General features: G+C 39.5%; 9 protein-coding genes and 2 non-coding genes across 18 annotated transcripts; 5 read left to right on the forward strand and 6 right to left on the reverse strand.

The window, feature by feature from the left end:
- Positions 1-15,466: 15,466 nt before the first annotated feature.
- Positions 15,467-15,549, forward strand: trnal-uaa (transfer RNA leucine (anticodon UAA)). The gene has a single exon. It is a non-coding gene; the product is annotated as a tRNA-Leu (tRNA).
- A 1,601-nt stretch (positions 15,550-17,150) lies between these two features.
- zgc:63863 (uncharacterized protein LOC393372 homolog) lies at positions 17,151-34,558 on the reverse strand. The gene is made up of 10 exons (XM_063899768.1): positions 34,312-34,558; positions 33,389-33,443; positions 32,233-32,363; positions 27,957-28,037; positions 27,048-27,234; positions 26,683-26,784; positions 24,551-24,692; positions 23,508-23,692; positions 22,233-22,342; positions 17,151-21,361 (listed from the first exon to the last, which is right to left on the reverse strand). Exons 1-10 carry the CDS (start codon positions 34,379-34,381, stop codon positions 21,180-21,182), a joined length of 1,245 nt encoding a protein of 414 aa, XP_063755838.1. The 5' UTR covers positions 34,382-34,558; the 3' UTR covers positions 17,151-21,179.
- Positions 34,559-35,707: 1,149 nt separating this feature from the next.
- On the forward strand, positions 35,708-49,497 carry dgat1a (diacylglycerol O-acyltransferase 1a). Its single transcript, XM_063899092.1, has 17 exons — positions 35,708-36,205; positions 37,823-37,910; positions 42,789-42,829; positions 43,195-43,280; positions 43,767-43,819; positions 44,249-44,354; positions 44,436-44,564; positions 45,068-45,142; positions 45,232-45,335; positions 45,459-45,497; positions 45,602-45,643; positions 45,721-45,765; positions 45,997-46,109; positions 46,347-46,412; positions 46,591-46,678; positions 47,214-47,276; positions 47,364-49,497. Exons 1-17 carry the CDS (start codon positions 35,913-35,915, stop codon positions 47,508-47,510), a joined length of 1,578 nt encoding a protein of 525 aa, XP_063755162.1. The 5' UTR covers positions 35,708-35,912; the 3' UTR covers positions 47,511-49,497.
- An 896-nt stretch (positions 49,498-50,393) lies between these two features.
- Positions 50,394-52,708, reverse strand: cfap20 (cilia and flagella associated protein 20). Of its 2 annotated transcripts, none has more exons than XM_063899094.1 (6): positions 52,408-52,708; positions 51,460-51,539; positions 51,232-51,343; positions 50,952-51,140; positions 50,706-50,819; positions 50,394-50,572 (listed from the first exon to the last, which is right to left on the reverse strand). In XM_063899094.1, the coding sequence occupies exons 1-6, from the start codon at positions 52,489-52,491 to the stop codon at positions 50,570-50,572; spliced, it is 582 nt and encodes a 193-aa protein (XP_063755164.1). In that variant the 5' UTR covers positions 52,492-52,708; the 3' UTR covers positions 50,394-50,569. The 2 variants fall into 2 exon arrangements, with proteins under 2 accessions (XP_063755164.1, XP_063755163.1); XM_063899093.1 differs by having other exon boundaries at positions 50,394-50,575; positions 52,408-52,704.
- A 5,336-nt stretch (positions 52,709-58,044) lies between these two features.
- LOC134874608 (G-protein coupled receptor 20) lies at positions 58,045-60,047 on the forward strand. The gene is made up of 4 exons (XM_063898678.1): positions 58,045-58,230; positions 58,439-58,695; positions 58,789-58,921; positions 59,460-60,047. Exons 1-4 carry the CDS (start codon positions 58,045-58,047, stop codon positions 60,045-60,047), a joined length of 1,164 nt encoding a protein of 387 aa, XP_063754748.1.
- Positions 60,048-62,622: 2,575 nt separating this feature from the next.
- On the reverse strand, positions 62,623-105,011 carry LOC134874966 (solute carrier family 45 member 4). Of its 3 annotated transcripts, none has more exons than XM_063899279.1 (16): positions 104,884-105,011; positions 103,593-103,669; positions 90,999-92,314; positions 74,784-74,972; positions 71,470-71,649; positions 71,004-71,194; positions 70,727-70,913; positions 69,874-70,329; positions 69,465-69,730; positions 69,208-69,369; positions 68,762-68,861; positions 68,560-68,640; positions 68,344-68,474; positions 68,112-68,180; positions 67,616-67,770; positions 62,623-67,291 (listed from the first exon to the last, which is right to left on the reverse strand). In XM_063899279.1, exons 3-16 carry the CDS (start codon positions 91,291-91,293, stop codon positions 67,114-67,116), a joined length of 2,640 nt encoding a protein of 879 aa, XP_063755349.1. In that variant the 5' UTR covers positions 91,294-92,314; positions 103,593-103,669; positions 104,884-105,011; the 3' UTR covers positions 62,623-67,113. The 3 variants fall into 3 exon arrangements, with proteins under 3 accessions (XP_063755349.1, XP_063755351.1, XP_063755350.1); XM_063899281.1 differs by having other exon boundaries at positions 104,844-104,956; XM_063899280.1 differs by having other exon boundaries at positions 104,821-104,951.
- A 380-nt stretch (positions 105,012-105,391) lies between these two features.
- dennd3a (DENN/MADD domain containing 3a) lies at positions 105,392-128,139 on the reverse strand. Its single transcript, XM_063898851.1, has 30 exons — positions 127,953-128,139; positions 125,191-125,279; positions 124,629-124,784; positions 124,368-124,503; positions 123,886-124,001; positions 123,663-123,793; positions 123,462-123,573; positions 123,210-123,329; positions 122,695-122,793; positions 122,438-122,557; positions 121,597-121,712; positions 120,726-120,881; positions 120,526-120,622; positions 120,226-120,329; positions 119,434-119,639; positions 119,178-119,337; positions 118,496-118,652; positions 117,879-118,101; positions 116,040-116,119; positions 115,456-115,635; positions 115,191-115,361; positions 114,114-114,243; positions 113,712-113,819; positions 111,927-112,024; positions 110,685-110,839; positions 110,428-110,494; positions 110,177-110,249; positions 109,587-109,705; positions 109,271-109,408; positions 105,392-109,179 (listed from the first exon to the last, which is right to left on the reverse strand). Exons 2-30 carry the CDS (start codon positions 125,269-125,271, stop codon positions 108,985-108,987), a joined length of 3,804 nt encoding a protein of 1,267 aa, XP_063754921.1. The 5' UTR covers positions 125,272-125,279; positions 127,953-128,139; the 3' UTR covers positions 105,392-108,984.
- Positions 128,140-128,647: 508 nt separating this feature from the next.
- trnah-gug (transfer RNA histidin (anticodon GUG)) lies at positions 128,648-128,719 on the forward strand. The gene has a single exon. It is a non-coding gene; the product is annotated as a tRNA-His (tRNA).
- A 1,851-nt stretch (positions 128,720-130,570) lies between these two features.
- ptk2aa (protein tyrosine kinase 2aa) lies at positions 130,571-183,524 on the forward strand. 5 transcript variants are annotated; one of them, XM_063898857.1, is made up of 34 exons: positions 130,571-130,767; positions 145,309-145,335; positions 150,176-150,423; positions 151,165-151,340; positions 152,857-152,944; positions 153,095-153,174; positions 153,681-153,743; positions 155,892-155,946; positions 159,409-159,549; positions 159,792-159,869; positions 159,991-160,098; positions 161,022-161,139; positions 161,505-161,535; positions 162,221-162,285; positions 164,821-164,838; positions 167,180-167,236; positions 169,611-169,708; positions 170,126-170,210; positions 170,300-170,400; positions 170,641-170,756; positions 171,104-171,204; positions 171,534-171,623; positions 171,743-171,947; positions 172,382-172,493; positions 172,586-172,660; positions 174,267-174,365; positions 174,691-174,801; positions 177,096-177,158; positions 177,949-177,988; positions 178,381-178,484; positions 180,383-180,538; positions 180,718-180,798; positions 181,630-181,715; positions 181,809-183,524. In XM_063898857.1, exons 3-34 carry the CDS (start codon positions 150,223-150,225, stop codon positions 181,924-181,926), a joined length of 3,120 nt encoding a protein of 1,039 aa, XP_063754927.1. In that variant the 5' UTR covers positions 130,571-130,767; positions 145,309-145,335; positions 150,176-150,222; the 3' UTR covers positions 181,927-183,524. The 5 variants fall into 5 exon arrangements, with proteins under 5 accessions (XP_063754927.1, XP_063754926.1, XP_063754922.1 ...); XM_063898856.1 differs by lacking the exon at positions 130,571-130,767 and adding an exon at positions 139,454-139,659; XM_063898852.1 differs by lacking the exons at positions 130,571-130,767; positions 145,309-145,335 and adding an exon at positions 147,773-148,751.
- A 3,084-nt stretch (positions 183,525-186,608) lies between these two features.
- rplp1 (ribosomal protein lateral stalk subunit P1) lies at positions 186,609-188,847 on the reverse strand. Its single transcript, XM_063898859.1, has 4 exons — positions 188,632-188,847; positions 187,792-187,866; positions 187,155-187,263; positions 186,609-186,729 (listed from the first exon to the last, which is right to left on the reverse strand). The coding sequence occupies exons 1-4, from the start codon at positions 188,701-188,703 to the stop codon at positions 186,647-186,649; spliced, it is 339 nt and encodes a 112-aa protein (XP_063754929.1). The 5' UTR covers positions 188,704-188,847; the 3' UTR covers positions 186,609-186,646.
- Positions 188,848-190,559: 1,712 nt separating this feature from the next.
- Positions 190,560-199,110, reverse strand: clptm1l (CLPTM1 like). Its single transcript, XM_063898858.1, has 18 exons — positions 198,632-199,110; positions 197,133-197,348; positions 196,938-197,032; positions 196,527-196,716; positions 196,184-196,374; positions 195,918-195,996; positions 195,517-195,634; positions 195,317-195,411; positions 195,002-195,086; positions 194,324-194,427; positions 194,114-194,179; positions 193,548-193,598; positions 193,331-193,413; positions 193,181-193,215; positions 192,987-193,042; positions 192,648-192,692; positions 192,228-192,343; positions 190,560-192,126 (listed from the first exon to the last, which is right to left on the reverse strand). Exons 2-18 carry the CDS (start codon positions 197,295-197,297, stop codon positions 192,039-192,041), a joined length of 1,662 nt encoding a protein of 553 aa, XP_063754928.1. The 5' UTR covers positions 197,298-197,348; positions 198,632-199,110; the 3' UTR covers positions 190,560-192,038.
- Between the last annotated feature and the right edge of the window lie 75,890 nt (positions 199,111-275,000).

A 275,000-nucleotide genomic window follows, 5' to 3' on the forward strand; every position in this document is an offset into this window, starting at 1 on the left:
CAGACACTATGGTTCATTTATGTATAATGGATTCACTGTCAGAATTCTAAAAATGCAGGTCATGCATGTTCACTTTAAATAATGGAGGTAGGGCGAGGGAGCGGTTCCACCAGTTTTTAGTGTGCTTTACTGTAAAATAACATTCACATTAATGTGACATTTGCAGCTTTATCCTACTCTGTAAAAATAAAGACTTCTAATAAACTATTATCATAGATTGTGGTGTTTCAAGCTGATGAAATCCAGCCATACTAATATTCAGATCACAAATCAAGTCACCTTGTTTCATGTAAAACTGCAGTTCAGCCAGAGACATTTGAGTCAAAGAATTCATCATTTGGAAGCAAGCAGTAAAGCTGACAAGTATTTCTATTTGGAGAACTAAACTGAACCTGTTGTCCTGCACCTATGAATGAGCATCAAATACAATTCAGGGGTGGAAGAGTCAATAATTGTAATCAAAACATGTGATACATTTTTCTGAAATGGGCCAATCTGCATAATGAGTACATTTACTTTGGTGCTACTTGACTAACCTTTTGATTGCAGGACTTTTACGTAACAGAGTATTCCTTCACTCTGGTACTTCTACTTTTAGCTAAGAAAAAATCAGACTCCTTTCATGTCTGAGAAGTTGTCACCCACCTTCTAGCTCTCTCCTGCTTACCGGTCACTAGCCCGCTAGCAAGCAGCCTCAAGCCCGTCTGCCATCAACATGCTTGTCAGCTCCCTGCCATCAGCTGGACAGAACCATTGGACAGTCTCTGCACATCACAGCCACTGTGAAGTAGGCCTATTTCCCAGACACTCTCTCGGCTGTCCCTGTGCTGGTATCCCTTGGTAGCTTGGACTGATGTCTCTGCAGCTAGCTCTATTAGCTACTCAGCTGTAGCACATTAAACACCATGTAAATATACCTGTAAATGGCATTTTGGTATGTTTAGATGTTGGTGTGGTTCTGACTCTTCAGTGCCACGTCTATCAACACACGGTCTGCCCATGGTTAGTTTACTTTGTCTTTCATTCCCATTACACAGCTCAGACTGGCGGGCTGTTGTCAATCAAAGATAGAAACTAACAGACTTTTTAAAATACTTTCTCAAATAACTTTTGTTTCTTTTAAAAACTATAAAAGTTCTCTATGTTGAAGTAAATATATATTGTCCTGTCTCCATTCCACACAACAATCAAAGAAGAGTTGAATCAGTGAATTGCCTTTCCCACCTCCCTTGCATTCAAGTTGGCCATAAAGACCACAAAAAAATAATTCAACTCATATCGTGCTCATAACATATTGGGTATGGAAATAATCTGCAAATCAGGTTCAAAATGACACCAATTCATTTAAAGAAATGCTGATGTGTAAAAACTTGTATACATATTTGCACAGCTGAAAAAGATGTATAACTGCTCTTACTTAAAATGTACATGCTGTACTGTGTATGGCATCTCTCTGTTTAATGCTCCTTTTCTTGGACACATTATTTGAACTTGTCCCTGGTGAAATATCTCAGAGTGATCCAAACTTTTCACCCATTTCCATTCAAAAATAGCCCCAGTAAGCAGTTAAAGAGCACACCACCGGATACAAGCAGCGTGTTTGAGTCTAAGAAGGGTGGCTTGATCAGTCTGCCGTGACATTTCCATGGTTTCTCTTTCCCTCCATGTCTACAGAGACCATGAAAGCAGGGATGTGACATCCTGTCCTGAGTCGAGTAGAGCAGAGAGAAAGATTGACACTCCCAATTAAAACCTCCATTTCGCTTTTTCATTGTCTTTCTTTATCTTATTTTATTTCCTCTTCAATCTCAATTTCCCTCTTCATTCTCTATATTCCTCACATATTCCAAATGTTTCTTTTTCTCCTTCCCTTCACGCACATTAACCAGATTTCCCTCCTACACTCTCTCTCTTCACATTTTTCCATGTAACACTCAGCCTGTCTATCTCTCTCTGTCCCATCTCCACCCCTCTGTCATCTGATCAGTAAAATTAATGGCTTTATTTCCATCGTATCGCCATGGTGATGAATCATGTCGTTAATCATCATATTGCCGGGGTGACGGATCATGTCATTAATCAGGTTTTTTTTCTCCGTGCTAAAGCAGCATGTAAAAGAAAGCAAACCCACACGTTGGTGATTAGCAATTAACACAAACACGCACTCTCACTCACACACACCGGAGGCACCCCGCTGAGTTGGAGCATAGACAGCGCAGAGTGACTTCATCGATGTTGGCTTAATCAAACTGTCACTGGTGAGATCAGACTATACACACAAGTATATGACACACACACACACACACACACACACACACACACACACACACACACACACACACACACACACACACACACACACACACACACACACACACACACACACACACACACACACACACATGACTTACACTTGCCTTAAAGAGAGAGAAGGACTGACTGTGACTGATATCCAGAAAAGAACATAAAGAAAGCGTTAGTCACCTGGGTCTTTAAAGTCGTTACTATTATCACAACAACATTTTAAATCAGAGAATTCAGTGACACTGTTGGATAAATCTTTACCTTTAATTGCATTAAGGCAGCGGCTCCCAACCTGGTGGTACCACCGCATGGGGTTGCAAGTTGATTTAAGCAGTAAAGAGATAATAACAGGGTTGGAAAAATAGAAAAAATAATAATCATGCAACGCCAAGTTATGTCAAGTTGGGTCAAGTATTTTTTAGTACAGCCCAAAATAATACAAATAAAACATTAGCCTCTTCCAGAATGGACAAACATGCAGTGGATGCCTTTTAAAATATATAAAATATGCATTTAACAAAACAATTTCATCCCAGAGTCAATAGCTGATGTAATTATATCATAATATACTGAGGTTGCTGAAAAAAGTGTAGACCTGAAAATAATAGAAAAACAGCTGTTCGATAGTTACCTTTAGTTGAATCATAATAATTGTTTTTAATTTCTGACTTTATATTCTCAAAAAACTATCTGTAAGTGCTTCTGAAAAACGGTAGAGTTTTACCTTTTAAGGCCTTTAAAAGTATTCAAATGAACAGTGTAGGAAGAGATGACATGCACCCCCGTGGCCCTGCATATGACATATAGACATTGCCTCTTATTAATGGCTCAAAAGCCAGGTAAAATCAGGGTTGTTGAAGATGACATAAATAGACCAAGAAATTATGTAAAAAGGAATATTAAAATGCTGCCCTGCCAATTATGTTTTACTTCCAAGTTTGGTTTATAAGATTTAGTTGAAATGTGAATTTTACTCTTAAAGTGGTGTCGTTTTCAAAAAGAAACATACTTCACCCTGTCACTCCTCTCAAGTCATCTCAAGTCAACCTCACAAGACTAATTTGACAAATGCCCAGAGCAGTTTTATGAATTCACATGTCAGCAGAGTCATTAAAGAGCGCTGTTCTGTCCTCCTGCTGTGAGAACGTCGACACACTCCTCTTTAATTGCTCCTGACCTCATCTGGGATGTCCCAACCGTTATAAGACGTTTGATATTTTCATCAAGGGCCTCCCAGTGAGAGCAGATGAAAAAGCTGCTTTGATCGAGTTCAACGGGGAAATCGGGTCGGACAATGAGATAAAAAGTGATGTCTCTTGGGTCGATGGATTTACAAGTTTTTTCAGGTGAACACACAAAAGAGAATTGACCTAAACATTCAAGTTTTTCACTAATCCCCGCATAGGAAAATCTGCTATCTCATCTGAATGCTCACTGAAAGCAATTGAACAGTATTCCTCACACACACACTTGACAAACATGCACACATTCAGGAACACACAGCCTTTCTTTCCCTCAATGATCTCAGATGAATTTCATCTGAGATCATTGCTTCATTAGTGAAGCTCTAGTCGTTCAGATTGATTTAATTATCAAATCATCTACGCAGTGTGTGTGTGTGTGTGTGTGTGTGTGTGTGTGTGTGTGTGTGTGTGTGTGTGTGTGTGTGTGTGTGTGTGTGTGTGTGTGTGTGTGTGTTTGAGAGAGATTATGCAGTGATCTTGGTTGACATTGATCAGCGTAGTCTAATTGGGAGCATCTAGCCGTGTAATTGATTCTGCTACACTTCACAACTAGATGAGTTTAGCAACATCAACAACACTGATACACACTGATGAACAGAACTACACAGAACCAAACCAAGCCGAGCCAAACCGAACCGAACCGAACCGAACCGAACCAAACCAAATCGAACTGAGCTAACGTGAATGACAGAAATAAACTAAACTACTGTGAACAATCAGATAATGGGACTTTTTATAATTGTTAATGTGCCATGCTGCAAAAAATCATATTGACGCAGAGTTGCTACAGTATATCGGAAGCCAAATGCCAAAATGTCACAGTCAGAAGTTTGCCAGCATGGAGAGGAGTGGATGGGACTTGCTGGAGACTTGGATGACATGACGAGTCATATGTCTGGCTGATACCATTTTACAAAAGATCAATCCTGTTGTAGTAGTTAAACAGAAGATATATACATGACGTTCCTGAATGTTAAGTTTTGTATCTGTCAGAATGTTGAATACGCCCTGACAGCTTTAGCAAACAATCCAAAGTGTCATCGGATGTCCATTTTAATATGCCAGCCACAAGATAAATAGCATATAATAAGCATGAAAATTACACTCAGAGATTAGGGAAGGTGAAGAGGGTCAACATTCTTTTTTATAACTGTAATTAAGGACTATTAAGGGGTTCACTCTACTGTATCACTACCTAAGTCGCCCAATAAGAGCCTCTTCTAAACAGTTTGTAGTGAGGTATAAAGAGCTTGAAGAAAGAATATTCAAAGCTAGCTTTGTATGGTATTGAAAGGTGGGCTGAGTACAGCTTTCATGGCTTTACTGACTGCCCCCACGTTGCAGTATAGCAGAGATGACTAAGGTTGTATGTAGCCCTGAAACAATATCTATCCTGTCAGCAAAAATGTAAGAAAGTAGTCATCAGGGAATTGCTTAATACTCTTACCCTTCGGATTGTATTAAAACTAAACAATATATTAAATATTACCAACTGCCACTGTTCACTGTGTGCTTCACAAGTCTGGGCAAAATGCTGGAATTGCATCGTGAGGATGGGCAGGGAGGAATGAAAACCGCCTTTTCAAGAAGCTGCCATCTTTATGCACCTGTTCAATTTGAATGAAAAATTACCTGGGCATGAGTTAAGTACACTGGCAGGTCAGCACAACACCGGGAAAATGGTGTTTATGCGAGTGCCAACTTCAGTGTGTGTCAGCGTGTGTTGTGTGTGTTAATCTGTGTGTGTGTGTGTGTGTGTGTGTGTGTGTGTGTGTGTGTGTGTGTGTGTGTGTGTGTGTGTGTGAGAGTATGTGTCCTGGGGATTAGTCATGCTCTTCTGCCTCTGCAGCACTGCCTTCTTCCTGCCTCACACACACTTGTCTACACACACACACACACACACACTTGTCTACACACACACACACACACACACACACACACACACACACACACACACACACACACACACACACACATACACACACACACACACACACACACACACACACACACACACACACACACACACACACACACACACACACACACCTGCATCCATCTGGCCAGTCCCCTCTGATAGCAGAGGTGTGAAACAGACAAAATCAGCCGACTGAGAGAAACAGAGAGGGAACGAAAGAGGAGCAGAGGGATGCAGGGGGAGAAGGAAGTGGGAAAAAAGAAGGGATATTAAAGAGAGATGGAGAGGAGGATAAATGGACCAGGAGGTGGAAGTAAGGGTGAGACCGACAGCAAAGGTGGGGGAGAGAAAGAGTGGGAGAGCGATATTAAACACCAGGGAGCTAACTGAGCAAATTCACCTGCCCACTCTTTCTTTTTCACTTACTAACTCTCTCTCTTTTCCCCCATTTTCCCCTCCTCATCCATCCTTTTCTCTTCGCTCATCTCTCATATGCTTCTTCACTCGCCTCCTACTCCCCTAATTAGCTCCAAATCCTCTTACATCTCATCTCCTTCCTGTGCCTCACCGTCTCTCCCCACTCACACCAAAAAATCAGGTTGACCTTAATGAACAGATGAAGAGAGGAGGGGAGCGCTTGCATCCAGGGAGCCCAGGAAAGGCTGGATCAGCGCTTTCTGGATCAGCGTTTGTTTACTCGGGACTCCCCCATGTGAAGCTGTCAGTGTCTTTTTGCTATTTCTCTCCACTCACAGGCAAAACTGCTAGGCATTAGGACCATTTGGATGTTTTTAATCTTCCTGTGCTTTATCTAGAGTGGGAGGGGATGTGTTATTGTTTGTGGTATTTATTCAGTGTTTGACAGCGTACAGTGGCAGGAAAGATGAGAGAAGGCGGGTTGGAGATGACACGCAGCAATGATCCAAAGACTTGTATCCACAACATATAAATCATTTGATTAAATTGAACCAGCCTCATGTGCCGCTGGGACACCTAAATATAAAACATATTACTGCAGCAAAAACTTGTATGTTAGCATTTACCTTTAATAGAAATATGCACACACCTGTGCCCTTAATTGAAAGTCCCAGAGAATATTGTAAAATGTGCACTTTAGTGTGATAAAAAAGGTAAACAGTATATATGTTGTCCAATGTGGACAACCTATGATGTTACAACGTGAGAGCACACATCATCAGTAAACATTCATCAGATACATTTCGTGACATAGTGAAACACTTCATTAAACGTGTCCTCATCATAAAAATATAATTGGTGATTGCTGTTGAAAATAAGTAATAATATTCTAAAAGGCCATTTGGCGTAAAATATTAGCAATTTTCTCGCTGTGATGCATCAAGACTGGCCATTTGAGAGTTTGTTTGATTTCAAAATTTGTGAACCAAACTTATAAATGCTTTAAATACACATTTCACTTTTGTAGCAAAGTTTGTAATTTAGTCCATTTTTCATGAGATGTTTAGCAAATGTTGTCCACCCCCTTATGAAAACAAATATTTGAATTTGTGTGCTCACTGCGTTCTCTGAGTCATTCTGCAGAGAGACTACACCTCCTTCCTCTGTCACTCTGCAGAGTGACCTCGCTGAAGCCTGGCCACTGAGATAAGCTCACACCTTTCTCTCCTGTCCAGTTCTCCTCTTCTTCCTCTTCCTCTTCCTCCTCCTCCTCCTCCTCCGCCTCCTCCTCCTTCTCCTCTATCCTTCAGCATAAGATTTCTCTCCCTCTCTCCCGGCACTTTGTATTTTTCACTCTACTTACCCATCTCTTATAATATACTCTTCCAGCTTCCTCATTCTCTATTTGTCTTTTTCTGAGCAGCTCTAACACAGTTAACATATAGCAGATCACCAAAGCGAAACACACTGCCAGGAGCTGTTTGTCTTGCCAGGTGCATGTGCGTGTGTGTGTGTGTGTGTGTGTGTGTGTGTGTGTGTGTGTGTGTGTGTGTGTGTGTGTGTGTGTGTGTGTGTGTGTGTGTGTGTGTGTGTGTGCGCATGTTTGTTAGTCTGTCAGAGGGGGGGATTTGTGCTGACTAGTAAGGGTAAAAGATTCATGACCCAACAAAGCTTGTCAGGGCCACACACGCACATACACAAACACATACACACACGCGCACACTCAATTTTGAGACCAGGTGAGTAGGCAGATTTTGCTCTTGGGGAGAGACAAATGGAAATAGAGGTAGACAGAAAAGAGAGACCTTGATATAAAAGAAAATAGATAAAGACGCAGAGGAAAAGAAGAAAGTTCAAAAGGCTGGAAGGTCTTTCAACCACTGAAACATGAGGGATTTCTTTGCAGTGATGACACCTAAGATAGATACCGACTCTGATGTGCTTTGAAATGGTCACATTTAAGGAATCCAAGCATTATATACTGTATGACTATCAAGAGAATCAGTATCAATATAGCAAAGGACTTCAACAACCAACAGGCAGCATCTCATTTAGCTATTTAGTAGCTTTTTCTAGGGCTGTTTCACTTTATTTATACACAGAAAATGTTAGATTGCAAAAAATAATAATAGATAACACTCTAGACTTTGTTGGGGTTCTCCAAGTTTGAAAACCAGAATCTTGTCCAGCGTTTGAAAAAAATTATCTAAACTTGAAGTAAACAAAAGAGGAAGGTCAAAAGTCAATTAATTTCCCTTCCTCAAAAGGTTTCTTGTATTTGCAATAAGATTTATTCTTTGTCAATGTGATAATAACAGGTGGATGGATCTAGAAAAAAAAATTCTTTCAGATATGGTAAAACATTTTCATACCTGTACACCAGTTGCATCAGTTTTCTTTTTATTGTGTGCCAAGTGTGCATTTTTTTGTCCCTTGTATACTTATTTGCCAAATGTCTGTGTGTACTTGAGATGCACATCCAACCCTCTGGTGGTTCAGAGAAGCTCAGCGTATCGTGAGAGAGCGAAGCATTATTTTATCTAAATACATTCAACTCCTTCTCTGTCTCTCCGCTCCTGCAAAATCAATAGTCATTACACTCAGAGTGAATTGATCTCTCAGTGCTGTTTGCTGATTCCTTGGACTAAACTAACACCAAACAAATCCCGGCCCTGCTGTAAGGGTCGATGTTTGCAGGTGAATAAGTGTCGAATGTTAGGGCAAGTGGAAGAGGTGCAGGGGTCCCGTGTAACAGGATCTGCTTCCTCTCGGTTCACTCCTTTTTTTATGGCTTTACCTGGTTTAGCAGCATGTTGGAATCAGCTAACAGGTGGGACCAAATAAATGCTGATTTACGCAGCGATGTGTGGTGGTGTTAGAGGGATGAGTGGTGGGTCAGAGAGGGAAAGCTGAGATACAGATGAAAGGGAATGATGGAGAGGAGGTGCGAGTGAGTGGGAGAGTGAATATGTATAATTGAGAAATGACATCAAAAGAAATCCTTTCATGGTGTTTGAAAATGATCATCACATTTTCAAAAGAAGAAATGGAAAGTAAATTTATGCTAATGCACATATTGCATGTATGTGACTGTTTCTTTGTTTATCCTGGAATAATGAACCTGTAAAGTCTTATCAATCAAAAGATATCTACTTTTATTGGCAAATGTCTTGCTTTTTAGATTTTCTTTTAGTAGTAAAATACCCTCTTTTCTCTGCCATGAACAGTCAATCAGAAGCCTGTTGATAATGGTAAATAGGCTGTATTTATATAGCGCTTTATCCAGTCTTTATGAATCCTCAAAACGTGTTACATGTACAAGTCATAATTCACCCATTCAGGCCCCATTCATTCAGAGGAAGTGGCTTCAATAAAGGGTGCCACCTGCCTGAAGAAGGTAACATTCCCATAGATTCCCACCCCATTGGCAAAAGCCATTAGAAGCAACTTGGAGTTATATATCTTGCCAACATGATGACAGCTGGGGCTGGGATTGAACCCACAACCTTCTGATTGAGAAACGACTCACTCACAGCCCATAAAACTGGAACGGATCACAGTGGCATAGTGTGCACAGTAGCACTATTATACATCATAGTACAGCATATTTTGTCATGATGACCATTGTGATTCATTGAGGCAAAGTTTAGCCTGGTTCGTTTAAAAACAAAACTCACATTTGTATCAATCTACTCATCCAACATTCAGAAAAAAATAAAAGAAATGATAAAATGTTTAACTACTAGTTTAATCAATGTTAGATTTGTTTTATGTCTGCTCATAGATATAGGGGACGAGGGGAAATCTTTATAAATAGTGAGACACTGTAGATCCATCCTTCTTTAGTGGGAAGAATGATAAATCTGTGAGTGTCTGTGTGTGGGTTTCTGTCCCCCAACTTGAGGATATTTTGTCAGTTTTCATTTCCAATAACGCCATAAACAGAAACATTTAAATATATGGTGGAAGGCATCTTAAGCTGATTAAGCAATTCCGGCTCCGAGCAGATCTCCAGTGGAATGAGATTGAGACGTAATGTCACGTCCGAAGTTGTGACAGCGTAATCAAACATCGACTCACACACGCTCAGATACACTTATTTATAACATAATCTGCGGCCATGGATATGGGCTTATGGCTTTGGCTCACAGTGTTTTCTTTGCCTGGGAAGAAGGAATGATTGGCATTTTTTTCCTCTTGGTGTCCAGGCTTCTGCCAGTAAAAAGAGACATTTTGATAGATCTTATCCCAGCCTGCCTTCATGTGGTTTAATGTCCTTTTATCCTCTGCTGTCTCTCATCTGTTTTTTTGACTGAGTTGAAACCAATATTGGGAGCTTTAAATCGCTCCTTGCAGTGGTGTTTCTTTCTGTTCTGCCCTAGACAGGAATAAAACATGAGGCTTGAAGCATCATGGTGTAATGCAGCTACATGGCCAGTGTAACTACTGAACCAGGAGATTAGATTTGGAGCTAGACTCACGAAACACATTATATGTTTTGTCCTTTGGCTGAATGTTGTTTATAAAGGAGAGGAAATCACGAAATTGAAAGCACCCAAAAGGTTTTTTGGACCGTGTCTAAAAGACTACAACCCTTTGCTTGTTCACCAGCTGCAGTGAATAACTTGTCTCCTCTCTGTGCCTCTTTTGATGGATGAATATTTAGGGATTATGAGTCTAACATCCTAAAGTGCACCACTGTGGTCGGCCGTTAGATGTCTAATGGAGCATGGACCTCATTTTAAAAGTTTAGTAAGTAGATCACAGCTCTCGACTTCATGTTGGCGGTAAAGGTGTAATTTGTTCAACTTTTCTGGAGCTATTTCCATGTTAACTAAGCAGTTCTGTCCTTATAAAGAGGCAAAATCACTCAGAGAGATGCTGAACGCCGAGGGTGCTTCAGTCACACAGAGTCACCTACATGCAAGTTTTAGGCTGCAGCAACAGTGTCACTCTACACCTGCTGCTCATGTCTTTCCTTAATGGTTTTCATTTTTAAAAATGAATATGAAGTAGACAGTACATACTCTCAAGGCCCAGCAAACAGCTGCCACTTGAGTTTAAAGACAACAGAAGGGAGTTGGGCCATTGGTAACTGTATTTTTTCCAAATCCGAATAAGGGTTTATAGCAAATAAGTATTTCAGGTTCAGGTTCAGGTTATTTATTTATACCCATAGGTAGATTTGGTTTGCAAATAAAAAGACAAGGGATCCATCCTGACACTCTAAAAACAAACACAGACAACAGACTCATCTCTAATAAAAGGAATAACAAAAGTAGATGTAAAAGTACAAGTACACCCTACACCGTCAAATCTCAAAACATATAAAAACATGGACATTCAAAATTCAAAATTCATAAATAAATACATACATTGAATTTGTCTTGGTTTCTGGCTATAAATGACAGGAAGTCATTGATAATATGTTTTGAGTGTAAGTTGTACAGACACTGTTAACCATATTTCATTAGGGTTTGGACCAAAGTTAATTCTGTGAGCCTGCAAACTCTAAGAAGCAGAGTTAAGCTTTATGTTTGTGTGTGCTGGTTCTGATTGTACAGCCTGTTGATGCTTTAAAAAGAAATCATCATTAGTCATTTAAATTTCTAAAATCTTAAAGGGAGAGCAATATCTTTGCATTCAAGCCAATTCAAGCCTTGTTTATAAATGACACATAATCAGTAAACATAACAAGCAACAAAACATGTACTTTCATTTAAAATGCCCATATTCTGTATCGTTAAATTGCAATCTGCAGATATTCATTAACATGTTTACAATCTTCACAATGATCCTCAAGCAAAAGTTAGAGTGAAGAGCTGAAAAAAGAAACTGACAAACAAACATTCAACAAGTCTAGATGTAATTAAACTGCAAATATACTATGGCACTGCTTTACTCTATATAACACACACACATGCACGCACGCACTATGACAGTTGCATTAGAACGAATGAGAATCTCCAAACCAATCACTTTATGGCTTTATGGATCATCTGTCAGCTCAGCCATTAGACTGCCAACTTCTTGACATTTACCAACAAATTCATATTTCCCACTACACACCCACACTTGTATGCACTCGCACACAAACACACAGTAAAAAAGACGTACAATCTGTCACTGTGTTGGTCCTCACTGTGGTAGAAGCACACCCCCAAACACCCACACAGACACACACTCAACGCTTGTTGACATTTGCCAGTGCTAGCCATTTTTCTGCCAGGCATTTTCAAATGAAGGACATGAGATAGATCCCTGTGACTTAAGACAGATTGATCCGTTCCCACCATAAAACTGGTTTCACAGCCTCTGAAAATGTGCTTCTAGCCGCATATACACACTTGACACAGACAGATCCAATTTGAGCGTAAAATTTACTCTCCATCTCTTGTTAGCTCTCTTTCTGCAGTGTGTGTGTGTGTGTGTGTGTGTGTGTGTGTGTGTGTGTGTGTGTGTGTGTGTGTGTGTGTGTGTGTGTGTGTGTGTGTGTGTGTGTGTGTGTGTGTGTGTGTGTGTGTGTGTGTGTAAAATAGATTATGTGGGGTTGATAGAGTGGATGACAGCCAAGGAGGCCCTAACATGTAAGAACTAGAGTTTGAAAGATTTACAAGACTTCACAACTTAGTTATGACACATCTTAAATTAGTCAGTGCAGAAAAAGGATGAAACTTTAACCAAATGCCAAAATCAGTCAGCAAAGATCAACTGCTATGAAAACAAGAAACCAGATGCAGAATAACATTTTCATACAACAAACCATCGGTTCTCGTACAAATTAGCAAGGATTGTGGGATTACAAAAATGCAAGTTTTGCTGGTTTGATAAAAAGAAAATATTGAGTCTCACCTCAATAAGCAAAATATAACATACAAAACCATAACAAGCGTCACGTAATCATCTAAGAAGTCGCTTCAAGGACCTTGAATTGAGAGAGTGAAATTAAAACAACCTGCTCAGAGACACAAGACCCGACAGGGCTATATCCTCAGGTGATCATGGGAACAAAGGTTATGTCAGCAGAGGTTGGGACCACTGGGAGCCTAGAGGGCCAGAGGTCATGTGTGAAAGGCACACCAAATGCACATACGTAATGAGAATTAGGTTTCAATAGAGCTGTATGAACCTTCTCTGGTTTAGGCTAATGAGGCCCTGGGGTTATCATAGATTCACAGTAATAAGACACATTCTGTGATGTTATAGAGGGTTAAATATGACACATTCAACTTTAAAAGCTTCACTTTATACGTAAGATATTCTTATTTGAAGAACCAGAATCCATTTTAAAAAGTTGTATAAATCACATAATATGAAAATATCCGCAAATGGTGAGTACACTGCTATTGAAATTGGCAAATCTAGAAAAACAACAAGACACAAATACAATATACACAACACAGTATCATGGTAAAACTCTCTTTATCATCAAGTTTTGCATCATATCCCTTTGTCACCCATCACTCAGCATCTAACTCTATAATTTGGTCATACATCTCAGTCCCACCAGTGTTCAAGGTGACATGGTTGCTCCATTTCAAATATTCACACACAATGTCAGAGCATGTACGGCCACACTTCTAACAGTGGACATTCACACAGTCTGTGTAGTCACCGCTAGATGTTCACACGCACACATCTACTGTACAAGGTTGCTGTAAAGCTGTAAAGTCACATCAGCATGCAGAGACATGCTGCACGTGTGTTGCCTGTAAAGCACTTTGGGACATGTTCTCTGATCCATGACAGAGTGAAGGGCTGAGTGGGAGGGAGGGATAGAGCAGGGAAAAAGGGCTGTAGACAAAGACGGTTTGTGTGTGGTACAGTATGCTGTGTGTGTGTGTGTGTGTGTGTGTGTGTGTGTGTGTGTGTGTGTGTGTGTGTGTGTGTGTGTGTGTGTGTGTGTGTGTGTGTGTGTGTGTGTGTGTGTGTGTGTGTGTGTGTGTGTGACAGTTCCTCCACACGTGCAACTCCAGCCTCCTAAACTGTTGTGATTGATGCAGCTTCACTGTGAATTAAATGTGATGTGGTCGAAATGTTGAACTGTACTGCCACTCTTTGATTTGTTGATCTCAGGGGATAAAGGCACGACACTCTCAGAGCCAATTTGGAACATTTATTGGAAATAAAAAGCACAATTTGTTAGAATAGTTAGCTTCTATAATCTAAATGTTGATATATCAATGGATAAACAGAGGAGTATTGTCTGTATGCAGTTCCTCTCAGCTCTGCATGGGGTTTTATTCTAAAATGTACCAACATTTTGACAGTTTTCATTTTCTCTGCACTCATTACTATTGTTTCAGGCAGCAGCAGGCCTTTTCCTTAACACATAAAAAAGCTCCAATAATCCCACTATACCCTACCTGCACAAAACCAAACAAAAGTTAGCAAAAGTTGGAGGGGCATTTAGCAGCTAAAGAGCTAGATATTTCCCTCAGGATTTGATGGAAAACAAAAACAAAGCTAAGGGTAATTGAATGTTGGATTTAAATCCTTCAGGTGGATAGAAAAACGGCTTGAAATGAATGATAATTCAGGTTTCTCAGAAAGTATGACTTTAACCTCCTGTCTGTGTCTTAATAAGCATAAGGGATAATAATGTGATACATTTCAGTTAATCCGTTATTCACTTCAAAGCATACTGTGATCACCCCAGATGTGACTTTTTTCAAGATAATTACGGTTAATTTCCATGCATTTCTTTAAACATCATGTAGCCTATTAATTAAAGGTTTGGCACAGTTCCAGTGAGTCAAACCACAGGGACAAGATCAACTCAATCAATTAAAACACACACACACACACACACACACACACACACACACACACACACACACACACACACACACACACACACACACACACACACACACACACACACACACACACACACACACACACACACACACACACACACACAAACACACAAACACACACACAAACAGGAAAGATGGAGCTTATTTTTGTTTGTTTAACTGACTCCAATAAATGAATTAAATTAAAAGTCTGCAGTAAAAGTTGAGGTGCTTCTGCTCCGGTTAGTAGGTGGCGCTGAGGTTGTGTGAGTGCATGTGTGTGTGTGCTAGTGTGTGTCACCAGGGAAAACAAAACCATCAGACAGACCCCTGGAGCAGCTGTTGTCCCCTGCGTGCCCAATGTTTCACACACTCACTGTAACACACACATGGATATGCAGTATTTTTTTCTGCTTGCACACACTCACATGTATAAAGCATTTTCTTTACCATCTCACCTCTGCTGCTTTTGTATTTCTCAATAGTGTGCTCTAAGCTGCAGTAAACATAAACACACGCTCACACAGAGATTGTTACAGGCTTACCTGAACCTCACAGAAAGCCAGAATCAAAGGTTAAAGAGGACATATTATGCTCATTTCTAGGTATCATATTTGTATGATGTGTCAACACTGCTAACATGCTTTAATGTTCAAAAAGGTCTTTATTTTTCTCCTACTGCCTGTGCTGCAGCACCTCTTTTCACCGTCTCAAAACCAGAGCTCAGTCTGCTCTGATCGGTTAGCTGGCCGTCTGTTCTGATTGTCCAGATAACTACAGACCTAACCAGGATGGCCGAGTGGTTAAGGCGTTGGACTTAAGATCCAATGGGCATCAGCCCTCGTGGGTTCAAACCCCACTCCTGGTAAATATAAAGTGAGGTTTAAAATCATTTAGGCATCATAATGGCAACATCAGATGTAGTAGCTAAGCAACACCAGTTGGATTTCTCATGGTCAGTTTAATTCAATGGTATTTGAATATGATTTAATCTAGAAATGGTTGATTTTAGGCATTGAAACATTGATCTATCACCAGGACGGTCGAGTGGTTAAGGCGTTGCACTCAAGATGCAATGTCCTCGTGGGTTCAAATCAAAAACTGCAAAAACTCTGTTGTGAATGATGGAACGCTTAGAGATGCCACCTGTTAATTGATATCACTGTGTTAGTGAAGTTAACAGAGGAGTCCAATCGATGTGTTTCAGGCAGGGTGAGGGGGGTGTTTGGGAGAGAAACTCAGTCCAAAGGGAACTTTGGGATTTTAACCTTTGCAGACCATTAACATGCTCATCTTGGTTGAGCACTGCAGTAGAGTTCAGATGCAAGTATGTGTCTAATGTGTGTGTGTCGAAGGATGGAAGTCATCATTTAGTGTTGAAATTAGGCCATAACATCTCAAGACAGCTTTGTGAAAAAAATCAAACCATCTCCCTTCACATCTCTCTCCACATCTGCTCTCATCTCTGATTGACCCACACTCACCTCCTCTACAGCTCATTAGAAATCCTCAAGGGACTGCGCTTAAAGACGTTTTTTTGAGGACCTAGGCTACCTCGCACTATCCTCAAACAAGTCCACCAGATGTCTTTTTCTACAGTATAACTCTTTCCCTCATCTAATCCCTCGGCCCTCTTTAACCCTCGCCTTTCTGCCTCACCTCATGTCTTTGATTTGCTCTCTATCTATAGTCTTCTCCCTGGAGGTCAGACAGACAGATGTGCAGCCTTGTCCTCCACACACACGCACGCACGCACGCACGCACGCACACACACACACACACACACACACACACACACACACACACACACACACACACACACACACACACACACACACACACACACACACACACACACACACACACACACACACACACACACACACACACACTCTGACCTCATTTCCCCAAGGAGGCCAGTTTATCGGAGCCTATGAAAAGACAACAGCTGTACAGTACAGATAGACACAAAGGAAGACGGGGATGTCCTTGTTTTTTTTCTTTAGAACTACACAGCGATAAAAACCTGTGGTGTAATTCTTCAAGCGTTAATGCTGCAACAATCAATCATTTCCAGTGTTGCTAAATGTTGTTTTTTTTATCCCAAAAAATTCATCACATTTGGGAAGCTGAATAGTTTTGAAAATACAATTAATAAAAAAAAACTGTCAATTAATATTCTGTACATCAACCAATTGTTTCAGCTCTTTAATGCTTAACTATGTGTAAATGTATGTTGGTTCTCTATCATTTAAAACCTTATCAGCATAGCAAGTGTCTGGAAATCCTTTAAACTCTTAACATCAGTTAAATTTAAGTATCGGTTTGATGAGGTTGGTTCAGTTAAAACATATGGCAAATAGCTCCTGAAAACCTAATAGGTGGTCGTTGAGGTTTTGGTTTTCTAGAGAGGGGGGTCTGTTCTTTTCAAACATTATTTCCAATTAAACAATGATGTTCACATGTAAGTTGTAATCGTTGTGTTATCTTTATTACCTATTCACTCTTAAAGCTCACATACAGAAATCAGCTCAATGTCGAACACTCATTTCAACCACAGTATAACTACAATGTGCAGAGACCCTGATGTTTGTTCAACATGTTTGTTGCCCATGATATCAGACACATGCATTAAAATGCCCAAAAATGTCATACAAAAACAAATTAAGGGCTTACAATAATATCTGTAAAGGCATTTGGTACTATAAAGTCTTTTGGGAGATGTTTGGATCTGAGGGTAGGACAGAGAGGTCAAGAGAAGCTCGACATGATGACTCTCTGGGAGTTCAACTTCAGTTTATTCATCACACCACAGTGAACTCATAATTTGGCATGGCAGTTAAGTTATTCTGTTTTACAAGTAGTGTGTTTTTTTATTTGAATTAGTAGCTGTCAAATCACATCCACTGCATCCAGTTACTGAAATAAGTCCTATTCCCGTTATTTCTAATTTTAAGTTATTTTTCATTATTTTTAATATATGTTTTAATTGCAGCAAAATGTATTAAAATGTCTGTGTTTTCAAAAGATGTAACATTTATTTCATATTCAACATTGAAACTGTTCAGATACTTGTTAAAACTTCTCAGGAATTAATCATCTATTGGATTTTGTTGTTTCATTTGCCAAATACAGTAGATGTAACAGCATGGATGGCTAGGTGGAGTGCAACAAAGCCTCACAATCTTTGCAGATGTGGGCTGATAAAAAGTGAGAATAAAAAGCATTGATTAAATGTGAAATAATTCAGCAGGGCTTATAAAAGTAAGTCATTTCCCTACAGTCAAATGAAATAATGTATCTTCTATTTCCTATGCTCTATTTTCACATAGTGTTCTAATACTTTTAAGCCCCTGAACATAAAAATACACTTATTTCGTTCTGTCAACTTTAGACATGGGGATGGACAGCATCCATCTTCTTTCTTTTACATCTCGGTTGATTTTACTTCAAAGAAACATGCTTCAATCATTTTTCATCTAAAGCCTCTGCCAGACTGAGACCAGTGCAGGTGTTGGTTTAGGTGTGTGAGTGTGAATGTGGGAAGAAAAAAATACAAGGAGAAAGCGTCTCAAGCGAGCCAAGAGCCAGGGGCAAGAATTAAATACTCATTATGATCTGGCACCACCAACGCTCTCTTCCTCTTATGAGTTTGTGTATGAGCACTGTATGTGTGTGCAGGTGTACATGATCACTAATAACACAACCGCGCAATAGCATCTTGAATTTTAATTTGAAGTTCCCAAACAGGAAGGTTTTTTCCCTGCATATTTATGTTTTAGGAAACGAAGCAAGTGTAAGCAAAGATAACATGCAATAATTGCCTTGTTTTAATTAAAGGGGCCCTGTTATGCTCATTTTCAGGTTAATATTTGTATTTTGTGCCTCTTCTGTGAAATGCTTACATGCTTTAATGTTCAAAAAGTGCTTTATTTTTCTCATACTTCCTGTGCCTCAGCACCTCTTTTCACCCTCTATCTGAAAGCAGCCTATCACATATAATGTGATGGATTGCTAGGCAATAAAAGTGTGTGTTACATAGTGATGTCACTAAAGGAGGTGTGGGAGAGAAACTCGCTCTGGAAGCCTCTGGTTAGCCTTTGCAGACCTTTTACATTCACAAAAACCTATATTACACACTACAGGCAAGGGAAAACTCTAAAAAGCACAATAGAACAAGTTTTATAGCAATGTCAAACCATGCACAGTAGATGCAAAATCTTTATTAATTAAATGACGGACCAGATACAGTATTTAAAACAACTTGGATCAAATTTAAAAATATAAACCCTTTACATGATTTGCTGATTACAAACAATAATAATCAAATAATTTATACCATTACATAAAAAGCCATTCAAATTGTTGCTCTTAAAATAAATAGTTAAACTGTTTACAGTTTATATTGAAATACTATGGGAACCAAACAATACAAAAAAAGCACAGAAGATGCCCAGCAATTTAAATCAGAAAAGAAAATGGAACTGACCTCAAGCTTCATGTCTCTCCCTCTCTCTCCCTTACACACACACACACACACACACTTACCTTGCATTTAATCATCCGACCACGCACACATGATGTTTTACATCACATAGCTTGTCAGACTGATGAGAGGAACATGCAGATACTACCCTACTACTACTAACCCAACAAGCACCACATCACACCGACTGACTAGGTGTCTGAACCCTAACCGGCTTAAAGACCAGCAGACTACCTGAGTTTATTGATTTTTTTATTGACTTTTTAATAAAATCACAACTTAATGGTGTGATAGATTGATTGGTTTGTGTTCAACTGATCTCTGTAATCCTAGTAAGGAGGCTACAAATGTAATTTTCTCTATTTCTACTGTAATTTCATTCACAACATAGCACACACCAGTTGAAGTAATGTGCTACAGAGCAACAATAATCAACAGGGTAAACTTCACATGAAATCCGACTGTGCAAAGATAGCACGCACTTATATCTGATGTTGGAAAAAGAGGAGGAGTACGTGCGTTGAGACCTGGTGAAGTTGTGTTAACAGATGCAACTCGGCAACATGCTAGCAAAACCGGATAAATATTTCAGAACATAAGTCGACACAGAGCATGCATTGCTGTTTGGAGAGCCCCCGTGCCCTGTACATATGTATGCAACTCAGTCGGAAAGCCTGTATTATTAATTAATATTTACTTTTCGGGTGCTGGAACTCTCAAGAGTTGTTTAATCCAACAATATCTACATGGTGTGCAATGCAGGCTGTTAACTTCTTTTACATAAAGGAAAATAAAAAAGACATTTCTTCCTACATTTGGGCAATTAATTGCAGTAGCGGTAAAATGCTTAAGATAAATCTGATGTTCTGTTGAAGGCTGCTCAGGGTGGATGTTGCTGCAAACCTGATAAATATTTCAAGAATGTAAAAGTACTTGTGTCTTCCCCTTAACAACACAACCAAAGGCCAACTGCTTGCATTGGGTGCAGCGTGCTAACATTGTGCAATGTTCACATTTTAAAGGCAGCAACAACTCGTTTTTGTGTCAAACTCTAAATGTAATATGTTGAAACCCGCAGTAAAGCGATTAATACTAGTGGCTCACAGGAAAAATCTCTCCCTCCACCTTTTGCCTTTTCTCTCCTGCTCTCCTCTTTTGCTCATAACTGGAAGCTTTCAGCAGAAAACCCCACTCTTTAATAATTTGTATTCATGTGTCATCGTGCTGGCTATGGGCGCTTTTCAGATATGGCTGCAGATCCAAAAAGCGCACTTAAACACGATCAACAGAAATGTAAGGAAACAGGCATGAACGCCTAAAAATGAGTCAGCAAAAATAATCAACAAATGCACAGACATGACACACCAACAATTCAGTGTAAGGGTCTCACATGCATGAAAGGAACGTGAGCAGTGGTTTTGACAGCATTTTATGTCTCTCTGTGGTTGTCTTACTTTGTAGTTTTTGTGGATATTTACAAGTTTTGTTTCTTCATATAATTGTTTTGGGTCTTTCGGTGGTCAACTAACTTCTATTTGTTATGTTTCTCTGTCTCTTTAGGTGTGCTGCATTGTATTTTGGTTTTGGGTATTGCTTTCTGTGTCTTTTTGATCTTTTGATTGATATTTTTAAAAACAGTCACCTGAAACAGAGGCTCTGTCCCAAGAGGTCAAGAGGCCCAGTAGGCTCGCTAAGTCATGCATGCAAGCTCACATGCAGGATGAGGTATGAGATACTCAAACATATCTCACACAACCTACCTGCTCACACACATCCCAAGGCTAGCTAGTTGCTAACATATGTTCATTGTGGTTGAATAGCAACAACCTGTTTGGCACCAGGATAACTGACCTCTCCTGTTTCCTCTCAGCAGGAGAAAAAAGCTTTGAGTCTTCAACGTCTTTGCATGTGTTTGTTTGTTTGTTCATTGTTAATCCTTCTGAAGAGCAGATGTGTGTCTACTGTCAACATGTGTCACTGTGTGTCTAACAGTCTGAATCCCCACCACCACCTCAGAAGAGTTGTAGTAACACCTCGGGTCCCCAGTCCATAGCTGTCTGAGCAACAGCGAACACGGCTGCCCCGAGCGTAGCGGACAGCCCCCACACTGCCATCTTCACCATCCTGTTCCCCTTCCCCCATAGCCGGCCTTGCTCTTGGGGCAAAGCTGCTTCCAGACCTGATTGTCGAGGGGCTACAAGCACAGAACAAGGGAGGGGGGGGTCAGACTGTGAGGGAAGGACAAATGCAGGGGTCAAGAGGTTTCATAAACGGTGAACGCTGAACCACAACGGCTGGGAATGATGACAAAAAGGAGGGCAAGAGATGTCAAAATACAAGAGTGGAGACAAGGAGGGGGCAAAATAATTAAACAACCAATCCTACTCCAAACAGTACTTTCATTTTGATCACTTAAGAGGCGTAAATAGATATAATTTCCACATTTTAGACAGCGGGTTGTCTTGTGTGTTACTGACTCCCATTCAATGTCTAACACAGTGAAATCAGGAGGTGCTTATTCTGTCCATTAAGCATTTAATCTATGATGCTGCTAATTGAATTTTGATGAAACTGCAGGGAATGATGTGCATCAATTTTTATATTACATTGTTTGGCCTGAGGGGAATGCTGTAGCATATTTCTGATTGGCTGTACATCACAGGCAGGCCCCACTGATCAGATTCTCACAAAACCGACGGGAATAAAGCATCTCTTTGTTCTGTTCTGGCATATTTAAATTTGCACTTGATTGGTCTGATGGGTGTACTACATCATTTGTTTACTTGTTATTGATTGGCCCAAAGGGGGTGCAATGTTTGTGTGGGATGACACATTTATTGCCTTGTTATAACGAGTTGTGTTATTGTGTACGGAACAAAACATTTTTAAGAACTACGGATCCATCAGACCATTTTGATGTTGAAATGTTTCGATCTTACAATGCCACAGTCAATATTTTTTTCCCCCACCTACAAAGAGCAGTAAAACTCACTTTTTACACACTATACGAAGCGTTTGCAGTCTTTCTTCAGAGTCAGTATTAAGATTACAGTTACAACTTTTACCTTGTCTGGAGGTGCTGGAGCCCTGGGCCTTGGTGAGGCGTTGGAGAACAGTGTCAGGCCTCTGGTGGAGGGTGGCAAGCTGAAACGCCTGGAAGGTGCTGATGGAAAGACTGGAGAGGGAAAACAGAAAGAAGGAGAGTTAGTTAGTGACAGAGCGCCGAGTCAGATTTTACACGAAGCATTGACAGCTGGAATGACAGGAAGTGATGGATTGAAGGATCAGCTGATGGATAAAGACAGGTGAGAGAAAGCGTGACAGACAGTTTGAGAGATCTGCTGAGTCAGTAGCCATGGAGTAATGGATTATGGGACATATTTCATTCAAGGCCACATGTCAGTGATGTCACTTCCTCTCCTGAACAATGACTGTAGGTAACAGTGAAGGACGTCCAGAGGAAGACCGATGGAGAACTATAGGCACACTAAAGTGTATTTGAGTAGCTGGAGTTATGTTTCTTCTCAGTGATAAAAAATGTAGAGAAATGGTCACATGCCTGGTTACACACACATACCCTGCACATACACTACATTTACACACACACACACACGTTATGGCCTGTGCATGTCAGCAGCATCACTGAGCCTGGATGTGTTTTTAGAGCACTCCCTCTTGGTAACTGAGAGAATTACATCCCACTCAAATACACCAACTCACAACGTATTTATTGGGTAAACCTTTGTTTTTGTATCTCATGTTCAGATGAAACTAAAAGTGCAGGTGTAATTAATGAAGTATGTAATTAGTTTTATGTAATTTATTGCCACATTTTGATGTTTTAGATGTTTTAGATTGTTCCCTATTTATTTTAATATTGTTGTTATGTTTTCTTCTAATTTCGTAAAGCACTTTGGGCTTTTATTATTAGTATTATTATTATTATTATATTATTATTGTTATTATTATTATATTATTTTCACTATTTTCTGCATCTTAAACATGAATATTTCCTCATTTGAAGATCATTTTTTACGTGGACTTATCTGTTGATACATTGACGTTAATCATAAAAAAGTATTTCTGATAAAGTAATAGCAGCCTTAATGTGCATAAAGGACATACATGCTTTCAAACAAATAATTAATTGTAATTTAAACTGCACAGTGGGCTTTAAACCCTCTATCAATCTGTAATTGAAATCCCCTTGGGTCATCTGAGGTCTTACTATTACTTTGGCTCTATTTGTGTTTGAACTCTCTAAGTGTTGCTATGATGCTGCTGATTGTGCACACCACCAGTGTTGGGCTGCGCTTGAGTTTCAGTGCTTGTCCCCTCACCTCTTGCGAGGCTGCAGTGCTGCGCGCTTGGCCAGTAGGGATGGAGGGTACTGGTCGAACAGGTCCTGGGCCTGGCCAATCAGAAGTTCATATGGGAGGTCCTGGGGGATGCGGGAGAGGAGGTGGTGGACCATGGCCATGTCGCACTCAGTCTTCTTCACCTCCTTCTCTCTGTGTAACACAATCTGATGAGGAGAAAGAGGGGTTGAAGGCTTGTTTAAACCCTAAACCTGTGCACTTTATTCCCTCGAGCAAACGTGAATTAGATTCTGCAAACTGGGTTGCTTCAGCGATACTAGTAAGGCAGAATGAGCACTCAGCAGATAAGGAGTTAACCCCCCCATGCTGTGCGCTGTACTCAGCCTTGGAGGAAACATGAACTACATTCTGCTTTGTTGTTTCGCATACTTCAAACAGAACTCTTCCTCTGCCCAGCCAGTGCACACACACACACACACACACACACACACACACACACACACACACACACACACACACACACACACACACACACACACACACACACACACACACACACACACACACACACACACACACACACACACACACAAGAACATCCTCAAAAGCAAATGAGCAATATGTGCACTATTGTACACACCAATTTACATATTTACACGCAAAAACTCAGACTCACACTCAATAAACACATAAAGCATGCACACACAAAATATAAACATTTCAATAATAAACACGGATTCAATCATACATGTTCAAACAGTAAAACAACAGTTGGTGTAAGCACCCAAAGGAAAAGTTTCAGAACAAAAAAAGTCACAAACATAGAAATGCTTTCCCTTTGTAATCTTTCTATGCTTTCAGTCAAACTTCAGTCAGCGCGTCTTGTCATTCTGTTTCCTGATGCAGTCCTCGTCCTTTTCCTTCACTTTCCCCTTTTATCTCCCCGTCTGTAACACTGTCTCCCCCTCTCTCATCTGTCTAATTACCTTGACTTCACAGTACTCTGCCTTTCTGTGTGCACAATATAGGAGTGAGTGAGATAGTGTGCGGCAGCATATATTTACTGTAGCAGCGAGGTAGATGGGCATCAGAGGGTGTGAAGCCAGGAAGAAGTCGTAGAGTCTCATGGTGTGTTTGAAGTCTGACAGCACATGGCCGTACCATGTGATGAGCCAGGACAGGGCGAAGATGGTTCCCACCTCCGCTCTGAGAGAAAAATGCAAATATACAAAGAGCCTTCATTTTTTAAAATTCTTGTTCAACATTTATTTACCTAAAGCCAAACTGAGATTAACTATCTCTGTCTACAATAACCTTGCCTATACAAGCAGCATTAACAAACCCAAACGGATAACATCAAAGAGGTTACAATAGCAGAACTAAATAAAAATGCAGTTGTAAATACACAAATATAATTTTGAAAATGAATAGGTTAAGATTATAGTGTTTCCTAGGCAGCTATTAGCTTGATTATAATCCATCATAAAGTTCAAGTCTTTCTCTTTTTCATACTGTCATCAAAAAATCAATTAAAAATAATGGCTGTGTGGAAGGCAGGAAGCAATTTTGAAAATGAATGATACACTCAGCGGTGTGCGGTACTACGGTATTAGCCATTTGTAGTCAGTGGGATAAAATGATAACATGCACTGGTATGATCCAGCTAAACTTCACCAAAAACCATGAAATGAGGGTTTTCACGGAATTAAGAATGAGACAAAAATGGACTAAGCAGAGAGGCTGGGGTACCATGTATTTTATCCCCTACTGTGGTTCAAGCTCCACCACTGGATCTAAGGATTCCCTAATGCATGTTTTGGTTTAAACTCCCTGAGAAACTGCAACACTTTTAAATTAAGAAATAATGACACCTCAAGAGCCACAGAACAGATCAAACAACATTAGTAGTACTTGAACTGTGTACTCATCTGCCATAGTCCCAAGTGAGGGTCTTGAAACATTAGCTTGCAAGATTTTGGCATGACCAGCCATTTTCAAATAATTAGCCTCAGAATGTTGTAGCCAAAACACATTTTTCTCATACTGTTTATAAACCATCAAGTGTTCTTCCCCTGTCTCTCTTTGTTGTGTGTAGACAAAAATAGGTAGTTCTTTTTGACAAAGTTTCAAGTAAATTGGATACTCTTAGCAATTTTTGATAAATATTAGATAGAAACATTCAGTTAGTTAGTTAGGAAGAAGAATGAGTACAAGGAGAAGGAAGGAGTGACGAGCGAAAATAAGGAGGTGGGAGTGATGGACAGGGGGAAGGGTAAACAGACAGAGCAAAGAGCAGAGAGCATGTGTGATAAGAGGAACATAAAAGAGATAAAATGAAATTGAAGCAAGAGAAAAGAAAAAGAAGAAAGGAGGCAGAGATAGGAAGCCAGGTAAGGGGAAGTGGAGGTGCTCACAAGAAAGAGTGTTCCAAACTTTGAAGTCGGGTGTTGTTTATCCTGTGACTGCAATGTCTTTTTTTTCTGTTTGTGTGAGCTTGTATGCGAGTAGATGGGTAATTTGCAAATAGGGAGGTTGCCAGCACAGCATCAATTATGAACAGGCAACAAGACAGCAAAGGTACTGAAGACACACACAAGCAAGCACACACATATATCCCTCCAAATTACCTTTGAGGACGAGCCAATGACTCCTAAACATCCCACATCAAAGTCCTCAATAAACACTTCAACATTTACCTACAGTCATCCTCAATCTGTAGAAAGCTTTTTGTTGTCTTTTCAGTAAACTGCATAAATACCATGAATCATTTTTGGGCTAATTACACCTCACAAATAAGGGTAAATGTGTTGCACACCTTGGTGCGACAGGAAAGCCTCTGAAACAGCTGTTGGACCATCTGACACGAGAACTCCCAAAAGACACCGCTCCTGATGCATTTTCAAATGAGTTTCAATTTAAAAACCAAAAACTCGACCCTTTGTCTCACTGTGAATCTCACAGGTGAAAATCAACACGTTGATGCCCTCTAGTGGTGACATTACATTAAATCCAAAAGGATTTACACTTAATCCATCAAAAGTCAGAATAAGAGCTACATTTGTTTTAATTTGAAGAAATGAAATAAGGTCATAAGTAAAGTACAAACAAACCTGTGTGTGTGTGTGTGTGTGTGTGTGTGTGTGTGTGTGTGTGTGTGTGTGTGTGTGTGTGTGTGTGTGTGTGTGTGTGTGTTTACCTGATCATGAAGTCATGTAGTTCTCTATCAACTTGTTCCAATATAGGCATCAGGTAGTTTAAAATGTGTTTAGTGCTGTCCATGGTAGGATCCATGAAATCCCTATAGAGAAAACAGACAGAGGTGACATAAATATGAAAGCTAAATATTTGTTAATAAGGTTGGTACATTTCATACAGTAAAAAAGAAAGAACATTGCAAGTTGAAATGAATAATCTCATAGATTTCCATTTACAGATCCTAAAACACATCAGCAAATTCCCCTACATCACCAAAAAGAAATAAACAGGATCCCTAAGATTGTCACCTTTGAAGTCGATTAAAATAAATAGATAAATGGATTGATTTGAAAAGAAAAAAAAAACCTGAGATGGTGATTGGACAGAGTGTCCAGCATGGCGATGGTCATCCGCTCCCCAACGACCAACAGCAGAGTGACCGCTACATCATGGTAGCCCTGGTAGTAATGGAGCTGAGGGGTGCGTTTCAAAACCTCCAGTATGATGTCAGTCATCTGCTCCTGAAGCACAGCTCTCTCTGAGGCTGGCATACCTGAGGGAGAGCCAAGAATCATTATTTAAAAAAAATCTTTACAGAAAAAACACCCAAAAGGAAACCTAACATTTTTGTGACTGTCATTTTAGTGAATAGTTCAACAGAAGTTATTTGACTCTGGTTGCTTGTAAACAACAGTTTCACAAAGACCTAACACAGGGTAGAAAAGGTTTTTTATTTGACTTAAATTAGGCAGTTTCATTGAGATCAGACTATTCTCCAAGGGAGCCCTGAGAATAAGAACATAATTTGCTTGCACAACGTCTGCTTTAAACATTTAATTTCCCAAACCAATATGATTCATACATTTCATGTACCTCTTACCAGCAAAATAACATCAAATCTGCATTTGTGTAACAGCTTAGTAAAGGGATTAACATTATTAAGCGTCTAACACTCTGAGTCCAGCTTTCCCTCTTTCCCTCTTTCCCTGCCTTCAGTTTCTAAAAATGTTTTGCTTCCTCTTACCCTGAACTGACAGCCTCTCTGTTAGATAAGACACTTTTCTCTGTTGCTTTCCCAACTTTCTGATGTTGGCTGACAACACAGGCATCTTGTGACATAAGAATTTTCCCTGTTGCAGCTTTTACTCTAATCATTAATCATTAAGCCTTGCCAGATATCTGCATGTTGCTCTTAGTACAGGGTTATGGTGTGTTAAATGGCACATGAGCAATGCTGCTATCTTTAGAGATAAAAAAACACATACATACACACACCTTTAGGGAACCGCTTCATAGACCTCGTGACATCAAGGACTACTTGGTTGAAGTCCTTGTGGTTCTCCCTCACATCTCGACCTATGAAGAAATAAGTTATTATTATTGTTGTCAGTGAAGAGCTCTGTAGAATTGACTCCTATACCTCTAAATATGAGTTAGCATTTATTCACGTACAATTGTCTTCTCTCATAGTCAACAGGGTTTGATTAGGTTTAAGTTAGATACCTGAATTAGGGATGATATAAGGTTTTATTTGATGACATAAAACATGTCAGTTAATCTTGTCTTTAAAAAGCTGTTTGCACCAAATCTGGTTTGTACCCCCGATTTGCTTCGGTTATGACGTCAATTCAGCCGGATGTCTGCAGGAGGGACTTAGAGTTGTCGTATATTTAATACATATAATGTCTCTGTTCTAGTGGTAAACACTGAGAAGTATTTCAGAAATAATGCTTGATGTGGTTTGGAGCATAATATGGGGTTTAATCACGGCAGCGTTTAGCTGAGTTTCTCCGTTAGAAACTTCTCTCTTCAGACAGAGAGATCATGACGCTCCAAAGGGGCGTGGCCAGCTTCAGGTTTCAAGGTTTCAAGGTTTCAAGGTTTTATTTGTCATATGCACAGCAGATACAGCGTATATGTTGGCAATGAAAATCTTATGTCGCGTGCTCCTCCAACAACTCAACATGCATGGTGCAAAAGATAAATAAAGTAGTGCAAAAAGAGAGAGAAGAATATTTACAATATTAACAATAAAGATTTGAGGATGTGAAATATATACATATGTGGAATACATTGAAAGTATTTAAATACTTTACACTGTTGAATGAGGAGGTATGGACAGATGCATATATTATGTATAGCAGATGTATATGGCAGATATGTACAATATATAGGTATGTGTACTATAAACAGATATGTATGGCAGATGTGTATAATATATATGTATGTGTGTACTATAAACAGATGTGAGTAGACATTCACACAGCTCAGGAGTTCAGTAGTCTTATAGCCTGTGGTATAAAACTGTCTCTGAGTCTGGTGGTCTTGGTCCGGATGCTGCGGTACCGTCTGCCAGACGGCAGCAGACAGAACAGATTGTTGCTGGGGTGATGGGGGTCCTTTAATATCCTACCGGCCTTCTTCCTACACCGCTGGGTGTAGAGGTCCTCCATGGATGGCAGCTCCGTCCTGGTGATGTGCTGAGCAGTTTTCACCACCCTCTGTAGAGTCTTACGGTTGAGGGCGGTGCAACTGCCATACCAGGCGGTGATGCAGCCAGTCAGGATACTCTCGATGGTGCACCTGTAGAAGTTGCAGAGTATCCTGGAGTCCATGTTGAACTTCCGCAGCCTGCGGAGGAAGAAGAGCCGCTGTCGAGCCGTCTTGGATATGACCCTGGTGTGATGTGTCCATGTCAGGTCCTCACTGATGTTTCCCCCGAGGAACCTGAAGCTGCTGACTCTCTCCACAGGAGTCCCGTCGATGGTGATGGGTGTGTGTGCCTCTCTCTGCCTCTTCCTGTAGTCCACAATCAGCTCCTTTGTTTTGCTGACGTTGAGATGGAGGTTGTTGTCCTGGCACCAAGATGTCAGGGCTCTGACCTCCTCTCTGTACGCCGTCTCGTCGCCGTCTGTGATCAGGCCGATGACGGTCGTGTCGTCAGCAAACTTGATGATGGTGTTGGAGCTGTGTGTGGCCACGCAGTCGTGCGTGAACAGGGAGTAGAGGAGAGGGCTGAGCACACAACCCTGAGGGGCTCCGGTGTTGAGGGTCAAGGTGGAGGATGTGATGTTCCCCATCCGCACTGCCTGGGATCTGCCCGTCAGGAAGCTCATGATCCAGTCACAGAGGGCGCTGTTGAGCCCAAGGTCCCTGAGCTTAATGATGAGCTTGGAGGGCACAATGGTGTTGAATGCTGAACTGTAGTCAATGAACAGCATTCTCACATAAGTGTTCCTCTGGTCCAGGTGGGAGAGGGCAGTGTGGAGGGTGAGGGAGATGGCATCATCCGTGGACCTGTTTGCTCTGTAGGCAAACTGCAGGGGGTCCAGTGAGTGAGGGAGGGAGGAGGTGATAAAAGTTTTGACTAACCGCTCAAAGCACTTCATGATGATGGAGGTGAGTGCAACTGGGCGGTAGTCATTGAGGCAGATGGGTTTTGTCTTTTTGGGGACAGGGACAATGATGGACTCTTTAAAACATGTGGGGACTACAGACTGGAGCAGTGACCTATTGAAAATGTCTGTGAACACATCTGCCAGCTGAACTGCACACACCTTGAGAGCACGGCCAGGGATGCCATCAGGTCCCGGAGCCCTGTGTGCGTTGATCCTTTTCAGAGATCTACACACATCTGCACTGGTTAAAACCAGTGAGCAGGGATCCTGGGCCTTTTGTGCCTCCACAGCCGGGGGGCTTCTCAAAGCGTGCATAAAAGGTCAGCTCAAATTTAAAGCGACAGTCACAGAATCAGCACTTCAGGAACAGGGCTGAAATAGAGGGGTATGAGGTATGCTACAAAGGGTGATTTGTTTGGTATTTTGAGCAAAACACTTCACAGACAAGTTTTGTATAGATATTAGCAGAGAGACACATGTTCAGTCCCCCACTAGCAACAAAAAGGCCTGAATGTAGCCACAACGCAGCTAAGGGTCTGAGCAAGCGCTTTGGCTATTTATTTTCTTATGACCTATTTTCAGAATAACCCGCTTAATGCCATTCATCTGGGTTGAGCATGCTAAAGAACATTACATTTTACTTGATCCCAGAATGAATGAGTTATGCAAGTGGGGATTTTACTTCTATACTTGTGGAGTCCCACAAGGATCTATTCTTGGCCCTATCCTTTTTTCTTTGTACATGTTACCACTGGGGTCAATTATAGCCAGGCACAACCTTTCCTTTCACTGTTATGCAGACGACCTGCAAATCTATCTGCCAGTGAAGCCAAACAGTAACAGTGCACATTGTTCTTTATTTGACTGTATTGCTGATATTAAGCAGTGGTTGGCTCAAAATTTTCTTAACTTAAATGATGAAAAAACTGAATGTATTGTGTTTGGAGATACTGCGTCAGCCGACTTTGGCACCCTGTCTCCAAAGCTCAGTTCAACTGTCAGAAATCTTGGTGTAACTTTTGACAGTCATCTCAAGTTCGACAAACAAATCAGTAATGTTGTCAGGACCAGTTTTTTCCAGCTGCGTCTTTTAGCTAAAGTTAAAATGTTTTTAAGCCGCCACGACCTCGAGAAAGCCATTCATGCTTTAATTAGTTCACGGCTAGATTATTGTAACGCACTTTATGTTGGCCTCTCTCAGTCCTCCCTCAGTCGCCTCCAACTCGTGCAAAATGCCGCGGCACGTCTTTTAACCAACACTCACAGACGTGTGCACATTACCCCTGTTCTTAACTCCCTTCATTGGCTTCCTGTCCTTTTTAGAATTGATTTTAAACTTATAATGTTTGTTTTTAAAGCTCTTCATGGCCTTGCCCCATTATATTTATCCGAACTTTTAACCATCCGAGATCCAGGTAGAGCGTTGAGGTCGACAAATCAACTTGTACTGGAAGCGCCCAGATCAAAATATAAACACTGGGGTGACCGAGCCTTTTCCGTCGCTGCTCCCAGGCTCTGGAACAAGCTCCCCAACGAGATGCGTCTCATCTCGGACCCGGGCCTTTTTAAATCCAGGCTAAAAACCTACTTATTTAGGATGGCTTTTAATACCCAGTAGAACGATGGCGCTTTTATCTTATTTTATTTTATTTGACTTTGCTGTATTTTATTGCTCTCACTGTTTTTATTGTTTTTAAATTGTTTTTATTTCTGTCTTTTTATTGTTACACTATGTAAAGCACTTTGGTACTCCGAAAGGATTGTTGTAAAAGGCTGTATAAATAAAGTACATTTACATTTACATTTACATATTGCCCTACAATATATTGTTCAAATATAGCATGATAGGAGACCTTTAACTTCTTGCTACCGCATTAAGGCTTCAAAATAATATCCTGTAAGTGGTGCTAATTGGTTAAGAACCCTTGTTGAAAAATATGAGTTGTTTTTGTTTGCTAACAAAATGATTTTCTGCAATAATCTAAAACCTTATGGAAATCATTTATTGGATTGTTGTCGAAGCAACCACTGGGATGCTAACTTCCAGGTTATGTAATACCTGCATTATTCTACTAGTAATAGTGACACAATGATGTAGTCTGATGTAGTATACTGTACTTCAACCCAGTTCATATTCAAAATAAACCACTAACCAGGTTTATGTGGCAGATCATACACATTGATGTTCAGCAGTTTGGGCCAGACTTTCCTCCTCAGCTCATCAGTGAGCAGCCCTCCCTTACTGGCTGCTGCTCTCCTCAGGGTCTCAATGTCCACTGGATCACTGTGCATTCAAAAGTCAGAATTGGACATTGTTAAGTTTGATGCTGGCATTACATATTTATAAGTCCTCAAAAGTTAGAGGCTCTATGATCAATAGTGTCCATAAAATTATTTTTATTCTAGTAATATTACATTTATTTATAAGAAACTCAGCAGGATGTGAGACTAAATTACCTTTAAAAAATGTTTATGTTTATGCAGTGCAGGGCTAGCATAAATTGTAGCGGGTTAACAAATCTTCCAAATAACATTCTTTGAATGCACTTTTGCAAACATTTTCTACTCCTCGAGACACCATTTGAAAGTATTTTATGATCAATTTCTAAAACTATAGACGGATCAAATCCATATATTTTTCATTGTTATTGTTTTTTATACTGGGACAGAAGGATAAGCGTGTCCACATGTCTAAGCTGAATGGACAAAGAATACTTTTGTTTATCGCATTTAAACGTAATTTACAAAAATTAGCCTGCTCAGTTCTGCCAGAATTTACCTCTGACATTCCCCCATTAATTCCCACATGCCCCCTGACACTAATATCTTCATGATCCTCATCACAATATTCCTCTGGGCAACTGGGGTAATCTTCATGTGTGAAATTAGCTTAGCAGGGAGTGATGAAGGTCACTGTCTACGGATAAATGCATACCATCTAATTGTGGAACAGCATGCAGCAAAGGGAGAGGCTTTCCCAATTGGTAAAACATATCATGTGGAACGGAAGTTCCTAAAACTTTTTAGATTTCTACAAATACAGGCAGATTCTTAGGGGAAGCTATTGTGGGAAATAAACCTAATATGCTGGGGAAACCTTAACACCCGTGTGTTGTGTCCATGTTTTTACAAATTACAGCCAGAGGAATTATGTGGCATTTTATCAACAAAACCACAAACCACATGGTGTTTTGGCTTACTGTGGCAAACTCATGGGAGTTAAATATTATGTCCTAATGAATGCCATTTAAGGAAGAATAATGAAACACATCCTTAACAAGCAAACTGCAACTGTGGATGTTCTTTTACCTGATCAAAGCCTGATTGATCTCAGATAACTTTTGTTTCCTCCCACAATCTGGCTCTGCAACAAAGAGACAGAGACAAAAGATGAGGGATAGAGGGGTAGAAAGATTTGGAGAGGAATATGAAGGAGAAAAAAAGACATGGAGGGATGAGAGCGACAATGTTTGAGTTATAAATAGAGGCTAGTAATCATATGCATGGAACACATAGATGCAGACATACAGTACAACAAGAGTTGGTTGGGACAAATCATTTACACACATGGTGTTTCTTTCATGGATCTCTTTTGTGTCTTTGGTGCAAACAATGCCATTATAATGGCTGATGATAATCAGTCAAAAGTGTGACTGTAGTTAAGTGTTTTGCAGTGAGTTTGGATCCAATTCAAATTAAGGCATGAGAGTTTGAATTACTTGAAGGGTCCAACCAAAACCCATTGTTAATTGATGGAATAGCTATCTCTGTTTGTATTTTCTGTTTTAGTTACAGTGAACAAGGACATAACCATGTCCACCTTCCTCTGTCTGGCAAACAGCAGCAAAGTAATGTCCAAGTTGGCAGACATGCTGCCACGCTGGCACCACTGTCAGATATGTTGCCAATGTTTACTTCGACAAGATTGCAAACAAAGGCACAACCGGAGATTAGAAACCATATTAGAAACAGGTATGGACAATAGAGGATAACTCGTGATTTATGTCCTGTATTTATGTAAGCTGACTGCAGTAATAGTATTAAGTTCACTGCCATTTCTCCATATACTGCAGACGGAGCAGGTCAAATTTCTGTCTGTAGGCTACAAGTTAGCCTACCTAATGTTTGTGTTTTAATACGAAAACCATGTTTGTGTGGCTAGACTGTATTTATGTCTTTATTTAACACATTTATGAAACACTACCTAGCTAACTAAATGATAGTTGACTCACCTCTTGTGACAGATCCATTCCCATTCACCTCAACTCCTGCCTTTTGTTTCTTATTTTTGAGCCTTTTCATCCCTTTAAAAGCTGACAACTTACTGAAAAAGTTTGTGTTGAGCCATAGACCGATTTACAAATAAAAATATGTCTCCGAACAGGTAAAACCACTGGCCAAAGTTAGCTATACGTTTAACGTTTCTCTAAACAGCTGTCTCTCAAAGAATCAACCGAACAAGAAAATCCGGCTACGCTTCCATTGGGCAGAATTGGCACGTGACATGTTCTACGAATGCCATTGGCTTACCAACTCGCAGCGCAAGCTAACTTGACTGTAGTTTTGTAGTTGGGATATTTGAGCAACGATAGTCTGTGTTTCTTTATGTTTATGTTTCATCCGCAATTGCTCAATTACAGTGTTGTAAGTGACACAATTACTTACTTTGAATGCATTCCTTGTCCTCAAGGCAACAGTATAGCTTCATTTAGCAGCTGGTATGTAAATTATTGGTGTTATTATGGATAATATACTATGTCAACATTATTAACACAAATTATGAGGTGTGAAATACTTTTAGTTGTTTCATTCCTCTTCTGAGAGAATGTGTATTCCTAAAATGAGTAGGCTGTTCACAGTAAAAGACAATGTCACTTATATTGAGCACAATTCTTACAGTTTAAATGTTGAATATCAATATGCATTTGTAATTTTAGTTTTAAACTGTTGAATTTAAATGGATTGTAAACAATAGAGTTGATTAAAGTGCAAAGGCGCTGCTGTGCATTACATGTACTAAGTTATTTATGAAAATAGCCATGTGTTTTGTTGGAATATGCCAGTGACGTGATTTTAAAAATTAATTTCCTGGATTTCCTTTCTGGTTACTTACAAATCGCTAACAGTAGCAAATAACAACCCCTTCTATGGCCAATAAAGGAACACATTCTATATTTAAACACATAACATTTTCCTTCAGATTGCAAGGAGAACCTCATTCATTGATTTATTGAGTTAAAAAGTATTGTGTGATTTAGTTTGAGAGATTAACCTTAATTGACAAAGACTCCCCTGAATCTATATAAATATAATGTCTAAATATAATTAATAAATAATAAAACAATGACAATATAGCTGAATAGACTATACAGAAACATAGATGAGTCCACATGTCCTGTATTTATATCTGGCAACTAATAAGGGGGGCTTTAATTGGGCTTTAATTGTGTGGTACAAGTACATCTTTACTCGTCTATATCTTTGTTAAGGCAAATATATTTATACAATAATAGATTCTGATTATGCTAACATTACCCTTTATATATACAGTCAATGATATTACCCAGCACATTTCCGTTTTTGTATGCGGAAGTGGATTGAGGAGCATAGATTTGGAGTTTTCTCGAAAGGGGGATGTCAGCTGAAAAACACCGACGTGGCAACCTTAATGACAGCGGTAGTGGTGATGAATCGCCTAATCATAACCGGCAGTCTCTCCCGAGTCTCCTACCTGCTGAGATTGATCACTGCGCTCTGGATGTAACCCTCCGGATGAAAGCAGAGATACGAGTGACAGCCGGGGGAGCAGCGATGTCAAGCAGGTAAAAACTGCATGATTGAATCCGCTGAAATGAGCGAGATAGCCGAAATGAAAGGGCCTTTAACCCGCCGGAGGAGGACCACCATCACCGGCAGCGGAACGGTGAAACAAGCAAAAGGGAGCAAGTGTCACGATGCCGGAGAGAACTCTCCACAGAGCCCCGGTGCTCAAACCAAAACAGACGATGTGTCCAGGCATCCGAGTGACGGGAAGCCAGACAGAGAGATGAGGGGGTCAGGGCAGCAGACACACAGTCCGATCAGAAAACACATGAGTGTGGTGGAGGATTTTAACCAGAGACTCAGGTAACCTTTTATTATTTTAATGACGATGTGTCATTTATAACATCTGTGTTTCTTTTGAATTTCCTTTGGTTTAGGACTATCCAGTTCATTAACCAATAACAGTGCACGTTAGTTGACATTTCAGTTTCCTCCTCACTCTATGCCAGTTATCTCTGAGCTTATTCTCATTTGGGCAGGTTATTAGAACTAGTGGCTTCATAAAACACAATGCATAAAAATGACACAGATATATAAAAAATCAACTTAATATCACTCCAACAATTCTTCAAAAACAACTACTTTCTGTATATTGCAGAGACCTTTCATTTAATCTGTTTGGGTGAGAACAGTAGAAGCAACTCTAGATGTATATTCATATTGAATCAAGTATTTATGTTTTTTTTGTTTTTTTTTAATGCTAAGAGCTTATGCATCCCTGCTTGAGATGACACTGTGACTTTATGAAAGATGGAGGAGTTAGCTGTAATTTTAAATACATATTAAAAGTATGGGTAGTACATGAGTTAGAACAGATATTGCGATAGAAGACACAATAGCCTAACCGTTACCCCAAACAGATATGTCCTCACCTTTGATAAATTGGCTTGTTATATGAAGGAAGCCTATCTTTCTTAGTGATTGTAAGCTGCCAAATTGCTGGCTTCACTTTTACAGTGAAAGATATACACATTGGTATCCTTAGGCACTAAAGTGATGCGGCCATAATACTGAAATGAATTGATTGTTAGTAATTCACATTATAGTCTTATGTAGTAATACTGTCCTGTATTACAGCAACAGTGAATAAACAAATGCATGTGCTTTTGCAATCCTGTGCTTGACTATACTGTACCTGCCAGTCTGAACGTTCTTTCTTCTGCTGGTGTGAGCTGGCACTCATTGAGGAACCCCTTCTAAATGCTCATTTCCTTCCTTACTTCCACACAAATCACTCATGATAAGATAAGAACCTCACATCTCTCCTTGGTGCTTCCTCCCCTTACTCTATTATCAAGTTCTCCCTCTTACTGTTTGTTCTTTACTCCTTGCTCCCTGTTTGCCTCTCCCTTGTCATTCATTTCTGCTCCATTATCTCAGTCACGTGGGGTTGTGTAAAAAATTCTTGCATGGTGAATAGCCTCAGTTTTAACAATGAACTTTGGACAATCGGGTCAGTACATTTAACCTACATTTTCACAACTCTGTCGTTGCCTGGTGCAGGGCCAAAGTTGGTTTGTTGGTCTTTGGGAATGGTGCATAACAAGAAACACAATGCGAAAGTTAAGAGAGATAAGATGAAGTAAAACACGCTATTGTAAAACAATTGAAAATGAAATCCCAAAAGTAGATCGGTTTTGGGGGAGGAGTTCTTAAATGCAAAATGAGTAATAAAACAAACTGAAATGGCCATGAGTAATTTTTGAAAAGTAAGCAAACGTGCTTTGCAATGGGGAAGGTAAATGCATTAATCAAACCTTTTCTGCAAAGTGGGCCCTCAATACTGTCATGTCAAATTAGTTAAATGTATATTAATGAAAGTTTGAGAGCAACTGTAGGTAAACAGACAGAAAGGAATTTAAAGAGCTAGATCTGCCATAAAATCGTCAATAAAACTGTTGACTTTGTGTTTCCATGCAGCTGTCACGTCCTCCAGGAGTCTCTCTTAAGTTCCGCCAGTGGCTACAGCAACTACAGAGGAATCCTCAACTGGTGTGTTGTCATGCTGGTGAGTCAAACCATGTGTCCCTTCAGGACTTAAAATGTACTTTATACCATTAGCATCGTTAAGTATGACTAATTGAAATGAAAACGTTTGTGGAGCAAAACAAATACCTCTAAATACTGCATAAAAACATGCTGTGACATGCTCTTAATAATTTTCACTTTCATGTCTTGACATTGCCCCAACTTACTGTTTGTGGCAGCTGATGTTCTTCACTAGCCAGTTGAATATCTTTCTGTTTTCACTCTCTTTTTATTTGTCTTTTATCACACAAAAGCATACAGCATAGTACATTTAACTGATGCGCAGGTTACATTGGTCATTGCTTTAACAACAAATGAAGAATTGCCCGGCCACACTAACTAGTCCACACTAAACATTCACACCCTTAACTGTTTGAGTTGTCTGTGACAAGTCAGATAAGTCATTTTTTCAGTTTTATCTCTTTAGATTTGTAGATCCAGAAAATTATATGCATTCACAGTTGCTTCCTCATGGCCCTGTTTGCCACTTGCATTTATTTATTTGTCATTTCTCCAACATTAATCAAAAATGGTTGGTGGTGGTGGTGGGTGGATTATTATAGTTGTATACCACTGAGTTTAATTTATACAGTATATTGAACATTCACTCTCAGCAGAAGTTTACTTTATGTCAGCTTTACATGTACTGAGGGTGTTATGGTACACCTGCAGTTAAAATAAGGATTGAAGTGACAGACATGTTAAGCACACATTGAATAAAAAGGTGAATACAAACACAATGTACGGAGTTTTCCATGGTAGCAGTAGGGATGTGAAGCATCTCTGAACACAAACAAATACAGAATATGAAGGGTTAAATTAGGTATCTTGTTTGATTTGACATATGTCCATTTGTATTACTTTCATATTTCATACTTTTGTATATGCTTTCATGTTAAATCCCTGTTTTTAATAACATTTTAACATCCTTCACAAGCCTGATGGATGTTTCCTAGAGTATCTTCTGCTCAAAGCCGAGTCAGCATGAGTGACCAATGAAGTCGGTTCTTGTTTTGAAATTCAAAAATAAAACATGATCCCAAGAGATTATTCTTCTAGCAGGGACATTCCTATTAATAGCTCTGAAAAAAAAAAAACTGTGTGCATGATACTTAGCAAGTATAAATTGTAAGTATGCTAAGAAGAATAACTTGAAAACAGAAACTTACTTGGTTGCGAAAACATGACAAGCACTCAAAATGAAAACAAAAAACAGCACTCGATCGTGTTTACACAATTGTATGCTACAAATGTGCAGCTGCTGCTTAATGTCAAGCATTCCATAGAAAATAGGCCAGTTTCAGGGTGTACTGTGGTCTGTAGCATCTACTGTATATCAGAGACTCCAGTTTTGGCTGTGGCTTTTCTACCTTAATGCAGAACACTTAATATTATTTAATGTGAGACCTTTAGCCAAGTTGTCCACCCTAACCTTCCTTAAACCATTCTTTTACAGTCAATGCTGTGTTGCAATACTGATATCAGTTGTGTCACCGTTAAATATGCCCCCCTGGGCTGAGGTCACTTCAGGACAACAGGATCTTTTTCAGAACAAAATGATTTTTCCGCCTTATTCAAATGGCTGAATTCAAGTGTGTGTGTCTCCAAACATCCAGTCACCGCCAGTAGTCTGATATGCATGGAGGATACAAATATCCAGTTAGCCATAATTCTAAAGAAATTGAAAAAGACATGTCAACTGAGCCCTAAACGTGTGTGTATTTCCAGGGGTTTTTAAGTCTATTTTTACAGTTCTGTAACAGGATTAATTCCATCTATGAAAGTTTATATTGCTGTGACGACCACAGGCCTCTACTTTGTGGTCACAAGGGACGGTTGTCTCCGCTCGGTGCAGACTGTTTTTAGGAAGCCTTTAGGATTAGACTTTAAGAGTGTAAAGTGGAACCACAGAGACTTGTGTGTGTGTGTGTGTGTGCATTTACCAGTTTAGTCCCCGATAACCAATACTCCCGTCTAATGTCCTAAAATGTCAGCTGCAGGGGCACATGCAGATGAGTGTGTCAATTTGTTGTACTTGTTTTCATTTAAACTCTCTGAATGTTGTAACCAAGTGTTTAGAAATACTACTAAAGCACTTCATTCAGAACCTTTACTTAGGCCAAAGGCAAAATGATAAAAAAGAGAAATCCAATAGCTGCCTTCAGGGCAGCTTCGAAATGGATAATAGTATAAGCTGAGTGCGTCACAGATGTTTACATTTTGGTAACTAGAGAAATCCATGAAAGGAGTGTGACCTAATTTGAAAGTTAATGGAAGCACTGTTGAATCTGGATTTCTAAAATGGCCTCATGTTTCCCATTTCTTACACAAGCCATTATCAGAATGCAATGCCATATGAGGATGGCATACAGGATCCATGTTGTCCTTGGTACACAGCCATAAGCCTGTCCTTTTTAAGGTTTAAATACCTCTAAATAACACGACCCACAGACATTAAGATTGGTGCTTTAACATCTGCTCTAGCAAACCAACAAAAATAATGCTTTAGGATGATACTGTTGCCTGAATATTATAGGAAAAAGTAGTTAGGAAGTGAAGATATTTGGCATAATAAGCAATTTTGATACTTGACAAGAAAAAGATCATCATGGATGTGTTACAAACAAATTGATGCTTTATACTTTAACAGTTTAAATTAGGAAAAGGACATAGAAAATGTAAACTTAACGCCCTCTTGCAGATTGTCTAAGCATATACCATGGTTGTTAAAACAGACGGATTACTATATAGATAACTACTAATAATTTGGCCAGTTTCTTTCTACATCATTTACTGAATTATTAATACAGATTGCTGTTTATGAGGAACATGTAAGCTCTAGTATTTTCTGTGTGTCAAAGGAAACAGTTTATTAGTAGCCCTCTGAATGTTTGACGATTGAATCTTTGCTGGCCTCAGTCATCTCAGGTTAGTTTTGTATGTCAAGCTGAAGTTCAGCCAACCCCAGCAGCTCTTTCTATTTTTAAACTAACCCTCTACAATTCACAGGACACAGAGATACCTTTTATTTAGACAGAATTTTATCAAGAATTTATCGTCTTCTTAATCTTTTTTACACTAACATAAATGTTGAGAAACATACAACAGACTATTAAATGAGTTGATTCTATGGATTATGGATCTTGTCATCAATATCAATTTTAACATCTTATCATTGGTGTTTTATTACTTAAGAAATGTGTATATGATTTAAAAGAGAATAAATACCCTTTGGGCACTAAAAGATGGGATGTGAAAATATAAGCAATAAGCAATGCAATGGATTTACTCAATAAAACATTGAAAATAGCTTTCAGGAGAAACTTCCAAACTGCATTAACAGTTCCAAAGAATCATTTTAGTTGTTTTACCAGTGAGCCTGGGTTCAGTTAATATAGGCTACCCCCTGCTCAAGTGTTTTTAAGCAAGACTTTGAGTGGCCGCCATCTCCCAGGGGGTTGTTCTGTATCGGACTTAGTACACTGACCCCTCTCCAGACAGGGACAGAGAAGACACATTTGTTCAATGGAATTATTGCAAAATCAGTTCTCCGAATGCTCTGGACAGACCACTGTCCCAACAGTCTTGTATTACATTATGGCCCCCTGTTGTCCATGCTGAAGGTTACTAAGGCAAAGGTAGTTGTTTTGGACAAAAGACATAGGTCAAGCAAAACCACGTTGCTGCAGGATCTTGGCAGACCAGTGTGCTGAGGTGTTACATGCCACATTATCACTATGACCTTATCATGTATCATACCCACACTGTCCCTTAAACTCTAAGGCCATGAAAATGATTTGAAAAATTGATACATAAGCATTGTTGGCTCTTTGTGGTGGGTAAGCTTTATCTAAGAAAGCTCAGATAACAGATGGACTTGGACCATGACCTTTAATACATAATATAATGATAACTGTTTTACTTGACAGTTTTTAAGAGAAGCAGTCCAGCAGCATGGTGACAGTTATCACGGTGTGATGGCAGCAGAAACATGTTTCTAAACACGAAAACAGTTCTGATCTATGAAGTTTTCATATGTATGAATATGTTACTTTATTTATAAAACAGCTTTTCCTTGTGTGTGTTGTGGGCAGTGACAACAACCATATTAAGTCAGAGATCCAGCAGTGGCTCAGTAAGTAGGGGCTTGGACTGGGAATCGTAGGGTTGCCGGTTCAAGTCCCGAACAGACTTGAAAAATATGGAAAGTGGACTGCTACTTGGAGAGGTCCCAGTTCACCTCCTAGGCCCTGCTGTGGTACCCTTGAGCAAGGCACCAGACACCTCCAATCCCCCCTCCCCATTGCTCCCCGGGCGCTGCACAATAGCTGCCCACTGCTCCTAACACTAGGATGGGTTAAATGCAGAGGACAAATTTCACTGTGTGTGCTCTGCTGTGTGCATGTATGTGACTAATAAAGAGGGTTTCATCCTCCGATTCTATCTAGAATTTTTTTTTTTAAAGGAAACATCCTTTTCCTGTTCTTGCTTAGAACTAAAACCCACCCTTATTGCACAACCAAATGCATTGAACCACACCGACGTCACAAAAATGATAAGCCAAGGCTAGAAACACAAAAGCTCAATCAAAGAATGTTAATAATTATTTTCATTATCCATTAATCTGCTAACAAGTTTAGGTTAATCAATGTATCGTTTGGTTAATAGAATGAATGAAAACATTGAACACTGATCATCCCAGTTTGGTGAGCCAAAAATCAAAGATATTCTTTAATGTGGATATTTTCAAGGCTGAAAACTTCATTTTCTGCTATTTTGAATGACAAAGTAGCCATTTAATCAATACATTACATTTTTAAATAGTTGAATAATCGTTTGAGCTCTTCCTCTCTTTCAGGTGCTGAGCAATGCGCGCCTATTCTTAGAGAACATTATAAAGTGAGTACACACACACACACACACACACACACACACACACACACACACACACACACACACACACACACACACACACACACACACACACACACACACACACACACACACCAATTAAACCACTGGCCAACACTACACCACTACTTATTTTACTTGATTTCTATTAAAATACATATAAAACAGTTGCTTTGCTAGCTGCCATTCCTAGAAGTTTCATTCCTTTCACTCTTACACCAAACATGTACCTGAATGCACCTATCTTAAACCTTAAACCAAATAAAAAAATGTTTACCTCTTATCTAAATAACTCCATTTCTAAATGATGCCTGGTGGTAATATTCATTTAACTTGTCCTATTTCTAATGTAGGTATGGTATCTTGGTGGACCCTATCCAAGTACTGTCTCTCTTCTTGAAGGACCCCTATAGCTGGCCAGCAGCTTGCCTCATCATTGGTATGGAGCATTTTTTGACTGCCTCAATGTCAACATTGTCAACAGACTTTGAATGCCTCATAGCCATTTGTCCTACTCTGACCTCAGGATTGATTTTCAAGTTGAAATTAACAAACACTTGTGGTACCTGTATACCCTGTACGTAAATCAGGGAAACAAGTCTCTACCACTGTAACATCAGGTGTTGTTGAATGAAATTAAACATGCTTTATAGCCTCACCATGTCCCAAATGACTGATCTGATATGGCACGTTATCGCCGATTTAATGAGCCAGATGCTCAACGATAGCATATAGAAGCAATGTGGGTTCCTGTCCTGAATTTTCTAGCATAGCTGTTATTGATAATTTACCTAAAGAAGGTTGATTCCGGGTTATTGTCTGACAGTAAAACGTGATTGAACATTGTTTTCCTCAGCTGGTACCAGTTTCTCCATGCCTTTGTCTGTATGGTGTTTGAGATCATTTTGTGTGTTCTGTGTTTCAGGGTCTAATGTGTTCATTTTAGCAGCTTTGTACACTGAGAGGCGCCTGGCTGTGGTAAGTAATTACAATGAGTTGTTACTAACTTGTTGCAAATGTTGATGTAACAAGTATTGTATGTACAAATAAGTTTTGGTTTGTGTCCCAATGTATAAGAAAATATTGCTCCACTGTTAGATGAACTGTAGGGAGAAAGTAGGTTTATTTGTATCATTCACGGATCTCCTATCAAGGATGTTTACCTGAAAAAGCTGCAATACACATCATTCATACATTCAAAGCTCCTCCACTCTTTATACCTGCTCGATGCTCTGTTCTAAGTCTGATAAGAAAACCACTCCTGGTTTAGATTAGATAACATATTATCTAAATCAATTCTGACAATATTGTATTTGTAAAAAGAACATTGGATCTAGTGTAAAAAAACTGTGTTTCAGATCAAAAGTTTTAATAATGACAAGACTGTTTTCATTTCATCATTCCTAGGGTACAATTTCTCAAAGGACAGGAGTGATTCTTCACATTTTTAACCTGACATCCATTTTGATCTTCCCTGCAGCGACTGTACACACTGTTACATCCATGACCCCAGGTATATACTTAAGAAAGTTAATACACAATAATATTCTAAGACATTTTGATAAAGAATGAGTTTTTCGTGTTTGTGTTTCAGTGGGTGGCATACTGTCCCTAGGAGTGTACACAGTGCTGTTCCTCAAGCTGTACTCCTACCAAGACACCAACAAATGGTGTCGAGAAATCAGACAAATGAAAGCCAAAAGACTAACACGATCAAACTCCTGTAAGTATATCAGAACATACACAAACTGTAGAATAAATGTTACCAGGATTGTGAGGTGGCATGCACGTGAAATACCTAAAATACAGTATACTGAACCTCGGAGTTGCTCCAATAGAGATGATAAGTAATCGCTAGCTAAAGTTAAAAAAATTAGACACATAAACACGCACAAATACTGCTCATTTAACAGGATAATCTTGTTTTTACTATTGATTACTGTGCTGCTACCACCATCTAGTGGTGACAGGACAATCTGCAGCCTGTGTCTAACGTCATGCACAGACAGTTCTTAGTTGTGTCTCTTGAATAGCCGTTCCTAGCCTTTTGAAGCTATATTTATCCTAGATGCAAGCTAATGAGTTCATCTCGTCACTATAGGTGTTGGTATAAACCGACAACCAAAGATAAACCTCATGTATTCCTAATGTATATGATAGAAAGCTTTGATTGCGTGTGAGAATAAAAGTCTCCAGTTTTATGTGTTTATTTATTGGGTTTTTCAGGTCCATCTGTGGCACAATCCAATGGTTCAGCAGTTCATAGTCATGTCTCCTACCCTGGCAACCTCACCCACAGAGGTAAGCAGGTCTCATGGAGATAAACGGCATCTTTTGTAAATGAAATAAAATATTAATAAATTAACATACTCTTTGGTTTTTGTCTTTAGACATGTACTACTTTGTCTGTGCCCCTACTCTCTGCTACCAGCTCAACTTCCCACGCTCACGACGAATACGCATAAGGTTCCTGTTGAGAAGACTTTTTGAAATGGTGAGAGGAAGCACACACACACTTATTGTGTATCTGTTGTATGTTCATTTAAAATTAAATGGTGTAAAATGAAACAGACATGCATGATAACATGTTTTTATTTTGACTCGCTCTTTCTTGTAGCTTTTCTTCATACAGCTGTTGGTGGGGTTGATACAGCAGGTGTGTTGAACATTAACACGTCTTCAATCTGGCAGGCGTTCAGAATATATTAAAATACTTTCATCCCTTAAACAATGCTACGTAATTTTCTTTGTGTCTTCCAGTGGATGGTTCCCACAATACAGAACTCAATGAAACCATTCCAGGTGAGTGTAAACACACACACACACACTACTGTACTTCAAATTACGTGCATGAAAAGTAATGTTTGTGTCTCTCACAGGAAATGGACTTTTCTAGGATGGTTGAGCGCCTCCTAAAGTTGGCTGTGAGTAATATCATGACTTAGTAACACAAAACACATCTACGGTCTATCCTGTCATAACCTTATGATTTATCAAAAACTTTTAAAGACTTAAAATAAACATAACTTTGACCAATTAATTTGTGTGTAAAATCAGGTTGTCTCCAGTTGTGACTGTCTTATACTGTGTGTACTGTAAACCCACTTCTCCTAACTTCTCCTATGGCCCTCTCCTCTGCCCTCTTCCTCTCCCAGGTCCCTAACCATTTGATATGGTTAATATTCTTCTATTGGTTTTTCCACTCCTGTTTGAACTTTGTGGCAGAGCTGCTGCAGTTTGGAGACAGAGAGTTCTACAAAGACTGGTGGTGAGTAGAAGGATCATTCAATCACTATGCACATCCATACAGTATGCACACACACTTGAATATTGAGATTATTTTGAGCTTGTCTCATTTAAACATAAAGGCAATTTGGTGGTGGATCATGTGCCAAGACACACAAGAAACGAAAGCGTATTTATTAAAACAATGGGAGCAGTCGTTCAGAAAACCCAATTGCCTTCATGTCAAACTCTCCATCTGTACCATTCTTATTCATTTCAGGAACTCTGAGACTGTCACATATTTTTGGAGCAACTGGAATATCCCAGTTCACAAGTGGTGTCTGAGGTGAGCACCAAACTTGCACTAGCCTTACTACCATGGTTGATGTGTGGCTACATGTTATTATTTAAGTTTGTATGAAATAAAATCAAGTTGTGGACTGGCATTCATTTGAGGTTATAGTTTTTTTGTAATTGAAAGATAAAGATCATTGTAATTTGTTGGTTGTCTTTGTGTGTTACAGACACTTTTATAAGCCAATGTTGAGGAAGGGGGTCAACAAGTTTCTGGCTCAAACCGCCGTCTTTCTGATGTCTGCCTTCTTCCACGAGGTAAAGCAAGAGCATTCAGTCTTCTTTGTTACACCAAGCACTAAATCCTACGAACATTGTATTCAGAAAGTACTCAGACCACATTACCTTTGAATATTTTGCTATTTGAAAAAATATTCAAATGAATGTATTAATTCATGACTCACTGGGATATCTCAGGGATTTCTTCTTAATGCTTTTTCAGAATTACTAGGGAAGAAATTATTTTAGAATAAGGCCTTAGAAATAAATGGGTCTGAATCAATTCTGAATGCTCTGTATCTCCTTATTCATCCTCCAGACAGCTATAGTTTTTACTCGATGTCTGTACATGAAATGGCCTGATATCTACAGCTGTCAGTTCAACAGTTCAGACAATGAAGTGAATGTCAAAGGACAACAATTTACGCTATAGTATGCAATGCAAATTCAAAATGTAACTTAGATTTGTGAAACTGAAAATAAAAACTGTCCTCCTTACAATAAATCATTTGCAATATATTTTGAGAGATGGTCAGTGTGTGATTGCTTGTATTTCTCTCTCTTTCTTCTTCAGTACCTGGTGAGCGTTCCTCTGAAGATGTTCAGGCCATGGGCCTTCATGGGAATGATGGTTCAGGTAAGACACAATGTACCATCACAAACAACTTTATCTCATCTGCTGAAGGCAAAGCATACCTTGACCTCTGGCATTTAATCTCTCCAGGTTCCTCTGGCGTGGTTTGTTAGTCGTTTTCTTGATGGAAACTATGGCAACGCCGCTGTGTGGATCTCACTCATCATTGGCCAGCCTGTCGCTGTGTTGATGTACGTCCATGACTACTATGTCATTCATTACGGGACCACTACATAGAACATACACACTTTCTGACATGAACCTGTCGGTGAAAGCAGCAGCATACAATAGTTTTGGCCTAATGGATTTTTGCACTATAGAGAAATGAACCACATTATGTCAGGAAGGGATTCTTAGATCCTGAGAGGTGATTGCTTTTGAAGAGTATTCCTCTTTTATTAGGGCATACCTTTGAAATCACGTCCGAAGTCGCCACCTGCTGTTAAACTTTTCAACTTTAAACAAACAAGTATTTAATTGCTAAGGGGTCCTAAAGTTGCCAAAGTGGGTGATTGATAATTTATGAGCTAAGGTTAGTTGCAATATATTAAATTATAAAAGCACTTTGCTGCATTCAGATGGTGAAACACTGCTTGTAAGCAAACCCCCCTTTTGTTCTGGAATATGCGCAACAAATGTGAACCACTGCCAAACACAGAAGAGGATCCCTTAACAGAGCCTTGTATTCAGAGGCAACAGATAAAAGTTGATGACAGAGCAATCATTTGTTTCTACAAGCCAATGCTTTAAAATTGCAATATAGGAAATGATCACAGGGAAGTTTAAAACGTTTTTTACAGTGTACATTCTGAAACCCTCCTTTTGATCTTGCAGTTGTTGTAGTACAGAAATGTGCATTTGAAGGATTTTTTTCAACAACGATTTTAAGGCAGGAAAGTAAAGAAAGAAACTAAACAATGAGGGAGAAACTGTAGAATTATGTTTTTGTTTTTATTTGTACAATTGTGAACCTCCAGGCAGCCTTTCCTCTTCTGTTTCTCAACTCCAACGCCATCAATGCAAGCTCTTTGTGTAACAGTACATGCTGCAGGTGTTATCTGTATTGCTCTTTATCAGAGGTTTTATTTTATATTTAGTGAAATGTTATGTGTCCGTACAACAGTTACGTTGCACTTCAAACCAATGATTTAATGTGATTTGAACTGATTTGAACCAATGAATGTGTTTGCACTTTAAAGAGATGCATGCTGTTGACTAAAGCAATAGATTTTACAAATGTATTCTTTAGGATATAAAGGAAAATATGTTTTGTTAAAAGAATTTGTATGCTTCGCAATTTGCTTGTTGATATTTTGTTGTTTTATATGGTGGACTTAATTTGATTTTTTCTTAGGTTAAAACAGCAGCTGCAGTGGAAATAACGAGAGCCTTTTCATGCCACAGGTTTTTCAAATTCTTAAGAGGATTTTCTTGATTAAAAAAAAAGATGCCAATACAAAAATAGCCATACAATAGTTAGTTATGCTGTGCTATTTTGCTTTTGTTTTAATCTGTTTTCCAAGTACACAGTGAGAGTTGACTGATCATGACAAGTAAGATCAAAAGTCCTCTTTTCTTTCCGTATTGAACACATTTCAGGGAAAACACTGTTGTTAAATTATACTACCAGTTATCAAAACTATTGAGTGTTGGCATTCCTTATTAAAATGTGCCTGCTGTAAAACTAAGTTGAACACGTTATAATCATATATAGACTTATTGTTTTATGTAAAAAAACAGAGGCCAAATACACCGTAACCTTATGTTCTGTAGGCAATAGAATTATATTTCATTTTGTGAATTATATGGGAATTGAAGACTTACTGCACATATTTAAAATACCTGTCCAAATGCGACCTAACTCATTAAGAGTTAAACACTTTTCTTTAAGCAATATTTTTTATGTATTGATGAAAAGAAGATGTTATTTTAGAGAGCCATACTATCAGTCGGTCTTACCCGATTTTTAAACAAATGTGACCCAGTTTAAAATCTGAGTGAGCTTTAAAGAATGTGAGCAGCGGATTGAATGATTTTATTTAATCTTCATTCTAAAGTATTGTTTTTCTTAAGTAGCACCTGTAGCAACAATGTTTTGAGCATTATATTCACAACTCATTTCTAAAAACTGCTTCGGCATCATCTTCCCAAAATGCAATATGCCTGTTTAAGTACATTCTCTCTGTAGTTGGGTGGGAAAATAAAATACTTAACAATACAATTACTAGTCGTTGATATCAGTAAATACTGGCAAAATCCAATGGTACGAACTCATAATGTAAAAATGAATAGACATGTAAAGGAAGCGTGCTTTTCTCATTTAGAGTGAGAAACTGGTTTTCTTTTGTGAAAAATGTTTTGTTTACACTTTTTTCCTGCCATATTTTGCTTTACTTGGGAGAGTTATTGAAATGTAAAATATAAAGTCACAGGCTGAAGTCCTGAGTCTTAACCACAGCTTTAGGTTAGATATGTTGCATCTCCTTTTGTGTTCATTTATTCACCTAGTACTTCCTGTTTTCACACTATTACTGTACTGTGTCTGTTCTTGGAACATGAGTTGAAATGCTGAAGATACAGCTCCAAGCTAAACTGAAGTTTTGAAATGAATGCAATACTAATCTGTTCATACTGTACACAGAAATCCAAAGTTAAACAAAGATTATACGTTTTTTGGGAATGCAAATCATTTTCATAGCCTTTCACTTGAAATGATGTGTGTAATTTGATAAAGATTATTTATATTAGAAGAAAGGACTTGTCTCTTTTTGTTTGCGGTTGTATATTTGACAGACATGCACACGGATCGCCTAATTTATTTTCACTATCTGCAGTCAGAGTAACGGCAAGATCAAATCAGAGAAAAATAAACAAAACCATTTTCTGGAATAACGTTTAGGTTGAATCCCTCAGCCCTAACTGAACCTTTATGTTATTGGCAGGGAACTGTGAAGCATCCTTTCCTGTTTCCCATTATTTGCCAGCACATGGCTGCAGGAAGATGGATTTTCTTTACTATTTTGACTATTGTAAGATTTATTGATGTGGACCTAAAGATTAACTAATGTTATAGATTATTACTATTATATTTAAAAACCTGCAGTGTGCAACACCATGATGTTGGATTAGTACATAAAAATACTTTATTGTGCAGAAAGCAACAAAAAACAGCAATCAAAACTCATAACTCAAAAACTACAATATTTTTAAAAAGTTTCATCACATGTTTACACACAGTTATATCTTAGAGCTAAACTCCACATCAGCTCAAGGGGAACGGTGTAGGGTGAGAATCCTTACTGCTGCATGAAACAAACAAAAATGGAAGAGTGTTAGATTCACACCTAAATATCTATCATCTTTTTAAATCAACTGTAAATGTGCAGACATAACGGTGTGGTTTGATGTGGTGCATGTCAGTGTGTGTTTTACCTTGGCCTTTTGGTTCTGGACGGGCAGGTAGAGTTTGAACTCTGCTGGGAGCTCGTCCTCAGAGTACAGTCTGTCTGAGAAATACACTCTCCTTATTCGACAGTTAGCGTGGATCTGAAAGAAAAAAAGGGAATATTGATAAAAGGAGTATACAATCTGACACATTCACTGTAGAAATACTACGGTCACACTAGCAACAGTGCAAGTAGCATCTGGAGACAGCTCGCCCTTTTTCTGTACACTCACCTGTACACGCAGTGTCTCGATGTAATTGGTCCCATAAGCCCTCCTGGTGAAGTCCGACAGGTTGAACTGAATCTGGTTCCAGCCGTCATCCAGCCTCATGGGCATCGTGCAGATAAACGGCTTCACTCGTGTCGTGCTTTGATAGTTACTCGCCCGAAAGCGCCGCCGAACGTTTTTATCATCTAACACCTGAATGTTGTAAAAGATGAAAAGTTTTAGTTGTTCATTCCTGCCACCAAGACATGGAACTGTTTTGTATCTGCAAGAATGTAAACCTCACCTGGACTTCAAAGGTGAAATACTTCTTGAGATTTTTGATGATCATAACGAGAAAAGGAAGCTTGATTCCCAACGTCTTCTTAGGGTCTGCAGGACATGTTATATATGTAGTACTGCAGAGAGAAGAAATTAAAATACATTCAAATAAAGGGTGGTGAAGGAGTGACTAAAGCTTTAATAATGAGTTAAGCTGAGCTGAAACATTCGGTTATAACAGTCACAAACTCACCTGACGTTTGTTCCCTCAACTTCCAACACCAGTGAGTGGATGTCATTGTCTGTGATTCTCTTGATATGACCGTTTCTTACCTGTGAAAGAACAGACATGGTATTTTCACTAATTGTAAATAAAGAAACCAAGCAGTCATATTGGTTTAGGATTGGTTCATTAACTTCGAATATATCAGTTTAATGGTTTATGTGTCAGATAATGAAAAACAAGGAATAGCAGTACAGAAATGTCAATGATATGTGAGAGGTAGTCTTAGGTAAACGTTTGTTACAGGGGACTTGTACATGACTGAGTATGTTTATTTTAGTTAATATTTCTATCGCATACAAAGAACAGGGCTAGGACATATTTGATCTCAGTTTTGTGCTATAGCAATCTGTATACAACATTGCGAGTTTTAACTTAATCTTACAACAGACACTTATAAATAACATTTCAAGGTTTTGTAAGTTAGTTCATCTCAGAATCTTGAACAAAGTGCATCCTGCTTTGTTGCTATACTTAACTGTTGCATGGCAACTGCGCCTTTTGGTCCCCCTGCATTAGTTATTTAAAAAATACTGAGAACTAGGGGTTGTCAAATGTTGGTATTTTATGAGCAATACAAGACCAATGTTTTACTTCCAGATCAATGATTATTGCTTTGAATCATTACTGTAACCTGTATTTAGATTCAGATTGTCAACAACAGGAAATGTCAACCGGGTAGAAACTACCCAGCGCTCTTAGCTAAAATGGGGTTAGCTAACTAAATCAAGGATTTTATCTTAACGATACCACTTGATCAAATTAACCCCTTATCAAATTAACATAGTAAGCTTCTAGTGTAGAGTTGACGGGGAGAAAAACCCATCAATCTTCAACAGAGACGCTAGCGCTAGTTAGCTCTAGCGCGGCTAACGTTAGCTAAGGAAGCTAGTTATAATATCAAGTAACTCTGCTCACCTTTTTATCCCATATCTGAAGTGGTTTGCTGCCGATGCTGTATAAAATAGACAAGAATCCGCTTTGAAACGTGTTTTTAAACATCTTGTTTGAGCTTAGACCACAGTGTCTTTGCACATGTGTTTACGTCTAATAACTAAAACTGTTGCCAGCGAACAGGTTTACATTTGTTTACGGATTTAGTTTCCGTCCCCATCGCAACTGGTTCCGTGTGGTACAAAATAACCAGTTCCGCTGTCAGAAGTTGAAACGTTTTGGTTACACCAGACTTTTCTTGTGATATCCCCACACGTCCTCATTTGGGACGTGTAAAATTAAAGAACAGTAATGTTCACCTTTTTGTTATTTTGGTGTTGCTAAGGAAAAGAAGCTCTTGGCGTTGTCAGGTCGGTTCTTAAATGGCAACGCACCTCGGTAGCCGTGGCAACAAAAAGCCTGACTAATGTTTCTGTCTATGACAGGCTACAAAATACACATATGACAGATTAAAATCCCTGTATTCAACATATTTAAAGTATATTTATACATGTTTGTTGTTAATTAAACGTTGAAGCATGCAGTATTCAGATCCTTTAGTTGTAAGAAGTAAAATTGAAGGACAAATGATACATTTTAGAAACCTTACATCCATAGTCCAAAAGTATGCAGTCATAGGCTCCTCAGACTGCAGTGTGCACTCCGTTACAGGTAAACGTCCTGCATTGACAAATGTGTAAGTTAAAATCATACAAAATTGCTCTTATATGCTTTCTGTGCAAACATTCCTTTTAAAGCGATTAAATAATTGTCTTAAGAGTAAAATTACAATATTTCACCCTGTGAGTAGTCAAGTAGAGGTTGGCTTTCAAACTCATTTGTTACATAGAGTTTCTGTTTTACAGCCGAAGCAAGGATATTAAAGCATTGTTTCCAAACTCATTTTATTAGTCTCAACAAATCTCCTATATAGCCATGGGAGAGATGATCTGTGCACTACTAAATTGACTTCTGAAGGTAAAATAGTTGGAGTTCCCATTTCTTAAACATAGAATAACGAACAATCTGTAGATATTGACTTTCTACACAAAACTATTTTTTCAGAACTCCTTTCACCTATAATCCCATAAAGTGTCAAGTGGGACATCCTTCCTCTCTGTCCCCAGCACTTTAAACAAGCCACGCTGGAATAGATCTTTCAAAGGTTTTAAATATTTGAACAAGCCAAGAAACAGTCAATCAAACACAAGCCAGGACCTTTGCAAAATGACATCACCAGCAATGCAACATAAATCAAATGTGTTTTTATTAGTTTCATACGAAGGAAAGATTAATTAATACAGTGGTATTCAGGCTGTGCATGGATTGATTATCTATTGGTCCCAGCAGGCACAGGCCCAGCAACCCAGCGTGGGGTCCCTGGTTATAGTTCTCCTATAAAATGTCACTTAAAGAGACACGTTGCAACCACAGGAACTCAAAATGAACCCAAAAAAAACCACAGAAAATTACTAAAATCAGACATAACAACAAATAGAACAGAAAAGATTCCAAAATGGCTGCAAAGACGAAAAAATGACCACTGAAAGTACAAAGTTTGTGTGTCCTGCTGAAGATGTAGTGGGGCTTTTTGCATGTCTGTGCCCAGAAAATCTGCCAATTGTTTGACAGTTTGAAATATAATGTACACATCCGAACACACATGCACCTGGACATAGATAAAAACATACACAAACACACTCTCTTGAGTGGTGGCCATTCTTTACAGTTGTTTATGTCACTGCAGTTTATGAGGTGCTGCTTCACTCCAAATAGTACATCTTTCTTTAAATAAATGTCAAAAGTCCTGCTCTCCCGATCTCTCTACATTTGTGTGTGTGTGTGCGTTCGTGTGTGTGTAATTTTAATTAAACTAGTTCATAGGCTGGCAGCTTCTTAAAACTGTCTACAGAAACAGTTGAGATTTCTTTATCCACTTCTTCACTGTATTTCCCCTCGCTTCTCTCATAGAGTCTGGGATATACACACTTTAATATTCCTCAGAAGCTTTCAGTTTACATGTAGGACCACCCCAGAGAAAGCTTTAAATAACTTTACTGAAGACACACATTAACTAAAAAGTCCATTACAGTCTCTTCTTCTTTTTCTCTCACAAAGAAAAGAAAGTGATTCTGTGTGTGACGTTTTGCACTTTTTCTCTAATTGTTTGTTTACTAGTCACTTAACTAAATATTATTGCAGATGCTGCTTCTCACCATCCAACTAGCAGTTGCCTTTATTTGTTGCACCTTTATTGTGATGTAGATCATTTTAAAAGTATACAATTGACAGCAATTACTCCCTTAAGTGTTTACTGGCACACCTGGATTTGGAAGGTTTTTCCCATTCTCCCTTTTTGGACTCTATTGGAAACCTTTCCTTGTCTCAACAACAACAAACAACATTGCTTTTAATGTACCTTTCTTGTGTGTGAGTCTTGCTTTTTGTTCGAAATCTTGTTTTACTGAGCCAGCCCACTATTTTTGTATTTGCCTGTCTCCTATATCATTTAAATCACACATTTAAACATTCAAAAAGGCAAGAAAAAGAAAGGGAAGAATCTTATGTATTTTTAGTTTATTCCTGCATTGCACTTCTAAGGGTCAGGGGGACGACATGAGAAAGAGATGAGGAGGAGGTCCAGACGCCTGAGGAATCGTCCCACCCAGCGGTGTTCACATCTGAACTCATTCTCTTTTGTCTACAAACCGACTACAGAGGATACGTGGAGACACCAACTCTTGTGTTATCATACATATATAAACATCATAACTTAGACAGGTTGTGGCTGGATTTTATGCACAAGGATATATTTACTTCTTCATCTGCCTTAACAAGGTAGGTTTCAGAAACATGATCTTCCGTGGTATGTAAATAATACTGTTATGTGCTGGGATTGACTGATTCCAGGTTAAAGTAAGTTATTTCTAATATATAATCTTTATCATTTAAATGTGCTAGCTGCTTAATTACAATAATTTGCACAGCATTTCTATTGCATGTGGATATGAAATGTACAGTAAATGGCCAAATCTGGAACCAGACGGCAGAATGCAGCTATATTGCAGACTTTCAATCCATGTTCTCGGCCATGTTTTATGCAAGTGTCTATGTGATGATGAAGAGTGGAAAGACCTTCCCAGACAGGACGTGTTAACAGATACAAGATCATCCATCTCTGGTTAATATAAGGAAAGGAAAGACATTTAGGAGGTCTGTCAAATAACACGTTTAACAGGGTAATCCATTTATTTTGGGTTAAGAAAGAAGGAATGAAGTCTGGATTTAAAAATGGAAAAACGTTCCCTCAGGTGTCAGGATGGTGAAATATCTTAATTCAAACTAATTTGTTGAAATATCACATTACAAGGTATAATTGAGAGAAACGTTTTCATTTTTCAATTTCAATTCAAACATAAATTTTCCATCATTGACATGAAAAGTTTGCTGCTAATATTGAATCATTTAAATAAATTATGTAAAACATGCCAGTTGCCTTTTATGTGAAGTTCCAATGATACTGTGTACTCTGAGTGTTTGGTGAATTACATCACTCTCTTCCTTTCTTTCTTGAGAGAACACTCTTTAGTTGGAAATGTTTTGCAGCTAGCATAAGGATAGAACACCAACACATTTTGTTTATTTGATCGGAATACTTTGTAAGTATCAAAGTTGATTCTTGTTTTTTGCAAAACAATGAAATCACTATTTATATGAGAAATGTCAACAGATGAGAACTGAGCAAACTCCAACAGCTGCTGAAGACCATGTAATAAGTCTGAAAACCCAGAGATAGATTGAGATATCTCGAAAGTTACAGGACAAATTTCACAGCACATTTTAATATACATGTGGCGTTCCACTTTAGATGTAAGCCTTATTTTCTTCAGTTTTATCTGTCATCACATCCTCTCAGCTCGACGAGACTTCCTTTAAAATTCTTGGTCTATTTTTAGCTTAATGTACTGTATGTTACAGTTAACGTTAACCCTTTCGAAAGTGAACAGCATTGGCCTGTGGATGACTTTAAAGCCTTCGCTCCCTTAAACAGGATGTGTCACATTCATCAAATGTATGTGACTTGTTCAAGACAAATTGTATCTCATGTTCAACACAACGTGTGTCAGAAGTGTGTGGAAAAGCATGGTTAATGTGAATAATGTACTCTGTGTTTAAAGTAACACACAAGGTCACACTCCTTACTTTGTTGAAAGTGTCACATCCTTTTAGAGCGCATATGAAGATGGATTTAGTCATATCTACAGTACGAGACAACGTTGTTTATAGGATGAGGATTTCTAAAGTCTCTATTTGGATAAACTTCTGCTGATGTTGACCACTTTTCATCCCTCAGGGTCATTAATCGTTCTTTTAGTTATTAGAATGAATGTGTCTGCTCACTTAGCTGGAATATGTTGCATTGTTTTAAGCCCATTGGAGCACACTGCATCACTTTAGACTTGAGCTGTTTGAGTCTATTTATTACACAGCATCTATGGTTAAGCCATCTGTCTCCATCAAACATTATGGGAGTTCCTGCCATTAGTTTAAATCCCTGCTCGAAGATGCTTTAAAAGTAGAGAGCAACGGCACAAGTTTGGAAACAATCCTGATATGCTTTTAGTCTTTACACTACAAACAATTGGGTTCTGGAACCAAAATCGATTGTCTTGTATATATTTCCAATCCAAAAAGTTACATCAGTTATTCAACTTAGGAAACACGTAGTAAACCGTAACTGTATGCAGATGATCTGTTACTATTCTTAAAAACTCTCCCTACTGTGTTTTTCCGTCAAAAAAACTAAAAATGCTTCCTCTTAGATGAAATCAGACAGTATTTTGCACATGTTTATCTATCCTTACAGTATGTGAACAATGCATACATTGTTTGTCACCATTTATGCTCAGTAGTCCCAAACCATGTCAGGATTTCTCATGGCAATTTGCCTAAACCTTGGAAGTACTGTGTGACATGGATAAAACAAATACTTATGAATGTTGGATTGTTACCGTAGGATTGAAAATGCTTATCCAGCCTGAGGCAATTATCTCCATTATTAGTGTTATTTTAGATCGCACACGTTTGTATTTAAATATCACGTCAGGTGTTTGTCACATGGGTGTTGTTTGTTTGCATTTAGTCCACCTGTTTGCCAGTAATTAGCGTGACAGAGAGGGTGAGCTTGCTCAGACATTTTCTGTGGACCGTTTGGTCCCTTTTAAGTTATTGTTTGTATGAATTATCAAACATTGTTAAACTATAAACTTCAGTACTGACTTAGCCTCTAGCGAATGCTCATTGGGAGTTTTTTGTCGCAACAGTTACATCTTTCTACTATTCTCAAGGTCAAGAATTACTTTTCATGCATTTGTGATTTGAGTCTGTTTTCCAGAACTAGCTTGCAAAACTCAAGCCTAGCTAAAATGTTATAACTTACTACCAGTTTAAATAATAACTTACAAGCTCCTAATGGGACGAATAACTTGATTTTTAAAAATATATTTAAAGAATGGTACATTTATAGTGGCCACATTGTGTTTCCAATTCTACAGGTAGATAATTCAACCCTTCTCCAGCCAATCAGACACCAGCCTGCCATTCATTCATCCTTTTCAACCAATGGAGAGCCTTCTCACTAACAACAGCTTCACCTCCACCACTGAGCCCCCAATTCCCCTTTTGAACCCTAACCCAACCAACTGCAGCTCCTGGAACCAGCAATGGGGGGCACCATACCTGCACAGGTTAGCCCACCTTGACATGCAGCTCTACCAAGACTTCTACTCTGTGTGGGTCACTCTTATGGTAAGACCATATACTGTCAAAAAGAAAAAAATGTAACAAAATAAACCTTGATTTAGTAAATATGATCAGTGTTAAAGACAGAATGTAATTATAAATAAACACTTAAAAGCAGACTCATACACTCATACACACTCTCACCAATACACACAATGTGAATGAAACATCCAAAGTGGTATCTAGACGGCTGATTCTCCATTACTCCCTGCAGGTGTGTAACTGTCTGATGCTGGTGGTCGGTTTGGTCCTCAACAGTCTGGCTCTCTATGTCTTCTGTGGAGCCTCCACCAACTCCTCTGCCTCTGTGGTTTACACCATAAACCTTGCTGTAGCTGACCTGCTGGTGGCGCTGTCATTGCCTGCTCGCATCGCTCTGTACCACAGTGGAGGGAGCTGTTTGGCCTGCTCCTACGTTCACACCTTCAGCTACTTTGTAAACATGTACTGTAGCATCCTGTTTCTGACAAGGTATGTGCGTTAGACCCATTTATAAAACATTTTAAATGCAAACAAATTATCAGCAAAAACCTCTAATCTAAGATTGCCCTTCCACCACTTAAGTATCTGCGTAGATCGGTACCTGGCTGTCGTACATGCATCCAGTACTCTCCATAGATGCAGGACCCCAGGAATGGCCAGGTGTGTCAGCGCCACAGTTTGGTTCACTGCAGTTGTGGTCACCTACTCTTTCCAGGTGAAGACACATGCACTACAAACACATAGATATATCTTTAAACTGTTGACTAAACAGAACAAAGAATTCATCTAAAAATAAAGGATGGAATTCTTACACTGCTTCCCCCTCCTCTATTTCAACCTTTCTGAAATGTTGATGAAAAGGAAGAAATAAGAATTTAAGTCCTTCCTGTTCCCCTCTAGTGTTATCTTCCATTTTTCCATTCAGACCACATTCTGATGAAGACACACTCTTTCTTGACCTACTTAAACATCTTATTTCTCTTATAAATATCAAGGGGAAAGTGTTTGTGTTAATGGAAATGCACAGTTTCTTTCCAGGAAAGTGTAGTGTGGTATCATTGGCTGACCTTAAACTGCAACAATTTTAGTACCAGTATAAACGTGTCTCAAAGACCTATTAATGAGGTGAAACATTTGGCACACTTTGGTAGATTGTTCAGCAATGCCTGAGCACTTTTAAAAATGTTGAGTAACTTGACTTTAAAGAAGAAAGAGCTCTGTAAGACTGTTTGGGTTTCTCTCACTCTAAACAGACAACTGCACTGGAGTTCAGCTCCTCCTGTGTGCTCCTTCCTGCGCTCTTCTACCTCATCATCCTGGAGTTCCTACTCCCCCTGTTGGCCGTGGTGGGTTTCACTCTGCGGGTCGCCTGTTTTCTCTCCTCCAGCCACGGCCTGGTGACCCAGCAGAGCAGGGCGAGGAGGGCACGTGCTGTCAGGCTTCTGGCCACCGTCCTGGTGGTCTTCACAATCTGTTTCACGCCGTTCCACGTCCGGCAGGTGCTGGTTTACTTCCGGGTGGAAGTCGGAGGGGAGGGGCTTGAGCAGGAGGCGGGGCATGTGCTTGCCTACCACATCACAGTAACCCTAAGCAGCCTGAACAGCTGCCTGGATCCAGTGGTTTACTGCTTTGTGACTGACAGCTTCAAGAGAGTGTGGGGGAAGAGGAGGAGAGGAGCGATTGAGGGGGACGGTGAGGCAGGGCACACAAGTGGGGGAGAAGGGGATAGGAATTCAGTGAGTAAATGTCCAGGTACGGCTCTGGCATTAGCTCACAGCGTGCTCGCACTCACCTTCACCAGCTCTCCACTCTCTGCTGCCAACATGGAACAGTCAACTTAAACACAGTCCAGAGAGACACATAGAGATAAAGGTGTCTCTCCTTAGGCTAACAATACCCAATGCACATGTACATGCACGTTAGCCCACCTTCACACAAAAAAATAATTTTCATAATATTTCATATTTATGTTATTAAACCCACACATTGTTTCCATAAAAAAAACTCCAACAGGGACCTGTGTACTGCATATTCCGGTAACTGTCCAAATAAGGCCAACATACCAATCATGCAACATTTCAAATTAACCAAGTTACATGGCAAAATGACTTTGTAAAATAATACCTAACATGTATTTGCTGTTTTGGAATTCCGGTCATTATGTAAGAAACATTTACATCAGAGACACTGTAATACAGAATGAAAGCTTGAGAGCCAAACAATAGGAGTCTTGAGTTTACAGATGGAATAAGCTAGAAGCAAAGCCCTCCGGAAAACTATAAACACTTGTAGCAGTTAGTTTCTCGAGTACACAGTGAAGCTCTCCTTGTTTATCATTTTAAGTGCCTAAATGGTGTATTGTCGTCAGTGTTACACAGAAAACGGACATCTCTGAAACACTGACTTGTGAAAAACAAACCCCTAATTTAGTGAACAAATGCTTTATTTTAATTTTTAGAGACATTTAAGAGGACATGATCTCTGAGTGAGAGTCAGGTAAGGTTTGCAGAATATGTTGTGTTTTTTTGAATATTTTGCATATTTAATATATTCGTTATTTGATACCAATTTTGAATGCAAAGCAAAAGTTATCCTGAGTAAGATGTACAGAGCCTGTCTGAGTTGTTCCCCCAGAGGACAGTATCACACCACAGCAGTGTCTCTCACCTGTGTATTTTGTAGGAGTACATTAAATTAGAATAAACTGTCATAACAAATTCATCCATATCCTAATTTCAGAATTTGACTGTTCAGGCACAAATGTCTGCTGCTCATTCACAGTTAAATATCAGAAAATTGGCCTGTGCACATCAATGTGTATTGTTTCTTTGTGTTCTTTCAGCAGAAAATCAAAAGAGCAAACATGTTTTATCCAAGGATGAATTAAAAACAAATATTGATAAGGATATTGTCTTCTCATTGCAAAGTGTTTGGTTTTTTAAACGAAAATTTGGTCAAAATTGCTACGTGGACTTCAGCTGTATTCAACTAAAATAAGATGTAAAAAATGCTGACATTTTTTTATTGATTACATATAAGGGAATAGCTGTTTCACATAAATCAAATAAAGTGTAAGTCATTGCAGGAAACTGAGCAATTAAATTGAGCAGTATTTCCCTTTAAGCCCCCAAGCGGGACCGCAGGTCATTACAGTTCACTTAATGTAGCCTAATGTTTTGACTCTGCAACTTCACACCTCTGCAAATACACACACACACACACACACACACACACACACACACACACACACACACACACACACACACACACACACACACACACACACACACACACACACACACACACACACACACACACACACACACACACACACACACACACACACACACACACACAATCAGCTCCTGTGGTCCTGCAGTCACATGATTGGTCTTGGATAGGACCTGATCATGGACACACACACAGACACACACAGACAGACACATACACTGCAGTTTCAGGTTCCTTCTCTGGTTTCCCTCTGGAAAGAGCGAGAGGCTGTGACCATGAGAGCAAGAAACAAAGTTTTCTGATCTCCCTCTCGTCTCAGCGGTCTGACCACCAGACAGTATTATGGGTAAGCTCTGAAGATGCTGAGCTAGGATGCTTTTGGCCCTAAAAAACAAGACGAAAGGTTAAAGTCTTCCTAAAACTGCTGACAGGCAGGCTACTTCACCAGCAGTCACATGAGAAATCACATATAACACATATGAAATGTTCATGGATATGAAAGGTGAATTACTCAACTTTGCAGTAGTGAAAAACTCTCAGCAGTCTTTCAATTAAATGTATTTTTTATGTGAACCTTGGTAGGTTTATTCCAGGCTTTTAATATAAATTGTATCTTTGCCTATGGATGTTTTACTTTCATGAACCCAATTATTAATAGGATCTTATTTAAAGGAACGGCTCCTGGATTAGCTTACATTCAATACTACTATGAGTGAAAATGACACCTTGTTCAGAGCAATGAGTAAAATCAAAGGAGGTTCAAAAGTGTGTAATGAAGCGGCCATTACCAATTCATAAGTCATGTAAACGTAATGTGTTCTCCCTATTTGCCTTCTTTATTTCATGCATTTCATCCTAATTTGAAGCTATTGTGAATAACTTTATATTAACTGCAACTTTGCAGAGATCAAAAAGTGTGTTGCATGATTATGATTTAGTTTTACTGCAGCATATGTGAATATGTGAAGCTTGCCATCACGTGATTTGGGTTTCTAACACTATAACACTTTGTTTCTTGTAGTTGGCGAGTCCAACAAAGCAGACACGATAAACCTACTCAGCCCCCCCACCAGCAGAACATGTTTAAATAAATACGCGAAGGTATTCATTTGCCCTAGAGTTCTTTGTTAATAAGTCCCTTATTATTCTCACATGGTCTGAAATGTAAAATAATGAAAGGAGCCATTGTTGGTTTAATTCAGAACAGATTTTAAAGGTGCGTTCCATACAGTGTTCATCCAGAGTCCTACTTATGAAGGCTCAAGCATATTTACAGAACATAGAGATATATACAGTATTTATATAGAAAACAAAACTACTAACAAAAATAATCATCTTTTTATAGCAGCAAAAAAAGAAGAAACTAAAAGAGAAATATGTATATTTACATCTTTTCTTAAAATAACAAGGCATATTATATAGTACACTGCGCATACTTTCCCATTCTTTAAGTATTCTTCTTGATTTAACCTCTGTGAGGATCAACGTATATAGGCATCTATCTCCTTTGTCATTAACACAGTTCACTGAAGGCAGAAACCACACACACACACACACACACACACACACACACACACACACACACACACACACACACACACACACACACACACACACACACACACACAGAGTCTGGCCAGGTTGGACTAACTGTACGGCTGCCACGCTGCTGCCACTGACAGCTGGGAACAAGAAACAGCGTCTCCACATTCATTCAGTGATCCGGACGGTGGAGCCAACATGGCTGCCACTGAAAAAAGTGCAAAGGCCAAACTCTCATGTGTGGCTCTGCCGTCAAATTCTAACAACAACAAAAAAAAGACATTTTCTAATTGAATTAAAACACCAGAACAGAGATGGTAAAGACTCGTAAATAACCTTTCAGTGTTGCAGCCAATTGCAAAGTACTGAGAAGAAGAACTCAAAACAAAACACTGAGATGACGTTTTAACACACTCTAGCTTTACATGTGAACAACTATGAGACGACTAATCTTTCTCTCACACACACACACCCACGCACACATCTGTAACAGTATATAGAACAATTTAGTCTTTTGGAAACTAAAATCCCAAAAATAAATATCAACAGTTATTGGTTTTCTTCCTTTTGCAAAACACTTCTGTTTTTTTGTTTTGTTTTTTTAAAACCTATTATGTGCAAGTTCTGTGCAATGTCAGGCTTGTCAAACATCAAAACAAAAATTATTTCAGCTGAAATCACTTGACATTCATTGACTTTTTTTTACATTTAAGTCACAAGATGGAACCAAAAGGTAGGAACTCAATCTCCCAGCAGGCCATGATGCTGTCTGAACATTCCAGAGTCTGCGGTAAATAAAAGGCTTGGGATAATAAGAACCAAAGAAATAAAATCAAAGACTTCCCAATGCATTGGAAAAGAGACACTCAGGTTGCACTTCAAGTATTTGAGGCCTGGAGTTTCTCACCTACACTTCTAACAAGGAGGGTTGCTCCTGACGACACGTGACGCCTGAAACTTCACCCATAAAATGTGCAAAAATGTTAGAAAGTCTCATGCTTGTTGAGGGTGTGCTGACCCAGACCGAGCACAATTCTTCAGCTTAAAGAGTACATGTTGGTTTTTCTTTACACGTTTTATTTTCAAACTAAAAGACACAAACACCCAGCCATGCATTAGAAAATACATCCCTGACCTATTAGGACAATAAAGACAAGAGCTTGAGTGATTTTTACAGAGTCATACTTTGGTGTTCTACACATGCATATTGCTGTTATCACATGCAAACCTCCTAAACCCAATTTATTTTTTAATATTCATGTTTGTCATTAAACGGAATTGTTTGTCCATTATTTTATCAGAATATGTTATTGCCCTATTTGTTACAGAAGCCAAAATGCTTCTGTACCTCCTCCTCGTCTTTTGTTATCCCTGCATTTTTTTTCATCCCAGCACCAAAGAGGTGGTCATCTCTCTGCTCCACTATGGGACTGACTGAATGTACCTGAAATTATGGAAGGAATCTATTCTGTTAAAACTCTGCACCAACATCCATTCAAGTGAAAAAATAACATTATAAATGAGTGAATCCTCTTCTACAACTCAAGTTAAAAATAAGAATTTTCTGTTAAACGCTATAATAACCCAAAAATAAATGTTCCTTCCATCAAAAAATGAACTCACTGCATTAACATTTCAATTTGCGTGTTTCCGCTGATAGAACTGAAAGGAAACTGACCCAAACCTTAGCATTTGAACCTGACATGAAGGGTAAAAACTCCCAGATTGTACCACCATAAACAACCCTTCTCTGCCTGCACCAGCCTCACACACACTGCTCTCCACAGCTGATTAACAGAGGCTGTTATTACAACAAAAAATCTGATTTGTCAGAAAACAAGAAGACACAATCAAATCTTAAATCTCACATTAAGTCTTTTTTACAAAAACTTCTTTAAAGTCCTCTATTACAGCCTATTAAAACATTCCAGGATTATATAACATTATTGGCCAACACTCGTTATCATTCAGTATTAATACAATTTTAGTTTTAATTTATACAACTTTATTTCTGATGATAAGCCTATTAGTCTCATCACTGTGTATAAATGTTAACAGCGTTGAAGTTAAACTAAACAGTTTTAGTGTCACCTACTATCAACACTCTCCTACGACACTTTAAGAAACCAATTGAAGACGTTTGGTTCAAGAAAATGTTATATTCTGGTCATGGGGTAAACTGGATTTTTTCTTTTTGGTAATTTGGTAAAGTATTCTGGTTATTTGATGTTTTTTCAGGAGACAAACTTGTATCGGTAAAGTTGTAGTTTTATTCTGAAAAAATGATTGCCTAAGTTTGTATTTTTATTTCCAAATTTGCAACAATTCAAATGTCTCTTAGGTTCAAAGATCTAAAAGAGCAGTTTGGCATTGTGGGACATATACGATCAATATATATACTCTCATATATGTATACTCTATATTTTTATATATTTTAAGTGAACACTTCCTAATTTCATTCCAATTTCCTCTTTTCAATATGCAATAAGCATAAAGCACAAATGTAATAAGCATCAAAAATACTATATATACTTTATTTGACCTTGTACAATGGAACTAAGACAAATAAACCAGGAGTAAGGCGTACTGTAAGTCCTCCACCGAGGATCACTTAACAAGCCGAAACCTGTTAATATAGGCTACTAAATCTCAACCCATCCATCCATCCATCCATCTTCTCCCGCTTTTCTGTCAGGGTCGCGGAGGTAACAGCTCCAGCAGAGAGCCCCAAACTTTCCTTTCCCTGGCCACATCAACCAGCTCTGACTGGGGGATTCCAAGGCGCTCCCAGGCCAGCGAAGAGATATAATCCCTCCACCTGGTCCTAGGTCTACCCCTCGGTCTCTTCCCAGCTGGACGTGCCTGGAACAACTCCCTAGGGAGGCGCCCAGGTGGCATCTCAACCCTAGGGTATTTATTTTGTTTTTCTTACATTTTATGTTATTTTCTTTCAGTATATCCAGGATCCATTCCAAAATTCTTTCATCCCATTTCAGACAACAACCATGTCCCCAAACAACTGAATCCAACACACCAAGAGGATTTCAAATCAAGGCTTTTCTAAGTGCTGTTTAACACTCTTCAAAACAATGGCTCAGCTAATGTGCAGTTAGTGACAAACATTGTGCCAACTTTATTTTCTAAAACAATACGCAAGAAGGTAGAGAAAGAAAGAGAGAGGACAACCCAACACCTGTCTTCTTCTCTGCTTTTCTAACATGCAGCATGTAGGATAGTGTAAATTATTCAAAGAAAACAAAACAGAAGCAGCATTCTGGGCCCTCCATAAACCAGGAAATAATATTTGGGATTGTAATGCCCTGTATACTGCGCGTATTGCATTTGCACTCTTTCTTTCGTGGAATTTGACCTTCAATACAGTGGCAACTTTGCCCTGGAGTGTAGCCTAATCCAGATCAAAATGTTCCCCAAGAACCAGGCTTCTGGCTCTCAGTTTCAGAAATGCCACTTCTTAAAGCTACTGTCGCAGAGTGCTGTAGAGTGTGTTATTGAATTTGGTGAATACGTCAGCAGACACAGCAGTCGATCTCGTCAGCATCATCTTAGCAAAGATTTGATCAAGCAGATTCGACAGCAAGGAAGAACAATTTCAGCATTTTCGAATGATTGATGCTTCGAGGAGTAATGTTCATCTCCAGCGTTCATCCTTCACGTTTTCATTCGATTGGGTTGACCCCAGATAAAGAGGTGTATGTGCGTGTATGTATGCGTGCGAATCCCCTGAAGTTTCCTGTCCAGGCAGCTGCTCAGTAGCACCTCCTAGAGGCCCTGAGAAACAGAGACAACCTCTCCTTAAAAGCATGAAAGTCATTTCTTGATGACCCTAAAGGATCACTCAAATGTCAATATGGGCTGAGTGGAACTAATTTCTGTGTTGGCTGAAACAGCACTGGGATCAAATGTTTTTGTTTTGTTGGGAGAGCTGGTCTGGTGCGACACTGGTCCCTATAGATTTAGTTTTTTTTCAGCAAATCAACAAACACCGAATTGAAAAAAAAGCCAGTCAAAGCTGAAAAAAACAAGAGTGGAACAAATTCACACGAGCCGCCGTCCTTGATTATTTGTAAAGTGAATTTAGTTGGTTTAGCAGCAATGTCGAATTGAGCCCACCCATCACAGAGCAGACTCATTCTCCGTGTGAGAGGAAGTGGTGGTGGTGGTGGCCTTGCCCTTCTTGTTGAGTTTTAGGAAGCTGGGTTTCTCTGTCACAACGGTAACAGCCATTTCGTCACTGTTGGGATTTTCCAGCTTTGTCAAGAACCGTTTCGAAGCTTTGGCTGAATCCCTATTCCTGTCAATCATAAATTAAATGATGGTTAGGACTGTGTTTTAAGCATAAAGGAATAGTTTGAAAAATATGCTTTTTTGCCGAACAAAGGTTAGCTTAATTTAGCATTAAATTCTGAAAGAATTCACAATAAATTGAAATTGTTACTTTTGGACAACGGTGTTACCTCCGTTTCCAGTCTTTTGCTAAGCTAACACAAGATATTATAGCTTCATATTAACCATAATTAGATGAGTTGTATCATCTTCTAACTAATCATTTTATTTCCTGAAATGTCAAACTTTTCTTTTAATGACAACAAAGGCCAAGACCAGGTGGTTTTCTCACCCTTGGTTAGGAGCTGGGTAAATGACTAGGAAGAGGGCGGTGAAGAAACCGAGGAGGGAGCCCCCAGAGGCCACCATGGGAATCACACGGACGCTGCCAACAGCCTCGACGACAGCCCCCAGAGCTGAGGCCACCAGGATCTGACTAATGTACACCTGAAATATGACACATTATAACATTTACAGCATTATATTTTCACCTTGACATATATGTATATCTATACGGCCCTGGAAAAAATTAAGACAACACTTCAGCATTACCATATTCTCTTGTTTTGTTATTTATAGGTCTGTCTTAGAGTTAAACATTTTTGAAAAATTTGTATTATTGTATTTTATAAACTACTGCCATTTTTTTTTGTGTTGGAATCCAACAGACACTGGAATGGCTGCCATACATGTAGAGATAAAGACTTAAGAAACACTTGGAGTGGTCTCTCTATTTTTTCCGGAGCTGTATAACTATAAAACAAAGATCTCATAAAGTGAAGTCTCACCTGGCAGGATAAGATAGCACAGTCGATGCCAAAGCCTCTCCGGGAGTTACCAGGACTGTGCCTGATGTACTGCAGGAGGAAGAGACAGTAACAGATAATGAAAGCCAGAACAATAACAAATATAGCGACATTCTATCTAACCATATATTCATTCAGTATGCAGTCCATGGCCATTAACATTGTATATTACTACAATACAATACAAGCAATTTCATGTGGAATTTGTCTGTACCTCTTTTATTTCGTGATACTGTCCCAGCAGAGCATATGGACAGTAGGAGATACTCATGGAGATGATACCCATGGTGCTTATCATCACCATCGAAACATACACATTAGGGAAGATTGACATGACAGCAGTTCCTGTGAAGGGAAAATAGATAGAAATTAACTTTGTATCTGCTTTATTCATTTTTGTACTAATTTATTGATATACAGGGGTTTATACCTATGGAAAATGCAAGCGTTCCCATGATGTAGATTACTTTAATACTCAGGTCAAAGTTGTCAAGGTACTTCTGAAGGATAGCTGGAAAAGGGAGATAACTTGAATGGTCAATAAATAGTTTAATTTAGAGACAAAGTGCATTTTACATCCAGAGAGTTACCACTGAAACCGAGGTGTATACAAATATGTGATTGCTTTTTACCTGAACATGTAGCAGCAGTCATGGCATAAATAACCAGGCCCCAGCATCCCATCTGAACTCCTTTGTTATAGTCCTCCAACAGAGTAGAATTTACAGGAGCCTGACAGAGAGAAACACAGCGTTCATGTGTATTTCTGAGCTGTGGATTAACTAAGGCAGACTTACTGAAGATAATGACACATGAGAATATCAGAATAAAAGTGAAGATAAAGTTAGACAGGTAAAAAAGAGACAAAATTTGCATGGTAACTTCTTTAAAAAAAAAAATTCAAACACACAGCCGTGCAAACAAATTAACAATTTGTTGACATAAAGTCTAATCATCTGTTAGGGGTTTCATTTATTCATTTGTTTGCTAAATGCTGGGCTGTTGTCAATAACTTTGGATAAAAAAAGATTATATAATGCAGCAGAGAATATGTTTTCTGGTTAATTAATTCACTTACGGTAGGATCTCCATGGTAGATGACTTGACCCATGAAGTCAGTGAAGAAAACAGCCTCAGCGATAATGGAGAACCAGGTGAGAAGGTGACAGACGCACAGACGCAGCAGCTCCGGAGGCATCTTCAGCATGGACATCCACAGCAGCCGCACGGTGGTCTCAACCTAACCAAAGGCGACAAGATCATACAATGTCCACCCAAAACTAAACACTCTGTTAAGAGATAGGGCTAATACAACTGACTGAATTTCATCCTCACCTCTCCCTCTTCGCTCTCGGTGTCCCCGCTGGAGGAGTTGGTGTTTGCGCTGCGGTGCCTCCTTTTCTGTCTGTGCCTCCTCCTGTGTCTGGCCTCCACCTCGCACAGGTCGTTCATGCTGCGGGATGGCTTGATGAGATAAGCGGCATTGGCCCGGCGGTAGCGTTGGCTCCCCACTCGACCGTAGTAGGAGAAGGTGCAGGACGGTTGTCGGTAGAAGATGTGACGGTGACGTGACTGCCGCATGGGGGCTCCAGTACTGGCAGCTGGAATAAGAAACATTATTAACATTAGGTGAAGGGTTATGTTTATCATACTTTAGAAATACTGAGGATAGGGGAAGGCATCTCCTATCCCTTATAGGAACAAATATCTCTCTGTTTCATTTAAATGAGGGTGAAAAACCAACCTTTGACCATTCCAGCGCGATGTGCCTGTCCTTTAGAGCTCAGCTCGTTGTTGCTAGTTCTATCAGGATTATTCACACTGGCTAACAGCCGCCCGTTCAGTATCCGCTGCTCGTTGAGCTGGTTGTTGAGCAATGCCTCCTGACCATCGTCATTTTCCATTTCCTGCAAGAAAGCTGAGAGGCGGGAAATCCTCGGGGTGTTGGTGTGTGTTTGGTGTTTGTTGGTTTGGAGAAGATCCTGACTTCCTGCGCTGCTGCTGCGTCTGATGTGGCCGAGCTGGGGGGTTGGAGTGCGGCGATTGTAGTTGAAGAAGTTACCAGCGGTAGGAGGCGAGCCGTGGTGGGGTGAGAGGCGGTCGGCGAAGATGGATGGCTCTAAGTGGCACAGGAACAACGCATCATAGTCCATGTGGTCCAGAGTGGCGTCGGCCATGGCGAGGACACTGTCACTTTTACCTGGAGACAGATGAGGAGAGGGTTGATTAGTTTAGATGTAGTGAAAATGGCTGGGCCTGAACATCTATACGTGTATGCTTTTTTAGTAAGCCGAATCACTATGTGAAGATTTTTTTAGTCCGTCCAAAGCCTTAATAACCGACAAATGTTACGCTATGCCAACACTGAGCCAGGTCTAAAAGTCACACAATGCAATGTGGTAGTAATAACCGTATTAAAGACATCCGTTTTTTATTTGACAGATTTTCTGTCTTTATGGGTTGTCTTCTTTTGTTTGGCACTGGTTTTCTTGTTTTTTTTTACGGTGTGCAAAAAAACATGGAAGCACGTGAACAATGATATTCACTTCCCACAGCTGATTTGAAAAGGGGAAAGAGGCAAGATTGTGTGAACTTACTTCGTACAAGCTCCATCTCTAGAAAGTCCATGTCCATATCTCCATGCTCTGATAGGTTGTCTCCGTAGGGGTCATTGAGGTCGTAGCTATCGATCGTTTCATTTTCTCCAATCAATTCCAGCTTGGGGGTGAGAAGTCCATTCCTGCCATTGGTCAAAGGTAGCGGTTTGGTGCGATCTGGACTCTCCTGGTGACAGGACAGAAAACCAGTCTTTGGGTCTGATTCACTTGATAAATTTGTGCAAGTGCAAGACAAACACACACACACACACTGTACCTGGTCAATCCTGTCATGTTGGGGCGAGTACTGCTGCTCATCAATGCTGAAGAGATGTAATACCACAGAGATGAAGAAGAGGATGGCAGCGAAGAAGAACAGGATCTGCTCCTGAGACTTGAAGGCTGCACCAAGGAAAGTGTGCGTCCAGTCTAAACCACCGAGGGCGTAGCCGACCGCACCACCAAGACCTGCACACATGAACAAAAGTTATGATAGACGTTCAAAACATACATAAGCAGTCAAGGATTGCATCTAATCTCAACTTCTCTCTTCCGAGAAAAAATAAAATGCACCGTTACATTAATTAAAAAGCACAACTACAAAAAAATACACAATATATTTGTTCAGAAAATGTGCAATATTAGATCTTGATGTTGTTTATTGCCAGGCCACCATCGATATTACACACAATATTTACGTGCATTATTTAAATCCTCTAAATGTATTAATGTGTTAGCAGTACCCGCTGAGGCAGCATGGATGTTGAGCGCCATGTCTTGTTCGTCGGAGTCCGCCACGTCTAGCAGGTACGCTCTGATTGGTCCCTCTGATGCGTCCGCACTAAAGTCCAACACCACCACCCCCAGCACTGTAAGAACAATTCCTATTGGTTGTCTCCCCTGCTCGTCACCCATCGACAAACCTAACAGACAGGTATGGACAAAAAGTTCTTATTATACAATGTGTGTTTTTTTATTATTAAACAATAAACAAACTGACAATGAAAAAATCTTTGATGAAAGACAAAATGAAATACATATTTTATAAAATGTGCATATTTATTTGAAAATTGCCAATGTGGTATGTATTAAAAAAGATAATTTGTGCATTATGATTTTTAGATATTGACAAATAGTCAATTTACCCAAAATACAAATGAACACATATTTCCTTCTAATCATAACGTCAATTTTGTTCATCCAGATTTGAATGTTCCCATCACCATTAAGAGGGACAGCTGAGAAAATATGTTGCTTGATAATAATATTCTACATTTAAATAGGTGAGTCTGTGCTGTACATTTTCTGATGAATAAACTTCCTGATTTGTTGATATCTTGATTTGAAAGCATAACGAACACTTTATTGCAATATAATCTGAATTAAAGCCTCAGTTACAGCAAATGTACATCAATCAAAATATATGTAATTTTAATTTTAAAATATAAATATTTATGGAGGAAATATGATCCCCATCACTCTACATCCGCACACAAACATGTGTAGTTGCTCCACCGATGTGACCCTGGTCAAATCTACACATGTGGTCAATAGTTGATTAGTGAGTAACAACTGACGCAGAACAAAAACACAAAGCCATACACAGATGGGTCACTGCACATTTCCCATACAGCTTTGCACGATGTGTGTGACCTTGTGTGTCTCATTACATCTGTGACCCGGCCTCACGCTGCTCGAGGGCCTCGGTGTGAAATTGTATGAATGTTTGACATGGGAAAGGTTAGTTAGTAGCCTATGTATAAAGGTGGGTGTGTGTGTGTGTGTGTGTGTGTGTGTGTGTGTGTGTGTGTGTGTGTGTGTGTGTGTATGTCAGAGAAAGAAAGAGAGCGGTGTGACGCAGCATGACTTTACAAACTGATATCAATTAACGTCAGCGAAACAAACGTTCTTAGAAAGAACAGCAGTGTGTATGTGTGGGGGGGACAATGGGGTGGCACTACTAGGCAGGCAGACAGACAGGAAGTAAATTGTGATCGGTGGAAAGGGGGAAGCAAACAGGAAGCATTTCCCTGTGAACTGCCTGCTCCTGTGTTCCCATGTCATCACACACAAATACACAAACGCAGGTTACTACAGTTTTCCCATGTCACCCATGTGTTGTTCACACACATTCATATATATATACACAACCATGAAAAGGTTCACTTTTGCTTATTCTTTCATTTCTCCCACACAAATACAGTTCACTGGTCTTTTCCCATGTTAACCCTGCTGGCAAGGTGCTCAAACACACACAGGTGCCCTAAAACGACCAGAGTGCCAAACACTGTGCAGAAGAATTGAAGTGTTTACAATCTGCTGACAGAAAACATTAAAACATATTTCTCCTTTGGCAATTCTGTTTTTCTTTCTGTTATTATTCATTTATATTTAACGTTATTTAAAGAGGCCCAATCTGCTAGTGTTACACCGAACATTTTCATCTGTTTACTCCTTATTTGAATATGAAACATGTAAACTCTATTAGATCTGCAACAGTTAGTCAACTCTTTGATAGTTGTTAAAGTAATTTTTATTCAAATATAGAAGAAAATACTATCTTCAGTTTTGTATCTCAATTAGGGATATTTTAACACATTTTCTCAGTTTTATATATTTTGAGAACTGACAAAAAATACATTTAAAGATATCGCCAGGAACTTGGAAAAACTGGAATAAACAATTTGAACAATGTTTGGACTTTTGAAAGGCCAAGTGAACGATACAGAAATAATACCGATGTGGGTTGGGTGTATCATTATTGTAATTAAAGTTCAATAACAATAAACGATTGTGTGGACAAAATAAGCAGTTACATAGCACTTCCTATGATTTGTGTAAAACAATTCTAGTTATGAGTGAAATTAGGGCCAACTTTGTTACCATATGATCATATTTTTCATTTATATTTATTCTGCTATTTATTGAAAGGTGTAATTATTACCTAAAATCTAACTATCCCATCCATTGTAATAATTGTCTTTACTATATCACTGCTAAATCAATTGTGCATCCCTACAATTCAGACCACGTGGGCTCTGATAATTGAGCTCAAGAGTACTGAACACCAATTTATCAATTATAATTTATACTACACTAATTTGTCACATGGTTGAGTTCAGTAGTACTTGTTGCCATAGTACCAGCAGAGAACTCATCCAAACTTCCTACATAGGCTTGATTTAGGATTAAATCTGTAAGCTTTGATACGATGATAAAAACACGAGGTATAAAAATAGCCGCAACACCAATCAGCTAAAACGTGTTGCAGCATCAATCAATTCACTGCACGCTGATGACACACACCTCACCCTTCTGTAGTCCCTGTGTGTACTGTATGTGTGTGTATGCCTACGAGTGTTTGCAAAGATATGGTAATGACATTACAACGGTAACTACGCTGATGTAGCTGACCTGGAGATCAATATCTGTTTGGCATGATTGACAACTTATCAATTTGATTGATTGGATTGGCTGAATGTGTCCTTGAAATGACATTTGATGACGTTACAAGCTTAGGGACAGACTGAAGGTATCAGTCGTCTTTTAACGAGGACAAAACTCAATAACAGGCAAGATTGCACTGCTGCTAAACCTGTTCTAGTTAGAGGAAAACAAGCATCTTTCAAAACCCCATCAAAGAGTAACATCCACCTCTAACTGCTGCATCTCCAGGTACTCCTGTGCTGTTTACAAGTGTTTGACTGAGGTATTATGCATACATCTGCTGGAAAATTAGCCCTTTTCTATGCAAATGAGCCTCATGGTGAGTTTAATTCCCAAAGATCAGCTTTAATAGCCCCATGGTATAAGAGGGAAATTATGAGTGTTTTCAAAGAGTTGGTTTAAACTGAAATGCACCTAGGCTACCAAGAGTGGTCAATGCCGATTGTAAAAACAACACATTTATTTTGGGATGCTGAGACAGAATGCAATGGCAGTTGTGTGTCATGAGAAATTACTAAGCTCACATAGTTTTCACTCAGTCCCTGATACACACACTTTTAATTATTTTCCTATTTAAACACTTAATAAAATAACGAGTTAACACACTCACCTATCAGCGATCCATTCAGAAAGAGTGCCACTCCTAACAGTGTCCCGATGCAGAGGGCCAGGATGAAGGGTCTCCTGCGGCCCCATCGCAGAGTGCAGCGGTCGCTGGCAGAGCCGATCAGCGGCGTGAACATGAGGCCGAGGACCGGACTGAGGAACCATGTCAGACTGTAGTACTGCTCTGGAAGACCTGCACACAGACACACAGACGGATATTAAGTTAAGGACGGAGATGTAGAGAGCTGTGAATGTAATTCAGACAGATGCCATAAGATAACCAATGAAACGCTGGGATTTGACATTGGATTTGTTCTGTCATCCACTAGGGGGTGCAAGTAACATCCTAATGTACAGTATGAGTGAGATGTCCCTCTCAAATAAAGTGATAAAGTAAACTAAAAAATAACCTCCTTGGAGTGTGCATGTCTCAGGTAAAGTAAAAAGCAACATAAATAAACAGTTGTGTTTGAGTATAAAAATGCACCTAAAAGGAAAAAGGAGAAAAGCTATGGCAACACACTGCAACAGGAGTGCGTGTCTCAGATTCAATGAGTGTGAAAAGTGCTCTGGATTATCACACAAAAGGACTGAAAGTGCAACACCTGTGTGCTGTTTGTGCAGAGACAACAAGAAACATCACTTTCAGTAGTTCAGGTTTATTCTGATTATGGGCTTTCATAACACATGCAGGAAACAAAGTGTTTTGCTTTAAAGTCTTGTTTAATGTTCCTGTCATTTCTGACTACTTGTTCTTGAATAGATTCATTAAACTTATGGATTTAAAGACTGAGAATCCTCCTATGAACCTTTTTTTTTCGCAGAGCAAAACAACATATCCACTTCCTTAATTGAATAAATTGACCTTGAACACTGTTGATGTGACCTTTGTTACTGAGCAAATATTGTATTATTTTGAGCTTCATCTTTCCACAGCCGGAAAGCAGGTGAGGAATACAAACAGACACGTCGCACGACAGGATCTCAAATTAGGAAGGATTAATGGAAATAACCATGTATCTTTAGCTGTATACACACACACACACACACACACACACACACACACACACACACACACACACACACACACACACACACACACGATGCAAAAGTGGAAAACACAGTTCTGTACACATGCTGTCATTGGTGTGAATAACATCAGACAACACCTTGACAGACCTTTCAACAACAAAACCAGTTCTTAATTAAGTCCTTATATAACCTCAGAAAAGGAAAAACACCTTTAAAGACACACACGCACGCACACACACATTTATATGAGATGTCACATAACCGAGCACAAACACCTGTCACAATCACTTTTTAACGCAACAAAGACCATTATCATCGTGGTCCATCCTTATTAATCCTGCCTTAAGATATCTTAAAACCCATGATATGAAATTCTACACTCATTGTATGGTATCATCATTTCCAAAGTTTGTTTTTGTCTATTAATTTATTCAAAACATTCTTCATACTGAAATAATGTTGTTGCTATTTCTATTGCTACTCATGAGACACTGATCTCATGTGCGTTTCCACATTAATAAAAACAAATAAACATGTAATGAAATCAGCCATTACAAGCCCAGAGAATGAAGAGGAGGCAGACAGTCTTTTAGCTGAGTGAAGTCAGCTGAATCACTGTTAATTAAATCAGGACTTTACCATTGTCTGGCTGTCAACCTGTTGCTTAAAGCAGCTCAATGAAAAAGACAACAATAACATTAAATGCCTTTTGGCCGCCACAGTATCACTATCTTTAAGAGACAGACCATTAAATAAAAAAATCTACTCCTGGAGTCTGTCTCACTCTTGATAAGGCCTCTGCCTGCAGTTTGAAGCTACGCCAGCCTTAGTTGGCTCATATAATGAAATGCTCAAGGTGTATTTCTCATTTATCAATTCTGAAAAAGATTTGTGGTAGTTAGTTTCCTTCTGAGTGAAACACAAGTCGGTGCAACTTCAAAAGATTATCTGTTTAAGTCATTTCAAGCCACAATCTGCAAATACTTTTTATTAAATCTACTACCATGCTGATGGAGAGAGAGAGGGCCTGATTACTGCAGATCGATATGAGGAAGATCCCACTGATTGTTCATTACTCAGTTAAGTAAGGAGATGGAAAATGGACGGAAGTAAAAGGAAAGCCAGTTTACGGCAGCTAATTTGATTGAGACAACATTAGGCTCTTATACATTTACAATGCATTTTCATACTTCTCAAACAGAGCTCTGTTATGACATGAACATCAATAACTGAGTGGCATAATATCTAATTATCAAGAGCTTTTGTGAAATGTCCCCACCTCAAGCTCATCCATTAGGAGACCTTGAGATCAGACCAGCTTCTCAATACAGAGTTTGAGGTGAGATCTGCTGACCGAGGACGCACAGTGCTCATTTGGTTGGTAAATTCAGGAAAATCGTGCATGACTCAACTCAGTCAGTGTCTCTGAGTTTCATGTTATCACAGCTGTTGTCAGCATTTGATATTTTCTGAGAGAAGGAGTTTTTTTTGCAGTCATGTGAAAATCTCCCGGCTGCAATCATGGTCATTTTTACCGCTGTTTGCAAATCACATGTTCCTATATTGCGAGAAGTATGGTCTCTAGACCTCTCACAGTCTGAATAGTCAGAAGGTCAACAACATCGCTCCCAATGAAAAAATAACAACTGTGTAATGTTGTGATTTCGATAAGTATTTTCCTGTCTGTATAAATCATGCTTGAAAGTCAACTTATGTAGTTAAGGGTCATTGGAGAAAATGGCACTAATGCGAACTACAGTATGTTACACAAAACACTTTCTAACAAGTTTCAGCGTTGTACCCTCCGAAACCAAAGCAGTGATTTAGTTGTTTGCATAAAAATGTTTCAGTAAGCCTTTAAAAAATTACAACCTTTAGTTTCTTTTTGGTTTTGAGGATATTTTTGAAAATGTTGCAAAAGTGCTGCATTAATAGTTTTATATATTTATGTTTTCTATTTTTTCTATTACTTACTAATTAAATAAAAAATACAACATTTGGGAAATTTAAAAAAACCCAAAAAACATGCGGTTTGAAATAGTATTTCATATTAACATGTTGCCAATTGTTGTTGCCATGATACACTTTAGAGTTGCTTGTGATGGGATGTGTTAGTGCTTGTCTTCATCCAATCAGAAATATAACTGCAAAAGGTTTCAAATAGATGTTGCAAGGTCAAAACTTAGGCCTTAAATATAGAGACAACTTTTCCAGGAAGATAGGTAGGCCCTACATGAGATGTATTCTAAGAGAATTATGTAATTATGATTATTTTAGGATAATTCTTTCCCTTTGTTTGTTGGTAGAGAGTAGGGAAAGGACAACAAACCTGGAGAGAGACACACTTAAAAGGTACATGATGTACATCACTGGCATTATGTCACATTGGCGCCGTCTCTGCCCTCACTTTACAGGTCCCGCACAACTGTTGAGCTCTGCATTTTTCACGAGAGGGCTATAAACAAGGCTTGACCCCTGTCGCCGTGGTGACCAGGTCTTGGGAACCCTGTCACTACGGAGACTACATCACCTTCACTTCCTGGCTCCTTATAACGCTGTGTCATTCACACAGCGCTTCCTGTTGTGAGGTTTCTCTGAACTAAGGAAAGCTTTGTTTCTCTCCGTTTATTCCCACATTTATTTTTATTCCCCCCTTTCTGTCTAAAACACACACACACAGCCAGACAGACAGACACGCACACACAAACTATACATACCCAGAAAAATAAGACACTACTATGCACACAGGCAGCCCACCTATACAAAACACACACACACACAATACGTTTTAAAAGTCAGACGGTGGCACAGCCATAAAGAAGGCGACAGCAGATAGGGATCTGTCTGTAGGTTTGTCAACATCAAAACAGGAAAAAACATTTCTATTATAACGGTTCCTCCCCAGAAACACACACACACACACACACACACACACACACACACACACACACACACACACACACACACACACACACACACACAGGGAACAATACTGAGAGAATCAAGAGGCAGGAAGTATTTCAGAAAAATAGAACGAGAAAAGACACGGGGAAATAAAGAGAGGAGGAGTGTGAGAAATTATAAAGATGAAGTCAATTTAAAAAAAGGAGAGGACAAGGTGAGGGAGGGTGGAAACCTGGAGGACAGAGAGGGGGAAAAAAACGGAAGGATGGAGAGACAGACCGAAAAAAAGTTCCTATTCACGACTGTGAGTGGTGATGATTGATCGTGGGAAAGAAAAATGTACAATCTGCTCCATCTATCATCAAAGCACTCATTTTACTAAACACACACACACACACACACACACACACACACACACACACACACACACACACACACACACACACACACACACACACACACACACACACACACACACACGGAGTTCAATGTGTGACTGTTGGAAGTACAGACTGCCTATTCTTCACATCTATTGCGCTGACTGTAAGTGTGTTTTCTCCATATAGTGCATCCCCTCAGGTATACACCCACACAAAAAACCTCTGTGGTTTTAATTGTTTTCCTAAACATTACATTTTTGACTACACATTGCCTGTTTGATTCCCGGTGAGTCTTTTCTCAAAATCGCAGAGTGTTAAAAAATACATCTCTCAGAAAAGACCCGAAACTCGACATTGAAATAAAACAAATGTTATAAACTGCAGACAGAAATCTTGAAAAGGAAGTTCAAACAAATGATGCCCAGTCTGCTTTGGGAAAAAGGTGTGACATCAGATGATACAAATACTATGAGTTCTAACATAGCTGCAAATATTTACAACAGTCCCCCCTTGTCTTCAGGAAGTCCTGAACAACGATTACTGTATTTCAGTTTTTTGTACTTTGCACTACGATTTGTTTTGAAATAATTTCCCTCAAGCTACATGAGGTTTGAGAAAAAAAAACTCCTCAGCTGTAAAAAGTGCCCTCTGTGTTCTGTTGTTCTGCAAATGATTTAGCACATAAAATCAAAAATATGTCTTTAATTTTTCGTAAATCTCACATAACTATTGATGTGGTTCCTGAGTGACACTGAGACACAGGCACAATTTTGTATGGAGCCGGCTGGACATCTGTAATGCGCGCCTATCAGGTCCACTAAAGTTCTGCTTTTTCATTAACTTCAAGGTCTTCAACCAGAATGAATGTCTCACATGACTACAGTGTATGGCCCTTCAGTTGCTCTGGCACAAATATGTTTGTTGTTCCTGAGCGCAGGACTAAAACCTTTGGTAAGTCAGCTTTATTCGCTTTTATTGCACGGGCCTCTACAGAAGTCGGCCTGAAGATCTGAGAGCTGCTGGAAGTGTTATCTGTGAAGCTGAAATGATCTGTACGAAAAGTGCAACAGAAGTAAAGTTTGACACTTTTTTGACAGGATACTTTAAATATTGTTGCCATCTTTAATCTGTAAGATAAAATGGCTTATTAACGGCCAGATAATTAATAACTGTATGTCCAGGCACATCAGATTACCCTGAAGTTAATAAGACAATAAGTTAGGACCTACTTTTCATTGGACTGATGAACGATCCTATGAGCTTGTTATGATGTGATCTTAAATGTATTTTATTTGACCATCATTAATGCAACAGATTCTACCACCAAGCACTGTCTGTGTATACTGACACTATAATAGCTTTCTCTTTATTCCACAGAGCTCTATTACGGTCCAAAACTATTAAAAACACACATCTATGAGTCACGACATCGCACTGAGAGACATGTTCCTTTATGAACACGGGCACCATTTGGAGTAATTCTGGCACAGTTCTGCTGCTACTCATACTTATTTTTGCACTGCTTATTAATCAAAAAGAAGTTCCCAGTACTTTCATTTTCTTTCAGTAATGTTTGCTAAATACTACAATGCCAAGCTTTTTCATGAAATGACTGATGAGTGAGCTGCGTTTAATGACCTACACATTCCCTATGCTTTAATCCATTTTCCTCTTGATATTTCCACGCTACAGCACAACTGCTTGTTTTAAAAACAAACATCTTAAATCCCTATCTTTAGTTTAGATCATTTGAATTACACACTGAGCACAAATGCACTTTTAAAAGCTGTAATCATGTGACAGTTGTGTCTTTTTCACTCTATTTCTATCTGGTTTACTCCTCATGAAGATAATAATATTTTGTTTCCTATGTTGTGAAACAAAACCAGCTATCTCCCTATTCCTACCTCCCTCACTCTTACCTCCCCTTCTCCTATCATTCCTCCAAACAAAAGTACAACATCTCCTTCCAGCTCCTATAAACCCCAAACTGAAATCAAACAATCTCACTATTCCTCATAGCCAACAAACATCAACCTCATTCCCCACTCCTTTCCCTTTTATCTCTCCGCTCTTTCTGTTCCCATCCCTCCCGTTTCCATTCTCCCATAAACACAAAACAATCCTTTCATATCCTGCACTGGCGTGAGAAAACCACCAAGAAAAATGACAAGCATCCTAAAAAGAGCTGGAGAAATGGTGTGAAAGTGAGAGTAGGACAGAGGTCACAAAAGGGAGAAAGTGGGCAGGAAGAGTGAGAGCAAGAGTGTGAGGGACAGAGAGCAGGAGGAAAGGAAAGGAAATGAAAGAAAAGGAAAGAAAAGGAAAGGAGGAAGCAGGTGTTTTGGATTAAACAAAACATGTCACAAGCCACAAGCCTTCTGAGAGGAGGGAAGAAAGCAGGGAAATGCCACAGATTGACTTAAATTAACTAATTGATTTTAAATATTAACATCAATATTCTATTATTGATAAGCTTCTGGTTGACGGTTTTATGCCAGCAAAAGCTAAAGGCTGCAGGCCATTTGTGTTTTGCATCCCCCAACTTCTTTAATTTATTTTTTTTTGTTGCCTAATTTAAACCAACTGGTCTATTTTGGATGATCTGTGCTCCATAATCCACTTTTATTAAAGTCGTAAAACAATAAAACATCGGTTTGATTTCATTTTATAGGCAGTGTAAATGTTGAGCTAACAGGTTTAACACAGAACATCCTGCAGATACTTGTGGAACCTAGAGACCCAAATACTGTTGAGATAAAAGCAAATAAAAAAGGTACGGACATGTGCTACCTGCAAACGTTACCTCATATATGCTCTCACAGATTGGAGAGAGCAAAGGACAGGCACAGAGAGAGAGAGAGAGAGGTAGAGAGCAAGAGAGAGAAACATTAGGGGAGACAGGAGTGAGTCATTGGACTGCAGTAATACATCAATCACACACACACACACACACACACACACACACACACACACACACACACACACACACACACACACACACACACACACACACACACACACACACACACACACACACGGTCATCATTAACAAAGTGCCGAGCAGAGTGAAATACTGAACGATGTATGACTCTGTGGCTCAGCTGATGACAACAAACGGCAAATCAATTTATGCAGGAGTAGAGGTGGGGTAAAAAATCGCAATAAGAGAATAAATTAATGTTTTATTTAACATATATTTGGAAGTTGTTGCACAGAATAAGCGTTGTACTCATTTATCACTATTTCTTTACTTACGGTATCTGTATCCATCTTGTAGTTTTACCCTTGTTTCATATTGCAAGTAAACTTTTTACTGTCAATCTCTTAATAGATGTCATATAAACAAACGTATCATTAATATTAATGTATGTGTTTATCCTGACAGACTGTTATTGTCAGTCGATAGGGAGGATGGACACACACACACACACACACACACACACACACACACACACACACACACACACACACACACAGCTTTATATTGAGTGGAAACTGGTTTAAAAGTTGCCGACTCAGCTCATTTAACATAAAACAGGGCATTGTGTTATCCATTGTGTGTGTGTGTGTGTGTGTGTGTGTGTGTGTGTGTGTCTGCATATGGGATAAAAAAAAACACCAACCGCCCTCTCTATGTAAAAGGGTCACATTAAAATTGCATGAAGCCTGCATATATATACACACACACCCACGCACACACACACACACACACACACACACACACACACACACACACACACACACACACACACACACACACACACACACACACACACACACACACACACACACACACACACACACACACACACAGCTGCTTCTAGTCAGCAGAGTTATGTAACACCACTGCAGCAAACTGGCTACCTCCTACCGAGAGAGAAGCAGACCGAAGGAGCAAAATACATTTAAAGCGGGAAATCTGATCTAGAGAATACCAGCGTACAAATGTCTGATGGTGTTTATCCAGGTCTATTTTAATGCCTCTGCCAATCACATAATAGACCAGCATATGTGACTGACAGCAGGGAGGCGGGCCCTCAGACTGAGTCTGACCTATCACATACAGGAAGCTCCAAACTTAATGCTCTTTCACTACCAAAGCAGCGATCAATGAAACCAATCAGTACGTTATCCTGTGTAACCTTAAATATAGTAGGTCAGAAACAAGTCTTGTTATGGTGGTGCGTTCAGGTGCCAGTTCACAGAACAAATATAAAAAAGCTGGGTTGGTGATGCACAGGTTATAATTAAGGGTTTTTTCCTGTAACTTATAATGGACAATTGGCAAAGAACGTACCAGGTTTATAGTCTATAGTATAACTCTTTTTACATTATCTTAACGGTTAATCTCAACGTATGATTGTAACAACCTTAAGCAATGTTCTATTGGTTCAGTTCATGCTGACCTTGGTAATAATTAGTTCAACGCAAAAATGTACTTAATAGGCAGCTACTGTGTTGTTAGAAGTAATGTTAAAAAAATGTATATGCTCTTATAGTTTGTATGTTTTCAGATTACACAAGCAAATACAGACGGTGATGATTAATGCTTTTGGGCAAAGCACTGTGCTGTGGTCTTTAATACCCTGCTACAGAAAATAAACATATGGCTGAGAGTGAGCAGGCCAACATACAGCAATGGTGAGAGTTACAAAAGCCCACTACTTTACTCAAAGCAAATAAAAATGTGATATGTGACTGTACAAGATTAATCTGTAAGTATCCATCCATCCTTTTAGCTATAAACTGTCAAAGAGCAGAATGAGGGAGAGAGCAGATGTTTTTCTACTCGCTTCTTAAATACACACACATGAAATTACCCCAAGGCCAGCCATTACTATGTCACTCACTCACTGCTATTAGGGCTGTATGTGTGTGAGTTGTGCTGTTGAGTTTTATAGATTTTATACGCCGTATGACTGCTATACTACAGTCCAACTTGTTTTGTAATTTAAGAAAAATAAACTGATGTAGAGTATATAAACTACATGGAAACAATCATCATTTATAGAAAAAGTGTATATTCCATATACTGTACAATCCATACGGGCACTATTATGAGGCTATAACTAAGGTTATTGTGCTTATATTTTCTAATAATTGTTGTAATTATTTAGTTATAAGATTATATTATATAAGCTTTTTATTTTGAGTGGAAATTTCCTTGCTCTCATTTGACAGCCTGAGAAATCCGGGTGTGGTGTACGTGAAAGACCGGTTCTGAGAAATTCAACCACTCTGGATGAGGACATTTTTTTACAGCTTAATGTCCCATTAGCCCCGCACTGAGATCACTTTAGCGCTGCGAGGACACAAGCTGTTCTGAACACGCTGTAGGTGAAGTGTTAATGCAGTGTTCTTTGGGAGGTCATTTGAATCTTTATAAACTAAACATCTGTGACAACGCTCATGGAGGATGAAACCCTCTTTATTAGTCACATACATGCACACAGCAGAGCACACACAGTGAAATTAGTCCTCTGCATTTAACCCATCCTAGTACTAGGAGCAGTGGGCAGCTATCGTGCAGCGCCCGGGGAGCAATGGGGAGGGGGATTGGAGGTGTCCGGTACCTTGCTCAAGGGCACCACAGCAGGGCCTAGGAGGTGAACTGGGACCTCTCCAAGTAACAGTCCACTTTCCATATTTCATGTCTGTTTGGGGACTTGAACCGGCGACCCTACGATTCCCAGTCCAAGCCCCTACTGACTGAGCCACTGCTCATGCTCAGATCAGTAACCGTGTTGACACAGAATGACTCTTTACAACAACACGAAGGAAACTCCACCTGAGATAAGGACTTTACGAGTCAATTTGTAGATATAAGATCACAATTTAATTATATAATTGTTAAAATGACTTCTATTTTTTGTTAATTACAGAGTAGTGCCATTCATAGGAGAACAGGTTCCACAATCAGTAGTAGTTACTTCCTGGTTATAAGTTCAGTAAAGATCAGCCAGTAGTATTATATTATACTGTATAAATTGCGTGGAAAACCACAAACAAAACATTTACTTCAAAAGGATTCTGGGAATTAAGTAAATCATTGACTGAAGTAGACCTAGCAAGTTAAAGGGAAACGCCAATAAAATTAAAGCAAAACTATCCTCTGCATAAGGTTCATAACATCAGTCACTTTGTAATGTAAGCAGGCTTAAAACCCCATTTAAACTTTTGAACAATCAAAACAATAATTAATAAAAACAAAGTCATTTGCTGATAATTGTTTTTTGCGAGCCCCAGTTTAAAGTATTTGCTATTCCTGATGTTTCTTTGTCCACCGTCATCACCTGAGAGCTCTGTGGTGGTTTGTTTTTGATGACTTCACCTCCCTGGAGGGTGGGGGTTGAGAGCAATGCGCTGACAAACAAATACACACACACACAGCTCAGCATTCTACACGTATCTTACATTAATAGCTCACACATACCTGACTTGTCGCCTCTTGCATGGAAAAACATGCACACCCCTATGAACACACATAACATGCCTTTGTCTTGACCAATGTTTCTGCTGACTCTGCTTTAAAATCACAAAACAACATGAATGCACCACCGTTTTTTATTACTGCCTAACGATCCCCTCATGGTCCACGGACCCCAGATTGTGATTCACTAGACTGAATTATCACACACTCGTGTTGCTATTTGTTTTTTTGTACAGTGCATCAGTAATACACAAAGAACCCCCCCCTGCAATGTGGCAAGGTTGGTAAATAATCCATGGCAAAACAGTTGCGTGTCTCCGGGTTTCTACAGAGATGACATTAATAAATGAGTCAGTTACTGCAGCAGTGATATAATGATCTATAATTAGGAAGGCTTTAAAAAAGTGACTAGTCTGGTGTGTTTGTCTCTCTCTCATGCCCTGCAGAGGACTGATGATTGTGGTGAAAAAGCCTTGCGGGCATGTGGCACCTTTCCACTTTTTCTAACTTATCTCTAAAGTGATGTTTTTCTCTTTCCTTAATGCAATATTTCATGTGAAAGAAGATTGATTATTGTGCCAGTAGCTACCTCAGACACTCAACATTTAATCCATCTATCATCTACTCTGTCCTCCAAGTACTCTGTCCCACAAATTACTGGGTCAGATTATGGTGATTAGTCACTGTGTAACATCAATCCAGTCATTTATATAACTCTGTCTGCAAGGTCATCTGCTAGATTAGACCGGCGAACATGATAGGATCACTCTGTGGATTAGGTGACTTGGGATGCTAGCAGGGTCAATGCAAGATTAAGATGATTTGAAATTTTGGTTGATTTCTGCAAAATCAAACTTTTTAGGAAGCTAAAAATAGTTGTTTGCTAATGAATAAACAACAGTAGCATTTTGCAAATGACTTGACAAATGACAAATAGCAGATTGCATTATAACCAATTAAGCATACTGAGCTTTTATTATGAAAGCTGCAGGCGCTGCCAGCAGAATGCCGCTGGTTGAATGTGCTGCATGCTAACATGCTACCATTTAGTTACCATCATACGTGTCAAATCACAACAGATATAGCATTTTTTTGTTAACCTTTTGTGATTCACGACCCAGGCCACCATTGCCATACTCTTTTAGGATAAAGCTTTTGCATTCAGGCGAAATACTGTAGGTGAGGTGCTGTTTTCAAATGCTATCTATCTTAATCAGTGGGACTGAAAATGATCATTGACAAACTTAATTAAAAATGAGATGCATCAGCATGATCATTTAGTGCCCGCGTACAAACAACACTGTTATGTTTAACATTGGAAAGTTGATTGACGGAAACTGAGTAGAGTAACAGTCAATACACTTTTACAGTGAGCTGAGGCTTTCAGCTACATAACCTGAATAGAATTAATTTTCCTGTTGGATTGCACTAATCTCCTTTAGTAAAGCCAAGAAGGCCCCCAAATAAGGATAAAAATGCTGCAGAGCCTGGACTGTTTTGGAAACCATATTGGTGGCAGAGCTAGTGTTGCATGCACAGCTAGTCAGTCAAACAAGTACATAAACTAATAAAGATTCACACGACTATTGGTGGAAAAGCGCTGTTCCTCTCAGACCCTGCTGTCTTGTGACCCTACTAGACTGATGTTAGAGACATCTGCAGTCAAGCAGTGGTTACTGTTATAATGACCTTCCGTGACAATGCCCGGTATTTTTTGTCCAAAACTTAATCCCTGAAAGTGAAATACATTGCCTGTGCCATAAAATAAATATACAATTATTTAAACCTGTTTCTTTCTTAGAATCAGAATCAATTGATCCACTTAAAACTAAGAAATGTACACCTAAGTCAGAATTGTATCACCACAAAAACTACTTATACTATTGTAAAAATGAAATGTATTTTATCCTGAGCAGTTATTTAACTTACACAGCTTTTGTCTCTTATATCATCCCTAATCCAATGGTCCTAAAATACCAGCTTTTAGTAAGGAGGCTGTGCAACTGAACATGAACGCATCATATGAAAATAAAGATATTTTTATTAGTTTGTTGACAGTCCTTCCTTCTGGTATGTTTTCAAAAAGTGTCATTATGCTTAAACAGCTTCCTCTGTGTACACTTAAAGCTAAGAAAGCTTGTGGTTATGCAATACATCATCCTCCTAACCAAAAACAAGGACACAACACGCAGACTGTGCTCTTCCTTGTTCCACTCCCTCTCTCTTAATTCCTTTATCATCATCTCTTTAATTTCTCTCCTACTCTTACCTCACTTTCAGCTGCATTAAGTCAATAGGTGATGCTATTAGTCCAGACAACCTTTAAGGGGCCTGTAGTAAAATATAACTTGAGAATTGAAACTGCACATGGAGGAACATTAGGTGAACGTGTTGCTCTTTCTCAATTAACTTCTAATTAAGAGTGAAACGTGAAGACGCTAGATTGGGTAAGGTTATTTATAATGTCACACTTTCTTTTCTGTTCCTTTATCACTGGTTGGAAGAACGCAAGAGTAAGTTGTTAAAGGTGATGTGTGATTTGACTGGTTTATTATTTCAAATGTATGTCCTAGTATTATTTTTTTATATAGGGATTAACATGAAAACGAATGCCAAGCATCACAGCATGTTTTAGCCTGAGCTCATCTGTAATGCCATCCATTGCTGTGCCTTTAAAAAAACATAGCACTGAATGAAAATACACAAGAACATCTTAGGACAAAAACAATGAGTGACTGCCAGGAGCTCAAAGACAAAAGAGAAAGCAGCTCTGCATCTTTAACACAAGACCTTGTAAGGTAGAAGCTTTTTATCCTTTCTCTAGGTTGTGTAAATATGGGCTCCTTCACCAAACTATGTCATCTCCTCACACACACGCACACATATTCTCCCTCTCCCTGACCTCAGTGTTATGGGGTTACACACACACACAATGGTTCCACTCAGGTCGAGCCAACCAGCCAGCTCTCCAGCTAATTCCAGTAGCTACAGTCAGTCTCCAGCGTGCATGGAGCATTAACCACATGGAGATAGGGGGTCGATATGTGTTATCCCAAAACTTGGACTTCTGCCCACAGAGTTTGGAGGGAGATTTGTTTTCATCGCAGTTGGCCTGGTTGTTTGTCAGCTGGCTAAAAACATGAATCAGTCTGCACATCTGTTTTAGGCAGCAAGCATGAAAATATATAATGTTTCGATGGACAGGGTCGCAACAAAATCAAACCTATTAACCCGACAATAGATGTATCATTAGAACCGAAAATTGGCAAAAAGTAATAAAAAAAAAAACATATTTCCAAAATGCAACTGGGAACACATTCTGCTCTAGTTATGAACCAACAAAGACTTATCCCCTGACTCCGCAGTTCCCCCAGCTCCGAGTGGAATTTTTTCACACCTCTTAAATGTTACTGTTTTTGTTCGCACTCACAGCCTTGTTTCCTTTCAACACAATTTTGAAAAAATTATAATGTAGATCCACGTCTGCTGAATGTGTAAACAAGAAACTGTGTGCTACCAAGTTTTAAATTGACATATCAACCGAACAAGTGATGAAATTTCATTGTTGTGTTGTTAAAATATTGCTTATAGGTCAATTCCCATAAAAAATGCTGACCTGTTAAGAGTTGTGATATGGTTTAACAATGGCTGCAAACCTGAACAGAACATCTGCTAATATACAACAAATTACTATGAAATTCAAAGATGTTGCGCTCAGCTTGACTGTGTGCAATCTACTTAATAATTCACTTAGTTGCAGGGCAATCATCTCTCCAAACGATAAGCTTTGAAAGGTCAGATTGATCAGCAGTCTATTAACCGAACACTAAAAGACAAGCATTACTGGATAAACTCCCCACATAAGAGCTTAATCCCAGCAAGACACCAAATTCACAGCTCTGTTTATTTATTTCAGTGACCTAATCTGAGGCATTTGTACGTCTCAGTGGCTCTGAAATCTACTAAAACAGGCTCAGACACATCATGATCTATAAAAAAGTTGGTGAGGGCAGCTCTATCCGTGCTTAAGATAGAACAAAAACATTCAAATTTAGATTTTTTTTATGAATCACACCTGTTTTTTTAAGCTGATTGAGACTTTTGTTGCTGTAAAATATTATACTTTTCTTCAACACTTGCATGCAGATCCCACTGTTGTAGTTTAATCTGAAACTGTAATTGAAACCTAAAATTGGAAGTGTTTAAAAGCCTTCCTGTGACGGCTCATCCTGGGTGAGCCAGTCATGACTCACGGTGGTCACAGAGTGTCCTGCCACTCATGTCGCCGTGGTTATGTAAACTATGAGATCTCAATACACCACTGAGGGGGAAGAAGAGATTTGGAGAGAAAGGAAAAGAAAGAGAGAGGGGGGAATTGCATGGGAAGTGACTTTGCATTATAAACAAGGGTACGGCTATTTCAGCTCTCTCTCTCTCTCTCTCTCTCTCTCTCTCACTCTCTCTCTCACTCTCTCACTCTCGTGTCCTTCCCCTTCTTCTCTCCCTTCTCTGCTCCTTTTCACTTTTCACACCCTCTCCGTCTCCCCTAAGGGCTTCAGTGTACTGCAGACGAAATTGGACTTGGCAAGGTGCAAATGACAGTACACACACTGTGACTGGATGACTGTGTGTGTGTGTGTGTGTGTGTGTGTGTGTGTGTGTGTGTGTGTGTGTGTGTGTGTGTGTGTGTGTGTGTGTGTGTGTGTGTGTGTGTGTGTGTGTCTGCACGCATGCTAACTAATCTCTAGGCAGATCCAGTTGAAGTCCATCTGAACAAAGTGAACAGGAGGTGGGTTGCATCGAGCTGCCAAGGTGTCCTCTTAAATGCCAGGACAACGTCGTCAGGACAACAACATGGCTCCTTGTTCCCGCTCACAAACCATATTAAAGATTACAGGCACTTCGTATACTAAAGGTTACTTCTTACTTCTATTTAGAAGGATGAAACTTCCGTACGTATATTGCATAAGATGAGGAATATACTTCTCATAGTTGCAGCTTTTTCTTTTTTATATAATAATATTTATAAAATACCCCTCTTTTTAACTGTTAGTCTGACAAAACAAGAATGTAAAGATGTCCCTTGGACGTAACGTTACAACTACAGCTCAAGCTCATTAAACCTGAAAAGGCTATTCTTGTTTTAGCAATAAGGGACAAGAGTATAGCTCAGCTGTTTTGTTTTGTTTATCCCGGTGGAATGTCCGGGTGTAATAAAAGGTATGAGAAAAAATACAATAGACTGTATACATACCGCCCAAGTCTGCTGCTAAATGAGGATGATATTTTTTGCTTTGTTATAGGTAGTCGGAGGCTGTGTAAGGTGGACAGCAGGACAACAATGAGAACAGTAGCAGGTGACCAGAGAGATTTCTTTCCTGGCATTTCCCAATTTGGGATAAATAAAGTATTTCTGATTCGGATTTTCTGTGTTTTTAATGTGGTGTGTGCATATGGACTCTTCACTCACCTATTTGCAGCAGGACTGGTGTCACCAGTGCTGTCTCCATAGCGTAGCAGAACTCCCGGCCAAACATTACAGCACCATGCATCACCCATCGCTTTAAGGGTATGCGTTCGACTGATCGCTCGCTCGCTGACTCCTCCCCTCCTCGACCTCCCAATCCATCCGTCTCGCCTCCTGTTCCTCCTTTCTCTTCGTCCACACCTGATGCCTCTGAGTTTTTGGCATTCCCACCGCCCACCAGAGATCCGACCTGCATAGCGTCAGCCTCTGTGTTCTGGGGAGGCATGGTGGAGGGCATGCACGCAACAAGGGAAGACGTGCACCCACTCTAACGTTGACAAATCTGAGAACAATTACCTGTAGCTACCAAAAAAACAATACTGTTTCCTCAAACTATGAATTTCAAGTCACTTGTTGTTACTTTAAAGCTAGTGGTGACTTAATTACAATCTTTACAAGCTACAAATTGCAGCATGTGCTAGTAACTTTATAGTCACATGCAAACTATTACTGGTTTAAACAATGAATACCCATTTAAGGGAGATCAAAACATGAGGAGTGCTTTAACACTGGAATTTAAAAAAAACCTGTAACAGATAGTGTCCTAGTATGCAAGGTAATAAAATGTAAATCTTGGGTCGAACCAAAACTAAAAAAGGCTTTGGACACGATGTAAATAAAGGAAAAAACTGATAGATCTGGGAAGATAATGTAAAATAAACAGAACTTTTTTCCAGCAATCAGTTGTCCTCTTAACAAGTTGTCCTCCCAAAATCCTGCAGCTTCTAATTCAACACGTGGTTATCCTCCTCTCAGCTGCTTGTATTGTCCCAGAGTGGAAAAATAAAACAAAATCAGCTTTCCAAAACTTGTAACAAAAAAAAGAATCCAGAAAAATAAAAAGGAAGCAATTGAATTTTCACAGGAAGAGTGTGCGGTACATTCCAAGAGTGGGCGTTTGAATTTTGTCTGTGTTTGTCAGGTGTGTTTGTGTGTGTGTATGTGTGAGTGTGTATATTAATGTGTGTGTGTGTGTGTGTGTGTGTGTGTGTGTGTGTGTGTGTGTGTGTGTTTATGGCTTTTTTGTCATTGAGGTTTCTCCCTCTTTTTCTTATTGTCTATTACTAGATGTAAAAATCCATATAGAAGACCATTCAGTAAGGTCTAGAGTCATTTTGTTTATTGAGGGCTGAATGGAAGTCTGGATGACGGAGTTGGTGGGGGCTAGGAAGAGGCTGCGGGGGGAGGGGGGAGGAGGAGGACAGGCAGCGAAGGCAGTCGGAGCTCCTCTGAAAATCCCCATCGATTGGCCGATCAATCTAGAGGAGGACGACAACCACCAGGACGACAACCACCAGGTGGAGAAGAACGGAGCCACAACGCAGGTGTCCCATTGGTCAGGAGGAGAGGTGACAAGTGAGGAGTTGAGAGGAGAGGGCGAGAAGACAAAAACAAAAAAACATCAGTTAGTGACAGCAGTCTAACTTTTACAACATGGATTGGCAAGAGCATGCGGAATTTGCAGCATGCTAACAAAAAGAAGTGGTGCAATTTTCTCAGGTGTGTCAACCTTAGGTAGAAGCAGAGCGCCATCTCAACTAAACCATTAATAAAGAAGAAGAGGTAAAGAGAGGGAGGTACAGAAGCCACTACTGGTTTAGGAGTTGAGCATGTAAAATCATGACAAACATGCACTTTAATTTAATGTTTTAATCGCTTAATTTCTTTATCAACGCTGACTGAGGAAGACCATCGTATTGGCCTGGACGGAGAAATGATTTGGACCAGTAATTTAAGGAGGCTCTGGTATAGTGGGTTAGTGCGCTGATCTTCGGATCAGGGAAGCACTGGTTCCATCCCAACTGCAGTCAGCATGTTGTTGTATCCCTGGGTCAGACACTTCACCCTAAATTGCTCCTGTGGGAATTGTCCACAGTATTCAGCTTTGGATAAGAGCGTCTAAAAAGTGACATGTAATAATGTCATGTACGTTTAAGCACAAGCTATCTGCATTACAACACACTTTAAGGCCTAAAGAAAAAATGAGCATTTGTGTTATTTGAGCAAAACAGAGCAAATTAGGATCAATCTGAATCAATATCTTTTTTTAGGAGCACACAAACATGCTTAGAGACACACACTCTCCTATGAAAAGGGTCCATTTTTAAGTGGAATTGGTTTGAGCACATGATTCATCCTCGCAGACACTCGGGTAGTCTTTCAAACTGGACGGGGAGGATGAAAGCATGCGTTTTATGTGCTGATCGTTTTCAAATTGAGCTACTGTTTCAAACAGAGGGCTTGTGTGTGTGTTTGGTGAGAAGAAATGAGAGCTATGTGGACAGAGAAAAAAGAGAAAGGGAGGAGAATGAGGCGAGACGGCCATCAGCTCAAACCGCGCGTCATAGAGAGAAACAGAGAAACAGACTGCATGTATGTTCAATACAGTCAATACAGAGTTAAATTCCAAAGTTTTGTGTCCAGCGGGGCACTGGATTAAACTCGGAGAGACTGCACGTTTCGTCACACCCAACACACACTAATGCTGACCACGTGAACGACTCATACACACATCATATAAACAGTGCTAAGGCCTTCATCACGAAGCCTATTAAAGGAGGAGAAAGAGAAAGAAAAGAGGGAAAGAGACAAGGAAAGGAAGGAAGGATGGTTTGAACAGGTGGAAGGTGGGAAGATTAAGAGATGCAGGGAGTGTGTTAAGGCAGAGGAAGAGAAGGAAAGAGCGAAAAGAGGCAGACGGACAGTGACACAGAAGAGGTAGAAAATATTTGTCCCTCAGCTTATTTTCTTACTTTCTCTAGTTCGACCCTCCTCTCCATTTCAGTGCTCTCACATGTCCCTATTAACATTCATGATGTGCTCAAAACGCTCATGAATATTTTATTGTCACATACACACACACATACATCCCTGACCTTACACACTGCAGCAGATTACATAACAAGCCCCTCTCCTCTTCACAGACACATATACACACTATTCTTAATTCTGTCCAAATGAGAGGACGACCACAGAAGAAAGGCCTCAACCTCCACTAACTGTCGGGGAGATGTGCCCAAGCTCCTACACTGGGAAACGTGTAACAACATACTAACAACAACAACAACAACATGTTCAGATCTGGTTAACCAGTAGTTGCAAAATAATCCAGTCTGATGGGAACTATTGGGAATGATAGGAAACAGGGTTCAGATGCTAGAATTATGGTCTGGTTTTGGTTAGCAGTCAAAAACTGGTCAAAGAACTGGACGTAACCACCTTGACGTCACCGTTTTGTTTGTGGACTACCACGTTTGAACCTCAAGTATGTAATTTTGGCATTGGACGTATTCATTTATAACATGCCTTTTTGTGTTATTCACTCTAAATGGGTGAATCTAAAAAAAAAAACATCAGCAATTAAGACCGTGAGCTTTTCAGGATCATTTCCGCTGAGGTAAAACAAGTGGTGGGGTCATTTGCTTATGGGCTTTTATATAACCTGGCTTCTTTTTGCAATCCAGTAGACGCAACACCTGCCGCTATTTATGCATTTCTCTTGTGGGTTTAAAGCATTTCTGCGTTAGCCTAACTTTTGAGTCCCGGGTGTCACTCGTCAGCACCGTCGAACAGTATGCACACATCAATGCAATGTTTGAAAAACAATATTCAGAGGGAACAAACTATTTGAAAAGTGATCATCTCTAACTTTTAGATGATAAAGATTTGACACTCACAAAAAAATATTCTGTCATCCATCGTCTATTAGACAAAGACAAATCCTCACAATGCTGTTATTTCTGTCAATCCAATAGATGATTAAATGACTTTTTGATTTATTACAATCTGTTCCCCCGACGGATTGTCGCACAGTGAAAACAGCTGTTAACTGAGATTATATAGATAATGAAATGTCCCTGCAACTGATGTTATGGGAGCTCAATATGTGTTAGCAATTGTGTGGATTCTAACAAACTGGATATGGTTGATCATAGGGAAACTACATTTAATTAAGGTGTGTAAACTTGTGTTTGTCAGCATTAAAAAGGCAAATTACTTAGAAATCCAACCCATCCAGTTTGAGATTAAGTAGTTGGGTTCAGCGCTATTGTTCTGGGTCTAAAGGTGTGTCAGGTATGTGATGTTGGTGGATCTGTTGTTATATCAAAATAGGTGTCTGATAAGTTGTGTGACAAAAGCAAAGAACAAGTTGAGGTGCTGCTATAAATCTTTCTCAGTGACAGCACTATCTGTCCTGCAACTCATTCTCAGTCCTACAAAAACACACAGATAAAGTGATTAATGCTCAGTTGTCCAATTGTTTTTGTGTGTTTGGGCATGTGTGTGTGTCCGTTACACAAGCTCAGTTTCTATAGAACCTCACCTCAGCTTTTTTTCAGGGTAAAAATAAAAATAAAGAAATGCAGTTTGAGGGCTATTAGGATGAAAAGGTGCCAGATGAAGAGAACTGAGAGGAAGAGTCGGGGAAACAGGATGGAGATAACATAAGACAGAGCAAGAAAATATTCAAATAATGTTGAATATGTCATATTTCTTCCTTAGGTGGACCGAAAGAGACACATACAGAAGATGAAGGGAAAACAAGCATCAGGGAGGAATGCACAGTAGATGCCTGTTCAGTCCAAAGTTGGGGAAAATGGAAGAGTCAGTTGTTTCCTGTGTGTTGCAGTTAAACACACACACAAACAAGCTTTTTGAATCACACGCTAAGCACACGTAACCCAGGTCTATTTTGGTGAGCATTTATTCTGGTGCCAGAGACCAGATTAGCTGCAACACCAGCACGAAATAAGGGCAGCTTGTCCTTTTCTCACTTCATACAGTATAGCGTCTCCATTGCCCTGCTTCCTCTTTAGCCCACTATTTCTCTAGCATGTAACAGAAAAAAGACATGTCTGCAAGCCTGCAAGGACTGTATCTGTTAAAGGCTGTAACGTACATTGTAAAATGCTTTGCATAAATAAATGTTTGAAACTTGCCAAGGTTATGGGATCTGATCAAACTCAATCTGCAGGTGACTGTTCCCTTAACAATTTAGAAAAGTTGTTTGTTTGCCATCAAGGGGGAAGATAAAGCAATTAAGAAACCAGTTAATCAACAGAAAATATTTCAAGCAATAATGTCAACAGACCAGAAAGGTAAATGAACACTAAACCAACATGATACAAACCATACATAGCACTGACCCATATAGAGCTGGATTACAAGCCTGAAGATCTTAGGATCGAGTTCACACTGCTGCTGCCTATGGATGTTATGAGTGCACTTCTGACACGGACAATCACTTAGTGGTGCTACATGTGTGAAAGAGAACCTCCAGACAGTGTTCACACCTGATTCTCTGAATAGTGACCGAGTTCATATGAGAAAACGGTTCAGAGAAGCTTCTTTCATTTGCTCACGATTTAGTTTACTCTCAAAATCTATCCTTAGCTTTGATTCTGGCATGGTGTGTGTGCAGGTGTGTAAGAGAAAGAAGAAATTAAAAGAAGAAAATATACACACACATGCATAAGAAAGTTCCTGGACAACCACAAAGAAACATGTAAACACACAAAAGCTAACAAGAATGCTAGCACACAATCCCTTCCAACATTCCCATGGTGCTGGTGATATTCCCGTGATGAATAACAATATTCCCAGCTTGGGAGGCAGATGGCAAGGATAAGTAGTACAGCAAGAGAGAGACAGAGAAGAGGGGGGGTTAAACTAGGACTGGATGTGTGCATTATGGCGCAGTGCTGCTGCAGTGTAGAGGGTGGGGGGCACATGTGTATCAACGTGCACTAGTGTCAATGAGAAATCCTTAACTCCATTAACACAGGGTTTATATCTCTATGCTGGCCGGTATGAATATTACACAACATACCTGCTGTTCTCACACACACACACACACACACACACACACACACACACACACACACACACACACACACACACACACACACACACACACACACACACACACACACACACACACACACACACACACACACACACACACACACACACACACACACACACACACACACACACACACAAGCAATATTAGTTTTTCCCCGCGTGATAGGATACATACATCTGTAGTGTATGTTACACCATAAACATTAGACAACCGCCATGTGTGTGTGCATGAGTGCGTGCATGAATGTGTGTGTATAGCCCAACTATCTATACTTCATCAACAACAACAACAACAACAACATTCCAAGACAAGTTCCAATACTGTCAAAATGTCAAAGGCTCCACACTCAAACTTTCAGAAGACAATAACATCAACGTAATTTTACTTGTCATCCTTCCATGTCGTTTTCATAATGCTGATACTTTACAGTGCATATAGTATACACCAACTTTTAAAAAGGCACACTTTAACAAAACAAAAGAAGAGTAAGAGATAAGCGTGGCTGAAACTTGAATGTAACCAAAAACACTTTATTTAAAAAGCTTATCTTATTCACCGCCAGTCATCTTTGGCATCAAGTCCGCTTTCTGGTAATTTAATTGGAAAGCGGGACATCAGTTTGTCCTGGGCCAGTGAAGATGGGAACAGTGATTGGACAAAACCCAAAGAGGGAAGTTTCATCATTTCATTTAAGACTAAAGTTTCTACCGCAGGATAAGGTGACTCAGGAAAACTTTAAGGAGTGAAAATTGACTGAAAAGGGCTAGTTGTTCAAAAGTGTGGTAAGGGCAAATTTGTTCAAGCCTGTGTACATCAACACGTTTCTGAGTACCGCCCACTGAAAGCTGTAAATGAATCTCCAATCTCTACCTCACCTAAACCTCTCAGCTGCCTACGCTTGAAATAGAAGTCAAATGCCTTCGCTCACTTTGGCCATCAGGGCTAATAATATGGAAAAAAACCCACAATTGCAGTCATTGTTTTTTTGTCCTAGTAAATACCCTGAAGGCTGTTAAGGTCAAACAGTCACTATACAGACAGGTTGAGTAATGAGTCAGCATCAGCCAATAATAATATAGGGGCTTTGAGAACAGTATGTCAACAAACAGCCTCATTTGAACAATTTCAGAAGTTTTTACATTTCATCTGGTCTGCAACCTTCTTTGTAAAACTAGCAAATTCAATTCAAAATGATGTTGTAAACAACTAAAAACAAATTCAAGAATGGATGTTTTTTTACATTTAATTCATTATCAATATGTCTTTTATATCAAAAAAGATCGCTCTAAAGAATTTAAACTAAACTACTAAACTTAATCAAGTCAATTAGCAGGCAAGTTACTTTTACTGGGTATTATTTAGACCATAATAACAAACAGCTACGTGGAAAAAACAAACAAACAAAATATGTTATGTCATGTTATGTTAGCCTCTCCTGTATATCTGGTAGTTTTTCAGTTACAATACCTTCAAATAATTGTCAATATGGAGCACTTAAAGCACTTAAGCAATTAAATACCAATCCTAAATCTAACTTTAAGTAATGAGGTTCTGGTGAGGGACTTACTTTGTGTGTTTATCTGGTTTAGCTTTGGTGAGCTTATGTCACTTCAAACCTTCTGAGAATCAAGAGGCCAGAAATGAGGCTTATGTCTGTTTTTGTGGAGCTACCAAGGCGCAAACTCTTTGTCGGAAAAATGAAGCAAATGCAGAATGGCCTTAAATTTCACATTGTCTTGAGTCTCGCTGCAAATAGAGGTCCTATTGTATTGAAGTCTACGAGAAAATGATCCTACCTCTAAATAATTGCTTAACTCAGTTTACATTTTCTAATGTATTTATGAGCTACCTTGTGAATGTTAGGTGTTAGGCCAGTTTGTTATCCTTTCAGTGTGTTTTTAGTTCAGTCAGACAACTCACATGTTTCATTAATATGTTTATTAGAAGCAGTATATAGTTTGAGTTCAGCGTCTAGGCCAGGGCCTCATCACTCCACAGTTTTACATAGAAAATTGAGTGATGAGGGGTGGTGGTGCGGCAGGCGAGCATCGCCAACGTGAATGCAGCAGCAGCAGTGAGGTGAACGCATTTAGCAGCGTGGAAACAGCATTAGAGAGGCAGAGGTAGGCAGATCCGACAGCTTAAATAGAGCGCCAGATTCAGGAGACTATGTTTGGTTGGTTGCAAGAGTGGCGAGGGGCGTTAGGTGCAAATGTTTCATTGGTGCTCGAGTTGACTGCCTAAACTAGCTTGCAGGCTTCGCCCCATTTAATCAAAGTGTAACATTTTGGTCATAGCATGTTTTAAAAATATATGCTGGCCAACACTAGCCTAACACCTGACAAAGCAAAAGTTAAAGGGAAGATGTGAGGTGAGGACAGTGTGTGCTGTGTGTTGTGTGGTGTCAGCTAGCTTTGCATCTAGCAATAGCCCAGTTATCCTAGTGTTTATTTTTAACCCTGGCTGATAGGTTAGCTAGTTAGCACTCAAAACCCCTTTCAAGGCAGGTTGAAGGTGACCAGACCTTTAGAAAGAAAATACCATATTATTAGTTTGTAAGCAACAGCTGACTAACCGGTCTGTGGAAGTACACAAACACACACACTGATATTCTAATCCACTGGCTGCTGATCTGAGCCCGTCTAGACAGTTGATGTCGACATAGTGTCAAATATCTCATACATTTAGCATCATTTTTATGTAATATGATAACACAGAAGATTTGTGTACCCTTTACACGGCTAGCATGCTAACAGATAATGCTCACAAACTCCTGATGAAAATAAATTGTGTTAACTCCTGCAGATCTGAGTGTTTTTAGGCTAGATACAGTGAGGTTTTGACAAGCTGCTGACAGCAGCCTTGGCCTACTTCTACACCGGAGTCACGTTACTGGGTGTGTGTCACCCTCACCACATAACCACAGACACACAAGCATGCAACTCACCACCTCCAACCTCATCTTTGCCCCCTCTGACTATGGAACCCCCTACCCAACATCACATTACTTCATCCCCCCCTCCTGCATCCTGTCTCTCTGACCCAGGGGGCCTGCTCCGTTTTAGAGGGACTGTGTATGTGTGTGTGTGTGTGTGTGTGTTCATTTACATGTATGTGTGTGAATGTATGTGGCAAACCTCCCTCCCACAGCATATGAGGCTTTATCTTATAGAGGGAGCAGCAAGCCACAGCAGAGACAGAAAGAAACTAAAAGAGTGTGCAAGGGGACGATATGATCTACTTGATGTTAAAATGTGTTGGTTGTTTTTAGTCATCAGTTTGACAACGTACACTTAAAAATGTCCTCTAATTAAAAAAAATGCCTCAGTCAGTTGGAACGTCACTGAAAAACAACAAAAACAACCCCCCTGTGCTCACAAATGTAACTAATTTAAAATCAGCTAATGCACTGGAAAGTGTTTTCATGTTGTCACAAACACTATTCTTCCACAACAGCTTCTTTGACAACAATACAACATAAGTATAACTGCCTGCACAGTCCTGTTCAGGACTGCAAAGAATACAGGGTGGTGAGTTTAACCCATTCCATCCCTTAAAGGGAAAATTCCACAACTGACAGCAGCATTAAACTGCTGACCACATTTCTGCTCTTTTCTGAACGAGTATATGCAGTTTTTTGTTCATTTCAAACCCCCTTAAAACAGGCAATACACCTCTTTCCCATTGCCAGTATGCTTTTCTGCCGTGTCACATTCCATGTCACAGAAAAGCAATATTAGTTTTTCTCTGCAGCAGTGATGATATGATACATAAACATTCATAATTGTTTTGTGGTAACTTTTAAATTTACTTTTTAGTGCAACATTGCTCAAGCTTGGAATTGGCAAAGTATTGGAAAGTATTTTGATCAAGTTTCATGCTGTCAAACAAGTGTGGTCGGTTACTCTGCTCAATGACACGGCTTCAGTTGGTGTGTGTGTAGCCCAACTATCTAGACTTGTTTTTGTATTCTTTTTTCAACAACAACAACAACAACAACATTCCAAGACAAGTTCCAATACTGTCAAAATGTCAAAGGCTCCATACTCAAACGTTCAGAAGACAATAACATTAACGTAATTTTACTTGTCATCATTCCATGTCGTTTTCGTAATGCTGATACTCTACAGTGTATATAGTATACACCAACTTTTAAAAAGGCACACTTTAACTTTAACAAAACAGAAGAAGAGTGAGAGATAAGCGTGGCTGAAACTTGTACGTAACCAAAAACACTTTACTTAAAAAGCTTATTTTATTCGCCGCCAGTCATCTTTGGCATCAAGTCCGCTTTCTGGTAATTTAATTGGAAAGCGGAGGAGTGAAAATTGGCTCAAAGTGCAGACATTTCACAACAGCACTGGTGCAGTATTAAAATGAATCATGGGCTAATTGTTTAAAAGTGTGGTAAGGGCAAATTTGTTCAAGCTTTTCATGCTCTCGGAGTTCATCTGACCTAACCATTGCTTTTGGTAAAATGTTACAATCTGATGACAAAGTTTTTAGACGCTCAGCCAAGACATCCGGCTGCTAGTCCAAATCTCTGAATAGCAGGTAAAATGCATTTGGTGACCTTGAGCAAGGCAGGCAAATGTCAAAAAAAGGAGTAAAGGTAGACAAGACAGAGTGGATGAGAGCTGACAGGAGAGCAAACAAACTAAGTGGAAAATCTCTATTCTTAGAAGACGTTTTGTGTTGTTGATAATCTCTTTGGCTACTGAGAACATCGATGTGTGTGTCTGGGTTTGTGTCCTCTATCTCAAAGCCAGGGCTAAATACAGTACAGCCATCTGATATTGACTTTAATAACTGTCCTTCACCACTAGAAAACTAAGCAGCCATGCATGAAGTGTGGCTGATAATCTCCACACAAACAAACACGACCGCCTCAGGATGCCCAACCACACGCACACATTTATTCAACAACTGTTAAATCCAACTGTAACACCTACTTTTCTGTTTATCTTAGACATCAAAGAGTTATAAAGGCAGCAACCTGTTGTCTGTGTGTGTGTGTGTGTGTGTGTGTGTGTGTGTGTGTGTGTGTGTGTGTGTGTGTGTGTGTGTGTGTGTGTGTGTGTGTGTGTGTGTAAGATGCAGTAGAGATAAGGGGGGTTGTTGATGGCACTGATGTAAATAAGATGACAAACACACATGCTTGCTCTCTGATCAGTCGGGAAAACAAACTGACTTTCTCTCCCTCTCTCATTCTCAGGTTTGAGAACAAAAACCTCACACCGCTAGGAAGAGGGTAATCTACAAACAGGATCAGCTAAATCAGCTGTGTGTGTTTGAATGTACAGAGAAAGGCAAAGACTGTGAGCGCATAAGAGGGACAGTGTGAAGTGGACAGTATGATTAAAATCAAATAAGGCAAAAGTAGGGTTTTTGTTTTACTTTAATTTAAAATCTGGCAACATGGTCCAACATAACATAATCCAGCGAGGAGCAGTCTTAGCCTATCAAATTTATGTAATAGCATAGTACTATCAAGCATTGTTTGTTTTCGAGAACCTTGTACACATTGAGGTCTTTACCGAACAGTTCTGCCAGTATAGAATAAGACAAAACTCAAACCAGGGACGTGCAAGTTGCATGATAAGCGTGTAATTTCTTTACAGCAGGATACCTTCTAAGAAACCTCCCGTTGTGTCGGCTCCAACTGAGACTTAAAATAAGGCAAGACAAAATATGAAAGAGCATGATGCAAAAAGAATCTGAAGTGGAGACAAACTTAAACATGCCAAAGTCAATTTGGTATATTAGACGCGTTTTCTATGAAGAGTCACAATTAAAACATTTTCAAACTACAGGTCTCGCAGAAGTTGTTTACATTTTACTTGGGAGTCTCAATCTGGTCATAATAAGAAGGGTGTGTTTGTACATGTTTCGACCAAGAGACTGGTATGTATCTCTGTAAGAAAAGTGTGAGCATTACATAACTGGGAAGAAAAAAGTAATCATTATCAGACATTATTTACATGTTGTTTAAAGGAAATATAATCCAGTTCTGAATGCAAAGTCTCAAATATTTGTATATGGGCAAATGATGAACAGCCTTCCTCTGAGAGTGTACGAGTGCATGTATGTGTGCTCTGTATGCACAACATCACTGCAAATGTATGTTTAAGTTTGTGTGTGTTCATGTGACTGTTTGCTCGTGACCAGATGTGTCTGGCTACATTGCGTTGTTGGTTTTAAAATGATGCCGACTAAGCACCATCCAATAGTCAGCAAACATTTCACCAAGAGGAAGTCGGCTGCTTTCACTTCAGTTGAACCTGCCAGTCTTAGGCGTGCAACCTGAAACTCAGGCTGCATGACAGCATGTCGTAAGGAAAAGGTTGACACATAGAAAGCGATTTTTAAGGAAGAACAGTATGATTGTGTTTGGGTGTGCAAATCCTGTCAGATCAATCGAAACCAAGAATGCAATCAGATCACCACATTCTGCACTCTATCCCCTATTATATTGCTCATGCTGGCTGTGGTTTTCCAGCAGAATAGAAACACAAAGAAACTAGAGCAAAAACATATGCTCGCCATTTACATCTCTCTTTGGGACCAGTGTTTGTGCAAGATTTACTCAAACAAACACAAAATACCTACACATGGATTTTAAAGTGCTGTGTTTGGAGTGAAATAAAGAAAGGCGTGCATGCAAGACTCACCAAAAGGCCTTAAAAGCTTCATAAATGTCGGCAAGACGTTTTGGTCCAGGCTGCAATTTTAATCCTTGCTGTCGTACCTTAACACACAAACACAAAGAGTAAAGACTCAGCAAACACAGTAAGTCAGGTTATACTGTACATAAGATCAATACAGCACCCAATGCCACGGCAAATCCACTCTCTCATGTACACAAGCATAAAATTAAATCAGTAGCTGTCAGTAAACCAGAATTCTCACAAAACAGCTTAATGAAAACTGTCCCTCCCATCACTCTGCCTAAGTAATTTGAAGGAGCTACAGCTGTCCAAGACAGATATATTTAAATGTAATTGTACTCTGGATCACAGAAATGTAGGTAAAACCCTATACACATATCTGATAGTATCAAATGGATGTGCATCTCCTCTTAGGAAAATAAAAGATGGCTTTTTAAATGTTATCTGACAGCAAAAAGGCAGAAGAACCCTGTTGCGGATTTTACAATGCCATTGAAATCAAAGTGAAAATGGTTTATTACATTATCGTTATTGTATGTATATATTAATTAACCACTTACTAACAAAATAAGCTGACATCTTTAATGTGTTTCCTGAAATTGTCCACAACCCAAAAGTTATTCCATATGCAATCAAAAAATAGAAACCAGAAAAGTTAGAACCAGAAAATGTTTTAGTACTCCTGATAAAGAATCTACTTTAATGATTAGTTAATTTCTTTCTGTCTTATTTTCTCAACTTTTTAATTTCAACCCTAAATGTCTTTATAAATAACAATAATGTTGAAATATAAATGCACCAACAACCACTGACAATAGAAACACCAATGATTAGTTGATTGAAAATAAAGGAACTTCTCATATGATCTTTATTGTTAAAAGACAACCCCAGAACCCAATCAAAGGTTTGTAAACTTCTCCAGTAAACTGCTCCTTCCTTCCTCAAAAGCTGTTAATCTACTGTCCCAACTGCAACCCTGAACAGTCTGTTTTTTCAACCTGCTTTCCATCCAAACACCATTTAGAAATGCTAATTATAAACACTTTATAATCCAAGCAACCTAATTATGCAACCTGACCTGAGCCTGGCTCTCTGAACCTCCAGCTCTCTTTTTGTTTTTGACACAGGCCTCACTACTGTAATGCCTCCCCCTCCACCACCTCCTCCTGCTCTCTCTCTCTGCAGCAGCAACCTGAGATGCTGGGTATTCCGCATGCCTGAGCTTACAAACCTCGGCTAAAAAATGTTTATTACCCGTCCCCTCTCGCCTGTTCTGACCGGACACCGTGCTCACCTCGCCGGGTAGTGTCAGACGGTGGCTCCGTGTTTCTGTCCGCTGAGCGTCGGACTGTCTCTCGGCTCTGCGGCAGCTTCTGTTGCATAGGTTGCCAGCTACTCTCCTGCAACTGACGCCACAGCTTTAAATACGCCTTTAAAGGAATATCTGTCGGAAGAAGGGACGTAACGATGGCTTCCGTCGACGTCACGGCTAATTTGCATAAAAGGGGAGGGGCTGCAGCGGCGGAGCGGAGAGCCTGAGATTTTAAAGGTGAATCCCATGAAACATGTCCACTCACAGAAAGTCTAAAAAGACGTTTATCTACACTTTACTTACAAGTAGCCTACGTTTACTATTTGAGTATATTCATTGTAAGCTACTGAGATATAATCTGCAATATCACTTTTTATTATTTTATTTGTTAAATGAAATAAATAAATGGATCAAATAAACCTTTACTATTCCCTAAAGAAAATTATTTGTCAGAGATGATTACAACCACAATATGTATGATACACTAGCATAACGTATATGAAATATTTATTTTTGAGGGATAGTATTTAATTTCAGACGGACAAATAGTCAATTACACACTAACAAACAAAAGCAAAGGAAACAATACACAACACAGGTGCAAGCTAACGAGAATTGTGAGGCTGGGTTAAGACATTTTCCACCATTGATTTTTTTACTTTGTTTTGTGTTGACATTGGCTTTACTACCTCACAGTTTTGGGGTCTCAAAACTACATTTGCAAAAAGAATAACACTTTCAGTTTGTGTCCTATTCCCGCTTGAGAAACTAGAATAATAGAAGTTCAAATTGAGTTTTTGAGTATTTGGTAGGGGACGTGTTGCAGACAAAGTGCTGTAAAAGGTGACGCAGGGCTTAACAGAAGAAAATAAATACTGAGGTTCAATGAAGAATTGATATCACAGATAAATCAACAAAGTGACAATCATATCCCAATTATGGATTATTTGTATACCTTTGTTTATTTCAGACCTGCACTAGCTACAGTGAAAATGAACTGAACAGAAAGTGTTAAGTTCCTTGTACTTGACTAGACGTACTTCAACACTTTAAGTTGCAGCTATTGTTTTTCCGCTTAAAAAGAGCTTTTGCTTCCTGTAGGTAAACATTTATGGATTAAAAGGAAACAGATTGGGAACTGCAATTCGTCTTCGATAGCAACCGAGGCATGAGTGGACCTGCATAGTGAGAGATTAACAGCTGCTTATGGCTTTATGTAACACAACAATGTTCAGCATACACATAAACATACTGATTCACTTGATTAAACTGCACATGCAAACTCACAGTATCTAAGGGACTGGAAGGAGGTTTTTAGTTTGGAATTAAAAACACCTTCACCCTTCTTAAAAGGAGGAACAGAGGTCATTTACAGAGTAACAGCTTTGCAAGGATTCAGTGGCCTAGTGACAGCTGACAGTCTGTTCTAGCATTATGTGTGTTCTTCCTATCACTCTGCCGTGGTGAAGCACAAAATCTACCCTTAAAAGAGTGCATGATTAATGTAATACACATGTTGTTTATTACAAAGGAATGCAGCCCAACAAAGTGACAATCAGCCTGGTGATGAGTGAAGAGACAGATACACTGGTGTGTCAGAGCTGGAGCGGTTATTACTCAGGGACTTTGTGATCCCTGAAAGCGTGTTGGCATCTCAGATCCACACAAACCAAAACCTGTGACACACAGCTGGGTAGCTACTACCGAGGGAGCAGTGTAATGGTCCGGTACCTTGCTCAAGGGCAAATCCTATCAAACTACAACTCCACACTCAGTTGAATAACCAACCTTCCAATTTCCAAGCCATGTCTTTATGGACTGTGCCACTGCTGCCTCGTCAATGAAAGTTCAATTAAAAACTATCCCTGTTATATTGATATTGTGGGTTAAAATCCGTGAAAGTGAACTTCAATAACCTCCTGTCAGGAAATCTTGCTTAAACCTTAAATTGTCATCGAACAGCAACATCTTGTGGTGAACTCTAGAAAGTGCAGAATAAAACTTTTTTTTTTTTCCTTTGTTCCTTTGCTTGTAATAAAGACAAACTGAACACTTCCTTTATAAAATGTGTATTTGACTTTGTTCACTGAGGATTAAATATAAGAAATCTTGTTAACAGTTTAATACAGTTTCATATGAAGGCTTATAAAAAGTCAGGTAAGACATCTTCATACATCAATGGTTGAGTTTGCATCATCACTTTGTTTAGTCTTATGTTGACATTGCCAGCTATATACATAAAGAGATGATACGTTAAGCCCTTTAAATGAACTTCAGGTGACACTAACTGAAGATTATCCTACTTGTTAAAAAGTTGAAGAACAGGAAAAACACAGATGAGTGCCAAGATGTCCAAACATATTGGAGAAATTTTTTTTAAAGATGGAAATAATAAAAATGAGAAAACTTCAGTCTGTTCTGTTTCACTTCGTTACTACACATACAACTCGTGTAATAATTACTACTCAAGAGACCATGTAAAAGGTACAGAGAACAAATGTCTACAACTAAACATTTTAACATTTGACTAGAAATGTATGCCCCAGACTTTGCACTTAAAAGTATTAACAGAATTATTACTAATGTGCATAATAGCATGCATTTTACAGCTGGGAATGTTGACTTGACGTTTGTATCGTCTGTCAATCTTTATATAAAAACTGTTTTCCTTTACTCATTAGGACCAGCATGAGGTAAAACAAATTTTGTAGGAAAATAAATAGAGAAGAAAGTGAAACGTAGCCTAACAATGAGGTAAGCAGTGTCCGAACTACGGGGGGACTCGGGGGATCCGAGACCCCCTGAAACTGACACGAGATCCCCCGAAAACATGATTTGGGAAATGTTGGGGGGTCTCTAAAATATCAGTCAAGTCAAGCGCAACAGCAAGCGCCCCCCCCCCGAGAGAAAAATGGGACCCCCCGAAAATCTCGGCATAGTTCGAACACTGGAGGTAAGTGTTTGACAAATGATACAACAAGAGCAAAATACTGTGGAGTTGTTCCTCATTCTGTGTGTTTTTATCAGATTCCAGTTGTTGCAGGACTAAAACAAGTTTTTCTTGTGCGTGTTCGAAACATATGTTGCTGTATCACATGAGTTTGATTCCAGCTCCCAAGTTTGGTTCATCTTTCATCGTATTTCTCATCACTCCCCGCTGTACATTGTCCATTAAAGCATTACATCCATCAAACTAAACATTTTCTTTCCCACGTGATGGGGAGATCTCCAAGTGTGGTTTTCAGGGCAGTTTGACTCCTTTGAACTGTAGAAGCACACCTCAGAAACACAGTGGGAGGTGAGGCTCAGTCACACAATGTTCCCACATAATACTAGTTTGATTAAACTCCATATAAAACAGGGTACAACATTAAATAATGCGTGGTATGAAAATACAAAAAATGCCTTGAGTAAAGTGAAGCATGTTGGAATAAAACAATGTCCAACTTGTTTCCACTTCTCATTTTTCAGTCTTCATTTGTCCTTCATGTTCCCGAAAAATAAAGTGTTAGTACGGTTAGTAATTCAAACTGCAAAACACCACTTCATAGCAGGTGGGAGAAGCTGCTCAGCTGGTGACACTTTATGTAAACATGTTGCTTCACATGACTGCCATGTGATTCCTTCATATTTTCGAGATGCATAAGGCAAGGCGAGGTTGGGAATTGGATCGTCTTTCCAAAACACAAATCCTCGCTCCTTGTCTCGCAGATTCAAAAGTTTTGTTCGCAGGAAGTTCGAGAGTAGTTTCATCGGAGCGATGGCATTCAAGGAAGGAATACTTCCTACCCAAAGTGATGATTTGTTTATCCAATATCACAACGTGTCACCTTAAATTTGTGAGAAAACCCCCCACCCCCCAAATAAACAATGTCAATCTTGTGCAAACATGCTATTCGTTCATGGGAGTACTGTGAATGTATGTTTGGAAAGCAGTGAAAACGTGAAAAAAAATAAACCGTTCTTCAAAAATTGGAGGTAAAACAGGATGACTGATTGATAGAAATACCCTTATTTTGTGGGTGAAGTTTTCCTTAACAAACTCAAGCTCCAACTAGAATGTTAGTCCATTTCCAGACTGATTTACTCCACCTTCCAGATGGCGATCTTTCCGTCATTTTTGCCGGCTCCACTGAGGATGTATCGATCCTCCGCAGAACAGAGCGCTGTCACCTTGTCGTTGTGGCCGTGAAGCTCCTTCATGACCTGGTGACGTTCTGTTTCCAGGATGTAAATCTTCCCTTTGCTTGAGCTGCGGCCAACACCACCGACCCAAACCTGGAGAGAAAATTTAGCTGGTAATGTGGTTTTATTCCATGCCTCTGCCAAGACTAAAATGCATTTATGGTGATTTTAAGTTTATATTGACCTGATTTTTAACTTTGATAATGCAGTAACATCCGGTGCAGTCCTGTAGAGCCACGCGGTGATACGGTTTGGTAGGGTCCTTAATGTGCCAAATACAAACTTCTGCTGAGTCCATACAGACACTCCACAGCTCCTCCTTCTAATATACACACCAACAACAACAGAAAAAAAGGTCACACTCAAATAAAATGTAATTTTGTGTGTGTGTGTGTGTGTGTGTGTGTGTGTGTGTGTGTGTGTGTGTGTGTGTGTGTGTGTGTGTGTGTGTGTGTGTGCGTGTGTGCGTGTGTGCGTGTGTGTGTGTGTGTGTGTGGTACCTCAGGTAACAGAAGTATGGAGCTGAATGTAGTTGTGGATCCTTTTTGCTGCTCTGGTAGATTCAACCGATGTTTTAATGAGCCGTTCCTCCACACCTCCATTATGTTGTCCCTGGAGCCTGAGGAGAAAGACAGGCAATAATGAAGAGTGAGATGATTCAATTTCATACCACAAACTCTAAAGTCTCATACACGAGTGTACATGTTGAATGATTGCTTGCTCTTTTTTTCATATGGTTTGGGAATTTTCTGTAGTTGTCAGATTCTGGGAAAAGGTTGCCTCAAACCTCTTTGATATGTTGGACATCGGGGTGCCTCAGTCGTTGGTTGTACTTGTTTTAAATGATCTGTCCAAACTGGCGTTGGCACTGATCAGAGAGTGAGTGATATTAGCTGAGCTTACAGCTGCAGAAAAATGCCACCCTGTCTTTCTTTTTGAGTGTGGGATCTAATATGTTATTTTTTTACTGGATTGTGAATGCTGGTTTGAGAAGGACTTTTTTTTCTCCAATTTTACATGTTATCAAACCCATGTGTAATCCTCACAAATTTCCAGTTTTAATGCTCCAGCTAAATAGTGTGAAACTTACAGCACCAAAGCGTCCCCTCACAGCTGTAGACGGACTGCAGGCGGCCGCAGGAGAGGCGAAAATGCCTCTTAACCTGAGGGGTTGTATAGATAAATATCACAATTACGAATTGAAGAAAACGTGGATTGAAACAGGGAAATAAATTGTAAAATGGACGAGCAGAATGCAGAAGTTACTCTGACCACAATACTGTGTAAAGTGTCCATTAAGGATTATTTATATAATTTTAACATTTTATTAAAGACACAAACCTGAAGTGTTGAGACGTCCCACACCATGACGCTTCCCTCTGCGCTGCAGGAGTACGCCACCTTCTGGCTGAAGATCATTACAACACTTTATGTCACTATGGTGCTAAATTGATGAACGCATATACAGTACATCTGTTGCAGGGCTGATGCAGTGTCTCACTTAAGCTTTGTTAAAAACAATTTCATTCACCAGCATTCATTTCAAGTTCAGACACAATATTCCAAACAGTATGAGTATGGGTGTCTGTGTGTGTTACCTGTATTTGTCCGTGTCAAGCGCCAGTCCGGTGACCTCCGCCCTGTGTTCAGTCAGCTGTCTGTTACAGACCATGGCCACCATGCTGATGATGTAGATAAAAGAGTCCTCAGAACCTACCCAGACCTGATCCTTATCCACTCCCAGCATGCAGTTCTGAAAGAAAAAAAATAGATGTCAGGAGTCCCACAGCTACAGAGATATAAATAAGTAAGTGTCAACAGAACTAGAGGTTTTATGACTAAATATGGAAACAATAGGGATCAAGTTAGTGATTAAAGGTTGCCTTGTATAGGGAAAGTTGGCTTTTCCTAACAAGCAAGAGTAGCAGGTATTTAGATAAGTAAGTAAAATACAATATATACGTTACAATCAGCATTATTTGGGACTTGGGCAAAAAAATGCATTTTGCAATATCTAACTTCTCCACTAGGTGATAGCATTGTCTAACCAACAACACTGAGTCCTGTGAATATGATTGCTGTACATCTTACATAATAGTCTGTTTTTACACATTTTACTGTGGATAAAATGTTCAATTCATGACTTAGTAACTGTGAGCAGATATTTTTGTTTTGAGAGAACATAAAGACACACACACTAACAGAAACACACACTGGTTAACGTAGGTTAACATATATCATGTTACCGTGACCTGCATGCTTGAGGTCAGTGATAAGAAAAGAGCCTTAAAACTATACACTCAGCCTTAACTTAATTTACCATGAACATTCTCCAAAGAGCTTTTAGGACCTCCAGCCAACATTTACTTGTTTGCATTCTGTTTTGAAAGGCATGGTTTGCGCAGAAGATGTTTTAGGCTTAGGGGGAATGAAAACTATTCAAAACACACTTCCTGAACCCTCGCTTGCCTGAAGATAATGCTGAAGCTATTCAAAGTAAAGCATGCAGGAGTCAACGTGAGGAAAACAGTTTTATCCATATCTGATGTCAGTGGCATGCATGTTCTGCTGATTTTGTCCTGTGATTCATAGAAGTAAAAAAAGTTTCACCAAATGCCGACACAAAGTGATAGGAAAACTAGTGAAAAGTTCCCAATTTCAAGAATAAGGTTCTCTTAATCGTTATAAATGTTTTCCACTTGAACAATAGTAAAGTTATTAATTACATCCTTGTTTCAGGTACAAAACCCTTGTGTTAATCAAAGACAGTTGAAAAAAATATTGCCACAACTCCTGGGCAATATTCAAGATCAGTGTGTGCAGTGTGTTTGTGTTTTTACCAGTCTTGCATTCCCAACGTGGCAGGTATGTGTGAGGGACCAGCTTGAGGCATCAAACACCATCACCTTTCCCACGCTCACAGACACCCATAACTGACCTGAAACACATGCGGTATTTATCAGTTGTTTCTTAATACCTTATCTCCCATTTGTGACCTAAAGCTGCAGAGTGTTTACTCATTCAGGAGGCCAAGAAGGAGCTTTGAACATCAGCCAACAGTTTGAATGGAAACACTTTATGTACAAATTTATTTTTCTGCTGTCTGACTCCACCCAGGCATCAACTAACGGTCCAACTTCTCCCAACAGATTCAGTGCTTTTTTTAAAAAGCTGGTGGAAAGAAAATGAAAGTTACACCCTGTATTTCATAGAGGGAGTGACACATAGGGACAGTGGGACCTAGAGAGGAAGGAGAGTAATACAGAGTGAGTGAGAAAGAGGGAGGGTGGGAGAAGAGAAGTGGGAGTGAACTGGCAATATGCCAGGAATTCAATTCAGTGACCTATATTCAACCCAGAGAGGCAAAGACGGAGGATCTGAATAGCCAGATTTGTTCTCCGTCACCAACAGAAATCAGAGAGCTGACTGCATTAGAAGAACTGAACAGAGTCTGTATATGTGGACATCGCTGACTATGAGTGTGCACAAGTGTGGTAGCGCTGGAGGTCAGGCTGCCACCAGCCGGGCAGCTAAGTGGCCCCAGATGGTCGGTCCACTGAAGGCATGGGCTTTGTAGTTCTTATTTAGCTGTTTTCCTGCCACGTAATGCGCCAGCCTGTCTGTCCCAGCATAATAAAGTCAAAGGACTGTATGCAAAGGGTAAACAATAGGCAACCATTCCTGGGTTTTAAGGTCAAGTTTGACGGCTGGGATTTCCTAATGCATGACAGATTTCAAAAGAAAAACACAAAGTGAGGTTTTTGAGCTGCAACAATCTGCCAGAACAGCTTCAATGTTCTCCTGTGTAAGTGTAGTTTTTGAGACATAATACCTTTTCCAAATGATGCTTCTTTATTTGGTGTTTTTATTAAGTTATAGAGAGCACAATCTGACATATTATCATTTGTAAGTTGCTTGTTTTTACATTGATTTATTAATGTTTGAGAAGGGTAAATGTTGCTCTAAAAATTGCATTTTATAAATGACTAAATAGTAAACTACATTTCTTCATCTCATCAACCCACTGTTATGTTCACATTCTAGATGAGCATCTTTTATTCTTGTGGAGCAAAATCAAGAATGTCTCAGGATTACACGCCAAAAGTTTAACGTATTAATTAGTTTCTCCCAGAAAGGGAGAGCATATCATCTGATGAGCACATGTTTACTACCGCTAAAGACAAATGGGATTTTTAGTCTTAATTGCATATTTAAGGAGCTGCTTCCCTCCTTATAAAGATACGTTTCTGGCCGACTTCCTCTTTTATTGTCCCTTTACAGACGTCTTAAGAAGGAAGTGTTGTTGAGAAACGTGGTGTGCAGCTTTATGACTGTCGGTGTTTCTTTGTTTGAGTAAAACAGAGTGAGTGAGAGAGAGAGAGAGAGAGAGAGAGAGAGAGAGAGAGAGAGAGAGAGAGAGAGAGAGAGAGAGCTAGAGAGTCGATGACAAAGCAAAGGTCGTGTGTGTTATTGCCAGTCTGTGTGTGTGTTTCAGAACATGTGTTGTCATTTAAGTTGAAACTTTGGAAGATGAAACTCCCCTGAGAGAAAACTGTCATCAGTCTTCACGGTGATATGACTTATAAGAATAATGAAGGGATTGGTCCCATTGTTACAGTTTGTACCTGGTGTGTAAAGAAGTACATCTACAGCCTGAGGTGCAGCGAGCTCCAGTGAGGGGTTAATTTTATGCTTCAGCGTCTCTGCCGTTGTCTTGGGAACCATCATCGGCACTAGAGAAACAAAAACCATTGATAAAAAGAAGAAACAAACTTTTTACAGGTGGTAAAGGCACAAACACTCTTTAAAGGAAACAAACAGCAATGAAACTGATACGTCATTACGTACCGAAGAACGCATTAATTGATCACAACCAAAACCAAATCATTAACCAAATCTTTTTTTTAATCAGATAAGCAACCAGAGTATCTAAAATCAAACTGAATGTATAATGCCCTTCATGTTGACAAAAAGGGTTGTAAAAGTAAAGCAAACAGGACAGGAACTGAATCAATAATCACCCCCACCTTCCATCTTGATGCGGTCGAAGTGAGCCAGCTTGGAAGCAGCGTAGATGGCCTTGCTGTTCTGAAGGCTTCCCACCACTGCGTCCATCAGCAGGGCGTTGGTCAGAGCCTGCTGCATGTACTGGGGGTCCTGGCGACAAAAATACATAAAGAAGTACATGTTTTATTTCAGAAAAGCACTCATTCAACATGAATTACATTACTAAGTATCAATATCACTTCAAGTAGATTCCCATAGTATTGAGTACACACGTGTCAGCTTTAGTCCGACCATAAAGTCCTGAAACTACATTTATACTTGATATGTAGTATCTTGGATTAAAAAAAAGACAGAATAAGTGAAACTGAAAAAAAAACATGTGGCCTCTATGAAATAATAACATTTATTTTAAAAGAAATTACACAAATAAAATACGTTCAAGCAATTCCAGACAAATGGACTCACAGGTTTGAAGTGAGGTATGGGTCTAATAAAACAGGCCTTGATGAGATAAATAATAAAGCTTGGTGCCAGATTTCTTGGCAATACTACTGCCAATCCGCCGTGTCAGACAAGCCTGCTGTCAGTTCACATTCACAATATACTGAACAACAGGAAATCGAAAAGTGATTTACGAGAGATAAAGGGGGGAAAAGGTAGGGGGGAGAGACGAAGATCTTACAGTTACATCATCTGGTTTCACAAAGGAAACCCTGTGTTTGTTCAAGTGTGTATTTCTGTTCCTGTATGCCTCAGGGAATTCTAACCAAACCTACCATGTTCCATGAAGCTCACAATGACTGGCAAGCACACACACACACACACACACACACACACACACACACACACACACACACACACACACACACACACACACACACACACACACACACACACACACACACACACACACACACACACACACACACACACACACACACAGATATGGCAAGGTATGAGTAATAATGGCACAAGATAACTCACCAAATGATCATTCATTCATTTGTGACTCCCTTTTGTGATCCCTTTTCCCCTATGAACAGCATACACTCAAACTGGCACACTTTTACTCACACACCCTTCAGTTCCAGCCTTACCTTGTGTTGGTCAGCCATGTTGCGCCCAGCCCACATCTCTTTGACCATCAGGTTCCACAGCTCTGTTTCCGTTTTCAAATTAGCCTCAAACGTGTCCTTCCTGCCCTGAACCCGCAGCTTCAGGCTGGGGATTCGCAGGAGCAGGAAGGGAGCCGAGGACACTTTCACCTCCTACAGGAAAAGAGAGGAAAATAGGATCTAGTTTTTTTTATTTCATATGTAAATACTTGACTCAAAAGGACCTTTGTCCTCCCTTTTGTTTCACCTCTAGATCCCGGTACTGTGCAACATCCACGTATCCTGGTCTTCCGTCGGTCAACAGGAAGAGCCGTCGCTGAGTCATGGCAATCTTTCCCACACCGCGGCTCGTCTTCACGGAGGAGGAAAGCTTGAAAACACACTCGCTGGGCTCAATGTGCTCATAGACTGACGTGGGCAAACACACCTGAAAATCACAGAAAAACAATGGATTGAAACAATATGGCAATATGCAAACTCAGGGACCTCTTTGGAAATAAATACTTGACTTTGTGGTTTTATTCCTGACAACGTCATTTTTGTTTGTATTTTGTTGTCATATTAACTAAACTAAAGTAAATGGTTTGATTTGCCATACATTCCAACAACCCAATTGATGAGTACATGCATTTTTATTTTCAAGTGTGCTTCACATCAGACAGAATATGCTTAACAAAAACAAGTTTCAATGCTAAACATCAAAACCTTAGTTATCGATCTGTCCTGATGCTGTTTTATGGTAAAATATACTCATAATATCAGCTGACACAAACAATATAATGCAGCATATTTAAGCGTTGGGCTTTTTACAGATAAATCCTACATACAGACCTCCTGTGCCTCTGCCTCCGTCTCCTTCCAGATGGTGTAGAAGACTCTGAACAAATCTGGCCCAACCTGCTTCTGATGACCTGCAATAAATTAACACAGAACAGATGATGTTTGACAATAACTAAAGACCTAGACATTTACCTTGAAATGGTTGACTGAGCATTTAGGGAGAGTTCAGCTTCAGGAAGGGAGTGTGTGTAGAAAAAAATCTAACACCTTAAAAAAATCTATACATTTGTGTACGAATAAAAGGATCAGAGAGGCAAACCACAACGATTTTTTAAGTATAACATATATTCATTTTGGGAAAGTATGTTAGAATTAAAGGTATTCTTAGATATGCAATACCAGAGAAATGCATAATATGTGATAACAGCTGAGAAATCCATAATAAGAAATTAGTATAAGATTACATTTCCTACTAAAGAACATTGAAGAAATTATAAGAGAAATACTTACTACAGAAAAACCTACTTTTCAGCTGAGGATAATTGTGGACACAGTGGGAAATACTTATAGAATAACATATATATTCATAAAATTCATTTCTTCTTAGAAAATGGACACTTGTAACCTTACATTTCTGATTTTAAACAAGTCATAAGTAAACCTCTACAATATTTTGGCTGTAGGCCAACATAAACTACATTAATATTAAAGTTTTACAAAAGAAATACTCTTTTCATATTCTCTCTCTTTCTCACGCACACATGCAAACATCTGGTAACATCTCCTTGCAATCTTATCTTCCAGCATTCCTGCACAGCAAGAAGTTGGGGGTTGTCGAGCAAACTGTATGAAAACAATGACTACATACAGTAAGCAGTCTGTTCACTCCCCAGCACACAACCAACATCCCACACAAGGCAACTCACTGAGCAATAGAGAAGTTGTGTAAATTGCACAATTTTAAGCTTTTAGTAAAATTCTAAGCTCAAAATTCAGTATCATAACCACAGCAGAACAATGACCAAATGTCTGTCTACTACCTCTTTCTAAATATTTGACCACAGTGAATAATTCAATCAAATGTAAGAGCTGTGTTAAGTGAAGTACTCTGCAGTTGGACATTCGTAGCTGCTAGCTTGGCATCCAACACACACACTCTGTATCTCTTCCTCCAGTGCTGGTAAGAAGAGGAAATTATACCCCACAGGATGATCATTAATTTTTCCAATAACATAATGTGGAAGGCAAGATAAGTCCTCACAATAACTTCTCCTCCTTAAGAATGATTTTATTTGGCTGTAACCTTATCTATTTTTATGTTCACCACTGCCTAACCTGGCTTTTACCTTAAATTGAAAACAAATTACTGAGACCACAGCTCATTTGACTCAAATATCCTGTTATTTTCGTTTACATGGCGACCAGTTTGAGATCAAAGGAATGTTTTTCAGGTCACAGCGGCTCTCACGCTGGCTAGCATTAGTCAGTCTTTGCTGCTCGTAATGCTTATAATATACCAACTGTGGTGTTCAAGTGTGCTCGTTAACTAAGTAGAAATTACTGATAGCCAACAGCTTTGTGAAAAGCAAAGTAAAAGTGAGTGACCACTGGAGCCCAGGTTACACTGGACACTGAACAGCCCTGCCTGACAAACTCTCCAACTTCAAGAAGGGTGAGGTAATGATTAACCTGAGGAATAAATGTTTGCCTGGAAAAAGGGAGAAGGAGAGTTGTAGAGGGACATTTGTGTGCTTCAGTGTGTGTGTGTGTGTGTGTGTGCGTTTCAGCCGAGGCAGCAGCAAGATGGCCTGTTTGATCAAATGAACAGAAAACGGCCTTAGCTGCTCTGTTACATACATGTATGCATTTGCAGTATACTACACGACTCACCTACAGTTAGAGCGTCAAAGAGTCTATTTATGGTTCCTTGGTCTTTAACGATGCCAGACTCCTGGACACATTTAACAAACTCCTCCAGCTGCATGTATTTTTTCGGCAGCTGGAAACGCTTGACGGAATCGTGCTCTTGACCGTTGCCATTGAGTGCGCGTTCCCGCTCCTGATCCCTCTTGAGCCGACTGATGAGCCGTTTCAGTTCTGGCCGTCTGTCCGCCTGTGGAGAGATGTGTCAATTTTTTGTGATTCACAAAATGGTGAATATTCCAAACAAAATTGTTGGCTTTTAGCCTTTAAATAACATTTTCATTGCAGTCCACAAACTCTTCTAGCAGCACACAAAGGGACACATGCCCCTATATTCATGGGGTGTTCTGGCAGAAATCTAACAGTTCTATACATTACATTTAAAACTTCATTCAAAAATCTCATAGAAGCTTTGAATGTTAAAAAAGATTAGGTGTTGTTCACAATGATTGCTTAGATTCAACATGACTACCATACAGAATATAAATCAGGTGCTCTTGATGCAGTAAACTGAAATGAATGCAGAAAACAGCATTTACAGCAAGGAGACTACAACAAAGAGTCTTCATTCATGACGGACTGACCTGTAACCGTTCAGCTTCTGGCAGCGAGTCGACCACTGACTTCACCATCTGAGAAGGGAAGATATCTGAGTCTGTCTTATACAGACTCTGAAAGTCCTCCAGTGCATCCAGACGTCTGTTGGACACCGTGTTTACCAAACCTCGCAGGTAGTGGTACCTAGAAAGACATAAAAATGATTTACTTGTCTAAAAGTCAGTTATTTACTTGAGAGGATAAGTGTGACATGTAGCTAATATTCAATTAAAAATCTTTGTTGATGATTACTCCCAAAAAAGTGTTTTTATTTTGTGAATATTTCCCCTGTGCTACTCTCAGTCCTTTACACAAAATGGAACTACAGAGAATGAATGTTTTCAAAAAATGTCACAACTTGTGGTAAAGATAACTAATGTACAATAAGTTACCCAAGACTACATGTAAAATAATTTTACAGCATTTTATTTTCTTGTTTAAAATGTAAAATATTTTGTGTAGTTATTTATTCAGGAAGTAATACTTAAGATTGCGAGTCACACACAGATGTGGAGTCAGACAAAACTAATATAATGTGTCAGCATTTCTTAAAGAAAGGAAACACTTCAAAGGCTAAAGATCATTCAAATATTACACTTTCACAGCTTAACAATAAAATATGCAAAAACCCTTTCTTTACTCTCTATCAGTTTTGTCTACTCTCAGTACCTGGCCAGCAGAGCAGCCTCCTCAGGCAGAGTAGTGTTAATAGCCTTCCCCAGGGAGGACACCATGTCAGAATAATAGTTCTGGACGTAATGATAGGCCAGCGGCGGGGGGAACTCGGGAAGGCGGAAAACCTTCACCACTTTCTGAGGACACTTCAAACCTGAAGGGCGACAAAGAAAGTTAAAAATAGGTTGACTCTACAATGATTTCCACTCTTAATGAATCCATCTCTTTCATCAGTTGTATCAGTACTGACCAACATCAGGAGATATTTTCCTGACGGAGGCTGGTCTGCTGGAGCTGATGGCTGTCCCTGTGTCATTGGCAGGTTGTTGCAGGTTAGGCAGACTGGCCCCCAGCCTCTTGCTCAGTCGGTCATTTGGGCTGGTGTAGCTGCTATAGCCAGTCCTCGACAGATCGGACATGAGAGGACGCCGGGGAGACTCTGTCAATGCACGATTCCTGAAGAAAGAGGACCAAGATGTCGAGGTTGAGCTTATGTCGAGACATCAGATACTGTATCTAAAGGCAGGTCCAACTATGATCTTTGTCAATATCATTACATAAAGGCTATATCATTTTAATTAATGGGTTGCGACCAATAAAGTTATATTTTCTTTATCTTTTGAGAGCTGTTTCCCTTTAATGAGAACCTTATACTGCATTTTCATTTCATGGTACAGCATGACTTTACTCATGTTGTTTCTTTTTTGGTTTTCCTATTGTACAAAATATGGATAGCACCTGGCACTTTTTCTGTTACCACCTCTGTTAAAGTTCCACACAGGCTGTGATGATACTACACGTTGAGTTAAAATTCAGCAGGCCACTGATTTGTCAGAGAAAATCGCCACTTTGGGGCTTCTGTCAATACATGATCAGAATGTTTTTTATTTGCTCAACCCAGATTTAAAAAAATTAATAAAAACAGTTTTACCTCTTCCTGGTTTATCATGTATAACATTTTAGGAAAGGCCTGAAAGCAGTGGGCTCCTCTGTGTTGCCTGGTTATCAGTCCCTTAGTAAGGACATCACACCAGCATCATACCTGTGTGAACGGTTACGCGTGTTCTGCTCCATGCGACTGAAGGTGTCTGATTTCCTGTTGAGCCTGTCCCGCAGGAATGTGTGGAAGATATGGGTCTCTAAAACCTGGGGACAGCAACAAAGAGACACATGCAGCACAGATTGTCAGAGTATGTGTTTGTGCTTGCTATTGTGTATACGTGTGTGTGTGTGTGTGTGTGTGTGTGTGTGTGTGTGTGTGTGTGTGTGTGTTTGTGTGTGTGTGTGTGTGTGTGTGTGTGTCTGTGTCTGTGTGTCTGTGTCTGTAAGTGTGCAAGTGTACCTTCTTGTAAAAAATCTGGTCTGCTGGCTCCCTCGTCCTCAGGAACTCCTCACTGTTAAAGACTCTGTGTTCATGGTTCAGAAAGTCCTGGACGTCTCTAACAAAGTAAAAACATACAAAAAAGGGAGAAACTGTTAATTACACCTCAAATTACTCTAATATATCATAGTTTGTTGTAAAACCACACACACAAGCGTTACCTGAAGATGTTGACCACTAGTTCCAGAGCGATGTTTTGTATCTGTGTGTTGAGGCGAGTTTGCCAGTCTCTGCGTTGACTTCGCAGAGCGTTGGCATCGGTGCCCGCTCCAAGATGACACAGCTCCAAGTCGTAGTGAAGCTGGAGACACTCAGCCCTAAACACACAGACACCAAGTATGCAAAGATTAGATGGTTGTGAACAGACTTTGTTTTATTCAGTCATTTAAACTCCATTTTGTAATTTGATTTAGTAGGTATTTAGGCAGATCTGATTTTAGTTCTAAATCTGTTTTAGCTTTGATACTAGCCGAGGCTCTGCTGGTTCCAGGGCCAAAAGATTTCTAGTAAAACTTATTTCTGCAAAATACATTGGTGTTTCACTGTGAGTGGGATGCAAAGCCAGCAGTTTAATTTAACAGTTTTTCCGCCCAACATTGATGACACAGAGCAGCTACTATTGGTAGTGAGAGCAACCAGTGAGTTAACTGCTCCAAAAATAAAGCGCTGTCCAAAGCCCCATCCTGCAGTAAACATGTTTAAAAGGAGAGGAGAGATACTCGCATAACAGCAAACACAGTAAAGACTCTCACTGCTGTAAACACAATATTTTCGTTCTTCCTTTAAGGAGGGGCAGTGGGTCAGGTTGACAATCACAATTAGAATGAACAAATTGGGTTAGGGTAAGTAAATAATTAACGTGTTTGTGTGTTTGTGTGTGTGTGTGTGTGTGTGTGTGTGTGTGTGTGTGTGTGTGTGTGTGTATGTGTGGTGTGTGTGTGTGTGTGTGTGTGTGTGTGTGTGTGTGTGTGGTGTGTGTGTGTGTGTGTGTGTGTGTGTGTGTGTGTGTGTGTGTGTGTGTGTGTGTGTTACCTTGACATAAAGCTCTCAGCTGCAGCCAGAGGGATAGCTGGTAGGTCAATGATTTCAGACCATGATGACTGAATGATGCCATCATCGACATTCACCAGAATTAGCTCTTCTGTCTCCTATACACAAACATAAACACACACATATGTACAATAGACTAACTGTTGCAAGCTCTGTCAGAAAAACAAAAAGCTACTGTTAAATGTGAACTAAGCTTCTGTAAGACACTGAATGAATGCAGTATAGAGGTTGTTGTTAAATACTGTATGTGAGCTCAAAAGAACAATTACAAATGAATAACTGGCCATTTGGATTGGAATAATACGGAAGTAAATAAGTTAATAATTATTAATAATAAATTGCACATTTTAACTTTTAAGAGGTGTACGTTTTTTATCAGTGTTTTAATTGCTGTGTTATTTTTATGTATGTTTATGTATGCACCATAAACAGCAGGACTTATTCCTCTTACGTGTTAACCTCCTTGGCAATAAAACTGTTTCTGATTCTGATTCTGAATAGATCTCTGGTGTATGGTTGAGATAGCAAAGGGATTGAACATTCATATAGTTATGGATTGGTTCCACTGGTTCTATTACATGTAAAAAAAAACAATTACCATTAAATAAAGAACACAAGTCTAAATCATGATCATAATATGTCTTACCTTGTATAGGGAGTAATTCGAATTTAATATTATTTCTAACAGCTAACATTGCTTCCATCATCTTGGGAAAGAAAAGTCAGAGTTGCCAGATGTGCCGACATGACCTGGTTTAAAGCTAAAACTGGTATCCTTGATGTTGATTAAAAAAAATCTGTAATAAGGGAATATATTACTCACTGCAGCAACCTCTTCAAAATGACTGATGTGACAGCCCATCAGGAAGGCTGTAGGAGCCATGAGGAAGTCTAGCATTCCTTGTGCCAAGATGGGAACATAGGGCTGCTGCCAGGACAGAGGCTGAGAGAGAGAGGTCAGAGGAACAGGTCACAGATGGAGAAGATGGAGAAGGGGATGATGCAGGTTGTTTTAGAATATCTCTCTATACAAACACCAGTTACTCAGATTGTAAGACAAAATGTTCCTCCTCCACTGACCTGCAGGTAAAGCAGCAAGCTCTCTGCGACCAGAGTGAGTCTGGCCCAGTCAGCAGAGAAGAAGACCAGCCTCTGCTCTTGGAGGAGGTAGGACAGCACCTAGAGAGAGGCCTTAAAGGGTTACCTGAACATTTTCCACTTTTATCATATTTAGGATGTACGTATAGGATGAGATGCTTTATATTACGTCCAACTAGTGTTCATTTTCTCATCATAATTTTGCTTAGTTTTAACAAGAAGCAAAGGGAAGCAAATTTACCAAAATTCTTACTCAGAATATGTCCCATACACAAAGTAATGTACCTTTGTATGACTAAATTAGATACAATTGGATATACTTTATGGATCCCAAATTGGTAAATTGCTGTTACAGCAGCATGTTAGCAAGACATTGCACTTCAAATATAACAGCATAAATAAAAGAAAAAGATATAAATCAATACACTGTACTTCATTGTATGACTTATTCTTGTGTCAATATGTCATGTAAGAGCAATCTATTTGTGCTGCATTACCTGGAGCAGTGTTGTGTGCGTGAAACATAGCAAAGGAAGATGCAGGTCGATGTCGATAAGAGGGCTGTCCTGATCCTCTCTTGATGGAAGAAACACATGGAGCGGACGGAGGCTGAAGGACTAAAACACAGATATGATTTAACTGTTAAGATCTAGAAATTGGTCACACAATGAGACAAATACAGATATAGTTAAGGTAAGAAACAAACAGAGATATATCTCAAAAGAGACAGAGAAAAAAGTATTTCTGACCACATGTAGCTGTCCAGGAGGAGGTAAAGGGACTAGAGACAGCTTAGCGGAAAATTCTTTTATAGTCTCCTCAAAGTCAGATTGTCTTGCAGGCCGCAACTGGACCAGGAGACTGAGAAGGTGGAGACAAAGAAAGATTTTACAAATTCAAAACAAGAGAAGGATATCCATTAACTCTATGTATTTGAAATAGATCATTACCATGACAAGCAGTCTTTCAGAGCATTGTAGTAGGGGAACTTGGAGATGACACAAATGGCAAACGGTGTATAGAGGCGGGACTTTGATGAATTCCATCTTTGGACATTATGGACAGAACCCTCCTGACAGGACTGACAGAGTGGACAGCCAATGAGAGACAATGATAAATTCACTGGATTGATTAAGTTTGTGGTTGTTCGTTTGTGTATGTGGTTCACTGTACCTGTACAGCTCTGTAATACTGTACGACAACTCCATGGGTTCGGTTCCCAAACAGGTCAGTAAAAACTAGGAAGTGATAACTGTCTTCTCTCGGCTCATTGGTTAACTGAAGACCACCTGTCCAAAGGAAAGCAAGACGTCAACACCTGAGTAGCAATAACGATGTTTGTCATGGTTGATAGGGCTTAGTATACGGCAAGTCCTAACACCAGAGTGTGTTTTGATATATAATCTACATTTTGGATTTTGAGCAAGATATGGATCCATGACCATAACTTTTGAGGCAGCATAGCAAGATTATAACTCAAGATCGTAAGAGAAGCTTACTAAAAGTGAAAAACTTGAAGCCTTAGATACAGATGCTGCTGTTAGTCTTACCCGGGTAAAAACAAAAAAAAATCTTTACAGTATTAATCAAGTTTAATCACTGTTATACTCAGTTTAAAGCATGGTAATGTTAGGCTTTTAGAGAGAAAACTATACCAGGGAAACAGAGCTGCGGCAAGGCGATGAGGTCCAGATCCTTAGGAACACTGATGTCTTCTGATGCGGAGGACGCTTCTGTACGACTGGTTGTCTCTCCATTAGGCAACACCTCTGCAGCACGGTCTCGCCTCTTCTGCAAACAGAAAAACAACACATTTTATTAACAAAGAATCATGCTGAGAGCGATCTGAAATGCCTAACGCAAACAATTATGGTAAAAATTGTATTTTAAAGTTTCAAATATGATATAAATGTTACCTTCTTTATAAAGCTTCTCCTCCTCTGGACACGACTGAAAGCTGGTCCAATCAACTGGCTGGAGTTAGTCTCCTTGGAAACAAATGGGGGGGCATGGACCTGCAGTACTTCAGCTTCCAGCAGGGGAAGTTCACCCAACGTACTCTGCTGTTGAAGCTGAGAGACGGTTTGGAAATAGTTATTGTAACGTCTAAATACATGTATTTCTACTTTTACCCTTGATTCTGTAAAGGATAAAATGTTGACGTTTATGTGAATATGAAGCAGTGGCGATACTATTCTTAAACTTTGAATTAGCCAAGTATTTGTTGTATAAAAGAAACATTCATATCTTGTACATATTAAATATCAAGGTATGTTTGTTTTGTGTTGGATAACATGTACACCTAAGTGTTTATGCTGTGGATATTTACTGTCCAGATGCAAATGTATTGGTAATCTAATAGTAGACGTCTTCACTGTCCATGTTGCTATAGAAAGCATGCAAAGTGTAAATGCTTCCGACACGACTTCTGTTTGTTTGCATATTTTCTGTATTTGTGTATGCACGTGTATACTTCACCTGGTATATGTCACGGAGCTTATCACTGGGTGCACCAACCACTACACATGCCTCCAGCAGTCCAGACGGGAGCTCTGCCATCACACACACTGCCAGAAACAGACACACACACACACACACACACACACACACACACACACACACACACACACACACACACACACACACACACGCAAAGTGCATTTAGAGGAGAGAAGGCATGACCACATTAAAGTGATACAATTTAAACTGAGGTAGATATTGTGAGAAAACAAATGGAGATGCTATATGGTTTAAGGCAAGGTTGAAGTACATCAAAGAACTAAAGTTGAGTTACTTATGTAGCTATTCAATTGACTCCATAATTAAAAAGTTAGAAATATTCCCACTTAATTGAATATATCATGATGTATTTGAATCGAAGTACAGATACGGATAAAGAACATTTTATATTTATCTCCCACCCTCACTATAATTACAAAGAACCACTCAAAATCTGTAATCATCAGACATTTCTGACACTCTCAGAAACATACACAATAAACATCTAGCTCACACTGACACACACACACACACACACACACACACACACACACACACACACACACACACACACACACACACACACACACACACACACACACAGATGTTTGAGTGTGGTCACTGGTGCAGTAAAGCAGTTATGTCATCAGAATCACAGATGTGAAAACTAAGTTCCTAAAACTAAATGAACCGCAAAAAAACACATTCAAGTCTTGATTACTGTCTTATTATATAACTTACAGATCTGTTGGAGTTACAATTCATACAACTGGGTAGAAGTAGAACAATTGGCAATTTATCCATTACTTTTAAGTCTCAGAGATTTAAAAAGCAAGTTTGTGATTATTCTCCTCCGAAAACCTACATCACACTACATTATTTCTTTTACCAAATCATTAAAAAATATATATATATATAATTATTAGTAGTAGTATTAGAGAATGTCCTGGTGAACCCTTGGTAATTCCATTGTTAACCATTATTATAAACACAGAACATTGCTTGGAGTCCATATATTCAAATACCTACTACTTATCTATCCATCTGGGTCAGGCAGATCCAAGAATAAACATATGACTTGCATTAGGAACTCTTTTAAATCAACATTTTTCTCAACCTTCCTCTTTCTGTCTTTCAACTCTCCTTCTCTTTTCTATCCACCCCCCTCTGATCACACATATGTTCCTTGTTTATCTACTTTAAAAACATTCTTTCATTCTCTCCTTTTGTCTTCTTGTCTGTTATACCATTTTCTCTTGTTTTTCCCCTTTGACACGTTTTTTTTGTTTTCGTCTCTTAGTCTTCAGGCCATTCCGGCCTCTGACTAACTACCCTGCTGTGTCACGGAAACGCACACACAAACTTAAGTCATTTATTCCCCGAAAACCCCTAATTTTGGAAACCCTGCGTACAAGTGTGTGTAAGTATACACTTCTCGTAAAGTCTAGCAATGTCCACCATCATAGCTGTTTTATAACTTCTCCCGCATTGCACTGTCTCTCGCACACACACTCAAACACTTAATAAAAAGCAGATGTCACGCAATTGAGTCTGAGACTGAAGGAGAAAAACTACAAGAATTTAGAAGTTCATATTGTGTTTCTGAATAAAAATAAAAACATTAATTGTTGTTCATTCCAGATCGTTTACAAAGACTCCATTAGAAAAACATCACTGAGTTGAATAACTAAATAAACACACACCAAACTAAAATATTGTTGAGACTTGGGTGGGGAGTGTATCTTTGAAGATTCTCCTGCAGATATGCAGAGGCTCTCAAGGTGCTTCCACAAACAAGTATGTCTTCATATATTAGATAGGGTAAGGTGCTTTTATGTAGCTGCCAACAATTTCACCAAGCAGTTGCTGGTAAGCAGATGTTTCATAGATGTTAAAAGACATATGGAAGAAGGCTGCTTCCAAATGAAGTGGTTGAGGTGACACGCCTACAAATATGCACTTTGGATTCCTGTTACCCAAAACAGTGCTGCCAATGTAAGCAACACTACAACTTCTCTATTTTGCACCTCAGAGCTGCAGTCATCTGAATGTTAAGTGCTATAAAGCAGCCCCTTACTTTACATCCTAATTAGATCACAAACAGTTTGCAAGAGTTTACTGAGCACTTCTAGGACACAGGAAGAGGGTGAGCTCTTAAAATGGGTGACATGTCCCTTTAATGGGAACCAGACAACATTTACAAGTTTTTGATGGTTTGTGAGAAAACTATAGCTAATTATTCATGACGTAGAACAGATGACTAAATAAAAAAATAATTTGCCTTAAACACTGACACTTTTATCCGTCATTGTGCAAAAAACTGCCTTTTATATTGATGCTGACACAACATGCAATCACACTCCGATTCATAGGAGATTTTTTTTTTTGGCAGCCGGGTGGAAAGGTAGTCTACTAAAATGTGGTTATGATTAGCCACTTCCCTTGTATTAATCATGAAGGGGTATAAACGCTGAATAAATTGTATCCCGGTTCGGGTTATTTTAACGCACCACACGTTTTCATACGGCATTTAGTTGTTTACGTTAATTGTAGAGAGAGAGAAAAAACATCTGCGTTCATCGGTAATGTTAAAACGCAGGACATTAGACCTTTTATCCCTGCAACTGACGTTAACAGAACAATGAATCGTAAAGTCTGTAAATATACATGAAAATGACTTGTTTAGACCAGTCGAGCCAGATTTTTTTTTTTACACAGCAACGTTTACAGCAGAAACTGACCTTAAATAACGAACATTTCCACTGGCACACCGGTAAGTCACACCGGTAAGTCACACTGACGAGAAGTTAGTTGGACCAGCTCGCTTTCATGAATCTGTTTAAAACTTCTAAACGCTACAGTACTAACTTCAAAACTGTGTCTAACTCTTACAGTATGCAGTGATTCAACACTCGCTGACAGTGTGCTCTGGTCTGTCAAACTAAAGGCAGCGCCACGCAACTTTCAAAATAAAAGCTTTTTCCCTTGCACTTCCAGGGGCTGGGTAAAGAGTACCACGACGCCATCTACTGTTTTTTGTCAATGGCCAATGCTGCTATACATTTGCCTGTTTATGTGGTACACTATGTGTATCTAGTTAAATCAACATTGTAATTCAACAGTCCTCTATTAAAACACATCAAATTGTTAAGTGTTAAACTGTTTCAGAGAGTTGTTGATTCTTGGTTATTTTGATGCAGACTGTGATGTTAAATTAACATTACATTTCAGCAACACCTCTCTTTCTAATGCACCGGTTTAGAAACAGAACCAGGATGGGGTCAACCTTTATGAAGATATATATTGCAAGTCTGTTGCATTCTAACTGAATTAGCGTTATCAAGTAACTCGGAACATTTGGTCTTGATGCTCTACATTAACTTACCCCCAAATCTCTATGTTCGGTCGACTGTGTGTCCTCCAGACGAGATGGCCAGCCGTGATCGTATAGTGGTTAGTACTCTGCGTTGTGGCCGCAGCAACCCCGGTTCGAATCCGGGTCACGGCAGTCAATTTTGAGAGTGTGGTTGTCCTAAAATGAATGGGAAATTATCAGAGAAATAAAATGATGATGATATTCAAAGGAGACAAAGGACGAGACCTGTTTGACCATTATGATAATGCATCATTAGTTTTTCACTCTTCTTTCCAAGTTAGGGTTCTGTGTGGTTTCCACATGAGCATAGTTTGTAGGGTGTGTCAGATATTCCGAGTGACCTCAGGACAGCATGGGTGCCGCCAGGGGGGGGGAGGTTAGGACGATTCTAAGGGCCCAGCACTGACAGGGGCCCTTTGAGGGCTATCAATATTATTTTAATAGTATTGTCTTGTTTAAGTTTTTGAGATGAAATAAATCATTTGATCTGTTAAAATAAGCAAATTATATATGGTTGTGATTTGCTATTAAAAAAATCTTCGAATTATGTATGAGATTATCATTTCACCCCTCTCCCTTTTTACTGAATGGTATAGTCTGATTCTGGCAGCGGGACACGCGAAATGTGTATGCCCTGCCTCGGTGAATGAACAGCTTGGTTCAAATGCGGTGCCGTGCAGTGTAGAAGTTTAGAAGTGCAGTCCAGTAAATGATGAAGTCCGGGTATCAAAAACGAAAGGAGAAAGAGCATTTTCATTTTAAGGCAACAGTCTATTCAGTGTAATTCAGACAGTTGTGGATTTTTTTTTTTTTTGGGGGGGGGGGGGGGGCCCTAAATTGAAATGTTTCATGGGGCCCAAGATTTCTGGCGGCGCCCCTGCAGGACAGTAACTCATATGCATATTTTTGCATTATGTTCACATAATGAAAATATGCACTGAAAACCACCAGAATCCATGCACCATGGGAAAAAAATAATAAATATTGCTAATGTAGAGAGAAGAAATCAATACCCTCGGGGCAAATATCTAAACCTAATATATAATGCAATAACAAGTAGTGACCATCAGATGGCGTCTTTGAACTTGTGCATATGGGGGAGAGTCATATAGTAGTCTCAGATCTTGTGAACGTAGGCTAAACTCTAATACATTATTCATTATTCCCTGGGGGGAAATCACAAGACATTACAATTAGTACTTGCCTTACCAGCTACAGTTTCAAATTGATGTGTACTAGTACATCAAAATTGAAAATCCAACATTAAAATATACATTATTAGGAAATGGGCCATCCCAATACTACCCATAGCAACTTTAACTAATTACTGGTGTTTGACTTTAATAGTGGATAATATTATGCTACTACTTCTAAACATATTAAATAGTCTCTTGTTAAAAATGCACACAAAATAGGGCTACCTAACATGTGTTCTAAGTTTACAACATTCAAAGCTGTTGGATGATAATGAGGCACAGAAACACATCAAATAGGGGAAACAACTGCTTAAGGGAAGAGTGGGACAATATAAAACACTCAATAAAATACATACTCTACATGTCGGCTATATTTCAGTGATCAGTGTCTGACAGGTTCCTTTTTTATTTGAATTCAGTCTTCAGTCCAGTCGACAGTATAAATATAAATATACTGTAGTATTGTGTTTAAAATAATGTTTATTCAGTGTTGTTTTTCCATCCAAAATGTAGGCCTACTTTATGGTTTAAGATCAACATTGACTAAATATTTAGCAAAGAAGCTAATAGTGTCCAATTTTAACTGAATTTTTTTCTTTTAATTTCAAAGGATATGATTAACATTTTGTTTAAATATGTATTGATACTATTAATTAATATATGTGTAGTATGAACACATTCATTCATTCTTGGGTTGCAGTTCTGTGTGCCTGAGGCAAGGCTTTCCTAAGAGGGAGTAGTTGCTCTCCCTCTCTCCCTCTCTCTCTGCGGCAGCCATATTGGAATGCTGGATGTGGAGAGGAAGTAGGAACAGGCGACGGGAGAGGGAGAAGGGGGAGATAGGCAGGAGCGAAAAAAAACCCACTAACTGTAACTACTCAAAGCTCACCAACTGAAATAACGGATTATTCCCCGACTGTACAAAGCTTCTCCGGCCGGTAAAGTCAACCCTAACCCCCGGGACGACCCCTGGAACAAATCAACGTGAGTGATATTGTGTTTTGGGGATTATTTCAGGAGCTAAAAGAAAGTATGGGATGCGGTTGGTTTACTGTTCGTCCTGGCTGGCTTTATTTAGCTGTTTCCTCTTCCAGTTTGTGAAACACTCTCACTTGAAAAAATAACTGAAAAGTTAGTAAGTCTTTACGGCACCTTAACTGGGTCGTAGTTTTCCTTTCGCTAACTTGGAGCAATTGAAAGGAAGAGTGACCTAGTGCCACCAAACTCTTTGCCACAGTCACATGGAGCGAATGTGGAGTGACTCCTATCTAACGCACGGTAAATAAAGACACAGGATTAACCTACATTAAGCTTCTGAATCTATTTTCTTAAGTACTTTTTTCGTTCCCAGTGGCATACATATAAGGCTTTTATGAAGACTAACCTTGTCTTGCCTTCCAAACAACTGACCTAGGCTAACGTTACTGTACTCTTCCTTTAATGGACCAGTTAAGTTACATTTGTTGACTTTGCTGTTTCTAAATACTTTTTTAGGTTTATGGTTACAAAATATGCTCATTTGTTCGGTGTATTATAGGATTTGCCCACCTAACCCCCCTTTCATTTGGCTGTTATTAATCGACCAATTCACCTAGGGGTTCTCAGAACTTGTTCATTTGCACCAAGCATTTTTGAACTATAAAATCCATAGAGAACATGTATTTGTACCCATTCTGACATTAACAATCTTATATTGTTGGTGGAGTTCATGCATGTTATCTTGCATGTTGTAAAACCTTAATGTTCCCTATGAAAAAGCACTGATTCAAAAACATCTTGTTCCCCACATAACAAAATAGGGAAATTGTGTAGAGTAGCTATGAGACATTTAAAGTTGGAAGTCCAAGTAAAACATCTTGAAAAGCTTCTGCTGCATTTTCCCAGCTCTGTGACAGATTTGCTAGAGCCTGAATCTTTGCCTCTACTTCATATTCAAGATGCAAGAAAATGCTAATGAATTGCAGTATCCTGAGGGCACTGAGGCATCAGATCTACAGTATACTAATGGAGTGCCACTCTGCACTCTTATATTTGCAATTCTGTGGACAAGCTGCACCTAAAGCAGTGTTTGGTTTACTGATCCAGGACTGTTAGTAAAGGGAATGCAAAGTTTATTTGAGGTCATGGTTTGCTTTACCGGTTTACCTGTGAACGACGGTCACAGATACACAACACACACTATGTTCATTGTCAGGTTGCAGTTATTCACTGTTTGATAAGGCCTGTAATCTTTCAATTTCTGAAACAAGACAAATTAGCTGTTTGCAATGGTGTGACAATAAACTATGGGGCATTCTTTTCATCTGAATAACAGCTATTGTGATGAGGAAAATGTCTGTCCCAAGTGACGTCCTGCAGACACTACTTCCTACACGATTAAAGGCCAGATGTAATAGTTGGTCTCAAATAAAGCTTGTTTAAAGCACCTAAACTCAGCTTTAAAACACATTTTTGTCACATAGCCCTGGATTTAAAAGTAATTGATTGGACATCACATTCAAAAAGCTATCTACAGGATTGAGATGTTAATTCTAAATTAGCAAACACGAACCACACAGCTAATTAGCTTATCCACTTGATGAGTGTTTAGTTCCAATGCGGCTGCACTTATTCAGCTTGGTTTCTGTGACAAAATGCTTCACCACACGCATAATTACTTCTTTCTGGGATCTTTGATAGTGAATTGGTATGCACAATTACACCTTACTGTAGCTATTTGACCTAAATGTTGGCACACTGCTTTTAATTTAGTTAGATTTGAAGTTTGTTTGGTGTGGATATCATTGAAATTCGTCCCCTTTACATGCGTTTGAACGATGTTGTGAACTTCTTCCTCAGTGCACTCATTTGGCACCATAGGACCAAAATGAACTCAGTGTAATCTTTGATCTAGAGTAAAAACATGTCATTACCTTCAGTGTGAGAAACAAGCAGAAAACAACGTTGTTAGCTTCTATAATTTGGGTCATGTGGCTCTGGGAAATTCCTTCACATGGACCGTCTACTTAAGTTTTTTGTGTATTTTTATGATTATTGCATTGCTGTAAATAATCATTTTGGCTTTTGTAATATTTGTTGTTAAAAAGAACTTAGTAGAGAGGGAAACTATACTCTTTTCTGACTGGACTCCTTCTGTGGTTGGTCCGCAGCAGGCGTGGCAGTGGTGTGTGTGTTTGTGTGTGTGTCTGTGAGGCTGTGTGTAAATTGCAGAGCAGTGCAGGAGGCCTGTATTTATAGAAACACTTGACTACACTCCGAGATCTTACAGGAGCAGTTCATTGCATTACAGAGAACTCTACTGTTATTAGTCTGGTTCTTCCTTTTTTTCTGCACGGTTCATGTTTTGGTCCATTCTATTCTTTTCATGCATCTACTCTTTAGCCTACTCAAGTTTTTTAGTCAGGTCTGAAACAGAAACACTGTGCAGAAAGACATGGGGGTCACAAAGCCAACAGTCTAGTCAGTACATTGCGGTGCTGTGTCATAATGACTCAAACTAGTGGTAGCAATCACTGCAGACACAAGCTGTGTGTGTGTGTGTGTGTGTGTGTGTGTGTGTGTGTGGAGGTATGTAAATGTTCTGAATGAGAGTACGTGTCCTTAATATGTATCATGAGGAATTCATGATACCAAATGAAATAATTTGTCTTGAGGGAAGGAACAAATCTCTACTTGAGTTTTTGGTTTCAGTCTGCATTTCTATGTTTCAAATAATTCGTTTTCCTAGCAAACATTTTTGGCCTTTTTTCCCCTAGTGAGTAAATACTTTCAGCTGTGTGCAAGTCCAAGCTGTTTTCTCACATTTTGCATAAATGAATGAATGATATTTGCACACTGACCTCAGGAAGGAAAGGCCCCGAATGAACGGTGGTCTTTGTTTTGCACCGGTAACTTCATTTGGAAGTTGAATAGTGTTGTGTTTGTGCACGTGCTGGCATGTATGTGATTGTATGGGTCTCATAAATTAAATTTAACTTCGATCATCCGTGGAACTTATTCCCCTGCATCCTCCTGTATGTGGTTTCAGCTGTGAAGGAAAAAGTGTGTGTGTGTGTGTGTGTGTGTGTGTGTGTGTGTGTGTGTGTGTGTGTGTGTGTGTGTGTGTGTGTGTGTGTGTGTGTGTGTGTGTGTGTGTGTGTGTGTGTGTGTGTGTGTGTGTGTGTGTGTGTGTGTGTGTGTGTGTGTGTGTGTGTGTGTGTGTGTGTGTGTGTGTGTGTGTGTGTGTGTGTGTGTGTGTGTGTGTGTGTGTGTGTGGAGACAGAAGTCCATTCCCTTAGCTTCTGGATTGGCTGCATTCAGGAAGTAGCCCCCACACCCCTCCATTTAAACACACACACAGAGCACTTACTGTACATCCTAAAGCATGCTGTGTCCCTCAGGAGCTGAAAGGAAAACGCCTCTTCCTCTCTGCAGCAGCAACACTGCTCAGACATCTGTGTGTGTTTGTGTGTACCTGTGTGTGTGCACTGCATGCTTGTTTGTGTGTCGCTGTGATAATGACTGTGTTTACCCAAGATAACATGAATGAACACTGCCTTGGTTTTCTCTTATGAAAATATCTCTGTGGTCGTTATAACTTGGTTTAGCAATATTTGTGTGAATTCTTGCAGTTGTATCTTGTTGTGTTTTCTAGTTGAAGTGGAATTTAGCAATGAGACGGATTAAAACCGCTTGCTGGACACCTTCCACCTACAGTTGTGGCTGCTGTTTGAACTGTGAGTGCACTTCAGTGTGAAAATGTATACAAATGATTGAATAAGGGCTGATGCATTTTTCGAAAGGAAAGATAGACTATATTGGGCCAAAATCAAATTTTTATGTTGTATTTAGTAGAAAATGACAAATCGGATATGTCAAACTCCCTACGGTGGGATTTTTCCAAACATTTGAGTACGACTAAGCGGCCATTTCAGTGATGCGATTCCTATAAAATATTCCATTATATCTGGATTTATATTGGTACCAAACTAGGTCAGTGCATCGTGAAAGCCTGACACTACAGAATGTCATACCCCTGTAACTTAATGGTTGAGTAGGAGTGTGTGTCGTTGGACGTCTTTAAAAGCAGGTGGCTAGTATGTAATATACACTACTTTATTTCTTCTTCAGTCATGGTTAAGCATATTCATGAGTCTCATTCAGGTTTTCTGATCTTGTCTAAATACAGTTCAGTTGTTTTAGTGTGTGTTAGTGTGTGTAGATTGACCGCTCTGCACTGCAGGATTCTTACTGTGGGCACTGAAATGTGCTACAATGGCAGGAAGTGACATCGTAGTTAATGCCTTGTCCCTCCTTGGAGCATGCACACACACACACACACACACACACACACACGAAGTGCACTCCCTTCGGTCATGCGGGTCATTGGTGCAGCATGTCGACTAGTGATGAATGGAACTGGAGCACAGAGATTCCCTTTGGTGTGGATATATGTGCGTGTGTGTGTTTGTGTTTGTGTGTGTGTGCGAAGACTTAGTCCTTGACTTAACCGAAATAACTCAACAGACTAATGACCACTGTCTTGTTCCCTCAAAGCGAGGAAGTGACTGAACTGCAGACTAGAAAAGAACAATCACAACCACAGATAATGTAAATAAGTTTCCTGTGTGTGTGTGTGTGTGTGTGTGTGTGTGTGTGTGTGTGTGTGTGTGTGTGTGTGTGTGTGTGTGTGTGTGTGTGTGTGTGTGTGTGTGTGTGTGTGTGTGTGTGTGTGTGTGTGTGTGTGTGTGTGTGTGTGTGTGTGTGTGTGTGTGTGTGTGTGTGTGTGTGTGTGTGTGTGTGTGTGTGTGTGTGTGTGTGTGGTGTTTGGGGGACAGGCAGTGTAATTGCATTGCAGTGAGTCACAGAGGGAGACACAGAAAGAAGTAATTGTTGGGCTTTGTCATAGACACAGAGAGAAAGAGGTGGGAGGAGGAGAACGCTGGGTGGGGATAAGCCAGAGAAAAACAGAAATAGAGAGATGAGGCTAAAAGAAAGGCTCCCAAGATGTACTATATCCCTAGATTTGTAAGTAGATGAAAACATAATCTCTGCGTCCGTGTGTATAAAAAAATCTGTCATTTCCTACGGGACATAAATCAATGTTCTGTAACCCTGGTGGGATGTTTTATTTAGCCCCCCACTGTGCCTGTCCATTTGTTCAGCTGTTCACCTGTTATGATGTCTTAGGATGACCCTTATTCAAGCACTAAAATACACAGTTTAAGGTGAAAAGTGATACTGTAGTTGTAGCAACAAATGAACATTTAGAGTTTTATTAGAAATGTCAACTTTTTACACTAAATATGGAGCTTCTGCCAGCAGCTTGTTAGCTGAGCTTAGAATTAAGTTCGGAAATGGGAAAACAAGAGCAAACAAAAGCTGCCTACCAGCACGCAAAGCTCTCAAATTGGTCTATCTCCTTTGTTTAATTCGTAGTAAATCTGCCTTATAAAAAGGACACTGTAATCCCCAGGAAAACGGTGTGGTTTTGCTAGCTAAACTTTTTCTTGGCACAGTACATTTCTGAATCTTTAGTGGTTCACTGGACTGGCATGTCCTTTTTTATGTGATACAGATATGAGTGGTTTAAAGGCAAAAGCAAATATTTTAAAAGTTATATCAAAATCAAGTGTCAAACAAACCATCTGGTAGCTGAATCATTTTTGTATTGTTTTGCAGTTTAGTGATCAGGCCAGATAACTCCTTGGAACGTTTGAAATGATTCAGGATGTTTCTATGTATTATTTGCTACCAGTATTGAGTGACTGGTTTTCAGCTTAAAACCGTTCATATAAGATTCCAGTCGCACCTGCCGGGTTCTTTACTTAAACATAAGGAGTCCAAAGCAGACTTCACTGTGTCTGCTGAGCCAATCATATGACCTCATTTTTTCTCTAGATTCATGCACAGGCACACACCCACACAAGTCACAATAGATCACAGGGCAACACACACACACACACACACACACACACACACACACACACACACACACACACACACACACACACACACACACACACAGATTAGCAGTGAAACACCTGGATACCAGTCCAGAGGTATGACACAGATGCATACACAAACCAACACACTCCTTCACAGACTGTCGAGCTACCTTACTGCTGCTGAGGTGAGAGGTGGGTATAATGCCACAGTGTGTGTCTGTCTGTGTGTCAATGTGTGTGTATGTCTGTGGGATTAGTCACCATAGCTGGGACTTTCTTGTAACAAAGGTTCATTGAAGGATAGTCCCACTGCTGACTCTCGGAGTCTGCTAAAATGCTTTAGATGTTACTAAACATCTATAACATCAATGTCAGCATTGTCAACAACTGCAACTTTAAAAAGCTGATGTTTTTTTTCCTTTAAGCCAAATGTATTTAAAATCAAATTCATATTTATTTATCATTATCCATTTATTAGATTCTAAACTTTACTGCACTGTTGCATTTGGTTCATTAAAAAAAAAAATCTTTAGCAGAGGGGGTTCTATACTTTTCCACTTTTGCTTTGCCTGTTTACTTTTAACTGAATAAGTGAAATAAGAGCTGTGTTTTTATTGATGTTTTGATGTTCAGGCAGAGTGAACTATCACATTAAACCTGGCAGACCCATTGGCGAAAACATTTAAGGGGAAAGCATGCGGGGACAGCAGCAGGGTTTGACTATTTGACAGTGTATCACTAGAGGGCGATGTTAACACACCAGCTCATCACGCAGGGATTTGAAGGTCTGAGTTTAGATCCACCTTCTAAATGAGAGTCAGAGTATACTAGGGCTGTGTGTGAATGTGTGTGACATCTTGGCCTACTAATCCAGTTGCCCATTAATCTGCTTTGCTCCTGAGCAACTCTCATCTTGTCAGTCTGCCTGTGTGTTGCTTGTATGTGAGAGAGGGATAGAGAGAGAGAGGGTTTCTGTCACGGCTCATTCATAATCAATAATGTGACATACTTACCAACTATACAATCAACAAGATTCAGTGATTTTATGGCACTTTGACCACATTTTGTGGTCCATATCTGCAGGCGCTGACAGTGGAAAACTGCCACCGGGAAGTTCCAGCAACAACAGATTTCTGCCTGTGGGACAAGGATGTTCCTGCTCTCAAATGCTGACTCTGAGTCTTACGAGGCTTTTTGTAGTTCTACATAACACTTTTGGTTAATGACACCTGCATTTCAACCAGTGTTTTATATTTCCTTTGTTAACAAGGAACAGAAGGACCAGAAAGACAACACACACACACACACACACACACACACACACACACACACACACACACACACACACACACACACACACACACACAAGGCTAGCTGCTAGTTTTAGAGTTGATTTGTTTGTTGTTTCTAAATGGTCTTGCTTCTAACTCCATGTCTGAAGTTTTAAGCTATGTACCCAATAGATCCCTCCTGTCCTCTCTGTGGTTGTCTCTCAGGTGTTCTTAGGGACTGGTCTAAGACCGACAACGAGGCCTCTTTTTGCCTCCGTGGCCCCAGCCTTCTGAAAGGCCTGAAGGGAGCAGTGAGCGTGGATATCTTTTGAAAGAAAGACCCTCTCCAGAGGCAGTGTTTGGTTAGTCCGTTCTGAGCTACTGTAGGACCAGCACCCCCTGCATAAATGGACGGTTCATTTCAAGGAAACCTGAACCAAAACATTCTTAGATTAAGGTCATTATGAGTTAATCAAAATACTTAAATGAATAATATAGATATTTTCTGCCTATAGACCCCCCTAAATACTAAACACTGCCCCTTTTTGTAAGCATTAAACAATTCAGACACTGGTGATTGTAGCTGGTATTAATGTTCTGACAATTCTCTACTGTGATCATTATTATTAGCCCTGATAATTAGAGGGAAATTATACATTTTTATATATCTTTTTTTGTATTTACTCTGTAATTATTTATCGTAGAAACTACAGCCCAATTTTTTTTTTATGAATCCAACCATATGGACAAAACCTCATATTCCTATAACTTTTTTTAATCATCATTTATTCTCAATTAGTTTTATCAGCTGTCATGGTTCAAGCCTTTAGGGTCAGTAGACTATTCTGTCCTTAAATATTAGTGTAGGGTGGGTTTACTACCCCTGCGTCTGATTGGATTTCAGTGTAATTGGATTAAACGTGCACCCCTCTCAAAACAAAGTCAGGGGAACAATAGTCTGCTGTTCCCCGTGTTTTTGTTCTGAAGATTGATGATTTCTTTGGCGAATGTCGAGCTGAGAATATTGCGTTATGACTAATTGAGTAGCTCCTCGGTGCATTTGTGTCAGAGGGGCAGAATAGCCAAAGGCAACACAGCTCACACTCCTCTTCCTCTCTCTATTAGGTCATTTTCAGTTCTGTATTTTTCCATTTGATGATTTCCTCCTCACTTTCAATTCTTTCCCCCCCATATTCTTCAGTTGTCTCTCCTCACTTATGGTCATGAAGTTGCATAATTTCTTTCCATCTTTTCTCCTGTCTTTCCCTCCTCTTTTGCTTTGCCTATACATCTGGCTCCCTCTCTCCCCCTCCATCCCTCTCCCAGGACACAAAGACACCCCCTCCTCTTTCCTCCTTTTTTGTCTTTCATACCCCCCCCCTTTCACAGTCATAGGCTGCTTACCGCCACCCCTCTCTCTTTCCCTCCTTCCCTTCCCTCCACGACTCCCACTCGTGCTGCTGTGTATCCGAGTGTCAGTGGAGTAGTAGTAGAGGGAGGAGGAGGAGGCAGGGTTGTAAGCTTAAGCCCACATTAGCCATCATTAGTGAGTTAGCTGGCTAGCACATCTCAAATTCAGCCCAAAGACCACAGAAGCCCCGGATTTTGGCTTTTCTAATTTAGCTTTGGGATTACTCTGTTCTTCTCTTCTGGACTTTAAATGGAAGGACTATACTATGGTAAGATTTGAAACAGACAAAATAAAGTAGTGTATGTTCACATTGTTAGTTTGTATGAATGGTAGGCTCTTCAGTCTAAATGTATAATTGTTGATAAGTGTAATATAATATAATAAGTGTGTTGGTGTGGCAGAATACATTTGTAAGTGATTATATATATACTGTATGTATCTATCAGGAGGCTTTGGTTTGGGTTGAATTGTTCATTTGTTGTTTCTTACAGTCAATACTTTGAGAAGTATTGTACTTATTGATGGAAAGGGCAGTTGTCTATTCAGCTTTGGATAAGTGTTGGTAAAAACAAAACAAGATATTTACATTTTTTAACTGGGTCTTTTGGATGTTATGAAATGGATTTCCTATTAATATTTGATGTCATTTTATAGAAAAATGGTTGAGTAATTGAGAGAATACAGAATCAGATTAATCAAAAATGAAAGGCAGTCATAACTGAACAATTTGTGTGTGTGTGTGTGTGTGTGTGTGTGTGTGTGTGTGTGTGTGTGTGTGTGTGTGTGTGTGTGTGTGTGTGTGTGTGTGTGTGTGTGTGTGTGTGTGTGTGTGTGTGTGTGTGTGTGTGTGTGTGTGTGTGTGTGTGTGTGTGTGTGTGTGTGTGTGTGTGTGTGTGTGTGTGTGTGTGTGTGTGTGTGTGTGTGTGTGAAAGGGAGATGCTTGTGTTTGGTAACTGTATGTAGTAGACTTTAACTTGAAGTGTGTATGTGCAGAAAAGCGGTATATCACTGTGTGTGTGTTCTGTTTGATTTTTTTATGTGTGTGTGTGTGTGTGTGTGTGGGAGGAGGAGCAGTTTGTGTGAGATGACATGTGTGCACAATTAGTGGGTTGTGTTTGAATACAAGTATGTGCACCCTTTTGTAGTGACTGTGTGTGTGTGTAGGCGACTGTCTCAGTGTGTTCTGGATGCACGTGTGTGTGTGTGTTTTGTGTGTATGTTGTAAAGGCAGGCACGTAACAATCCCCCGGCGGCTTTTTGTTTCTAGGTTGAATCATCTATATTTTAGTAGGTTTTAATATTTCCATCTCGGTTTATAATTGATGTAAATTTGATAAACAAGAAGCACAAACACACACACGGTTCTCCCATACCTGCTGTTCCACTCGAGCATTTAACCCCACCCTTCTTAAGGTGCGATGATTGATCTTGTTGGAGGCAGAGAACAGTTACAATGAATAAAAGTTATATATCTTAAAATCACAAACCCGTCTTTATACATCACCCTCTATCCTAACACCCTTGTCTCGAATGCGGGAACGCTATATTTAAAACAAAAACTTGACATGGGGCTTTATTTGTTGTAAATAAATTTGAATGATCCTACTCTATTCTCACAGAGCATAGAGCCAAGCCAGTGAGGCCATGCTTCCATTGGCCTAACAGAATTGAGTAGGCTATTCATTTTTTGGCCTTACGAACCAGTTCCCTAGTGTTTGCTCTCATACAAAAGGAAAGACAAATATCTATATTTTATGTTGCGTTTGATTTTTCGTCTAGAAAAAGATGTTTTTAATGTACATTAGATGAAATCCACACCAGGGAACACAATTTAAATTGTCATAAATGCCAGATATGTTTTCATGTATCGAAGAGACTGGTGTAATTGGTGGAAAAAAATATTTAGAGCCCACGCTATCTCACTGGTTCATTCATCCTGAATATGTCAGATAAATAAAACGCAGTGTATCTGGTCCGATTGTGATACAGCACCATGCGTGCCGCTCCAGTAAGCCAGTTAGCTTTATCATTGCACCTGAACTCACACTTGAGTGAATTTGTGTGTCAGTGTGTGTGCTTTGTAGATAAATGTGTATGAGCAGTCATGCATTCACGTGACCCTATTATGTTGCATGCATGTAGGATTATCTGGAGTACGCATCATCTGTGTGTGTGTGTGTGTGTGTGTGTGTGTGTGTCTGTGTGTGCAACATATTTTATTCTTTTTGTAACACGTTTTGAATAATTGCTTGATGTCTGAGAGAGAAAATGTGGTTCTATTCGGACTTATTAACAGATCACCATGGCAATATTTTATTAAGTTATTCGCTCAATATTAATCTATGAAAAACCCAGACTTGTCGTTTGTGTGATACAATTATTGAGCACATTATGTTTCACTATCAAAGACAAAACTGTGCTCAAAACATCCTCGGTGTGTGTTTGTGTCTCTATGTGTGAGGGTGTGTATGTTGGTGTGGCTGGCAGGTGTGATTGGTGCCCGAGGGGTTATGTTGCATCGTAAGAATCCACGCTCCAGTAGCACTGCGTTGTCCAGAGGGACACACAGACATACACACACCCACACACACTCACACACTGGTGCACATTGGTGTTTGCCAGCTCAGCTCTAGCCATTAAACACAGAGCAGCCAGCAGCTGACCGCTCTCATCAGGTTAATTCAGCTGATTATTGCGGGAGAAGTGTTTCATTATTTTGCGTGAAACCGAACATCTGGCTCTGTTCCTCAGCCAGTGTGGTCTTACACCGTTGAGCTACACACTGATTTGTTACATTTCTCCAATCATTACTTCCATCTACCAAGCAGGGCAGCTTCGGTCAGCTGCCTTTTTTTCAATTCAGGCCATAGCAACACAAGCAAAAATGGGAACATTTCAAGGATATCTGGACACGAATGCAAGCTCTCAATAAAAAGACATGAACAACATTTTACTGTGATGTTAAAACACAATACTTTTTCTGAACAGTCTTTATTTATTTTTGATTATGTTAATTTGTTCTTCAATTAAGCACACTTTTTTAAAAACAACTTTTCCTTTTTAAATTCTCCTTTAGAGGGTTTCCATCTGCAGCATAGGAATTGTCTTGACTCTCTGACCTCCCCCAAACTGAATTTGATTTAATTACTGATCTGAGACCAGTAGTTTAGACATCATTGCATAGCAGACTCTTGATTGCTCTCTCTAATTACCGTTAGCAAGAGACGTGTGAGAACGTACAATTATACACAGAGTGCCGACATGGCGACTTTCAACAGTGTGTTAGCATATCGTATACCCTATGTAAAGGTGTGTGATGAGGCAGCTGACAGTTTGTTCTCCCTCTGCTTTTTAAAATCTTTAGTGTAAACAGCTGAGTATAAATATGCACGTACTTACCTCCATTTAATGCCTAACAAGTATTATAACATAACTCAGTTTTACGTATCATCGTTTTCTCTTTCTTTTTCCCCCAGCAGAGCTGTAATTGTGCAACTGTTTGTGTTTTGGCGTAGGACTGACTATTGTTGTGTATCGAGACCTCTTCTATATATTTTTCCTGTGCTCCTCCACAACAGTATAGGTCAGTGGGTCGCGGACACATTTTGAGTGGGTCACATTTATGCAAGTGAAAAATCATGAAAAAGTCAAACTTTTATTTTGAAGGCCAACATGTCTAATAATGCACGCGCAGTAGCCGTTCTACTGGAAATGTCAGAGATACAAAAAATATGTGCTATACTGCAGTGGTTCAAAACTTTGGGTCGTGATTTATTGACGAAGGGAAAGGTGGGTCCTGAGGCTTGACCAGTTGAGAACCACTGGTATAGGTCACAAAGCCACGTAAGGAAAACTCAAAGTTGGGGAAGGCATTCTTCACAGATATATACCCTCAAGAAAACAAATGTGGATTTTCATTTTGACAACGTAATTTATGGAAGCAGCTTGTCTGAGAAATTAGTCTTTACTCCTCTCCTCTCCGGTTTGACTGCTCATGGAGGACAGCTTGAGGAGCAGGTGTTTTGGGCTGCCTGCCAGTCTACCGGCCAAGTGTGTGTGTCTGTGTGAGCGTGCCCTCTTTGATATATTTGCATATGGCTGTTAAACAGACTGATATGTAATTAGCACCATGCTAGCACTCCTATGGGAGAGATGGAAAGAATAAATGACACAGCAAGGTAAAGTTAGCCCTTATTTTCAGTGTTAATCACAACAGCATCACTTATTAACAACACCAGGGCAGATAAAGCATGTGTTTAAGAGGTGTTTCAACTAATAACTGGTATAAAGACGGCAATATTTTATCCCAGCCCTACAGGTGCAGTTTGATCTTGATTCTCAGACATGAAAAGGCCACAGTCTCCTCTGGTTTTTCGTCTAGACTGTAGCAACGCCACTCTGGCTGCAGATGTCAGGCTGCATAGCACTTAACTTGCATCGAACGCTTACAGGAGAGACAGTAAGACAAATAGTCAGCCGGAGCATCCGTATGACAGATGGTGTGTGCAGGGTTCACATCTCTCCACTGCAGATGTCATTATAGACTCTCTGAGACTTAAGCAGCCTTAAGTCTGTTAATCCCGGTCCATTTCATCCGTTTAGGATGCGGTTAAGTCACTTGTTGTAATGTTTGTCTTTGGGATTAATCTAACAATTCTCAACATGTTGTTGAGATTGAGAGGAAATGATTACGCCTTTAATGTTCTGTGGGGAAACGAGCTGGTTTCTGCATTCTGACTGCACATTATACCTGGTAAAAGTAAAAAGACACACACACACACACACACACACACACACACACACACACACACACACTGAAGGGTCATGGCTTCATGTTACAAAGAGTTGTGTCGATAATACAGTGAGTCACCTCTCTGGCATTTCCTTTTGATGTGTGGGTTTTCTTACCATTACATCATTTTTGTTGACAACCCCTGCAATCTGTGTGTGTGTGTGTGTGTGTGTGTGTGTGTGTGTGTGTGTGTGTGTGTGTGTGTGTGTGTGTGTGTGTGTGTGTGTGTGTGTGTGTGTGTGTGTGTGTGTGTGTGTGTGTGTGTGTGTGTGTGTGTGTGTGTGTGTGTGTGTGTGTGTGTGTGTGTGTGTGTGTGTGTGTGTGTGTGTGTGTGTGTGTGTGTGTGTGTGTATACAAAGCACTTAGGCACTTATCCTGCTGACCTCTTCCTGCACACAGCCCTATCACTGCTCTAACTCAGTGTGATAGGTCCGGGTGTCAAGTTTTCAAAAGGCTCTTCCTGGGCATCCTGTGGGAGTTTGGGAGTTGTAGTATCAATGTAGTGCAGTATAGCCCCTCGATAATTACACTATGATGGTTGCTTTTACTTTTAGCCTATTATAAAATGAGCATTTTTGCACAATATGGCGCCTATGTCCAACTTTGTGTTGCATGTTTTCTCTTTACATGCCCAATGTAGTATGCACAGCAAGGTTAAAACATTAGAGCAGAGGGACTCTCTATAAGAATAAAGTTAATCTTTAACCATTAAAAAGCCATGGGAGGGTCAAGGGACAGCCCTCCCTCAAACAAATGTTACATGGTAGACTGATCTGAAACCTTATCACTGTCCATTTCCCGGTTAAGCTATTTAGGATGACCAATAAAGCTGTATCAAACCTCCTGTGAGTGAATCACATGTTACAATTGGATATTGATTGTTTTTTTTCTTAACCAATCAATATCCTGCTGAAACATCAACAGGACATTGATTCATTTGATTGATGAAGCTCTGCAGCAGGCACTGTTGTACCCTAAACAAATCACACTCAGCCACTGATCTGGCTACACCTGCTGTGGGACTCTATAAACTTCAGCTACATTTGTGATCCCTGATGATGTCTTTATTCAGTGCCTGATAATCAAACACATGAGCTAACTCTGTTATTTCTGTGTTTGTTTCAGATATTTCCCGGATTGCCTACTACACAGGTCAGTAGCTTTTATGCACATTTACTGCAGCGCTGATCATCACTCAGCTGCTTCATCACTCAGCTGCTTCATCCAGTCTTCCAGCCTCTGAAGTGTAGTTACGTCACAGCAAGGGATAATAATGGAGAATATATAAAGAGTATTGGCTCAGAACTCCATCCAGTGGATTTTGGGAATAGTCTTATTAAACAATCTCAAGGACAACTTACTATTCATTTTTGTGGGTGTGTATGAAAAGAGAAAAATGTTGGGCTGTGTGTGTGTGTGTGTGTGTGTGTGTTTTGGTGTCATTAGTGTAGACAGGGATGAGGCAGAGAGTGTGTAATCTTCACACAGCAGAAACCACATACAAAATATGCTCTTTGAAGACATTTGAACTCCCAAAAAACCTGAGGGTATATACATATCGTTCCTTAGGCCTTACTAAAACTATTTGAGCAGTGAAGCATATGTATGTGTCATGGCATTAGGCCCTGAGGGAAGGCGTGTCCGGCCCGTTGTATCAGATGAATGAAGTTGCCAATGTCCTGTGAATCACATTAGTTGCCAGCTATGAGGAAGCAAGAGAATAACAATGGAGTTGTAAATACAGAATCAAAGTTGGACAGGATGTTTTAAGGGTATTTCCAGAATACCAGTGATTAAAATAGGTTTTATTTCCTTTCATCTGTGAATGTTAATAATTTACTGTTCAATCAATAACTTGTCATAAAGAAAATTAACTGATTTAATCCCATCAGTTTAAAAATATATTTAAAAATGAAACAAGCTGAGCCAAGAGGAACCGCATTTCGACCTGATTAGTGAGGTGGATTATAAGAGGAAGGCACTCAATTTATTCAATACGTTTGTAATTTAAATAGCCTTTGAATTTGAACTTCAAGGCATCGGTGAGAACATACTTATTTATACTGAAAACACATAATATGCAAGCCAACATCAAAGTAGCTACTTTGCTTCTGAGGTTTAGCAGCATCTTTTGAAATTTGTATTTGCATTTCGGTAGATGATGCAGGTTGTGTCTCCCTCGCCTGCAAAAATAATTACGTGTTCATAAGCACAGCGAGATAGAGACTTTGGCACGGTCCCAAAAGAGCGCTTCCTATTCATGGCAACATCCGGCCCCCTGACAAAAGGCACACACACACACACACACCCTACTAAACCCCCCCTGCTACCACGCAATTTTCATAACAATGCTCGAGATGTAACATTAAGGAAACATGCACACACATTGACACACATATTCCTGTAAATGCACCAATGTGAGGTCGAGATCCGGTACCTATTCAGGTCTCATGTTTTCTAGCTGTGCTTTATGCATTAGTACTTATGTGTTGGAGCTTGTTGAGGTCTCTGTAGTTCTTCAGTGGATGTGTTGGGCTGTATAAATGTCCATTTGATTTATGGACGCTGGCATCTGGTCAGCAGCAACGCCCACAGACTGCTATAGGTGCCCCTGGCTTGCAGGATATTGAAGGCATGTTGCCTCGGAGATGAGCCTTCAGGGCAGCACCTCGAGCACTCTGAGAGCTGGAGAGTGTGTGACCTCAAAGTACAGGCTGAATGACACTGAATGTGCATAGGAAGTGTGATTGATTGAGACCCTGTGGTTTGGAAGGGAAGTGGTTGGCATGTTGCTAACAGCTGCTAGTTTACATGCTGGGCACAGCCAGGGCAACGCAGGGCTGGCAAAAATGCTCTGTTCTTCTCTTTCTGTTCTCTTAAGAAATTCAAGGATGCATTTTTCTATTTTGTTAGGAAGAAAGACGATTGATCTATATCTGGGTAGAGTGGCCAGTTCGGAAAGAGAATCAAATTTAGGGGATGTTGTAGTTTGTGTCAGAGTTAAATACGGGGTGGAAATAACCATTAACCCTAAAGTATGATAATATCAGAATACTTAAGTCATGATAAAAAGTAATGGGGAATAGTAAACCTTTGGTAAAGTATTGAAATAATTTCCGATTAGTATGAAGTTATGCAGATTGTTAACAATCAGTTTAGGAAGACAACGTTTTTTGCCTATTTCTGACTTCTCCATCTTTGTTTGGACCAATTTTGTCGTCCCACAGAAGCAAAACTGTTCCATTTTTTTTCTCCACGAACTTATTGATCATTGTGAAGTTGTGGACAGTATGGCGATCTCTGTCCTGGAGGAGTGTTTTTACCCAAAGCTGGATAATTAAGTGCATTGGATTACTCTTTTGATGTTGATTTGTTTTTCCTTTAATCTTCAGTGTTTCATTTGAGATGGTTGCAATATTGGTAGAACATAATGGGCTGTTCAGAGGTCAGCTTCATAAACAGAAGTGGGATTTTTTTTTCATTGAACACAAGAGATCGGAGAGATTAGCATATTAATGGTTTTTAGCTCCTCCTGCTTTTCCAGCAGCACTCCCTCTCTTTCAAGCTCTCACTCTCTGCTCAACTTTGTTTAGTCGTGCTGCTCTGTCCTCTTTTTCCTCTCTTTATCCTGTAACAACCTCTCTCTTTCTCTCTCTCTCTTTGTCACGCTGTGTCTGTTTCCTTTGTTTTTCTCGCTCAATCTTTTCTCTCACTTTCATTTTCCAAGTGAAGAACACTGTCTGGAGTATTTGTCTCTCCCTCTCTGTGACCACTTACCAACTGAATGTCCATTGGATCAACACTTCAACTTGGATTTGGCTGTCTTTAACTTTTTCTGGAGGTGCAGTTTTTCTCACCATCACAGGGACTCCACTGAGAGAAATAACCCGAGTCCTCTCCTGAGTGATGAGCGCTTGACTCTTTCCTGGCAACTGCGTAACCATGGATTGCAGGCATGGGGCAGAAATTGGGCAAAAAACAAACAGTGTTGTGTCATCAGAGAGGGGCCGCTCAGGAGTAATTTAGAAGTGGACTAAATAGGAAGAGGTGGGAAGTTTGTGGGAGAAGCTAACTTTACTCCGCTCATGCTACTGTGGAAAACAGATATGGATTTAGAAGACGGACAAAGAAGGCTATTTTTGTGACATTTTCCCTGTGGATGTGTACGATGTAGCATCTTCACACGGGACAAAGTGCCAAGTGACCAGAAAATCAGCCTGTTTGAGGATTACTGCTCTGGAACTAACTGTTGGCTAACGAGGCTGTTGACGAAAAGTTGGAGACAAAGATTGGAGACCTTGGGAGACCGACTGTGTGTTAGCGTGTCTTAGTGTTTGGGTTATGTGAGTGTGTTCTTGAAGATGTGTCAGGATCTTGTTTGTGTGTGTTTATTTATGTAGCTCTTCTATACACGAGAAGTTTAGCGTGTGCGTTTGTGTGTGTGATGCGTGGCTGTGAGACTGCAAGCTGTCTATCTGTCCTTGGTGCAGACAGACACAGAGAGGAACAGACATGTGTTTCCATGGATATGAGCGGCTGTAGCCCCTTCCCCATGTGTTGGGAGAGAGGTACGAATGAAATCTCCTTTTCACACACACAGAAAAACACAAGTAGCATAAAGCCCCTACACAGTGTGACATCTGACTCCATGGGAACTGACTTGGTATACAGCCAGGGCTACCGTTGTTCTGCTTAAGTTGTGTGTGTGTGTGTGTGTGTCTGTGTCTGTGTCTATGTGTGTGTGCCAGCAAAAGAGAAAGAGAGGCAGGCTAAAGTCCTGAAAGCCATCAGAGTTATTTGATTTAAAGGCCTTACCATCTGACATTGGCAAAATAACATGTTATATATCCATCAACCAGTTAACTGCAGGCTTTCCTCTCAGTTATGCGTTTGTGTATGACAGTGAGGAAATGCTTTCTTCGTCTTTTCCTGCCAGGTGTAATTACCTGCAAGAACATATCAATTTTCCTTTAATGGAGGAGAGAGGAGGAGAAGCACAGGACAAAAGGGAACCAGCCAGAGAGAGGGCATCTTTTTTCCTACACAGTCTCATTATAACAACAGCACACACACAGATATATACAAAAACACACATCTTGCTCACTCGTACGTAGAGGAGGTAGTTCTTGTCGGGCATTCCCAGTTGAAATTACAATGGAATTCCAGGAAGTGTGTCAATGCCACAACTTCTTATTCAGGAAAAACGTCAGCCTGAGGTGCATTGTCTGCCACAGAACCAGGAGATAAAATTAAGCTTTGACCCTGACTGACTGTACTTCTCTCTCATTATTTCTCTCACCGGTATTTCATTGTTCAGATTTTTCCATAACCAAAGAATGTCTTATCTATAGGAGACATTTGCTGTTCAAGGTTCATTCAAAATATGACGAGCAGGATTCCAATCCACATCACAAGTGCATCACTCCATTGTATTACTACATTGTACAAAATAAAGCTGGAAGCATTTTTGAAATTCATTATCTTTAAGAAAAATATTCCAGCTGAATCCAGTTTATTATTTGTTAGTATTTTCTGCTGTTCTTTGCGTTCATATGAATTTAATATCTTTTAGGTTCATGAACTGTAAATCGGATTATACCAACAATTTAAGTTGAGCTGAAACTTATGATTAATGAGAAGCTGATTGACAGAAAGGTAATCAGAGCTCTTATTTTATTATCTTTATTATTTCATTTTTTTAAATCTCAAAACAGTATCTAGCTCCAGCTTTTTTTTATGCATATCGATTGTATCTGCTTCTTGTAATTTCTCATAATACAGTTAATGTCCCCACTTTTAGGACATTAGGATGTACAGAGTATAACCAAATCAAGATAAAAATCTGGCCCTAATACTTATATACTCTGTGTGTGAGCTAGTAGTCAGTGTTTGTCTACAAGCTAAAATATGAAGTTTATATTACCTCCTCTGACTCTTCTTTATATTCTTCCTCATTCCCTCGATGTCTGATTTTCTCCCTACTCCGTTCCAGAATATGACAGACACCTAGCAGCAGCGCCAGTGTCAGCAGGGAAAACCATGGCGACTGCCTACCTGGACCCTAACCTAAACCATGCTCTTCTGGGAGGAGCCAAATCACGGCTGAGCGGTGGGGTGTCGGACCGAACCATGGCAGGCTCCGTGGACAGGGTTCTGAAGGTCTTCCATCACTTTGAGACCAACACTGAAAACAGCTGCTGGTCGTCTAATATCCGATATGGAGATGCAACGGATGTCAGGGTGAGAACAGAGACACGCTTTTATGGGGCACCATGAACTCAATGTATCTATGGTAACAACAATTTGAGACGCTTTACAATAACATCCCATTTAAATCAGCTCAAACTGGATAAGGCTGGTGCTATTTTACATTAGTCTTATTGTCAACACATCCTCATAGCATGACCTCAGGGTGTGTGTAATAGTGTATGTTTACTTGGCACTATATTTTTAGATCGAGTCGAACGGTCGACTCCCCAACACTGCTCAAACATCAGCAGTCATACAGGATATATCAATCCTCTCCATCTCTTCACTTTTTCTCTTTCAGTATCTAGGTCAGACCCCCTAGAGATGCAACATACATGGTTGTGTGAGCATTATCATGCATGTGTGTATGACGGCTGTCAACTTGTTTGGGTGGGAACGTCATGTTAAATCACTTGAAGTCAATCCACACACATGTGCCCTCGTTGACCTGATGCAAAATGCCAGACTGGCGCGCTGTTTTTGTCCAGCACTGACAACACTGATACAATTCTTGAGTCAACATGACTACACTTTAAGGGGTAAATGGTTTGCGGTTTAGCTCAATTTACCCGAATACACCAGTCCTACCAGAAATATCTGCAGACCTGTCTCAAAAAATAATATTTGAATGCCTTTGTTTTTGTTACCCTTCACCTAATGCTTTTGGACCATTGAAAACTGTTGAAAAAAAGTTCATCAAAATGAAATATTTTACTCTTTTTTTGTTTTCAGGGAATCATTCAGAAGATTTTGGACATCCACAAGGTGCGCTGGACGTCCTGTTTCGGCCTCCGTCTCACCAACACCCAATCCAGGGATCAGGTGCACTGGCTCCATCCTGATATGGGCGTGTCCCACGTCAGAGAAAATTACGAATTACAACAAGCGCGACCAAACGAGGACTGGAGGTGAGAAAAGAAGAGTGTGTCATTGTGCTGAAGTTATATTAAAGACATTACGCTGAAGCTCGTGCAGGGTCCTGTCTAGTTGATAACCCCTGATTTTGAGAAAGTCTTGCCAGATGGTTTAGTGTAGGCATTGACCTAGATTGGTTAAGGTAACAATAGGTTGGGTCTTCTCTTGTAAATCTAGGAATACCATCTAGACAGGACACAAGTCAATGCTTCAGGCCACAAATGACCCAGAGCTGTTGTGATGCAGGGGTTTGATTGGATAGACAGAGCGGTTACAAAGGGTGGAATTTGCTGTACTTTGGGAAAAGCAGGTGGAAAATGAGGTGAAGCATAAATGTCGGGTGTTAGCGTGGCTTTTGGGCTAACAGCACAACATTTATAAAGCTTCGTACGGCAGTGTCCCTCCTTTTTTCTGCTGCTTGTATTATTTCTTCATGGTAGAAGATATTTTGGAAGAAGACTTTTTGTGTAGAAACTAGAAACAAAGTGGGACTGCACTGTTACTGCACCAACAGGCCAGTGAATAACTCATTATACATGAGTATCTCAAAAGGTTTAGGGGATGAGCTTAATTTATTTATCGCTCCGGGTTTTAATTTTATAACCAGTCACCAAGAGATTGAGCCCGACTTGTTTGTTTGTGTACATTTAGTTAAAGTCACTGTCTTCTCACACAGTTGGCTTCAGCAGTCTGTCCTATTGTACACCAAAGTAGCAGAAGTGATTTGTGCCAGACAAACAACGTCATAAAAAAAGTGCAACCCGTCTGTTGTGTTGTGATGAGAGGGTTGTGTGGTGCGGTGTGGTGGAGTTGGTTAGGCAGTTTGGATGCTAATGCTCTGGTATATATTGCGCTTATTGTGGCGGTCTGGGTGATGATGCTTTGTGAGGTGGAGACCTTTTGCACTGTGGACATAAAAAAAGAGGGAACCAGATGCCTGCTTTGTCTGACTAAATCAACAACCCTCTCTGTCTCTATTCTGTCTCTCTTCCACTGATCTTGCAATCTGTCTTCTTATATCCATTCTTTTTTTCCCCCTTGCCTCCATCTCTCTTCCTCTCTCTCCTTGTCTCCATACTTGATCTGTATCATACTTGTTCTTGATCATTTCTAAAAATAACATATTTGCCTTTAACTGACTAAACCTTTCATCCGTTCCTCTCCTTTGCTCTTCCCTGCGCTCAATTAAACGTATTATTCAATGTCTTACCTGATAGAAGACGGTTTGAAAACATAAATCAAGTCATATGAACAGGTGTTCAAATAAATACACATCAAATATACATCGATGGATGTGGATGTAAAGGAATTCTGTAAACCTATTTTTCTCAACTGCATTGTGAGTAAAAACGTAGATGCGCTGTAAAAAGAGTTTGGAAAGTTCTATTTAAGTTGCCTTGAAAGTTTGTATTTTACGGTAGAAAAGCTGAGTATTTTGCCATTTGCGGTGAAACATATTATTGTTCAATCTTTTCCACATATTCACTCTCCCTTTCTTCTCTCCTGTAGATATGAGTTAAGGATCCGGTATCTTCCGAAAGCCTTTTTGCAGCAGTTTACAGAAGACAAACCAACACTCAACTATTTCTACCACCAGGTACACACACACATACAAACACCCACTCTCACACACACACACACACACTTTAATTAATGTAGGTCAGCAGAACCGTTGTCTGTATTTGTGTGTGAGATTGACATTTGTTGTTTGTAGTAATGAACTGTCTTTTCATGTGTGTACCCCCAGGGGAAGCACGACTACATGACACAGATCGGGGAACAGGTGGAACAAGATGTAGCGCTCAAACTGGGCTGTCTAGAAATCAGGTAAAGTGTGCTCACATTAAGAAGCAATGGCTCTCTTTATGACTTGGCGCTTGAACAACACAGAGCTACAATACTACGAACTACCGAATTTATTTATGTTAGATTGCTATTGTGTTTTTACTTCAAAAGAGAAGTTTTAAAACCAGGATAAAAAGTGTCACTTTAAAACTCATTCCATCTATTTTTTGCTTAAACTAGCAATTAAGGCGATATCCATGACAGTTGTTTTCTACACCAGATGATTTGTGTTAAACCTTTTTTAAGTTTTCCTCTCGGCTACACTTTTTAAAGCAACTAGTTAGTTTTTTTGTACTACAATGGTTTCTGAAGTCGTGACTATTTCTGTATTTTTGGAAGTAGGTACCAGGATTTTCTGTCCTGGTAAAATGTTAAACATGACTGGTTGTTGGTACATATTTAATAGCTTGTCTCTGCAGTGAATCTGTGTCTGCAGTGAATCTATCTGACCTTGGTCTCTCCCTGTGCTTTGATGGTTGCTTTTCCAGGAGGTTCTTCAAAGAGATGAGAGGAAACGCCCTGGACAAGAAGTCCAACTATGAACTATTGGAGTAAGTATTTTCCTCTTTAGCGAAGTGTTCAGCAGCTTACAAGCTCTCTCGTACTTCACATCCTTCCTCTACATGGAAACTGTTTTGTAATCCTTCAGAAATAACAGAAAAACAACAGAGTTTCTCAGTATTTGGGTCAGGGTTCATATGCAGTTCCTAATAACCTGTGGCTTGCAGAAAAGGGTTTGGGAATTGTACAAAGTTCTGGAAAGACTGAAAGTGTACAGTCTAGCTACCATTATTATTTAAACACTGTTTATCCAGTCAGCTTATGACACATGGTAAATATTCTTTAATATGTGTCGGTTTGGATGCTTTTTCCATGATAGCTCCCTGGTTTGCTCTCTGTCTTGATCCACCCACAGCGCCCGTGTAGATTGATGTCGATGAAGACAATTAACAAAGCTTGGCACTGACAAGGCTTGACTCAAACTGGTTCGATTCTAATGAGCTGCCCTGCTCCAAAGAGGACTTTATTTCTGTCCATCAGCCTAACGAGCTCTTCAATTAACTGAGAAGAATGCTCTCTGTCTTTCCTGTGATATCTCTTTGTCTCTGTTCTCCGTCCTTTTCCTGTCTGTCCTTCTCCTCTATGCTCTAGTCCTCTTTTCAGTCTGCTTTATCCTGTGTTCTTCCTCTCTTTGTTTTTTCTCTATATGATGCTCTTTGTCTCTCCCTTTTTGATTGGAAAAAGATGTTGCTATCATGCATATTTTAAACCTACAAGAGTGCGAGGGGAAAGTGCCGTTAAGGCTTTGAATACTACAAGCTGACAGTTTGCCATCAAGGCTTTTGTTGAGTGTCTGCGGTCTAACACCGCCCAAACATGTTTGATAGAGTCTTTGTTTCAGCCATTAAAAACCTCTACTTTTTTCATCCTAGCATTTTCTTTTTGTTCTTTTAACAGCAACATACCACAATTAAAATGTTATTTTATGGGTCTACAATTTCCGAAGAATTCCCATGTCATTTTCAAAAAGTTTACGGTAAAGAGTTCCTCTCTTTTGCACGTTCACTCTGTAGTTTCTGCTAGCAGTTAATTGGAATTAACAAACTGGATGTGAACCAATTGAACATTGTCTCTATGTTCCCCTCAATTTGTAGCAATTACAGGAAATGTCTCAGACATGATGATGAATTAAATGCCCATATTTTTAGTTTATTTTTCCAAGTTTATAATGAGTCTCAAAAGATTTGCATCAGCTGGGTGTAGTTGTCTGTCGTCCTTGTGGTCTGCGAGCTGATGCAAAGCATTTTTAAAGGAGGCTTTCATTAGTGCTCGTTCTTTGAGGTTAGTTTGTTGTCATCCCTCAAAGCGTCTTCTATTTTCTGTTTGTGCTTCGTGTTGCTTCTATGAATGACATTTCGAGAGAGAGAACAGTTTTGGGGGTGACATCTCACATGTTTTACCAAGTGTCCTCTTATAGACATGCAGTTTAGCCCTATGCAAAATACTACTATTGGAATATGACTTTGCCATAAAGTCGAATATTTCAAGTGGAGGCAAGCCTGGTAGTGTGTGTGTGTACAGTATATATATATATATATATATATATATATATATATCCATATCCACAGGGCAGCGTCTTATCTGTGATTTACTACCCGCCATCTGACCTGCTCTCTAACTGCTATAGTACTATGATTATCATTGACTGATATTTGTCGGAGAAATAAGATGATTTAAGTGCTCACTCTTTCCCCTACACTCTCCTCTCAATCTCTCCTCCTCCCCCTGTTCTTGTCTTCTCTCTAGAGAAGTTTGAATCATTAGCAAGCTTCCTGTTTGAGCTCCGCACATCTTTCTTTGTCTCTGTGGTTTCCCTCTCTTTGCACTGCCTCTGTCTATCACTCTTTTTCAGCTCTCTCTGTTTTCCATCAGCCCCTTTTGTTCTCAGGAAAAAATGAGTAGTGCTTTCATGGTCAGCATTTAGTCACAGCTTTCTGTTTCTTGTCTTCAGTCGATGGTCTTGCCTAACTGTCTCTGTCTGTTGATGTTGTTTGTAATCTCTGTACAGAGGGAAAAATAAGCATCCGATATCAGATAAAGACAGAAGTGGTTGCCAATTAACATTCCTCAGTGTAATTACAGCATAATCATTCTGCTCTCTTCCTCTCGTATCTCTATCTGTCTCTCTCTCTCTCCAGGAAAGACGTTGGCTTGAGGCGTTTTTTCCCAAAAGACCTGCTGGATTCAGTCAAGGTGAGAACAAAGACTCTGAATGGAGATCACACAATAGTACACACAATATAATATGTCAGGTTGCTAAATCATTGTATTCGCCTTCTCCCTGTGAAATATTTGTGGATCAATAAGGTCCGAGACGTAAATAAGGAAGTCAACCTCCCCCTCATTCAGTAGCTGCCCCATCTGACCCACTGCAGTTACTCTATTACTAACAGTAACCAAAGTGGGTGGTTCATAGGCAGCACCCCTTTTATGTGACTGCTCTTTTGAGCCAATTTTCTGAATGTGTTGAAAAGGCTGGCTGACAAAGTGTGAAGTAGCTCAAGACTCAACAACATTTGGATGAGATCTTTGCCAACTTGCCATAAGTTTTGTTGAATGGAGGCAAAAAAGAATGAATACGAACCAGAGTGTGTACTTATATTCTACATAAAGACTTGTGATGGATTTGGTTTTCACCAGGGACTGAGCTCTGTTCTGCAAATCTCACTTTTAAAGTAAGAGAGAGATACCCTTATTGGCTTTTTTGCTGGCTTAGGTTTTTCCTGAAATTAGAATTTGTTCTAGCAATTCATCCCACCCTGCAGGACCTGGATCTAATAAGTTTAGTCGTGAGATGAACACACACGCAAGAAAGCTCTGCCGTTGTGTTGTGTATGTTTGCAGTGATGGCTGGGTGTGCCGGCACAATGCACACACTCTGACAGTGATACATTTACGGCACGCGTTTATGGGGAGGGTTTCAGTGTGTCTGTGTGAAAGAAAGGCCCCAGTGACCTGAAAAGGTCTTGATGTCAGCGGGCGGGCGGACAGATGCTCTGCAGAAGGAGAGGAACTGTGTGTTTGTGTTATGTGTGTGTGACCCTAAGGTCATATTTAAACCCACTTTCTCTATCCAACAATGAAGAGGGAGGAGGACAAGTCAGTGTGCGTCTCCTTCTGGGGTCCCCCCGTCTGTCAAGCCACTATGACTCCCCCCTCATCACCTACTCCACCGCCTCTCCTAGTTTCTCATTTTTTACTATTATATCAACAAACATTCCCCAGAGTCCATCTTGATTATTGTAAAGCAAACAGAACTAGTAGAGGTATTAGGTATTTGCATTTAACGTGTGTGTGTCTGCGTGCGCGCGCGTCTGCAAGAGAGCACAGCTGTCATTTATGTTTCTGCCTTTCGCCCTGATGAAAGAGAATGGTGGTCATTTAATGGGATTATTAGCCCTCAATGGACTCTACTTCCACACACACACACACACACACACACACACACACACACACACACACACACACACACACACACACACACACACACACCTTGGAGCAGATGGCTGTGGTAGTAAAGAGTGACTGATTTTTTAAGCTGTGGTGAAAGCTTTATACAGAGCAGAGTCTGCTCATTCATATCGACAGGCTGGGCAGCAGGTTGAGTTAAACTGACCTTTAGTGGGTTTGGAGATCAACCAAGAGGAGTTTTCCCCATCATCAGACTGATAACTGCCCTCAACCTTATGAAAGAGCACAAAATGATTTGATAAAACTGCAATGATATCTACTCCTATGTTTTATTTGAAGAACAACAAAAACACACAACTATTACTGACAGGACACGATTGATCGAATGGATACATATAACTGCATTTAAGGTGATTAGAATAAAAGCTTTTGACTTGTTCTGCCATGACAAAAGCCTGCTCTCTACTCGTACCTGACTTAATAATAACTCCTTCCATTACTCTGTCATCAGAGTGTCTGAAGGATGTTCTTTTCTCTTGATAAAATAACAATTGTAAAGGGAAAGACAGCTTGGGCCACGGTGACAACCCCATATTGAATCAAAACTCTATTTGACCTCCAGCCACTACTGGGCAAATCACATCAGAGGAAACACAGAGACGTAAGACACTTTTAAGATAAGATATTTAAGATATTTCGTCCTTCCTTCTGTCACTGAACTGATGAATAAAATAAAAAAAACGTTATATATATAAACTGTCTGGGACTGTTTAGCAGAGCGACCTCCCTATTGCTACAGATACAGCATGATGAGGAGGAGGAGGAGGATGATGAAAGCCCCTCGCAGTATTTCCTATCAGGAAGGGTGGACACTTTGGACAAACAATATCTCTGTGTGAATGTGTAAGACTGTGTGGTGGAATTTGAGGAATGAAAAAACCCTGATCCTATCAAGAACACATATAAGCACATACACAATATATTCTGTAATCATTTCTGTGTAATGACATCTGCTGATCCGTGTGTGTGTGTGTGTGTGTGTGTGTGTGTGGCTTCTTGATTCCTTCAGGCTTAATAAGTAGACAGCTGGCAACAGGGCTCTGTAATTCTGAAATGAAGTGTAGAAAGGCTTTTATTAACAACTGAATATTACAAAAATATAATAGCAGTTGAATTCATCGTGGCTAAATAAAATGGGAAATTGATATTAATGAACACTTCAATCAATCAATGATGCCACCCTCAGAAATGCACGGTTCTCATTATACACACCCTAGGTCTATTGATTATGTGTTAGACTCACCTGTCATCAGTCAATGGCTTGTGTTTAGGTCACATCTAAAAGTCAATAAATCAATACAGTTGAAGCCTTTCTGGTTGCGATTTTAATTGCTAAACTGTTCATTTATTTTGTGTAGCTTGACCTTAATTTGATGAACCAGTCTACTGTAAATCCACTCGTGCTTTTTTAAGCCCGGTTTGTAGTGCAGTAAATCCCCTCTAATCTTTATCTTTATATATACATGGAGAGCTATTTATAGTTTGTCTGTACTGCATGTGTGCCTGTGTCAATGTGTATTTTCATGTGTGTTACGATAACATAATTGATATGCATTTTCATTTCCTTATCACAAATTATTTGATGTAGTGAAGCTCAATATCATGTTGGGGGCAACAGGGTTGAAAAAGTCATGAATTCCTCTTCATATAAGCCACAAAGTTTTATATATACATCAGATGAAGAGGATTATATATGACGTGTGTGTGCTGTGCATCTTTATGTCTAGGGAATGATGAATAATGTCCCTAGATGGATTTGATTTCCCTCGATTCCCCCATCTGTCCGCTCTAGTAACATAACTGACCTAAAAAAAATCACGTCTGAGTAAAACAACTGTCACACTGAGAGTCGTTATATACTTACATGAAGTGACGCTACACATGAAAGGGCAGATTGGGATATTTAATTGAGTGGTAACCAGCAGTTCCAATGTCTCTTTGTGAAGATATTGATCTGAACTGAGAGTGCCCCTTGAATGAAGTGGGGAGGTCATTTTGATTGGGAACAGAGTGGACTATAAGTCAATCAATGTTTTCCTCTGTTAGTGTCACACGCATACATTCACCACACTCATGCATACTCCTCTTTCTTCTCCAAGTTACAGATTTAATTTAAATTGTGTTTTAAATAAAGTCGGTATCTAATTGAAATGTTCTTTCTTTCCAATTATCTCCTCTCCTCAGGCTAAATCTCTGCGTAAATTGATTCAGCAGACGTTTAAGCAGGTAGCCAATCTCAACGATGAGCAGTGCATCCTGAAGTTTTTAGAGATACTTGCACCAATCTACCGCTTCGACAAGGAGTGCTTCAAATGTGCCCTCGGGGTAAGTTTCTTCCATTCCATGGTGTCTAGATGCGCCCGAAAGGCTCTGCTTAGTTGTGTAAGGCTGACCTCTTCTGGCGGGATCAGGTTCTGCATGTATCGAAGATGTGGCGCTATGCCAATGTGTGTTTTGAAATGATATGATTATTGCCATGACTATTCTCCTCTTTATTCTCTTACTCCTGCCTTGCCTTTTTGCTCTCTTCCTCTCATAACGTGTACCCCTCCTCTTTTGACTAACAGTCCAGCTGGGTGATCCAGGTAGAGTTGGCTATCGGGCCAGAGGAAGGGATCAGCTACCTCACTGACAAGGGATCCACGGTGAGTTCCTAAACAGCCAAGCTCAAAAGGGGCTTTAATAGCCTCCACACTTTTTCAGCATCTAAAAAAAGATATATCTGTTGTTATATTGAGTATTAATAAATATGTATATTTTCAATAGCCCACCCATCTAGCTAACTTCAATCAAGTTCAGTCCATCCAGTACTCGGCTATGGAGGAGAAGGACAGGAAAGGGATGCTACAGCTCAACGTAGCCGGAGCTGCTGAGGTACTACTTACATTCACTTACAATCTTTGTGTATTTGTCTAGACATACAAATGGGGTATACAAGTACAATTGGTTTTAAAGAATACCATTTATAATATGAAGCAACTCAAAAAGGTGACTTTTACTGGTCTATGGCTATGAGACAAGACAGTCCTCATCGCTCCTCCTTTTCAGAAATGTACCTTTTATGATTTACACACTTTTCCTCAATCTTCTTCAAATTCAGGTAAAGAAATGATTTCAAAATGACTTTAAGAACACAAGTAAAGAGTGTCTTTTAAGAGGGTTATGTACAAATGAACTGGAAGTTTAGTTGTTGGTGCAGGGAAAACAGTGCTTTGGGCTATTGTGCAAAATGTAAAAAAGGGTGTTTAATCTTTGACACTTTTAGAGATGTATGTGAAGCTAATTCAAGGAAAAATAAACACGTTTCTCACTCTCTAAAGGCAGTACTATTGGTAATTGTTTTTCATGATGACCAGTTTGGCCTCTGTTGGATAGTAAAGGCTTACCCTAAGCTGTTCCCATCGTGCTTCTTAACTTGGTTACTGTGCCCTTTGTTTGTGAGTGGCTGAGATGGATACAGACATTAACGGATGCTCTCCTATGTATAGATCCCACATAATGGTTCTACTCACAGAGGAAGAGTCTGGTAACCCGCGCAGATATATGAGTGCAGTCTTTCTCTTTTATTGGATTTACACACACACACACACACACACACACACACACACACACACACACACACACACACACACACACACACACACACGCACTGAGATAGGAGTTTTCCCCTGACGTAAGGAGCAGCCCCCCACCCTGTGCTGTCATGTGTAAGAATATGTGTGTGTCTTTGGGGATAATGACTCTTTGTAACAGGCGTGTGTGTGTGTGTGTGTGTGTGTGCGTGTGCGTGTGCGCAGCCTCTCACCATTACGACAGCATCACTGACCATGGCAGAGAACTTGGCTGACCTGATTGATGGCTATTGTCGACTCATCACTATGGAAACTCACTCTTTCATCGTTCGATTTCAGAAAGGTATGAAAATAAACATGGCTCCTTTTTTATCCCGCGTCTTTGGGTGCGCCTTACAGAGTGTTATCATGTTTTGTGCTCACACGAGTGAAAAATAATGTGCGCCACGAAATTATAGTTAAACTCCAAATGTAATGGGTTCTTTCTTGGCCCATGCTAGAGCCTTTGGCAACGTTTACACAAACCGAAAAATGAATTTCCTCCGTAGAGAAGAGAACATTTTTAGTTTCAGGAAGTGTGCCCCCTTTTTTAATACTTTTTAATGAATGTATTTGATACGCATGCTGGTTAAAACTTCTTTGTAATCTTCATTTTGTGTGATTGAATTACTCATTTTGATCCTGATGATGTGTGCTTTTGTCCTCTAGAGGGAGAGAGAGCACTACCTTCCATCCCAAAGTAGGTACCTTTCTCACTCTAAGCACTGTTACAGTTGACTTTATTAAAGACACATCACACATGTATCACAGATCTGATGATTCAGAGCTGTGATGCCTATTTTCTTCATTAGCTAAAAAAGATTTACACGTTCTTTGTGTTTGTTTATTCAGGACCATAGCGGGACTATCACATTTGAACTGTCACTAAGTTAAACACAAACAATTAGCTTACTGTTGGTCCTTTCAACTCAAATCTCCCTCTCCTTTTTCTCCTCTCTCACTCTGTCTGTGGTCAAATAAGGAGATAAGTTTAGGAGCCAAATATTTTCCACTTAGGGTTTTTAAACACTTGGCTAGTCTCCTCCTCTTGCTCTCCTTCTCCCACTCTAAGTTTCTCTTTGCTCTCTGCCTCTCTGTATTTCTCCCTGCCTCTTGTGGTCTGTGATGTAAAGATCGTAGTAGAGCTTGAATACAGACTCAGACAGAGAGACCACGGCAAAGGCAGGGAGATTATTGAAACAGTGAGGGTTAGTTTAAAGACCCAATTCCATCCTGCTACTCCTTTAAAGGATACAACTATAACAAATGACATGTTTGTTTGAGAGGCTTCAATTTACCCTAGGTATGTGTTTTTATATTTTAAGTGTTAACTGCTTTGACTGTTGTTTGATTATTGTCTAATTTGTTTCTTCTTCTTTTTATAGAGTATCAAATAATGAGAAAAAGTTAGAAGCAGTCAGGAGTGGAGTGAGAGCTATCTCTGTCTCAGGTAAGATAAAAATGATGCACACACACTCTCACAACGACCGGTTTAGGAGAAACGTCTGACAGCTTCCTTGGCTCCAACTACTGTCGTCTTTTGTGTCACATAATTTCCTCCGACATCTGTTTTCTCTCTCACTCATCTCTTATTGTGATCTTCTCCGTCGGGACTGCCTCTCCCCCTGTTTCTCCCCCTGTATCTCTCTCTCTCGGCAGTCCTCTCTGTTCCTGCTTTCTTTTGTTTACTTCCTCCTCTCCTCCTCGGTCTGCCACACATCCATTCACTCTTTTCTTTTTTCCCCCTCACACTCTGGTCTTCTGTCCTGCCTGATTGGCTGCAGACCTAGTGACATCAACGCCTCCTAAGCCAACCAAGGCGCGGCGTTTCCTCCTCCCCTTTGTCTTCTGTTCAGATTCGCCGCCCAATGGTATCCTCGGCTCTCATTGGACAGTTAGTGGAGGAGCGTGTCCACAAAATTGTGATGTGCTGTAATAGAAACCCTCATTTCATATCATACTTATTGGGTAATGTCACAAGAGTACAGAAAAACCTCAGAGAAAATGAATGACACCTGAACACAAATATCACAGTGTTGTTTAATGTGTTATTCCTGGATCTGTTAATACTATTTGGTCCAGAACTTGTAGTGGCCACAGCACAATTTATTTTCTTTGCAATGGATGCCCTCCTCTTCTAAAGTAATGTCCTCAGTGCCTGGTTGCTTTGACTAATTCAGTCTTACGTGTATACACACACACACACACACACACACACACACACACACACACACACACACACACACACACACACACACACACACACACACACACACACACGATTCAACCAAAATAACCGTCCGTGTGCTGCTGCTTTTAACCAAGCCAATGCTCTTAAAATAAGACTGGGTAACAAAAAGAATAGCCTCCTAATTATTGGTTACTTTCTATCTGAGAGGGAACTCTTTAAATCCAATGGCTTGTGTGTTTTCAGTCACAATTTGTTATGTGTTAACTTACACGTTTACATTTTTTGAGCCTAGTACCTGCTGAAAAAAAGCTACTAATAGATACCCATTTTCAATTTCCGTCTTTGTACATTTTTACTTTCATTCAATAGAGGGATCGGACTGGAGCTACTGACAAAGAGTGAAAGGGTCTGTCACCACATGCCTTGCTGCTTGGTTTCAAGTTTGGATATTCTTAATCATTAGTTCAAGTTTTCATTTAGAAAAATTTGGGTTCAACCGCCAAGGATCTGCCCTGTTAAAATGTCTTCAATCAGCACCGGCTCAGTGCTGAAGTTGTTTTGTTTGGAAAAAGTCTATAAATGACTTGTGGTTTGAAAAATGCAATCACTTAAATGTAATTGATCTTTGTGATTCTACCAAAATTCCCTCCATTATCTACTGTATTTTTCTCCTGCTACAGTATATGTTAAATATGTCCCTGTGTCTCCATCTATGGCTTTGGCTCAGTAGCTAGCAGTTCAGAGAGACTCTTGAATCTGGACAGCAGCTGCTTTCTTATTGCAACTTTTACAAGTGATCCAAACTTTTTTTTCTGCTGGAGGCTCCGAAAGTGACACGCAGGCATGGTTTACATCCTGCTTTTAGGGTTTCAAATGTGAGTCTGAAGTTTCTCTAAGTGAATTGAGCTCTGGATTTATATTTGAAACGTCAAGTTAATAAAGTGCATCACAGGATTAAAATAAGGGATTAAAGTACTTCACACAATACGTTTAACATTAAGAGCAAAAACCGAAGTGAAATGGAAAGCGTTATTCGAGGTGAGGAAGAGAAAACACAACAGAGAACTAAAGCCTTACAATGTGCCTTCATAGCCTTCAGATTATCGGGAAGAGAAACAAATAGAATAGATAATCGTTTCCAAACAAACGACAGGGAATGTCACTAAAATAAGAACCAAGAGCAGGAAGCAAACTGTCCTCACTGCTAGTGGAAGGCTAAGCTATCACGTGTAAACAATGCAAATATTTAACAAAATCGTTCTCCTTTTCAGTACTTGCTGAGAGATAGATGAAAGGGTAACACCCCACTGTGTTAGTCAATACTTAACTAGAGCAAGGAGATTTTGTTACTAAGGAGATTTTCGTTTGCTAAGCTGACCGGCTGAGGTTGTGTGTTTACTGCATCTGTACAGACATGAAACCTTCTCCTCTAACTCTCTGCTGACTCACTCACAAATATTTACAGCTTGACGACAGAGACTTTTCTGGAGTTCAAACCCTGTCTTTCATATCGCTTCCATATCTTGAATGACCTCATTCCACCTCCATGTGTCTGTGCAGCATTAATGACATTTGTTAATTTTTTCAACCGAGATATTTTGATCCTTAGCTAACTGCTCGCTTAGTGTTTGGCTTTGCAGATCTTGCAACATCTTGTTGTTTCAAGGCTTTTCATGCTCTAACCGCTTTCTTTCTCTCCCTCTTTTCTCCACTCTGCCTCCTGCTTTTCTCTCTCTCTCTCTTCTCGCTGCTTTCTCTCTGTTATTCTCCTGCATGCTCTCCTGGACCCTGCAGAAGATCTTAGCGGGGATGGTAAAGTTATCCCATTGTTTATTAACCTCTATGTCGTCCTCACTGCACCAACACACTGCAGCCTCCTGGGAATGGTTAGCGTGTGTGTTGGTGTGTGGGTTGATTGTTTATGCATGCTTTCCTACATCTTTAACAATGGCGCTATGTATGTGCTGTGTTATAGAGCGATTGAAATAGCTTAAAAATTGTTCTTTAGTTTTCTTCCCATGTTTCAGTGATTGGAAACATGAAAAAAACATCAGCTTTATTGCGTTTGATCTGTTTAGAAGCTATAGTGGTTCACTGTTTTAGTTATGTGTTTTTAAGTTTTGCAATTGGATTACCACAGAATTTGAAATATGTCTGCTTTTACCAAGAATGAAACAAAAAAGCAGAATTTGGAAATTAAGTGGTATTTCTCTTGGTGGACTCGAAACCTTATTCTCTCTCTGTCCACACACACACACACACACACACACACACACACACACACACACACACGGAAACATACATCCATGCACACACAGAGTGGAGTAGGGAGAGGTTTGCTGGATTCAAGACAGTTGCATTCCTGGCTATAATGGGCTAACTAGATCTCTGTCACACACACACACACACACACACACACACACACACACACACACACACACACACACACACACACACACACACACACACACACACACACACACACACACACACACACACACACACACACACACACACACACACACACACACACACACACTATTCCTCCTCTGAAAGCAGAAAGAGACAATTTAAACTTAAAACGCCTGATTGATTAGAACCATTTCTGAACCACATGAGCGACTATGAAGCATTACAAACCATAGATCGCACAGAACAAACTCAGAAAAATGTGTTTAAAAAATATATATATATATAAAACTGAAACAGTTGAAGTGATCTGCAGATGTAAATACATCAAATACATTAGAAAAGTAAAGAAACATTAAACTCATTGCTGGATGAAATTAAAAAGTTGAATCTTTTTTGCTTATTTGTTGTAGTTAATAAAACATGTCTGATTATATCAACTTTTTTATTAACTGCTAAGTGACCATTATTTAATATAGTAAAACACATATCAGCAGCAGTTACAGTCTGCAGAGCTGTTGCTTTTATATCCGTTCATAGGACGATATATTTAGAAGCGTGTTAAATGCTTTCCTTACTTCTCATGTGAAACATAAATCATGCGCAGCAACGGTTTAGCAACAGTCACGCCTGTTTCAAGTGGTTTCTAACTTTTCTCCAAAAGGATATAGTACTGCTAAATTATCAGCAGTAAAAGGTAAACTCAAAGCGTACAGCGTGTCATTCAATTTATTCTTAAATAAATAGTTTGACCCTTGTTTTGACCTTTGGAAAGAGTCATGCTAGCTTCTTCCTTTCTGCTTCCAGTCCTAAAGCTGCTAGCTGAAGCTCCATAATCACACTAAAGACATCAGAGCCGTATCAAACTTCTATCTCAGAAGTGTTAGAACTTACATTAACTACTTCTTTCACATACTCTAAATGGCTTATAACTTTGATCAAATCAGCCACAAGCATTACAAAGGGATTTTGAATACATGTATGGTGATGTTTCCTCAGAGCCTGATAAATCCTGAGCTGTGTGGGTTGCGTTCAGGACGGCAGATGTTTGACTCTTGTTTCCAACAGCTGAGTCTGCACACTGATTTTATTTTAAACACCGCCATCTGGTTAGCATAGACTCAATCCATCTTTCCCTCTCTTTTTCCTGCTGGCTTTCAACTCTCCCCCTTTCTCTCTCTCTCTGCCTATCTGTCGGATTCTGCACAGATTTGATCCTAAATGTTACTGTCTGCTAACATGACAGCCACTCTTTCTCTCTTTCACTCTCTCTTGTATCCCTTCTCCTCATTTTATCTATTTTGTTCTACTTATCTCCCTCTCCTCTCTGTCTTCATCTCATCTGTTTTTATTTCCCTCCACTCCTCCACCACCACTGTGACTCCCTGCAGCCCAGCTGCTCTCACACAGATGCACAACACATGCTCAGCTGACAAACTCCGCCAAGTGTGTGTGTGCAGAGAGAGAAAGAGAGGAGCTCCGTGGGTGTTGTTTTGCGCAGGAGTTGCCGAAACCCTGAGTTTGCTTCATGCTTTACAGCTTTACAGCTTAGTTTTATTGTGCAGCTTTGTTTTTTTTTTACTGCACATGTGTTTGTGTGTGTATCGGTGACCCGTCATACCATAGCGGACGCACGGTAAACTTAGCGACATGTGCAGGATTTGTTTTTGATTGTTTTTGTTTATGTACGTGTGTTATTCTCTTGCGTTTCTTTTAAACTGTTCATGTGCATCTCATGTTACAGAGACTGATGACTATGCTGAGATAGTTGATGAAGAAGACACATACACCATGCCCTCCAGTAAGTAATATTTCCAATCTTCTGTTTTGCCTAACGTCTACAAACTCAAGACAATGAGCTTCTGGTGCACCGCAGCAAGAAAACTCTATGTTAACAGTTGTTTGTTATTCTTCTGTCAAATGTGTTCTAACACATCCATTTTGTTCTGATATCTGATATGCCGAGTGTGGTGTGAATCTTTTCCAAGAAACACACTGAGACAGGGAACATCAGAGGAGTTGCATGAAAGCGCGTTCAGTTAGGTAACAGTAAATCAGATTCAAGCCTGTTTCAGTGTCTTAAACAAACAGCAGAGACACCAGCTGCAGGTCAGACAGGCTATAACTCAAACTGCATCTGTCAAATTCATTCATATGTAAGTAAAAGCATTTGCTGTAGCTCTGTAAGTAGCAGTGGTTTGAGCCTCCTGTTCCAATACATTTAATGTGGACGCTTGGGCCGGTTCAAAGTACTCATATATTTAATTGCGTGGCCAACTTTGAAAATGGACTGTGTTCTCCTTTCCTCCCACAGTCTTTTTCTATCTTTCTCTGTCTGGCTTCATTTCTTTGTCTCTCGTTTTGCTTATTTTGGTCTACCTCTTTCTGCGACTTCCTCTTAACAGGCTTCCTTCGGACTTATTTTCCACCTGAGTTCGTATGTGTGTACATGTCATACCGTCTGCTTAACGTGTCAAATTAAACTGCATTACAGTAAACCGCAGCAAGTTTTAATATTTATTAACTCATGTAAAGAGTGAAATGCCACAATTATCTGTGCCTGTATACGTGTGTGTGAGTGCGTCTTTTGAGCTATTTTCAATCTTAAAGCTGCTGTCTGGCTCTCTCCCACCCTTCATCTCTTTTTCTTCCTCTTTCTCCCATCGCCAACACAGTCAGCTATGGAGTAGTTGAAGGTAAATCTCCCTGTCTCTCTGATCCTGTCCTAACAGTATGCCTTATGTTTTTACATTTTAGTTCATATTTTTCTTTGCCAGGCACTTTATTACAGTCTCTTCAACTTTGCTCATTAAACGGCATCATTTTGCAAGATAGGTTCTTAATTTAAACCTAATAATACCCATTCATTTACATGATTAACAATATTAATTATCTGGCTGTTTTGTAACCAGTGTGTTTTGTTCCATTGATTAGTTATTGGCAAAGAAAAATACAAAGACTTTAGTTAGCTAATATCCAGATTGAGAATCACTTGTGTTTGAGGAGAGTTCATCGGGGTCTTCTGTTGGAAATCAAAGGGAGGGCCAATCCATAAACAATGCAAGATGTTTCTTCACAAGTTTAATAAGAAGTCTCCTCTGGAGCTGAACATCTCACACTACGTGTTGTTTATTGGCTTCGTTCTAATTTCACCATCATGTCGGTTATGACATTTTTATTCCTTTATCAGGATTTATTATCATTACTTCTTTTGTGTGTAAAGGAACTGCTGTATGGTTTATTTGCAGCATATTTCATTCTTAAAATGGAATGTGTATTGGTTAGGTTGTTTATGTTTATCTGTTGGTGGAGTCAAATAGCCGGACTTTGTTTAGCCCCACAGAGGAGGATGAGTTCCTGATGGTCAGCGTCCTGCGAAAACTTCTTGAGCTCAGAATTAAGTCCTTTTTCACCGCAGTTGTCTGGAAGCTGACATAAGCACACCTCTGTAGAAATGTTTCATAACCTTTTCAACAAGGCGGACACACTGATAGCGCATAAATGTCAAAGCCTGTGCATATCAGGTGGAACTTTTGTTTTCAAATTCTTTTGGACATGCTCACTGAAAACAAAAAAGTTACTCCCAATTTAGATCAAGTGACTCAGTTTGTATCAGTATTTCACTAAAAAGATCCAGATGTACTTCTCAGCTTTGCAAACTGTGGAAGAAATGTGCTCTTTTGATGTTTACATGCACAGATGACTCAAGGTTTTTAATCTCCAGTAAGGAAACTGAAAAGATAATGGGACTGTGGTGTGCATGTAAACCAGTTTTTATGAACTTTATATTTTGCCTGTTAATGTGTTTACTGTATGTTTGTTTGTTAGTCATTGTTGAGTGTTGGTGTGCATGTTATGTCAACATGTGTCTAGTTAGATGTGTAAGGGGAAGAAAATCCTCGGTCAAATTTATTTTTGTATATTGTTAATATTCGACTTTAGACAAATCAGTTTGACATTGGATGGTGTTTACAATGACATGGATTTGACTGCCTTAATTTACTTTTCTGTGGTTACAAATGATGACCTGATACCATCATAATTGTCCTGTCCTGGTAAACCCCATCCAAGTGAAGCATGTCAAATGTAATGGGCTTTTTAGTGTATGAAAAATTAATTAAATGTGTAAATCTCTTATTTTCACTTCTTCTCCTCTCTTCTCCTCTCGCTCTCAGCGCGGGATTATGAGATCCAGAGGGACAGGATAGAGCTGGGTCGCTGCATAGGAGAGGGTCAGTTTGGAGATGTACACCAAGGAGTCTATAACAGCCCGGTATGTGGAAATACACTCACTCTTTCTAGAGCAACCAAAAAAGGATCAGATTTAATGTACATACTACCTATAGAAGGTGCGCAATAAGCATAGATACAGCAAGTTGTAAGGTAAACGTGATAAACATCTGGTAATTACTCTATTTTACAGCTCTAACAAGCCATTTTACATTAACAAAAAGTGTTTTCCTATGACTGCACTAACAAAGACCAGATCATTTTACACAGACATTTTGTCAAATTTAATCATTTTAAGTAAATTGTAAACTACTTTGGTTTACGTGGGTTAAGAGTTTTGTCCTTTTTTTAGTAGCTCATTTTTTAAAATGATGTTTCATGTTTGTGATATTATGAATATCAATTTATAATTCATACAGTATAATCTGCTAACTTGTGACTTGAAATGTGTGTTCTGTAGGACCAACCAGATTTAGCTGTCGCCATAAAGACCTGTAAGAACTGCACATCTGACAGCGTCAGAGAAAAGTTCCTACAAGAAGCATGTAAGACCACGCTGTTTAATTATTGGTAAGCCATGATTCATTTAAAACATACTGAGTGTGTTAATATGTGTGGTTCTTTTCCCTTACAGTGACAATGCGTCAGTTTGACCACCCTAACATCGTCAAACTGATCGGAGTGATCACAGAAAACCCTGTGTGGATCATCATGGAGCTCTGCACTCTCGGAGAGGTATGGTTAAAGATAACGTCCTCATATAAGGACTAAGTAGAGTGTGTCCTCTTGTCCTTATACTTAAAAATGTAGAAGAAAGTGTTGTCTAGGATAAGCTTGACTTGGAATCCTCTATGTATGGTAAGAGTGTGTCAGTGATGATGACATGCATGGGACTTATTACCTGCCATGTTCTATCACATTTCTGGATCTTAACGCCACGTCTGTTTTTGTGTCCATCTTTCTCTGTGTCTGCAGTTACGTTCGTTTCTACAGGTGAGAAAGTACAATTTGGATTTGGCCACTCTCATTCTGTTCGCCTATCAGCTCAGCACAGCGCTCGCATACCTGGAGAGCAAACGCTTTGTACACAGGTACACACTCAAACACACGCATTCACAAAATACATTAAGTCAACAGTAGCTGTAGGCTTATGGCTGCATGTACTGGATTGTTATTATAGTTATCATACCAAAAAATATTTTTAATGTAATGTTAAAATAAAAATGGACAATAATGTCTTGTGGCTTCTTACAATCAGACATGTTTTGCTGTGTTGTGTGCTGTTGTGTTATGCCTACATTTTTACTTGTACCTACTGAAATAAAGTAACAGAAAGAACCCAAGTGCACTCAGTAGAACATTTGGAGTGACAAATTCATATTTGTGCATCTATGACAAATAAAATGTAGGCCTAATATCAGCCAATACTGATTTACAGGGACATCGCCGCTCGCAACGTGTTGGTCTCCTCTGTGGACTGTGTGATGCTCGGAGACTTCGGTCTGTCCCGATACATGGAGGACAGCTCTTACTACAAAGGTAATGACACTCAAACACAGCTTTATATTATGTTGTATAACAGAAGAATGTCATACAACACAACATAAAGATTTCTATGTTATTTATCACGCTACTCTTCTGAGCCGAGCAGACTTAAAGACCAGTTTTCTACTTTTGAGCATGTGTGCACTTTTTTAGATTCCAGTACTTTACCACCACCAACAGGTTAAATCAGGATACTGCAGTTTCTCGACTCTTTTTTTAACCAGCAACCAAAAGATAAATGATAAATGTAATGATTGGTTTGTGTTTTATAGGTAATACAACGCAGTTTATTCTTTTAAAATCAGTTTATGTCTTTGTCTCAGCTTCGAAAGGTAAACTTCCAATCAAATGGATGGCTCCTGAATCCATCAACTTCAGAAGATTCACCTCTGCAAGCGATGTGTGGATGTTTGGTGAGTTATATTTTATTTGTGTGTATTTTGTGAGTTACGGTTACTTAAAAAGATAGTTAAAGTAAAGCATACGAGTAACAGTCCAAAAGAGTTACACCTGTTTCGCCGTCTCTCTGCAGGTGTGTGCATGTGGGAGATCTTGATGTACGGCATTAAGCCTTTCCAGGGCGTGAAGAACAATGACGTGATTGGCCGGATAGAGAATGGCGAGCGGTTGGCCATGCCTCCCCAGTGTCCGCCCACCCTCTACAGTTTGATGACCAAATGTTGGTCGTACGACCCAAGCAAGCGACCGCGATTCACCGAACTCAAAACACAACTCAAGTAATTAAATGTCTTTGTCAGTTTGTGCTTTGAAGTGTTTGTATGTTTTCATAAAAACTAGTAAGTAATGCTTTTACTGATCAATTTATTATTGCCATATCAAAGGCTGTTAATATATACAAATGGACTGTAAATGTCAATATCCCAACATGGCATTGTATTAAAATAATATTCAATAATTGATGATCATGAACAAATTATATTGGTAATATGTAAAGAACACAAGCACATACCAACTGAAGTTGCTCAAAGTATACAAATAAAATGCACTTTTTCAATGCTTTGATAAGAAAAAATGCTTTGATGAAAATTAAACAGGGTTTTAATTTATTTAGTGTACTGAAGAACTGATGGACGATTTTCTTTCTGAGGACTGTTTTTATCTATTTGGGAAGGAAGTATACCCCTTAATACAATGAGTGTTACTTTTGTAGCACCATACTGGATGAGGAGAAGCTTCAGGTAGAAGAGAGACTTCGGATGGAGATGAGGAGACAAGTCACCGTGTCCTGGGACTCTGGAGGGTCAGACGAAGCACCGCCTAAGGTAAGCCCGAATGATCTCTTTCTGTTCCTGTCTGGTTATTTATTCTGTTTGGCATGGCTGATAAACACAAACTGTTATCTGTCTGTATGCAGCCCAGTAGGCCAGGATACCCCAGTCCTCGCTCCAGTGAAGGTTTCTTCTCCGGCCCCCAACTTAACCACTTCTCGGTACAGAAACCACACACACACACACACACACACACACACACACACACACACACACATACACATACACATACACATACACATACACATACACATACACATACACACACACACACACACACACACACAACTACACAGTTCCCGTAGAGGGAAAACTGCTCTTCTGTTCCCTGTAATCCACTGTGGCCGCAGCGGTGTTTTCCTCTCACATTTTCGAGTTTTAAGTGACTGGGAAGGAAGAACTCAGGCCTTATGGGAAGATATAAAAACAAACAAACAAACAAACTGTATCCTATTCAGAAAAAATCCTGAAATTTAAGAAAGGCATACAGTAGCAGGAATAGATAACAAACTGTTTCTTCAGGACAAATATATATGTTAGGAGTAGTGACTTCAAACTCAACCCATACAAATATATTATCAAAGTGAAACGTGTTGATCCTATCAGCATTAACTTCAGATCCTTAAACAAATATTTTTGCAGGTTTTATGTTCACTGCCACAACCTGTGAATAACTTATTGCTGTGAAGTGCAAGCTGTGCTGGGCATCCTTTTTCTAGAGAGAGAGAGAGAGAGAAGGTGTAATGTGCGTCAACTTGGTTAGACTTTCTCATATTTTGCAGTTGGAAATAATGAGAACCAACACTATTTTTATTTAGATAAACTCTACATATTTTCTGAGTTGTAGTGATGTTGCAAGATAACTGCAAACATTCATTATATACAGTAAATTCCTACTGATTGTTGTTGAATATGTATTGATATTGATCTGGTTTTCAGACCCTTCAAAGGTCACTGATAGAGGGTGGGCATTGTGGCAGTCAACACAAAAAAACTTAGCAAAGAGTATTAAGTCAAATCTCTGTAGGAATGTTGTCTGCGTCAGTCACAAATCTTGAAAACATACCAGCATATTTGAACAGGTTCCATAAATCAACTTTTTATTTGGGCTCGGAAATGTTTTGGTTGAGCAATGACATCACAATGAAGGCCGACGCAGTATTTAACTCGGAGGACAGACTGTGTCTAAGTCAGAAAGGGAAATGTGAGACTTTCAGTTCAGTTATTCCTCTCCTCATAAACCGAGTAGACAGCAGGCATTTCCTGTGCTCACACACACATGATCGTGCACACACAATAAGCAGCTCCCTCCGTCTCTCCCTCTCTGTCGTCCATATAAGGAGTGTATCATTTGAACTACACGTCAGACTTGATCCTATCACACGTCTAACATCTGTACATTTTGTGTGCCAGACTGAGGGCACCTGAAAATGCTGTACAAGAACTCCTATGATTGTTTCAAACATTGCACCAAATAATGCCTTGCTTCAATTAATATTGCAGACTAAATGTTAGTGGGATTGTTACTACTAAGTCTTTTTGAAATGGGGGTTCAGCCTCAAATCTGCTGTATGTTATTAGCCTTAAATTTGTACATTTACAAAAGCATAACAGAATCTGGAATATCATGATTGTTATTACAACTCGTACTTAGAATTGTTCTGAATTTGGTCATTTAAAATATGTAAAAGGAGTTTTTGTTCTCCCCACTGCAGATTCTTCTCAGCATTATTAACCATGTTTTAAACACTTTCGGTTCCTCTGCAGCCATCAGCCCACGGTGGTGTCGGAGGTAGCTACCCTCCCTCTGACTCCTGGAGTCAACACAGACCGGAGCACACTGCGCTGTGGAGCCCCAACATGGAGGTATGCACCCTCAGTCATTTGGTGGGGAAAGCTCATCCAATAAACATTTATTATATCTGACCATTGAGTGGTGAGAGCAGATTTTAATTACCTTCGATGTTTCAGTCACTAAAATCAAGGTCTGTCCGGTAAATATATTGATTTAAATAACCAAACCTTTTACACAACTGAAATAACCTCAGTCTCAACTTTATTTAAATGTATCTTGTTTTCTTTTGATGAAATGTAGCAGCAGCATAGGTAGTTTTTCTCTGGAATTTTGTGTTAAATATATATATTTTAAATAGGTGAACTGTTGACATTTAAGCACCCATGTTTCCTGCAGGACGGTGGGTGTGTGGGCCATGCTATGATGGAGGAGAGGCTGATGATGCAGCAGCAACAGATGGAGGACGACCAGCGGTGGCTGGAGCAGGAGGAGAGCTTCATGGTTATGGTAATTGTGTTTATACAAGTTACAGTTTTTCTCTTTGGTCTATTTCTGAGAAACAGATGGACTCTTCAGTTTCAGGGTCATCATAATACTTTGCAATCAACAAGTAAGTAAACAAGTAAACTCATTTATGTGTTGTTTTGCCAGATGAGATCAGGAATGTAATTTACAGATGTTAAAACTGGCTGCTGTGCTTGATTTATCTGACCAGAAACTGAAGCGTCCCCAAAAGAAGCCAAATCATTACTTTTGACAAATATTTTCCCCTTCATCAGGTCAGATCATTTTTACTCTTGCCTTGCATTGCAGTTTTCATTTTTGAGCCAGGTGTAGGAGAGCTGACAGAGAGAAAAACAGAGATGAGTGATGACGGCTGGATAGAGTGTCTCCTCTTTATTGACTGCTTCATAGAACAGGAAGTCTCTCCGGACGGACTTGGCCGACTGAATTGCTGATATCTTGTTTTTTATTTGGAAATCTCTGGATGTCATTTATTTTTTGTATATTCCATAAACGCACCACTTCATCTTTGCACCTATCTTTTTAGAAACTTTAGTTCAGATTGATTTAATGGAGACACAAAGCAGCACTCAATGCTCCCCACATCCCCCGCAGTTTTATAGCTCTGGCCTTGCACTCTCCTGGAAATTAAAAAGTGAAAGCACGCTTCCTTTTATAGGGATGAACAAAGTATCAATCATCAGTAGAAGGACATGGTTTCAAACACATTCTTGTCACTTGATACATGGCAGAGGGAGTAATGTGCAACTGCTGCCTGGAGATGTTTTCCACTCTGATGCAGGCTGCAGGTCAGTTTTTTTTTTTTAAATGAGTGAGAGTCTGCTAAAATGAATCTTTATCTGGCTTTTTAACAACGGCATCTCATTGTGAGAGAATTTTTTTTTTTTAGGCAGTGTGGTTTATGAACGGAATGGAAATCTGTGTTATTTATTTGAAGGAATTTCTGCTGACTGACAATAACAGCCAAAAAGAGAATCCTCATTTTCTAAACATGTAAATATCGGTATAATGCATCTGTAAATCTTTAAGTGGTACAATGGCATATAAGCTACTTTATTTAATTTAAAATGAAAGAACCCATCTATTTATGAAGATACATTGAAACGGTGAATAGTTTCCAAGTTCTTCTACCACTGCTGTCTGAAATTCCGAAGTTTTTGGTAAAAAATGCTAGCTTACTTTGAAATAAACTAAAAAGGTGGATCAAAAGGAGAATTGAAAACAGAAATGACTAACAGAAGGAAAGAAAGGCCTGAAAAGAAAGAGATGGAAGTTTGTGAGGAGGAACGAGAGAGGACAGGAGGAGGGAGAAAGGAAGTGGGATTGGCAAGAGCCGTGAAGAGGGTGGATCGAACAAGGAGCCCATCAGAGAGAGAGGAAGAGAAACAGAGCGAGATGCAGAGAGATGGAAAAGTGGGAGGGAGAAACGGAGAGGAGAGGGGTGGTTGGATCTTTTCTCTGTGGCTCAGTGGAGCTTTTCTCCTCTGGAAAAACTTCTTCTCTTTCTCTGTCTTTCCCTCTCCCTCCATTCTCCTCTGACTAAATGTTTCTGTCTCTCTCACTTCATTTCTCTCAGTCTCATCTTCCACGTCTTGACTTTCCTCTCACTCTCCGTTTCTCTGCCCTTCCCTTTACGACTTCTTTCCTGCGTCTCTCTCTTTCCATGTCTTAAGTTTCTCTTTACTTGCATCTATCTTTCTCTCAAACTCTCTGCCCCCTATCTCCGCCATTCTTTCAATGGCCTCCACTCTCTGCTCTCCTCCTTCTGTCTACTTCAGTCTCTATTCTCCCAGGATGCATCTCTTCAAGGCGTGCTTCACCAAAACGGTACTGAAACAGAAAGAGAGATGGAGTCATGCTTGGGCTTTAGAAGTGCAAATGTAACTTTTTTATAGTTTGTCAGGGTCTGCTGCTGCTGCTGCTGCTGCTGATGATGTATAGAGAGAAAAACTAGTTTTGTGTTTGCAATTATTAATCTATTTTCTTTTGATATGTGGTATTTGTTTAGGAAAGGATGAAAACTGCTGCTTTGCATATACTTTATATTTTGTTACCTGCAGGTGGCTGTAGCGTTGTTTACTGATTGTTTGTAAATGCTTTTGTTACAGTGAGTATTTTTATAAAAAAGTAAACAAATCAAAGTGTAATACCTCGTTTATGTTTTGCTTTATTATATCACCACACTGGAACTCAGGGATCAGCTTTCACAGTAATGGAAATTGCTCCAAAACGCATGCTTAGTTATGGGTTTCTGTATTTTTGTCTCTTCCCTCCAGAAGGCAGAGTCCAGAAACAGCAGAGGAAGCATCGACAGAGAGGACGGCATACTGCAAGCACCGGTCAGTCTGTGTTTGTTTATTTATACATTGGGAATCTGTGGCTCACTACTTTAAAATAAGGGAAGCAAAATGGGAAAAGGAGCATAGAAATGGGAGGAGGAAAAGAGTGTCGGTTTATATGGAAGTTGTGAAAGATAAAGAATGTAATTGTGTAAGAGGGAGGCAGAGGGAATGTATTCAGACAGACAGACAGACAGACAGACAGACAGAGGGAACAGACAGACAGAGGGATCAGAGGCTGGGAGAGAAAGTATTTCTGCCACAGAGGGTACTGCCTACACACCGACCACATGACCACAGAGGACTCCTGGGAACTTTAAGGCCAGAGGCACTGCTCAGTCCCATCTGACTGTAAATGTGGAATATACAGTACTATCTTAAAGCCATTCCCAGATTTGAGCTTATCACCACTGAAGAATGTGTCCATTGTAACTGAAGCTGAGGGTGTGTGTGTGTGTGTGTGTGTGTGTGTGTGTGTGTGTGTGTGTGTGTGTGTGTGTGTGTGTGTGTGTGTGTGTGTGTGTGTGTGTGTGTGTGTGTGTGTGTGTGTGTGTGTGTGTGTGTGTGTGTGTGTGTGTGTGTGTGTGTGTGTGTGTGTGTGTGTGTGTGTGTGTGTGTGTGTGTGTGTGTGTGTGTGTGTGTGTGTGTGTGTGTTCTTCTGCTTAGCTTGTGAAATCATAAAACGTTACCCTTTTCTGCAAAGTGAATCATCTTATTAGAATATTGTGTCTCTCTTTTAATGATTAAAGAAAATGGAACGTTTAACCTGTGTGTTTTTGTTCCTGCACAGGGTGGAAGCCAACATATCTACCAGCCTATAGGGAAACCAGGTGAGAGGATGCTGACATGCTTATTTAAAAGAAGTGATAACACACTGTAGTCAGTTCAAAACTAAATGGCCTGCAATCAAGTAATAGTTCAGAAATGTTATTAACAGAAATACCTGCAGTATTTAACAGTAAAACCAGATATGGACCAGAATTCCCCATTTCAGGAGGTTATAATTTGCTGTCGCTACTGTACTTTATTATTGGAGTATTATTCGTGATTTATCAAATTAGGTCAACCTTCTTTTATCTCATATTTCAAAAAGGTATCACTTCTTTTATGTTAAATGCTTAAATAAGTACATACTTTCCGCCACTGCACACTAGCATAGAGTACTTGTTTACATGCATGACTTCATACATACGTGTAACGCAAATAAACATCTTTGTTTCAGAACACGTGGCTCCTCCTAAGAAGCCGCCCCGCCCTGGAGCTCCTGCTCACCTGACCAACCTGTCCAGTCTGTGCCCCGTGGACAGCTACAACGAGGGCGTCAAGGTATGAATAATTGAAAGACAACTAGACGCGAGCTATGGAGACAGATAATATGTATTCCCCTGTTTGAAAATGATCAGATGAGGCAGATTAAGATCATTTTTAAGAACACAATTGCTTCACTTTGCTCTTATTTTTCCATTCTAGCATATTGGTTTTGAGTTGACTTCATCACTGTTTCATTTTGCTGATGGGTTGCATGCTGCGCCATGCTGCACCTTGCCTTGCCTGTGGTTTGCTTTGGCCTAATGTGCTGTCACTCTTCTCTCCCCCTTTATTTTTCTCCCCCTCTCTCATTAACATCCATGCATTCCTTCTGTTTGTTTCCCATTAACGCCCTTCCTTCTTCTTGTTCTTCATCCTGCATTTCTGACCTGTTACTCTGCACCCATCAATCATCCATCACATCTTCCCCCTCTTATCACAACCTTCTGCACTACTCTCCAATATCCTCCCTGTCATCCCCCTTCCTTCCACCTACACCTCCCCCATCTCTCCCCCTAGCCATGGAGGGTAAGCTGATCTTTGTGTTCGTCCGTCATCGAAGTAGTTAGCTATTAGTTACCATCAGTATCATGTGTGGAGAAGCTTTTTTTTTTCTTTACCAGAGGCAGAACAAATTCTTGCATGTCGACCAAATTATTCAAGTGTAAATTGTGAATCTCCTTAAGTAACATTTCATGCAAAAATAGCAACAAAACTCCTCTTTTTAGCCTCTAAAAAGAGGAGTTTTCCAGCTTTTCTCTGATCCATATCATTCCAAACTTAATAAGATGGTTTTAGGCTTGTTGTGGCCAATGTTTTATGAGAATAACCCTGGTAAAGAAAATGAAGCAAAATAAACGAGTCCCCGTAGTGATTGATTAGAAGCATTGTAAACTGTCTCCCATTGCATCTTCACATGGAGGACATAGACTTTAGATAATATAGATAAATATAGTTGAAGTAAGTAGTTATATAATTCTGCATTATATTTTTTTTGTTCCTCTGATTTGTGATTGAGAAGCTGAGGGATTAATTTGTATTTCACATTATACAGTAAAGTTTTCCATAACAGAAGCAAACATTAAATGCAAAGAAACTAAATTGTAGCTTGAATTATTCAAATGAAACTCCCTAGTGATTCCTTTCCTCCGAGCTTTTCCTCAGTAATGCAAGTAAGCCTTGTTTTAATGATGTCCCCTCATTAATGGCCTCAGCTTCAACTAAATCAAATCAACTGAGTAGTTTTGTAAACATTAAATAGACCTGCATTAAGGGATTTTTGGCCACCAACTTAACAGATGACCCTTAACATATAGCAGGTATACAGAGCATCACATCACACTTGTTCATTTGATTTAAAATATAATTTAATGAAGGTTAAAACTTGAGTCACTAGAAAACTGACCCTGTCCGTCCTGCCATCACTCTGTGCTAACATGTCCTCTAACATAGTAGTAGAACGTGTTTAATATTTAGGTAGAAATGCATGTAGTAAGAAATAACACTCCCAGACACACAAGACTTAGTGTATTGTTTGTGTGCGAGTAAAACTAGTCGAATACTGCCCCCCTGCGGTGTGTCTGTATAACTACAGCCGTCCAAAAAAAAGAGGAAAAACTCTTCAAATTTCTGTGGATTTCCAATCAGTGTTGATAGTTAATTTTGTCCAATGAAGCAAAGCATTTCTCAGTGTGTGATTTATTGACAGAGAATACCAAAGTGCAGTAGTTTGGCATTCATGCAGAGAGAAAAAGGATTCAGCTTTCCTGATCAATATAGAACTCACTGATGGATTTATGGCCAATTTAACATCAACACTGATGGGACATCCACACGAAAGGGGCAGAGATAGACCTTTTTAAAACATGTATTGCTTGTTGCTCGTTGTTACAATCATGTTTTCCTCATGGCTCCAGTTGCAGCCTCAGGAGATCAGCCCGCCCCCCACCGCCAACTTGGACCGTTCTAACGACAAAGTGTATGAGAATGTGACGGGGTTGGTTAAAGCTGTGATTGAGATGTCCAACAGGATTCAGCCCGCAGCCCCGGAGGAGTACGTCCCAATGGTCAAGGTAGGATCAATATAACTGTCGACTTTGACAGTGTGCGGCAATCTGTGATCTGAACTCTACCAACTGAGAAGAAATGTGTCAAAGATACACATTTCTTTCCCTCATTTTAGAGTATTTAGACAAACGTTAAAGGTCCACAGATTTAAAATGAACTGATGCGAAAATATGTCTCTGTGTAGGAGGTGGGTCTGGCCCTCAGGACTCTGCTAGCAACAGTGGACGAGACGCTTCCTGTGCTGCCAGCCAGCACGCACAGAGAGGTAAACACACACTGTAAATATGTTTTATGTACATGCAAACATGTAGGATAATGTTATTTCTCTATCCTTATACTTGTACTAAATAACAGAAGAAGATTCTCACTTTTTTTTTCTTTCGCTCTCTTTTTTGTATGCTCAGTAATTATTTTAATTTTAATTTATACAACAAAGTCTTTATAACCTTTATCAGAACCTCTACTTTAGGAAATGTTTTTAGGTTTTTATAAATGTGTCTGCTGTGAATCTCCTGAAGCTCTAAAGCTCTAAACGCCCACACAGTTGTTTCTACTTGTAGCTAATTACTCCTCCGCTCAGCTTTGCTCTATTCATGATCATAGGTTTATTTTAAGTGGTTTGATTTTTTTAAGTCCATTTATTGAACATGTTAACAAAGGTTATTTTTTTACCAAGTATAAATAGTAAAGTTCATGTTCAAAAGGGGCAAGAAGAAGCATGAAAACGTTTCTAGTCCTACCCCCCTAGCGAACATTGCTAGTCGAAAGTCATACAGAGTTCAGTTCATGGTCGTCAGCGGTCGTGATATTTGCCTCATTTTTTGAAAAAATGAATCAAATGAATCTCTTTGTACAAATCAAAAAAATAAACAATAATAATAGTCAAATAATCTTTACTGGTAAACCAAAGCTTTTTTAGTTTCAGTAAAGTTCCACAGTATTTCAGCCCATCACTCCAGTTGTTCCACAGATTAACACCTTTTGTAGTTATGCAGTGAAGTTTGGATTTTTTTCATACAGGTGGTTTTTTGAATTAGCAGTTTCCTCTGAGCATGTATTTGTTTTCTCAAGTTAACATTTGTTTGTGTTATCACAGATTGAGATGGCTCAGAAGTTGTTGAATTCAGATCTGGCCGAGTTAATAGCGAAGATGAAACTGGCCCAACAATATGTCATGACAAGGTGGGTGCAAATATAAAGTGTTTTACTCATAAAGATGAACTAATAACTTCACAGATGTAGTAACACAGTGAGTGTTTTCTGTCTCCTGTACAGTTTACAAAAGGACTACAAGAAACAGATGCTAATGGCAGCTCACGCCCTCGCAGTGGACGCCAAGAACCTGCTGGACGTCATCGACCAATCTCGACTTAAGATGATTCGCCCGCATTAGCTCCTGTTGGAGAGGGAGAGTGTAGTAGCTCTCAGCCAATCACAAAGAGGAGAGGACATTTTTGATATCCGTCTTATTCTAGACGGATATCGGTGACGTACGGATGAAACGATGAACTGCCAGCAGACATGACTGACTGAAACAATCCGCTCCCTCTCCTCTTCCTACAAACATTCATCGTATTTTCTTCTCTCTGACCATATTCATGTTTTGGTCAATATCCTGTTTTTTGTACTTTTTTTGTTGCATTATTTGCTTTTGTATTCAGCAAAACGCTCCTCCCCCCCATCACGTATCCCCAGAGATGAGTTTTTTTGCTCTTCAAATCATCCATTACTTTTTAATCTTTGAAGAAAGTTAATCAAACAAAGATTTCTATGGCTCGCGTGAAGGACTGCAGAGATATTTCGGTGAATGGACGCTCCAAGAAAAAAACGAATGACTAACACTCTCCACATGTGCAGGATGTAACAACTGGAACTGAAGAGCCAGAATGAGGCGGATAATGAAGATGATATGATAATGTTGTTGTTTAAACATGCTTTTATATCATTATTAATTATAATTATGACTATTACTATGTTCAGTCTTGACTTTTACAGCATGTCTCTATGTTCAGTCCTCTTCTTGAATATTCAATGGGCAAAAATAATTGATTTACAGCTGCTCATAAACATCATAACTTCATCTTTTTCTTCCATCTTCTCTTATCTAGATCTCTTTTTCTCAGGCATGAGGAGATGGCATAACACAGAAATATGAAAGAAGAACAAACTACATGTCACAGACCACTCTTAAATACAAAATCTATATTTTTAACACTTCTGAGGCATGAATTGTGAGTGAATAAGAGTGAAGGGGGGTGAGAAGGAGGGAAGCTGGATTTTGAGTTACATTGGAGTTTCTTATTATTCTGTACAGTAGGTCACCCTGTGTCAAATGCACTTAAAAGGAACATTTCACTCAAACAATATTGGTTTCCTCAACAATTCAACATTTTCTGGAGCATCTCGCCTGTTATTTTTTTACAGAAGTTTCTACAAAAATGTAAATGAATGATTTCTTTATTGATGTTTTGGTATATTGAAGCCACATTGTGTTGCTGCATTAATCATGTAGGGGGTCCCTTCATCAGACTCTTCTTTTTCTCACAGTTAGATGCTATGTCTTAGTCATTTTCCTTTTGGCTGATCCAGGAATAGGATTTTCACGGACATCTAAATACAAATTTAAAATATATGTGTCCTTAATATTCCCTCAAAACCAGGGACAGATACACACCTTTAAACTGTGTTTTGTAAACTACAGAAGTGGTTGGTGGTCGGGTTCATAGAGGTTCATCTTTTAACTGGTTCATGTCCAACATCCTTTGCTCTTCATCTCCTCTCCATCAGTCCTTCTTTTACTCCCTCCTTGTCTTTCTACCTCCAGCCACTGGAGTTATTTATACCTTTTTCACCCCCACATTTCTCTTTTTCTCCCCCTCTCTGATTCTCTCTCCGTTCCCTCTCCCCTGAGGTGAGCAGCATTCTCAGGAAGGAGTCACATGTACAGTTGCTAAACCAAGCAAATAAAAACACTGTTATCTTTAAGAAATACTGCTGGCTTCTGTCTGTTTCTTAACTACGTGTCTTTGACCTATACTTTACTAATCAACACAGATGCACGTATGTTGATTATCTTGATTGCTTGCAGCTGTGGACAAATGATTTCATGACTTACAGTGGGGCAAAAAAGTATTTAGTCAGCCACCAATTGTGCAAGTTCTCCCATTTAAAAAGATGAGAGAGGCCTGTAATTTTCATCATAGGTACACTTCAACTATGAGAGACAGAATGGGGGAAACAATCCAGGAAATCACATTGTAGGATCTTTAATGAATTAATTGGTGAATTCCTCTGTAAAATAAGTATTTGGTCACCTACAAACAAGCAAGATTTCTGGCTCTCACAGACCTGTAACTTCTTCTTTAAGAGGCTCCTCTGTCCTCCACTCGTTATCTGTATTAATGGCACCTTTTTGAACTCGTTATCAGTATAAAAGACACCTGTCCACAACCTCAAACAGTCATACTCCAAACTCCACTATGGCCAAGACCAAAGAGCTGTCAAAGGAGACCAGAGACAAAATTGTAGACCTGCATTTATTAGAAAATGGAAGACATACAAGACCACTGCTAATCTCCCTCGATCTGGGGCTCCACGCAAGATCTCATCCCGTGGGGTCAAAATGATCACAAGAACGATGAGCAAAAATCCCAGAACCACACGGGGGGACCTAGTGAATGACCTGCAGAGAGCTGGGACCAAAGTAACAGAGGCTACCATCAGTAACACACTACGCCGCCAGGGACTTAAATCCTGCAGTTCCAGACGTGTCCCCCTGCTTAAGCCAGTACATGTCCAGGCCCGTCTGAAGTTTGCTAGAGGGCATTTGGATGATCCAGAAGAGGATTGGGAGAATGTCATATGGTCAGATGAAACCAAAATAGAACTTTTTGGTAAAAACTCAACTCGACGTGTTTGGAGGAGAAAGAGTGCAGAGTTGCATCCAAAGAACACCATACCTACTGTGAAGCATGGGGGTGGAAACATCATGCTTTGGGGCTGTTTTTCTGCAAAGGGACCAGGACGACTGATCCGTGTAAAGGAAAGAATGAATGGGGCCATGTATCGTGAGATTTTGAGTGAAAACCTCCTTCCATCAGCAAGGGCACTGAAGATGAAGCGTGGCTGGGTCTTTCAGCATGACCATGATCCCAAACACACCGCCAGGGCAACGAAGGAGTGGCTTCGTAAGAAGCATTTCAAGGTCCTGGAGTGGCCTAGCCAGTCTCCAGATCTCAACCCCATAGAAAATCTTTGGAGGGAGTTGAAAGTCTGTGTTGCCTAGCGCAGCCCCAAAACATCACTGCTTTAGAGGAGATCTGCATGGAGGAATGGGCCAAAATACCAGCAACAGTGTGGGAAAACCTTGTGAAGACTTACAGAAAACGTTTGACCTCTGTCATTGCCAACAAAGGGTATATAACAAAGTATTGAGATGAACTTTTGTTATTGACCAAATACTTATTTTCCACAATCATTTGAAAATAAATTCTTTAAAAATCCTACAATGTGATTTCTGGATTTCTTTTTTTCTCATTTTGTCTCTCATAGTTGAGGTATACCTATGATAAAAATTACAGGCCTCTCTCATCTTTTTAAATGGGAGAACTTGCACAATTGGTGGCTGACTAAATACTTTTTTACTGTACATGAAGACGGTACTTTTTTTGCTATTTCAAAGAGGGAAGTTTATTCAGAACAACAGTACTTTCTTTTTCCAGAACAAGTGTTCATTAGAAGACGTGAAAACACGGAACACAATTTTCACCCAAAAGACTCCACCTGCTGCTCTGGATCCTGGTAACTCAATTCACGTTTCAATGTAAGTTGTTGTTGTTAAAATGTTCGCAGTTGGGCCAAACTAGACTTCGCTATTGTGATGATATTTTTGGAGTGTTTTGGTTCACATTCTACCATTTGTCTTGGCCCCCATCATTAAGCCCTATAATGCTGATACTTGTGCTAATGGTTAGTTAAAGGAAAGTGGTCTCCATACTTGACAGTCAACAGACGCGGAGTAAAGGAACTGGTAGATGTGAATTGGAATTATTAGAACTCCCAACGGTTCATTTGGTCACTTGTTGTTTCTTGTCTGTTTGTTTTTGTGTTTATCAGTCAAATAAATTGTGTTTGCGCCCGGTTTCGAACAGGGGACCAATGTTATGATAACCACTACACTACGGAAACTTGAGCTTAAAGTACACTCTGGAAAATGACTTTGTTAATCGCGGTAATTAGTTAGTTGAAAGTTAAGTCGACGTTAAATACGTAATGTTGAGGTGTCTCTAAAACTCGTTTATATGGGTAGACAGTGTCAAAAGCTAAATTGTGTTTATGACTTGGTGGGATAGCAGGTCAACAGATTAAAAATGTGTTTACTTGTATAAATAAAAAAATGCACTGATACGTGTGTGTACACGTTCAAGTATTCACACTCCCACAAGGTGTCATTGTGACAATGATGTGTTACTCAGTCAGTTCAATAAATAAACGAACAAAAGTGTATCAAATAAAGCATAGCAATGGAGCATGGTTTATTGTAGATAAGGCTTTCGGAAAACCGTTCAAACATCTGTAGGATGACTAGAAGTTTCCATTTTCTTGCCAAAATGGTCTATACAATTTTAGCCTGAACGAAGTTCTTCAAACTTATGGGGCCACTACAGCATTTTCTCATGTATACCTTTTTACTTTCTAAACTTTCATTAACTTTAACTTGTTTGCATACAGGTGTAAAAGTAAAATAAATTACTTTAAAGGATTATAACCACTAAATGTGGTTATAATATACGAGTGTTATCACAGCAGTGAGTTGCCCGTTGTTCTGAAGTGGCAGCAGTTTTCTTTAAAGACTACCGTCTTTTATTACTGGCATTTCACTTCACACAAATTATACTCAGCTGATGTTTTTAATAAAATACTGCAATATCTCTTAAATGTGCTCGTGTCTTAAAAGAAACCTTTCCTTTATCTAGTGCAGCTCTCCCATGTAAGAATGAATGTTTTTGTAGAGTGACATGAAATATGTTCATCTGTACTCTTATGGGGAAGGACAAAGAGTCAGACAGTCAGCAGTTGTTTTTGTACTCGTGTTTTTTTATTACAAAAACATTTTAATCAAAGAGACCAAAGCCAAGGTCATCGTCGGACTCCTCGGACTCTTCCTTCTTCTCTTCTTTCTTTTCCTCCTCCTTGGCTGTAAGGGTAAAAAAGAAAGGATATGTTAAGTACAACAATTTGATGTGCACAAATGACCTTTTATAGAGATTTGCTCAGTTTAAGTTAAGAAAAGTCATGGCGCACAAATTCAGTCAAACTGACCAAAGTCTACACCTCAAAAGCTAACAATGTGTTCACCTTCTGCTCACAGGTACGGCATGGGAAAATAATCATATACAACATAAAGAGGTATATCTTTATATCTATATTGGTGTATCTATAACACCAACGGTTTCTGATCTGGAGAACTGAATACATTTATCTACAGGTTGATTTTCAGCAGTCTCTAAATATAAGACCAGATCTTAAGAAAAAATGCAATAAAGTACATATAGAAAATCAGCTGTTAAAATAAACACAACTAAAACCAACTTTCTAATTGAAATCAGTTTGTTGGGTTACCTGGGGCTTCAGCAGCAGCAGGTCCGGCAGCAGCGGGTCCAGCAGCTGGAGCTCCACCTCCGGCCCCAACGTTGCAGATCAGGCTGCCGATGTCGATGCTGGACAGAGACTACGAACACACACCAATCACAGGTCAGACCTCCAGAACTAAAGACATAAAACTAGGTGTGTTCTGTAGAAATATTTAATACATAGTCCCTTAAAAAAAGAAAGAGTACATTTGTATCTTTTACAAGTCCATTACATCATAATCCAACTCTTGTGATTGTTCACCTAACAATTTCAAAACTTGATCTCATTCACTAAAAACAATTGGAAACGTGTATCCAATGTAGAAGTTCTGGATGTATGCGTTTCTAGTAACCACCGATTTTGTAAATAGTGTTTTTCAGTGGTGGCCATCTCAGCCCAACATTTTTATGAATTAAAAAACGTAACACATTTTCCAAAATAAATTAATCAGCTGCTCCTTAAAGTAGCAGAAATTGGACCACACAAGGATGCAGAGTCAAGAGTCTGATTAATTCATTGTTGATCAAAAGCAGCAGGGAGACTATTAGTAAAGAAACAGAACTTATCCCATCCAACTGATTTCAACCCTGCATTTGTGCCACCCTCCAAAGTGTGTTTCTCTCACCTTGGCGAAGAGACTTGGCCAGAAAGGCTCCACAGTGACTCCAGCAGCCTTGATCAGGGCATTCAGCTTGTCCTCCTATAGACACAAGAAACATTGATTGTTAGAAAACGAACTTCATTCATCCTTTAAAAGTTGTGGATTTCGTAAACAAAAGACCCTTCTCACATAAGTCAAGTTTCTAAATTAGTGAATCACCATTATTTACCTATGCTATCTTTTTGTAGTGGCAATTGTGTTTGGTGAAAAGAGATGCTGAGTGCTATGCCACCGTTCATTCAACAGTTTGAAAGTTAGACGGATGTTGTGCAGCATCCACGTGTATCACACACAACTGCCAGGATCACTAAGTGTGTAGAGTTAAACATAATGAAACTAATCACACACTAGTTAATGTTTATAAACAAACGTTAACTTTCTCACTTTTGGTGATACTTTGAAGAATGGTGTGCTGATGTGGAGATAAACTAGCTTAGCATTGACGTTAGCCAGCACCTGTCATTTGAGTGAAGGACATATCTAGACTTTCTCCTGTTTTAGAGATGCGGAACACATGTCACATAAGCTACAAAGTTAGTTCATGAATGGTACAAGACACTAGGAGCTGTCCCAACACAGAAACGTGGCCTAGCAACAACCGCGCCGCCATGTTTACCGCTTAAGTGTACCGTTTTGACATCTTAACAACTTAACGTAATTTTTTAACATATACAGTAACATTTCAGTTTGTCAGACACGTTTTTACTGTGTCAGCTTTATGATTTCTGGCTTTCACAGTTAACACAACACCCTAGAACGTGTGGTTTAGGTTTTGGCGGACCGGGGTTAAGCCGGGACACTTACGGTGACGGTGACTTCATCGTCGTGGAGGATCAGAGCAGAGTAAATGCAGGCGAGCTCAGATACGGAGGCCATTGTAGATGTTGTTTTAGATATTTTTAGTAGTGGATGCCTAAATTTGACGGTGCTAGTCGCCGGATTGCGGGCCTTAGCTTCTGGTGAAGAACCGAGCACCTTAGGCACGTTTACTTCCTGTAGCGGAAAAGGGAAGAGAGAGGGCGGGAGCTAGCCCTATATAGTCTGCGTGGCTCTGACGTCAGTACGCAAACAAAGTGAAGAAAGACGTACTGCACGTTAAACCGCGTCGCTTTGCAACTTGAAAAGCTCTCTGTTTTGTTTCGTATTGTTGAGTTTGAACAATAATGAAGTTTGTTTTATTCAGATCTAAAGCTGTCATGACTGCAAATAAATAAATAAACAAATAAATAGCTCAATTAATTAGTAAATGAAACAAGAAAGAAAACCTCAATTATACAATTCACACATTTGAAAATTAATTAATATGCACAGAAATATAAAATACATTCAATACATTTATTTGAAATATTGTTTGTTTAATTAATTACATTTTATATACAAATATTTCCCAGTTGAAACTTGTTTCCATTTAATTGAAGAAAATAATATACATTTGAAGCCTTTCTACATTAAGCAACTGAACCGTTTATTTATTTGGTATATACAGTGGAGGAAATAGGTGTTTGATCCCCTGCCAATTTAGTTAGTTTACCCACTTACAAAGAAATGAACAGTCTGTAATTTGTATTGTAGGTTTACTTTAACAGTGAGAGATAGAATATCCCCCCAAAAATCCAGAAATTTACATTTAAAAAGAAACATGCCTTAGGGGAAAGAGGTTATCAGCCAATATTTTACGATACATCACATCACCCCCTCGATGCAGTGAATCGCTCTCTCCCCTTAGCAGAGAAACACCCCCAAATCATAATGTTTCCACCTCCATGCTTGACGCTAGGGATGGGGTTCTTGGGGTCATAGGCAGCATTTCTCTTCCTCCAAACATGACATATCGAATTGATGCTAAAGATCTTGATTTTGGTCTCATCTGACCACATCACCTTCTCATAAGCCTTCTCTGAATCATTCAGAGGATCACAGGCAGACTTCAGATGGCCTGTACATGTGCGTTCTTAAGCAGGGGCCCTGCAGGATTTTAATCCAGTTTTCTTGGTGACTGGTCCCAGCTGCCTTCAGATCATTAACAAGTCCCTCCTGTGTAGTTCTTGGCTGACCCCTCACCTTTTTCATGATCATTGATGCCCCAAGAGCTCAGATCTTCGATCGTGGTGCCCCAGATTTAGGGCGATTGATGGTCATTTTGTGCTTCTTCCATCTTCTAATAATCAAACCAGTTGTCTTTTTCTCACCAAGCTGCTTGCTGGTGGTCTTGTCTTCTATCCCAGCCTTGTGCTGGTCTACAATCTTGTCCCGGATGTCCTTAGACATTAGTTCCACCATGATCACAAGACCTGTCTTTGGTCTTGCCCTCGGTGGAGAGGTTGTAATCTGATTTGACTGTGGACAGGTGTCTTTATCCAGGTCACGAGTTGATAAAGCAAGAGGACTTATTTAACCTGTCCGTGGGAGCGAGAATTCTTGTAGGTTGCAAGGGGATCAAATACTTATTTTAATGTAAATTTCTGGATTTTATTTATTGATATTCTGTCTTTCACTGTTAAAATAAACCTACCATAAAAATTACAGACTGTTCATTTCTTTGTAAGTGGATCAACTAAATTGGCCGGGGATCCAATACTTATTTCCTCCACTGTGTATTTGCTATGTGTTATACTAGATATAAAGGACAGCTTACATACACTGTTTATATATATTTTAAGAATTTATTTTATTCATCTTTATGATTTTCAATAAATCTGTCTGTGGGTTTTAACTCCAATGATCATAGCATGGTCAGTCAACAGTTTTATTTAAGCACAATTAAAAACATAAACATTACAATAAGTAAAACCATTTCAAGGTAGTTTTCTAGCAAATCTCTCTCAGCCCACACAGGAACATAAACCCTGTGCTAGTTCTTTATGCACAGACCAAAATTATCCAAAAATCTTTATATTTAAAATAAAAAACAGAGAGACATTTAGAAAGAACCACAACATTAGAATTATAGCAGGAAAATCAAAATGCAACTGTATCTCAACTTGTAGTAATACTTTCCTCAAGTCTTACCATAAACCGTGAATCTCATAATGTTAGTTTCTATTTAAAACCTGCAGATGGACCATTCTCACATTTGGCACCAACATATTTTCTCTGCCCTGATATGTAAAAAATACTTGAGAAGGTAAAACAAAACCATTGAATTAATGAACTCTGGTGAGAAAGTAAAACTCTTAAAGTTAGAATGATGCATTTGAAATGTGTAACTACTTTATGTTACCTTTAAAATTTCAACCATGCATACTCTCACTTTTAAGATTAAAAAGTACCCAAGGGTTTAAAGATGTTAGGTTTGACCGCATTATAATTTATGACAAACAATTTAAATGTCTACACATTCATACTTTCTAATTGGCAAATTGTTCACATCCTTTTTCGCTAAAATAATTAGCTCCACTCAATATCATTTCTTATTTAAATTCTGCTTTAGAAACAATTACCAGAGCTAACAATAGAGTCACTTAGAACTTAAAAAAAAGGTTTACAAATTATATTCATCACTTTTTGACACTTCAATTAAAATTTGGAAATTTAATATTTACAGTGGTCGTTTAGAAGTGTTTTTGCGCAAAGTGGAAGTCCAACCCAATGATATATCATACAACGAAATTAGTATTTGCTGACATGCAAAGCTGGAAATGAAGGGAAAAAAACCCTCCAGTGATGTCAACATATAGAGCTGCTCCAATAGACAAGGAATGTGACTGGCTTGGTGGAAAACAGAAAAAGCAGAACTTGTGGCAGAGAAGAAAACAGATATCTTCTTTAGAAGTGTGGCTATAGTCAGCAGTTTACTCTTTCATAACAATGGTGAGCAGTGTCTAACCCGGGGAACAGATGGTCATAGTTGTGTGCAGGTTGCAAACAGACCAATCACGTTGTTCCCAGATTGTTGCATCAGTTTTAAATGGATTGGAGGTTTATCCTATTGATTTTCCTGTCCCGCCACACACTTTCAAAAAAAATCAGACTGCAAAGGACAGCTAAGCAGATGTTGACCCTTCAAAACTTTGCACTATGGGACAGAATGAAAAACTCAATAACCGCAGGAATGGCGACACAGCTGGTCCATTTAAGACTAACTGATCTGGATCACAAACACATTTCCAGGTGCCTCTTGACCTGGAGCTCAGTTTATACCCAATGACCATTACCAATCATTGAATACCATTGGACTGGGATCATGGAATCCAAAAGCCTGTCTCTCCTCACTAGTCCTTATGAGTCTTTTCTTTTTGGGGTTCTTCGTCGTAAGAAACTCCATATTCATTTACTCTTGTTTTGTCCACTGGGTAGAGCCTGGGGGGAGGAAACAGAGTTATAGGTCAGAAAAGGTTTGGGTGTTTTTTGTTTGCTATTCTGCAAAGTGTGTGTCTGTGTGTGTGTGTGTGTGTGTGTACCATCTCTGGTAGAGGTAAATGAGAAACACCACATCATCTCTGAAACAGGCCAGTCGGTGGGACGTTGGCATGGTGATGATGAAGGCAAACACATCATCGATGAAAGTGTTGAATGCCTGTTAAAGATAAATCAATCAGATATAGAATTAATGCTAATAACGATAATCAGGGTAAGTAACTTAAACTAAACTATTTATTTAACATTTCAAAACAACAATGTTGAACCTTTTGTTTTTACATCAAACATAATTCAGTATCTGTCTCGCTTCATCTGTGACAGAACAAGGTGGAAGATGAACATTTGGTCATTTATCATTCAATATTTATAATATAACATTAAATCTCTAAATCTAGACTGTCCATACATTCATACTTGTTAATCAGCACTAACAGAATAACTAAATGCAGTTGAGTTCTCACCTTGTACATAAAGGCTTTCCAGGGCAGGTGGGCCACAGATTTCAGCTGTTAAATAAAGCACAGTACATCAGTGGGATGTTTGAAAGACGAAAACAGTAAATCAAATTAATACAATGCTGTGGTGTCAATTTTGAAGCAATATCTAAACAATTGACACCTTTCTATAAACTGTGAAGCTGCTAAAGGCTCCTTGTTGAGTTGTTGACCTCTGGAAGCCAATTGAAATTGTCACATAGCAGTTATTTTCTTCCCTCAGAGGCAAGATGTGCCACATATTTTGAGCCTTTATAATACATTTAGTTAATAACCACATTTTAAAACATTATCAAAAGTACTGACCTTATAGTTGACAAACAGTTGCGGAAGCATGAAGAGGAAGCCAAAGGCGTATACACCTGCAATCGTTAAGAACGTTTTGAAAAGCTTTTTCTTTTCACTCAAATGAGAAGGTAATCAACATGAAATTCTAATACTGTTACCAATGCATTTGTTAAGTGGGTTTTATCTATAGTGTTCAGAGTTTAAAAGCTTACCATTAACTAAACTGTTGATCAACCATGAGTACCAACTAGAACAGACACAGAGAAACAAATATGAGATTATAAAGACTGGTGAGTTAGTAACAACTGTAATTACATTAAATAACAAAACTGTGCATGCTACGTTCACAAACATAAACCTACCTCTTATATCGCAGGAATATCAGAGCATACACAGCCCCTCCAATGCACAACGGGTAAAGGAGGTAAGAGAGATACTTCATGGCCTGCAGAGAAAGACAAGGTAGCATACATCCAGTTCAAGCACCACCCATACTGTCCAGCAACAGTGTGCAGTGTGTGGTAAGGTTTGTTATATTGTTGGGTGCAGGTGCAAGAGTGTGAGCCAGTGTGGTCTTACCAGAGTATCGTAGTGTTCTGTTCTCCTCTCCGATTCATCTAATTTCCCAAACTGTCCCACAGAAAAGAACAAACACAGGTAGGCTTAGCACTCAACATCACACACATTTTATGTAACTGCATAGCTGTGAGGTGAATGGATTGGAAACATGAGAAAATGCTGTGATTTCTGGCATTGCTTTACTTTGGTGATAGAAGCATTTTTGTATCATAAACTACAGCATATAAAAAATGGTTTTGTCTATTTGTTTATCATGTCGGCAAAATGTGGAGCTAAAGTGCTTGCTCTGTGCTTCAACCCACATCTATTAAATAGAGAGCCGTATTCCAACAGCAGGCAGAGAAAATAACTAAAAGCTACTCAACGAAAGCTGTGCTCAGCAAACAGAGGAAATGGTATGTATAGTCCACAATTCATTCTCCATTGACAAACAGTCAAACACTGTAGAGCAGCCTTGATAGACAAGATTTGATTCACACCGAGTCATTAAAGTAAACTGCAAAAAAAAAGAAGGAGATCAACCAGTTACACAAACAAGTGCACACACAACACACACGCATACGCACCAGGAATGTAGGTTTGCCTCCTTTCCAGTAAACCTGAATTTTCAAGGCCTTCTTCACTTTCCATACCTGCAAGGAATAAATAAAAGATTTCCACATAAGATCATGAATGAATTGAATGAACACAAAATATATTTTTAAAAAATGTACAAGTTGCTATTTAGTTCTCAGTGTATGCAGTGTGTTTTTCAGTGTGTTTCTGTGTGTACTAACTTCAATGATAGAGCCGATGCCTGCGGGTATGAGGACAAGCAGGCTGGTCTGCTCGTCAAACAAATAGAGGAATATCACGATGGTGCTGAAACATCTCCACAGCACTGGAAAACAAAACACAAAATGTAATCATTAGGTCCATTCATTATTTGGATGACACCATGAAAGATATATTTCAGTTATTTTCCAAAAGGTTGATTCATCTGGAGTGTAGTGATCATCTTCTGTCAACACATTTTCTACTTTAAAATCCACAAAATAATTCACCTCATAGAGCCACACCTGTGGACATGCATAGCTCCAGTACCGGGCAAATGACTAGCAAACATTTAGAAGTATAGACTTCTTGCTTATACTGATGTGGGTGAAATGACTCTCACAGCATTATGCATAGCACTTCAGAGTCACTAAATCAGATTTATACTCCACAGGTGTGTTGAGTATAATCTGATTTAGTGACTCTGGAGTGCTGGGTGGCCTAAAAGGAATTCAACACAGTATGACACTATCAGAAAATGTGCAACACAAGTGAATCAATAAGAAACCAGGCATCAGACACCTCGGACGCCTGGTGTTGAATTCCTTTTACAATCAGTCACTACATCTGTATAGCAGGAGATTTTCCAAACATTATTTACAGTCCAATACTGTGTTGTTCCCAAGAACAAAGTTACCTACCTGCTTTGCTGGACATTCCCACCATGCTTTTCTTCTCCTTCCAGAAGCTGATGTCGTTCTTGAACGCAAGGAAGTCAAAGAGGAGCTAAAAAAGCAAAAGACATAAACATAAATTCATCAAGCTACATTTCATTGTTCGTCATTCATTATCAGTACACCTAACTGCTCTTTTATGAAGGATAAAAGCAAAGATATTTATACAACTTTATAAAAAGTTATACAACTTTTGTCTTGGAGAATTGTGCAATGTTCAGAACTTTGCATTGTACTATTTTATTCTTTATTGTATTCTATTGCTCTGTGGGGAAGACGTACATGGAAGGCGGCTACAAAGAAAGTCAGAGCCAGGAAGTACAGGTTGGTATCCACAAAGATTCCTTTAATCTCATCCGCATCCTTTTCTGTGAAACCTGCAAACAGAGATACAGACAGACAACAAAAGATTGTATTAGAGTTCAAAGCTTTTAGTGTGTGTTGTGTTGTGTTTGTGTGTAACAGAGTGATGATTAACATACCGAACTGCTGCAGAGAGAAGACAGCGTCTTGCATGTGGATCCAGAATCGCAGCCTTCCCAGAGAGATGGAGTCGTAGGAGATGGTCAGAGGGAGCTCCATGGAGGTGCTGTTGATCTCCTACAAATACACAAAGAGAACCAAACAGCTTGTTAGATTATTTAGAAGCAAAACATTATTCTACAAAACCTTCTTCTAAAAGTTTGGATGTTATTCTGTAGAGATCCATGAAACAGAAATGGAAAGGATTGATCAACATAATTGTATTTTGTAAACATTTTGATCTATAATGGCCTCCAAATGTTCGTAAATTAAGCTCATCCCTACTTTCTTTTTTTCAAGACATATTTTGGCATTATTTTATTGGAGTGTCTTATATAATATTGATTTAAATGTAGCTTACCGCAAGGTCCTTCACCCGGTTGCTGAGCTCATCAACAAACAGCAGAGGTAGATAAACCATCTTCTTACCATTTTGGAATCTGAAATACAGAAAAGAGAAAATGCTCAGATCCACCTGGATCCTAATTGAAGTCCTTTTAATTCACGATATGCCATAAACCTTAATGTTCCTGCATGTTTTATGTTAAATGTCCACAATAGTTTAGCAATATACCCAGACTTTTCCCCTCTCTCAGCAGGTGTGCATGCACTACTGTATGTTCTTACACTCTGAGGTATCTGTGGACATCACTAGGCAGGGATTCTCTGTCGAAGACGAAGGGGTCGCCAACAATGTTTAATGTCAGGCGGGTGCGCCAGTGGGAAACTGGGTGATCAGCCGTGGAAGTGGGAGCCGCTTTACCCCCTGCCGCAGGGTTACCATCACCTTTCTTCTGCTGGGCTTCTTCTTTCTGACCCTGTGTGATCACATAGTCAGAGAAAATGTCCTCTCAAATCAAATGCTAGATTATTACCTAGAGGTAATATAAATCATTTAAATAGCCACCTAAAGCTCCTCCCTATGCCCTTTAACACTCTTTATTCACAAAAACAATGAATAATTCAGTACCTGTGTTTGATCCTCTCTGGATATCAGGGAGATTTCAGGCAATTTAGGCACCATGTATGTGGTGAGCTGAGCCACCAAGTGGACCTGTCGTGGATCCTGCCACGGAGTGATGCCAGCTTGATGGACAAATATTAATGCATATAAAGTTCCATTGTTGCGGGTCTTCTTGGGGAGGGAGACATTTACTATCCTGGAGGAAAGAAGAGGGTGAAAGGAAGGAAAATATTTAGATATGTCTATACTGTATATAAGAATATGACCTATGTGTGATTATGCATCAATCACACCGGTTTACAGCTTAGAATCTGACTTTACTTATCAGATCTGAGGATTGAGAGAACTCCTTTTAGAGGCTTATAACAACTCTTTGCTTTCCCTTTTAAAAGTTATATAAAAGAGAGTGCCACCAACCTCTCAAACTTGCTGTTGACATCAAATGTTTCCTCTTTGTGGATCAAAGTATGTCCTCCGTCAGCATTGGGGTGCAGTGCGGTGTAGATACTCAACTGGAAACACACAGATACATTTTTACAGTTTTACAGTGTTCTACCGGAAACTGGAGTCAAAACAAAGCAATGAAACCATCGTTCCCACCACCTTACTGACCTGCAGTTTGGGGTTCCCTGCTATGAATGCTGTGATACAGTTGTCCGCTTTGGGGTTGTCGCAGGGTTTAGTGTACACTATGCCATACATCACCCAGCATGTGTGGAGCACGTACACCACAAACACCCCCACAATCAGGGAAGTGAAAGATGTTTTCAGGAACATGGTGATACTCTCTTTGTCTCCCTCGACTAGCTGAGGAGCAAGGCCATAAGTCTGCAAATGAAAAGTAGTTAGTGTGTAGAATGATGCTAATCCAAAAATCCTTGCTGCCATTATTATATGGTGGTTTGCTGGCAGAGACCTCTCCCCTTAACTCTGGCTAATGAACAGCTTGTCATGTGGGAAAATAAATCAAACTACTGGTCAAAGTTTATATAATTGGACTTTTAAGTATCCTTTTTTTAACACTGTACACGCTGCTTTGTTATTATTATTATTATTATTATTATTATTATTATTATTATTACCTCCTTATATCTGTTTTAGTATTTACACAGATATAATAATGCAGCTTGCGTCTGATTCACGACAATTACATTTCCCCAAGGGGGTATCTTCTTCCTTCCTCTTTCTATCTAGTCTGCAGACACCTGTGCAGTACACTTATGTGTGACAGTTGAAGTTATTATTTCAAAACCCAAGGCATCTACATCCGCTACTATTTCATGCCTTTCTCATGATTTTGCAGTCTGGCTAAAAGGATGCTCCCACTCAGCCACAAAAGCCTGAGAGGTTGATCACTGATAGGGTGACAGTGCCTGAGCCGCAGTTAAAGTCATTACATTTTATCCAAAAATGGTTGGATGGCACCGAGAGCCGGGCTCTATGTAGGCCATACAAGTTCTTCCACTTTTCTCTTTATTGATCTGGCTTTGTTCATGGGGGCAATGTGTAGAACATGTTAAACAAGGAAATGAGCTTCCCCCAACTGAAAATATGTATACAGTGTTCCTGTTAAAAATGTTTGATAACGTGCCTCCATGCTTTTTTTTTTACCTTCTGATGTAATTGTATTTCTAAGAACTTGCTCATTTAGCATGTGTCATATTACACTTTAAAAAGGCCTCACATTTACGTAAAACATGTTAGGTGATAAGAGTATAGGCCTGACTGACAGAAAAGAGAGACAAATCCAGAGAATGGAATTTGCAGCTGTTATTTTGAGGTATTGTAAACACTGGGAGCGGTTAAGGCTGGAGTTTACAGTTAATAACCACATATATGTGTTGGTGGTAGTAACTTACCATAATTTGAGTGATGTAAAGCATGCTAGATGCGATCTTAAAGACTTTAATTTACTCAAACTCAGACCGCTGTTCAGTCCATATTGTTGCTTTGATACTGTTATGCTAGTCACAATCAAATAGTGTGTGTTTTGTGATGTAGGCTATTTCAACAAATCTTAGCGTCCAAATTACCTATGTTTTATACTTGTGTTTCTCTCATGTGTTATGGCGTTTACTCGCAAGTAAAAATCATACGTAAATTAAACCTACCGGTGTTCAATTTGTCAGGCTGTCAGTGATAGGACTCTCTCCGTCCATTCACGTTACCGAAGCTGCCGTGTAGTTAGACGCGAAGACATCGTTTCTTTATCCCCGTCCACCGATTTTGGAAGTAACACATCTGTTGTCTACTCGGTTGGCCTCTCCATTCAGGAGAGAAACAGGTCTGCCCCAAAAACTGTTAGCTGAAAGCGTGAGGTGGATCTAAATTTCCGCCATTCGCTTCCTGGTTGGTTTCTTGGACGGGAATTGGGGAATGATAACGCGAGACTTCAAATTCACCGAGATGACACTACGGCTTTTATAATGTTCATATAATGTTGTTAAACTATACTTTTCAGTGCAAACACGTTGCGTATTTTACATTGTGACAATAGACCGGACACATATAAATCGCTATTAAAGATAAGATACAATGAACAAAATATCGAGAAATTGCTCAAAAGTTAAAACATTGCAATACAAAAAAGAGTATTAAACGAACAGTATATCTAATAGAATAACCATACAAGTAAGACCACGAAGTAGTAATACGTGGCCACGGATTAGTAATTCATGGCCACAAATTAAAAAAATTCTCACCGATGTCACCAGAGGGGCTCCGTAGGCCTACCGTACGGCTGGCCACCCAATCTGTTTTTCAGCACAATTGATACACTCATCCAGTGGCGGTTCTACATGGAATTACACCCCAGGCGAGATCCCCTCCCCTTAATTCGCTCAAGTCTGAAGTATTGTTAAGTAGGGTTAATGGAGAATGCATTGAGCTTTGTGACTAATTAATGATTGCTCTTTTTTTCCTCATTTTCGTCTGATTTATTGGTGGACCATTTTGTCGTTCTTTGTTAAAGCAACGGGTCGCAATGCATATATGCCCATGATTTACTTAATATAAGGCTTGTCGCTTTTTTGTGTGTCAAAACTGACTGCCGCGACCCGGATTCGAACCGGGGTTGCTACGGCCACAACGCTAGTACTAACCACAATACGATTACCGCTGGCCATCCATTCTGCCCTTCAAACGGGTCCAAGTGATATTCCATTCCTCCGAAACCAGGTGATTCAAAATTGAAAGGACGTATTTAACTTTTCCAAATAGTTGTCTTAACATGGAGAGACTCACATACATTTTAAAATCTCTCTTAAAAAGAAAAAAACTCAACATCAGTCATACAAGCAGATTTAGTTTAATTAGACCTTCCTGTCATGACTGCCTCCTACAGTAAGGCAAGGCAAAGTTATATGCGGCACTTTTTCCCAGCTTCCTTCGAGATTGTTTGGAACGGTTTAACACCAAACCTCCCTTTAACTCACTTCAACCAGTTACTCCATTACAATTCATGACAAATATTGTACTATTTCCTCCACGTAATACATTTAAATTGTCTTTATCTTTAGTTACTTGAGTTTCAGGACAATAATACAAAATATCAAATAAAAAAATCATATATTTGAATACTTTTATGTAAACATCATGATCCCATATTGAGAAATATCTAATATTATATTGTAGTATTTCTACACAGTAGTAGTAGAGTAAACAGATGAGTAATTCTTACAACACAGTTTTAACCGCAAGATTGATAATCTTGTCGCTTCTAATGGATGGTTGTTGTGACCCTGAGGGTAAAATTACTCAAATCAAAATTTCTCTCATAACGTGACAGATAAAATAATGCCCATGGGGATTTTCTCACTATAACAGTTTCTTAGTATGCGAAGCGGCCCAAATCCACAACAGTCACACTGACATTTCTTCAGTAATGTTTAACCACTGTTTGTCCCTGAAGACATCCTTACCTACTTGAATCACTGTGCTGACGGAGGTTATGCTCCCGTGCCTCTGCGAGTTCAGGCCAGTGTTACTAACCTCCATCTTAATGAAGTCCTTGTATCTTTTCTTATCTCTCATGTTTTACAGCCTTACTCCTCGACCTGCTTCGGCTGGCCTGCCCTTCAGGGTGAAGTGTCTGCTGTGTCAACATGGTCCTATAATTTTTCCAAAGAACTCCTGTAACCTCCGTGACTCTGTCATCACACACACTATATATATATAGAATATACGCATTAGCTATAAATTCAGCAACATCATCTGGAAGTGGTCTGTGGGCAAATTTCCCAGCACAACATCTCTTCATAAATCTGCTGCTGGATATTATTAGGCTTCCTGTATCTACCGTGGCACCTGTCTGTGCTGTTCTACTGAGAGAGAAGTGGTCTCTATCCACGACTTCTCTCCATGTACACAGATGACTCCTCATCTCTTGCTTCCTGTCTGTCAGATGGTCTTAAACCCTTATGGGCGTTGTCAACTCTGATGAAAAGGTCTGTCTTATGACAGGAGCTGAAAATACATCAAAACCTGAAGTTTCCATTTACAAGAAAAATAGCATAAAAAAACACAGACATTTTGTATGACAATTTATCTCAATACCCTTCAATCCACTTTAAAAAAATGTTTGGATGTATTTATATTTTTTTTTGTTGAAAAAATCTAATATTTAGTGTGTCGCTAGTTTAGAGTTTTATTTGAAGAACTGAATCCATCATTGTAGTGATTGAATCACAAACCAAAAAGAGAAAGTGGGATCTGCATTACAATCAAGCCTCACTGAGTAATGAAACACTCAGTCAGTGTTTCTGAGCCTTTGGGCGGAACCACCCGTCATGAACATTACAAAAAAAGAGAAATGCAAAGAAAAAAATGGCATCACTTTAGATCACGACCAAGAGAAGGGCAAGACTTTCCCCTGATGTATTCTACACCCATTCACTTGTCAGATGTGATTAAAAGGCTTCAGCCTATCCCATACCAGTGATGTACTCTTTCCCTTCAGGAAACCTTAGTCACATACATTAGCTAAATTGCTGAAATTTTGTGAGCCAACGAGCATGGGGAGCTCCTCGGGCAGGATCTTCTACATCCCTCAGCCCCAGTTTGAGACTAAAGTTGAACAGACTTTCTGCTCTCAGGGCCTCCCTCTGAAACACTCAGTGAATGTCACACTGCAGATTCAGTGTTGTTCAAGTCACTTCTATTCTTACTTTTATCCATAAAATCAACATCTGTTAATGTCACTCTTTGCTTTTATGCTCATCGTTTCTCTTAAAAACAGCAAGTAATTACATTTTTTGTATTCATGTTGTACTCTACTACAATTCAGATGGAAATATTGAACTTCATATTTGCTTGACAGCTGTAGATTTGGCTCAGCTCTTTCCCAGAGGATTGGATGTTTGTGATTACCCACACAAACATTAGTAATGATAATCCTAGGATACTATGGGAAGTATGATAGGGAGAATTCTGCTGCATAATGCACTTTGAGACCTTAAGGACAATTCTGATAATATCTTTTAGTTTTTACAATTTTGAGTCTTTTCTTCCTGTATTTAAAGATGCATCTAATTGTGTGTGTTTTTGTGTTTGTTATGATATGTTTTTACTTAGATCATGACGAGGCAAAATCTCATTGGTTCAATAATATAATAATAGGCTTGAGTTTTGGCAAGAAAGTGCAAGAAACCAATCTTACGTTTCCTTGAGCATAACAACACTGACTCAATGATCTCAAGCTGACATCTGACCTTTAAACATCCATTCAATACAGAGTCTCAGTGTCTTTTTCTGTCATAATTTTGACCTAAGTTAGTTTTAAGTTACAATTTTAAATATTGGAATATAAAGTATGTTCTCATAATAACCTTGGTGGTTGCAGTTATACATTTCACCACTGAGTAGCGCAACAGCTCCACCTACAAGGATCCGATTAAATTCAGTCTTTGACCATTGTAAGGCTGTAGGAGTCTCCTTCTTTTCTCAATTTCTGTCTGTCGGTCTGCGTCCTTCCTCGATTCTCTGCGATGATCCATAATCACCACTCTGTGTGTCTCCATCAACATCCATCACTCTTTATGGAGTTTCACAGTCAGGGGCACAGAGGAGAGAAATCGAGAGCGAGCAAAACAGACAGCCTTCCAGTCAGGGGCAGAGAGAAGGCTACTCAGCACTCTATTGCCAAATGACCTCCCAGATAGAGAGAATGTGTCCCTGTCCACACATTTTCAATTGCCAGTCTCGGAGTATTAACCCAGCAACTTTTGCTCTCCTCTCGAGAGATCCCCAGAGACCTGCTCTCTTTATTTGAATAAATTGCCTTTTCATATCACCTTTCTGTTCTTTGTCACACCATTGCCATACTTAGCTATTTAATCTAGATGTTCACAAAAATGAAACGAGACGGGCGTTATTATACTTAGAATTGAAGAAAATGTAGCATGTAACGTACAATTTTGAAAGATTTGTTTAAATAAATGACTATTAATATTAATTTATATTGAAAAAATGTCTGGTGGAGTGGCCAGGGCTGAGCTCAGCTGTGAGTAACTAATGGCAGAAAAATAAATAAATAAATAATATAGCTGCAAGCAGCGATGAGGGGGCCAAGCAGTCCAGAAGGCCAGATTGCCATGGCAAGTTGATGTTATCATGTCAAGGGCATGGCCATAAGCACTCACAGCAAGTTTCATGTCAACTGATCAGAGATTGGATGAAAAATGATTTGACTTCCTGTCTTGGCGGCTTTGGTGTTGAATTTCATAGGCTGTGACTGACAAACGCTTACGAAAATATAAAAGCAAATGTGGTGTAAATTGGACAAAAATTGTGGCCTGTGGAAAAATGTTAAGCCTTTCAATTAAATCCAATATGGCGGCCGCATCAATTAGGCTGACATGAAAAGTTGCCATGTGTCGGCCTTAAGACCTCCCACAGTATAAACAGACATATGATTTTTTGTTTTAAGGCAAACATATTAAGAGTTATCAGGCAGAACATATTTGTGCTTATTGCAGCGCCTCCAAGTGGTCAAATGATGCACAAATGTTTGGAGTTACCAAGAACTGGGTGACCAGTTCATGTACCAAGTTTGGTTTTGATACATCAATGCGCTGCTGAGAGATGTGCACACTTCCTGTTTGGCGGTCTGAAGATCATCTGTGCCAATTTTCATAAACGTTGTACAAAATTTCTGTCCTGGGAAAACTGTTAAAAGTTTTTGTCAAAATTGTATATAGCGCAAAATCCACTAAGGCGGAAATTGACGTCATAGGGTGCATTGAACTTGTCTGGATCCAATGCATCCAACAGTACCTCATTTTTGAAAATCAGGTTCAAAAGTTAGGTGTGTTAAATGCAACTCCAAATTTGCCCCATTGGTGGGGCTAGAGCGTCCGAAGCACTGACATGAAACTTGGTGAAAAGCATCATGGGACCGTCCCCAATCAGTGAGCCAAAATTCATAACTTTTTACCATACGGTTCTAGGGGCTGGCTAGCCAGAAGAAGAAGAAGAAGAAGAAGAAGAAGAAGAAGAAGAAGAAGAAGAAGAAGAAGAAGAAGAAGAAGAGTCCGAAAATAACAAAACATTCCATTAAAATCATCAGTTTTTCATGAATAAATAAATAAATATTATTTAGAAGGGGAATAATAAGAAAAGGGTAGAAACACTCAGGTTGCCTTGCAGCTTTGCTGCTTGGCCCCCAAAAAGTTAAATATGCTACAGACTTCAGACAAAACTGAAAATCACAGTTTTTGGAAGTTCTATTTTTGTATGTAGCACTCAACTGGAAAGACCCTATAGGTGCCTTACTGCTGCAGCACTTTGATTAAAGCGAAGGTGGTGGAGCAAAGGTTAGTCACAGCAGCAGGGGAGCACTGGCCCTCTGGATGTAGGAGTGACTTCTTCCATTCTTCCGATGAACTCTATCATAGGTGCAGAGAGACTGCTTCAATGAACAATGTCAAGAAAGTGTGCAACAAAACCTGTGAGAAGTTTCGGAAAATATAAATGGTGGCACTAAAGTGTTTCTGGCTTCATGTATCTTGTATCTCAAGTAGTGTCATTAGTCATTAAAACCCCAACTAAAATCCAACCATTCCTTTGAATATTTTCAAAGATGGGCAACATCTTCTAATCTATCCACATTATGACTTAAGAAAGTAAGGAAAATTATTATTCTTGCAAATGTATTTTCCAAGGACTTCATTATTCTTTGGGTGGGGCTTACAGAGCCTTCCTACAAGATGCAGAGAGTCCTGCCAAGTGTACAGGCGCCTTACAGAATCTCTCTGGGACACGTACACTGTAGAGATAAGGCTGAAAATCATTAGAGTGGCTCTTTAGGCGAGAGAGCCAGCATCAGTCAAGCTGTCCGGTGCCAAACATCCAAGATTCTGGTTGTAGGCTACTGAGCAGCGTCTCTCAGCTGTGAGCCAGTTTAACTTTGTGAGTTAGATGCAGGGCGGGGTGTTGCTGAAGAAGAGCGAGCGTGTTCACTCAACCTTTTCTGGGTCAATAACACTAAAAAAGCCAGCAGTCTCCCTCCTCTCATCTCAATCAAAGCTATTGCGTTGGTAATTTAGAGCGGGCGTTAAGGGGAAAATAACTTGCCTCATTTAAATGCTAATTTGTCTTCAGCTGAAGATTCAGTACAATGGCAACAGGTTGGCAGAATATGGAATATATTGTCTGAGAGCCCATAGATCAGACACAAAGACAGTTTCCCCTCCACGTTTCCCCATAAAAGTCTTTTATTCCTCCATGCATCTTTTGTGGTCCAGCAGTGCTGCATAAATACACAGGAGCCAGTGGTCCGCACTACTGCCGTGACTGAAAACCATTACTGATTCTTCTTCATACCTCCTAACCCACAGCTTCTGTAGGCTGCATGATGGTCATACATGTTATGACCATCATGCCATAGCAAAGGGATTTTTTTGCAGTTATTAGAAGGTGCATATTTATACACACATCAATTGTAGGTGAAGAAATATTGGAAAATACCACTGATGAAAAGACTGACACATGCACTGTTCCAAACCACACGTTTATTTCCACCGATTGAAAATAAAAAACAAACACTATATAGATGTAGCCTATAGTGTGTGAACAGAAAAATGTGATGCATCTGTGTGGAGATTTTCAGGTATATTGCATTTTAGTATTTTATTGTCATTGACAATTTTTTCATTGAGTTTTAGATTGTGTTTTATATATATTTTATCTATTCTAAAGAATGTTGTGTCTGTTACTATTTGGAGTTACCGTTGCTTTTATCTTCCCCCCTTTTTCTCTCCCACCTTTCTGTCTGCCTCGTTCCTTCCTTTTCTAACACAGGTGTGGAAGGCCTCCTTCTGCTTTTCCATCTCTTTCTTTCCCCCATGATTAAAACTTATCCCCTAAAACACACAAGGATTTCTCTTGAATGCTGCCACTCAGTCTCCCATGCTCTTTCTTTTTAATACTCCCATCCCTCTCTCTTTGCCCCGCTTTTTCACCGTCTATCTGAATCTTTAACCTTTCAATCTGTCTCTCCATGTCAGCCTCCGTCTCTGTCACTATTCCTCTCTCTCTGTCACTCGCCGTCTGCCTGTCTCGCTCCATCTTTTTCTTTCTCTCCGTCGGTCTGCAGCCACCCTCGCGCTGACTCTTTGTGATTGAGCGAGTCGCGAAGTTAGTTGGATACCCTTCTACTGTCCTTCAGGGTTACCCCACCCACACACACACACACACACACACACACACACACACACACACACACACACACACACACACACACACACACACACACACACACACACACACACACACACACACACACACACACACACACACACACACTGACCTCTCCACATCACTGGCTCTTAGAGGCCCTTAACACTCTTTTTTTATTTGACATGCATGGCTTAATGTATGGCGAACATCTATTATGACAAATTACCTTTTGTGTGTGTGTGTGTGTGTGTGTGTGTGTGTGTGTGTGTGTGTGTGTGTGTGTGTGTGTGGGTGGGTGTGTGTGTGTGCAGGTGTGTGCTTGAATCTTTGCATGAATATGTGTGTGTGTGTGTGTGTGTGTTAGAATGTACTTATGTGTATGTGTGTGTCTTGCTCGTTGAAATTGCAGACCGTATGAATTTCGATTATGCAGAGCTGACAAGGAAATGGCCTAGTTTTTAATTGGCGGGGATTCACATGCAACACAAGGTCATTGGCCGATAATATGTCAATTATCTGTCGCACAGTTGAGAGAGAGAGAGCTGAGAGTGAGAGACTGATAGAAAGGAGGAGAGTATAGGAAAGCAGAGGATGGACATAGATAGCCCCATTTGACTTGTCAGTTATCTATCCCAGTGGTGATCTGAGACCCCACATCACACACACACAGATACACACACATTGGGCAGAGTCAGCTCCAGGCACGACAGCAGGAACTATTCAAAGCACCAGTCGACTCTCTTTTTATGCCCTCCATCCACTCTCAATTTTGTCCACATGCACTCCCAGGTTAAGGCTCATGTTTAATATGATGATGTCTGATCTGGGTTTTAATTTCAAGGTTAACTTGTGATGTAGCTTCAATTATCTTTAACCAAAATAACTACACAATTAAAAAAACTTCCTCAACATTTCCAATTGCCTATTTTAGTATTTCTTTATCCATAATTTATTTCTAAAGAACAATTTAGTTTGTACGTTGCCACAAATGTTGCCCATGAAAGAATGTACATCCTTGTGGACAGTTTTGTTCAAATGAAATAGCGTTAGGGATAATAGAAGACATCTGTAGTGGACCATCCAAACAAAAACAATGATATTCGACTTTTTTGTTCTTCTTCTTAGCCATGCTTGTGTTTACCTCAAAGCTGAAGCCTGCAACAATGCTGTGGCTAGTAGGACAGTCGATCATACCTTCATATCTTACATTTTATCTATGCTTTTCACTTTGTTTGACATTCAGGTCAAATGTCCACAAGAGATGAGAGGAAATGCAGATTTGAAGAGGGTTTCGTCTGTGTCTCCATTGCCACATTGCCTGATCTTCTCTCCTCAATCAGAAAATGTCGATATATAAGGAGGCCAACTGACTCTACATTTGATAAAAATTCTAACATGTTTGGCCTTATTTCTTTTAGCTTTTAAGTAGATAGAAGAGGCACTTAACAGTAGGTGGGGGCAAAACATCAATGCTGCACATTCACTGTCAGAAATAAATGAAGACATAAAACTGGGTCGCACCATACTGTAAATCTGTGCCATCTCAAACTGAGAGAATTAACTAAACAGGAAATTGGTATGTGCTTTCTGGTAAAATATTAAAGTATATCCCTTGATGAATCATATATAAAGGATATGGTTATTTTAAGCATTTAGAAGATAGAGGAACTGCAGTTAGGATAGAGATTGAGCATGAAAGAAAGAAGTAAATAAACTTTCTAATCAGAAAAGTTAACTTTTTTGCATTCAAAATGTGGATCATAAACAAACATTTACTTCTCTCCCTCTTTACCTTCTGTATTTCTTTCTCTTTATTGTTCAGTGCTGCTCTTTCGCCCTGCTGAGCTTTCACTCAGATGTGACTTCAACACTTTCACAGATCGCTGGCCTCCATACTGTGTCTATGAGTTTAAAGCTTTCGATTGTTTCTCTCTTCATATCTCCTCCTTTTCTCCTCTTCACTTCTACCCCCCTTACCCCCTTTCTCCCCTCTCATCCTAAGCCTGGCTTCCCTTCTGTGTCTTTTTCCTCTTCTCACCTTGTTTTTCCACATCTCACCCTGCTGTTTCTCCTAGCTCATCTTTTCTTCTATCCCCCTCTTTTCCTCTCCTCTTTTAATCTTTTCATCTCATCATGTGTGTCAATTTGGATGAAGTGGCTCTGGTCTCCGTGGCGATGCCAAGACATGTGGATCATGGAGGGAAGGCGCGATGGAGGTCCGAAGGGACAGATGCACCGAGCGAGAGATAGTGGAGGAGAGACGGAGAGACATCTGATGTTCCCTCGCAGGAGCAGCCATGAGTGTAGTTACAATCTGTAAACACACACACATTCACACACACAGTTCGGGAAATAAACACTGGGGAAATCTGTGCCCTCTCAAACAGAGAGAATTAACACAACAGGAAATTGGTTTTTGCTTTCTGTGCAAATATGACAGTATATCCCTTGATGAATGATATATAAATGATATGTGTAATTTATTTATCCACAAAAGAAGCTGGAGGGATGATGATTGGATGGTGAATGAGTGAGGGAGAAACAAGTTAAGAAACTTGAGTTCTTAAAAGAATACTTTGACAGTTTGAGAAATACGCTTGTTTGACTCCAGCGTAGATTACAAGATAAATTCATTTTTGTTTTTTAAATGTGAAGCTACAGTTGGAAGACGGTTAGCTTAGCAGTGCAAAAAGACTGGAAACAGCTATCCTGATGTGGATTTCTAACGCAGAAGCGTGACAAATGGAGGTCCATCATTTTCGCCCTCCAAACAATCCTTTAAGGTGTGGGGCCATCCACAAACAAACTCTCTGTGTGTGTGTGTGTGTGTGTGTGTGTGTGTGTGTGTGTGTGTGTAGCGTTGGGAGGTAGACAAAATATGCTTTTAAATTAGATTTGAGAAGCCAAAGTTGGGCTGAGAAGTCTTTTTTAAAATCTGATTGGAATTGTATTTCAAAACACCGTGTGGTTTGCACTTCATGAAGTTTTTGCTTTCCACACAAAAAATCGATGTAAATAAAATTTGCAAAAAAATAATTTGCACTGGCAGTCTGAACTAGGCCTGGTTGTAAGTTAAAATCAAAACAAAAAACTGTAGTACTGTGATAATGGCAATTCGCTGTTTGACAGTAATGTTGTCTGAACTATTTATTCTGGCTGGGAAAAGTAACTTTCTAAAACCTCTGCCAAAAAAATGCATATATAATGGGTTAATAGTGAGCTTGAGAGATGGTGGTATGTGGATGTTGTTGCCATTCAAATAAGGCTTCTGATTGAAGCTTTACGTTTAGCATACATAAAAAAGAGTATTGATCTTCTCTTCTCACTCCCCATCAGAGACAGAATGAAGGTGGAAATATTTATTTAAAGTCTAAGGAAATGATTTGAATCACATCCAACACATGCACACACATACAGTTCGTGTAAAAAACACACACACATTTTTCCCCTTCCCGTTCCTAATTCTTTAACAGACTGTTCAGGCAACCATGCCGACCGCAAGATCAAACACCATGGCAACAAGTGGCTTCTGTGATCACCGCGGATACGGTGAGACAGCTGACCACTTTGTAGTGTCCGTTTCCAAGTACTGTTGTGTGTCCGTGTGTGTGCGTTTGTCTGAGCATACTTACCAAGTTCATTTGGTATTACATGGCACTGAGGAGTGTGTGTGCCTATTATTGTGTTTTCTTGTGTGTGATACCTGTCTGTGTGTGTTTATGTTGGATTGTGTAAGAGTGTGTGTGCATGTTTTTTTTGGTGGGTTCACATGTGAGTCTGTTTCCGACTGAGTGTCTCCCCGGGCTCTTCTCTGATGGACCACTACTGGATGTTGTGGAGATGAAAGGGATGCAGGGAACTCATCTCACGCTATGAATCCTGGGTAAGTAGCGTGTGATGTGAGTACATTCTCATCACTCAGTGAAAGAAGGCTTTCATCCCTTATCCGTTCCTTCTATCAATATCCTCTTGTTCTGTCTACACTCTTCGTCCTTGCCCCCCATTTCTTTCTTCTGTACCTCATCTTCAGTTTCTTCTTTCTTCCATTGTTGTATTATTTTGTATTACTTGCCCTCATTTCATATCCAATTCCTCTCTTTTTCTTTAGCTCTGCCGTCCTCTACTATCCTTTCACTCAACTTCTGTAAACTCTTCCTTTATTTCATTCACTTAACTTTCTTTTTCTTGTCTTTCGTTATCTTCTCTCTTTTCCCCTTGCTTTCCCTTGTACCTCATTAATCTCAGTTCTTTTTTTAATTTATACTCAATTCCAGTAAACTTTTTCTCACATTCTCTCAATCACATTGTTTCTTTCTTTGAATTTCCCTATTTTTTACACTTTTCTCCTTTTGTTTTTCCTCATCTGTCTTTTTCTTTTCCGCACATCTTTTCTTCTTCTCATCGCCTTCATCTCCATCCCCTTTGCTCTCCCCCCCTTAACTGTTCCAAATCCTTTAATTTCCTCTCTCCTCGTATCACCTTTACTTTAGTTTCTAAATGTATCCCATCTTCTCTCTCATATTTATTCCCTCTTATCAATATACAGTATTAGAACTTGTATTATTTTCTTTTTTTCGTTTAATTTTCTCCCCTCTTCCTTCTTTTTTTTCTCCTGCTTTTTTTCTTTTCTTCCACCTCACTCTTCAGCATTTTCCTCTTTTCCTCTCCTGTGAACATAAAATGATCAAAGTGCCCATTCTGGCCATGACAGTTCAATTTTGCCAGGGCACACACACACTCTTGCACGTACCTATCAAAGGGTGTACATGCGGTTAGTAAGCCTATGTGTCTAGATGGCAGATTTTGTATGCTTCTGCTTGAACAAGTTGGATAAGTCAAGTTTCAAATACTCATCTTATGATTATTCTTGTATTCTGAGTTTGACCTTGTGTTACCTCAAACTTTTAGATGTTATGGACAAAACGGAGATGAAAACTATCTTTACAGAATGGCCAAAAACTTTTTGCCTTAATTCCCTTTTTCAGACCCTGTTGTGAAGTGCCGCTGGGCAAGACAATACAACCGGTGCAGCTGTTAGTGTAATATAAAGCTCAAGGAGCAGATCTCAGGGTACAGACAAAACACATCATATGGTTTCAGTTGTGAAAGTTTGTAGTATTTGGTACAACACAGTTGAAAAGAGCACAGCAAATGTTAAATAAACACTACAGCGTTTACAAACTTTAAGCAACAAAAAAATATTTTACTGAAGTATTTGCATTAAAATATAGTTCAAAGTAGTCAATATGCATAATTGCCCATTTCTGAATACATTAAATCACTAAATTATTAGTTAACAACAGCCAGTTAAGGCGAGGCTTGTTTAAATTACTTATACTGCCATAATAATAATAATAATAATAATAATAATAATAATAATAATAATAATAATAATAATAATAATAATAATAATAATACATAGTTGTTTGGATTAAAGGAATCCCGTTTACATTTTTTGTACAACATGCATTGTATTTGTATTGAGTTGTTGTTTTGTTTTGTCTTGTGTCATTTGTTCTTAGAAACTGGTGAATTAAAGTGATTGCAATGTGTGGAGTAGTAGGCTATATGTGTGTAACTTTGAACCTGGAATTAAACTGGTTATTCATTAAGAACATTTACTAAAGTAAACAAACAAAATAAATAGGAAGACAGGATTGACACTCCTACCTGTCCTTCCTACCATGGTGGAAAGCCAACAACTTACTGTTGGAGCACTGCAAGGACTACACATGTGAAAAACACAAACCAAAATACAAGTTAAATGAAAGCAACTATGTAAAATCAACCCTATAACAGTGGGCCAAGATAGACTCAATTAAATACTTTAAAATACAGTGCTCTGCCTGGAAATTAAATAGAGCACTGCTTGAGGTTACCATTGATACTGTGCTCTTAAATTAATACTATACTGCTGCTCCAGCTGACATATATTACACTATACATGCCTTCAACCTATGATGAGTCTACAATAGAAGTTATAGCAGAACCATTACATCATTAACAAATTACAATACCTGAGTGTGCTTGCAGCATTACATTACCCAAACAATAAAAATGCAACATAAAACGAATATATAATATATTAGCAGTGGCGGCTGGTGGAGTTTTCTACAAAAAAAGCATGCATACATGTACTAAGGTATCAAACGAGTGTATTTACATAAATGAAAACAACAAAAACAACATTATAGATAGAAAGAAGTGCAAAGAGAAACAAGTGCGATATATAGAGTATGTACAGTATATGCAGTTAAGAGTGATTATGTAAAGATAAGGGCAGTATAAAGAGGTGGGAATAATTGGCATAGTATAAACAGATGTAGTATGAACAAATATACAGATGTGCTATATTACTATACAGATGGCCAATATACATATATAATAAATATCTATCAATCTATCTATCTCTACATCTCTCTCTCTCTCTATCTCTAGATATATCTCTATATCTATATATTTAAATAATATATATCATATATAACATGGACAATACACATACTTTATGACAGAAGGCTGTGACGTCAGCCCCGCCGCCAAATCCAGCTGCATTCAGCTCGGGGCGCAGGAGAGGTGCGCCCCAACATCGTCCTATCTCTTGTATTGAAGAGGAGCTACTGCGCATGTACAACTTTTAACGAGAGTCTATGGGCAAAGATTCCTGCGCCCCAGGGCGGAAATACGTCACCAATCAGACAATGTCAACGAACGAAACAACTTTACTCATCATTAACTATGAAATATTTATCTTGCACATCTGAAAAAAAAACAAACATATATTTTATTATTTCATTTTAATTTAATTTTTTTTATGTCTTATTCAAGGAAATGTGGGGAGAGGTGAGTGGTGGGGCGGCGCCCTAGCGCCTCTATTGGCCAGCCGCCACTGTATAATAGATTATTTAAAATCACCGGTTTAGCTAACCAGAGCCACAAGTGCGGCTAAAGTGCATAAGGAGCCCACTGAGGGAGCAATCAAAGCACCGGCAGGCTGCAGACCTGCTGCCCACAGCCTTCGAATTATGAGCTAATTAATGCTCCCTGCATGGGTCCTGGCCTCCCCCTGCTACACGAAACCAGGTGAACACGCTATCTCTTGATAATTCATTAGCTGGACTTAACTAGCTAGTAGAAATAGCGTGCAAATGGGCTCTAGAAAAAACTAACCGAAGCAAATGAAACCAAAGAAAGTTAGCAACAGAAACAACCTGAAAGTTTGGTGATAGCATAACACTACCCTGCTTCTGCAAGACTATTTAACGGATGTTAGCAGAGCATGGAAGGTGGATATGCTACGGGGACTTCGGCGTCTGAGGGTAGACACTTCGGAGGCCTAGCTACTCTGAAAGTGGACCTAAACCCAGAAAGAAAAGCTGGAATAAACAACATGGAGAATAGGAGTTGCACACTTGACCGAAGTATCACTGGAGTCATCAGTGGTGAATAAACCTGACATGATGTGTCAGTTGGATGTGCGACTAGACTACTTCTCCACCATTAAGTGTCCCGAAGGTCTTCCTCAAATTCTGGTAGGTGATACAAACAAACCCTAACATTTCTCTGATGGCTCCCAGCCCGCCTGTCTGTCTGTATGAATGATGCTAAGTAGGCTATGCAATATTGATGCGATATTACCTGTAATGGGTAAAGTTTAATGCAGCTCGTTTGCCTTTGTCACTGTGTGAGATCCAGACACTTAGCAGCAAAAGTGACAGGACCTGCAGGGCTTTGCAATGTGTGAAGTGTGATTGATAGCGTGTGTACAAGTCTGGTAGAATCTTAACCTTATGGATTGTTTTTTTGGTTTGCATTCTAGTGTGAAACTGGTTTAGCTTTATTTGTTGCATTTTCTTTGATAATCCAGGGTCCCTCCACAATAATCTTGCTCAAAATTAGGTGTTTAATAATTTTCTGTCCTATATTTTATGTGGTAAGTCAAAAATGATTTAGAGGTAGAGGACTTGGTGTCTATGGGTCAAGTAAGGTGTTGTGGCCTGTCTTACTTGGCTCCCTCCATTTTCTCCCCACATCTCACCTAATGCTGCTAATCAGTGGTCAGAATAAAAACAACACATTTCTGCTGATAGTGTATGAACCCTGCAAATAGTCTTATTTGTATTATATCTTAATAAAACTTGCCCTATATTTGAGATCTTATTGAACGTTTACATCTTATTTTACCCCTACATTGGTCATTTTCTTTGTTATAAAGTTTTCACATTAAGAAGGCAATGCTTTCTTCTATATCACACGTTTTGTTGTGAGCCTCTCGGTTCTACCTGAAAATACACTTGCACATCCATGTATCTGCTTATGTGTCTTGCCGGTTTTCCACACGTATTCGGTGTCCTTCCAATAGACATCTAACAAACTCTATTGGTATTAATATGCATGACCAGCCACAATCCAGCTCTCTACTCCGCAAGCACACACACATTTTCTGCAGGAAATGCAGGATGTGTTTTTCTTTTCTCATCTTCGTCCTCCTCTTTGACTGCACTCGTCTCTTTCTCATACCATCCCATCCCCGTCTTCCTCCTCTGTTCCTCTGCAACACTCTCTCAATACTGATATATGATGCAATGAAACAAAAAGCGACAAGTCAACTTTTTCCCCTTGTTTCTTCCCCTCAGCCCTGCCTCTCCCTCCTCTGTTTCTTGTCTTCTCCCTAGTCTTTAATTCTCTTTCTTTACTACCTCTTTTTCTTCCCCTCCTTCTCCTTTAGCTCTCTCTGTTGTCTGTCTCCCCCGCCTCCTTCTTTTCTTGCCCTTTTCCCCTCATCTCTCTTCTTGGTGCTCCTCCTTTCCCCTCTCAAGAGACCTCTTCTTTCCGTCGGTTTCATTAACAAGATTTATCTTCTCTAGTAATAACAGTACACACACACACACACACACACACACACACACACACACACACACACACACACACACACACACACACACACACACACACACACACACACACACACACACCACTGTACGCCAGTCACACCTTCCTGATGCTGCAGTACCACTTCTCTACCTGTCAGGGTCACTGTGGTACTGCCACGGAAAGAGAAAGGGAGTGGGTGAAAGAATGACTGAGACAGGAAAGGGTTATTAGTTGCATGTATGTGTGTGTTTTTCTATGGCATTGCAAACTGGCATCAGGATAACACCTTGATGCAATCACACAAACATAATTTGAAATGCACACCATCCACTCTGAATAAATGACATTCTGCGGGTAACCTCTTCCTTTTATTTTCCAATTAATTTGAGTTTGAATCCATAATACACACTCATACTGCCTTAATACCTTCCTGGAGGCCACAAGTCGGTCTGTGTTGGTTTGTATTGTGTGTGTGTAGATAAAAACCAGCTTATTCCCCGATATTCTCGTTGCGTGCAAGCACTTTAGATTCACAAACAGGCTTTATGATGGCAAATATTTGCACAGTTAGATGAGCTATATGAGGCGTAATGGAGGCACTTTTCCAAAGTTCAACTTTTATTTGTTTCCTGGTCTGTGAGCCCACAAGACTACAATCACCGATATCATAATCCCTCAAAAATAATAGGCCACACTGCTGACAATGCCTGATTGATGCTGGTTTCTCCTCAGAGCCAGCTACCTAGTTGACATTGACACTGTGATTGACAGAGAGGTTGACAGGGGGACAAAGGCAGAGTGACTGGCGTTCTTCACTGAAACGTTTGTGACAGACACAAAGACTTGGTTCGAGTCAGTGGATGTTATTTTCAAAATTACAATAAAATTTAATATTTTATTATTTCACTAAGTGTAAACTGAATAAAAGCCTTTCTATGATAAGGTTTAAAAAGGGAAAGAAGAAACTCAAAAGTGAATCAGAATCTGAATCCCTTTATTCGTCCCACAGAGGGGAAATTTAAAATTGCTACAGCAGCATCAGAGCCAAAGACAGCTTTACAAAAGAAAATATGCCATAAAGAAAACACACAATTTACAAAATACACATCCTGTAAGGAGATATAGCAGCCAGGTAGGTGTAACACATGTACCGTGTGTTATCTGTAGATAAAAACACCTTTCTTTGCCTCCAGATCGACTCTTCTCTTACCGTGTCACAGTAATGCAATGCACTCCTGCAGATTCCGGTAGTAGAAGTGCCGCCTTCTGGGAATTATAGTTTTTAAGAACTGAATACTTACAATACAAATGGAATCCATACTTGTTATAAAATACAAATTACATAAGATAAGAACTTTATTTCTCCCAAACAGGGATTTCTTTTTTGTTGCGGCAGCATAAAACAAAACGAGATGAGAAAAATATATTCAACCTAATTGTATGTATTTTTATAGTAATACGTTACAATTTCCTAGTGAATGGGGCTTGAACGATAACAGACCTTAGCCATAATTCATCTGTCCCATGGAAAAGTCTTCTTCTTTTTCTTCTCCAACTGTAACATAAAATGAAACAGCTCACTCAATGAAAAACATAAGTTTCTTTAATCTTCACTAACAATTTTACATTCAAACAAGCAATTCCACACTTCCTCCTGCATGCATCACACAATGGTAGACTGACAGATGGATCCCCCACGCTGAACACACTGTGGTCACAGCATAGTTTGGCTATTTATATGTATGTAAATAACATGTTGAATTGACTGGGGTTTCACAGTCTTAACACCATATCTGATGTTTATTTGTTTTGTTTCTACTTGTTTAACAGAATTGGTTGTACACTGTTGAACCAAAGCACTAGTTAATGTTTTTTTAGTTTTTGCTTCAATCAATCAAATATGTAAAAATACTTCTGGCGTGGCAGAGACTTTTCTTTTTCAACAGAAAATCCGGTAAACTATATGAAAATGATGATGATGGAGGAGTTATTCAGTATTCAGTTTCTAAATAGGCAAATGACTCGACTGAACCAGAATATCTTTTGTACTGCTAAAAGGTTAATGCAGTTGTAGTCCCTTATGCTACATAAGAAAAGGAAACAAGCAAAACCAATTTTTGGGGGGAAGTGTGGATGATGAGTTGTGGAGTCTCTAAGCCTGAGGAAAAAAGCTGCTTTGTAGTCCGGTAGTACGACTGCGGATAATTTGTATCACTCGCCAGATGGCAGCCTGGTGAACAGACTGCCATTGGTGGGTATTGAGACCTCATCTCACCAATATCACCAATGCTTCATAGATGGGTACCAGGGATATTTTGGGTAGCAGCAGAGCCCTCCTGTACTGGACTGTATTAATTCAGTGAGATATGCCTTCTCCTCCTTCTCCAAAATAAACAATCAGCTTGTTGTTGTTGACGTTGAGCGGTAGCTTGTATCCTGTACACTGCCATATTTCCTTTCTATATGTTGGAATTTAGCCAACGATGGTTGTGTAATCCGTCACCTTCCCAAGAGAGTTTTTCTCATGTCGTGGTTGTGCAGCCTGAACAGAAGGGGGCTGAGCATGTAGCCCTGGTGTGCTACAGTGCTCATCAGTAGAGGGAAGGAATTGTGACCACCAATCGGAAGTTACCAAGGATGCTGTTTGTGAAAAGGTCCATTATTTACATTGAAAATGCAGCACAAAAAACCAGGCTGCAGAGGGGAAACTCTCCAATGACGGTGAGATTGTAAAATGAAAGAACTGACACCAGTTTGCTGCAAAAGTTTAGTACATGTCCATGGATGTTATCAGGCCCAGCAACTTTACTCAGGTTCACTCCTATCAGAGATTTTCTCATCTGGCAACCTGGCGTCTCACGTGATGGGGGCACTTGTTGTTGTTGTTCAGGCCTCTGTCTAGTCTCACCTGAGGTCTCGACCAATTTGCTACCTTATTTTGGACAAATTAAGAAATGTAAATCTTTTTTAATTGAAATCAACTAGATTAATGCACCAGCGTTGCATAAAGAACTTGACTGTGCAAAATCTTATTTAGTCGGGGCCCGTGCTGCTCTAGTGAATTCCTCAGCCACACGCCCCGCCCCCTTACTTTTTATCTGTCACTGACTATTATCTAGTTGTGTGTGTGTGTGTGTGTGTGTGTGTGTGTGTGTGTGTGTGTGTGTGTGTGTGTGTGTGTGTGTGTGTGTGTGTGTGTGTGTGTGTGTGTGTGTGTGTGTGTGTGTGTGTGTGTGTGTGTGTGTGTGTGTGTGTGTGTGTGTGTGTGTGTGTGTGTGTGTGTGTGTGTGTGTGTGGAGCTGGTTGCTGTCAGACTATCCAGCTGTACCTGCGTCATCACAAACCGACGTCGCTTCAGGTGAAGCTCCGAGGAAAGGATGTCCCATTGCTCTTAAAACTAATTTCCTTGCTTCCTCTCTCTTTGCGTGGTTTCCTTGCATCTCTCCTTGCATCCATGGTGGGAGGGACTAATGCGCAAGGAAAAGAAGCAAGTGAAGGATGCAGGGATGCAAGTTAAGAGAAGTGAGAAGTAGCTAGTGTGTGAGTGAGACACACACATAGAGCTAGACAGACAGTCACACACATTTATACTTGCACAGTTGAAAGGCAGAGATAATGGCAGGCCCTAAAGAGGCGTATAAATGTTATTTGTCTTCGCCTCATGTGCGTTTTTATTTTTATGTGTTAGCCCATATATGTGTGCGTGTTCATGCTTTTGTGAGTTTCTTAAGTGTTTGTGATTGTGTGTTTGAGTGTGCAATGATGTGTGTCGTGTACTCAAGCCAGGAGTGTATTGTTGTCACCCCAGGCCCTCTAACATCATTTATATGGTTTCCACACTAATGCACACACACAACACGCATACACACGCGTCCTGTGTGTGTATGCGCACAAGCACAGGTGTGTGTCGGTTGATAAAGTTTATCAGCACAGGGCACGTTGCTGTCGGCAACCAGTGTTGTGAAGGGAAAAGGCCACGCAGACAAAGTGTGTTTGAGCCTGTGTGTGTGGTGTGTGTGTGTGGAGGATGATGGCAAACATAAGTACTGTTGATGACCCTCATCTCTGAAAGACACACACACACACACACACACACACACACACACACACACACACACACACACACACACACACACACACACACACACACACACACACACACACACACACACACACACACACACACACAGAGCAGTAGATTTAAAGACAAAAAGCTATTCGCATATTTAGTGATTTCTTTCAAAAACACCAATAACTAAAGTGATTAAAACGTATATTTTTAGTAATTATAGCAATTGAAGTAGATTAGCATTTGGAGGTTCTGTGCCGCGAATATACACCCACAATATACATTGATCCCAGTTATCCGTCCACGATACATTTCAAATAAACCCTAACCCTATGCTGGCAAAACAAATCCAATCATCTTGTTGCTGGTATCCACAGACTTTTCCACTGTATGATACAGCATGGCTTTACTGAACTGGAACTGTTCAAAAAAATGTGGATAGTACCTGTATCTGCCACCTGCTTTTAGTTTGAAAAAGAATCATCAGTTTCATTTAAAGAAGGTGGTTAGGCCCGCGCGGGATTTGACTTTGGCCCATGCAGTGCTGCTATAAGGATTAGTTAAGGATCTAGCCTACATTGAGGGCGTTCTATAGAACAATACAGAAAAGTGTGTGTTACCAAAAGCAGGTAAAGTTGAGCCAAGCCGTAACATGCAGTGAAAATGCGACCATACAGAGTCATTTTCAAATAACTAGAAGCTCAATTGTATTTTCTGCCACGCTACGGTTAAAATATGGTAAACCAACACTGGTATGCAATACAGACTGACCCTAGCATTTGACTTGTTATTTTGGCTTGTGTAGCCTGATGGGCAAGGAAATCCACAGTGGCTAAAACCTTTGGACTTACTTACTGGAAAATGTGAGTGAGCAACACTCTTTGCCCTCCCAACTGCCACTGAAGTGCCTCTGGGCCAGGCACTTGACCTTCAAGTGCTTTAGTTTCTCAGTGGCTTTAAGAGCACGAGTACACTGGGCAGCTCCCAGCTGAGAATCACAATAAACCCTGAAATTGCTCGCTCACTAAATGAGGAAATAATGTGTTTTTTTTCTGTGAACTGGCCTGGATTTTCTAGATATTCTGCATGCTTTAACCAGCCTAGTTAAACATTCATACCCTTTGTCCGTAGAGTCAAACGTGTCCCTCATGAATGTGGGATTTCAATGCAGTACTGTGTGAGTCAATCAGTCTTCTAAATGGCTTAGACTACTGAATGATTTGTTGTGCACATATATGGACAAGACTATTTTCTTTGGGCAACATCCAGGGAAACTCCCAACCAAGCCCTGGTAATGTTGTGAGATTAAACACTTTGTTTGGAAATCGGCAACAATGGGGAGATTAAAAGGAATATTTGGCACTTTAACAAAAGACACACCCAAACTACACCTGTAATCACGACTCAACACTGTTATACTCATCCCTCTCTCTTGCACCGTATATCAACCATACAACCATTCTGATAAATCAGCTAAAGGTGTTCTTAGTACAGAATGTGTTTGTTATGTACTTCAGTCTTCTTACGTTGTATATTAGACTCTTTAATCCAAAATAACATGCATACATTCCATACTGTGACAATCCCCATAGGAGCAATTGGCGGGGGGGAGTGTCTTGCCTCTGGACCAACGACATGCTGACTGCAGTGGGACTCGAACCTACTGTCCGAAGATCAGCGCTCTATCCCACTGCGCCACAGCCTCCCACAACATAGCAAACCATGGCTGAGTTTTATTTAATCGACAAGAACAAGGTTGTTTTTAAAAAAGAGTGCTTGGGTAACAAGAACAAGGTTCTTCGCCACCGCCTGAATAAAAAAGACATTTAGAGCCTTTTCCTCTTTGCAAACTCATCAAGTAGTGTTTGATTTTCTTCCATTTCAATTTCAGACAATATTCGCCTGTGATTTTTAACATTACAAAATACAAAATTCGAATTAAACACTACAAAAATGTTAATCATTATAAGAAAAACTGTTCAAATCAGCATTTACTTTCTCTACAATGTGACCATTTTGGATGTTTATTTTAGATCCAAATACAACGGGTACATATTTTGGATTTGGGGAAAAGGAGAACAACGATGATGGTTTTCATGGATTGTAAACTGAATATTTTTACTATATGTTGGACAGACAAAGAACTTGTCTCATCTTTGGTATTTTTCGCTTTTGTCTGTTATTGTAAAGCGCAAACTATGAGTGGATTTCTCTTTGGCTACCCTCCTATCTCACCTAGCTTGCTTTAAATAACATCTGGGGCACTTTGTAAGCTCAGTTGACACAATGCCTGACAGTCGGATCCCTTGAGTCACCTGATGAGTGATGGCACATAACAGCCCCATTTATTTTGACATGGCATAGGTAGAATGCATAATTTTATATGGAAGTCACAAGAGGACAAATTAATATACATTATGGTATGTAAAAACAATGTTTACATGCACCTATGTGATTCCTTTTTATCCAATTTTACGGATGTTGAATACCTAATAGAGAAGAGATTCATTATACAGGATGTTGTTAGGCGGCCAACTAGGGAGTGTCACGTGTCTGAGCATCCTTGAACACACCATGAAAGACAATTGATAAAGAGTCTCTGCTCTCAGCTGCAGTACTATGCAACGATAAAGTAAGTTTGATAAAAAATAAGGCTGATTAAATGTCGCTGTGATGGATTACCAATCTTAAGCAAGTTTCAAGTATCTACTGATCCATCTGCACTGCACACTGAAATGAACGCACTTGTGTTTTTTATTTCCTCAGACACAAAATCAGTAAAATGAATCTGACACACTGTCTTATAGAAAGCTGAGTATGATATGTCTCATGATGTTTATCAAATGTTATCCAGTCTGTTTGTCTCCACTGTCGAATACAGTGGACGCATCTTGGAGATTCCAGAAGTGAATATCTGCACTAGATGGCACTGTTGCCATATCTCACCTCACTCATGCAGACACACACAATCAAGCACATATTGGCAAACACAACGCAACCTAAGGCTCGAGAGAGGCACTTTCTGTCTGTCTCTCTGTCTTCCTCCCTCTCTGTCTCTCTCTTTGACGTACATGCATATTCTTTCTCTGTTGGCTCTCTCTATCTCTCGCTTCCACAGACTTACATTTCCTCTGTCTATTCTTCCACTGTAATGTATCGTTATTACAAAACCAGACACCCCATAATACTAAAACCCATTGTTACAGGAGCCAAGTGATGGAAAATGAAAAAGATTTACCGTAGGCATGTGGTATTGTGTAATTTGATGAAATTGCAAAACAGTATAGCTGCATGAGAGTCATCCAAAAAACTCTGCCTCACGTCCATACACTTGAATCAGTTACATTCACTCGCACCTAAAAGCTGCATGTTGCTGTAGTCGACTACTGTCAGCTGGAAGACTTTTTTTGGAAGAAGTGCTTTGCTGAAGAGCACTTCAGGTGAGTGGATTACCTCTCAGTCACCACTCCCACAGATTATTCTGCCTCTAGGGATTTAAAGTGTGGTCTGCCTGGTCACCAAATCACTTTCTTCTTTTTGAGGAGGCCGCCGCCGCCCGAAAGCTCAGATATGAACAATTTTGTGAATTCAAAATCCTCTTCACTGTGGCACTTCATTCAATGTCTGACAAGTGAATTGAACCACAACCCCCCAAATTAAGTCATTGGGAAGAAAACACCATCATATCTCCCTGGTTATCAAAACATCACACATGGATATAACGTAGAGCTGTACTCAACAGAGAAATGAAGGCATTGACTGTTGATTTAAAATGCTTAAAGTAACTTATGTTTGCACTACTACTGTCAAGTGACCCTTGTGATCATGCTGCTTAAGACTATCCCCTCTCAAAAGCAAAGGCTTGCGTAGCTTGTTGTAGCATCTCCACACCTCACAGGTGGGTGGTTGTGAGTGCAAATAGCCTCATTTTATCAATAAAGACTGGTTGCATCCTGTCTCCTTCCACCCAATATGTGATGCCATATCAGAAACAATCATATGGGTCGTTTTCAAAGGCGGTGAGCAGTACAAACAACAATTCAGCCTACAGAATGCCCATTAAATTGAATCAATGCCTCTTTATATCAGTTTCAGCAGAAACTGAACATTATAACCTTCATAAAGTGGGATTTATTTTCTGGCCTGTTGTATTAGTCTGCACTAGTCTTAGCCAGGACTCTACTAAAAGAGCCAACTGAGTATATAACTGGAGAGGACACTCCAATGAGAGTGCATTTTAAGTTACTTAAACATTTAATCAAGATTTGCAGACAGGTTACAATTTGTCATCAATATTTTAAGTTTGACCTCTGTTCATCATCAGTGAGCCGGCAAGAGTGCCAGGCAGATACACACCTCTGAAACACAACAGGAAAACAAATTTGCTCTTTTGTGAAGCTGACAGTTAAAACGCTTAAATGCTTGCCAAGAAACTAAATATTGCATTGGGTCAATAAAAGCAAAGAAGTAAATCACAAACTTTATGAACACACTCCACCAAACTTTTTAAAATTAAGTTGGCTCTGCAAAAAGGTGTAGAAAGTAGCAGGTGAGGACTTTCTGACACAAAATGGCTGCAATGTTTGTCCACAGACACAGAGCTGTGACAGGTGACCCATCACATCTGAAGGGAGCTGGTTGAGTCACAGGGACGGTAGTCAACACTGCTGCTGCTGACACTGCTCCCTCAGGAAGGGCGAAAGACTGCCATACATCCTGTACAACCACAAGCCTGTTTGAAGGACAGGTGGTAATACCAGCTGGCTCTGAATGAAATGTTTTGACAAATGTATGTCTTAAAGCTGCATTGGGTTGAGAGTAAGTCCCAAGAAATGACCCAACTCTTGATAAACAAAGACATGCTGCCCTGTAGGAATGTGTCAATTATGTGATTTTTCTATACTTCAACTTCTATACACTAAAGAAAGTGTCATACTTTTTATTTCACTACATATTTTTGACAGCTTCTGCCAGCATTTACCTTGAGTTGGTATATATGTTGGCCAGAATAAAGTAATTCACTCTCTAAGCTTGCTGCGTGAGGCGACTCCTTTTCTTTTCCCCCCTAACAGTATTATGTTAAAGAGTATCCGTTATTAAATTATAATAATCATTACTATCAACTTGGTCAATAATGTAGGCAAAGTGGGCCCCCCCAAGCTATAAGACTCTGAAGGAGAACCTGAATTTGCAATTAGCTTCACCTGAATCTGGTAGCATATTTCATTACTCCTTACACAGTTATGCATCAGTAATAATCCAATTATCCAATGATAATGAGTGAAAACCACAGTGATTATATTACACTGACATGGGCCTTCTGATACCAGTGCATACCTTTATTTTATTGTGGTACTTTAAATACTTTCTGGTAATCACCTGTACCTTACATCATGTAATACTATATTCACTGAAGGGACAGATCTTAACTGTCTTGAAAACCCACACAAACACTTTCTTCTTCAGTTTTCAATATGTCAACAATAACGGTCGGAGGACCTGCTGTTTGGCCATCTGCAATAATGCAAGTCAGGGATTCTTCAGTTTTTCAAGCTGAGATCCAAATCAGGACTCTCTCTCCTCCTCCTCCTCCTCCTCCTCCTCCTCCTCCTCCTCCTCCTCCTCCTCCTTCTCCTTCTCCTTCTCCTTCTCCTTCTCCTCCTCTTCATCTTCAGGTGCCAGATAACTTTCCACTCAACACCTTGTACTGTAGCCCAGTGCAACCTTACTAACTATACAGCCAAGGCCTAACAACATTAGTCATCCTCTCTGTACTAAATGTTTCTGTGTCACCTCCACAGAGATCAAACTGTTACCCTGGAAAATAAACGACCTTAAATGAGCAGAAAAAACATTAAATAAAAGGTGCGCTTCTACCCAAATAGCTTTTAGATGAGTCAACTAGACTTGTTTCCAATATTAAACATTTCATCTCTATGGGAAAACCTGTGTAAGGTTAAAATAAACACTCAGCCACTGTATTTAAGCTCAGAAGGGAATTGGCTCCAACGATTTAGAAGATTTCTACGTTGCATAATGTGAAGCACTGCTGAGCAAAGGCATTTCAGCTCTCATAATGTGCCCTAACCTGCTGCAGAGATGTAGCATGCTCCACTTACACATACACATTCAGATAAAGATGAAATACTATCTATTTTCATATGGCTAAAGGTCTCTCCCTCAGAGAGCAGTGTAGCTGAAAGGTGGAGAGCAGATGGTGGAGAGACAGAGAGAGACCGAGGGAGGAAAGGAAAGGGAAAAGGGAGGAAGACAGTGTGTGTTTCAGCGTGTCAACACGTAGATATTTCCTCTGCAGCACTCTGTCTCTCTTCATATCTCACCCAAGTGTCAGGGGAGTGGGCGGCAGGGCCTATCGGCAGAGACCACACACGTTTAACCTTCAGAAAACTAGCCTTGGTATCATGAATGGAGGAGTAACACATACAGTTATGTAAAATATGCATAAGTTCTGTAAGTTCATTACCAGAGATTATAAGATTAGTAAATGATTCAGAAAGCATTGTGTATTTGTATAGTTAAGGAGAGAAGAGCAGCAAAGCACATTAGCCATGCTAGTGGCATCGCTGGAGGGGTAGTGTCCATCCGATGCTTCACCTCTGTTGGTCTACACTGAAATATTTTAACAACTAATTGATGGATATACATCGTATTACATTCTGTTTCCCCTCAGGGTGAAGTGTACTATGCTTGGTGATCATTGAAATGTTCATCAAGAAACATTATCAGTTGAACGTTTGAACTTGCCCAATATTTAGTTTTATGATCTAATACCTCGAAAACGAATCAACTTTGCATCAGCCTCAGATGAACTTTTCTTAACTGCTTATTTGCAAGTGGTATGCTCACGCATCTATTTAACGTGGCGAACAATTTACCTGTAAAGGTCAACATTCTAGGCCCAGATCGCTTTCACAAAACACTGTAAACCTAGCAGCAGGTTTGCATGCTTTAAAAAATAAATGTCACTCATCTGTGAGAGCAATGCCTAATCATAGTTTTCTCTGAATCTCTGATATGCCCATATTTTTATATGTAACAGAAAGAAAACCTTGCTGCAAAAGTATTAGGTTTCGGAAAACCAATAAAGTGATAAAAATGATTAAAAATAAATCTGATGAGGAGGAAAAAGATTTGATTGGAAGGCAAAGGCTTTAAAGCCCAATAACTTATATGGTTGCAGTATTAGTGGGGAAAACCAATAATCTCTCATACATTCTAATTATTCCAAAATAATAGAGTCTGACAGAGTCCTTTCCATTATTCAAACAGCATGGTCCTGCCTTTTAGTGGGACAGAAAATTTGTAACCATTGGATAGACATTGTGACAAGGTCTAAACTAACTCTGATTGGAAATAGAGATTTTAAAGAGTTATTATGAAGATTCCAAAGGATACTTATTATTTGACATTATAGCAGAAGTGAAAACATTGTCTAGTACTTTCGAAAAAGAGGCATTTTGACAAGCAATACAATTAGTATTTTTTTGTGCTAATTCCCCAATAGTAATCCCAGAGACATCACTGCATGATGGGAGTTGTTTTTGTTTCTATTCCAAAGCACGCTTCAAATCACTTCATATTACACAAGCTATTGCCATTGAATGCTTAATGTTGATTAGAGTTCATTGAAAACTAATTCTGTAATTGACTGAGAGGCTGTTTGGATTATTTTTAATGCTCACATAATTCGACATTGCCTGAGAAGGTTTTAGAAACACGGAGCTGTTGAATTCACGAGTTTATTGGTGGTTTAATTGTGAGAATGGATTCAGATGACATGCTTCATTTGTGGCAATCCTTTGGAAGGAAATGAACAAGAAAACACAGGGTAGATCTGAATGAAGTACTAAGTGCAACCAAAAAATAAAATCATGTTGTCAAAGTTAATTGGAGTTAATTTGTCGAAAAAGACATACACACTTAGATTTTATTTAACCAAAAAACTGTATAAGATTGAGCTTATTATGTGCCAAGAGAAAGCTGCCTTTGACTCATTCTCCTTTTAAAAAGTGTTACATCTGGCAGATACCAGACACAGGTTATCACCAATAGCACATGTTACTCTGAGCACATCTGTGTTGGCGCCAAAATAGGCAAATCCTATCGCAGAACCTGCATACGATAGCAAAGCGTCTTAGATTTGGCAAAGAGAACAGTGACACAAAATAAATCAACCAAAAATAAAGCTGGATTAGGTTTAGCCCATAATAATCAAAGTCCTTGTCAATGAAGGCTGCAATACCACAACATTTAAAGTCTAAAATCCAGACACACAACTAGGAAAGGGAAGAAAACTTTGTAGAGAACAACTTTCAAACATGGGGACTTCGGGAATACGTTACAGTAAATTACCGGAGCATGTATGAGTTATCAAAGGCGACAGGCTGAGGTCAGAGAGAGAGCGCAGTCGGACTGATATGAACCCGACACTTTGAACCAGCTGCTTCTATTGGGTCGGGATGGTGAGGGGAGACCTCAGCCGTGTCTTAATAGATTGTCTGGTGTCCTGTACTGACATTTAAATGTATTTCCATAAACCTAGCACATCAAAATATGAGAGAGGCTACATTTATCAATAAGCTATCCATCTGCAACGGCTCATCCCGGGAGACTGCTGTGGATGATGAATAAAGCGTGTGTGTCACTCCGTCATTTAGCAAAAACACAAGTGTGCATCGCAGATCACTTAGGCTACACCGACATCCAGGTTCTTTTGACTATCTGTCCCTGCACTTGAACTGTGTTTAATTGCATTAAGTTTGCCTCTGATAGCTGCAGTAATATTAAATGATCATAAAACATGTTGATGAAAAATCTTTGTGCATGAATCAAATTAGCCTATATTTTGTATTATGAGATGTATAGGTATTTGTTTGATCTCAAAGCCAATCTGTCATCATTGTTTGCCAATGGTCGATAACCTTGGGTGTTGCATATTTCAATGAGTATTTTGCATGTTTTTTAATGAGCCTGGGGACCATTCAGTGTAAATAATAGATCCAATGTGAACTGATATATATATATATAGATGTCATCAGAACAGATATAAAGGCTTGAGTTTGCCCTTTCATTCAGAAGACTGTAATGTAAATCAGTCTGTTGATGATGTGACTTTCAATAGTAGACAGACAGATTAATAGAAGCCTGCTTGTCCTAAAGGCAGTTAAATGTACAGTAAATTATATATGTTATGTGAAATCTATAGATAGATAAAACAAATCAGACAGGGATGTTTATTTTCTGGATAATCCCACAAATCAAATTAAAGTACTTTATCACATTTATGTAAACATCATATGAAAATCTGATATTGCCATAAAACAGTCTCGCTCATTGATTTGCAGCATTGACGCACTACCCTTTACAACAGGTACATTAAAAGCATAGGTATCACTATGTGGATTGATGAGAGAAAGCACTGACTGTAGACAAATGTATATTCTCTCTTTAATTATACATTTTGTTATATTGCTCACCCCTAATGTACACACAACCACTGCCGGAGGGAATCAGCTCGTTTCCCTTTTTGACAGTAAAATCATCTTACTATCCGCAGGAGGGCCGCATGATATTGGGAAAAAATAACCATATTCAATACACTTTGGGATTGCTAAAAGCTCAAGGTCAGACATGAGAAGTGTAATTAAATGTGTCATTATGAAACTGTGGAAGGCCTCCCTAGGCAAGTAACGGAGAAAAGTGGATTAGTCGTGGCAAATAAGAGCTGTGTTTATTTGATTTCTGCAGATCAAGCTGGAAAACAGTTGAACCATAACATGTTTAAGTGATATTACCGACATTGCTCATTGTGCAATATGACCATTGAACACATCGCAATGTCAATGCTGAGATTTATCTTACTGTGTGTATAATTCAGGACAGGCAATCATTTTCATGCTTATCATTACAGTCTTTTAAAAATGACTGGACTGAGAGTGTTAGCACACCCAGGAGGCAACCACATCAGCAGCGGGAAGAAGGTGACGGAGAGTGCAGCAGGTCACTGCAAGGACACCGCTCTGTAAAACTTGTTGAAGTGTCGCAGGAAGTCTATTTTCCACTCCAGGTACTGTTGCTGATTGGACTTTGGAGTTAGACCTACCTGTGACCAATTAGCAATCTGTGCACAGCCTGTTTGACCTGCCACTCTCCCGGAGACCTGGACGGCTCTGAAAAGATGGACTGGCTACAAACACATCTCTATCCCACACTGCTCGTTCATAGGTCAGTGACAGCTTCTTTTAATGACAGTGAGCATGCAACCTTGATGGTTTCACCTCTAGAGAAAGCTCACTCTCCCCTTCTAGACAATACTTGACCTGATAAGACTCAGGGTCAGCCTTCTCTTTGCTTTCTCTATAATTTTAAAAAGGTTGTACCTTTGGAGCTGAAGAATGCCCTAGGCCATGAGAAATTTCATTTCAGTTACACTTTCTATCTCCCACTGCTCCAGAGTCTTATCAGTAAAGCCTACTGTTTTTTAAAATGTCAAATTGCTAGTCTTGGCTTCTTATTACACAGCAACAACAGCCTCGCTAACTCTTAGTGGTCTGTTATCGCATCATGTAGAGAATGTGGGCAAAGTCAATTGGCAAGGGACCTTAGAGATAGTACAGCTAGTCGTTTCAGTCGATTCATACATCTTCACTGTTTACTGTGAACCAAACATTTTCTATCTGATATCTCAGATTCCTATAGAATTCTGCCTCTAGCTTTCATATGCAGTCCCAGTGTTTAATGATGAGTTAAGATAAGAAGGATGTACAGTAAAGTCTTTATGAAAGTTGAGACCATGGCCTTTTTGCATTTGAAAGCTTCACTATTGTAAATGCAACATACAGTATTCATATTCAGCTTTAAGATTCATTATTGACCTTTCAGGGCAGGTTAACGTAACATAACAAAGCAAAGGCTCCAATCATTAATATCAAAATATATGTCTGTCTTTGGTTATTGTAATGTTGTATATATGCTTTTTTCTTGAATTGCACATTAGTCTTTGTTGATTTTGCAAATGGAGCTGCTGTGATGCAAGTAACATTCAGGCTTCACCTCTCAGATTGACGTTCATCATTATCACCATGGAGACTGAAATGCTTAATAAGCCTCAAATTATTTTTTATTTTGCTGATTTTCCCTTGGTCTCAAAATGTTCCAACAATTTATGTCCTCACCCTTTTGGGAGCAATGTATGTTAAAGAGACCCTAAGATGAAAGGTCCCCTTACTAGCTTTCAGACCTTTCAACTGCACCTCAGGGGCCCAATGCCTGTGTCCGCCCTAAGCCCTCAGGGACTGACGTCACCTGGTAAGTGGTTTATTGAGAGAGGCTGCGAGGGCTCAGAATGGTATAAAGTGCAATGGGAGAGCACTTTGCGATATATCAAATTACCATGACTGCGGCAAAACTTCTTACTAACTTTTGTGTGTTTGGGACTTTTTATGCTTGACTTTTTTCACTTTTTCATGGCCAAGGCAATTTAGAGGGTGGTCCCTGATTTCAACAAATTCCAGGCTCTTGCAATACGGATCGGACGAGTGTTAATTCATTCCTATTGATTAAAATCGTGTCGTTAAGTAGTAGTGGTTGCTCCTCCCATGTCTGTTTACCAGTTGTTGTTTTTGACCTCTTCTTTAAATCACATCACGATAAATGATGGGTTATTCCTCAGGCAAAATGTCCAGAAATGTGCATTTAAAAGAAAGCACTCAATTTGGCTTCCGATAGAGCCCTAATGAACTTTGAGATTTGAAAAGCTCAGCAGAGACAGATTTTAAGGCCCGTAAAAGCTGTGTGGACTTTGAGCCACAATCTTGATAATGCCTCATGTTGCTGCAGAATAGAAGCTTCATTTCGAGCGTATGTTGATTTGAAATGGTTTTGTTTCGCAGAATGGTGTCGTTAAAGGTGTTGTTAAAGTTGATATGTCACACCTTTTGAAGCTTGTCTATCAAGGAAAAGTCACAAACAGGAGGAACAGTGTTGCAGTGATTTGATTAATCTTGATTGCATTTAGTTCATGTAATTAAATCTTGACGCCCTATGTAACAGCATAATTAGCTGATGTGACGCCAAGTAACCACTTAATGGTCCTTCAGGAGAAAGGTTTGAAAAACTCACAATTTCTCAGCACCTTCAGTGTTCAGCTGCCTCCCTTATTGTTTCTCCCCCCACAATACGGTTCCATATCATCATCATTCTGTCCTGCAGAAACTCTCTAAAGCAAAGTTTATAAAAACTGTCCCATTGTAACATCCTCTGCCCATTTCTCCCACCTCTCACTATGTCCCTTCATTCCTCCTATATCTATTCCACCCTTTTTCTCTCCTTCTCCCCCTCCTCTGTTCTCCCCCACCAGGTTCTTGGCAGTGCTTGGCAGTCACCCACCTTGTCTAAGCAGGTTGATGTGTGTCTGCGAATGTGTGCGTGCACAAGATTGTGTGTGTGTGTGTGTGTGTGTGTGTGTGTGTGTGTGTGTGTGTGTGTGTGTGTGTGTGTGTGTGTGTGTGTGTGTGTGTGTGTGTGTGTGTGTGTGTGTGTGTGTGTGTGTGTGTGTGTGTGTGTGTGTGTGTGTGTGTGTGTGTGTGTGTGTGTGTGTCTAGCAGTAGTCTAGACGTGGTTTCCTCTCCTGTGTTTGTCTTTCTCCTCAGGCCAGCTGATCTGTTCAACCAGGAATGTTACTGCTACTGCTGCCATACTGTCAACACACACTTTCTCTTCAGCTCCCCCTTTTCCTCTCCCCCTTTATCTCCCGTTCCACTCGTTTAACTTTTCACTCTTTCTTTATCTACAAACATCTGTCTTCTATTTCCATGACTCTCTCCCCCTCTGCACAGTCTTCATCTTTCTATATCTTTCTCTTTCTCTCCTGCTTTCTGAACACAGATTCCCAATGTATATTTCTTTTTCTTCCTTAAAGGCTTATAAGGCCCTCATTTCTACTTCCCCCTTTTCTCCTTCTTATTGTCTATAGCTTCTCTCGCTTCATGTCCTCCTCGCTTTCTCTTCTCCCCCTCCTCCCTTACTTCTCTTCCTTTAGACAAAGTTCTCTTTCACTAGTTCACCGCTTGCAAATAATGTGTGTTTGTGTTTAAATAAATACTAATATTTCTCTAAATCCTTGTATGGATGTTCTTCTATGCAAGCTTACTGTATTTGATCACTGGTTTAAAAGCGACTTTTGTTACATAAATTGTGTGCGTGTGTGTTGCGTGTACATGCATGTTTGTGTGTGTGTCACTGTGTGCATGGCACTGCCAGCCAGACTGGCATTAGGGTGGCACACCTCAAAGACTGGAGACAGACAGAATTAGAAACATGCACACACCAGATACAGTGCAGCACTTTTGAGCTTTTTTTTATATTTATTTCCTTTATTTATTCATCTTTTCAACTCATAATACATATTCATACTGCCTCACCACCTTTAGGGAAAGTATGACTGTGTGTCTGTCTGTGTCCGTCCTGTATGTAATGAAACCAATACTTGTTCAGTATGAACTTATTTTAAGACATTCAAAATAATAATAATATTTATAATGCTTCACTATTTTTATCTAGCTTTTTTTATTTGCACAGTTAAAAACTTACAAATGATGAGAAAAGAGTAGGAAAAAAACCCTACATGGGTAATTAATTTGCTTTATCTAAATAATAGACAGTTTAAAATATACATGTTGACATGAAATATGGAGCTCTTAACCTGCTTGCTTTCTTTGGTAATAGTTTGGGCATCTGGTCAATTTTATCCTTATGCTAAGAGCAAATCTGGCAAGAAAACACACTGAAAATCTCCCGTAAATGATATATTAAAGATAATGATTTGGTTCCTATTAATTATAAAATATGAATCCCATGCTTGCTAACGCTTTTGGTTCTCTCCCAGTTTGTTTGTATAATCTGTAGGCAAAACCAAAGTGAATAACAAGAAGTTGTGATTTTGTAGGGGGGAGATTTTATGGATCGAATACAGATTGCTCTAAATCAGGGGGTCCCACCCACCTGTTTGGTACACATTCCTTGACCAAGCAGAAGGAGATGTCACTGAAGGACACGGTCCACTTACTGACTTCTGAATAGTTGCGTATGTTTGTTTGAAAGAACGACCAACAAGAGGTCCAGGGGAAATTTACCTTGGTCTCTGCATTGCTTCCTTTAGTTGATTTCTCCCTGTTAACCAATGAAATGTGAATATATGTACACAAGACTGTGTTTTCATTCAGTTAAAACGAAGCCTCAAACCAGAATGTTTAAACCCTAACATTGTTTTAACTCTAACTTACTCCCTCCTTTAGTTCCTTTGTTACTAGCTTCCCTTTTTGTATTGTTTTGCACACGCTTTTCTTCATCCCTATTGAACTCCATACTTCCTTCATCCCTCCTCTTCAAACTGACTCTCTGGGTTCCTCCCTCTCCCTTGCTTTAGGCCTGCAGGTTGTAAAAATTAATCTTCATAAAACGAAAAAAAAGCAAAAGTTTCTTCTTTCATCTCCCCTGGTCCTCCTTCACAAAGACACACACACGCACACACTCTCTCTCTCTTTGGAATTAAACTGATAAAATTCTCTTTCTAGTTGGCCTTGACAAAGACCTGCGCTCTCTGAAACACACACACACACACACACACACACACACACACACACACACACACACACACACACACACACACACACACACACACACACACACACACACACACACACACCTTGGCACTGGTCACACATCTCACATAAATAAGCAATGGGTAAGGGAATCAAGAAAGAGATGAGGGTAAAAAAAGAGGCATTAAAACAGAAACTTGAAATACAGGCCTTGTGTCCTACAGTTTTTATCTGGCCTTGGTGAAACAATATAAAGAGATTAAAACACGCTAATAAGAAGTTCAACAGCCGTCACCCATCATCACCAGAGCTGTCAGACTACACACCACACACACACACACACACACACACACACACACACACACACACACACACACACACACACACACACACACACACACACACACACACACACACACACACACACACACATTCTCCCTCAGTCTCTAACCATCTGGTTAACTTATCAGTCCTCTCTCTAGCAGTTGCCGCAGCAACGAAAGCAAACAGCGTCTGGGGGCTGCCACAGCACAATGCCTCTCTGTCTTTCTCTCCCTCTTCCTTTACTCTCTCTATGCTCCCTTAGTCCCTTAATCCCTCACTCCCTCGGCCCGTCGCTCTGACGGTGCATCAATTCTCTCTATCTTCCTTGCTCCTTTCCTTAATTCCTCCATCCCTTACCTCCTCTCTCCATTCCCTGCTTTCCACTCTCGTGTTTTCCTTCAGTCTAGATTCCTCGTTCTGTCATTCCTGCTTGGTATCCCAACTTTATTCTCTCCCTCTCTTTTTTCTTTCTTTCTGTTTTGCGTTACATCCCTGACTGTCTTACTCCCAAAGGCAACTCTGCCAATCAGGCTCCTAAATTGAATTTCTATTTCTGCTTTCTACATGAAATGGAGAAAAAGTTGCACAAAGAGAGGGAAACCGAACAAGTGAGTGATTTTTACAAAAAGGTATCTCTTGGATAGATTTGTTTGAATTGTTTTATTGGCTAGATATTTGTTGGGTTGAAATCATAAAGCCACATTCTGTACTCAAAGCACATTCTCAATCAAACTCATGTTTTCAATCCCCTCTTACATATCCTCACTTTTATTTTCAAGGCTGTGTTCTCAGTTTTATAATTTCATTTATTATTACTGATTTTCTGGACTTTCAAAACTGGATTTTTACTTTAGTTGCTGTTAGCTCACAGTTTATAAACATAATATTAATTCATTTGGTCTTGAAGAAAGACAAAGAAGTGTTTGTTTACCAAAGGGCAACGTTTCTCTCTTTGCTGTTAAGAATAAGAAAACTAATCTTAGCATATCTTCAAAATGATGCACCTTCATTTTAAATAAGAGAATAAATGAGGTTGTAATAGTTCACTGATCATGGCTCTGCTTTGAGACAAACAAAAGAAAGTGCTTTCCAAAGTTTTAAATGTTCTTTTAAACTTCAAAATAGCTTAATGGTCGCTGTGCATTGTTGCAGCAATGTTGAGCAAACAGCTGGAGTTTTTTTTTAAATGCAACTGTAGAATGTTATTAGTATGTTGACATGATGGGAACACATGATTTACAGGCATTTTTTAGAATGCCATTGACAGTTTCAAAAGAAATCTGAAGACCGAGAGAAGTTCAAAAAAATATTAAAGACGCTAGCCATTCAGAATGTTCAGGTATTCGAGTGTATTTGAATATTTGTTTGAATGCATTACATAGGTTATGATTTTAAGAAATGTATTTATAAGCACCTTTTAATGGTCTTAAATTCTACAGGCCCTCAGGGTACAAAGATCGAGGCAACTGGTTTGAGTAAGATGAGGCCTTTCAAAATGATAATTTAGGGCCATTGCCAAAGAATCCATGATAATGATATGATAGCGATATATACTGACCGGCCAAAAAAAAGGTCACAAGCCGGTGGGGGGTCAGTGCTATGATCTGGGGTTGCTGCAGTTGTTCTGGTCTAGGTTCAGCAATGTTATGTGCCCAAAGAATGAGGTCAGCTGACTACCTGAATATTCTGAATGACCAGGTTATTCCATCAATGGATTTTCTCTTCCCTGATGGCACGGGCATGTTCCAAGATGACAATGCCAGGATCCATCGGGCTCAAATTCTGAAAGAGTGGTTCAGGGAGCACGAGACATCGTTTTCACACATGGATTGGCCACCACAGAGTCCAGACCTGAACCCGATAGAGAATCTTTGGGATGTGCTGGAGAAGACTTTGCACAGTGGTCAGAATCTCCCGTCATCAATACAAGATCTTGGCGAAAAATTAATGCAAGACAGAAATAAATGTTGTGACGTTGCAGAAGCTTGTGGAAACGATGCCGCAGCGAATGCGTGCAGTAATCAAAGCTGAAGGCGGTCCAACGAATATTAGGTGTGACCTTTTTTTTGGCCAGGCAGTGTATCTATAGAACGTTTGAAGAAAGAGAAATAATGGAAGATTTTAGCGCATTATTACATTTTTCTTTAACGTGTGTTTTGCCTTTTTTGGCAAATACATTTGACTCAAAATACAAGTACAGGCAGGTAGAGGGAGTCTGTTACAATAACTGTATAAAAGCATTGAAAAAGAAAGAAACTGAAATGATTTAAGAGGCGCAGGATTATTTAAAACATATTATCACGTAGACTGTTAACATAATGAAGATACATATTCTTTTGTGTCATTACCGGTATATCATCCTATATCACCATATATTTATGCTTTATACTGGGAACATGTTTGTGTGGTGTCAGTGTGGTCATCTGATGGTCCATTATGCAGATGTCTTACTTTCAACATTTAATAGTGAACAAAATAGTCGATTAAACATTTTTTTTGGTAACTTTTTCAGTCCCCATTAGAGCCATAAATGAAGGTGTGTTTTTCTAACTGGCGGGGTGGAGCTGCTGATGTAGTTAATATTCTTACATTTACCTGTCTATGGCGAAAACATGGCACCACAGGTAAGAAAGTTCACTGAAAAAGCTTGACGTTCTGTAAGTCAGAGTGTTGCATTAGTACGACTGTGTGTGATTGCTGGATGGTGTGAAGGTCTTTAAATGTGACGTATGTTTAAGTCGTTTGCTTATAATTGTAGCTGCAGTGCACCACTGTGTTTTGCATATTTGCCTTGGCGTATGGGTTTGTTTCCCCATTGCCCTTGCCTAAGGCAGCATACGTGCATGTGTGTGAGTGTGTGTGTGTGTGCGCGAGTGATGGATGTGTTAGGTGAGCAGGTTAATCTCTTGCTAATGTAGATGAATTGTCCGCAGCCCATGTTACACAAAAAGTGCAAACACACACCCACGCACACAGATGAATGATCCTAATCGCAAAAAGCATTAGACACACACCCACACACACTTGCTTTAGATAAATTGTCACTATATCGGGCAAAGAGCATGCGCAGTGCAGGGTGAAGGGTAGAGCTGGGAGATATGACAAAATACTGTCACACGGTATCAAAGTGTCGTCTTATTTATATCATTTTTTTATAATACAGCTTGAGTGAACCTTCAAAACAAGTAGTACCTCCTATCTATGGTTTGGCTAAAAAACCCAAATGACAAAACCAACATTTGCAAAGTGATCATTAACAGGCAAGATTCTTTACAAGCTAGACTACAGTACACAAATATGCATTAACCCAGTGTCCGCTTATGGACAGAAAAGGAGTAAAAAAAACAAAACGTATATAAATGATCAAGATTTGTGTTTGTGAATTATTAGGGGGCCTTATGTATGCCACCTGTCCTATGAAATGCATTTATCAGCTGATTGATTACATTTACTGGCACATGCTTGTCTTAATTTGAATGTTTTATCAACCTCTTTTTTATTTTTAAAGCTTGGAAACCTAGTTGGTGTAGAGCTGGAAATATTGGTTATTTAATTCAAACAGGAGAAACCAAAATAGCCTTTAACGTGTTGTTATTTCATATAGGCTATTCATTTATGGGGTTACCAGATAAAATGTTAAAGTGATAAATAATCACAATATTATATGACCAACATTGTGATACAAGATAGTTAGAGCTGCTGGAAAGCCAGCAAAGTGATAGATGTCTGTTAAAAACCCCAAAAGAAACAGCTGCAAAGGATTTCACTTTTCACTTACAATCTGTCGTTGTAATTTAGTGTAACTTTCTGATATAGACATACAAAATTGCACAAATGCACATGCATGCAGTGAGTCATTGCCGCTTGTTTGTTCTGTCAAAGTGCAGCCACTCTGGGATCTGGAGAATGTCAGTGGTGTGTGTTTTGGTTTGTCATGGGCCACAGGAGTCAGACTGAGTTTGGACGCTGAGCTGAGACCTCCGGTTCCTGTGGGTAGGACAGACAGACAGACAGACTTTGAAGTTGCTGTGCTCATCCGCACAGAGCTGCCACCAAACAGGGGTCCTGCCACCTGTTGATGATCCCACTGAAAAGCTCATCAACACTCCCGCTCGCTCTGTTATTGATGCCAGGAGCCGCTGGCCTGGAGCCACTCACTGAAGTCATTCCCACGAGCCGCAGGTTGCACATCTTTGTGTTTGCCGAGCAACAGTGAGTCATCTTTACAGGCTGATTGAGATTCCCATTGTCACAGTAAACAGCGAAACAACTGATAAAAATGTGTGTGGGATGTTTTTTTAAATGGAGAAATAACCCTGAATTGCTGATTGTTTGTTGTTTGTTGTGTAGGTGTTTGGTGCTTTACCTACTATTTAGTCACCATTCATCACTGACTGTAATGGGCAGGCTTTTGCCACTAAATTATGCTCTATGATTACAGGTTTAATAAAAAATTCAGGGTAGTTATTTACATCTTTCAAACTTAAAACTGTCACTATCATTAAGTTCAAGCCTTCTTATTTTACATTTAAATTCAATTTCAGTTTAACATACTCTATTAAATGATTTTATTTTTACATTCCACATTTTTATCTCTGCCTAAGTGCAACGTGTTGTCAGCAAATAACTAATCCACTATCACACTTCCTAGAGGGCAAACAAAGGCCAAACGGGGACTCCAAATATTGTCTGGAGTCAATGTAAATCAATTTCAAACTCGTATATTAATATTATTAAATGTGTGGGGCTTTATGTTTGCTTTAAAACCTCAACATTTTGCAAATTGTAATGATTTTAAATACTTTCCTGTTTTTTTAAATGCTGTTCTCTAATTTAAATCGAAAACACAGCAGTGCATGAAAGTGCAATAGCAAAGGTGAACATACAGTGGTATGCAAAAGTTTGGGCACCCCTTAGGAAAACCACTGCATCAGTTTGTCACTTGCTGAGCTTTTGAAGCAGCAACTTCATTTTAACATATGTTATACCTTATGGTAACAGAAACATCTCAGTAGTGAAATAACTTTTATTGGTCAAACAGAAACATGTTTATGTGCATTCAAACAAAAATAGGCATGTGCATAAATTTGGGCACCCCTAAGAAATAATTCCATTAATATTTAGTATTGCCTCCTTTTGCTGCAATAACGGCCTGTAGACGCCTCCTGTAGCCACAGACAAGTCCCTTAAGCCTGGCAGGTGGTATTTTGGCCCATTCTTCCACACAAAACGTCTCCAGTTCAGTCAGGTTTCTTGGCCTCCGTGCATGGACAGCCTTCTTCAAATAAATCCATACATTTTCAATGATGTTAAGGTCTGGGGACTGGGATGGCCATTCCAGAACATTGTACCTGTGCTTCTGCATGAATTCCTTGGTGGATTTTGATCGGTGCTTAGGATCATTGTCCTGCTGAAAAATCCAACCCCGGCGTAGCTTCAACTTTGTGACTGACTCTAGAACATTCTTGTCAAGAATCTCCTGGTATTGTAAGGAATTCATGTGGCCCTCAACTTTAACAAGTTTTCCAGTACCTGTGCTAGCCACACAGCCCCATAACATGATAGATCCTCCACCAAATTTTACAGTGGGCAACAAGTTCTTTTCATTGAATGCAGTGTGTTTTTTTCGCCATGCATACCTGTTCATGTTATGACCAAATAACTCAATCTTGGTCTCATCTGACCACAGTATTTTGTTCCAAAATGCTTCTGGCTTGTCCAGATGTGCTTTTGCATACCTCATGCGACTCTTCTTGTGATTAACACTCAGGAAAGGCTTTTTGCACATCACCCTTCCAATGAGCTCTTCCTGGTGCAAAGTACGCTGGATTGTGGAACGGTGAACAACTACACCATCAGCAGCCAGATGTTGTTGTAGTTCTCTGGAGGTGGTCTGTGGCTTCTCTGTGACCATTTTCACCATCCTTCGCCTGTGCCTTTCCCCTATTTTTGTCGGCCTACCACATCTTTCCTTCACACGGACTGTTCCTGTGGCCTTCCATTTCACAACTACGTTTCTGACTGTGGAGACAGACAGTTTAAACCTGTCAGATAATTTTTTGTACCCTTCTCCTAATTTATAATGTTGGATTATCTTAGCTTTCAGGTCAGTGGAGAGTTGTTTTGAGGTCCCCATCTTGCCACTCCGTAAGAAAGAACCTAGGCCAGGCACAGCCAGCTATTACCTATGTTAAATAGCCTTTTTCATGATTGGTTCCACCTGTCTTTGTAATTGAAGGTCTAATGAGCTAATCAAAGCAATTTTGTGCAGCACCCTGTCAGCTATAAATCCGTACAGGTGTTGAAATGAATGCTATTTATAAGGGTGCCCAAACTTTTGCACATCCCATTTTTTGCATTTTATTTTATTATAATAAAACTATGTAATGCTACCCTAAGAATTTTGGTCTGGAAAACACTAAAACGTCTACATCTTTGTAGGAAAACAAATGTTGTTGCTGTGATCTTCTATTATAAAGGAAAAGCAAATTGTCATGAAATCTCAGAGGGGTGCCCAAACTTTTGCATACCACTGTATTTTCAAACTAATGTTTATGTGCTTCTGAAATATTGAAGGAGATGCTTGAAATTCACAGCTCCTGAAATAGATCAGTAAATATAGTTAAAAATATAAATGCTGCAATCAGAATCATCTGCTCACGCCCTATCTATGATCTTTGGTACTTGGGCTATCTCAGAGTGTGTTTAAGTTTTTGTATTTGCCACCTAACTTATTGTGTGAATGCTGCGTTGTGCGTTTAGTATTACAATTATAATATTGACTGGTTGGACCTTTGCATGTCTCTCTTCTCTCTTCTTTGGGATCCATGCCAGAAGTCTATAAAAAGAAAAAATACATTCTGAACAATGCTGGGGTGCTAATGAAACTTTCATTTCATCCATCTTTTTATTCCCACCCCCCACTGTTTTCCTTCAGGACAGTGTTTAACTGCTTACTTCAAAACTCCCAAACTCTACACACCCTCAGATCTGATGACTATCTGACCCTTTGGCCCTCCAGCACTAAGCTCTGCGCTGCAGCAGACTATGCCTACAGCTGAGTTTCCCCCCCAGGCCTGAAACACATCTGGAGCTCTGGATTCTTTCAGAGAAAGCCTCAGTACTTGAATTTTACCTTTTCTATTCCTACATGGTCTACAATGCACTTATTAATGATACATGTATTACTTTTGTAGTTGTGATTATATATAATAAAACACAATGAATCCGCTCATCATGAAGTCCTGCTGTTTACGTTACTTCTAAATTGCAGCTAATTTTCTTTAAATGAAAATAACATGAATTGACTTTTGGATTTTGTATTATTTAGTTGCATTGTGTTTATGCAGTCCCTCTTTAAATGAGGATATCATCACACATTTTACTTTCTGCAAAATGCAAATGCCCATGTTGTTTTCCTGCTATTTTACCTTTGTGCTTCATTTAAAATAACTGCTGAAGCTTCTTTGTCAACGAGACTGAAGCTTGTGCAGTGATGAGTTCATTTGGAGTGAGAGTCCCCGACCTCATTGCAGTCTATTATATATCTTGACTGTTCTATTCAAATTTACTTCAACTTCAGTACATTTAAAACCATTCTTTCACATTTACATAACTTATCTCCATGTTCCCAGTTGCTATGCCCGCTCTCTGTTGACTGTAACTCTTCAGAGGAGTTATCCTCAGTAAAAATCTACCTGCTGGTTGTTGATGTTTTTAATTCAGGCACACAGGCAATGCTGCATAATTCTGGTGGAGTGTCATGGTTGGTGGGCTTGTAGGACAGTGTAGCAAATATATATGCAGGCATGTCTCCTTTCCTCTTACTCCCTTCTTCAAATCTGGCTTTGTTTGTCTCTTGCTTGCCCTCCCTCCTTCCCTCCAGTAGCTATTTTTCTGCGAATAATTTATTAAAACCCATGGAGCTGAATTTTATTATCTGATTTATAGTTTTAAAAACAACTTTTTCCCATATTTTCTTTCCCACACACACTACTAGCTCTCTTTCTCCATCTGTCTTCTCATTTAATAACCTTTTCAAATCTGGCATCTTATTCATGAGACCCCCTCGACAGTCTCTTTAATAAAAAAAAAAACATTTTAATGATTTGCTTCCCACATAGGGACATTCTCTAAAATGTACTCTTCAGCTTTTAACCTTAACCGTATCCATCCGTTATCCTTACCAAATCTTAAGCCCTAATCTCAAAAGAGGTACAGTATTTCATCTAGGGAAGACACACACACACACACACACACACACACACACACACACACACACACACACACACACACACACACTTACAAATATTTATCCTCTAAATTTTGTCTAAATACTGTAAATACTTGTGCAGGTTGGGTCTCACTGTATTAAATATGCTCAAAGGCAGGAAGTTAAGGAATAAAGGCTCATGTGTTTGGAAGGCTGTGCATTATTGAAAACACTGTAGTGAATTCAGATCAGCTCAATATCAGGTGCTGTATCAAACTTTGGTCATGTGCTGCAGGCACACAGGTCATGTGTTTACATCCCTGCTATAAGTTAGTTACTCTGTGACTGTCACACAAAAGGATGGCTGCTCACTGAGAGCTGAAGGCCGGCACTGTACAGCAACTACCGTGAACTCATGTCTCAGATCATCATTTCTGTAATCTTTATTGCTGTGTGTTGAGATTTACAACTATAGGGCCCAGTTTCAGCCGCCTAGCTCCAGTAGATTCAGTCAATCATCCGTCTTTGATACATGGAGGACAGCAACACTTGATTATCTGCATGGAACAGGCTTTCCACTCTGAGAAACGGTGGCTTTAGAAGGAAAGGGGTTTTAGATTGGTCTAACTCATTTACATAAACACTGGGCATTGGTGGAGACAGTGATGGACACTTTCTTATGAATTTCAACTGCATGAATAGGATTTTTTATTATTTAGGATTGTTTTCAGACCACAAACATTTACAATACAACATGCCAAAATAAACCAAATGCTTCTTCTGTTTATACAACCCACAAAAAGAGAAAACAAGTCTTACAGCTCCTATTTGCTAATGAGGGTGTGGAGGTTATAGACGTGGTCAATTGTTCAACATTCTGGTCACATTTTGACTCGAGACGTGCTCATTAAGGGGGTTGATCATTCTGTTGTTTATATTGCTGCTTAATAACTTCCCCAGACTGCTGCTTTCACATCTACCTCGGTAATTACTCAGGTTCAATTGTCTCCCCTCTTATAAAATGGGGATATAAAGCATTGACGCCAGATGTCAAGGGAAAAAGCAAACAGCTTAGCCGAATGCGGGGTTGGATAACGTGAGTGTAGCAGCATGCAAATCCATTTAGCTGCTCATAAGGATTTCATCAAAGCTATCAGAAACCACTCCCTCGCTCCATTTTCAGCATGTTTGCGTGGCCAGTGCTTGACATAATATGGGAAAGTCAAATAGGTTTGAATTTTTTGATAAATTCTTGTTTCCGCTTTTCAATTGAAATGGAGATTGTGGTACATGAAACAAATTAAATAACACTTTCTAGAGATGTGTCAGTATGTTTGGCCTTATTTGTTAAATCAACTGTCCTTTTTTCATGTTGTGCATTTATCAGTGGAAAAAGCTGTGTGTTGCTAATTGCCTCATACCATCTGTTTTGTTAAAAACACGATTTATTTCATTATTCATCCATCCAATCTCCATCAGCCTCTATTGGGGGGTTAATGGCCTTTCATACGGCACCAACTTAACCTTCAGCTAAGTTATCAGTACTTTGTATACAGTGTGAATTGTTATGATGCTGCTGATGGCGCTCACATCATTGTGTAAAGCGACAGGAGGCATGCCACAAGTGCAGCTATTACCGTTTTATAAAGGGCATACTAACTAATGGCTGACTCTTGTGTACATACAAAGAAAAAGGTAATAAGTCCCTTACCCTGAAGTACTTTTAGTTACGATTACCATTTTAAGTTTAAAGTCTCCTCAAATGATGGTTCTGTTTCATGATGATGGCATAAATGGAAAGAAATTCAGAGCTGGAGAGACTTAGAAAGTGAAAAAAAGAAAGTGAGTGCATGTTTTCCATCCTAAACTATCAACTCCACATTTCCATTGAGTCGGGAAAGCATTTGACTTTGACACCACGACTGCTTTTGAAGGAATTGGAAATGTTTTTCTGTCACGTAACGTCAGCTCACACATGCAGCAGAAAGCTCTCCTCTGAGAGAACAAATTAATTTGATTTAGTTTATTTATCTGTGCAGCTGAGTAGGCAGCAGGGAAAGATTGTGCCACACAAAGCAAGCAAAACACAATACAAGTTCAATAATTCAATTAACTTTTTCACGCTTAGTGTCTCCTCTTCTTTTCCAAATGTTCTTTTTCTTTTATGTAATACTGTATTATCAAACTGACCTAGAGGTGAGGTGACACAACTTCAAAAAACAAGTCAAATACAAGAGGAGATTGAGTAAAAGAATAAAATCAGTTAGGAAATAAAGGTTGGAGGAAGAGAAAAGGGTAAAAAAGGACACAGAAATCTTGAAAATATTCCAATAGTCGTTTCAGTACTTCTTGAAAGTGTAATACCCAAAAAGTAGAAGCTATTTCAACTTTTTTTTTTTCATACGTTCAACTTCAGTATAGTTAAAGTTATACTGAGAGAAACAGAGAGGGGGAACAAATCCAATAGCAAACTCTCAAATGTCAGGTTTCATATCTGTAGTCATGAATTACTAATGACTATATGAATAATTAACAGTGAAGAGCCAGTTTCTTTTGATCAATTGAGAACAATTTACATTTCGAGTAACTATTTTACTCAATTGTGCTGTCAGTGTATTGTCCCTCTTCATTTTTCCTTTCCATTTTCTGTTCTCTTTCCCTCTTTTTTCTCTATTTAATCTGTCAGCTCAATTCAATGTAGTTTAATGTACTTTTACTCAATTTACTTCAAACATGATACCTTTGTCTGATTTTCAAAAAATATCCTGAAATAGCTCATAATAATCTTAACCATTAGGGACCCACATAAAAGAAGATGAATTGGAGGATGAAACCCTCTTTTTCTTATCTTCAAAGATGTTCAGTACACAGTATAGCACACACATGGAATTTAACCCATCCTACTACATGGAGCAGTGGGCTACATAGGCCAACTTTTAGATATTGTCAAGTCATTACAGGGGATAACACTAGATTTCTCATCTTGACTTACTTGCTACAAACCATCAGCGTTCATTCAATCCACCCTTAACACGGGCGTCTTGACCTCATAGTAATCAGTAATATATCACCTCACCTGTTATGCCACACACTCAGCGTAAGTTTCGTTTTTGGTGCAGTTTAAACATGTTTTGGTTGAGTTTTAGTCAAATTATACATTCAGGCTATTAGCTTAATATGATTAGAGGCTGTGTGTGCTAATAGTATTAAACGGTTAAAGATAATAAACATTTTTCAGTCAAACACCACCCAACAAAGTGGTTTTACTCAAAGACAGCTAGTTGGAATGTCCACATACAGTACAGTGTCGTCTCTGATGGCCCCTTTAACACAATAACTGACAACAATAAATGAAGGAAATGATGAACACTGATGAGGCTAATTTATATAAGAAAAACTTCCCTGTGGTGAAATGACTAAGAGCTGCATGACTCACCTGTCAGCTGCACCCTGTAATTACCTGTTTGTGTATGCAGTGTATGAGTAATATACTGTCCTGCACTGTGTGTGAATTTTATATTGCAGAGGATTTCTCCTTTTCAAGGCCCCGTATACGCTATAAATGGCTCTGGGTGTTTTAGGTGTCCCTAACCTCAGCCTCCCTGTTGCTGTTTGAGACTCCCTTCTGACAAAAACTCTGCCACCATCAATAGATCTGTGACGACCTGCTTAATGCACCGTAGCCATCGAACACACACAGACACACACAAACACACATTTATGCTCTGTATTACAGCTGGATTTGTGTAGGAGCGGTTCATTTGGCATGTTGAAAGCATGTATAAAATACCTTGGACAGCCTGATGCCTTTAGATACAAGTTATAGTTATTGCCATGTACGTGTTTGTGTGTTCGTGTTTGTACGTGTGTGTGTGTGTGTGTGTTGTGGTCATTTCAAATCAGTTACAGACACTATTTATGGTTATAGGATGAGGTGGGCAGCGGACACAAAGCAAACACAAAGTTAACAATACATTAAACTATCCTCACAGTTTACACACTTTTCCTCTCACACCAACAAACACACACAAACACACACATATGCACACAACAGAGTATTTTACAGTTGACAGTAAGCTATCTATTGTTGCCAATCCATACTGTCTCTATTGGACACATACATCATTGGCAATGAGCTGCACTGTCTGTGTGCATGTGTTGTTGATATGGAGCAGTAGATGAAGGACAATGGGCTGTGTGTATCCGTGTGTTTGTGAGGGACAGAATTTGCAATAACGATTCTTTGAATGCGAGTGAGGAATTTGAATTAGAGAGTTAATTATTTTTGTTTTATTTTTTGTTTTTAATTAGGTCTGCTACTAACAAATTATTTCATTATTGGCAATTTGCGTGTTAAATCCTTTAATAACGGAATCCATTAAATGTCGGGAAGTGATTTGTCACAAGTTCCAAGAGCTGAAGATGATGTCCCCCCAAATGTTATTATCTTGTTTTAAAACGATGGACAAATAATGGACCCAGAGATCATTAAGTATAGCCATTTGAAAGGAGGACACAAATGAAATTCAGGCAGAGCAACAAATGATAAATTGTTTTGGCTGTAGTTAAAATACACAAGTGAATTGGTTTTGCTAAAGTATTAACATATGAAATAAAAACTAACATGTATATAAATGCCACCACCTACCCGTTTTGTATTTCATTTTAATTTGGACTTTTTTCTGAATGGTCATTGTTTCTTAGCATAAAACAACATGTTTTCAGAGTGTATATATATTTTTATATTATGTCATTTCTTCTACAATATATACATATTTTGTGCTGTGAGAATTGTGAAAAAGTACGTTTTGGCATTATTTATGCGTCAGTCTGTTAGAAAGCTGGAAAATAATGATTAGTTTGTGTGTGTTTCTGTAGCTGATACAAGTTGGCATATTTGTTTTTATTTTACTGCCCATGCATTGTTTACTATATTTTGTTGAAAGCAAAACAACATATGGTTTGCATCACAGGTTGACAAATAGCAGATAAAATTCATATTTTTAAACATTTTGCATGTAAAGTTATTGGGGCTCAGCTTCCACTACCATGCAGCCAGGATACCAAGGAGCACAGCAGTAAAATAAGCATCAATTTCTGAATCATTGTTAACAACAACCAACAAACCACGGCTCAGCGCCTGGAAAAATCCACTTCTGAACCTCAAATATTCCTCGGAGAGATGATCTGGGTATAAGAAAAACTGAATAAGCAAAGAGGTGGAGGGTACTTTCAGATATTTGTCTCAGAAACAACAATCCCATTCGTTCTTTTTACTGTTTGTTGAACCGTTTCGCCAAGCAAGACGAACATCAACAATGAATAGCGCCATTCTTCACTGATGCAAAAGCAGATAACTAAAATATACGGTAATGCTTGGAAAGTGGGATGTCAGCCAGACAGTTGCCGCTCCCGGACCGGTTGAGGGAGGGAATGAAAAATGCTCCAATATCCCTCAATGGTGGTATTGAAAGGCTCTCATCCAGTGTTGTGTTGTCATGTAGCATTATTTACTTTTTCTATGAGATCAAACAAGACCATTTTAAAGATATATGGGAAAAGACGAAGGTCCCTGCTGTCCTATCATGCACCACGGCTGACTTTGAAAACCCTCTTCACTGCTGTTTATGGCTCCATTTCCCCCAGGAACACACCTAAAAAGCGCCTCTTCACAATAGCACCATATCTGCATAGTTGCTGGTATTTCTCAAAGAATACTTGACATCCATACTCCCAAAACAATTATAAGTAGTTATCTGAAAATATGTCTAAAATATAATTGTTGTTTGAAGTTGTATTTACTATAAAAGACAGCCGCTTTTGGGCTTCGTTAAAGAACATTTCTATATTATCATAACCCTATCCTAAAGTTTTTTGTGAGGTTTGACTGCCACTGTTTATAGGAATTTTCATTTTCTGGGGATTTGATTATTTACAAAATCAAAGCCCCCAAGTCGCTATTTCCACTCTGTTTTTAGGCAAGTTTTATACAAGAGTATAATAAAAACAGCTGACTAAAAGAAATCCATCTTTAGTGCAGACTTTCAGGACAGAAACAAGTAATGGAAAATATAATATATTAGTATGCGGTAAATATTTATTTTAAAGGCACATCAGGGATGATTTAACAGGGACTAGACAGCTTCCAAAGTAAAATTACAGTACGCATTTTGATTCTGAAGTCTAATTTTCTTGTTGTGAAACAGGTCAGAATCGGTCAGAAAGACTTTTATTCTTCGTAAATAAAGAAAATAATAAATAAATAGTTTTTCCTTGTATGGATCCTTTGTCTCCAATGTGTCCTGAATGATTCAGTTGACCCTAGCAGCCTCCGCACAACACTCTGCAATTTTAAAACACATTCATGTCGAAGGTAAACTGTGCAGTTTGCTAACAAATAAAAAATGACACTTTCCTCCGCATGTGGCAAACAGTGTGGAGATGTAAAATAAAAAAAATAAAGGTCAAGTGTGAGTTGGGTTTCTTATTGGAATGTGGAATGCGCCATAACAACCTCATATGTATCCGGTCTCCTCGCCTCCACAACAGGAATAATAAATTCAATATTCCAGCCAGATGCACAAACCTGCTATTACTCACTATACCTGTGTGTGTGTGTGTGTGTGTGTGTGTGTGTGTGTGTGTGTGTGTGTGTGTGTGTGTGTGTGTGTGTGTGTGTGTGTGTGTGTGTGTGTGTGTGGTGTGTCTATGTTGTTCAGTCACTTGACAGAGAAATGTCGAGGCTTTTCAAGAGAATAGGTGTGTGTGTGTGTGTGTGTGTGCTGCTCACTGACTGCTGTTTCTGATTGTAGGACCCTTGCTGTATTTGAACCACATGTGTTACATCCCTGCTGTTCTAGTTTTACATTAATAAAATGTGTGTCCGTGCCCTGCTCCTGCTCCTGCTATGGAGTGTTATAGTAATAAAATCATCACACAACCTCATTGTTTCTGACATTTAACCAGAAACTCTGGAAAAGGAGAGGAGAGGAGAAAAACATCCTGAGGGAAACATTCTCCTGTGGTTAAAGGTTTCGAGTCATAGCGATTATTCTGCATGTGATGGCAGGTTTATTTTCATACTAATTTCCAAGTATCATCGTGTGAATCAGGTAGTTTCGGCTGCAGACGATACACAGTAAACTTCCCTCTAGCAGGCAGGGAACGTTGGAAATTGGGGCAGTATATCCTTTTTTCATGCTATGATTTGCAGCGGTTAAACCTCTGAATTTTATCGCGGACTGTACAAGCTTACTTTGTCAAAAGTGTTTATATATCAAGTGTACAGTAGATGGTGGAGGAGGACTCAGAGGAAGATTCTATCACATTTCATCTCCTGCAGGATGGCACTAAATTAATGTAAGAGTCAGTTGGCCAAAAAGTTAGTGTTCCAAAAATCAATGTAAGAATCGGAGAAACACTGAGGTGGAAAGAACCCGCTCTAACACTATTAACAATTAAGAGTTTATTCATTCATTTTGCTTCCTGGCCAAATTCCTCGGTGGGTGCCATTTTTCCTAATTCTTGTAGCTAATTGGCTGAATATGTTTTACAGTATTTATTTATAATTCAACAGATGGTATATTCAACAATGGAACGACATGTAGAGAAACAAACTAAAGGGCTCATTTATTATCTGTAAAGAATATTTATAAGAGTTTTTATTAAATTACAAAATGAAGTTATATTTGCATTTTCTGCTGGGCATACCAGATAGGAAAAAGAGTGTGACTCTGCAGGATGCCTGTCTTGTTCAAAACTGCCTTTTCAATTTCATGACTTTTCATCATGACTCGTTTATAATGAGTTTTGTTAAATGAACATCAGATGGCTGGTTTAGTGAGTCAATAAGAGAATTTGTTTGAAAATACGTCATTAAATGGGGATTAATTCCCCCCTTCATCTATATCTCTTACATAAATGGAAAAAGGTTAGACAAATATGTGTGTACTGATCCACGCAGTAGGATGTGTGTATATCAGTGTAAAAGCTGAAAGTGTATTCCCTTCATGCTGAGATGCTGGTGCTGCTAAGTGAATTTTAATGACAATAACATGTTCCTGACCATTATAACAATCAGATGTCTGTGTCATTCCTTTGGTCGGAGTAAGGGCTCCTGCTTAGACGTTTTTATTTGACGATAAATAATCATAAAGAACAACACCGCTGCTCAAATGTCTCCACCCATGGTACAGTCCATAATGCACTGCAGCTTCGAGATGCATTTGAACTGAAGAGTGTGACTCACTTTTTCTTGATAGGTACAAATCTCACTCCCCACCTACACACTGCAACAAGTTTGTTTCATGCTCTGCAGGGATGGGTTAATGTCCTTTTGGGAAATGCAGGAACGCTTTAACAGTAGTAGAAAACAGGTTGAAGGAGTAGGTACACAGAACAAGTAAATTGCAACACAAATAATTGCCGAAATGCTCTGAGCATCGCAGATTGATGGGTTTGAAGAGTGAAAGAGTACCTGAGGGTGGAATTTTCCTTTAATTGTGTAGTGGACGCCCACTGAGTCACAGCCCTCACCCAGTGACAGTAGATAATACAAGGGGACTGCTGTCCAGTGGTGTGTGTTATGTGTGTGGGAGGGCAGCGGCGGTGGCTGTGGTGCATGGTGGCTGCTCAGTCAGGAAACAAACTGGACCTCTGGAAAATCAACAAGCTTAAGCAGAGGAGTTGCTGTGGCAATATTAACTATGCTGCTGCAAGATGAGAAAGGTACTGCAATGAATGATGTCCTTTTATGCTTCTCAAATCTTTTATGTGACCCGGCAGAAAAGTTTGGAAATCCACCCTCCGTGTTTAATTCATTACAGAATTCGCTGCCTGCCTTAAACGGTTAAGAGACACAGAATTCAGAGCCTTTACAACCCATTGAACAATCCTCAGTGACAATATATAATTAGCTCTACGTTTGAATTAAAATAGCACAATGATGTGCAGGCTAAGAGAATGTGCTCACTTTCATTTGGCCTTACCCTCAGCTCTGTTTCTCATACTGTCTTTATTCAACCTTATTTCAGCACTGCTATGTACTGATTTGTGGTCAGCTTGGATATCTTGCGTTAAAAATCAAAGTGACGGCGTTGGTCTGGGCATGTTGCATAAGTACTGGTTAGAAGATGTCCCCTTACAATAATAAGTCATTGAGTTTGAAAGCTTTTCAGACCTTAAATGCTGCACAGCAGTGTATAGTACTTTGAGACGGGATTTTACAACTCCTGAAAGCTAACACTCTCCTCTCATTTTGTTGCAGGTGGTGCCAAGCTGGATTGTGTTTGAGCACTTGCCTTTTTGCCAGGTTTACAAAGCACCTTCAAACAACAATCTGCCATCTTCAAATCAAAGGTATTTAACCAATATTTCAATTAGTAACTTTTTTTGTGCAAATGATCCAAAATATTACTCCTGATACCCGCAGGGCTGCATAGATTACAGTATTATCAAACAGGAAATTGTTTTGTAACAATTTCCTGTTATGTGAATGAGAGCAGGAATACAATACGGGAAATGTTATCCGAGCAATCATTTATCAAGCTTTTATTGAATACCTGAAAGCTCCCTTTCAGGATTCCCATATAAATGGACTTGCTGGTGCTTTTGTGTATTTCATAACTTCAGTAAAAGCCTCAGTAAATGTTTTTAATACATTTCATTACTATAAACCTTTTATTATCCTCAACAAAGCAGTTGTTATTACTACAAAGCATTGAGTGGCTGCAGAGCAACTAATGGCTTTGCCGTGTGTGTTGTGTGTGTGTGTGCGAGTACAGTACGTGTTCATAAGCATGTGGGTTCTACATGAGTAATATTGTAGTATAGATGAATTATTGGCTGCATTCCATTCCTATGGACAGCCACAAGGGGCTTGTGTGTGTGTGTGTGTGTGTGTGTGTGTGTGTGTGTGTGTGTGTGTGTGTGTGTGTGTGTGTGTGTGTGTGTGTGTGTGTGTGTGTGTGTGTGTGTGTGTGTGTGTGTGTGTGTGTGTGTGTGTGTGTGTGTGTAGCTTTTTATATACTGGCTTGCAGACAAAAACAACAACCCTGAAGGTAAAGGAGACACATCTAATCACACAACATGGGGAAAAGCAATCCCAAACACACACACACACACACACACACACACACACACACACACACACACACACACACACACACACACACACACACACACAGAGTACACAGGCTCTCTTTCTTCGTGCCCCTTTTTTACACATACATGCATACTCACAGTCCTGGATATATGACAAATGTGGAAAGTCTGAGAACTGGCTAGTTTTTCAACAAAGTGTCTGTTCTGTGGACCATAGTTAGGAAGGATTTGGCCACAGCTCCATTCCCTTTCCTTTGCAAAATGCACCAAGATAAATAAATACGCCTATGCATTTCAAGGCATGTATTAAATTGTAATTTATAGCTCAGGCCAACATGTCGTGGTTAAATATAATGAAAAGCAACATGTTTATAATACACCCCGACTCTGGTCAGTGCATTTAGATCTACAGCAGCGCAGAGAAACGTTCTTACTGCAACAACAGTCTTTTGAAATTGATGTTCATGTATCTTTGAAAATAGTTGCATGGTGAAATGATTTAGCTGTGTATTTATGGGGCTTTGAGACATAAAACAAACTCTGTATAACAAACTGCCATGAAAATTTGGACATAAAAGCCAAGCCACAACAAATAAACAGATACACAAACAAGAAAAATGCAACAAGTCAAAAAGAAGAGAGAGAAAAACAGATCACGACAGCATAAAGATTAATACTGTGCATCACAACACATGGATTGGTTTAAAAATCTAAAATTTAAGTAACTGAGGAGTCACACATACAAACACACGCACAATGAAGCTAGATGTAGTTTCTACAAAGATGAGTTGAATAGTCAGTATGATAGTGATTACCACCCTGTAGACACATGTTTGTATCTTTTCTTTGTTTTACTTTCTCTCTGAAAACACACTTTTGATCATTACAAGCCACTGATGAAGGGACAGCTCGCACACAAATAAGATGTAAGGCGCAACAGGACGTCTTGAACTCTTTCTCAGAATCGGGCAATTATAGAAAAAAAAAATCCCCACACACAGTGATACACAACGCTGACATAAAGGAACTGAGCTACTAAAATCACCATTGTGGTTCACGGAGTTTGAGAGAAAATGCAATGGGTGAGGTTATATAATAACAAAATAATCACTCATCAGGCAGAGTTAATGTATGTGCATGGGATGATTTTCAAAAAGCCATTGGGTGAAAACGATAAAAAAAGAGGGTTAAAGTGCAGATGAGGAGAAGCGCTGTGGGTGAGGGAAATACGGAGAGTTAGAAAGAGAGGGAGGGAATCATAGTTTCCATTTTCAAGTGCGTCACATGAAAACAGACTATTCATCAGAGCATCAAAACTAACTCGCAATGTTATGACCACTTCAAAGAGTGGGATGAATATAAACAGAAATATACAGAGAAGGGGGGGGGGGTCACAAAGATGGTCTCTGTCTCGTTGCCAGCTCAGAGCAGGAGTGTGCGTACATTATTTATATCTATGATTATGCATATATGTGTAGTTGGCAAAGACTTATTTACCGTTCAGGAAGCCACTGCAGCCCCTCTCACCATCTGTCTATATAGACTAATATTACAGAAGTATAATAATGTGGTGTATACTGCCTGTGAATGAAAATATGAAGTTCTTTATCTCATCATGTCTAACGTACATTAATCCTTCATTCAAGTAAAGTGTATTTTATGTTATTTAAACCAAAAAAAATACACGGAGAAAACAGCCCCGTCCCCTTTCGGATGAAGATGAGTTTTGCTTGTTTTTTCTTTCTGACTGTCAGATCAGAGAAACAAATATCTGCCAGATGATCATGGATCTTGGTGGAATGGTGTGGCATGTACCAAGGAAGTGCCCATTTTAGGGCAGATCCAGGCGTAGTGTTTGACTTTAAATAAATAGGGCATTTTTGCTGTATTCATGTTGTGATGAATAATCTCCAATAATAATGTTCTGACTAACAAAATACAACAACACCTGTATTTAATTTAGCTTCAATATTGTTATGACTCAAAGCTCGATTAAAGCAAGAGTTTAACTTCTCCATAGACAGATGTAATTTGACTTCTGCAATGGCCCTTTTAAAATGTTTGTTGTTTGTAAAACCTAGAACTTTGGATCTTGCAGGAAATTTATTTATATGGCTTTTACCACCACTGTCGGGGAAACACTGCTCCAGGCTATCACACTATGCTATCATTTATTCATTCAGGTTCAAGTGCTAAACTGACACACACATTTTAGATTTGTAATCTTCAGCCTGTGCCCAGGGGCCTCTTAGCGCCAGTGGTCTCGCCTTCAGTCCTGCCCAAGTTGAGACCCCGTGGTCAGAGGTCCAGGGGCTATTTTCCCATTGATCTGGTCAGTAATCTCATCCGCTCGGCAAACGGCAGAGTTCAAGTCTAAGTGTGTGTGTGTGTGTGTGTGTGTGTGTGTGTGTGTGTTTTGGAGAGGGGGGGCCAAGAAAGTCCTGTCTTCCTTTTCTTATTTCCTTTAGTAGCGCCACCAACATGCGATTAACCCAAAGAATACAACTTTTTCCGAAGTCCCTACTGTCAATACAAACTTTTTCATGTAACCAAGGATGTACAGTGGGGCAAAAAAGTATTTAGTCAGCCACCAATTTTGCAAGTTCTCCCATTTAAAAAGATGAGAGATGCCTGTAATTTTCATCATAGGTACACTTCAACTATGAGAGACAGAATGGGGGAAACAATCCAGGAAATCACATTGTAGGATTTTTAATGAATTAATTGGTAAATTCCTCGGTAAAATAAGTATTTGGTCACCTACAAACAAGCAAGATTTCTGGCTCTCACAGACCTGTAACTTCTTCTTTAAGAGGCTCCTCTGTCCTCCACTCGTTACCTGTATTAATGGCACCTTTTTGAACTCGTTATCAGTATAAAAGACACCTGTCCACAACCTCAAACAGTCATACTTCAAACTCCACTATGGCCAAGACCAAAGAGCTGTCAAAGGAGACCAGAGACAAAATAGTAGACCTGCACCAGGCTGGGAAAACTGAATCTGCAATAGGTAAGCAGCTTGGTGTGAAGAAATCAACTGTGGGAGCAATTATTAGAAAAAGGAAGACATACAAGACCACTGCTAATCTCCCTCGATCTGGGGCTCCACGCAAGATCTCACCCCGTGGGGTCAAAATGATCACAAGAACGGTGAGCAAAAATCCCAGAACCACACGGGGGGACCTAGTGAATGACCTGCAGAGAGCTGGGACCAAAGTAACAGAGGCTACCATCAGTAACACACTACGCCGCCAGGGACTTTATTCCTGCAGTTCCAGACGTGTCCCCCTGCTTAAGCCAGTACATGTCCAGGCCCGTCTGAAGTTTGCTAGAGGGCATTTAGATGATCCAGAAGAGGATTGGGAGAATGTCATATGGTTTTCCACAATAATTTGAAAATAAATTCTTTAAAAATCAGACTGTGATTTTCTGGATTTTTTTTTCTCATTTTGTCTCTCATAGTTGAGGTATACCTATGATAAAAATTACAGGCCTCTCTCATCTTTTTAAATGGGAGAACTTGCACAATTGGTGGCTGACTAAATACTTTTTGCCCCACTGCATATAGGTTGCTTTTATCTGTTTATTTTAAACCAAGCGCTCACAGCTATGCACCTATTTAATTTTTCTGAGAATTTGGAAATTAGTCCACCGAATAACTTGCCCACCTGGTGAACAGAATAATGAAAGCTAAATTATGTTATCTTGAAGCAGATGAAGAATAAAATCAAACATATTACAAAATCATCCCCTTTGATACAGACACCAGCATTTTCCACATATCCTCATGGCTAATGACTTCACAGACTGCAACGTAATGTATGCATGTCACACTATTGTATCAGACGCATTTGCACAAACACAAAAGACATTTGTAAAAGGTCCACACCTGAGTGGGCGCCTCCTTTCAGCATAACAAATTCATAACCTGCATGCTAAATTTAAATTTGGTCATGAGTTGGTACATCCTTTTGAATTATGTAACTAGCATTTTTGTGTGGATTTTTTGTAAAGTTGCAAAATAGAAAATAACAACCTAACGTCATTTTCCCCAAAGAAAATGTTTGACATAAATGCTCTTGTCACTGAGTCTGCAGGATTTTGAGTGAAACTTGCATTTATTTTTGTTCTAAGCCACCTGGGAGCAGAGCCACAAACTTTGAGCACAACTCTGACATATGACAGTGTTAGCAAACTGTTGTTCATTGACAAATCCAGCAGTCGTGGAACAACATTTATTTTAAATATTGTTTATGGTTAGTGTTCACTTTTTAGTTTTGGTCTTCTGCTAGCTGCCAATTTTTCCTTTATGAGCAGGTGCCGTACAGTACGTATATCAGATCAATTTACTTGAAAAATACCATATTCATGAGAGGTAAAAATAGCATGTTGTGCGCTAAACAACCAAAACGAAGAACTGAAAGACCCTATAAGGGCCTGAAAATGACGTGGAGAGCTACAGTTATATGACGGTAATCATCAGTACATGCCCATAGTCAATAATAACCCGATAATACAAAAACAAATCCAGAAACCACAATGATTCCTGTGCATCAAGTGCAGACAATGCTTATGTGACTGAGCTCTTGCCTGTGATTATTGAATGTTAGCCACTCCCATTAGCACATTATAGTTGTAAAAAGAGAAAAACAGCAGTGATGCAAGTTAATATTTGACATCAAATCCGGTTTACACTAGCAAAGACTAAATGTCAAGATGTGCTTACCATAAAATGCCCATAGATCTGATTAGTAATTCTGTATATAGCAGCGAAAGTACACAAATATGTATGAACACAATAGCTCTTTATTCCATTTACACACACACACACACACACACACACACACACACACACACACACACACACACACACACACACACACACACACACACACACACACACACACACACACACACACACACACACACACTCTCCCAATCTAACAAACAAAAGGAAAAAACTGAAATCCACTTAAACCAAATTTAAACATTTTATCATGCTTTAAGCACATTTCACCGCAGCAATCACATAAACACGTGAATATATTCAGAAATATTTTCCCTCTGTGAAACATTGTAATGATTATCGGATTATCGTTTCATCTTTTGTTTTGGTGAATCTGGACTCCCGATTTGCAGTTCTAAACAGATCGGATTAGAGATGCTTTGAAGTCTGAGGACTGTTTCACTTTGGTTCTCCTCTTCTCTCCCTCTATCCTTTGTCTCCTTTTTTCTGCCTCTTTTCCTGTCACTTTGCCTCTGAATCTCTGGTGTGTGTTTCTTGAGATGAGGTAAGAGTTGTTTTATGTCCAGACATATTTACCCAACAAGCTACTGCTGCTTCTTGTGTACAGCTGGCATACAGAAAAGTGTGTTTTTCTTCAGTATTGATCACATTAAGGATATTCTGCTTTGAGTTGTCCACTTTTGGCTTGCCAAGGGTCAGAATGGACATGCCACTGAGGAGATTCTTGATCTTTCTTTACTGTATCTGTCTTATCCGTTTGTATATCTACGTCTTTCTCGGCATGCTTCTTTGCTATCCTTGTTTTCCTCTCACATATGTTGCAGTCGTAACAGTAATTGACCATTCGTAAACATCCCATAAATAATCCTTGTTTCTATGACGACATAATTTAATTCCACAGCCAGATTACTTAACAAATTCCTTAAAGAAAGAAGTATACATGCATATAAACACAGATGCACACACACACACATCTGTTTAGCCACTTTTCCAGTTGGCATGTTCCTCCAATTGAAGTCAATAATAGGGAACACCAACGAAGAATCAGAGTGTGTGTGTGTGTGTGTGTGTGTGTGTGTGTGTGTGTGTGTGTGTGTGTGTGTGTGTGTGTGTGTGTGTGTGTGTGTGTGTGTGTGTGTGTGTGTGTGTGTGTGTGTGTGTGTGTGTGTGTGTGTGTGTGTGTGTGTGTGTGGTTGAAGGGAACACCAGCGTTGATGGTTGATAGGGAAATGATGGAACTATTAAATTCATTAAAAGACAGATTCAGCAGTCAGGCTTTACTTCCACACACACACACACACACACACACACACACACACACACACACACACACACACACACACACACACACACACACACACACACACACACACACACACACACACACACACACACACACACACACACACACACTGTACTTGTTTTGTTAAGAATTCCAGGGAGGGAATACATGTGTGTTTATATCCAAGTTTAAAGTATTTTCCCTAATAAATGACCCAGGTCCCTTCAAGGATTTAATAGTCTTTCATTCTATGTGAAGAGTGATATACTGTAAGGTGGATGGAAAAGTGAGGCATCAATGTGTGCGGTCCCTAACTACTCATGTGTGTTGAAGACGACATGTATACTGTCTCCGATGGCAATAGTGTTACATTTCATCAGCAGTTTATTTTCCCAAAGTCCAGAATTAACTTTAAACCTTAGTTCTAGTCAAGATCAAAGAGTTTTACTTTATGTGCTCCATAAAGGTGGAAAGCTGAACACCCACAATGATATATTTTCCAATCAGAAGCAACTGAATTGGAAAATATATTAAATACATTATTCATAGAAATTAAAATGTAGGTGGTTTGATTAAATGTTTCTTTATTAATATTTCTTTTGCTGTATATTGTTTTCTTCTTCTAATATTTAGAAATCCTGTGTGTTTTTCCATTCCAGATATTTTACAAATACTGTGGAAAATCGGGACAGAAAAATAGTCATGAAATAATGAGAAAGAGATGTAAGCAGCTCTTCAGGTTGTTGTATAAATAAAAATATAAAAAAATAATAAGTTAGCAGCTCTCAACAACCGTCGCCACATAGTCCGTGTCAAATGGAAACGATGTCGCCAGGACCTAATTGTCACTCACTGATGAATGCTTGTTTCAAAATAACTCCTTCTCAGAAACAGAAAATGACTTACATGAACATTATGCCACACTTCATAATGACACAAAAATGAAATGGCAATTCAGACTGAATTATCCGGCTAAATTAGTTTGTCAGTTAGCCGTCACAGGTGGAACACATTTTAACTTCTTCAAAAGAGTACAACACCACCCAAAGCATGGCAGTAACATACGGAGCTAAGAGGATTAATTGTGTTGCCAAATCAGAGGCCCCACTGTTTTGGAGTGCGGCAACACTGTATAATCCCACAAAACACTGCCTTTTTTCTCTTTCATAGCAACTAGCACAACAGCTTGGAAGAAACAACTTTCTGTGTATTTCAACACTCATTAAAATGCCCATTTAAATAAACTGCAGCAAACATGTGAGCTCAAAGATTAGCCCCCTAAAGAGGGACTTGGATCCATTTGATCTAATTTACCTTTAAAAGTTCAGGCCCTGAAGTAGCAGTAATGGTAGACTTTAGTAATGATTCATGTAGTAGTAATGATTCATTTTATCCTCCCTAACACACACCGCATTATGCTCAGCCCTGATAAACCCCCAAGCTCACGCACAAAAGAGTTAATTCAAACCAGAAACAGATTACAGAAAAGCATTAATGAGGCTCTTTGCTGCACCTTTCTACACTCACACGCACACACACTAACACACACTAACCAGACACGCAAACAAATACAGATATGAGTACAAGTTGTTTGCTCTCTCTATGAGCACAGTGCCTGTCGCTGGTTATCATTCATGTCTACATTTCCTGTCTGTAATTTGAACGAGGGCGTGCTGTTGAAAGCCTGCTTGGAGCCCACTGACCTGAAACTTGCTAAATGACAGACAGAGTGTGGCTGGTGAACATAATGACACAGAGACGTGAGATAAGGCAGCCCTGTTAAGAAGAATATCTGAATGCTAATCGGCATCAGTGACTCCTGTATTTACCCACGAGCTGTTTGCCGAGGGCCCTAACTCTATAAGCGATGCCTTGCTTCACATTCACACACTTCAGTGACTTCTGGTTCGACATTACCCAGCTGCTCCACCAGAGGAGCTGTGGGTTTATTAAAAGGCTCAATGGCACTGTAGTGACAGATTCTTAAACCCAAACCTGCATTAATCACTATTCTTGATATCAGCGTTGTCACTCAAACTCTTAACTCACCCGATCTTGAGCTCTATGTTGTCTTTTAGCTTCCAGTAGTGTATTGTTTTGTTTTTTCTCCTGATGTATGGTTCAATCTCAGCCGCTCTCATCGGTCCTTGTCGACAGGGACTGCTTTGATAAATGCACCCAGCTCTACCTGCTCAACACTAAGCAGCAGACAGATGTAAGGGACTAGCTTTGGAAAGCAACTGGAAGCCTTCAGACCCACATAGTTTTTTCTCAGGTGTTGGACACCAAACAGGGGACAAAATGAGAGCGAATAATAAACTCAATCAAATGAATAATTTGACTAATTTGGTGATAATGAAGGTCTGATTCAGCTGATGTGTAAATAAAAGCAGTTTTTCCCAACACATTTAGCTAGATATCTGTCAGCTTTGACCCTGCAGTGGCCAATTTGGCTTTAGTTTATAGAAAAAAGGGTATTCTAACTTGTGACAGGACCAACAGATAGACAAATCCCCGCTGGACAAGTCACTAGGCTAACATTGTGCATAATTGCTGAGCTAATAATACATATTGTTGTATTAGAAAGTCGGCTATACATAAATGATTCATTCCTTCGTCCCCCTGCCCAGACTTTACAGCCTCTGTGGGGTTCTGACTTGTTGACCTTCTCTCATCCCTTATTAACGTTACAAGTAAACACTGCTTTCTTCGTTTTAATATGACCAAGAGGCTTGCTAATGTCTCTTAATAGGACTGATATGCAAATGATCTCAGAATCACACTTCACACAGTTTGACGGCTGGTAGGTTTCTAAGAATCTCTATAGAACGTTGGAGGTCTAATTAATTCTCTGCTCAAACTTCATTACCATATTTGGGGAGCAAAAATGATTTGCATATTTTCCAGGCACCTAGCCCAAGTCCTGATGATGATGAGGGTTATAAGGAAGGATGCAGGCTAGCATATTTTGTTTTTAGATCATAATACACACATATTCATAATCATGAACACACACACGTAGCAGTCTCGGAGCTGTGCACACTGTTGCAAAGCACATGTCTGTCTGTCTGTCTGTCTGTCTGTCTGTCTGTCTGTCTGTCTGTCTGTCTGTCTGTCTGTCTGTCTGTCTGTCTGTCTGTCTGTCTGTCTGTCTGTCTGTCTGAGTATGTATGCATTAGTGATTTTCTGATCAAATGTTGCCTTGGCTCATGTTTATTAATGATCAATCAGCACTGAGTGCAGTTAAGCATAGCCTATCAGATTCTACCCTGACTCTCCTGGATTTACATATTTTAATTGCTGCTGCAACAAGTGTGCTACGACGCATCTCCTGCCTCTCGCAGACACACACACAAATATACAGCACATGCACACCTTCATTGACGTAACATTTTGCCCAGTTCCTTACCTAACCTTTGATGATCTGTAATACCCTTTTACTTACCTTTTAAAATATGTTATTAAAAGCGTAGTAATGCAAATTCAATCTTTTTTTTTATATTGTATTTTTATATTTGATACCTTTTAAACCTTTTTTTTTTAACATAAATTCTTCTTCTTTTTTTTTTACTATTTATCCAGAGGGGGGCACTCCTGCGTCTTCTGACCTGTATCCCTGGGACCTGTGAGGCTCTCCTCAAGGGGCTCCATGGCTCACAATTCCCTGGTCGGCCCTTTGGGTGAACCCTCCCACACCTTCACCCTAATCTTTACAACTCTCAGACATTGGCATAAACCCAACCACGCCCCCATGCTCCGTATTTGACATACCCCCATATCTCTGACAATCGCTTAGAAATCCCTGGCAGAATACCTGGTAACAACCTTGCGAGAGACCATAGAAGTAACACAATGATGAGGAGAGGCTGGGGGCTTAGTTTTACTATCCAAGGCCAAGATGGGCATCCTGGATTTTCCTTATGTTTAGGGATATTTTTATATTACTTGTGGCCCCTACACCAGGAGTTACAACTCTGTAGAACACCTTTTTTTTTTACATTACCAATTATAAGCATAAGCATAACCCCAACCCTGACCCTAACTGTATTCTAACATGAACCTTAAAACCAAGTTTGAGCATTTAAACAGGCTAACCACACTGTCTTCTCTCTGAAGATCTTTGATTGGCTGTGACAAGAACAGATGTTTAAAGCACACACAAACACACACACTTACACGCACGCACGCACGCACGCACGCACGCACACGCACACACACACACACACACACACACACACACACTCTCGCAGGTAGTGTAACAGAGCTGCTCAAATTTAGACTTTTTGGATCTGTTGCTCTTTGTCTCTGCTCCTGTCTCTCTCTCTCTCTCTCTCTCTCTCTCTCTCTCTCTCTCTCTCTCTCTCTCTCTCTGTCAGTCTTTTCCAGTTTTACTAGTTATATCATAAATTATTCTGGCTACTTTACAATAGTCTGCCTTGAATTAAATGTATGTATCTGTGTGTTTGTGCGGGTATATGTGTGTGTTCCAGTGTGTGTCTCTTTCCCAGTGTAATTGCTTGTGAAGCTGTTTCAAAAGCAGGTGCAGTTTGTCTGAATGACTTCTCTGTTTTATAAGTAGCTAACTGCTTTAACCTGCCAACTTGTGTTGGTGTGTGTGTGTGTGTGTGTGTGTGTGTGTGTGTGTGTGTGTGTGTGTGTGTGTGTGTGTGTGTGTGTGTGTGTGTGTGTGTGTGTGTGTGTGTGTGTGTGTGTAATGAGGGTGACGTCAGTCATCATGTCTGACAGCTCCCTTCCTGAAAAAACACCTGAGAAAACACACACTGCCATGCACATATGTGCCTCCACACACAGTCCCTTACAAACGTACATTTTCACAGGCACAGATGCATGTGTACACGCGGACACATATGCAAACACTTTGTACTGAAAAAACAACACACACCTCATGTTGTTGACAGATTTTATTTATTTAGTTTTTATTTTTAAAAAAAGGGACCATGCACAGTTTAAAACGTGAAAGTCAACTTCTGATGAACCATACCAGATTAAAACTTTAAGCAAATTTACATCCGTTGGATAAAAAGCTGTCATCTCAAAAAAGTCAATATTTCCATCTGCAACCTTTTCTGAGCGATAGCCCTGTTGGGAAAAGGGTGCTTGAATTATTCAAGTCAATGCATTCATGAAGGAACTTATAAAACCTTTTTTTAAACGTTTAAAGCCCAGCAATAAATGCTGTGAAATACAGTATTTTGTTTGTTTTAGATGTCTCTAAATGAACCTACATAGTTCAATTGCAATGATAATTGTTGATGAGAATATCATTTTCTTTGTTTGATAGAAATGAAGTAGAAAATCTATATAAATGCCTTTATTCATCAACAACTGACATGCATATTTGATGATTAATTAATTACTGACTCCCTCTTGTATTAAATATACAGCAGAGTTAGTTTTTCTTAAGAGAAAGAAAAGAAAAATGAATACAATATAATACATTGTCCACCTACATATTATCCTGTTTGGGACAGAAAGCATCAGGGTTTATGTAAAATGTGTTTTTCCTTTATAATAACATTTATAAATGAATATGGAAATAACAATGTTAAGAAGATACTCAAATAATCTGTAAATATATATTTTGATATACATATATTTGCTTTCTGTATTATTCTCATGTCTAAAACAAATGAAATACACTTTAACATGTTCATTCCTGAACATAAGAGGTGCTGATTTGTTAGCATTATTTTCTGCTAAGCTAAGATAACCAACTACTTGCTCCAGATACAAAGAGAGTGATATCAACCTTTCTGTCTTAAGTCTTTGCATGAATATAAGCTGGTCTATTTCTTGAGATATGCTGTTTCCACAAGGGAATGCAACACATTCATGGAAACATAAAATATATTAAACAAAGCTCTGCAGTGAAAGCATAATAAGAGCAGTGTCAGAAGAAAAAACATGGGGCTGGGGTTCCCTGCGTTCCAGCCTGTCTCATTGTAAATTCCCTCATTTAAAAAATGTTGAAATTCATTTCTCACACAGATGGAAACAGGCAAGGCTGATTTCATTAAAATACCCCATCTGTTGGAGGGAGAGAGTGGGGAGAGAGGATGGGAGAGAAAGGGAGGGAGAAAACAAACAAGGGTGAACCAAACAAAACAGTTCTCCTGTCCTGGAATAATTTGTTCCCCCTCAAATTATGTATGTTTTTTGTGTGTGTGTGTGTGTGTGTGTGTGTGTGTGTGTGTGTGTGTGTGTGTGTGTGTGTGTGTGTGTGTGTGTGTGTGTGTGTGTGTGTGTGTGTGTGTGTGTGTGTGTGTGTGTGTGTGTGTGTGTGTGTGTGTGTGTGTGTGGTACTGATGCGAATGTTATTTGAACAGACAGTCTGCTATTGCTAGAAGAACCAGTCAGAGAAAGAAACAGAAATATGTGAGGAAAAAGACAGATTTCAAAATGCTGATTTCATTCAACGATAACATCTCTTTTTTTTTACATGTGCCAACGTTTTTTTGAAGTTCTCATGTTTCTCAAGTCTTGTACTCACCATTTGACAACCAACAGCAACTCCTAGAAGTCAATGCACCCAGCCAAAAACTAATCTGTAGTCTGTGTTCTGTAGCCCCCCTAAATTACAATCCTTGAGGTCAAGAATGATATTTTAAGTTCATTTTTACTATTGTTGATGTGTCTGAAAAACAAAAATAATCTTTAATTGTCTATTTATTTTAAATTTGGGCATAATAAATTACAGTGTAGATGGCCATGGTGAGCAGAAGCGTACAAACAAAATGTTAACCAGCTGTGATTTAGCAAAATAACAAGACTAACTCCTAACCCGCTGTTGACCTACTCTATGAGCGCAATTGTGCTGTTTGCTGATCATAAAAAGGAAATTGATTTGAATAGTTTTGGTTCTTTTTGTGTTCAAGAATTGTATTCAAAATGAGCTAACTTAGTGTGGCCACACTCTGTTAGAGGGGTTAAGAGACATCATTTAATGAGGTTTAGATGGATGAGAGGAGAAATGAGAGAGATGGAGAGACAAAAGAGCAGCGGGTGTATTTTACATTTGATTCTTAGTTTGTGTGTGTGTGCATGTGCATGTATGTGTGCGAATGTGTGTGTGAGGGCATGTGTGTACAAGGGCGAGCCTGTGATTGATGTTGGAGTGGGAGTGAAGGGTGAGTTCAGATTGCTGTATAATTCATCTTGTATCCTTTTTTATTGCATTAGAGCAACAGAATTTCCCTACAGAGGTAATAAAGTTTATCCTCTGAAAGGCATAAACTGACAAAGAGGACTAATGAGGGGAGGAACTTGCAGAGATGCACACAGAGAAGTGTTGTTACCAGCCTTTGCTTCTGAACCCTCAGCCTGGACCAGCACCTTCGGTCACGCAATCTTGTATCTTGCTTTGTTGAAGTGTAAAAGTTCAACAAAAACTCCTAGTTACATCTCTTCCAGGGTGAATCACCATGACCTCATTTGCTTTTTCAGGCCGGGACAAAGAGAGTTGTTGTCCTACTTAATGGTTGTTTTCACTGACAGCGAATCAGCTAAACTGTGTTTTCCTGGAGGAAAGTGATATACACTCCTGCTGCTCCAAAACAACCTAAGAGAGGGTGTTTAAATGCCCTAACACTTTGCCTGGCCCCTTAAAATGTACATATTTATGAGGATGTGTTCAAGTGTTGCACAGAGTTATTTACTCTTTATTACTTGTGGTAATCACTTTGAGCTGCATATTTATTTATGTGGCTTTTTATAATTAGGGCAAATCTACAGCATGATGAAGCCCGAGACAAGTGTCCTTCCCCGCGGGGACAATGAAGCACATCAGATTAAAATTAAGAATCAGAGGGAGTTACAGGGAGAAGTAACCACATTTCAATTCTGATGTGTGAATTATGGGAGGGGTGTCAATTAAATGTTACAAGTATGAAAACAAATAGACATCTAACCTTTATACTTTTTTAATTACATGCAATGCTGTTTTCAATGACTGATCAAATAGAACAGAGGATAAAGCTACTTGGTGTTATTAAGGCACTTTAAAGGGAAGTAAACATAATGTATTAAGTATGCTTACATATACATTTGCTATATTTGTCTTGTTTTCATTGAGGTTGCCATATACAGGCGATTTATAACATATGCGCACATATACCTTTGTTAAATTACTCTTGTTTTCATTTAGCTTGTCATTCAGCAAAGATCTACAAAAGCTATAAAGTAAACATTAAGCAAAAATAAATACAATCTCTAAAATGTGTTTCGTTGACCGGGTTCATACAGCTTACAGTACTTGAAGTCAAAACTCATAATATATTAATGCTGCAATCATAGCCGCTTACGTTTGAACATTTAAGATTTAGCAGAGCGCGTTTAGCATACTCTAAACACTTCAACGCTTAATATTGTCTAAAGTTCCTGTTTCCACAGCTCAAACAGAAAGGTGTATTAGTTCTGTAAGCATACTCAGGCTCACTTTGTATTACGTGTCTGGGATTAACCATCAGCTGACACAAACAGTCATAGATACATCTAGAAATCTTGAAGTGATTGGTTACTCACATCAAATAACAAGCACTGGTCCCATTATTTAATTTCACAATAATAAAATAATTCTAACTAACATGACCCCCATCTTTTCCAGCAGTCATGATAAAGTACAGCCAAACCTAACCTTTGGAAGATTCAGTGATTTTCCAAAACATTCAAAAATAATTTCACCCTCAAAAATACATCACACACATATTCAAAGGAAAAATATAAAACGCCACAGAAAAGCAGCCTCTTTGTAACCTTAACATTTCCACTCACTTATTGCACTTTAAAGTTTTATTTTTCTCCCTGATCCCTTCATTTAAGGCCAATTTATGTGACTATTTGAAAATTTGGAAGTGAAATGTCTGCCTGGGTACCTTGGAGCTTTCAACCCATAACCCACGCACTGCACTGCAAGACATTTCTTTTTCCCTGCAGAACTTTTCATGCATTACACCTTGAATAAAACTCCTAACAATAAAATACAGAGTTTATACAAAATTAAAACATTGAAGTTTTCATGACCACAAATAGGTGTTAGGAGCTGGTTTATGACACAAGTACCATTAATGTGTGTATATACGTCTCTCCCATACTGACGTCATCCCATTACAGAGACTCAGCAGTACTGCCAACACACAACACACACACACACACACACACACACACACACACACACACACACACACACACACACACACACACACACACACACACACACACACACACACACACACACACACACACACACACACACACACACACAAGCAGCTCGCCGCACAGACTCATTGTTAATGCACACTGGGCATTTATCTTACAGTGAGTTATGGTACACTGTGGTCTCATTGACTCTGTGCACCAATGTGCGAGTGTGTGTCTCTACGTGTGTATATGCATAAGTGTTGAATTATTGCCCACACTCTGCAATGCACTCTATATGTGTGTCTGCGTGTGTGCATGAGTGTGTGCCAAATTGAATTATGGCATTGCGCTATCTCATTGACTTCAACTGAGTCCCATTCATCACAAGTTAACCATGGAAATGGACTTTATGGACAAAATGCTGTTTTAGCAGAGTGTGAGCCAATGTGTGTGTGTGTGTGTGTGTGTGTGTCTGTGTTTGACCATGGAAATACACCTAATGAGTATTACCTCATGTGTGTGTTTCTGAGAGAAGGAGAGAGGAGGGATTACTGTGTGTGAGTTAGTGTATGTGTGTGAGAGACAAACAATGTATTGCGGTTGGATTAATTTTTGATTCCTTCTACCTGCATCAAGCAATGATATTCCCAGCAGCGATTCAATTACACGTCCGAAGCCTGAAAGTGAACACTAGTTGCACACACACACACACACAACTCAAAAAGTTAGTCCACGTCAGTTACAGGGAACCCACAAAGAAGGATTTATGAGGCCGTTCTCAGTCGGTGTGCATACACTCCTAAACATTCAGACAGTATGAACAATCTTTTCTCCCTGACCTTTTACTATAGTATTACATTTGCTATTTCTTTATATGTGTGTGTGTGTGTAAAGGTCAGTACAAAGTAAAAGTCCATGTGAGTCTTACACACAGGCAGACAGCAGGATTCATGTTCCTTATAACAAGCTTACGCCTTTCCTACTTTTTCTAGGCCGGAGCTGAGAGTTGAGCGTGTCCTGCAGAGAAATTAACAGCGGGAATAATTTCTACACACTTCAAAAAATATCCTCATGTGTGTTACGAGAGATGACAGGGCATAGCGTGAGGAGGAGGAGATAGCTCAAAAACTCTCATCCATGTGACGTTTTCATTCTAAGTGTATTTTCCATTGAGCAGGGGACATGTCAACTGATGTTTACCACGCTTACCCTCTGCTTCTTTTAGTGGTGTGGAAACCCAGCAGTGTGGGTTAGAACGGCATAAATGCTTAGCTTTTTTGTTTTTATTCTACACACACACACATTTTGTGGTACCGAGCTTACCTCCACAGTAACAGCTCAATAACAGCAGTTGTCTCTTAGGTTGACGGTTGGCAGTACAATCACACCTGCATTCTTCCTGTGTGTCTCTGCTGCCGCTTTTAAACATCGAGCCGTCTCTCTCTTAGAATCATCAGGCAATGCCGCCCTCTCCTCTGTCAGCCTGCTGCGGTATTATATCTTGTAAACTCCCCCACTCCCACTGCTGCTGCCCAGCTGCATGACTGCCACTGAGGAGTTTTTATTTGTCGTGTTGAAGCTTAAGTGTCGGTCGATGTCCTTACATCTCCATCCAATCTCTCTTTCCCCGGTGTTTATCATGGCTGTTAAAACTTTTTATTCCTCTCTTTCAATCTTTGAATCTCTCTTCTGCAGGGCTCAGGATAACTTCTCTGCTCACACAGTGTTTTTCACTGAGTGGAACAGGGCTAGAGGGAAAGATAATTGAAAGGTAAAGATCATATCGGCAAGAAAATATATCAGTTATGGTAGTCATGGTTCTTGAATTAAACAAAAAAGTAAAGTTCGGGGTAAAAAAAGCAATTGAAACCTTTAATTACTCATCAACCTTTTACTTGTGTTGTGATAAGTCTAAAGTGGCCAATAAAACTGAAGCTGTAGCGACAGAGATATATAAATACACTGACAGATTAATAAGTTCATTATCATACCGTTGTGCATGCATTGGCACTGGAATAATTTAATTGCGCCTTCATAGAGATCTCTCTAAAGTTGAGACATTGCACTCTTCAGCTGTGCCAACTTATCCCTGTTGACGATTGGCTCCTTGCTTTGTCTCCCACCAATCACTTCCTTGAAAACTATAATGGACTTACTTGAAAACACTAGCTATCAGGTTTTGTTGTGTTTTCTAAATAAAAATAATTGTCTATAATTCTCAAATTGACAAACTATAAATGCAGTGAAATATATATATTTTTGATTGATTGGTAAAATTATAAATGTCAGGGAAATGTTTTACAAATTGTGTAGTATTCTATTTCTGTTATCACCAAATGCTGTCAGTGAGCACCTCTTTATAATTATTATACATATTCATTTGTATGTTCATTGTTATTTAAAAAAGGTTCAAACTGCTTTTAGGTACCATATATAGCTTTCCATCACAGAATACTCTTTTGTCGAAAAGCTTACATTTCATACGTGTTACTCCCTGCACTCTAACAAACAGAAAGAACTAATTTAAATGATTAGGGTGGACACGCACACACACACACACACACACACACACACACACACACACACACACACACACACACACACACACACACACACACACACACACACACACACACACACACTTATTCACAACATGGGAGAATGGTCTTCTGTTCTGACCATTTACTCCAAAATATGCTGTGCCAATGACCCAAGCCAGCCACTGTTTATAATTATAGATTTACTTGTGTGTGTCTGTGTGTGTTTGGACCTCAACTATTGTCTTGCTTTTTCTTTTAACTTCAACTGACCTCAATTTACCTGCTGCTTGCCTCTAAATGCAGAACAACCTTACATGCGCACAGGCACGCACACTGAGACACAGATACTCACTTTTTTTCCTCCCTTTTGCCAAAGGGTGCACACACAAACCCTGTCTCAGTCTCTCTCTCTCTCTTGCACACGTAAATGTGTGTATGCACGCGCGCGCGCGCACACACACACACACACACACACACACACACACACACACACACACACACACACACACACACACACACACACACACACACACACACACACACACACACAATGTTTCATATGAATTATACATTACTATTTAAGAGCTGACTTTAACGCTGTGTGTGTGTGTGTGTGTGTGTGTGTGTGTGTGTGTGTGTGTGTGTGTGTGTGTGTGTGTGTGTGTGTGTGTGTGTGTGTGTGTGTGTGTGTGTGTGTGTGTGTGTGTGTGTGTGTGTGTGTGTGTGCATTTGGACTCACTTATGACTGACTGACTCTGACTTTCTGCACAAAGTTACACATACTGTACAGCGTTACATTTATCTCCAACTGTTTCTCACCTTGTCTCCCTGCATGTCTCTCTGTGCCGTTCTCTGAAGGCTGTCAGGTCGCATATGCCTACTGATGACACTGATCTGTGTGTATGTGTGTGTGTTTTGTATGCCTGTGTGCGTTGGAGATTGTGTGTTGGTGCTATAACCTCTACGCAAGTTAAAGTGGGTCCTCCGTTTAAGGTTGTGATGGCACGATTTGTCTTCCACTTGTCAACCTCAGCTTCCCTAGAGACATTGAAATGCAGAAGGAGAGGGAATAAAGGTACCAGAGAAAAACAACACAAGGGATGTGTTTGTAAAATTGAACGTCTGGCTGTTGAAGCACATTTTGCTGTTTGTAAATTAAAGATGGTAAAGATATGCTTTTATTTACTTGAACTGTCAGCAACTTCAACAGGAGACCGTCTGGCAGAGAAACAGAGGTGGAAATTCAGGATTGTAGATCTATGCACTCAAGTCGAGTTGAAATTCTTTGGTTGCTAATGAAAAATGATCTGGAGCAACGGTGACACACACTTGCTGGTTAGTATTTGGGAACCACAAGAGTGCTCTTTGCAATAGTGGCCCTCAATGATTATTGCAGCACTTCACATGAAAAACTCTATTGTAATGAAATGGTGTGTACTAGTGCCACTCTACCCACAGTTTCATATGTTGAGCCAGTTTATTGTTTGATATTTTAAGGTGCATGATGTTTAGTTTTGTTTTAAGTAATTCAAGAAATTAATTGGACTGCACAAATTACAGATAGGAAAACTAATTTTTTATACTGTGGAAATTATATTGTTGACTAAGTATAAGATAGAGTTTCACTAAGGAAAGTTATAGAGAAAGAAACACATACACTATCTCCAGCTTTGCATTGATTATGTTTACATGCATGCACATTTACAGAGTAAAGAGATGAAGAAAATAACTTGATTTGACAAAATTGGATAATTAGTTTATGTTTATTAATAACAAGTTAGACAAGCTAATTGTGTATATTCATATCTCCATGTATGATTTGATCAGACCATTATTACTTGTGTTGAAATAACTCCTCAGCCGTTGGTTGATCATCATAAGGATGCATAAATAGCATTTCCAAACAAAGTAAAAACAAGTAAGGCAAGGATTACTCCAAGTGTAATGGTTCAAACTGTCTTACATAAAGCAATAGCAGAGCCTGTCCATATATCATCCTCGTACCAAACTGCTTCTGCTGCCAAGTTCTGTCACCATCTGCTTCTGGTACCAAACGCCAGGGGAATTTAATCTTTGTCTCACTTCTGCCCAGCCTTTGAAGCCTGCTGTTGTTTGGTTGTTTGTGTGTGCCAATGTGTGTGTCTGTACTTAATAAAGAAAAGGGGAGTAATTATGTTTCCATGGTTTAGGTGTCAACAACTCATGGTGGGCATTGTGTTTGCATATTGTTAATTCCCCACTCACTGTGCATGGTTGTGCCTCCCTGCATGTCTCTACCTGCTTCGTGTCTTCGTCTTTGTGTGTGTCCTGCCAAGTCGAGAGGTCCCCGCACATTGACACTCGATGTGACAGGCCTGCTGACACTCTAGCATTTAGCTCTGCGCGTGCACATGTGTGTGTGTGTGTGGTATGATTGACAAGCTGTGACACACTAGCATTTGTCTCGTAAATGCCAGAACAGAGAACTGACACCAAAGGGCAGAGAGAGACGGTGATAGGAAAACGTAGGCATGGACAGAAAGAAATGTAGTGAACAAAAGAGATGGAAGAAACTCTGTTTGCCATGATCTCACATGTAATTTGTAGTTCAGCAGCGTTTCTGATATTTCTTTAAATCCAGAGAAACCTAATCCGCCTTTAAACTGTAACAACCTCGCACCTGCCAAGCTGTATGCCTTACTGCTATCGGTGCTTTTTGCTGTCACAAATCCTTTTTCACTTCACAGTGTGGGCACACTGCAACAAATCTCCATCTTAACAACTCTGTTATTCAGTAGAAATCTTACTTTATAACTCAGGTAAAAAACTAAAGAAGATGTTGCTAAATCATTAAAACAGAAAAGCATTATGATGTATTTTGTCAAACAAAGGTGACAGACTAGATAGTCTTGATCCTGACTAAATTAGCACACTTAAATACAAATTAATACAGGATAAGGAGCAATTTTTAGAACTATACTTCACTTTGCTTCATTTGATGACCCCATTAAGTCAGTGATTTGAGTGCTTCATTCATACGTTTTTCAGATAAAATGTTGTACCAAAATGTAACAAAGTCATGTGGGTCAGGGTCAAACGAGAGCACTGTTTTTACAGCTGCCATCACAGGCTTGAATACTGTTGGTATATGCTGCAGCAGGCCAAAGTGGCCCAACTCATATTTGTTTAATAGCCTGTTCCACCGGTTCAAGGATACCATAAATATAAAATGCACCATGCCGCTGGTCGACAATTTGCATAGGAGCTCTTTGAAAACGAGGCCTTCATCAGTGGTGCCAAGTTCCAGTCCTGTGTCGTCCAAATGAGCTTTCAGCAACCTGCAAATGATCAAAAGCAATCAACGCATTCTAGTTTGTATTCAATGATCTAGGAATTTATGGATTACGTCATATGGAAATAAAAGATGATGCTGATCTGTACTCAAGCAAAAGGGATATACATTTTCTGCTTAGTTTACTGTAGGTCTAATTGATTGTTTCACTGTAGCCATGCCAATAACTAAAACATGGAGGATAACCAAAACATATCGATTTGAAAGTGAAATAGTACATCAAACTCTAGTTTTTGAGAAACATCACTGAGTGGGAGTTTCGCGCCGACAGATCTCTCCCAACTTTGACTCCCGCTTTGACATCCAAACAAGTTCAAGAAGCTTTTGAACCGCTCTGTTTCAGCTCCGTCAATAATGCATGTTGGTGCTGAACTGACTCGACCAGTGCACAAGTCATTTAAGGAAGAATCCCTCAGATCCCAGCTCTCAGAGCTAAGATGAATAAATGTAGTCATTGCCACCGTCTCATTAAAACATATTAATTCTCCTGTCGTGCCGGGACCCAAACTGTATAAATGCACTCTCTCACCCTGGGACACAGCCTCATTAAAATATAATAGTACTTGTGTCATGTTGGGACTCAGCAGACGCTTCCTGGGGCACACATTGAGTTCAGATTAGAAGAAAGGAATGATGTTTCTACCTGTGATTGAGCTGTGTTTGAGTTAAACAAGTAACAGATATTGTTATACAAGTTTTTGTGACATTTATGCTTCAAATGTCTTAATAAGAGCATCATAATGTATTACATTTAAGAATGTAATGTACGTGGACATTATTGTCTTAATATTTTGGGACTTTAGAAAATGCATTTTTGAAGTATGGAAACCATAACATACTGCAGGAGTCACAAGTTAGTAGGAACTTTGTTTTTTATAGTGTTTTGCTTTCGTCTAATGTTGTTAACAGCATAGGTTTGCTATGTTCTACTCCTCTTTTTACCAAACTGTTTTATGGGCAAATAACATCCTCAATATTAAAGTCTCTTTTATAATCACTAGCTGGTTAAACATATAGTGGTAAGTCTTTTCCATTAAGGATGAAAACATCCATTAAAAATAGGTTGGTGTTGGGTGAAGATGAAGCAAAATGTTTACTGTAAGGGTTTTGTTTTGTTTTGTTTATCTGCTGTGGCTGGCAGCATTCTGGTTGTCTGTCACTTTCTCGTGCACATGATCTCTCAGGAAACCTAGAGGGAGTTTCATAACATTCAGCACAGATGTCCACATGGACTCAAGAATGAACCGATTAGATTTGGCCCAAAGGACTGTGACCTCACAAAACATTCTTTGGGCAGTATCTCAATAACTCATATGCTAATTCTGACAATATTACACACATTTTGAATATGATAAAGTTATGAATTATAGACACAACACACACACACACACACACACACACACACACACACACACACACACACACACACACACACACACACACACACACACACACACACACACACACACACACACACACACACACACACACACACACATACACAGCCATAAAAAACAAAGAATGTATTTGTGTTTTTAATAGTTGTGTTTA

Source organism: Eleginops maclovinus, chromosome 13, assembly GCF_036324505.1.
Source record: "Eleginops maclovinus isolate JMC-PN-2008 ecotype Puerto Natales chromosome 13, JC_Emac_rtc_rv5, whole genome shotgun sequence".
NCBI lineage: Eukaryota > Metazoa > Chordata > Actinopteri > Perciformes > Eleginopidae > Eleginops > Eleginops maclovinus.

Excerpts from the sequence above, each read along its gene's own strand:
- zgc:63863 (XM_063899768.1), bottom strand. The coding sequence starts at position 34,381 with ATGAAAAGGCTCAAAAATAAGAAACAAAAGGCAGGAGTTGAGGTGAAT. Across the intron at positions 32,364-33,388 it reads ATCAATCAGGCTTTGATCAG|TGATCCAGTGGACATTGAGA; the intron begins GTAAAAGAACAT and ends TTGAATGCACAG. Across the intron at positions 24,693-26,682 it reads CTACATGACTTCATGATCAG|AGCGGAGGTGGGAACCATCT; the intron begins GTAAACACACAC and ends TTTTTCTCTCAG.
- dgat1a (XM_063899092.1), top strand. The coding sequence starts at position 35,913 with ATGATTGAATCCGCTGAAATGAGCGAGATAGCCGAAATGAAAGGGCCT. Across the intron at positions 45,143-45,231 it reads TGGCAACCTCACCCACAGAG|ACATGTACTACTTTGTCTGT; the intron begins GTAAGCAGGTCT and ends TTTTGTCTTTAG. Across the intron at positions 47,277-47,363 it reads TCATGGGAATGATGGTTCAG|GTTCCTCTGGCGTGGTTTGT; the intron begins GTAAGACACAAT and ends TAATCTCTCCAG.
- cfap20 (XM_063899093.1), bottom strand. The coding sequence starts at position 52,491 with ATGTTTAAAAACACGTTTCAAAGCGGATTCTTGTCTATTTTATACAGC. Across the intron at positions 51,540-52,407 it reads TTCAGATATGGGATAAAAAG|GTAAGAAACGGTCATATCAA; the intron begins GTGAGCAGAGTT and ends GTTCTTTCACAG. Across the intron at positions 50,820-50,951 it reads TCGAGACACTGCGTGTACAG|ATCCACGCTAACTGTCGAAT; the intron begins GTGAGTGTACAG and ends TTTTTCTTTCAG.
- LOC134874608 (XM_063898678.1), top strand. The coding sequence starts at position 58,045 with ATGGAGAGCCTTCTCACTAACAACAGCTTCACCTCCACCACTGAGCCC. Across the intron at positions 58,231-58,438 it reads CTGTGTGGGTCACTCTTATG|GTGTGTAACTGTCTGATGCT; the intron begins GTAAGACCATAT and ends TACTCCCTGCAG. Across the intron at positions 58,696-58,788 it reads AGCATCCTGTTTCTGACAAG|TATCTGCGTAGATCGGTACC; the intron begins GTATGTGCGTTA and ends CCACCACTTAAG.
- LOC134874966 (XM_063899279.1), bottom strand. The coding sequence starts at position 91,293 with ATGCCCTCCACCATGCCTCCCCAGAACACAGAGGCTGACGCTATGCAG. Across the intron at positions 74,973-90,998 it reads ACCAGTCCTGCTGCAAATAG|GTCTTCCAGAGCAGTACTAC; the intron begins GTGAGTGAAGAG and ends GTCTGTGTGCAG. Across the intron at positions 70,330-70,726 it reads AGAGATGGAGCTTGTACGAA|GTAAAAGTGACAGTGTCCTC; the intron begins GTAAGTTCACAC and ends ATCTGTCTCCAG.
- dennd3a (XM_063898851.1), bottom strand. The coding sequence starts at position 125,271 with ATGGCAGAGCTCCCGTCTGGACTGCTGGAGGCATGTGTAGTGGTTGGT. Across the intron at positions 121,713-122,437 it reads ATTTTGAAGAGGTTGCTGCA|GAGACAGAAGAGCTAATTCT; the intron begins GTGAGTAATATA and ends GTTTGTGTATAG. Across the intron at positions 109,409-109,586 it reads CCATACTTCTGTTACCTGAG|AAGGAGGAGCTGTGGAGTGT; the intron begins GTACCACACACA and ends TGTGTATATTAG.
- ptk2aa (XM_063898852.1), top strand. The coding sequence starts at position 148,628 with ATGCGTGGCTGTGAGACTGCAAGCTGTCTATCTGTCCTTGGTGCAGAC. Across the intron at positions 153,744-155,891 it reads TCCAACTATGAACTATTGGA|GAAAGACGTTGGCTTGAGGC; the intron begins GTAAGTATTTTC and ends CTCTCTCTCCAG. Across the intron at positions 177,989-178,380 it reads CCAGCCTATAGGGAAACCAG|AACACGTGGCTCCTCCTAAG; the intron begins GTGAGAGGATGC and ends TCTTTGTTTCAG.
- rplp1 (XM_063898859.1), bottom strand. The coding sequence starts at position 188,703 with ATGGCCTCCGTATCTGAGCTCGCCTGCATTTACTCTGCTCTGATCCTC. Across the intron at positions 187,867-188,631 it reads ACGATGAAGTCACCGTCACC|GAGGACAAGCTGAATGCCCT; the intron begins GTAAGTGTCCCG and ends TTGTGTCTATAG. Across the intron at positions 186,730-187,154 it reads TGCTGCTGCTGAAGCCCCAG|CCAAGGAGGAGGAAAAGAAA; the intron begins GTAACCCAACAA and ends TTACCCTTACAG.
- clptm1l (XM_063898858.1), bottom strand. The coding sequence starts at position 197,297 with ATGTTCCTGAAAACATCTTTCACTTCCCTGATTGTGGGGGTGTTTGTG. Across the intron at positions 196,375-196,526 it reads CCAGAGAGGATCAAACACAG|GGTCAGAAAGAAGAAGCCCA; the intron begins GTACTGAATTAT and ends GTGATCACACAG. Across the intron at positions 195,087-195,316 it reads TCTTTGTAGCCGCCTTCCAT|CTCCTCTTTGACTTCCTTGC; the intron begins GTACGTCTTCCC and ends TTGCTTTTTTAG.